Source organism: Psilocybe cubensis, chromosome 13 (genome assembly GCF_017499595.1).
Source record: "Psilocybe cubensis strain MGC-MH-2018 chromosome 13, whole genome shotgun sequence".
Taxonomy (NCBI): domain Eukaryota; kingdom Fungi; phylum Basidiomycota; class Agaricomycetes; order Agaricales; family Agrocybaceae; genus Psilocybe; species Psilocybe cubensis.
This window is the reverse complement of record NC_063011.1, coordinates 9,185-286,321: the sequence shown is the minus strand read 5'-3', so window position 1 is coordinate 286,321 and position 277,137 is coordinate 9,185. Positions and strand designations below refer to the sequence as shown.

The window sequence follows — 277,137 nt, the reverse complement described above, 5'->3', positions numbered from 1 at the left end:
CATTGAGAACATATAGGGCGTTTCCCATCGCATTTCTATGAGTGTGGATGAGTTGTGCTAGTTATTAAGGATCGTAAGCGAGCGAGTACCATTTTTCGACGGCGACAACTAACACAGGCTCCTCCACGCGGAAGGTATCCTTGAGAAGTTGACCTTTCTTCAGCATGCGATGAAGAAGACATTCTAAATTAAGCTGTCGGATGAGGTATAATAGTTGAGAAGGACGAGTTTGTAGTGAACGTATCACCATATCCTCTCCTTTAAGTACTTGATGAGTCTTCAGCCACCCATCCTCCAAATGGGACATGACGCTACCCAGATGAAAGAGGAAAAGTATTTGTTATGCCACCAACCATTCGCGTCGGAGGCCAAACGAAGTCCCCGGTAGTAAGCATCACTAATCATTGAGTCATACGCGAAAGTGGGAGCTATGGACCAACTCTTTTGCGGGTAGGGTCGTGATTTGGCTAAACAAACAGTATTGTAGATCATGGATTGGCTGTTAGCATCCTGGATCTGATGAACATGTGCGATGCCGTCTCTTTGCAATCGGTGCACGTGTCAAAATCGGGATAGGGCTAGGGATACGTAAGTCTTGTTGATGCCCGATTAATGGCAGGCTAGGACTCTTCCGGCTGGTGGTCCGTCATTGCGCGTTGTGTTCGTGAAAATAGAGAATGAGTCATCATGTCATCGAAAGTGAAATCTAAGTTTTACATCCCACTAATATACTTAAGAGTTGCATTACAGATTTTACGATTCCTCCTCCGCTCACGGGAGCATGAATATGCAGTCATTCGAGAAAGTTCCAATGCATCATTGCTTATCAACCACTGATAATAATGCGCAGTTTATACCGAGCCTCAAAAAGCTGACAACCTGCAGAACGTCTGGAGTTGTCTTCAATATAAAGCGAGATAACCTCCAGGGACAAAATAATTGGAGTTGGCGGAGATGTAAACCAATTTAGAACAAAGCCATCGTCCGCCAGGCACCTAGGTAAATTTTATGCTCAAGAATGGCAAAGCCCCTTGAGTGATCCTGATCATATTGGGAAGCACTATCTTATGACCGAAATGGTTGCGATAGTCCGGGTTAGTTAAAGAATTGCTGTAGCCGGTGACTACTCTGGGTTTTGAAGAAACCCAACTTCACTCCTCCATTGCCAGTATAAGCCTGCGTAAAATTTGCATAGCAATAAATCACCCTGGTTGCTGTTGGTTTGTCTGTTTGGAACCTGGAGTAGGTAGTAGAATTGTGTGAAACACAAATAAATCGAGTCTTTCATAAATAGTCGCGTCCAATGATACTCACGCAAAGGCATTGGCCCTATGTCCGTTACACTGTCTGATAGAACTATTTCTAGCAGGTCAGAGTATATTCTATGCTAACAACCCGAATGTGCCCAGTAATGTACAATTAACAGTTGTGATGATTTCCCGAGTCTACCGAAAGTATGGACCGCCACGGGCTTTCAGTTTTTGTATGCCATTGCATGTATATGATGCCATCAATCTGAAAGTTACCATAAGCGACTCAAGAGTGCTCCAAGGATATAGTCGGTACTTTCTCCAGCAAATGTAGAAAATAGGCAAAAGAGCTGATCGATTATGGTCGATCCAGCGCTGGGAGCACGTCCCCTCAGGAACTTCCATGTATGGTAAAAACTGCCATATTGAGCATGATGGCTTGATGATCGAAGCCGCCAATCATCCCCCTATACTTACGCCGTGCTTATGACGCAGGCTTGCGGAGGTCATCATTTATTAGATGCACCTCCCCATTTGCTGAGAGCAATTCAAGTCACAGAATTTTGCTCATATATTTTCACCACTGCATCACCTCAGATGCATCAAACAACTAAAATCACACCGCCTGCGTTCAGTAAAAATTGCCCAAGTCGCCGCCTGAGACCGATTATCGAGATTTTGGTACATTGGAGGGTGAACTGGTATACAATTATCAGCGGCTAAATATGGGAAACTATTATTCCGAGCGCCCAGCAGTAGCAGGGTAAGTAAGTCGGTCTAGCGTTACCCGACAAATATAAGTACGGTGACTCGAGGTCTTGTGAAAATGATTTGTCTTGAAATTGTAACAAACTTATAATTGAGTGTGCGTATATGTTAAGGTATTAAAAATTTAAATCCGTCTTCGCCCTGTAAGTGACACCTTCCGGCAAGGGAATGTCCCGGTATCCGAAGGAAGCGGCCTCATTGACGCCTAGGACTCATTTCCTGAATTCTGAAGGTGACGGCCGGGTAGTTGAAGGTCCCGCGACGGGAATGGAGTCGGTTCCGCGGATCCAGAGATTAAACTGAACATCTTGGTCCATGTAATGATAATCACGTACGATATTATCGCATTCTTCACTGTTGAGCTTTCCAGATTAAAATACAACAGAAAACGTGGAATTTAGATAGATTGGTAAGGTGATTTAAAACAATCATGACATATCGACTTTCAAAGACAAAACTGTAAATGCACATACATTTCATAGTTAGAACAAATTCAGGGTATATGGTATGCTATGGATAAGCTGTGAGATACTAGTAACTAGAATACAACTCATATTGAAACAGAATGTCATTGACATTTTATGGATATCTCATCGGCGCTTGTTCATGCCCATACAGCTGAGCATTGAGAACACGTACTCGAAAGGGCCCGGTGGTCAGAGCGTAAGATTGACAATTCTCGGTTTGATAAGATGGCTGCCTCCAAGTCTACTATCACACCTTGTGGTCCGATTGAACATACTATATCCAAGGTAGTTGAGAAGCCTTGCCGCTTGCGTGATCTGGTTGTCTGCAGGTTTGGAGATACAGCTCAGCGGACGACAATAGCATGAAATAACTCCTTCCAAATCACTCATTGACCCCAGAAGGTGTGTACTACCGAATGTTGGTACAACCTGTTTTTTGCCGACTCTATGCATATACTTGATTGATAAGAGCATTCTCAGCCTGCATACAAATCCAAAAAATCCACGCCCACCGAAGACGAAACAACTTGTCTACTCGAAGCATCATAAATAACCTCCACCTCAGGCCGTCTCATTTGGAACCTGATAAGCGCACTACCTTGTGCTTGAAGATCCATATTGCGGTCCTGAGATGCCGACGAAGAGCCATCCATATAATTCAAGTTCGATGAAGCTGGCGAATGAGGAGCGTCGAAGGGAGAAGATGACACGGCGGAACTGAATTCATGGTTATCGCCGTGTCCCCAAGCATTCATACGATGTAGTGCAGCACTTGATTTAGGATGGTACGCGTCTTGTTCGACGACGACGAGCTTCTGCAACGCAGGCAGAGGGATATCGTCCTTTTCGTTCTGCCCATTTTCGAGACCATGTGAGTTGGTAGTGGCGGCGGCGCCAACGTCTACGCCAGAACGTGATGTCCGCAATCGTGGTGTGATCAACTCGAACAAGGAATCCGCGTCCATCTTTTTAACCCTCATCTCCTTAAGAACCCTCATCCGCCTGAAGCACCACGCCCACACCGCATGCGCCGCTTGAGCATCGGTTGCGGATATCAGTCCCCCATGGTGCCCCTGAGATGCAGGCAGAGCAACACTACACATATCCAAGACCTCCAGACCTTTCTGTACGTCGAGCTGCTTTTTCTTTTCAACTGGAGTATCCACGTTTTCCACATCATCGACAGGCATCTCCATCCTGACGAGCAACCCTCTGAGCACCTCAGCCATCTGCTTCGCAGCTCCAGACCTCTTTCCATCTAGATCGTCAATACTAAGCGTATGTAGGGAAGGTAAAAGAAGCTGTGATAGCACAGACGGAAGGTTGTTGATCCGAAGGTGCAGATATGTGAGACGCGGCAAAGAGATGAGCGGTAACTGATCATTGGAGGTCGAATGAGAATCCAAGGACAGGCTCGAAGAGGCAGAAGGAGCATGGTTGGAATCTGACGGTGATAAAAGAGGTACCAAGGCTACCGTAGCAAGGTTGGAAGGGTGAGTTGTCGGTGGAGAAACAGCGATATTATGACTTCCCGACGCAGAATTCGAAGAAGGAGAAGTTGAATTGGAAGGTGATACGTTCTCCAAAGTGACTCTCGCCTCAATCTCAACCCTCTCTAACGACCTGGCCTCGTTTAGTACTCCCAACAACGTGGTAATGGATATTGGTGAAAAGCGTAGCGGGTAATGTAGTTGTAGCACCCTTAAGTTTTTGACATTTTCTGGAGAGAGCGGTGGAAGTAGATGATTGTAAAACGAGAGGTGCCTTAAGCATGGAATAGATGGAAGGACGAGCGCGCCAGTCGTTGTGTTGATGTTCGAGCACGTACCACGTCTCGTGATGGCGCGGACCTGGTCAGTACGACGTCTGTTTGGGACATGACCCGATCCATCTGACGAAGCATGGAAAGCGAGGCTCTGCAATGGATAGACTTGGTCGCCTTCAACATGAGACAATAAATTCGCCGGTGAGGGATACATAGCAGACAAGAAAGCCTGAGCCTCATTCTCCGTTGTCGTAAGCAGATCTAGCGCCCGTATCCGCTGTGTGAAGCTCCGCAACACATGGGGCAAAATAAGCTCTGAAAAATCAATTTGTACGTCCTGTAAATTTTGGCTAGGTTTATGAGATTTCGTCTCTCTAAGGGGCAGTGACCATACACGTACCCACGCATAGGTATTAGGATATGTGTATGATTCCTCGAACCATTCTTGCTGGGGCCTTGAGCGGAAGACGACAACTCGATGCTTACATCCACAAGAGTCACCTTGCTCATTGCGAACCATAACTCGGCTTTCCTAATGGCCCTCCCATCCGCGTCCTCAACGGAGTTTGCATCCTGCAACAGATCCGATGGCGAGACGGACAACGATAGCAAAAGGCGCGTCCACGCCTGCGGTGTAGTCCGGACAGTGCGACGGAATAGAGTAGACACTTCGCCCACGCGGAGAGGCGCATCCGGGTCGAACGAGGAGGTGTACGTGAATATCTCCCCAAGAAGTTCCGGGGGTAATAAAGATATTCGATCGACGTCGTGGTGAACAATGGCGTCACTGGCATCGGCGACGGCGCGCATTGTTGATATTTTTGACAATGTTGGTTTCCGCGAGTGAGAAATTAGAATCAGGAGTACAGAATCACAGTGATTCGCCCGATGTCTATCATTGACGAAGGTTAGCACAGATTACTGAGCAGCAGGATCAAGTTTGGAGCGGATGTCTCTTACTGAGTGGTTAGTAGAGCCAATGTCTAGCGAATGTAAAATTGTTTCCGCCGGAATATCTTTGTTGCGACGCCTGTGTTAAATAGCCAACAAATGAAAAGACCTGGGTCCCTCCCCGTCGAATCCTTCGAGCGTGAAAGCAAAATTACGATCCTTCCGCGAGTGAATGTAAGGCGGGCCTTCCAACGTTGTGGTAGTGAGAAGACAAAGGAAAGCGAAAAATGGACACGAACGACTCTACGGTAAGTTATAAGGCTTCCCAGTAGATTCGGCGGTGTCGATGCAAATAACCATTTGGTCGAATCATGGTCTGGACTCTCGACAATGCTCTCATTCCGCACGGTCCTCCGCTCCCATTGGCGCGATCATCCATCAGGGGGGAGGTAGTGACTCCCATAATCCGTTTCATTCTTGCAAATAACATTCATTCTTGACGATGTCGCATGTCAAGCCCGTCTCACGACTTGCTCAAGATTAGCTTGGGGTTGGCCTAGAGGACTCAAAACATTCCGTGGCCTTGGTTTCGTAGTTTTCAACGGCTGTGCCGATTAATGTACACAGAACATGCTGCAGTAGTGCTGCGATCTGGGTTCTTTGAGGTTCTTTGACAGTTTCGGAGCACAGGGCAAGGAGGTCATGGAGGAAAGAAGTAAGCAATGTGATACCGTGGCATTCAACCTTGCCGCATCGGGGCAAGCGCGCCGGTTACGAGCAGCCAATACGGACGCAGGTCTAGCCTGCTCACTACAAATTCCATGTAAATTTATTCTGCCAATTCCAATTCATTGAATCACATTTCAACGCTGCATGCAGAAAGTCATGTCGCATCCAAATTTCATAGAGGATTGAAAAGATGCAGAATAAATATGAAGGAAAGGTTGAACAACATGAAGTAATGCTCAGCCAATCAACGCCGCTCTATCCAAGCCAATAACAAGGCGAATGCCCAAGACACTCAAGTATCATCGTCCGAGGCTTTTCAAGCCACATATTATCACCGATATCCAAGGGCCAAAGGCTAAGAATATGTTCCGATCCTCAAATAGATTAAACAACGTATTAACGCACGATGAGATAGTTATTTGTATTTATTCTCCGACTGCACAACGCCTAGACTCGAAGTGTCCATTCTCTTTCTCTTGTTGCTGCTAAGAAACCAAGGCACCGCGCAGCACACCATCGAATACAAACTCAAGACGAACATGGCTTTCGCGTCCGACATATACATTGTGGACATGCTCAGGTTTATAAGTCCAGTTAAAACATTCGCCTACAATCAAACCAAGAATGAGAACGTGAATAAAGGATATTACATCGCAACAATATCACAATGGAATAACAAGAACTTACCAACAAAAAAACAGACAGGCCATAATCATTAATTGCTTCCAACAACCTGGGCGGATTCTCGTGCTCGACCATAGCAGGCGTCGTATCTTTATCCAACCTCTTCTGGGTGTTCGCTTTCGAGGGGCCTTTTGCATATATCCATAGGTCTAGAACGACGACATAGCACAGCAAGAACGAAACGTTAAAAGCCGCTATCCAGAATATATACGAGATGTTGACCTATTCCACAGATCAATCACAAACCAAATTCGATAAAATGACACAAAGCGGGACTCACCATCCTCCTTGAAACACCTCCATCTCCCCTTCTCCACCCGCCATCCACACCGGTTAGCCGTGCCACGCCGAAAAGCGCCCACCAGACGATCGAATACCCGCATAGCTCCGTTGCCGTCTTGTCCAGTTGTCTAGGCGCCGACAAGTCAAGGTCAGTCGGGCTCCCGCTACCTTGCTTGAGTTTGCCTTTTACATCCTCCTCCTCTTCTTCGTCGCTGTCCATGGGGTCACTGTTCCGTCGCTTTCTTCCACCGCCCACCCCACTATCGAGAGACTTGGCGAGTGCTTTTTGACGCCGGCCGTAGAAGGATGGTGTTGGCGGTAAGACTTTCGTCCCGGTTGAGAGACCAAGGAGATGAATGGAGAGGTAGCCTATTTGACATAAAGCAGACGATGGTTGAGACCTCAATGTTAATGGCAGAATAAAGAAAGAGATGAAATGGGCTAACCAAGCAACGATACCAGTCCTTCCTTATTCATGCTTACCACCGACGTCCTGGGCGCCAAAAGAACGTAATTCTGCAAGCCGAACCCGTGTTCCGACAATGCGATTTGTTGGACTGTAGGAGAATCAAGTAACTGAACGCATATATTCAGGAAATGGACGTACCAACACCGATCGCGACGCCAAGAACCGAGTTTGAAATCGGGAAACAAGCAAGCAAGGGATGCAACAGAACTTGAAGAACTGGTAAGAGAGCGAGAGTAATGAAGAAATTCCAGTGGACACCATACTCGGTGACATGTTCCTAGAATACAGCCACAAGAATGTCATTATGCCCGCCGTGAACCGTTCAACGAAGAGTAAAATCCGCGTACCGGATACTCTGTGCCTTTGACGAGCAACACCCTCACTATTCCCAGCGCAATGATAGGCAACGATTTCCGTACAACTTTTAGTAACTTCGGGATGAGTGGAGCACGGAGGTAGCGAGGGTCTTTGATGAGTGGTATAGCAGAAACTACGCCTTGAGAAAATACGAATGAACCGACCCCAAGATCCATCTAAGCAAGACAAACATCCCGGTATGGTCAGTCATATTCCCCAATCAAACATTCTACTGGGAATAGAATTACACACCAAGGACACGCCAAACGTCTCGCACTTGGCCAACGATCTCGGAAACACAGGAAAGTCCACGGCGAGAATGGCAAGGACCGTCATCAGCATCATATGTGCCCTGTACGTTGTCAACGCAGGTAATGGTGGTAGCCTGACAGCTCTCTGCTTCTCGTGCATGCTCCTCCACCCAGCCTCACCGTCTCTTCTTCCAGAACTAACACCAACGTCGACGTCAACCGTCCCGCCAACACCTGGGGTAACCCTACGCGCAGGCGACTTCTGACTGGAAGGCAACGGCGTCCCTCTTTCTACTAATGGCATCCTCAGCACCCACCCAGTGGACCCTGCCAGAATTATACTCAACCAAACGACTCGCGGGTACTCGGCCGCGACCGTCATAGAGGACAGCATGGGCAGAATGAGAAGCACCCACGACGCAAAGAACCCCGTGCTTGATTTTGCCATTCGAGAGCGTGTTTGGACGGCAGCGTAGAGAGCGACAGAAGTCTATAGCATTATTGAAGCCGGGTACATCAACTTGTACTTGTAGAATACTAATAATACGACGTACCAGTGCGACGAGGGAGATGGCATTGATGTGTGTTATAGAGGACCCTGTAGTTCCAGACACAAAATCCTCCTTTGCTTGTTTATAGTTTTCCTCCATTATTGACGCGATTGTGGGAGAGGAGATCCAATGTTGAAAGTATATCTTCAGAACAACCTAAATCCAAAATCCGTGCAATGTGGTCTTGCAAAAATGTAAGTACCAGAATACTTATCCGCGTAGACGAAAGATACCTAAGATACCTAATGTGATAAATCTCCAAGAATCCAAATGCTTATGCTTAAATAGTTGCCGAATTGACCATGATAACGATGTAAGTTCGATAGTTAACGAAAAGGCTCAAGATGACATGGAAGTAGGAAAACAAAGTATGTCCTGTTCGCTCATCCTGGACCGTGCAACGTCACATGATTGAATCTGGAGGCTCTTACACCGATCAATGGGAGGTTTTTCGAATCTTCAGCCTTGGGAGCTTTGAAAATTAAAAGATAAAAAACATATGGAGAAGATGAAAAGGGACAAGGGACAGTGACATGCAAAGGACACGATGGAACCAAAACCAATCAACACATTTGACACTGCTGAATAGATACCTTAATTCGATTTATGACCCAGCAGAATTGTGCAGAATCATTGCCGCTCAATCATTAAGATATGTTCACTATAAAGAACGGGGTAGCCCGACACTCATACAGACAAAAAAACTGCGTGCCTGAACTTTGAAGGTCGAGAAAGCAGTCACCCAATAGGTTGAGGGAAAATATAACAGTACAATAATGCCGGATCGAAATGAAACGTGATGGTCTTCATGTGCACACAAGATATGAGTGTTTTCAGAAGTTTTTTGGTGTGTATATGTATGAGGATGATGGGCAAAATAACATATATACGAGAGCGTGATGTTTAATCGAACAATCCGAAGCCCTGTAAAAGGAAAGCATTCAGCACTCATCGCCAGATAGGCCATGGACACAAAACGCACCATATCATCGTCTGACTCCTCCTTCTCCTCAGCCTTCTCCTCAGCTTTGGGTGCCTCCTCAGCAGCGGCTCCACCTGCGGCGGCAGCGGCAGGGGCAGCACCGGCAGCGGGAGCTCCACCACCACCAACGTTTGACAGGAGATCCTTGATGTTCTTGCCCGCAAGGGCTTTTTCGAGGAGAGTAGCCCAGATAGGCTCGACTTCGACACCGGCAGCGTTGGTCAGAGCAATGAGTTTGTCGGCCTGATCGAGTAGAAGTCCAAAAATCATATCAATATTCCTTGACGTTTTGATACAAAAACCGAGGGGATAGACGCACGGTGATTTCAATACCATCATCGGCGAGGATGAGAGCAGCGTAGGTGGGGGCGAGGTCGGCCTGTGCACAAACCCAAAAAAATGTCAGTCATCCAATCGCCAAAGGCCTGAGTTCCCAAGGTACATCCAAACTCCTTCATCCGCATCCATCCCAAATCCATCCTTCAAATCCCAGAAAACGGTGCCCCAGCATTCAAACCAGCATTTCGAGACGGAATACGCACCATTGGTACTGTCGTGAGGGGTGGGGGTGGTGAGTGGAACAAAGGGTTGGTCGATGGTCGTTGAAATGTGTCGTCCACAACGGCTCCGTCGATTGCGTCCGCTACATCACGTGATTACATTTTTTCCTCTTTTAGACAAAGTAGTTCGTCAGATACAGTCAGATCACAAACTGACTTGAATGATATTGCCTTGATTCAAAGTGATGGGAAACAAGTCAGTAAGAAATGACGATAAAAAAAAAGGCTGATCCACTACTCAGACTATAGGGACCACCTTGGAACAAACTTAGAGTCCCACACAGAATACTTAAAGTTAAACTTGTAAGGTGGGCCGCTGCAACGCACGGCAGTTACGAGTCCTTGAAACCATGAACTTAAAGAATGATTTCACTGTAAAGAAGTGGGCCCTGAATGCAAAAGAAATAAACAACTATTGGGCTGGTGTATGTATACATAGGTAATTACCAAAATTAGTAGACCCATCAATACCAGAGCGACGAGAAACCTACGGATTTTCATTGTTGAACTATTTGAAGACGGCAAAATCACGGAAACTAACAAAATAGTCAATGTGCATTTACAGTCGAGCTACGAGAACTAACATTAATACCACCACATCAGCAACGTCCCTAGAGTCGTTCTCTTCTGAAACTGGAAAGCATATGCAAGACTGTCCCATAGATTGATATAAACTCAACATCGGAGCATTCCTTGGTTAAGCAGAAATTTAAGTTCGACTATATAAATATACTTTGAGGTTGGGCCTGTCGATATAAAATTTGAAAATAGCTGTAAACGTTTCGTTGACGGCGATTCTTGTGCAGGGACTGAAGGAAACGTCCAAAAATCGCGAAAGCAATCTCCGCTCATGTGTGCCGGTTGATCGAGATCGCCGGTTCATTAAGCATTTTCAAAATCTTGGCTGGAGGTCGGTGATATAAACGAATCCTGCTAAAGGAAGACTCATAACACTTCTACAAAAACATTTCTTTAAACTTCCCTGAATTTTGTTTCTATTTATTGTTCCAGATATAATGGATTAACTGGTTCTTAAATCCTTTGCGGGCGGAGACTCGAGAGGTGGCAAATACGTCATTGCCGACGCGGAGCGCGCCAAAGTTGGAACGTTTTACCACAAAAAAGGTAATAATGTAAGGTGCGCCACATTTGTAGGTCAAATCGTAGCATATAGCCCCTCCTCGACGCTCGTACAGGACGCCGTGGTACTCGGGACGGATTACGTCTAAATTAGCTTCTGGTATGCTACGGTAAGCATGTCAACAGTCAGCGTATGGGTCATGATTAAAGATTATCCGGTGTGTATAATCGCATTGACTTCTCTTACATCTTTCTCGGCCGACATATACCACTCCTGATGCATTTACACAGTACATTCACGGTTATCAGAATCTCACAGTTCCGAAGGTATTATGTACTCAATCGCATTCCACACATCACAGAGCTTAAGGCTTATATAAAGCCATTTCAGCTTCACCTTGTGTAGATTTGGGGCCTCACCAATACTCCTAGCATGCAAATATCTAAAGAGGACATTAATCCATTCCTTACCACTGTTCATTCCCAGGAGCATTCTCAAGTCTACCTTTCCACAATGGCGTCAACAACGACTAGTGTCGAACAGGACCAAAATTCCAACAGGACTACCTTACCGCTATGGCCATTGTCAAGGTTGTTTTTCTGGAAAGGAGATGATGAAGAACTGAAGAAGGCGTGGAATCTTTATTTGAACACTGTAATACCAGGAGTGATGCTGGTCGCAATAACTATCCTGGCCGTATTTTCCATCTTTTGGGGTTCGGCCTGGAAAAACCCGGATCATACATTACCTGGGTGGATTGTGGTGTGCTTGTATCCTTGATACTCATTCGATACATGACTGACATTGCGCAAGGACTTTGATGGTGGACAAGTGGGAGATTTTGTTGCAAAAACATTGCTCACTGAACGAGGCGCTATATTGTGGGAGGTCGTTCCCGCGCTGACCGCCTTCCCTCGTGGTTTAGGAGAATTGACACAAGCTGTGAAAGAGGATCGAACATGGGTTGCGGTTGTCGGTCAGTCCGCTTTTTTCTATTATTTAATCATTCATACAGCGAGACTAAAGTTTAATTAGTTAATGCCGATGCTACTTTGCGATTGCAGGACTCGATTACTAGCCCGAATGTATCGTATGACGGTACAGAAGCTATCAGTATATACGCCGTCGAGGCCAGGAACGAGAATTCCTAGTACGCCTGTCTCAATGTCCTGGTAACACGACTTTAACATTCTGACGCATCAGTCGTTATGTTATTAAACCCTCGGTTCGTGATTCAACTTCTATTCCAATACAAGGAGTGCTGATGCGTTAACTTTCTTTTGAATTAGGTCGAAGCATCTATGCATGCAGTACAACTGGCTTTCGCCGTTGAATTTGGGGCGAACATGTCCTCAATTTCCAACATCAATTCAATTATTGCTATGTCACCACAGACTATTGTCAATCCATTATCCTTTAAATTTATTAATCTAATACCATTTTCGCAACCCGTGTGAGTAATGTCATATGTTTTGGAAACTATTTCGAACAGACATACTGATGCATTCAAGATAGAGCCGTCGCAACCTTGTCTACTGGGCTCATTTTTGTTTTGATTATGTCATATTTCGTAGTGGTTGGTTTTTTGTTGGCCTTCATAGTTATCCTCTCAATATTGTTCTATTTTTAACCAGACGATTGCGAATGGCGCTCGCCTGGCTTCAGGACTACCCAAGCTTCTATCATTTAGGCATCTTATTGCCCTGCGTCTTGGAACCTTGTTCATTGTGTATTTTTTCCTCTCTGTGAGTATTTTAATTCAACGTTTTCCAAATATCCGAGACTTAGTTCGACGTGTAGCTTGTGTACTCGCTCGTGAATCTGGCATTCAAATTGGATCTAGGTCATAAGTATGCACCAAGCCATTCTTGAAAGAATAAAGACTGATGTATAGGCACGCCGTAGATATGGGCATGGAGGATTTGTTTTGTTCTGGATCGTCAGTTGGACATACATGCTTGCTGTGTACGTCATTTCTGCTTTGATGACCTCTATACCAGCTTATGTTTCGATATTTCTAGTGGACTCGCCTTAGAGTCTCTCATCACCGTGATGAAGCAGTTCGTCCCCTTCTTTCTGATTACCTGGATTGTAGGTAAGTATTGCTGTCAAATTTTGTGTCATTATTGTTTCGAATTCTTTCCATTAATCCAGTCAATGTCTCCACGAACTCTTACCCCATCGAAGTTCTTCCAAAAATATTTCATTATGGATATGCAACCCCATTCTACAATGTGTCCAAGGCTATTCGGACAATAGTTTTTGGCACACGGAATACATGTTAGTACTATTTACTTGCTCTGCAAATTTGTAACGTTCCTGACCGTTCCATGTATAATTTCCTCAAACAGTAGGAAAGAACGTCGGTATTCTTATAATATGGGTTATTATCTCATGCACAACGCTGGTAGGATTTCAGTGGTATGTCCGAAAGCGAGAAATCGACGCAGTACGAGAGGCGCGACATGAGCATGGTGTCGAGACACCGAATGGTGAAAAGCAACAGCAGGTGTGACCGCCTTCCAAGGAGATATCATGTCATCTACACCCTGGATAGCGGAGCATCGTGTGTCTCATTAAAGATGTTTGACGGTGTGGAAAATACGCTTACTGATATACACTTAATCTACCGTAGCAAAATACATAGTCTTTGTGGTTTCGAGTCTCAAATTTTCCCGGGCTTTCAGTTGTAACGTCGAGCCAATGTTTGACTGATGTTTCTCTACATCCTATGGGAGCGGTAGGATCTGAGGAGAGGACTTGACGGAATAGCGGATAGTATTCATCCGTCTGCTTTACGGATAAATGCATCCGTTCTTGTCAATTTTATTCTCTCTACCCTTCTTTCGTAAATCGCTCACCGTCGAGATGGGAAACATTATCGACTATCTTCACGACGACCAGTAAGACACCGACAAGAGCAAATCAGGATCGCCGTTTTGGAGTGTTAGAGCATGCTAAATTCTTGGAATTAGGACTCACTTATAGGCAATCATGAACCTCCGAAGTCCATTGTCCAATTATTTTACAAGACACGACCTCTTTCAATACCACACGAGTACTGATGGGTTCCAGACAGTCTCTGATAAGATAGCAAAACGGAGGAATACCCGACAGTTGATCCGCTAGACATTGTGCTTGGCGCTCACACCTGTGTGGCCAAAATTTGGAATGGCGGTCAACAGAGATGTCGCAAGGTCAGAAATTGATTAGCAATACTATGAATGGTGCTACAAATGGTATATTAGTATTATCAATATAAGTATACAGTCTATCGATAGTCTGTGCGCCGTCCGTAGCAATTCCAATTAAAACCGTTCACTGTCTGGTTTTTCCACTTGAAGTGACTCTGCATTTGGAGATTCCACGTCGACACCACACTGTGGAGCATGTGAAGAACCAGACGGTCTCGCATCGCTCTTCCTCCTTACGAATATCTGGATGAGTGGCAGGGTCATACACGAGATGGCTATCCAGACAATCAGAATGCCAAAGGATTCACCCACTGATTAATCCGAGGTGATAATGTCAGGATACCTATCGCCGCTTTACTGGAACTGAACGAGGCACCTACCGATATTTTTGGTTCCAAATACAATAGTTCGCATTGCCCGTGATACATTATAAAATGGTGCTGCATAACCATAGCGAAATATGATAGGCATGACTTCGATGGGGAAAATGCAGACAGCGACATTGGCTGATGTTGTGGTCAATTTAACCGCGGTACCAAGGTGGATGACTTCACTCACATATGATCCATGTAATCATGAAAAATGGGATGCCCTTCACGGTCAACAAGGTCATCAATGACTCGAGAGCGAGCCCGCTATAAGGTTGATAATGAGTCAACATTATTCGCCCATGTAGAGAACAACGTACACGGAAAGCATGCTGCAATAATTAAGCATCCAAAATACCAAAAATCCACTATGGCCAAATCTGCGGTTAAATGAAGCCCCATTAGAAACCAAGAACAACGCTGCAAATCCGAATCCCGATGCTCACTTTCGAGACAGTGGGAGTTGGAAGGCCACGCTGAGAAGGCAATAGAATAGCTTCACAAATGACATTCAGTCTCATTCCGCTCAAATCGCAAAGGTTCACTAGTCAATGCTTACAGAAATAAAAAGATAGCCGGCGAATGATGAAAACAGTCGGAGAATGATCAAGGAACGGGTTGGAAGAGTCTTGTCAAGGCCTGATCCCTCGCGCGCTGCATTGGTGATCATCTAGGACATTGTTAGTTTTGTTCAAAAAGGCCTGAAACGATATACTAACCACAATGAAGAAAGACAGAATCAATTGATATATCAATCCGACAAATGTCACTGCGGTCGCGCTGTAGAGCCATGGGCGGTGAGAAATTGAACTATTTATACCTTGATTCAAACAAGTAACGTACAGTGGAACATCAAATGGCGCAAGGTTCGTCATTCGATATGATACAGGTGTGACAAGTGTTTGAGGGGAGATTGTAAGGAGTTCTGAGAGATTCGTTGAATTGGCAATTTGCTGGGCGGACTGTGTGGCTATAGTTTTGAAAATTGCGTCCAGAGCTCCCTCGACCTTTTGCACCAAAGTCAGCTTGGAAGAAATGAAGTCAACCATCACTCCAAACTTACAGAAGGCTTGATAAGATTGCGGCTGTTGGAATAATGCGTAAAGGTGGATGAGTTTAAAACAAGGACGAGAAACTTACAACGCATTCTCGTTTCTAGCTTCCACCGCGAACACTGACACAGCTTCTGAGCCATCGTACGTAGCGTTAGGCGTGATTAATGACTGAGAAAGTCGCGAGCTAGACCCCTGATTGACTGTTGGAGATGTAAGCTCAGTGCTAGAAGTAGAACTCATTGGATACGCAACTGGTAATCGCAACCCATGTGTGTTCCTCTAGAACTAACGCTCCAACTGCGGAAGGCCCTGCTGGAAATTCGGAAGCGGGTATCACGCTCCATGACACTTTCGAGGCGCTAGAGGACAGGCTTAACGTATCAACTACACTTTTCCCTATCAAACCTCCGTCAAAGTCCTGTATCCCGAACAAAGAGAAAAGAGCCGAAGTATTGAGCATTTGTGTTGGAAGCACTATGAAGCCGACTCACCACGACCCAGCCCTTCAAGTCCCGTACAGGCGTCTTCCACAATGACCCCCAATATATCGAAAATACAGCGAAGATAAGCACAATGATCGCCAACGAAGCACCACAAAATATTTTTAAATAGATGGCGCGGGCTAACTTTGCTTCTTTTGAACTGTCGAAAAACGGTCGAAAGATCGGCTGTTCATTACGAGCTGAGCTATCGAACTTTCGTATTTCCTGCCGAGAGAGTGAAGAACGTGAAGAGATGGAAGATGCTGGCATGAGGATAGCTCGACAAAACGCAGACGACAACGCGAAAGGACTGCACGCGTATATGGTATCACACTACAAGGAAGGGGAAGACACATACATCCTTTATAAATATATCAAAAGGCTTTGTGAGCACAGGGGCAACCTTACATGTCAGGACGATGTCCGCATCGAACGCTTCCGGAGGTGGTTAAGCGTAGACCCTTAGTACAAATGCCACCTTCCTCCTGTCCACCAGGCCTTTCCCGCTAAGCTTGCGGTGGTCCGGTGTGCTCCTTACTAGGTATGTTGATAGACCGCGTATGTCATCACTGGTGACAAATAATATCTCCATGCTAGGATCAGGATGAATTAACCGCCATCCCCTGGCATCCCTACTGAATTGATACCTTGCCTATCATGTCATATTAGAGAGATCGCCTCAACAACAATAACTTACCTTTGACTTTATCTTTTTTGAATTACCTCTTACTTTTCAAGTTCCCTGTACGACCATTGAACTATTCCAGTGTGCCATATTTTTGGACAAATATCGGACGAACGTCGTGCTTAAAGAATTTGGCAGGCACGGAATATCTGGCGAGTTTTTTTACGAGCTAGACCCATTCAATAAATGCGTTGACAATCTCATCAATAAAACCACGGAAAGAGGCTGATAAAATTGCTTACGTTGGAAATTCTACACTGCAGAGTCACGCCAGCTGCCATTTAGCCTACGAGTCAACTACCTCCAATTTGTTTCTCGTCACCTTCCAATCTCACGTCGCGGAGTTCTTCTTCATGTATGCCATGAAGGAGACTTGTGCTCGACCAGGCTATCGTCAGCACCACGGATTGGAGAGCCGGTGCCAAGACTACGTGCAAGGACCATCGCTTTAAAGTTTAGTCAGCATTCATTAACATCTTTACATAACATTATGTTCTCACATCGTGCCTTGTGATTTTTAGATTAGATAGGCAGGTAATAAGGTCTGGCCCCTGGGTAATGGAGAGGTCGAAGGCTAGGTGGAACCTCTTCCTCTGCAGGTTTTAGACGACCGATAGAAGTGAGGAAGATGCCCCCGAGTAAAGCGCTCGCATGGTCTCTGCTAATCTGCTGTACAAGTTTTCTGGAATTATTAGATATGGTATTAGTGTCTTGAGTTGAATGAATACGACTGACTTGCATAAAACTTGTGAAAAAAATTACTTCAACACGGAGATTCGATTGGGGTAGGTTAACCGTAGTATAGCTTTAGCGTGATGGTATACAATAAGCTAATGTCGCAGGGAGAAGATACTCAGAGTTGATGTTTGCGATCCAAATATTGTCACAACAAAAGGCAAACAAAGAGTGATGTACTAGGTAAAACGAGTCTAGCTTCCGTGCTAAGGTCATGTCCGGATTCTCGCAGATATGAGGCCAACGATTTGGCATTTTATTTTTATTTTCTGGCGAATTTGACTCCGCGATCTGGGGGATTTAACGCCATAATTGGCGATTATTGGGGTATTGCTAGCAAAAAAAAATTATTCTGATGTGTTGACGCCCCCGCACGGAAGAAAATTTTCCATATTCGGAGGAATATTCATCAGTAGAATCATATAATTCCGGAGAAGGCCCAAGCGTAGCTTCCTGGGGTCTGATTTGGTGACTGATCCGGAGGGACCTATCTGGATGTATGGCCTCCAAAGTCCTGAGAGTTTGGGTCGAAACCACGCGGAGGGCCTAAACAAGAGGCTCGATATAGCTGGACCAAACATAGGTAATAAAAAGGGAGAATAGGGCGAGATCGAGAAAGTCAGAAAAAGGCTTCGGTGAGGTGAGGCGGATCGGAGAGTCGAGATATGGGAGGCGAACAAAAAAAGCAAAATATCCTTGAGATAAGAGAGAGCCACAATGTGGAAACAATTTTGGTTAGCTCGAGAAAATATTTAGCATTATGGAAATTGAAAAAATTGAAAAGCTTTTGCGCTCAAAGACGTTCATTACCTGTCAAGGAGAATGATATGACATGATGATGAAGATATCAGGAATTCGACAAAATTTCTGGTAATTCATGCATAAGTAGAAGTAACAAAGTTTGACGAGGGTTACCAATGGCTTGAGGCCTGGGGACCAGCGCGACAGTTATGCTGAGTGAATTTACCTTCAGGCCCATTCCATTTTCATTCACTTTCCCCGAACGTTCCAATTGTAACAGAAGCCATGCCCCTGCACTTTACTGCACATCTATGTGGCGCACACGATACTTATAATCCAGAACTAAATGGGAGTCCCTATGACTCTTATTAAATACAAAGCTTTTCAATCCTTTTGAACAGAAATGTATTAAACTATTTCGATTACGGTGCGAAGAGTCCTAAAAGGAAAATAAAATTTGGTGAAGTTCATTGTTCCCACGCCCCATCATGCCTACTTACATTGTTCAAACCCTCTGAGTCATCAAACATGCCCGCGCACATCTCTCTGCCACTCACGCTCATCCCATTGGGCATTTTTTCTGTACCCCACCGGACTGGAATCACTCCACTGATGGCATGCAAACGATTCGCGAGTAATTCTGGACAGTATTAATCGATTTAAGACCCCTTTAACGTAGCTACATTTGTACATCGGCAAGTTGTGAGTTTATGCCATGGCACACCTCTCCCAATCTCCAGTATTCTGCTCAAGGTGATAACGATACTTGGGTTTCTCATCATCACTGGCATCGAGTAATGAGGAATTGAGCTGTTATGCCGGTCATACAAGAACACCGAGTCGTACGTACTACCAGACGTCAGGTGCCTAAACGTGTCAAAAATTTTTCAGAAGCTATCGTTATGGCTATTCATCGACGGCTTTAGGCGTTAGACAAGGGTGGAGTGCAACTGTAACAATATGTTCAATAATGGGTTGAGGGTGAAGTAAATAGACTTGCAGTTCCACCATACCCAGAGGGATCGATCCTTCATAAACATGAATCTATAAGTATCGAAAGAATAGATACATAGGGTGAAGGGCATACACTCAAGATAGTAACTCCAGAGCCCCAGAAGCCAATTGTTTGCGGAGCGGGGCCGAGCACGATGCAAGCTATACTTGCGCCCGCTCTGAATTCCTCGCTACGGTCAAGGCAGACAAACGCCATATTTCGCGGCTCCTTTCGAGGTCTTTGTCCTCATTTGCTCCCGGAACTTTGAAAGACGAAAACAATGATTCACCATCTTTTCAGCTTGAATTCAGGTTGTCTAAATACGTTCGCAGGGCCCATCGGAGGAAATGTAACCCCGGCACCATCGATTTGCAAAACTTCTGGTACCTCGAGCAAGGAACATCGATTGTATGTATTTCAGACGCGTCTTCCCTCAGGGTCATGAGGAGGAGATGAGTTTGGCAGTTGTCTCTCACCATCATATCATGTTCAGCATGGCATGTCATCCTGCACAATTGGTGTGAAAATATACCCCTATGCAACACATTTTGTTTCCATAAACGACTGTTAACCAAGTGATGGAAGAATTTAGAAATAAGCCAGGTCATGAGAAGCTTTTTTCATAAAAAGCTTCTCGGAACTGTTTTCTTCGAGGGCGACGTAACTCTCTCGTACTTATCTCTGGGGCTCAAAAATCCCGAGTGATCGAATTCAGGTCAGAGATGTTAGCGGTGTTCGGACAAGACATTCCCCTGATCTTGTTGATCTATCCATCAGCTTCAGCCTTCCCCGTACTGAGCATACAGGACAGTCAGAAAATGACTTGAATAAATGTTGTCGTTGGGATAATGGTACTATATATTATGTTACAAGGTTGATCAGAAGGTAAAATGTACACATGTCGAGTCAGAAAGATACAATTACATACATGCTAATATCGATATGCCCAAAAAACCCAGTCAGAAGTATTTTTACACTGTACAAGAATAGATATTAAATATTTGCATTTGTAAATGCGAATACGAATGTTCTAGACGGTGAAGCCAAGGCGGGCCCACCCATCAGCGCAAGCAGGGTATATGGCTGAGAATTCTTTGATTCTTTTCAACGAAAGATCGTAGAAATCCTCGTTGAACAAGTTACGATTAGTCCAAGGTTTCGAGAACCGAAGAGGAACAGCGTGCTCAAGCTGGAGCAAGCTCTGAACGTCCGAGGCATCAACTTTGTGCTTTTCAAATTTATAAGGCTCAGGCATTCGTCGATGGTCATCCCAGCCCTGAAGCTTCTGGAGAAGGAGGAGTGAGAAAGGAACCACGGGAAGGCCTTGCCTCCATTTAATGTTGTAGGAAGGTAGGAATGGAAGGTTCATGGTGCCTGGAAGGAGGACGTCGACCTTGCATTTATCTTTATGAAAGGTGTTTGAAGGAGCCAAGTCATCGGAGACACGATAATAGAGGACGCGATATGCGATGTTGGGGTTCTTCCCATACTCTAAGATAAAATTCTCGGGGTCACCGTTGTAGATCGCCTGCTTCAGCCATTCTGCGGTCATCAATCGTCCAGGCGGCGGGAACGTAATGATGTCGATGTCGTTCGGAGCCCTTTCATTGCCGTACAAATGACACGCCAAACTGCCGAACAAAGCTGTCTCAACTCCAATATTTTGGAGGATATCGACCACCTTCTTCGCCACTAGGCAGGTGACCTCGGTTCTATATTGAGCTTCGGTCTTGATTTCATCTACAGCGGTGGCATCAGAATCTGGAAGCGAAAATGCTTTCTCTGATGGCTCTAATGAGCTTGCCGTGGAGACAGGGGAGGCCACTTCCATGCTGCTAACCGGCAAGGCGAGTTCTCGACGGCTCTCAAAGGCTAGGTCAATACCCCGAAAGAAATGGGCAACGTCGAGAACAGGAAAGCCGTCGGGGCGTGACAGCCGAATGGTCTTCATGTTTTGGCAAGCCCGGATCAATGTTGTTAGCCCGGACGAAAACTCCGGGAATAGGGCAGAAGCTCGTATAAAACAATCCAGAGCTTCTAGTCGGAATGACTTGTCGGTAGGAGTGCAGATCGAATGGCCCGATGTCGGCAATAATGTTCGGATCGTCTGGCAAAGTTTCCTCGGTGGTCGTTGAATGAAGTCGCTCTTGTTGGACGATGCGTCGTACTGCTCCAACAGTTCGTTGACTTTGTCGACGACTATGGCAAGCAAAGAAAGAACCGGTAGGCCATCGACTCGGCTAGTAAGCTCCGGGCGATACTCTGGCGGTGGGGGATATTTAACGGAGATGAGCTCGAAATCACAGAATGTTTTTTTAGGAGGTGCGATCGAAGAGTCATAATATGACAAAACGTCGGATTTGTTCTTTCGCTGACGGACCCGAAACTTGGAGGGTTGCTGCTCGACAAGGTCTCGTCCCAGCTGGTTGTTGACGGGGATCCCCACAGACTGGGGTAGAACCACTAGTTTAACGTCCTGCACGAAAGCAATTTGATTTTGAATATCAAGAAGAACCAGGGACAGGAGGTACACTTACTTTAGGGACAACTTTACTTCCTTGAAGAAAGGCCGCCATATCTTGGACAAGTATACATGTGAAGCCGCGCTTTTCCAGTGCTCTGACGAGGTCGCGAGCAGCATTGGAGACAATAGTTTTCCTGTTGGCAGTCGATTTAGCCATGGTGGTTGCAGTCAAGAAGGAATAATTCGATTCAGAATCTACAAATCGTAAATGAACCATGGGAACACCCCGCCATTGCCCCGTACCATGAGGGTCATACCTGGAAATATCCGATCCTATTTCAGGAGAACAATATCTTGGATTACCCCCGTAGATTCCAATTAAGATCGTACTATGAACGTGCGCTGGGCAGCGTCATAGTTCCACAAAGCATTCCCAGTTGCAGACACTAAACTGACAGTTGGCCCTAGAATTGAGCTGCAAGCAGATCAGCAGATGAGTAGGTGAAGCCATCTACTGAATCTCTGTAACGTAACGTACCTAAATTCGTTCACAATGGTGTTAGAAAATGCGGAACAGGGTGCGGTATGGGCGGATCGATTACAATACTCTTTCACAGTCGTAGACACATGACGACCCGATTGTGATGCCGTACCACCATGGCGTTGTTCATTCTTGATGACCGACCCCGTCACCCCTGCGCCGCGACGGCATGAAGGAATAGTATGAATGCTCCAGAACCTAGCGGAGAGGCCTGTCCGCAAACTAGCGTCCACTATTCGTTCGGTGTTCGCGGGAGATAAAACAAGACAGCGTGATGGTAGGCGTAGAAGGCAGCTACGTCGCTTACTATGCACATTCGGGCCGTATAAGAATTTATTGAATTTTCGGGGTTATGTCCCAAATACGTTTTAAATACGTAACTTATGATGTTCAAGGTACAGAGGGTTTCAAGTGTAACAGCAAGCCCCACTCTCCTGCGGCCCAGTGTTCAACAATCCGCCGGAAGACGTTATCGTGGCATAAAACACCATGCGCTGCATTTCTAGCTACACGGAGTTGAGAGGAAATGAATTTATGAAAAGCAAGTTATTCTTATATTCTCTTGATATTCTCCCCGGATCCCATAGTACGTTTTCTGTCAAACTGAGTGATCTCTAATTATCTGCATATGACAGTCATTGACTGCCAACCGTTAATGTTAGTATTCTGTTGTATGCGCTTAATGTACAACCAAAAATAAGAACAAGATAGTCTCAGATGGGGCGGTGGCAACGCCAGTTAGACTTAGACTGAGGGCTTAAAATAAATATAGGGGACATCCAAGGCATGCAATGCAAGTCTGTACGTATATGAGAGAAAAACCAAGTTTTATATAATTCTAGAGTAAATCATTAGTAACGGAACAATTGGGAACTGCCCCAGAGCACCTACTGTCTGTGTAACAGTGTAAATGTTCTCCTGCTTCCACAACCGCATCAGGAAAACAGGCGACGAGTAGAATACATATAATATATATAAGTAATAGGGTATATAATGGGCCATTTTCTACCTAAGATTTTTTTCCTATTCTTACCAAATACACGAAATTTTTCTATTATATTTTATTCGACGATTTTTTTTTCTATGTTTTCCAAAGGTCAGTTATATTTCTATCAAGTCCAGAAAAACGACGCTCCTGCAGGATCGAACACACGACCTTACAAAAAATGTCATCAGGACTGTCAGACATAACCGCCACACCATAAAGGTGGTATAAGTTTCCATACTTTTAAGAACCAAATAATGCCGACAATGCGGTCACAACACAAAATGAAGTAAAAAACGCGAACTACTCGGCGCCAACTTGAACGCAAGACAATGTCTAACTATGATTACAGCGAATTGACCCCCACAACGCGAAAGAACAGCGTCGCAGAAGCACTTATCGGATCCATCTCCGCGCGGACTTCGTGCGGCCGAAATTTTATTCAAACGACAAGTGATCCGAATTAATTTTCACATGTTCAAACTCCGACTTACAAGCATGTTTTCACGTTCTCTCAACACAAGTCCCCACTTACCAGGCTATGCATCCAACCGCGTCTCTCCTACTATCCTCTCCACTGTCCTCGTACATTCTTCTCATTAGAGTGGCTTTCCCTCACCGCTGTTCTCAGTGGTAATGAGGAAAGATGGTTTATAGCAAGAAACCATGTCCACGACATGACAAGACAAGAGTCGGTTTGGACGACACACCTGGGGCATGGAAATGCAATGCGTATAGCATCATATTCTGCCAGCGGCTTGCACTCACCTTTTTCCCTTTCCTGCTCTCGTTCAACCGTCCTTTTCCATCCCAAGCGTCCGGAACTCGTCACTTCAGCTTCCTGGGTCTGCCAGTGTGCCCTCCAGCCTGTGTCCCTCTAATATCTCCTCCGTCGCCTTGCGTCATGTGCTTCAATCGAGATCAAAGCTTGTAGCGGGTGGCTCATTACGACAAGGAACTCTTCTCCATGCATTTTGCCGGCATCGCATTCTAGCCTTGTCGTGCAACGCATCATCTGAATTGCCTACAATATGCGGTACTGGAGGTTGTGCGGGCATGGTGCGTCAGTGGTGCTTGTTGCACTTACCGTTCTATTCCTCACCTTCTTTGCTCTTCATTAGCCCGGGCATGTCGTCAATTGCGCTCACCACTCGCTATCGCGTTCTGCAAAACAACTGCCGGCGAAAATGGCCGGGGTGGTGGTGACTCGTGCGAGGGAGTTTGTTAAGGTCCGTCGTCACTTGTTCGCGGTCTATGCGTTGTGCAACCATGACTACCATACTCATCTTGGAAGATATGTTGAACTTTGTAGGAATGATGACCAGTCCATTGTAGACTGCGCTACGGGAACAAACTGCCAGCATATACAGGCTGGGCTCGAGCACATCCAATGGAGGTTTGCCAAGGTGTGTCATCAGTAGTTTTGTGTGATGACTAGGCGCAATATTGAGCTCCATACTCACGTTGGCGTCGTCTAGGAGAGAGACAGGAGTCACGTGTGGCGTTTGTTGAGGTGCACTGCAAATGGAAAAGTGAGTGATATGTTATGTTTACGTCCTGACTCACCAACAAGGGCCGGGGAGTCGTGTGTAGGTTTCGGGTTTCGGTCAAGATGCGCTGCAAATAAATAGGTAAGTGAGCTGGTGTGCATCTCAGTGTACGCTTACCATAGCTAGAACGGCGTTGGTTGTGCTTTGGATTGCTGACCCCATTGGTACGTTTTCATATTCTCCTAACAAACTTCCTTCATTTCTAATCACATTGCTCTCAGCTCCTTTCTGGATGAAGAGAAGGAATATGTCGAGCGGAGTGCCCCACCTTTACTTGCGATAATCTTGACTCCAATACCACTAGTTTACAATGTTTTCGAGTACTTATTAGCCAATTTATACCTTTTCTATTACTACTATGTGTGTGAAACATTAAAAGAGTAAAATTCTATTCAATACAAGCAATTTCTATATCTAAATTCTAATCCTTCTATAAGTGCATGTTAGAAATATTTGAGGTCTGATTTCTACAAGCAGATATATTTTGGGGCATGGCGAATATTTCTAAAAGTCGATTTGCAATCCGATCAGAGGGCTTAGCCCTATTTCGCCAAATAATCAAATAAAATCAATATATTTAATATAATCAAATATTTTCGCTAATTCTATTTGTTCTATTCCTCGACTGTTTTCCTGATGCGAATAGTGCACATTCTTTTGCAATTTGGAATGGTTGAGGTTAGATCGCCAGTAGGGGACGTAAAGGTCGACTAGTTACTGATTCGAATCTTATCGGACACCCTTAAGCTTTCTTTTCCCACACAAATAACCCCCGGTGCCAGCCGTTTGGCCTTGTATGACCGATGCAATGTGTGCAAGTTAGCGCTCGTGTTACACTGATTCTGCCTACCGCCCTTGATACTGCCCTAAATAAGGCGAAGGGATAAGGAGAAAAAAGAACGATTAATTTGCTATGCCAGTACCTGGCATGCTCTAGTAGAATCTTGCCGCATCACAAATGTCGGCAGGTCTCCCTGCTAGGTTCGCACGGGGTGACGATCAAAACACTGGTGGATCACGTGTGCTTAAGCATTTTGGGTCCCCACCAGTACAAAGGGGAGCAAGCTCCCCAATAATTACTCTTATTTACAAAAAGGTATACTACTAGTAGTCTTCTTCTATGTAGTCGTTCAAAAGACCTGAAATTCAATAAATATATAAAGAACTTGAGAATAAAAAAAACGGCTAAGTACATTAAGGTAACAAAGGGCTTGATAGATGATGTCAGACTCAACTAACTTCTTCAACGAGTCCGAGCTCCTCGTTTTGCTTCGTTAGCGATATGACGCGATGTCTCCATAGACAACCGACAGACGCGCAGAAGCCGGAAGCGTTTTGGAAGAATCTCCACAATGTTGTGTTTTCGTTTTCACTAACAACATTGCATCAAAGAACTATTCCATTTTTGTAAGCTCAGATGAACACTAAATTAATCACGAGAGTTGACTGTACCATGATTACTTATGATACTTATATACTCTTACACATTGATAACATCCGCTGTTGCTCAAGCGAACCCCTGTAGGTGGTATAATGCTGATATGACTGGACTTGAGGAATCACAGCTGGATTTGAACTGTTTAACGAGATGTACTATGAGAAAAAAAAACCAACAGTCTATGTTATAACTTGAATAAGCTGTTTTTGATCAGAGATGGCGTATCAAAATCCAAAATTACTTCAAGTTTGATTCAGGAATCATTGGTTATCAAACACCTCCGTTCTTTAGCTGACCTTGAAACCCATAATGGCCTCTTTTGTCCTTCCGTTGCTCCTCCCGTGCTAGCAGTTCTAATAAAAATTCGATGTCCTAATATTTTAGTGCGCGCCCAACGAGAAATAATGGCTTAGGTAAAATGTCGGCTCTAACAGAAATCTCCAAACCTCTCCAAAGACTATGTCTTCTAGTGTGTTTTTGTAGGTATAAAGTCTAGTCTGCACCTGCTCTCTGACACCAGTCAACTGACTTGCAACCACATCCAATATGTTCTCTTTCAAGACACTCTCCGTCGTTCTGGCCGTTTTTGCTGCTAGCGTCCAGGCAGAACGCCACACCGTTCACTTCGTCAACAGGTTAGTACAGAACGTTGACCCGGCTTGGAAACAGAATACTTAGCTGTACTCTTTACCAGATGTGGCCATGGAACTGTATGATTTCTCAGTCTGGTTGTTGTGGTTAGCTGTTGACTAACATACTCGCTACTATAGCCTCAACTTATTCAAAACGGGAGGGTCCTTTCCACGGGAGGTGACTACACCTCCAACGGCCCACTTGTGGCCGCCATTGCGTAAGCGTAATTATTATATACCGTCACAAAAAATCTTTACCTCCGTGTTTTTAGCTATCTGCAGACCGGAAACTGTGGCTTTAATGGAGAACGATGCATAACCGTCGAGACAACTCTGCAGAACCCTACCACACCAGGCAGTGGATCGAGTACCGACCTTTCCCTTATTCCCCCGTAAGAGTCGTTTTGGTTATTCGAAGGGAGTTTTGTAATATATCTATGTTCCATAGGCTCGCATTCTCGGTCACCACTGGGTTCGGGTATGTGACTTACCTTTTTCAACTGAAGGCATTCCTACACGGATATTGCTTACAAAATAACCAGATATTACAATGGTTGCAACGGAGCTGGTGCATCCTGTGAGTCTACCATTATTTTCTTCTTATCGACTTTCTGAGCGCAACACAGGCAACAACCAGAACTGCAACACTGCCTTCCACAAGCCGGATGATAACCAGGTTCAAGTTGCCTGCCAACAGAATGATGTAAGTTTCATTGTCACTTACTGACAACGTATAATGGCTAACCATGAAACAGGTCAACCTCGCAATAACCTTCTGCTAAACGTGGGGCGCGTGTAAGATCCATACAAGGATTCAATAACTAGGACCGTTCACTTAAAAAACATACCTAAGCCATTTCAAACTCAAATATGACCTGCAGTTATTCTAGTTGGTCTGTAAATAAGTATTATCAGTTCTTTCTGTCATAGTCCACCACATGTAATTGAATCATTTACTTATGGTGAAGATATGAATGCGGATCGGATTTCTGTTTTGTGTAATGGCGGAAACCTTGATTTCCCGGATGTTATCTCATCTTCCTTCCGCTTCTTTCTACTCGTGAAGCGCCGCTATTGGTGGCACAATGGCACTGCCTGCCACAGTGGCACATTTGCCACTGCCAACCACATTCGGCATTTCGGCGTGCCGCATATGTCTATTCTTGATCCAAGCTTTCTCGGGACACCTTTAACTATCCTCAAACTTCGAGTCTTGTCACTTCAAATTTCGCCGCTAATTTCTTTCAATGCTGGTGCGGGAGTCTACGGCCATGTTTAACAGGATCAAGAGAACTCAGAAACTGTTTTTTCATCTAAGAGCTGAGATTATCTGAGAATAATACTTTAATCTCCGCCATAGATTGCCGGAACCGGTTTACGGTTAACCAGTAACCGGATCATGTTGAACTTATGTTCAACCTCCTATAACCAACACAAGTTTGCCTAACTGATTTTCTCGGACCTTCACCGTGAACCAACGAATATCTGTTGTCAAATTCCCCCCCTCCCAATGAACTAGGATCCTCACAATTCCAGTAACCCTGTTCTCGAGGCCGTCTGATCCTGTATTGATAGGATAATAGCCTCGACCTCTCCCCGCCTGTCGCCTCTGTTTTCGGGATGCGATAAAGAATCCTACAAACTATCTACAAGCTACAAAACGGCGTACATCTCAGAATGGATATGTTGCCAATAATTTGTTGGGGAGTCGTTTGTGGTGAGTAACCCCCTACTTGACAGACGTCATAATCGTTCAACCTACTGAGATTTCAAAAGGAGGCGGAGCATCATGCTGACATGTCATTGTGGACTTTTAATTTCTGCATTTTGTATGAATGGAAATACCCCACATTATCAACGTTCCCCACATCCTGTATCGGCAATTACGACTGTGTGATAAATTGTCTTTTTTTATGCTCGTTTCTATAATTGCACTATGTGGTCCATCGCCTCATCGTCCAATACTTGCGCTGTTGATCCTACCTATCTCCATGTGGAGAGCACTCCAGTTAAAATGGCGTTGGATGGGAGCCTTTCTTCCCCCTTCCTGTCCACCGCCAACATGTCGGACAAGAAAGACTCTACGCCATCGATGGATGAAAAGCGCCCCGGGACTCCATCAGACGACATAGATTTCGGAGGCGACACAACTTTACCACCTCCTCCAAAGCTTACGCCCGAGGAAGAGAGCAGGTTATGGCAGAAGGTCGATCTTAGGTTGATGCCGATTCTTGCATTGATGTATCTGCTTTCATTCATGGATAGAGGTACGCCATTGGTATCCTCCCCGAAAATACCCCGCAGTGTATAATAACTTCTTCTAATAGGAAATATTGGTGTGTAGCATGAAAAATATGCTTTTTTTTGCTAAATTTCTCGCAGGAAATGCAAAGCTCCAAGGTTTGCTTACCCAGCTTGATCTAACAGGCAATCGATACAACATTGCTCTGGTAGGTCGTACTCCACCCAATTTTCGATTGACCATGTGGCTCACTTTTGTTTGTAGACAATGTATTTTATCGTTAGTAGTAATCCTTTGGCATTTGCCAATTTTGACTTCAATTCCCCTCCATAGCCATATTGTATATTCGAATGTCCCTCAAAGTATGTTTTTCCTATTCAGTCCCCCAACTTCTCTATCACAGTCACTCATTATCTATATCTCCAGCCTTGTGTTAAAGCGTTTCCGCCCCTCCAGGAAAGTTTGCTTTCTTTCATATTGTTTTTAGTGCTTATCGATAATTTATAGGTGGCTTCCCGGGATCACAGTATGTTAATACGTAGATGTGATGCCTTTAGCTCTCCTCTCTCACACCCTTCATCTAGGTTACATGGGGTATAGTCATGTGAGTAAACATTCTCGACCCAGACCTACACAGTCATGATATTGAGCGTCATCAGGACCATGATGGGTCTCGTTAAAAAGTAAGCGTCCATAAGCTACGGTTCCCACGTTATTTACGTTATCTCCTACAACGTTTAGCTATCCACAATTGGTTGGAGTTCGCGTTTGTCTCGGCGTCGCAGAGGCCGGACTGTTCCCGGGGGTGGTATACTAGTGAGTGTCGCCAGTTCTCAAGGTTCCCGAAAGTATGGCTTACAAGCGCGATATCAAGCCTGACGCTGTGGTATCCACGACATATGCTTCAGTTCCGAATTGGTATATTCTTTGGTGCAGCATCACTGGCCGGCGCCTTTTCAGGTCTTCTTGCGTACGGAATTAGCTTCATGAGTGGTACTGCAGGGCTCCTTGGGTGGTCATGGATTTTCGTGAGTTATTTTTCATGTAGAAGTCATTTCTTACCTGACAATCGAATCAAAGATTCTCGAAGGGATTCTCACTGTCATCGTTGGCCTCATCGCATTCTGTGGTCAGTACCTTCACTGTGATTTTGTTCAATCCCTAACGAGATAACCACGTAATAGTTTTGGTTGACTTCCCTGCCACTGCCAAATTCTTAACATTGGAAGAGAGGGCCTTCATTGTCCATACCAAAAGTACGGTCGTCATTTATTGATTATTCAAGAACGATCTTGCTCATTGAAGCAGAGTATGACAACTCGAGCGTGGGCGAAGAAGAACACTTCGAAATGCGGCACCTCTGGGCAGCAATAACCGATTGGCAGGTGGGTCTTTCAACAATCCAGCAGTCGCATCAAGCCATTCTCATACGATTCTAGGTTTGGCTACACGTTCTGGCATACATGTCCATCATTGGCCCTTGTAAGTTGTAGCAACTATCCAAGAGAAACCGATTGTTGACATCTTTTAGTGTATGGAATTACTCTTTTCCTTCCGTGAGACCGTCACTTTTTACACTTAGCAATCGAACTGACGCCGGTAACAGAACTATTATCAATGCGTTCGGTCATCCACCTGCAATCAGTCAGCTACTCACTGTGCCTCCCTATGTGGTTGCGAGTGAGCCCTCATTCAGCGCTTCCTAATTACTTTTGCTTACAGCTTTCTACCAGCTATCTGTGCATATACTTGGGCTCACTACTCAGACAAAATGAAAATGAGGTCCCCCTTCATTATCCTTGGACTAGTATGCTGCTTGATTGGCTTTGCAATCAACATCTCCGATGCTCCAAATGGTGTTAAATATTTTGGGACGTTCTTCGTTGTATCGGGGAGTTATGCAGCGTTTCCCGGTATAGTCGCATGGTACGGGTCATACGTACAATTCACGTATCTTATATCTAATGCAAACATATCAGGCTGGGGAACAATCTAGCTGGACAGTACAAGCGTGGTATAGGGATGGCAATACATATTGGTGTAGGGAATTTCAGTGGTGCGATTGCATCAAACATCTACCGTGCAAAGGACTCACCACGCTTCCTTGTTGGTCGTAAGTGTTCTTCCATTACAATACGATATCGACCCCCCTGATAGCTATTTCAGATGGAGTGGAATTAATGTTTGTTGGAATTGGGTTCATTGTGGTTCCCGTTCTCGTGCTCTCGTATACTATCATCAACAGGAAACGAGAAGCATTGCAACAAGAGGCTATAAATCGGGGAGAAGCAAACAAATTGACCAAACAACAGCTACGCGAACTGGGTGATAGGGCACCAGACTTCAGGTATACGTTATGAATGAGTAAACTGTACTATTTTTTTGTTTGCACGCAGGTTAATGATCATCTTGACGACAATTTGAACATGTTACAAGTGAGGAGGGAATTTTTACTGTGTTAATTGCAACCGCCTTGACAGCTGTCGGTCAGCCCTCCATTATGCGATAAGATAAGATCATGAATACGGTCATTCGGGCCCGGTAGTCAGAACGCTCAATATTCAAGTCAACTGTTGACTTTGGTGCTCGCTTCCAATTTAACCCAGAGAAAATATGAAGATAGTAATATATTCGCAAGTGGCATTGTAAATACAGAACACTCTTCACATCTGTCAAGACCTACATCGGAAGATACATTAAGCACTTTTCAGAGAAATCGAGTGATATGTTATGACTCGACTCTGTGGCACCGCCGGATGTCACTGCATAGCGAAATCGCCTCCGACACTGCCATTTCGTGAAGCCCTGTCATTTAACAACATGAAATTGTGAGTCAGTTCCAATACAAGACATTGCGCTTCGGTACTGCTGACTCATTTACTTACCTTTGAGCAAGACCAAACATGCCAACCTCAGATACTTAAAGCCGGATCCAACGTTACTCGGTAAAACACAACCACCTCAGCGACTCCGCTACTCACACAGCGACTGAGCTTTACTTCCACACCTACCTTACAGTCTCAACAAAGCCATTTAACAGTTCCGACTAGCAGAACGACCAAAATGCCAAAAGGATTCTCAACGCAGCGAGCAGAGTACATCAGAGTATGATGAATATTGATCTATCGTAATTAAATCTGACGATTGTTGGTTTATAGTCAATTCGAGCTCAGGCTCACAAAGAAGGAACCATTTTCAAAGTCGCTTTGGAAGAATCCAAAAACACGAAAGCCGCTAAGGCAGTACTCCTAGGGTACAGGACTGAAGAACCTCCTTTGTCACAACGCAATATCAGGGGGTGGTACAGTGATGCCCCACTAATCGACGATGGGGATATTCACCTCTACGAAGATGATATCTATGACTTCGACATCGACCTCTCCAACGTGGAGAAGAAGCACGAGACCGATAGATGCGTCTCTATCATGGATCTAGCTCGACCAGCTAAGCGAAAAGGTAATGACCAAATAGTTCCCAAAATTTTGTTTTGTTGCTAAAACCAAATCCAATGAAGGTGTCGCAAAGGATTTCGAGATGGTCAAGAACGAGTCGAAAGGCAAGCTTCTCGACGGCGAAGATTTTGAGATCTGGGAGGACGACCTGCTTTGGGAAGAAGACTGGGAGAAGATTTACAATGAGGACCCCAAAGACATCAAGCGGTCCTACTCCGCTGTTCTACGGGGATATGATACCTAGGATTCATCATTGCCGATTTGAATCCATCATGGTGTGTCGACAACACCGAGGGAATATAGGGGAAATTGCGAAGAGTGGAAGAGGTGGAGAGAATCGATCCCGGTAGTAATATTTGCTACCATCACTACCGAGCTTCCTCAAGTTCACGAGTAACGCGTATTATGATCAGCTGTACTTCTGTGTTCCCCAATTTGATTTCTGTTGACAGAAACCTCATCCTAATGAAAAATATGCGACGGGGAACATACTGCAAAGGATGTGATATAAGTGCAAGGGAGGCCAGGGCTCGGAATTCAATCATTACACCTATAAAATGACGCGCTCTGTGACCTTCGCTGGCATTTATCCGATTGATTACAGACTTACAAATCGATCCCCTTCTTATCTCACGTCGAATACCGGTATCGAAGAGAAATAATTGAATAAACTAGCATTGCTGTTTGCGAACATTGACTTAGAGAATTCCGATTTGTAGCGGGAAGAGGACCAAATATGAATATAACGGCCTTGAAGACGCTGGATCAATGGTTAAGGTCACAAACCAGGAAACGGAAACGTACTTTGGGATTATGAACCAGAAACAGTATGATCCTGAAAGCTATTGTTGTTGATCATCGCGTTCCGCCTCTTCCAGAATGGAAACAACTACAGTCATCCTCTTTTCGACAACGAGATCCAGTGTCTACACTCTGTGCGGTCTTTCGAGGCGAGTGCGAGAATAGCTTCTGACTGTAAGCCTGCCAACCCACCGAGACACAGCCATCACTTGCTAGACTCTGTTTAGCAGGATTGGTGAAACGTTTTTGAGGATTGGGAACCCCGGGGCTCGAGGCGATGCGGTTATCGAGAGAACGACAACATCTGACAGATGGGTGAATGTCAAGAAAAAAAAAAGGATCTAGGAGAAGCTACCCACTGGCCTTCAAATTTCCAGAACAAAAATGCTCTAAGACACCAGGGATACCAGTGGGCTTTCCTTTCTAACCTATGTTTCCACGATATGAGGTGCGAATTATGGGTCCCGAGTTCATGAAAGTCAATATTGAGGTGGATGGTAACTGAAGGTTGGTGGTACATAATTTAACATTGTTTGGCCAGATCTGGTCGAAATCAAAGATCACAAATTTTTCAGTGAGAGTATATGCCAAAATTGGTTAAGAGTTTGACAAATTTGGATGGACCTTTCCGCCCAAATTTCTTACTCCCGAAATTGTTCCAAACCCATCCTCTCTCCCTGTTTCCCCTGGGTTCTGACTATCGCCCGAGTGAATGGAATAAGTGAAATTAACATTCGATTTGCTAGGGCTAACACATATCACTACAAGGTCGGGTTGTAGTAAACATCTAGTCCACATCGTAATAGTGTAGGTATAAATGCAACAAGCAAGGAGGTTAGCTTCCGGAAGTGAGCAGAGTATGGGTAAACAGATCATCAGAAGGAATGTGACTACTACTACTACTATGCGAGAAAGTATGAAGTGCGGGAGTAAAGTGAAAGATGATCAGTGAGATATACGTATAGGTAGGTTTATAGCTAAGGTCTAGTCCGGTTCATTGAGAGAAACAAGCAGGTAGACAGTCAATAAGTGAGAGAGATATAAAGTCCAGACAACATGATTCGTTAAATACAGGATTTTGCACAGGTTCCAGTTCTTCAGAATAGCGCGAGATGAAACAAACGTTTATGGAGATATTGAAACATGGGCGGGTGGAGGACATGAGACAGATGCAAAGAGGAAACAGGAAAGTGCTACAGCGCTCATCATCGGAAGCTCGACGGCGATTCTCGATAACCGCTGTGCGAAATGGGCGCTGCATGAGTCTGCGCAGGCTCGCCTGAGTACGGGTCGTACTCTCCGAACACCTGGCTCCTGCTCCCAATCGACGACGCCGCCCTGCGCTCGTCCATATATGGCGCATTAATCGACGACGTCCGTGGGTCCCACGTATCGTCGTATTTGGCCTGCGCGAGTGGGACGAACACGCTCGAATCGGTGTTGTGTGATGTCCAGCCAGCGCCTGCGGTTGAGAGTGGGTACTCCTTGCTCGGCGCGAGGCGGGCCGCAGCGCGTCTGCGACGGGCGAGGAAGACGGCGATGAGCGCTCCGACAACCGCGACGACGGCCACACCCGCAGCGATGGCACCGATGATGACACCGAGGTTGGAAGATTTCTTTGGGTCGCTGTCTGATGAGCCGTTATCTTGGGATGTCCCGTTATGGATCCCTCCTGTAGCTGAGTCGAGACGGACGCTTGATGGGAGTGTACCAGGAGGCGAGGTTGGCTGCTGTTCAATGTTGCCACTGCCAATGATGACATACGAGCCGTTGCTTGGAATCCCGTGGATATTGACGTATACAAATGCAGGTCCTGGTTGGAAAATGTTGGGGATGGGAGGCATCTGAGATACATGTAGGGTAATGGATCCGTCCTTGTTCACAGTGTATGTATTGTTCAGCTGCAAGAACCTCTGTCCCATGTTCATGCCGTGTGTAGTAAATCCACCACGGACGACCACGACTGTCGTATTGTCAGCAGCATCGTTTGATGAGCCGGTGTATGACGTTGAAGGAATCGTGATGTCGAATGGAGCACCACCGTACGACAGTGTCTTCGGGATACCTGTGGGTGCTGGGCGAATGCTGGCGCTAAAGTACGGTGGGTAGAAAATCTCGGCGCGGTACTCCGTGTTGAAGACCGTCGACAAATTGACATCCGGGTTCGGGTTGGATCCGGCGACCAGAACGGAGGCATCTGGGAGCAGGATGGCAGAGGAATGGTACAAGCGGGGGATAGTAGATGGAGATAGTCCTTGATTAGACCACCTGCTGCCAGGTGGCGCATTAGGGTTAAAAATGGCCGGAGTAAAGACAGGACCAGACGCCAGTGACGTTCCAAAGGGGAGTTCTGTAATGAATTCGTTGAGGTTTGTAGTGTAGCCAGCAGTTCCGTTCAGGCCTCCGTTGATCATCAACAACGTTCCATCTGGGAGGATAATAAATTGTCCCATGGTGCGCGTCTCGAGCATGGGATCATCAGCTACATATACTGGCGCAGATCCATCCTGAGGTTCTGGAGTGATACGCTGACAGTCATTCGACGCAGGGATATTCCAAGTCTCGGCGTGGGGTCCACCATAATTACCATAATCATCGTCTGGCATTGTTGAACCTCCACAGAAGATGATCGTGGGCGTGTAATTGTTGGCGGGAGTGAGAGGGAGCATGGCAGCACCACCCGAAGCTGGATAGACACGAACAACACCGTTTGGCATGTCTGGCAAAGGAGTTTGCGTGTTGGACGTGTGGTCCCAAAGCACTACATAAATTGTTCAAAACCACGTCCACATGTCAATCGGTGAAAGCTTACTGGAAGATCGATTAGCTTGAACAAAGATGTTTCCTGAGGGCATCAAAAACATGTGCGCGTATGCATTTAGGCCTCCTGCATCCACGAGGAACTGAACCAGTGGAGGAGCAACGTCCTTCGGAGGATAGTACTCGTAGGTGTTCTGTGCTTGGCCACTCTGCGTAATAGGATCTTTAACAGGGAACTCCCGATTAACGTATCCACCAGCTGTAAATCCACCTAGAATAACAATCGTACCATCCCCAAGCGGCTCTACTGCAGCATACCATCGCCCAGATTTCATCGCCAGAACTGAAGAATCATCATACCAACGACACTGTGGTGAGGTTATATCGTCGGCTGATCCACAAGGATTAAGAATGCGAATCGATTTTCGTCCGTCAAAATCTTGGTATATTGAGTCCCAAAAGCCTGTTCCTGATCCGTCTGTATTTTTTATTGAACCAGGAGCGCCGTTTATTGTGATACCGTCGTTTCCACCCAAATTGATGAAGGAACCGTTAGGCAGATGCATCCCTGAGGAACAAAATGTATTTGATCGAATATCCATCACTTCTGCTTGTTGCGACGCTATATCCCTGGGTAACACGTCAAGCCGGAGGTAAAGCTCTTTTGATGCACTCAATCTCACCACTTTGCACCCCATGCTGGATGGCCCGCGACTGCAGCGGCGTTCCCCTCAGCTTTGTCGATAATGTATACCGTTTCCTCATTCCCCAAAAACATCTTGACGCCAATTGAGTTTGACACGGAGCGGAGCCAGGTGATGACATACTCACCAAAAGTGCACTGACGAGTGTATTACCAGCCTGGGCAAACGAACCAGCGGTGCCTGCTAGGACGGTCGAAGACCCCAGCAATAGAGCCGCAACGGATAGTCGAGGCGACAACATGGGGGAAGGTGAAGGAGATCGTAAAGGGACCTAAAAGAAATGTGGAAGAAAAGAAGAGTGGGAGAACAAAACAACGCCGTCGTTGATTTGACCTCACGCGGATTCCTCCATGCCAGTGCCATGCCGGACTGCCCAATGCCCGATGTAAACGCCACTGGCTATTTATAGCTCACATCCTGATGTCACAATGCTGATGAACTACCTCTGATCGGATTAACGGCATGTCGGCAAGCTTATGATTGCGATTAATTCCAAAGCCCAAACATCTACTTTTAAAGCTTCTCAAAGCAGGTAAAAGACAGTAATATAGGAATGACGAGCATACAGTGCTTTTTTCCTGTTTTTTGACTTCATTCCAATGATCAACCAGAATTGATAACTCTCGGCTTGTAGGCACCGCACGGCCACCGCGTAAAAATAGCACTGGGTAACAGATGGACCGAATTTCCCACACCAGTCGTCGTTGCTACCCTCCCGTGAATTGTCTGCGGTGCTAAAAGCGAAAAACGTCGAAAAAGACAGCGTAGGGTGAGTGACTTAGGATGTCTTGGCGAGACGCTCAATGCTCATAATGATTTTTTACGCAGTTAAGATAGACTAGGTATAATTTGCTACTTTCAGAGATTGGTCATACCAAGTTCTCTTTTACGACCTGCGGTCTTCAAGAGCCGCAAGTTATTCAGCTCTCGTGAATTGCGATATGTCACCTAGCCTATGGTATAGTAACTTTACATTTCGAAACACAATCAAAATCACACTCATCAAAGGCGCATTGTTCGCAGTGACGAGACACGACAGGAACTCAGATATGTATCTCATCGTTGTTGGAAGTTTGTCATTTGACATCATAGATGATAGACGGTGGGCGGTGGAGTTATTTATGGGAGGCCTCGACGCTGGCATGGCTAGTATCGAGCGACCTCAACCACTCCAGGCTTCCAGAGAATCAACTTTCCCAACATTGTGTGGGCATGATATAAAAATGATAGTTCACTTTTTCTACCGCATCAACTGTCAAGGACAGGATCCCTGGGAATCTCTACATAACGCTTGAACTCATAAACCGCGCCAGGCTCGAGCTTCCAGAGAAATATACGCTCATAAGAGAGCTGGCGCAGCGAAAACGGGGAGCATCTAGTCGGATGGAAGTGGTCGTGGTAGCGTATCAAGGCCTCCATAAGCATGATGATAGGTGTTTGCACAATCCATGGCAGAATATCCGACTGGTTCTTCGTCCGATAGTAAATATTGCTAGTGTAGTGCTCCTTGGCACCTTCGAGTGGCTGTAGAATTCTGTTGAGCACATACGATGCGGAAAGGAAAAGAAGTGGACGTTCGGTATTTTCGGAGACTACTCTGTCCAAAGTCGTGACCATGAACTGGAGAGTGCGATATAAGATTGGGTGGAGGGAAATGGCCGTGTCCTGTGCCCACATGTCATGCCTCAAAAGCGACATTGGAATGTCGAGGAACTTAATGCATATCATGTGGTTATAAGTCGTTTCTTCCAGTTTAGTACTCTCCTTTATCATAGCTACCTTTCGAGTAAACCGCTCGTAGATTAGGTATGCTTGATTGAGCGTTTCTGTAATGGTTCAGTGTATGATCAGATACATGACATGCGAAAGTAAAATTGAAACCTTGGTCACCTTGGTACATTACATCTGAAACCGGATAACGGAAATTTGGCTCCCCAAATGCACTGTAAGCAAGGTAATTTCCATCCGGCTTGCCGAGCGCGAAATGCATATGCTCCTGGCTATAATCCAGAAAATCTGTGTTTTTGATAACAGAGCGACAAGTGATCATCGTATATGCCGTGATACGCGTCTTCAACTCAATGAGATGCGGTACGATATGTGCTTCCACCCGTTTTGAATGTCCATTCCGACCTAGAGAGAGCAGGAACCATACCATGTTCTCGTGGTGCAATAGGCGCGAAGTGCTGGAGTCAAAGGGAGGCATGAGACGTGACGGCCAGTACGTCTCGCGGTACGGTAGTCCTGTTGCCTGGATATAGTAGCGCTGGAACAGCTCAAACTGAATTGAATTTTGCACTTTAGCGACTTCGGAGAAACAATGGTAGAGGGCAAAAACAACGGCGTCATTGTGTGAGTATTGATCGAGCGCGTCGAGGAGCGCTTCGGCTTCCAGTTCTGTGGGCAATGTCGACGCATTTTGCCACAATGAGATCGTGTTATAGATATTGTGGCTACCGTCAAATTTAGGTGCGTGTCTGTATTTTATATGAGCTTCCCGGATATTTAGCCACCACGCGTCAAAGGCGATCCAGCTCTTGAAGTTCTGCCGCAACGCGAATCGAGCAGCGAAATGCTTTTTGATTCGTCTAAATTTTCTAAAAGGGATAAAAGCGTCCAGAAGCATAACGGCGGTATATATTCTGGTGGTGATGACCATAAAAATACGTGCCTGAGGAGATCTGTAGGGGCACTGTGTAGGGGGGATAGTATGTTGACCATCGTGAGGCACAAACAGCTGCATTGTCGGAAGTGCTGTAGTGGCTAACAGAAATAGTAGGGTGAGTGCCACTGCGACGGTTATCCATCCAGACACCGTGTGGTCTAAGGAATATAAGAAGTCGATGATACCAATCAGAAAGAGAAACACAGCCGACTGGAGGAGCAAAGGAAGGCCAGTGAAAATCTGCGGAACAAACCATTCTCTCAATCCATGTGAGCGCATGCGGAAAACCGATAGAGAGTTTCGAGGGTCAATCTCGTCCGTGTACTGCTGGTGTTCTCGAATCCACTGTAGCCCAACTATCCCGACGAGCACCGTTGTGAGACTGAGAACAAGGCTGAGGAACCAGAAGATGTTGACGCGTAGTGCCGATGCTGACCTTACAAAAATGGGCGGGGGCAAGGCTACGTTGGATACGTTCGAAGAACTGTCGACTAACTGGGCCAAAAGGTAGACTATCGTATCGTTTGGATCAGGTTGAAGATTCTTGTAAGACTCCACGGTGAATGCAGTGACTACTGCAGAGAACAAACCGGCCTAAATTTGTCAATGTTTCAACATACACGGTAAATGAAAAGTTGAAATCGAAAGTGAACATACAAAGATCAGAAGATTCTGGACTTCATCTTTCCACGCTTCACACTGTATCCTATCGTTCTTCCGATACGGCTCCAGCACACAGTTCCATGGATCTCCTTCGGATTCAGGGAAAGGATATCGGTATGGATCGCCGCATCTCCACAGCTTCGACTTTTGAATGTTACCAGACCAGTTTGATGAATAGGGATACGAAGAACTCACTGAACTCCCAGCCTGTCCTAGTCCTCCAACATTATTTATTCCATTAAACGGACTAGCGGTAGTCTGAGCCATTGACTCAATGGTGCGTGCTATCACGATGGATACAGATGATTACCTGTGGAAAGAATTTGCCTTGAACACAGCATGATGTCTGACATGGATGGCAGTGCGTTTGCTTAACCCAGTGGTGTCTGAACTGTCAGCGAAGCGGAAAGGATCTCGTGACTCAACGAGCTTTTTAAAGCGCCTTACACAGTTTCGACAGCCCAACAATCCTAAGACAGTTCCAGCGCGTCGTTCTGACAGCCTGTACTTGTGTTTTTGGTTGGAGATGAATCACCAATTTCCTTTCCCACAGGTCTTGGCACAAAATGATATAACAACCCCCAAGTATCCTGCGTTGTATGCTGAAGAGATAAGAGTGAGGACATTGTGTACGTTACCATTTTTTCTCAGATCCTGTAATTCTGGCAAACTCACCAGGTTTGTTACTAGCTCCAGCCTGTTGACGTGATGGATCTCGACAATTCCATCGCCATCTACCGACAGGTGCTTAGAATCGGCTCCCCTACTCACCCATATCGCTCCAATGTGTTAACAGACCTTGGAAATTTTCTGTTCACCCGTTATCAACAATCCAGTAGGATAGGGGACCTAGAGGATAGTATATTGGCGTTCCAGAGTGCAATTGCCCTACGTCCCCCAGGAAACCGAGACCGTCCAATGACCTTACTCAACTTTGGTACGGCTCTTCGTACGCGATATGAGCGCCTGGGAGACATGAAAGATCTCGAAGGTGCCGTCTCATCACATCGTGAAGCCCTGCACACCAGTCAGTCCGATCAACCCGAGTACCACCTGTTCTTCGCAAACTTTGCTGGTACCCTTAATATTCGATACGACAGACTGGGTAATATATCAGATTTGGAGGAAGCCATCAAAATGCATCGTCAGGTACTCAAACTCTGCCCTGCAGGCCATCCAGACCGTCCTATGGCCGCCACTAACTTTGGGTGTTGTCTTCGTAGTAGGTATGAACGCCTAGGGGCCATGAAGGATTTAGAGGATGCTGTATTATTCTCACGGGAAGCCCAAAGTCGTATCTCTCCTGGTCACCCAGACCAAGCCGCAATTTCTATGAACCTCGCTGTTGTACTTCGGGACAGATATCACCAACTTGGAGAAATGAAGGACTTAGAAGATGCCATCTCGCTGTACAGCAATTCACTTGGAATTCTACCTCCAAATCACCCAGATCGCCCACTGAGCCTCATGAACTTTGCGGGGGTTATGATTTGTCAATATCAACGTTTGGGAAGGGTGGAAGATCTAGAGTCTGCCATTGCAAATAACCGTGACGCACTCAGAATCCAGCATCCAGGTGGGGGGGAAACGGCTAGTGCAATGACTCTTATGAACCTTGGAACTTGCCTACGTATCCGTTATGAGAGACTAGGCAGGGTCGAGGATCTGAAAGAGGCCATTTTATCTCACATTAGCGCGCTAAATCTATATCCGCCTGGAAGCAAAAACCGGGCGCAATCCCTTCTAAATCTTGCATCATCACTTTTCAATCGGTATGGACGATGGGGAAACCTTCAGAACTTGGAGGATTGCATCTCAATGTGCAAAGAAGCGCTCGATATCACATCTTCAGGTCACCCAATTTACTACCTCGGACTTATGAATCTCGCCAGCGCTCTTTTTTCCCGTTTTTGGAAGCTCAATTGTATGGAGGACTTAGACCTAGCGATTTCATCCCATCGTGAAGTCCTTAGACTCCGACCTGTTGGAAACCCCGACCGTCCAATGTCTCTCATGAACCTTGCCAATGCCTTGCTTGCCCGCTATAAGCGGTTGAACAAAATGGAAGATCTGGATGACGCAATTGGTTTTCACCGTGACGCAATCAGCCTTTGCCCGCCAGACTATCCAAATCGTTGCCTTTCCCTTTTAAATCTTGCGGATGCTTTATGGACTCGCCTTCAACGATGTAAAAGACAGGAAGACTGCGAAGAGACCTTCCAGTTGTATGAACAGGGGACCAACGATGCTATGTCTTTTGCTGAATATCGGCTTAGAGCAGCTCACCACTGGACAGAGGCAGCGCAAGAATATCATCACCACACTCTGCTGTTGGCGTGTAGATCCTCACTGAGTCTCCTAAACCGTTGCTTGACTTTTCTTCCCAATGTTGAATCTCAGCAAAGATTCCTTGCCACAGCTTCCAGGACAACCCTCGCCCCGAAGTCAATTGCTTCTGATGCGGCTTCTGCTTCTATTGATGGAGGAGATTTAGAGCTTGCGGTGGAATTGTTAGAGCAAGGAAGATCCATTCTTTGGTCAAAAGTAAATTCTTTTTCATATCCACTTGAGCAGCTCCGTCAGGTCGAGGGCGGTGGGGTGCTTGCTGATCGTTTGGAGACTATTAGCGCCGAGCTGGAACATCTCGTATTGCTCTCCGGGAAGGGCCCGGGTGCATTAGACGAAAAGCCAACATCAGCCATTGCTTTTGATGCCCAAATGAGGAGACATCGTATTCTTTCGGAAGAGCGAGAGGATGTAGTGGCAGAAATTCGTCGAATGGAGGGTTTTGAGAACTTTTTGCAATCAAATTTGTTCACCGACCTTTGCTCAGCTGCCGCTGAGGGACCAGTAATAATCATTAACATCAGCAGTTACCGCTGCGACGCAATCATTCTGCTAAACAACACTTCTCCTATCCTAGTTCCCTTGCCACAGGTCCAACTTACCGAACTTCAAGATCATTGGCGTATTGCGTTTTCTCTGGGATAAAATTGTGCACCCGATAATCAGCCAACCTGGAGTGCCCCACAGGTCTCGCATTTGGTGGTGCCCGACATCAGAGCTTTGCTCGCTTCCTCTCCATGCCGCAGGTCCGTACAGAGGGGGGGAAAGAAATCTCCCAGATCTCTACACGTCCTCCTATACACCTACACTCTCCGCATTAATTAGAGCACGGTCAAATATCATTCGGCGCAAAGCTCCCACATTGCTCGTCGTGGGCCACCCTGATGATGCACTACAACACGTAGGTGAGGAAGTGAAAATCATTCAACAGCTTAGCGACTCTGCCAAGGTTATCATTGGAAAGGAAGCCACTCGGGATGCAGTTCTTCAAGGACTTAGGGAGCATCCATGGGTCCATTTTGCCTGCCACGGTAATCTGGGTGATGATCTCCAACCGTTTCAGGCATTGTTTCAGCTGGGCAACAAGAAATGTCAGTGCATGTCAGTGCATGTAACACGGGGGGCAAAAGCCAGCACGGTCAAATTTCAACCGTGCCCGTCACGGTTGAAATTTGGTACACGTTTTTTCCCAATAACAATAAATATTTAAACCAAAATATATTAATTTTCTGTCTACTCCTTTTGGGGTTGGGTAAAAAACCTCCTCCGTGCCGTTTACCGGTCACAATGACGCAATGCCGGAGCCAAAGTTCAAAATGGCTGATAGATTGCATCATCATTGCCTTGGAAATCTCCCGTGATCCAAGGTGACACCGTGACCTAGACCAGAGACGCGTTGCTTATGTCATGTGACTAATTAGCACCGCGCCTTTGAACAAAGGGGATTTCTGCAACGCGATTTGCTACCCAATTTGCAATCAAAGCATGGCTTAGACACATGGTTTTGGGGGTCAAAGGCGCATTCCACAGTTCAGCTTTTGCTTCCACCCCCAATTTTCTGAATGGCAAGTAGTTCAGGTCAAGACATTCAAATGGATCAATCACCATCGCACACCTTGGTCCAACCACAAACTCAACATCAAGCACATTCACCCACACCTGCATTGGGATCATCTTCAAAAAAGCGAAAGGAGCCCGATACTCAGCCGGTTGCAAGTGGTCCTAGTAGTTCCAAGAAGTCCCGTATAATTGCTCCCTTACCATCTCGTCCCAAAAGGCCTAAAAAGCCTAGTGACTATCATTTGCGAAAATCCGATATAAAAGCAACAGATAAAAATATCAAGGTATGTTAAGTGTGAATATACTTTTGTTCGATTTTAACTTTGCTCCATCAGTCTGCGCTCGAGCTTCACATTCGTATTCTGTGGCGTTTAGCAAGCCAAAATGCTGTTCCCCCTACCGTTACTCCGGATGACAGAGCAGCATTTAATAAGAGGTTTAATCCGTCAGATGCAACCTCGTCTAGTGCTCTTCGTGTATCTGTCATGTCCAGCCTAGATGATAATTCTGTCAATATCAATGCTGCACGCAATGTGGTCGACAACTTTCTTTCCAACCTACCATCATCTGGAACTATTGCATCCAGAATCCGCCGTATGGCTGAATCTGACCTTCTTCTGATGTTTCGCACTGTTGCCGCAATGGGCCTTCGGAAATGGGCACCTGATCTTCTTGGAAATGGACCTGGAACTGCGTATAATCTTCTCCACGAACATATTGCACTGGTGACATTTGAACAAGTGCTTTTATCATATGGATACAGTAGTCTCGGTGTGGATGCTTCTGCATCTGGAAATCATACTTTGCTTCGCAAACTTTACCGGAGCTTTGTTTTTTCGTATATGCATGGAAATGCAAAACTTGAGGCAAAATCTCCTGGTGCGCTTGCGAGGGACAATACAATGAAGGGAGTTTATTCACGTCGAAAAGAGGTAAGATATCAGTTTTCTATCTATATTTATACAAGACTAATTTTATCAATTACTTTGCCTAGCTACGAAAGCAAAGGCTAAATGTTCTTAATGACTTCATGTTCAACAATCGCACCAGGGCCTTAGTCGATTCAAATGATGCTCATTCAGATGACGAATACTGCAAGGACACCGTAATCACTGAGGGTACTCCTAGAACAGAAGAATATTACAAGATCAAGACTGTCCCATTCCGATCAAAAAAGGCGACCGCGTTTTTCAGAATGTTATCAGAGAGAAATCAAGAATCTACTTTGAATAAGGTGGGCCGACGTCCCAATGCAATGTATGTGTTTTTCTTTTGTTGAATTTATGTTGTAAATATTAACAAATGTATAATGGTATAATAATATTAGAGCATTCCGAACACGAAAGATGCCCGAAGAGTTTATTCCCTCAAAGTTCACGAAACTTCCAAAGTCAGGACCTATTGACTTGTTTGAACCAGATGAATGGAACAAACTTCCCATTCGAATTCGCATCAAGTATCTTGAGGCATCAGGAGGTGCATATGTTGCGTTGCCATTACCTGAATATTGTGACACTTGGGCAAAATGCGGGACCTGGAAGGATATGAGCGAGAAACGATTTATGAGGAAATATGGGAATGATGTTTTACTCGACTACAACCTTCCTACCGAAAAGGAGATTAAGCGGTACCAGGACGGAAGCCCAGATATGTCAGAGGAAGACGAGTCGTCTGGCAGTGAGGATGAATTGGGTGAAGTAGAGAATGCTACAATGAGGGGGCCAGAGGACAACATTCTCAATGAAGATGAAGAATTTAACAATGATAGCAGAGTCATTGGACAGGAGGCGCCTCTCAATAATGGCGACGAAGATATGTATGCCAATGATTCTGCTTAATCTTTTCACATTCAGTCACTGTCCTCAAGCTACAGCTATGCTACTTCCATTTATGCTCAGACTATGCATCTCATTTTATGCTCAGCTTTCTATTTTCTTACTGTTGCTGGGCAACATCTATGCTATCTTCACTTTGTTGTATTTTATAGAAAAGAATGTAATAACAAAAAAATATTTATGGAACATTAGGCACGGGTGAAGACAGATGCGGCAGGATGAGCAGCGGTGCCACCGCTTGTTGTGTCAACGGAGCCAGGGCCAAGTGTGGATGGAGGCAGACAAGGAGAACGAGCAGCGGCAAAGCTTCTCGTTGTGAAGTGAAGGGACAGGGATAGCGGAGCTGGGAGTTGGTGGAGGTGGATAAGGTGAAGGGACGGGGATGGTGGTGGAGGCAGAGGCGGCAGCGAGGCTGCTTATTGTGATGTGAAAGGACGGGGATGGTGGTGGCAACCAAAACGAGCAGCAATAAAGCTACTCGTTGTGTCAATGGAACCGGGCAAGGGTGGAGGAAAAGAAAGTAGGACAAGCAGCCTTGCCGCTACTCATCGTGACGTGAAGGGATGGGAACGGTGACAAGCAAAACAAACAGCGTCACCGCTGCTTATTGTGTTGGCGGAACTGGGTGTGGGTGGAGGTGGAGGCAGAACAACAACCTGCTTGTCGTGGCGTGAAGGGACAGGGGATGGAAGTGAGATGCAAAACGAGCAGCCTCGCCGCTGCTCGTTGTGCTGATGGAACCGGGCATAGATGGAGGTGGAGGCGGCAGGACGAGCAGTGCTTGCCGTGACATGAAGGGATGGGAAAGACCGTGGATGGCAGTGGCAAGGGAAAACTGGTCTTCTAGGCAAGAACGGTTCCGGAAAGGTTCATCGTTTATCTATATCACATCCATGGCGCCAGCTAATCACACCGAGTGCAGTCCATTCCTGCAATTGATTGCTGAGCGTGACATTGAAATCCGGCTGCACATTGATATTTACATTGTACGCGGTGAGGCGGAGCCGTCGGACGTGAATGTAGTTGACTTCATTGTCACGTCGGCCAAAGACAAAGTCACCCGGCTTGAGGCATACATCAAGGAACTGTCAGTTGTAGACAACGTTGATGAAGCTGCGCTTGATCTTGCCTACGAAGAGCTAGAGGAGATGTACCCAGCGACATTTGAGGTGTCGACGGGATTGGGAAGAGGCAGAGGTTGCAGGACGTGAAGGGGTGGGCGAGCCTATGGACGGTGGCAAGCAAGACGGGCAGCGGTGATGCTGCTTGTTGCATCGAAGGAATTGCGTGGATGCGAAGTGACAGCGATAGCGAGGGTGATGGCAAATGGCGGCAACAATAGTAGCAGAGTAGCTACTTTTGGCATGTTTGGAAATCTGGGAGATGTGTCTCCTAGATTTTCAAACAGGCCCGCAATGGGCTGGATAGTAGGGGTGAAAACAAAAGAATTATTGTCATTATCAACAGGTGCGTGTGTAGTCATGTGATCTACGGGAACAGACGACTAATTTCAATTGCAAACTACATCTACATCATCGTCGGCCTCGATTCAACGACCAACAGACAATAAGGGTCTCTCTAGGAATACTATAGGTACCTATAGGTCGTGTGTATGTTGTTAAATGGGTAATAATATGGTCAGGCTCAACTATAATAGTTGATTCCCCTGGTTTGGCATCCATGATACGTGTTTGAAATTCTGGTTTAGAGAGATATGGACCAAGAGCTTCTTCCTCGAGTGGTAGTGGACGGTGGGGACAAATTGATATGAAGATTCGAAGAGTCGATTGAAGAAGAAGCTGCCAAATACTTTCAATAAAACCTGTAATGATCTGATGGTTCAATGGATTGCGGAATTGTACAGCACTGTTCCCAATGTGTGATGCCCGACAACTAAATGTCTGGCCCTCGCGATTGAATTGATGCAATGGTTGGGCTACGGGAGAAAGGACGAGTGCATTTTGTGGATGTGGAAAAGAGTCATATTCCCGATATGGATGTCCGGTAAGACGAAGATAAAAAAGAATAGAGTGATAATGTTGGAGAGTAAATAATGATCCTGTAGATGTGACCCGATGTCCATTAACGAGTGCAGCTGAAATTTTTTTCTCTGTTAAAATTCTTTGGGATGTTTGGTTTGTGCTCGTCCCAAAAATGTCTGAGCTTGGAGGGTCAATGATATTTGCAAGGGGTTCTAAATCATTTGTATCATGCAAAAGTGCAGTGATACGAGATTCCCGACTCATTTGGCGAAGCATTGTTAAGTCCATTTGACCTAAAAACCAGTTGCTTTAATAAAATAGTAGCTATATAGAGATATTCACATACGCTTTTTGCCATTTGTATTTATTTTTTGTAAAAGACCATTCAGTCTTTCACCCGGGAACTCGCTAAATGATGCCAAAGGCCCCCAGTATTTGAGTAAATCTCCATTGTGCATAGCATAGTGGTGATTTGGCTTGGATTGTCGGTAAGAGAAAAGATGCTGAATGGTTGCTCTATACTGCACATAATGCTCAGTATATTTGTCCGCCTCTGCATTTGAGGTTTTATATGACGAGATTATATTGGTGGCTGCCACAAGATGATAAAATGATTGGAGGTATTGGTGTTCAGCTGATGTGTCCAATGAAGGATACCATAATTCTGGAATAATGAGCGGAAAAATTGTTGAAAAAAGTGTCAAATAATCCTGTGCCTTGAGTTTTCCATGGCTTGGTTCTCCTAAATTGGATGGTGGCCGATCCACCCAAGTGGGAAGCGAGATATTATGAATACCAGTTCGGATTGCTGCTAGTTGAGATTCTGTAAAGTTGAAAAAGATGATATCACCGGGTGGAATATAATCAGGATCATCCGAGTCATCGTCCTCTTCATCTGTAGCATTATCTGCAAATACATATGGAAGACTGTATGTTGTAGCAGTTGGTGTAGTAGAGCGTGAAGAGGATGCATAGGAGGGAGTTGTAGACATAGGAATAGATTGTGGTTCCGAATCAATATCCATTGTATTGAAATCCTGGCCAAAAACGCGATTGTCCGCAATAATATCATCCAGTTCAGAAGCAGAATCAGATAAATCATCATTATTCCATAGTTCCTCAGTCTCCAATTCTTTGTTTCTAGCTTTTTCTTTGTCGTCTCGGCCTATACCCCATAAATTCCGCAATTGATGTTGCAAAATGCCTTCAAGCCAATTATGCAAATAACCTAGAACCACATGTTTTACAGGATCCCAATATGGTAGCGCGTGCAAAGGTGTCCACCGAACTCCATTCATGGTTTCTAAAGCTTTGCGATCCTTTTTGGTGATTAAATTTTTCCATTGCAGAGCTTCCGAGCGAACAGTAACTCCATTGCGGTATTGCCAGGCTCTGTAGTTCAAATCTTCCAGGTGTTTTTTTAGTGTGCACAGGCAAAAGGAGCAAAACATATCGGCACTATGGTTTAGAAACCCAGCAACTTTGCAAGCAGCTTCTAGGTCGGCAATAAGAGGTGCAAGCTTGGCCTGAACAAAAACACCATGTGGATGTTGAAATGTGGGGATTTCAATTCCTGGAGCTTGAAATTCGGCAAGTGTATTCACAACCGGTTCGAGAAGATGGCAAATAGTAATCATGTTTGGTGCACGAGGAGGTGGAGTAAGACCAATAATAAAGGTATTTTCGGGTTTATATCGAAGATGGATTGGAAGGTTGAGACAATATAGCACAATAGCACCACATGAAGAGGTTTTTCCTGCAATTTTATTGGTAAACGGATTGAACCAGTCGATATAAATCCCAAAATTTAGATTGCGAGGAGACCTAAAGCCGCTGTTGAGATCACGCCAACCTGGACTATCCTGAATATCCCGCATATCAGCACCATATGGTGTAGAATTATCAAGATTGTGTCGAAATGTCTTTTCTAAAGTTGTTTCAATGATTTCACGAGATAGAAAAAACTGTATCCAAGAGCGGAATGACTGCGTATTGTACACCATGCATGGCACAGACTTGAGCCCCTTTCGAGTATTTTGTAAGCAAAATAAGTCTGTATTGCAAGGCCGTGACCGGGGTGATCCTTTCCAAAAGCAACGAGATGGCGCTGTTCCATCTACAACGCCAAACAAAGAGAAACATTTAGGACAACAGATAGTGCGTATAATTTCGGGGTCAATGCAATGTTTGTGGTATGCAGTGCGGATGTCTTTGGGTAGTTTCACCCGGTTTAATGAGACATTGATTCCTGCAGTAAAAAGACTAGTCTCGATGGCAAGCAAAAGTGTTGACAGTATTAACTGGATCACAACCAGCATCTTGTTTGTCAGAGAGCGGCTGATCCGACCACGGGTATGCAGCCAAATAAGAAAGACACAAATAATCTTGACAACTAAGTCCGTCGAAAAGGTCACAGCTATGAACATGCTTATCAATTTACTATCCTGCTCAGACATATTGATTCATGTTTGTTTAAACTTACATTGGGCTTTTGCATTTGGCTTAGATTTCTTTCCTAAGTTTGCTAAGGTTGTGGCATTGGGCACAGGCTAAATCTCCAAATAAGATTCATATGCCAAAAAGATTAAAAAAGAGATTATTCTGACCAATGGTGATTGCGATGATTTCTTTTCAAGGTCTCGTTTCTCGTGTCTCAAACGAGTAGAAGTGTCAACATATTGACCTTGATGATCAATACCATTGTGTGAATAGGAGTGCAAAATGCAAATACTGCAGGTACAGATGACCTTCGGCATGTCCAAAGGTAAACTAGTACACAGAATGGATAGAACAACCAAAAAACGATGCACTCCTGCTTATCGATCTTTGTTGTTAATCACGACTTCGCACTGAAGTGCCGAAAAAAGAGCGTGTTCTATTTAAGGAATTGCTATGTAATCATATGTCAGATATCTGAAATAAGTACACGAGGCCAAAATTTCAACCGTGACGGGCACGGTTGAAATTTAACCGTGCTGGACTTTGCCTCCCGTGTAAGTGCACGTTGGCACTGACATGCACTGACAATATAATGTCTATGCACTGACATGCACTGACATCACTTAGGATTTGTGAAAAAATTGAAGTCTGTACTTCTATACAATAAAACTATGTTTATTTTAGGATTACTTAGATGGATTTTGAATGGATTATAAGTGTCTAGAAATCTACTATCCTCCTAGAATTATCTTTACACTGACTGCTAAGAGTTGATGCACTGACACATGCACTGACCGCCAAGCATCTGCACTGACGGTGCACTGACTTGCACTGACGGTGCACTTACATGCACTGACGGTGCACTGACGATGCACTGACATTGTTTTTACCTTATAATCATGTTATCTTTTATTTCAAACAAAGAACACAATGGTAGATAGGTAGACTGTATGAATTACGTCCGGTCCATCAGCTGTCCCAAAGACCCGCTCAACTAGGGTGCTCCAATGGGACTTTTTAGTTCCCTTTCCCTTTTAGCTGTGTCATAGGGACATCCTCCCTACTAAAAAACCGCACTCCAAGCCAAGGCCAATATTTCAAAGCATTGTTGCGCCTGCAGCCAAGGATGATCCCAAATCATTGTCAAACAAGCATGTTGGATCAATTATACAGAGGAATACTCTGAGGCGCCTATCTAATGATTCCAGCATAATTCATTCATTTTCCAACATCTATGCTTGATTTAGTACACCAGATTGTAACTTGAAAATGTAGAAAATATATGTCTACTTCTATATCTTGTTATTTAGCCATGTCTGGCCCAGAAATTCCATGACTGTATGTTTTAATTCTCCCTAAGTTAACTTTCTCATGGCCCACAACTTTCAATTTAACAAGTACAAACTTTGCCACCACACGATGAACTAACCAATACACTAACATAACCCAGGACGCACTGACACACCCTGACCGATTTATAGATGATTGGAAACATGCACTGACATTGCACTGACATCACTGCAGTTTGCACTGACATTGCTGTGGTATGCACTGACATGCACTGACCGCACTGACATTGCACTGACATTTTCCAGTGCCCGTTTCAGCTCCACGACAGACGTCTTCCTCTACTGGACATCATACGAGCCAGACTCCCTAATGCCGAATTGGCTTTTCTATCGGCATGCTTCAGTGCAGCTGGAGATGTCTTCACTCCCGACGAGACTATCCATTTGGCAGCAGCATTACAGTTCTGCGGATTTCGCAGCGTTGTGGGAACACTATGGGAAATGAATGACGAGGATGGACCTTTCATATCGAAAGAATTCTACAAATACATGTTCCGTGATTCCGGAAAAAGGCCCGATTTCAAGGATTCGGCGGAGGGGCTGAGCTATGCTATCCGTGAAATGAGAAAGAATCAGGTTCCTGTGGAACGTTGGGTAATGTTCGTGCATATTGGCGCGTAAATATGGAATATCTGTTTCTCACCTGTCTTAAGCTTCTATTTCCAACCATTGATCTGGATTTCCAAAATTTCTTTACATCTTGACTATTTAGTACTCTTGGCTACGAGCTAGTTCTGCGCTGCGACAGCTGCGCGTGCATTGATACCTTGCTCTGGAGTTACTAGCACAAAGTCCTTTTTGATATACGTATGGGGTTTGGCGTCTTTGAATCCACGCGCCTTTGACAGCGCAAGGTCTTCGACAATTTCAGGGGTCTATTGAGTACATAAGGAATTTGTAGTTGGCTGATTGGAGGATGCCGAAAAGCTTACCACGATTAGCGAGGGTTTGACGCCGAATGTAGCGTCGGATGTGAGGTAGGGGTCGCCTTTGAAATAGAACTGGGTCGTCACGGATTCGTATCCTGGCGCCTACATGAATTTAGCGTTAGCCTAGGAATAAAGTTTCTTTTCAATGTCGAGGAGTCAAGCGTACGCTGATGACGAAGTGGAGGTGTGCGGGCCGATAGACGTGTCTTCCCAGCGATGTGAGAAGGTTTGCTGCAGGACCGTCCTCGGGGATGGGGTACGGTACTGGGCTGGATAAAATACAAAACAAACGGTGCTAGTGAGTATCTTGAAAACCTTTTTCGCCGGGGTTTTGCAACGTACACAATGGCGCGGAATGAGAATGAACCGTCCTCAGCTGTGTGTAGACGCCCTCGGCAATCTTCCTGGTTTTCATACTTTCGTTTTAAACATTTAACATTTAGCGCCGGCATTCAGTCACGCAAAATACCCACAAACACCACGCACCTGGAAATCGTATAAACCAGAGCTATCTGCCTCCCATGTATCGATCGTCGCGTTGGCGACTGGATTGCCCTGGAGGTCGAGCACGCGCCCTTCGACGTATAGATAGTCACCCTTTCCTTCGGATGCGATGGAGTCGCCGTTCTCGACTGGATTAATTGAAACGCCATGTTAGTTATCCCATTACATTGTCGTATGTTTGCATAATATACCTTTATGTGCGTCCTCTTTGAAGAATGGACCAAGAAGGGCAGGCTCCGTGGCTCCCGCCGGTTTCCCGTTATTGATATCTTCCACGAGGGTCGTTACACCGAGGACACCAGAAAGGATATCAAACTCTAGATAACAGGAAATTATCAATATTTTGTATTGCAGGACAGAATTCATTGACACTTACCCTGACGAGTCTCTGCGCACACCTTCCCTGCCTCTCCGAGGAAGTGGATCGCCGCACTGTTTCATTATTAATCATAGTTCGTAATTAAAGAGCGAGTTGATCTGTACCTCCATTCATCCGCCGTTAATGACGTTTCGACAACGTATGCGTGAAGATGGTCAACCTGCCATCAGTAAGTATACGTACGAAGAGGAGATATTCGCATTGATGTACGTACAAGTTTGTCGATTAGGAATTTCAGGCGGTCGTTCTGGCCTGACCGATAGACAACAGTATGAGTAGAAAATCTATTAGAGAAGACAGACCGTACAGTTACGGTTCATAGCCTTCACCTCCTCTGCGAGCGAAAAGGCCGTTTTTGCCATGTTGTATTGTTTGCAGAGAGTTTTATCTGGATCAGAAGCAAGTAATAGCACTTTCTGTAGCCGCGAATCCAAACTCCCGCCCATATATAAGAAGAAACCCCATGCCGATGCTAAAAAAAACTCCCATTAAATCTCACAAGGCGCGATTCTCGTGAGTCCCTGTGGGATGCTTAATCGCAGTGAGGTCACGCTCAAGTGTGAAGAGCCATGTGCTGTCCGAGTCGGTGCGATGCAGCACCAAGTGCTGCTGCTAAATTACGCACCATCAAAGGGCTGCTGGATGTTGACGTCGGCTTGATCAACTGCAAGCTTCGAAACGGGTCATGCATCATGGACCCGATGTTAGCCCGCGCACGAACGGGTGCCGCGGTTACAGTGTTGCCCTGCTGGTCTTGACGAGATATAACAGAGTTTGAGAAGACACAGCTTTAAAATTTATAAAACGCCATTCAACAAATAAAACTTCATATATCGAGGTGCCCGTGAAGATAGGACGAAAAAAATACCATGATAAATATACAACGCATACCGTACTTTTCCTAGGAAACACCGCAAGTTCATCATATCAATCTATGCACTCCTAACCAAAAACGAAAAGCTCACCAGTGTGATTCAGACAACTCCCTCTTCCTCCTCCCTCTTGATCTCACTTTCCATAACAGCTCTGATCATCTCCGCGCCAACTTTCCCCACCTCCTCAAACCGCCCTTCAAAGAAGGCACGCGTCTCTTCAAATCTCCGCCTATACACCTCGAAGCTCCCAAAGCTCACACACTGACTCCACCCGCGCGCGGCACAGACAAACTCGAGGTCGTCCGCGCGGTGCCATGTGTCGTGCAGCGCGGAATGTATGGACGCCTCGAGGAGCGACGTAGGTGAAAGGAAGAGGTGCTCCGCAACACCCAGGAACAGCCGGAAGAGCGGCGTCGCGGCGAGCGTGAGGTGCGTGTACGGGTTGATGTACAGGTGCGCCCAGCAGTCAACCATAGCGAGCAATGAGAGGTGCGAGTTCGGGCGGTATCTTGATGGCGGGCGCTGTGGCTCAGTAGGTGAGGAGGAGAAGGGGGAGGACCCGTCGACGGGCGATGGCGGCGGAAGCTTCCCGAGGCTGAACCGGTCCAGAACATCTTCACTCAACAAAATAGGGCGCCGTCGCCGCCCGCCGCCTGGAGTGCTGCCCTCGCGCGCAACACCCCCAAAGACCATATCCCGTGCCCACTCCACCCGCTCCCTAAACCGCCTTTTTGCTTCCTCGCCACCACTCCCACCTTCGAGCATCATCTTAAACAGCTCCGTCGCGCTCGTCGCATACCGCTCAATCTGCACCCTCGCAGCCGGGTTCAGAATCGCAAGCCCGGCATAGACGTGCCATGCATTGGAGTATATTCTGAGTGTTAGGTTCACCTTTGCTGTTTCGATTCCGCCGACGTACAGGCCCTGCTCCCAGGGGTAAGACTGTGCGGCGGCCCATGCTGTCCCCATGCTCAAAAACGCGGCGTGTGTGACCGCTTGTGTGTTCGCGGTGACGAGGTCGTGCTCGTCATACGACAGGTAGACGTGTCGTGAGCGCAGGGGTCGCAGGATATTTTCGACGAGAGTGAGTGCATCAGCCGAGCCGCGGTGTTTAATGAGGATCTGTCCAGGGTGTAACAAGAAAGAGGGGGTAAAGAATTAGAAAATCAAAAGAAGCAAAAATGGGAAAAAACAACGAATTAGATACACATTTTGCGTATCATGATTTCGAGTTTCCGTAATTCCGAACCGTCGCTCTTTAGAAAGTTCCAACAAAAAGCACTAAACGAAAGACATATCTGGTGCAATGTCGCCATCAACGAGATTACCAAATTCAACGCGCGCCTTCACCTCCTCTGCGAGCGAAAAGGCCGGCGCGATCACTCTCGCTTGGGTATTTTTCTGGCGTGTTTTGACTCGGTAGACAGTGTAAAGATGATGAAATCTAATTATATCACAAAAAAACAGTGTAGTCCATACATCGCAACACCTTCAATTTATCGTACTAGCAGAGGTTAGCCCCGCCCGAAGGCCAAGCAGGGGCGTAACCGGTCTATCTACTGAAGGGAAACTGGAGTTAAGGTAACTGCAAAAATGTACAAGTCAGTGATTAATAAACAAGAGAAAGCAAGGGAAACTTACCACGCGAGCAGAGTTGCACCCGAAATGTACAAGTCACTAATCTCTACTCAAACTTACCGGGTCATGGTTGTGCATCAAGTCCAAAAGTGTGCAAGTCAGTAATGAGTAAGCATGAGAAAGCAAGGGAAACTTACCCCACGAAAACAGTCGCATGGATTTGTTCCAAGTGCCGAGCTAGCCTCCAACCAGTCGAGTACACAGGTTATTCCAAGTCAAACAGGACTCAAGGGAGCACAATGGCTCGAGTGGATGTGGAGGCAGATTGTAGGAATGCGTCGGGAAAAATGGTGGACAACCCTCGCCTCAACAAACAACCCCGGATGTCGTAGACCGTTCAATGAGTAGCCTTGACATAATATCCAGCTCGCCAGACGCAGATACGTTGCGTCCAAGCAGCGTGGCGGGAATGGACCATTCCACCCATTGACAAATACCACCCCCCCTCTCCAACTCGCCGGAAATCCGTGTCTTCAGAGGTGTGCGCCCAGCTTTCCGGGAAAAGGTATGTGGCATCAGGACAAAGCAAGCTGTCCCAATGTCAACATACTACGGACTCCAAAACGTCTGGGGCACTCCCCTCAGCCAGCTCGCCGGACGTCCATACGTTGTGTCGTAGCAAGGTCATGTAGACCACAGAAGAGCAGGTTCACCGGACGGCAATACGTCGTGTTGAAGCAAAGCGACATTGTATGGCACACTAGAATCGAGGACCACGTTGGGGGAGACGTGAGGAGTGTGGGGCGTGATGGCTTGCTCGCGGGAAAGCAATACGTAGTGGCAGAGCATTCTGTACTACAAAATAAGTTCAGAAAACAAACAGAACCTCGCAAAGTAACTTACCATCTTGAAACCAACTCCTAGTTGTCAACCCAAAGTCTCCAAATGCTGAATAATGACGACGTAGCCTTGACAGAAGTGCCGACTCGCCGGACAGCGATACGTCGTGTCGGAGCAAAACGACGAGGCATGGATTATGTGGTCGTCGATAACCGTGTTGAAGGAGACGTGAGGGTGTGGGGGGCGTGATGGCTTGGCCGCGGGAAGGCGATACATAGTGTCAGAGCATTCTGGACAACAAAACAAGGTCAGTCAACATACAAAACCTCACGGAGTATTTTACTTACTATCATGTCAACCATTCAAACCAACTACTAGCTGTTGACCCAAAGTCTCCATGCCAAACGACAATGAACAGGTGGGGTGGGTCGCGGGAAAACAATACATAGCGTCGACGCATTGCGAGCTACAAAAAAAGGATTAGAAACACTCAGTAGCCCTACAAAGTAACGACTTACTCGTGAACTCATCCTTCTAGCCTAGACGTAAAACCTTCAAATGACAACCTGGCGTGAACAGGCTGGTCGCGGGAAAGCGATATATCGTGTCGGAGCAACACGGGCTACAAAACAAGGTTAGGAGTGTCCAGATCCTTACAGAGGGGCTGCTTACCATAAACTCTCCTTCTATTCTCAATGCCTGTCGACGTGTAGCCAACTAATAAAGAGTCAGTACAGGTGTCAACACAAAAAAGAAATACACGTACCTGTTACCTCTTCCCAGCAGCGTTCTCCGGACGTTCGGATCTTGAATTGAAGCCTGAACACATTGTGAGCACCGTGAAAACTGTATGAAACGAAGAGAACGTACCCATGATGGTGGATCAAAGTCAAGACGTGACGCGTGTTTGGTCATGCCAAACACAGCATAGAGTGGTCGGTAGCATGCCTCCAGCATTGGGGCATAACGCACGGCTAGTGTTCATGAAATGTGAGTCCCTCTTTATACTCTTTTTTTTGCCAAGGCTTGCGTTACATTTTACTAGCACATCACCTCATTTTCTCTAGCTTCATCAGTTGGACTAGTCCGAACCTCGTTTCCGAACATTACGAGGTCAGTAAATTTTCTTTTTTGAAATGCCATAATTTTATTCTTAGGATGCCTTTACAATCTGCGATTTTCTGCCACCCGTTTCCCAGCATTCCGCCTTCCAAGCTGGATTCTACCTCAATGTAGTGTGGAGTATCTCAATATCTCAAATTCATGTATGTTCAGAAAAATACACTTACGATACTCGCTAAAACAATGCCCGAGTGTTAGCCTCTGAACTTGCAACACGTACACATCTCAGCATTTAGTGTCGATGCAGCCTCGGAGGTTAGACCCGGACATCCACATTCGTGTAGAAGCCCGTGGTTTTGTTGAACGTTGCCTCACAACGTTCAACCATTGTTACGTGCAAGCGGCCCAGAATCATCTCAACTACGTGAGCATTTTGTGCATTAGGACCCTGAATATTAAATAACAAGCTCGCTGGCACGACACACGATGCGTCTCACCGGCTCCAAAAATAAACAGAATTCAAGTCACCTGAACGCGACGCGACGCGTCTGAACACGTCTCAGGGCAACTGAAAAATTGCAGCAAGCTACACGCGTATCAAACACCTAAATCAATGACGACACAGTACAGTGTAATGTGCTGTAACATCCAATAAGCGCCGCTGCTTCTTACCAATCCGCTTTAGGCATAGTCGGACTCTCGCCCGATTAACGTTTCCAAACGCAATCTCAGTTAATCTCAAATCTTACACTCAGGCCCACATTTACGTAAGTGCGCTATTCACTGCTCGACTGCGCTTTTGGCTCAAGCAACAAGACTTTTTGCAGGATTTGACTCACAAATATATAGTTATTCAAGACCGCTGGGGGAAGGCATAGCTTTACAAGGGATTCAAGGCGAGTTTGGTCAGAAATCAAGTCATATTGACCTGAGCCGTGGCTGACACGTACGCTAGATCGTATTTGACATTCATACGTGACGGATTGGGGTGTCTATTGTTGTAGGAAACATAATTTACATGTTGGGGAACACATTACCTAGAGCCAGCGTATGGGCGTTTGACCCGGAAACTAACAATCAAACATCGCGTATACAACCACCCCGTGCCCCTCTTTTACCTTTTGGTGCAGATTTTGAGTCAAACTCAAGCCTGCGTCATGTACAACTCCAATAAAACTAGCGTCTCGGATATTCAAAGGCATCACAATGTCAAAATAGCTGGATTTTGAGGGTCAAACCGCGAGACGATTGGAGGAAATTCAATGACGTGGCATGCAGTTCCGGAGAGTTTGAGCGTTTATCGGATCTCTAAGAGCATTAGAGACCAATGTACGGTGTAAAATATGGATAGGATTAGTCAATACATTCGTTGTTACAAAAAACAAGTTGAATTTAAAGTGAAATTGAATGTAAACATAACTTACTCCCCACAAACCTCCATTTCAGCGCATTTCGCAGTTTGACGCAGTACATACCGGATACGTGTAGCTAGCAAGCTATACAAGATTACATCCCATCGACCGCAAATGAATACAATAAGCAAGAAACTCTAAGATGTTCACAACGTTGACATCTTCCTCCTCCCCCGATTCATCAGTTTACGTGCTTTCAATCGTTTCCATTCCTTACAGACCTTAATATAGACTGTTTAAGTACTGCTCGGTTAACGAATAACGTTTCAATTCGGTGTTCAAGAGCCCAGAAGGCCTCTGGAAGATGTACTCGATCACATACTGTAACAACGACGTGGCAGACGTACCAAGGCCGTTTGCAGCATTTGCGCTACTTGAGGGGGTTTGGCATACTTCCATGAGTGGTCGGATACGTCATTGACGAGGTGGCGGTCCGTGGTGGAGCGCAAATGACCAAAACTTTCACATGTTCCTGCTGAGGCGTGAATTCACATATAACACACATTTTCATTGTCTGGACACATTTATTGCGAATTTTGAGTATTGGGGGTGTATATTGTAGTGTACTGTACCTTGTACAATGTTTCAATCGAGCGCTGCACGACTGAGCAAAGTTGCAGATGTCAAAAAGTATTAAGCGCCCGAATACACTCTCAACGAAATCAGACAGATACGAGTACATACCTCACTTCCAAAACCATTGCACAGCAGCATATCTATTATAAGACTATGCACTGTACCCTACAGTACTCGCTTCATCCATCCCAAGTGAGCAATCACGAAAAATCTTTCAAAAATTTCAACTCACGTACATGTCCACAGCTTCCCGCTCTCCCATTTCGCAATTCCATGCTAATTCCAACGTATTTTCTCGTTGCGGGTCTTCTCTTACGCTACCGGTAACCTACTCGGCTCGGCTAAAGTGCCGTTACACAACCTAGAAGGTCTGAAAAATGAGAGCAATGACATCGGCCCTCGAGGATGTATGGGATACATTAGACGTGGCGCGTCGATTTACGTCGATTTTGCGCGTTTTCCGGGACGCGGGGCTTTGGAGTATGTTAGGGGTGGTGTAATGCTGACGTTGAGAAGAGAATTCGTGGTTGGTATGTCGGAAATTTTGGTCTAGGTGCGTACCGTTATGCAAAGTCATGATTGAGATGCCCTCATTCTTTCAAATGACGTTTTTAGCTGCAATACGTGTTTTCCACTGTCGGTTGACCCCTGAATAAATGTATCGGGTCTGCTATACTGTGAGGAGGGTCTCTGAGACTCAAAGTACCCGGTGTACAATGTACAACTTTGCACTGATTGTGAACACCATTTAAGCGCCGAGTGTGCGCATCTTTTGTTACAATGCAAATAACGCTTTAAACAGCAGTATAATACCTTTAATTAGCTCGCAAAATATGGATGAGTATCCACACGCACCACCCTAAGCAGCCAATCCATCAGCACAACTTGAATTCCCCAACCAGATCCAACCCAACCGCACCTCCGCCTCCTCTCCCAAATCAACATTCAACCCCATTCCAATCGTTTCCCTTCAATTCGGCTCCGGAACTACACTAGCCCAAACACCCTCGGCTACGGGTAACGTCAGATTTGCTAGAAGGAATCGCGGCATTCAATTTGTTGTTGTGCAGAAGATGGATTTCCCATATCGACTCCAAAGCAAGTGTCCGCACACCGGGAGTGCTAGAACGCGACTTCCCTGTCAAGTACGTATGGTCTGAGGGCTGTGTGTACGTACCTGTTCCCGAGCCATCGATGTTTTTCAAAATCTCAGAGATGGTGTGGAGAAATTGAATGGCAGCTCTACGGGATCCGTCGTTATTTGTGGTCCCGGCTATTCTAAGAAAACAAGAGATCCTGTTATACAAGTTGAAGCAAAGTATCCAATATTGAATACTTACATATGTCTCGTCGTGTTTCAATCTTTTGTACAGACTTGCAATGAATGTGATGTTTTAATTGAGTGCTTCACATTGATAACTGCGTCAACAACAGATTGAAATGTAAGGCTTAAAGTCTTGAACCACCGATAACTATTCACACCACTTTGACCCCAAAGGTGTGTTTTCCCAAACTTCATACAAAGCAAGCCATTGAATTCGCAATATCGACACCCGATCCGCACTCGCGTAACCCAAAATTACACTAAGCGAAACAGAAAAAAAAAATCTGTATTTTCAGTACTTACGACATGTAACAAGGCGTACTAGTAACACTAGTGCTAGAACCAACACGGGTATATAAAGACCACACACCTTGCTGGCATCCTTCATTCCCCTCAACCCTCATCCCCTCCTTTTCTCTTCTTCCTCAGCCTGGCCTCTTTCCAATCCTTCCCCTCATCATTTGTGGATTCGCATGGCGGCTGCTCGGGAACGGTAAGCGGGCTGTTGTGTTTGCTGTCGACGATGGCGCTGACAGTGTGTTTGACAGACTTGCGGATGCAGAATGGAGCGCGACGCGACGGTGAGGTGTAGCCCTTCTGGGACGCGTTGGTACTGACCCCTCTTTACCATGTAGTGCTTTCTAGAATGCGGACGACGCACCTGGACAGAACGACCCTAACGCTCTGGCATCCCAACACAACGGCACGGTGAGTACTGGGGTTGAGTGGTATGTCCGTGATGTGGGCCCAACGGTAAGCCACTTTGCTATGTTCTCTGTCGACGAAGGCGCTAACGATACGTTCTAGAGGTCTTGAGGGTAAGCCGCTTTGGTATGTCTTCTGTCAACGACGGCGCTAACAATGCGCTCTACAGGTCTTGACAACGCCGAGTGAACCAGCAGAGTGAGTTTTACCCCCTCCAAAACACGCTGTTGCTGACACCCCCATTGACGTAGCATTTCCACCACGCAAGATGTGCACAACAGGCACACGACGCCCGGAGCGATGAGACTGATAGTAAGCTGCAGCGTGTGTGTTCTGGCAATGATTGGGCTGACGACGACGACTTTGCTCTAGTCTTGACACGGTGAGCGGCACATTGTTGACGGTGCGCTCTTGCTGACGTCTTGCTACTGCAGCCGCATGACACGTAGCATGCCAACGAGAGGCCTACCTCGTCGGCAGCCTGAGTCGGTGAGTTGTAATCCTCGACGGCACACTGACACTGACCTGCTCACCACTGCGCAGTCGCTTTGCAAGACAAACACAGCCGGCCGTTCATGCATCCCTCACAAGCCTCTCCTCTGAAGATACCGTGCTGGTAAGTCGTCGATTGTCGGGTGATCTCCTGCTCACATCTACACCCCAGACCGTCGCCGTCACGTCGCTGGAAGCTCTGCAGACACAGGGGACCAGAAGTGAGTAAAAAATTGATAAGATCTGAGGACGCACTCTGTTGCTCCTCTAGTCTTGACACGGTGAGCGGCACATTGTTGACGGTGTGCTGTTGCTGACGTCTTGCTACCGCAGCCACATAGCGCACAGCACGCCAATGACATGCTGGAGTCGCATCCATCCAGGTTACCAGGTTGGCAGTCGGTGAGTTGTAATCCTCGATGGCGTGCCGGACTGCGCAGTCGCTTTGCAAGACAGATACAGCTGCCACACGATACCAATCAAGTCGCGGCCGTCCATGCTGGTAAGTTGTGGATTGTCGGGCCATCTCCTGCCCACATGTACACTGCAGACCCATCACCGCTGCGCCACCCGAACCACTTCCAAAATTTCTGCAGATATGGGGTATTACAGGTGAGTACCAACTTGACAAGATCTGCGGACGCATGTACTGACATGCTCTGTTGCTCACGGGCACCCCTGATGACACTGACACTCAGTTGACTCGACGGCATCTTCAAACACATGCGGCAACCACCTCGACAAAACCCGCCCCTTGTTCCGTGCCTCCGTGCCGCAGCTGACTGGCAAGTACAATGTTGATACCGTTTATGTGGTGACATGCGCGGCACCTGTCTTGAGAGATGCATACATGCAAACGGACACGAACACCATGCGCCGCCTGCAGGTGCAAGGGCGCCAAAGACGCAGCGGAGAGAAGGGCAGAGGGAGGATCAAAGGATGATTGAGGAGAGGGAGAGGAGGGACAACAGATGTGAGTACTGTTTCCAATGGTATACAACCAGGATGACTTACAGTTAATCCGTGCGCACTGTGCTCCAAGGCCCGACATGGCTCCTTAAGACGCTCACAACCCTCTGCCATTCCCGCCCTTGGACTTGATGCAACAGGGCAATGCTTTGAAACAAGTGACGGTCAGTAGTGCAGACAACCGTAAGCATGTAACTCACACAATGTACCCATGATAGCTCTATCCCACCGCGGATCGTGGCCTGCTTACTACCTGTATGCGGACATATACGGGGAACCCAAGAATATACAGCGCCATGATGCTGTGATGCCAACTTGTCGCTCTCTACTCGATACGGGTTGCCGTCGACTAGATGTGGGATGGTCATTTTGAGTACTTGGGCAGGTGTGTCAAAGTCGGCTATGGTTATGGAGGGCACGCGTGACAGAGGAGCGGATGGGCAGGGGACAACTCAAGGGTGATGCATGATGGCGGGGCGGGATGGTAGGAGGCAGGCAAATGAAGAGGGACAGGCGGGGGCAGAGCTGGGAGATACTCACTGGGTGATGGAGGGTTTTGAGAACTTTTTGCAATCAAATTTGTTCACCGACCTTTGCTCAGCTGCCGCTGAGGGACCAGTAATAATCATTAACATCAGCAGTTACCGTCCAACTTACCGAACTTCAAGAGCAGACAACTAAGCTTGGTACCTCAAGGGAGATCATTGGCGTATTGCGTTTTCTCTGGGATAAAATTGTGCACCCGATAATCAGCCAACTAGATAATGCTGGAGTGCCCCACAGGTCTCGCATTTGGTGGTGCCTGACATCAGAGCTTTGCTCGCTTCCTCTCCATGCCGCAGGTCCGTACAGAGGGGGGGAAAGAAATCTCCCAGATCTCTACACGTCCTCCTATACACCTACACTCTCCGCATTAATTAGAGCACGGTCAAATATCATTCGGCGCAAAGCTCCCACATTGCTCGTCGTGGGCCACCCTGATGATGCACTACAACACGTAGGTGAGGAAGTGAAAATCATTCAACAGCTTAGCGACTCTGCCAAGGTTATCATTGGAAAGGAAGCCACTCGGGATGCAGTTCTTCAAGGACTTAGGGAGCATCCATGGGTCCATTTTGCCTGCCACGGTAATCTGGGTGATGATCTCCAACCGTTTCAGGCATCGTTTCAGCTCCACGACAGACGTCTTCCTCTACTGGACATCATACGAGCCAGACTCCCTAATGCCGAATTGGCTTTTCTATCGGCATGCTTCAGTGCAGCTGGAGATGTCTTCACTCCCGACGAGACTATCCATTTGGCAGCAGCATTACAGTTCTGCGGATTTCGCAGCGTTGTGGGAACACTATGGGAAATGAATGACGAGGATGGACCTTTCATATCGAAAGAATTCTACAAATACATGTTCCGTGATTCCGGAAAAAGGCCCGATTTCAAGGATTCGGCGGAGGGGCTGAGCTATGCTATCCGTGAAATGAGAAAGGATCAGGTTCCTGTGGAACGTTGGGTAATGTTCGTGCATATTGGCGCGTAAATATGGAATATCTGTTTCTCACCTGTCTTAAGCTTCTATTTCCAACCATTGATCTGGATTTCCAAAATTTCTTTACATCTTGACTATTTAGTACTCTTGGCTACGAGCTAGTTCTGCGCTGCGACAGCTGCACGTGCATTGATACCTTGCTCTGGAGTTACTAGCACAAAGTCCTTTTTGATATACGTATGGGGTTTGGCGTCTTTGAATCCACGCGCCTTTGACAGCGCAAGGTCTTCGACAATTTCAGGGGTCTATTGAGTACATAAGGAATTTGTAGTTGGCTGATTGGAGGATGCCGAAAAGCTTACCACGATTAGCGAGGGTTTGACGCCGAATGTAGCGTCGGATGTGAGGTAGGGGTCGCCTTTGAAATAGAACTGGGTCGTCACGGATTCGTATCCTGGCGCCTACATGAATTTAGCGTTAGCCTAGGAATAAAGTTTCTTTTCAATGTCGAGGAGTCAAGCGTACGCTGATGACAAAGTGGAGGTGTGCGGGCCGATAGACGTGTCTTCCCAGCGATGTGAGAAGGTTTGCTGCAGGACCGTCCTCGGGGATGGGGTACGGTACTGGGCTGGATAAAATACAAAACAAACGGTGCTAGTGAGTATCTTGAAAACCTTTTTCGCCGGGGTTTTGCAACGTACACAATGGCGCGGAATGAGAATGAACCGTCCTCAGCTGTGTGTAGACGCCCTCGGCAATCTTCCTGGTTTTCATACTTTCGTTTTAAACATTTAACATTTAGCGCCGGCATTCAGTCACGTATGTCCACAAATTTACGCACCTGGAAATCGTATAAGCCAGAGCTATCTGCCTCCCATGTATCGATCGTCGCGTTGGCGACTGGATTGCCCTGGAGGTCGAGCACGCGCCCTTCGACGTATGGATAGTCACCCTTTCCTTCGGACGCGATGGAGTCGCCATTCTCGACTGGATTAATTGAAGTGTCATGTTAGTTGCCCCATTGCTTTGTTGTATGTTTGCATAATATACCTTTATGTGCGTCCTCTTTGAAGAATGGGCCAAGAAGGGCAGGCTCCGTGGCTCCCGCCGGTTTCCCGTTATTGATATCTTCCACGAGGGTCGTTACACCGAGGACACCAGAAAGGATATCAAACTCTAGATAACAGGAAATTATCAATATTTTGTATTGCAGGACAGAATTCATTGACACTTACCCTGACGAGTCTCTGCGCACACCTTCCCTGCCTCTCCGAGGAAGTGGATCGCCGCACTGTTTCATTATTAATCATAGTTCGTAATTAAAGAGCGAGTTGATCTGTACCTCCATTCATCCGCCGTTAAAGACGTTTCGACAACGTATGCGTGAAGATGGTCAACCTGCCATCAGTAAGTATACGTACGAAGAGGAGATATTCGCATTGATGTACGTACAAGTTTGTCGATTAGGAATTTCAGGCGATCGTTCTGGCCTGACCGATAGACAACAGTATGAGTAGAAAATCTATTAGAGAAGACAGACCGTACAGTTACGGTTCATAGCCTTCACCTCCTCTGCGAGCGAAAAGGCTGTTTTTGCCATGTTGTATTGTTTGTAGAGAGATTTGTCTGGATCAGAAGCAAGTAATAGCACTTTCTGTAGCCGCGAGTCCAAACTCCCGCCCATATATAAGAAGAAACCCCATGCCGATGCTAAAAAAAACTCCCATTAAATCTCACAAGGCGCGATTCTCGTGAGTCCCTGTGGGATGCTTAGTCGCAGTGAGGTCACGCTCAAGGATGAAGCTTGAAGAGCCATGTGCTGGTCCGAGTCGGTGCGATGCAGCACCAAGTGCTGCTGCTAAATTACGCACCATCAAAGGGCTGCTGGATGTTGACGTCGGCTTGATCAACTGCAAGCTTCAAAACGGGTCATGCATCATGGACCCGATGTTAGCCCGCGCACGAACGGGTGCCGCGGTTACAGTGTTGCCCTGCTGGTCTTGACGAGATATAACAGAGTTTGAGAAGACACAGCTTTAAAATTTATAAAACGCCATTCAACAAATAAAACTTCATATATCGAGGTGCCCGTGAAGATAGGACAAAAAAAAATACCATGATAAATATACAACGCATACCGTACTTTTCCTAGGAAACACCGCAAGTTCATCATATCAATCTATGCACTCCTAACCAAAAACGAAAAGCTCACCAGTGTGATTCAGACAACTCCCTCTTCCTCCTCCCTCTTGATCTCACTTTCCATAACAGCTCTGATCATCTCCGCACCAACTTTCCCCACCTCCTCAAACCGCCCTTCAAAGAAGGCACGCGTCTCTTCAAATCTCCGCCTATACACCTCGAAGCTCCCAAAGCTCACACACTGACTCCACCCGCGCGCGGCACAGACAAACTCGAGGTCGTCCGCGCGGTGCCATGTGTCGTGCAGCGCGGAATGTATGGACGCCTCGAGGAGCGACGTAGGTGAAAGGAAGAGGTGCTCCGCAACACCCAGGAACAGCCGGAAGAGCGGCGTCGCGGCGAGCGAGAGGTGCGTGTACGGGTTGATGTACAGGTGCGCCCAGCAGTCAACCATAGCGAGCAATGAGAGGTGCGAGTTCGGGCGGTATCTTGATGGCGGGCGCTGTGGCTCAGTAGGTGAGGAGGAGAAGGGGGAGGACCCGTCGACGGGCGATGGCGGCGGAAGCTTCCCGAGGCTGAACCGGTCCAGAACATCTTCACTCAACAAAATAGGGCGCCGTCGCCGCCCGCCGCCCGGAGTGCTGCCCTCGCGCGCAACACCCCCAAAGACCATATCCCGTGCCCACTCCACCCGCTCCCTAAACCGCCTTTTTGCTTCCTCGCCACCACTCCCACCTTCGAGCATCATCTTAAACAGCTCCGTCGCGCTCGTCGCATACCGCTCAATCTGCACCCTCGCAGCCGGGTTCAGAATCGCAAGCCCGGCATAGACGTGCCATGCATTGGAGTATATTCTGAGTGTTAGGTTCACCTTTGCTGTTTCGATTCCGCCGACGTACAGGCCCTGCTCCCAGGGGTAAGACTGTGCGGCGGCCCATGCTGTCCCCATGCTCAAAAACGCGGCGTGTGTGACCGCTTGTGTGTTCGCGGTGACGAGGTCGTGCTCGTCGTACGACAGGTAGACGTGTCGTGAGCGCAGGGGTCGCAGGATATTTTCGACGAGAGTGAGTGCATCAGCCGAGCCGCGGTGTTTAATGAGGATCTGTCCAGGTGGCTGGTGTTAAAGGGTGTAACAAGAAAGAGGGGGTAAAGAATTAGAAAATCAAAAGAAGCAAAAATGGGAAAAAACAACGAATTAGATACACATTTTGCGTATCATGATTTCGAGTTTCCGTTGCAATCATTCAAAGGAACATAATTTCGAACCGTCGCTCTTTAGAAAGTTCCAACAAAAAGCACTAAACCAGTAACGAAAGACATATCTGGTGCAATTTGTCCTCGTCCTCGCCATCAACGAGATTACCAAATTCAACGCGCTAGCAGTGGTGATGTCATATATCGACAAGCTGGGAAAAAATTCCAAACATAGGCGACGAAATGTTACGTAGAAATGCGGGACGGATCATAATGGACCGAAAAAAGTCGCTATCAAAAGGAAACCGTCCGTCAAACTCACCAGCGGCTGTCCGAGCGGACTGACAGTCGGGCCATGTAGCGAGTGGCATGACACGATGTGCACGTCGCGCGGGAGGTATTTTTCGAACGCCTGCTTCTCAGGCGCTTTCACGGATGTCTGTCCCGCAACGATGGCATGCACTTTCGTCGCTGTCAAGATAAACTCGGTTAGATTGGGTGCGGAGGATGGGTTGATTGTCATCGGGGACGTACATGGGCCGTACTGAGCGACAACTTTCTCGATGAACTCTGCTTCGACCGAGTAGACAATGAAATCTGACGAGCGCGCTACCGCGTGTCCGTCGCGCATAGGGCAGATGTTGGGGTTTCCTAGAAGCCACCGCCGGGTCAGCACCTAAGTAGAGTACGGAATGCGCCTGTGCGACGCACCTGCGTAGTCGGCCTTGAGCTGCTCGTATTTTTCTGGAATGTCGCATACATTGATTCTATATGGCGTTTGAAAGAAGTTTCAGTGAGCATTGAGTGCGTCCTTGAGCAAAGAAGACTCGAATGAATGGAATGGAATAAGGGGCCAGAGATAGACAAGTGCAACCCGATCCAAGCCTAGTCAACGGACAAGTCCGTCAGCGAGCCGAACGACTCTTCTGCATCACATCCGCGCTGACTACTCCATCGCACTCCTGTACACAACCTATTCCGATAAGTAGCAGCACAGTGCGAGAAGACTTACTTGGACCACCCCGCATCGCCCAAATGGCGAGCATACATCCGACCCATCGCTCCCATCCCGATGAGTCCAATCGTCGGTTGTGCATTCGGCGGCGACGCGGGAGTCACGTTGGGTGAGGTGTTGATTGGAAGTGAGTCGTAGTAAGCCTTGTCTTCATCCTCTGTTGGTGGTTTCATTCCAGATGTGGATGACGGTTGAGGTTGACGCTCAGAATGCGAATCCAGATGCAAATGTGACTCGATTACACCTGCCCGTGTGGTTGTTGGGGTCGACGAAGAAGATGAGTCCAACAGCGCAGGCATAGTAGGAAAGAAGTATGCAGAGCCCCTCTGGTCTCCCAGAGTTAACACGTAGTAGCGAACTAATAAAAAGAAGAAGTATGACGAGCCGTTTTATTGATTTCTCGATCGTCCAGCCATTTCTCCAATTGGCTAGTTCTGCCCCTAACCCCAAGCCAAATTAGTAGGCCACGCGACTGACTTGAACTTTTACGTTAGACACTATCTCCTGCAACGCGTCTCATCACTTATCCTCGAAGCGCCCAATGATTCGTCGTATCCTTGGGGTTATATGTAAATTGTGCGCGTATCTTGCGATGTCCCGTGCATTGTGCTCAATGTTTAACGTTTTCTATCGATCTATTAAAGAATCGCTAGACCGTCTGAGCTCATCGAAGAGTTGAGGCTCGAAGGGATTTAAGTAAAGTCAATTATCTTCGTTTTCAGCTTACCTTGATACTGTTTGCTCGTTAAGAAGCTGGTGGATGAGAATGAAATCCCCTGGTAAAAAGTAAAAAAGTCCACGGTTTTCATACGTTGGTGACCATGAATGGATTACCCACATGCCATCGGTATCATGGACTGGGGATTTGATATGTCTAGCTACGTAATATGGCAAAGTAGTATCCATATATGAGCTATCAATAAATAATCTCTGACCTCAGATCATACCACTGTCCTTGAGAATGGTAATTACCTTACTCTATATCCCGTTTATCTTGCCGTTCATACTGATGTAGTAGGTCTCTGCGACAATCATCAGCGCATAAAGGACGAGCGGCAAGAAGAAACGCAAAAAATCACGGGAGAAGCTGTATGGTTCAATTGCAGAAGAGCGTAAAGGGGTAACTTCGTGGTCTCGCCTCTCGCTATGCTGGATACGCCGAGATGAACCAAAATGACCATGTGGATGTAGGCTTACAAGTTCGGCCGTCCTCAGGACCAGTAGAAACGACTACTAAAATGGCAGAATGATATCTCACTGTCTTCCCTGATTTGACGCGAAATATTCCTCAAGGCCAGCAAATCGGGCATTGCGAAGGCATTTGTACAGCAGGAAATCATTCGCTAAGCGCAAAATTTCCAAACATCAAGGCATTTTCTATCTAATTAGGTCTTGGTGCTATGACTGTACTCTCTCTTTTTCCGATTATACTCATACCTCAAAACCTCGCCCTTGAAACAATTGTGGTAATATATGCTCGCGTATTAGTTGCCAAGGGGTGCGTTATATGTAAAATCTTTACGGCCTTAATAGAGATGCTAAGGGAGTGGGAGGAAGAAGATACCAGCTTTAACTACACGAAACAGATGCTCCTGCGTGCTCGTATTTTCGCGTACACAGGACGAATGTGTTCTCCTCTCACTAAAATTACATGGCTGTATTCTGTGTAGAATCTTTGATACAGCTTCCATATTTCCAGAAACTCAGGAAATTTGAGTATTGAGCTATATATATAAATACAAAACTGAGTATAACCGGGTGAAAATGACGGTTTGAATGGATACATGTAATGGGTATTGACTCAGATATCTGAGTTAATTATCATGATAGTTCTCAGAGCTGATTTCCATATTTAACAAATTAAATCTTGCGCAGTTTATCCAAGACACATAGCCTGCAATTTTCAACAAAAGTACCAAAACATGCGTTCTAGCATACACTCAATGCAAGTAGCCCTTTTCATAGCCCCTGAGTGTCAAAAGCGCGACGCGCACGACGCGTCGTATCACATGATGTGGGTGCAGCTCAGGCATCACATGACACAAACAAAACGGCAAGTCTGCTGAGGTTTTCCGAAAGACAGCTTGCTATCAACCTAGTTTGCACTTGCACCCTGTCAAAATCTTCTTCTACTACCCTTAGTTCGAGATTGTGGCGAACTTGATGGTAGATTTAAATACTGGACAATCTGATCTTAAACGTTAAAGAGTCCCGACTTTGCAAGAGCGACGGCGAAAAGACGACAAAACGCTCTCAACATCCCATGCCATCGCTCGACGCCTGAAATAAAATCTGACATATCTTCCCCACAACATGTTATCGGCAAAAATGGACTGTGGGATCCACGTCTTTTTATATGTTTTTTCGCTCTTGTGACCTTCCATCGCGCGACGGTGCACCAGCGAGTTCGGAAATGAAAATGTATTGGCATTCAGTCGAGGTTACGCAAGGAGGAGGAGAAGCATATGTTCATGGATCCTGTCTATCTCCAAGCGGAGGCGAGCTCCTAGGTGTGCTAAGTTAAATTAGCCTGCGTTGGAAAGTGTTCTTTCTTTCTGTGTTCTCCTCGAACGCAACTCCCAGCTGTTACACGTCTGCAAATATGGTGGAGAAGAAATCAGAGACGGCGTCGATCGATGAGAAGCGTGTCGGGACGCCATCTGACGACTTCGACTTTGGCGGTGACTCGATGCTGCCCCCTCCCCCGACGCTGACACCCGAACAGCAGAAGAAGCTATGGCGCAAGGTCGATGTGCGGATTATACCCATCCTCGCGTTGATGTACTTGCTTTCGTATATGGATCGAGGTGTGTTATCTAGTCTTTCGACTCCTTAATTTTAGTAGGCTGATCATACTATTCTATATCCTCATTTGCGAAGGGAACATTGGTGAGCCTGGGAAGGAGTTGAAGGAAGGAGTGGAGCTTGGCTTATTTTATCGTTGTAGGAAATGCGAGACTCCAAGGATTGCAAACTCAACTACATCTAACGGGTAATCAGTACAATGTCGCGTTGGTATGTTTTTCCTCATTAATTCCTGTGGTTAACCGTATCTTACAACCCTGTTTGCAGACGATGTACTTCATTGTGAGTCTCGAATGATTCCTCGTGCATTCTTAAAGGATCACCTGAATCGCATTACATATTCAGCCGTATTGCATTTTCGAGTGTCCAGCAAAGTAGGCTTTGCAAATTCATCTACGCTATGTCGAGAAATCTGATCGTTGTCCCAGCCTCGTACTGAAGCGGTTTAGACCATCGAGGTAAGCAACATTCCTGCATCCCTCGGAAATTGCTATCTTACCGAACCTCGATATTCATAGATGGCTTCCCGGTATCACAGTAAGCTCTTCGCATAGCTTAACTTACCTCCTCGACGGACTCACACCCACCTATCATGACATCTCAGGTCGCATGGGGCATTGTCATGTGGGTTCTTCCTCTCTTGTATTTACCATCGGTTAGGCTAGCGACTCAATGTCTGTTGGTGTTTTTAGGACTTTGATGGGCCTGGTCAAGAAGTAAGAAGAGGCAATCTGGTATATGCGTTTCCACGCAGGCTAATTTGAACCGCCATAAATATAGCTATCCACAGCTGGTGGGAACGCGTGTCTGCTTGGGCATCGCTGAAGCGGGTCTATTCCCCGGAGTGGTCTATTAGTGCGTATTTCTTTCAATTGGAATGTAATTCAAACAATCTGATGGTATCGTACAGTCTAACTTTATGGTACCCCCGCCATTTGCTTCAGTTCCGTATCAGTCTGTTTTATGGTTCGGCGTCGCTCGCCGGTGCTTTTTCGGGTCTGCTGGCGTATGGAATCGGGTTCATGAGTGGAACTGGGGGTCTTCTTGGATGGTCGTGGATTTTCGTGAGTTTTTTCTGCGGATACTCCATTCGAAAAACGTGTAATTTGGCGTTCCTTATCACCACCAGATTCTCGAAGGACTTCTGACGACGATTGTCGGTATAATCGCGTTTTTCGGTGAGCCTTTTTCGCTGCTGCTATCTTGAGTTGTTGGGTTTAACCCCTATATATGCGCGAAGTACTTGTTGATTTCCCATCTACGGCCACATTTTTGACTCCTGAAGAACGTTCATTCATTATCCACACAAAGAGTTTGTCTGTTCCACGTTGTCATTAAACATAAATTGAATAGAATGGAACAGGATATGATAATTCGAGCGTTGGTGAGGAAGAACACTTCGAAATGCGTCACTTTTGGGCTGCTCTCTGCGACTGGCAGGTTAATATAACACCCTCATCACTAATTCAAACTCTAACGACTATTCCCATCAGGTTTGGGCGCATATATTAGCATATATGTCAGTTGTTGGCCCCAGTGAGTCTTGTTATTCGTCCGAGTCCATCATAGGTTTTGATGCCTCTCAGTCTATGGAATTACGCTCTTCCTTCCGTGAGCAGAACTTGTCTCTCAATAAGTAACAACGTTGGTTGATCATTATATGCCAGTACCATCATCAATTCCTTCGGACACACTCCTGCTGTCAGCCAGCTCCTCACAGTTCCTCCTTATGTTTTTGCTAGTACGCTACATTCGCCAATCCTTTTATGATTAAGTTTCGCACTGACGAATTCATTCAAGCTACTTGCGTGTATACATTTGCCCACTTTTCTGATAAGGTCAAGATGCGCTCGCCGTTTATCCTTCTGGGACTCCTCTTCTGTCTCTTTGGATTCTCAATCAGCATTTCCAATGCATCCAGCGGCGTCAAGTACTTTGGCACGTTCTTCGCCGTTTCTGGTGGATATGCTGCTTTCCCTGGTATAGTCGCCTGGTACGTTGAACGATAGAACTTTGTTTCAGTGCCTGGCTGTAATCTAAGCGCTTGCTGCATTTTCAAAGGCTGGGAAACAATCTCGCTGGGCAGTACAAACGAGGGATCGGATTGGCGATACACATTGGTGTTGGAAATTTCAGTGGAGCTATTGCTGCTAATATCTATCGCTCAAGGGACGCTCCACGCTACCTAGTCGGACGTGAGTTGGCTTACTATTGCTCAAGAGGTTTATGTTGATATAACTGATATAGATGGCGTCGAGCTAATGTTCGTGGGAATGGGTCTCATCGTCGTCCCTTCCATCGTTTTTACGTACACCCGCATTAACAAGAATCGAGACGCTGCGCAGCAGCAAGCTTTGAGCGGCGGAGACGCCACAAAGTATTCGAAGCAACAGCTTCGAGAGCTGGGCGATAGGGCTCCTGACTTCAGATATACCTTGTAACAACTCAGATGCTCTTGGGCTCATTTGTACACTTTGGTTTCGAATTGTAGAGAATTGGACTACGAGGGAATAACAATTGGAATGGAAGTAATTGGGCGTCGTTTAGTTGCGGCCAAGTACATCACTCATCTACAAGGGAAGAGGTATCAATGTTGATGAGGTATAGAGCGGGGCAAATCTAGAACTCTAAGCTCAGGTATTGCGTTTACGGAACAGGATCTTGGCGTGCATATTGGGGAACGATTGCTGTTCGAAGAATAGTTTTTTCGGATACCCGTCGTCCTTCTCAAGTTTGATGTCGTAATTTGTCACTATGTGCGCCACCATTGTCTTCAGCTCGGTAACAGCGAAGAATCGGCCAGGGCTTTCGATTGCGACGATTAGGACGGACTAGCACTGTGGAGGGGTGAATATAGAATTCATGAATACTTACCAGGCTGATCTTCCGTGTCCAAATGCGTGGTACTCCAGTGTTGGTGTTGCGAGCATCGGACGAGTGATGCCTTCCTTGGGATCTCTGACGAACCGGAAACCGTCGAAAATGTTGGAATTGGGGTAGATCGATTCGTCATGATGTCGCGCAACGATATTAACAGTTGTGTTAGTGCCCTTGGGGAGGACTGTACCGTCTGAGAACACAAAGTCCTTTAGGGTAACTCTGCTCATTGCAACTGGTTGCTTTATTAATAGTAAAACCTTTGGTGAGTAGTGGGTAGGACTTACACAGGTTCATGAAGTGATGCCTCTGCGACTCACGCAGATAACTATCCAACTTGTACATTTTCCCCAGAGACGCCTTCGACCACCCTTCTGATGCTACGACATTTTCTATTTCTTCACGGAGTTCCTTCACACTACCAGGACTCAAACATAGTTGGTAGAGGGCAGCGGTAATGGTCTGGCGCATACAGTTAAATCAACGTTTAACATAGTAAAGACGTCAATGCGAAGCTTACCGCGGTCGATGTATGGATGGCACCAAAGCTGATGAAGAGCACCCGAATGCTCATATCCTCTGCTGATATCTCTGTATTTGAGGCGCGTGCACCATCCATCAGCCAGGTAATCAAGTCATTCTGTAAATTTAGATGAGTCAAGGCGCAAGTTTGAGTCCCAATTATCATTGTTAGACGAATCCTACGTCGACACACCGCTGGCGACGCACCGGTTTATCAGGCCACTCTGCCCCATAGAGCCGTTCCTGCTCCAGCCTTTCCTCGATTATAGGTGCTAGGTACTTGGCAACCTTCCCCCTCAAGCCGTGGATATTTGTAAATGCCCTCGCTCCAAGTCTGGTATTGGGTTTCCTTGATTGAAACTAATAATTGAATTTTCGAGACAAGGGACTCACGGCCGCAGAAAGACTGGGAGGACTCGTAAAAACCTCCCTTTAAAAATTTCTATAGTCGCTTTATCGCATATCTCCAAAAATTCACGGTCATCACCTATAAATGTGGAAGGATACAGTGATCAATAGCAGAGTTGAATCCTCGAAAAACCTACAAAGCGGCTTTCCAAAAAAATATCGAGCTGATACCCTATTGATGACCTGGACCTGGAGTTCATATGCTGGCAATGCTGTCCAGTCTTGGGTATCAACTCAGTAAAGGAATTCGTGGGAATCGAGGTCATTTGCATACCATTTTCGTTCACCTTGATTGCATCCGAATAGGCGCGGCGAACTTCGTCGTGAATATCTTCAAACCGTGCCGCAATATTCCTGGTAACAGACATTCTGATAACATCGATATGATATGGGTCATCCAAAAGCTCTGGTCCCAACGTGTGTTCTAGTTGTAAATACTAGGAATGGCGTCAATTCAAGAGAAAAAGTGGTCAGTGCGACTTGTAACCTGACAGGCTTTATGATGATGCACCTCAGCAACGGTGGTCATCCCGTGCATTTGCTCATCGTTTGCCCGCCGAATGTCATCGATTTGCTGGGTCCCATTTACAACTACAAGCCACCCATCCAACGTTGAGATTTTGAACATAGAATTTGGATACTATGGATTTATATTAGTGTTTTGCTTTTAACTTGGCCCCGACACATACCCGTCGATATCCTTCTTCGGCGATCCTCAAACATCCCACCACATAGTTAAAAGAAGATATGAGTGTCAAGAAAGGAGTTGAGTGTCCAATGGTGGGAATGTGGTCGAGCTGAAGAGACAATATTAAGCATAGATGACAATGGAGGCTGAACGAACCCACGCTGCGATTGCGAAATAGGAAACGCCCGACCACAATTAGTGATAAACAGAGGAGCACACTAGTGTAGTCAATCATAGCCTTGGGGTGGTAAGATGAGGTGTGACTCTTCTTTACGCCCCGGTAATACCTATAGAATAGTCAGTAAGTAGGGGGTGATGGTTGAGAAATGTGATGTTGATTTTTTTTCGTCCAGTCAGGTGAGATGACAGCTTCCATTCATTGACGAGAATAACATCTCACGCTAATATCCCAAACCAAAAATAGTCGTTAGTTGTATTCGAATGGTTCAAAGAGTCTACAGAAGTTGGAATCCGCATATTCATCTAGTGTTTCCTACCACACACCATGCAGCAAGTCCGTAGCGGCATCAGTCGGCTATGACGCAACCGTGTTGAGCTTTCAAAATTGATGGCAAATTAGTAGAGCCAAAGCCGACGCCACTGGCTGCTACCATAATTACTTGTAAGTTCAAGGGCGTTATTTTCTTTCGAATTTACAAGCTTGGGTAGAATTATATCAGGCATATTGATCTTTCAACTGATCAACATAATTGCACTGTGTCTTCGTATGTAGATGACAGCGCCTCTCTGGTTCCAAGTTCATCTCCTCGGGATTAGGGTTATTTCTTAAAAGCCCAAAAAGTACCCAAGGCAATTTTATGAACTACTCTACATGATCATGAGGCTAGTAACCTACGGCACAGAATGTGTATAAAAATAGACTAACAAGAAGATAAACGATTTTCTTTTTGGGAATCTTTGCTTGGTATTAAATCGAAGCAGTGAAGTGTGGTAGGGTTGCCAGTTCATGCTGGACTCTTGGCATTGATTGCCATTGACTCGGAGAATGCCGGCACGACGTCGGGTTTATCTTGATTGGTCTGTCTTGTTGATAACAACCACTTTCTCTTCAAAACTACCTCCAATTTTTTCGCATCTCTGCTTCTAATGCCATATCATGCCTTATTGACGGTACACTCCATCAAATTATCTCTTTTATGTGGAAAAAAATGTATCGAATGATCTTTCAGTTTCAAAGGGGGATTGTCTGGAGCAAACCGGACAATCGTCAAGACGCGGGTTGAATCGCTCGTAAAACATCGAACCCCGTTGGAACAAATATTAAGGTATCCACATATACTCACTGCGCACAAATAAAATGCTCATGGTCGGCCTTGAGCTTGAACGTTTGAACCGTCAGGTCGACAGGCATTTTTGGACGATCAGCCGATGGAGAAATCATTCAACCTGGCATGCCATCGACACGTCAAACCTGATCATACCCCAATTCCATGGTCTCAGCGGGCTTTCGGAAAGTTTAATAACGAAACACTGGGGTCACGTTAGATAACTATCATGCTGCACGACATGCACATGGCTATGGACTCTCAGTTTGCCATTACATGGGTGAAGCATATGTGTCTCTCGGCGCCCCCATATCCTCCACCTTGCTGCCGCCTTTTCCCCATGGCCCAACATCCCCAATTTTGTATCTGGTGGTACATACCGTAAGGAATCCTATTGTTGCCCAGACCCTGGTCGATTGTAGGCCAGTTAACAGCGACATCAGAGACATCACTCAAAAAATCACAAACGCGAGTATCGCCTGGATTGCTTCCCCAAATGATCATGGAGCTCAGTCACTTGCATGTCAAGCATGCTAATATACAACAATAACACTATCATACAATAAGCATATTTTGAACCCTCTTATCGAGACTAAACGATGACTTACGGCGACTACACGGCGACTACACCTCAACAGTATCATTCGCCTGTCACTTATAATCTTTGGGCATTCGTTTATTACACGTACGGAAATAGACAGGCACGCAGAGCAGCGCGGCTCATGTGAATCTCTTCATAAAGAATCCCCCCTGACATTGACACTTTCTGGCATGAAAGCTTCCGGAAGCCTGCTGAACATGGAAGAAAAAGGACACACTCAATATCCATAGCTTGGCGGGATAGCCAGTGGCTTCGACTGACGGAGATGCCCGTCCCGAATGTGTTGTTCTTAATCCACTCGTCCGCCATAAATCATCACTTGAAAAGCAGATAGGGCGTTCGCTTTCCGTGTTTCATTGACCCTGACAAATCCATTTGCTCTTGCACCAAATAAAGGCACCACCAACTTGGAACGTCCTTATATTTCGTCCCTTAACCGCTAATCTGTATACTCCTTAATCCCTGACCACCAACGTCATGATGTGTTCATCGTTCCTTTCCCTTCCACTTGAACTTTTGGATGTAGTGGCAGAGAAGGTACGTCATCCCAGATTTTCTAACAGTAGGACCATTCACACCATTTTCCAGCTGGATCTGGCAGATATCAAACAACTGCGTCTTTGCTGCAAACGACTGGGCTCCAGTCTTGAATCTTTTACATTCCACACCATCTCTCTCAGAATTAACTGTCATAATGCGTCATCAAGCTCTGGTATTCGTAAACTTCAATACCTCGCTACTCAAAGACACTCCGGCCCTTCCAGGATGACAAAGAACCTAATTATTGATTGTCTAGCGCCGGACTACGATCCAACCTTCGAGGCGGAAAGTTATGTTAATGGCGAATGGGTAGCTAATGTCCCTCCAAAGGATCTACCTCAGGCAATCATTTCCCGCAAACAAATGAAACTTTACCTTTTCTATGCTCTCAAATCCTTGAAAAATCTCCGTTCCATTAGGTTCGTTCCCATCATTTGTCTGATTCAGTCTTTAATGACATATTTTTCTGCAGCTGGAACATACATCAGTATGATGAGCAATGGGTCCAATGTACGGTGATGAATGCCATTCAGACTCTGCCAAATCTGAGGTCTGTCCGGATCGAAGTTGATTGGGCTAGAATCCCCTTGCCTTTACATCGCTTGCGGGGTCTGCGTGATATCACAATTATCGACTCTACCATACCGTCCAACTCAGGTAACATATATGAGACGTATCAGAACTTGGGAAAGATGCTGGCTCGGTCTCCTGGGCTAGTTGGCCTCAATATTCAGAGAGGAGGCTATGACTGCACCCACGTCGACACCAGCGCTAGCCTTCACCATCTCCTCAGGTGCTATCCCTCGTCTCAAACACCCCTTCGGCTCAAACACCTCGTGATGAATCGTATGTTCGTTAAATTGGATGCGATTACGTTGCCTCATTTACATTACCTGAAATCGTTGGATCTTTCCAATGTACTGGAGCCACATCACATCACCAACATCGAGCATCTTACTGTTGATTCCAAAATCTGCTCGTCATGTACCCAGCTCCATGGGTCTCAGAAACTTGTGGGCTCCAGCGTCGATGGCATATGGGATGCTCTAACCAACCTGGGAATCGAATTAGAAGTCCTCAAAGTTCGAAAAGTCACCCAAAGTTTGTTGAACTACCTCGAATCGTATAGCGGCATCAAGAGACTACACATACTTAGCTCTGCACATCCGACTTCTCCAACAGAATATGATGCACTAGCGTCACGATTCTTCGGTACCTCGCTCGGGATGCATATTCGAACTATCGAAAAACTTGACATTGAAGCCGCTAACGAGGGGCTATGGTGCTTCGGACCACACAACATGTCCGTCATAGCCTCCTGCACCGCGTTGGTATTTTTGGGCATACCTATATGTTCCATACACCTCCAGACATTTTCATGTGACGACAAACCAGTTCTCGGGTCCGAGGATGGAGCATTTGATCCTATTGTGAGTGTTCCTTTGCTTTGAACCTCTGTTCCTTAATTAATCGTACAATTGTGCGACAGGCGTCACTTTATGACACGATTACAATCCATTTAGTGAAGATAAACACGCTGAAAGTCTCGGTTCCGTTGAGCATCGACAGATTTGAGGGATACTGGTGCGGCTACTCCGTTTCGCGTCAGTTCTCATGGGTCTGCGATACCGTAGCGGAACGGCTGTGTGCATTTTCAAACGATAAACCCTGTTATCCCCCCAGTTGTCTACCGGATATCCAGATCGGTGACAAGACCTGTAAGGAGAAGCGGCTTGCGCCCTTTGCCACCGTCCGGTCGGTGCCTGCAGTGGATGGGGCAGTACAATTTAGGCAGGCTTTTTGTTACAAGGAGACGTGATAGGAGAAATGCCGCCACTGCCAGGAGTACTGCCTTCATGCGTTTATCTCTCTATTTTAATTTACGCTTTTCTCTGAATTGTGTGCATGTTTTACTAATTTCGACTGCGAAATCCATGTTCTTTGAGTTTGCCTAATTGTATTGTACTATCGTGTAATTTTGTTATATATATAATCATACTGCATTTCGGCTCTCAATATGGCATGGTGGGATTGGTGGAAGGGATTCCACCTCTCTGGAGACTGTTCCGCTGCAGTCCGGCTTGGTCGAGGCCATTTTTCTTCCATTTCCCCGTCAACTAAAGTCTAGATCATTTAATTAAATCCCTTTTTTCATTGTACCACGGATAGTGATCCATGATGCATGAAGTATGAAGCTGTCAAAATGCACAGTGCTCATGCGAACTAATTGATTACAGTTCCTCAGCTTGAAGGGGAGCGAGATTGGCAAACGCCTATAATCAGCATCCCCGTCCAAAATTCTTAAGGGATTGAAGTTAGCCGACGACTCAAAGAATCTGACAGGAGTATCGTCCAGTTTAGAATAACTACCAGCATGAGAGCCATCGAACACCCCCCATGTCGTTCAAACGTTTGGCCAACTCACAACATCGAAAAAGTCAGGCGACCATGCACGAAATTGCCCATACGCTTGCTACGTCAAACAGTAGACAGGAGCAATGATCTTGCAAGTAAAAAATACAATTCACTAGCGACGATGTAAATTATGAAAAAGTACACATTTACTTGTTCTTGGTATTATGATTAGAAGGGTTTAGGATGTTTCGTTCCCCGAGTCGTTTAAGTTTTTCATTGCGATTGAAAACTGGGCTTACGAAGTCCATTGCCTTCGTTTATCCACCACGGTATCCATATGTATCATGACTTTGTTTAGCTTGTTCGATCATTTATTGCTTAGCTTGGTTAGCTTTCGCCTTTGCTTCTTTCTTTGCTCGCAGCTCTTCGGCGTAAATCAGGTCAGCGTCACGGCCTTTCACCTCCGGAAGAAGGAAAGTGAACCCTGATAAACGAAAGTGAGTATCTGATAGTCGCCCCAAAGTAAAAACGAATCAACGAACCTGCACCGGCGATACAGCAACCCATGAAAACTACAATTGATAATCAGGACAACGATTCTTTTCCAAAGGCTATTAAAAAGCAATGATTAGACACGTACTCCATAAGCAGGCGGGTGTTCCGATACTTTTGCTCAGCGAATTGAACGCAAGAGCAGAGATGATGGCGCCGGCCTTTCCAGCGGCGGCTGACATTCCATGAGCGGAAGCCTTGAACCTAGTTGGGAAGACTAAATTTTACAATGAGTGCTCATAAGCTCATCTCAGGAAGAATGTTCAACTGTAACTAACCTTCCGCAGGGTAACAGTATGTTGTCCTATAAACGAATAAGTTGGATAATGTCCGAGAGCAGGAAGATGAAACGACTCACGTGTTGGCGCCGAAGTTGAAGAAGAACTGGAGGAAGGCGAAGCACACGATGAATGAAACTTTGCTCAGCGTTTCGAAGCATCCAGCCAAGATACCGACTGTAAAGAAGAAGCACTCTCAGAACATGACCAAGAAAATTTGAACACACTGAAAGTAGTACTTACGGAAAAGCGCGGCGAGTAAGAATCCTTGCACCTGAATCCATTTTCGTCCCAGGACCTCGATTGTGAGCACAGAGACATAGTATCCTATTCAACGGAAAGAGAGAGGACAGATATATTAGCTCTATCGATTTATGCGGAGAAAACGGTTGGTCACTTACCAGGAACGAACCCAAGTGCGGTGATAATAATTCCTCCAGTTGAAATCTTGAAAAGACGATTCCAAGGCGTTCCGCTAGAGCCGTCGAAGCCTATTTGCTGAAGGACAACGTTTTGGTTCAAGTTGATGCCATAAAACCTATATGGAAAACGAGGAGCGAAATGGGTTTAAGGAGTTATCAGATAAGAGATATATGTATTTAGAAGACAGGAGGACGGGGTAACAAACCACACTGATGATCAGGTGGGCATCCAATGGAAGATGGTAGGAGATAGGAAAGCAAAAAAAGTAATACATACGCGATATCGAGCAGGAACCAGCAAACAGATGTACCAATGAGCAACTTTGCATGACGCCATTCCGAGAAGTAATCAAAAAATTCTGTGTTTTGGAGGAACGTAAATACAACGCGAGAAAGTCAACCAGAATGGGCGACACCACAGTACCTTTGAAATGAGCAGATTTTTTTACCAACACCTCTGGGTCCTCTTCGGTATTCTCGATATCACTTGATGTTTCTGATCCCTTGCGGGTTTCGGTAGTGACACTTTCATCCTTCTTTGCTCCGGACAAGTTAGCCATTTTGATTTCTTCTTCTGCCTGGGCCTTCTTCAGCTGACTGATTTCATCTGTGGCTTCGGCTTCCATCGCTTCTTTATGTTTTTGAGCGGAGAGATAACGCGTAGATTCAGGGAGAGTGAGACGTTGATAAAGAGTTCCGAATGCCGGCACGAGTGATATGCCAACGATGATTCGCCACACTAATGAACGCGGTTAATTTTAGGTCAGAAACACGAGAACACAAACGGATCGTACCTCCATCCACTTTTGAGGTCTCGCCACGTCCTTCCATCGATGACTTGTAACACAGCAAAACGATGATAGTAGCCAGAGATCCAGCGAAGCTACCCCATCCCTGGTTCGCAAAAATGTACGCGAGCATTGTACCGCGTTTGCGGATGTTGGCGCGATCGGAGGTGACGGACGCGGACATTGGGTAGTCTCCACCCACGCCGATACCAAGCAGGATGCGGAACACGCCCAAATAAATTAAACATGAGTCGGGGCTAAGCGTTCCAGTGGGCGTCGTGAGGGTCAGGATAGTGGCAAGGATAATGAGCATCAGCTCCTTTCCGTCTAGCAAAAAAATTGGCTATGAATATCGTGCTTCGCAGTACGGCAGTCAGCCGGATAACTCACAAACGGCCTTTCGCCCCAATGAATCGGCGGCGTATCCTTGACCAGACGAAATTAGCACGCACGTGTATGTGGTAAGGTTGTATGCGCTGGCTCACCAAAAGCGAATTGCCCTACTACACTACCAATATTGGCACCAGCTTTCATAAAACCTTCAAGATTGGTCGGGAGGTGGTTACCCTCATACAATCGGTATTGAAGCATGGTCGCTACCGGCTAATTACGCTATCGTCAGTCCGAAGGATTCAGGAGGCATTGAACGCATAGCACACATTGATGATGAAAAGGTCGTAAGCTACAGATAAATGGTAAGTAGTTTGCCAGCAATAAACATAATAGATTCTTTACCATCGAGGAAGAATCCAACCTGGTCGAAATCAGACATGGCCAAGAACAGCGTGCAGGATGAAAAACTCACCCCAGTGATCCCAAGAAGCTTGATCTCCGCCATATTCAAGTGATATGCTGCGCGACCATCATGTCGTTCAAAATGCTCGAGGTCTGCTCGGTATCGAGCAGACGGCGTCAAAGATTTTGTTGGTTTGAGTTCGTTGGTTTGTTCAGCCATTGTTTGTGACAGACCACAGTGTGTCTGAGAGTCAAAGAAGGCGTCAAAAAGCAAATCCAGAAGCTTTCGCTGTCGGAAACACACCTGAAGCAAAGGCTTATATAGGGAAGGTGGAGAAAGCGGAGAAGGAGGAAGACATATTTATGGTCGTGTGCCGCTAAATATGAGGTCAATCAATTTTCGTTATCTGGGCCGGTATTCCATTTTTCCCACGCTCTTCCAAGCCGGAGCCCAGATGATCCACACATTTCCGGCACATCTGGTTGCTATTAAACCTTGCATGCTCTCTTTCCTCATCTAAATAGACCACATATATTGCTGCCATACATACTGTTCGAGATCTCTTCTGTATCAGGGTCTCTCGATATCTAATTTTCACCAGACATCCCAGACATTCAAATGTGCCTAAAATAGAATCATTGAGCCATCTTTGGTACCTTGTGGATTTGACGAACGTTCGTCGACTACTGGTCAACTCGTAAATGCCCCGGCCCGTTTGTAATCTTTTGGTAATGCAAATGCAAAGCAAATTGGAAGCTCATTACTCCTTGTTGACCCAGATGTCAAAAAATGGGCTCAGGTACATATGACTTGTCTTCTAACTGACCTTCGAACTCTACCGTACACTTTCGTACAAGGTCTGTTGATACCTGTTATCTTCTTCTGAAGGGAAACAACCCTGAGAATTTACACAGTACTCTTTTCCCCAACGCCATCAATTCATTACTATTTCTTTATGAATTATCACTCAGTCCCTGGACGTTCAGGAAAATGAGGGTACCAACGACCACAGTGTTTGTCAATTATCATGGCGAGAAGGTGTCATTCATTAATTGTTCACATACAGCTACATCTATTGAGGCTATAATTTGTTCGATTTTACAGAACCGCTGAACCCCCTTTCATGGTGTGTCGCTTGAATATTACGCGACGCTAGTTGGGACATGCGATAACAACCAGCCGTAGTGAAAAATGACAGTTCTTTTGTACTGTACAAGGAGTTATGACAAATACCGTTACTCCACATATGTCTATCCAGTCATTCCCCGTGAATCAGGTACTAAGTATATGACTATAAAATATTTTAAATGTCCTTAGAGGGGTACATGATCCCTGTGAGCTTAAAGAAATTTCACCGAGGGTGAGTACTCACGGTAGAAGAGTCCTTCCTGATCATGAAATTCAGTTTTGTACGAAATATATGAATGAAACCGCGATGCACAATGACCCGCCTTTCTTCAATCAGTGGAGCCCTAGTTGAGCCTTCCGTGGTTCATGAAACCGTCAACTAAAAGTCATAACCTATATGCACTGTGTTAATTTCAGGTTAATTTCAGTATAGATATACTTATACACTATGTGTCCTACTCCCTCTCGCATAAGGTGTCAGTGGCAAGCTTGGCTGTGGTTTCGAAACTCAATGATCTACTCTGCATCATTTTGCTTCTATGTAATATCAATCTTTTTTGTTGAACCAGGATGTTTTCCGCAAAACTGCAAAGTACCATTGTTATACGCCCACGGCGCGTCATCATGCATTCGTGAACTAGTCGCGATGGAAACACTCAACAAGCCCGTGACTTCTCGTTCGGGTCATGTGATATGCTTACAAATTGAACCTGGGCCACTTCTCGGACTCGGAGGAGTCAACAAGTTGTCTTCATTCTTGTACATGAACCACCACCGGAACCCTTCGTCGTCAAAGTACCTTTCATGAAACGTCGCTAGGCTGTATCACACCTAATCACGAACATTGGATATTGGAGGTTCGATCTTCCGTGGTCAACGGCTGTGTTCCATCCCCGACTACATCCCGAGCATTCATGCGACGGATTTCTAGCTACTAGGCCTTTGCTACGCCTAAACAGGAGAAACGTTCCAGTCTTTGAAACTTCCTTGACCTCGCCTGCGCTGTACCAACCTGAATGCAATTTTATCTATCTGGTGGAAGGACCTTCGACCATTTCATCTGGAAGGTCTTGTCTTCTCGCAACCGTCTAGATCGACTTGATCATGACGGAATTGATATCAGGTCGGAGCTCTACTTCAACGATGAACGGTGCTGTCTCCCCTTACTTTCAAATTACGGATATGATCGGTTTGGAAGGCACGAACCTTCAGTGGTATTTTCTCACTATCACTAGCCTGTGGAAAGGTTATTGTGCCTGGACCTGAGATAAATCCGGTAGCCATAGGCACCAGTTCCTAGCAATCACAACTCCGATAAGTTCATGCGTAATCAGCGGTCCGTTCGTAAAAACATATCTACAAATTTCCTCAGGTTTAAACGCTACACCGTCCGACATTCTTTTTTCTTCAGACATGGGCGCGCGCTGAAGTCATGTAGGTGCCATGACAAGGTGCCACAGTGAGTGACAGATGCTGGCTGGAAGTTTTGGTTTTAAAATCCTTATGTCCAACAAATCAGGGTTTTGGTCTATTACGCTTGCCTGTGGGATTGATATTTCCTCGCGCGCACGTTGGTAACTCTCTCGACAGAATTAGAACATCAGGCATCGCTGATGCAGACTAGTATTGATCACAGGCCAACTACATTGATACCCAATTCGACTCGACTCTCTGAATCCACTGCTATTAATCACAGTCTAACTATATTTTGATTCCTCTTGAAGAGAAGGTTTTGAAACTCACCGTGGCGTATCTTATGACACTCTACCCTGCACTTCGACTCTCCATGGGTATTTAATATGTTACAGCAAGTGTGAAACCAATAGAGTTGCCTGGAGAATAAACTTCATGTCGGCATACCAGTGGCCATGGTGCGGAGGTTGGTTGATCATCTGTCTCACTGAATCAATGGCGATCGCGACAAGTCTGGCATAGTTCATCATACAGAACGGGGGACACCACGGGAATGAAAGAAGCTCCGACATTGTCACCGGCACATTGTCATCTATACAGCAGGAATAAAGCCAGCTGGAACCGGGTTGCTACTCTCAGATGTACCTATAACCTTGGCTTCCCGCTACGCGGGCGGCTATTTACGACTCCTGTCACTAAAGATAAACAGGCAAAAAATAGACGCCACATACATTTTGTGGGAGCGAGACGCTACGGAACGTGTGATGGTTGATGAGTCACTATCTCAATTGAGGGAATTCGGGGTCACTGTGATAGAAGAGGTACTTTTCAACGGCGTGATATTTATTGGGCTTTCGCCCATCTCTAACACATCCTGAGCCTTCGAACCTTTGGGTTACACTTGGTCTAAATATATATCACTTCGTGGAAAGGAGTTCTATTTGAGAACGACGCATAGTATAACCAAACTCGAGCCGGCGGGCGCTGTTTGATACTTATCCTACATGGATCTCTTCAATTTGAAGTTTCATGGTATCGTATATCCCCATCGCATTATATAGAGTGAAACACGTATGCCTATAGATCAATAAGAAAATGACACCAACATTCGGTGGATGGGGATCGAAACCAACAATGATGTATACATATATTACATATACATACAGCTATTAGTAGTAGAAATACAAATCTTAAAAGCTAGCATTGATACATTATAAAGCAAATAGAGTAGAAAAGTACTATTAAAGAAGATTCATATAGCACTTCTCAACTTCATCTCTGTACTCATCTAAGATCAAAGACCGTTTAGATAAACCCTTTTCTCCGTATAGGAAAGGCCGTGCAACATCTGATAGCAAAAACGCCTAGAGAATTGATATAATCGATATCACTATCGTTCGCTTCGAGATTTAAGTCTACATACCTCTTTTCTAAGACGTGAGTAATCTGGAAGTGTCTTGTTGTATTCCTCAATCACGGCCCTGTCAAATGGGATGAGAAAAGGCCAGTCGATTTAAATACCTAATTTACCAAATACGATCGCACATAGCCTCTCTGTCCTTTCCCAGGACGGGCGCTGAAGGATTTGGGGAAACCAATATACCGAGGAAAGGCCTCCCCTGTCCAAATATAACTGCATCTTTGATATCTGGATGTGCACGAAGGGCGTCCTCTGACAAGAAAACATTTATCAATGGATATTCATATAATCAAAGATAATGCATACCAATGTAAACCGGATTGACCTATGTCGTAGCTGGCATGTTAGGCAGGATGATGATTATAATTGATTTGCACATACCGCTTGGCCTGAAGATAGTAGAATCATGTCCTTGTTCCGGCCTACCACTTTGTAAAAATTACGTTTGATAGGATGAGGTGTAAGCAAATCTCCGCAAGCATATGCCGGTTTCCCTTTCCATTCTACCTCGCAGACAGGTATCTCGTGATAACCCTTTTGGTACTGGTGGAGGGTATTAATCAGTGTCCGATAATCTATTGTACATTTGGACAAGAGGCTTACCACAATGACAGCCTCAAATAATCCGTCTTCACGAGGAAGAAGCTCGTAGTTGATCCCAGGATTGAGGTTGAAGTACTCCCAGTCAGTTGTTTGTGGCTCTATACTGAACGTTAGTGCCCTGACAGAGAATAATGTCAATCAGCTACTGTACGTACCAGAGACAAATTTGCTAATTGCCCCAACCTCGGTTCTGAATAATAATTAGTCAATACACACGCGTGCGCAGCAGAATGATTAACTCACGCTCCGTATGCGTTACAAAGCTTGACTCCATGGGAGGAAAGCTTGTCTCCCGCTGCTTTACTAAGTGCGGAGCCGCCATAGATCTGTATAGAATGGGTCCATTTCCAATACTTTCCCATCAATGACATTGTAAGGCTCACTATGCAATCCAAATTAGATAGGTAGCTGATGTTCTCGGGTTCTTTAGACCATGCCTAAATAAACGTTGTGAGCTTTGATTGTTAAAGCTATGCAATAACTCCGGCTTACTTCCAGGAAACGTGGTGACGCCCAGCCAATATCAATTTGGCTTTGCTTGTACCCCTCGTAAACCATGTCTCTATTGGCGGGTATTACAGCACGAGGATCAGCAGGAGGCATAACAGCCATTATGAATCCGACTCGTGGCTGTATTATCAGTCGGTAAGCCAACTAACCGGTGATCATTCACACGAGCTTTTACACACCATTCCGAATAGGATGTATAACCCTGCAGTGTGGAAAAACTCAGCCGATTGTCCACCTAGTACTTTTCCTTCGAAGTTGACATCCGAATACTCTTTAGAGGGAGCTTGTTTATGAGCCGAAGTATGTTGCACAACTCTGGAAACGTACGCACCAATACCGATAGAGTTTGCCCGAATGTAATTGGATGTCCATGGAATGATCTTAGGACACGAAGACGTGGAGCCTCGCATTGAATGTTAGGCTAATATTCAGGGACAGAAGCGTGCAGCCTTACTTGATGAATGAACGATTAGGGACTTCTTGGAGAAATTCTCGTGGTGTCGAGGGAGTCTGTCGAAGCTGTTATGACCTGGGTACAGCTTTTCATGAGGCGGCAAATCGACGACAACCGGAACAACTTCATCGCTGGATGACTTCGTCGCATGCATATCTGATACTGCCTGTAGTGCGATATCTCGTAAATTATCGCTAACCAGGACATGAGTCGGTCTAGCCATTCTCAGTAATTCGGCAACGACTGTAGAATGAAAGCGTGGTGATATCAAGAAGGCGGTAATCCCAGCACGAAGAAGACCCTGGCATGAAAGAAGATGTCAACTAATGGCAGTATTCCGAAACCCAAATAAATACCAGAAGATGCGTAGCATATGTCAGGTTATCTATATGTTCAGATGAAAAGAGATTAACCGCGATGGTATAGAGGCACCCGTAGCTGTACTTACTGATCTCTGCGAAAACAGCGACCACTGGGGACGTATCACTTTGAATATCCTGCCTTCCTATTGATGTGGAAATGAGACCTCCTGCGCGATGAATGGCAGGGACGACCTCCGCATAGGTGTAATATCGCATGGTACCAGACTGCGTGCTATCTGGGTGCTGGAAGGCGGTGTATGTAGGATTGTTTTCCAAGTGGAAGTCAAAGACATATTCGATATTCAACTCTGTTGGTGGCTTCACAAACGTCGGAATGGTGGTCTTGTCGATTGTGCTGACACTGATGCTAAGATATGAAAGTGCTTGCCCCATAGTGGTTTTATAATACAAGGTGGTAAAGGATTAGATACTCTGTGGGGACTCTATCTGTACAAGCTAACGTATATATTACTTGCTGGATATATTTTCGGACTAGTAAGATCTCCATTCCTCCATAAAAGTCGATGTGCCATCTCTAGGCTAAAAATAATCTGAAGCCCTACCCCAAGTAACTAGGCCACCCAGAGCCGTTCTCAACGAGGCGCGTTTAACGTTAACGTTACATATAAGCAATCAGAGCGAGAGAGCGAGCACGCGTGACTGAGTATATATTCTCAGAGAGGGAAAAGTTCACCATTATATTACAAGGTTCAAGTTTTCTCAACGAAGAGATGCTACATCGTCATCATGACTACAGACTATTCATGATGAATATTGCTAAGGTTCGCTCCTAAGAAGCGATCTTTTTTTCTTGAATGTTGCTCAAGTTACAGATATGTCTGATCATCCTTTTTTAGCACTTTAGTGAGACGTTTCCGCACAGGCAAACCGCGCTCACTGGTAATTATATGGTCTCAAAGTGACACTTGCCTTTGATTGACTGTTATACGAAGATTACAATGTATAAATTAGTCAAGCAAGGTTCATAAATATAACTGTTAGATGATGATCGTATATCAGAGTTGTTTATCCAACGCTAAGTTGGTGTCGTCCCGGACACTGATTACACGGTGTCATAAATGTATGCGGCAAGGTCTCACGGACTGATTACCATGGAAGTGATTGTACCTCCACCTGGTGACATTGATGCGCCATCACTACATAAAGTGTAGCAGTGCAAAGCAAACACACAGACAGACAGACACACAACATGAAATTTTTGGAATAATCCACTGTATTGGTACTGAGCACTGCTAATGATGCATAAAGGTATCCCTATCCCATGAAAATCTCTCGGGGATTTATAAAACTCTTAGTTACCCGTAGCCTTTCTATCTAATCAGAGTATTCAGATACCATCTCCCGAGAAGTTCAAAATGTAATATCTTCCAGTATCTTTCAAATCACTGAAGAAAAGTAATCAAGCTTTAGACGCTTGTTTTAAATCAAAATCAAAATCAAAATCAAATGCATTCTTCACGGCGAAGACTTTGTTACATTAATGAATACTATGATATTTCCAGAGTGTGACACCCATTCCAGCTGGTGCCCAATTAAAATGTGGCCTGGAGTTAGTATTGACTTTGCCCATGTGCTATAACGGTCAAGGAGGTAATTATAAATATGTGGCCGATAAAAAATAGTTGCGAATCAATTGAATAGGCTAGTGACATCAATCAATCCCAAATCCATGTTATTCATTCTCCCACTCGCTTCTACTATAAATTTTACACAGCATTCCGAGGTACACATGAGCGGATATTCAAATGTCAAGGAGACATTCCAGATAATACTATGTTTTTCGTCCGGTATAATGTATTCATTCTCTCTGTCGAAAATTGTTTTTGTACCACGCTTTCAAAGACCGTATGGTCTGCGACTGACTGAACGCCACAGATGGCTCTAATGAAGCGTTATCACACGAACTAGTGTAATACTTCAATGCCAATATTCAAGACCCTCAGTTCCATATGGACCAAAATAGTGTACATGGAATGGCGACCTACTTGACCTCAAGTACTCCATCCAACAATTGCCACACATATAATAGAAGTATACTAAAAGCAGGTACGTACTAGCTTACACATGTCAGTCTATCAAGATTGTTGCTTTGCAGACAAATTTGGTGGTACATAGCATAGTCGAGGTATCTGGGTTGGCTTCCGTAACAAAGTCACGCTGTTTTCTCGGCGTCGGAAGTGAGGCCAGCATCCTGACAACCGCTCTATTTATGTCCCATACAAAGCGGTTCTTGCCATCTAATGACTCTACGATACTGCCAAATGCGCGTGCCTGCGGTGAAAACATGTAATACGACTGCCCAGTACTAGAGGATGATTGAACATGCCGATATCAGTCTGCCAGATTACATTGGAACTTTTTAGGAGGCCGCTAGAACGAAATTGTCCCGTATCCTCGCTTTGCGTGTGTTCCAAAAGACTCCGATCCAACAATGTGAAGAGTATTTCTCCAGTAATAAGTCAGGAATACACTTTCATGTATGCCAGCTCATCATCATGAATCGTCTACATTGTCCTCGGTTTCGCATCCCACCGATTTCTCCAGAGGATAGCTAGCACCATGTCAAAAGTGTCAAGATATCGAGATAAGTATAAATGTGCGTGGCTCCATTGATTGAAGATTCATCCTTCCATGACCCGGAGAGTCGAAGAAACCGAGCTAAACGGGGTGTCAGAACAGAGAAAATACCCTGGCCAAAGAGTTTGACGCGTTTCAGGGGTTTAAGTAACGCGAACAAAAATTGTGGAGGATAGAAAAGATACAAAGGAGAAGTGACCCTTGCATGATCAAAGATTGAGCACTGTTTTTTTGCAAGATCGATGCAAACGTATCCGCGGTTGGATGATCGTTTGATGACGTTGGAGTGCAATCCGTGGCGGATGAGGTTTCATCTTGGAAGAGGAACCACCCCAAAGCATCACTGTAGGAAACCATAGGGTATAGATAGCTTCAAGGTTGCCCGGGATACTCACAGACAAAGGCATTACTTGGATCCGCAAGCTTCAAGTTCCTCCTTCTCCGCCGACAGCACCATCCCTCCGAGGCAGGTGTTGGCAGTTTCCATTTGAAATTGTAGAGCTGGCGTGAGATATTGTTTTGATAACTCTGTAGCGCGGATGTATGTGGCTTATTGGTTGACCAAGCCCACAATAATCGACCTGAAAATTGTCAGGAGTAAAGAAGTTGTTGATTGCGTGTATGAGCATGGATGAACCTGACATCAGCATCAGCCTGGCCCTTGCCGAGATCAGCGGAACTTGAACTGGTTGATTTCCGTCCGACCCCGAAAACGAGATAAGGTTTACGACGCCTGCCACCCATGCATATTGGATGTAAATTTGATAATATTTGAATCAAGCAGAGCATATACAGAATTCCGATCATCTACACGGGTACGGGTAAATTACCGTAGATAAGATGTGCTACTGCACCATATCCTCTGCAGACGACATCGACATAGGTTGTCTTTCATACAAACGAATCATAACTTTGACTTTCTTTCTTTCTTTAGGATTGGTGACGACATGTATTTTCTTTCCTGCAGACCAAAGTCAGTGTTGTGAGGAAAAAACTATTCTGATGTTTTAAAGACCTTACTCCAGTAATCAATTAGTCGCCTTGGGGATACTTTCAAGGGAACCCTCTGGTATATACCCTTCTTTCTCCATAACATTAACAACAGCGCAAACCCACCACAACGATTCTATGCTCTCGACAGAAATCCTTGGATTGTAGAAATCTTGTGGGAGAGAAAAAACGTTAGGGAAGACGTTGCACGCGTTGGCCACGGTGGTGTGTTCCGTAGATTCGAATGACACAACCTCATGCCACCTTTCCAACACTGGCTGAACATTCTCTCCCCACAACGGAGTGCGTCTTCCTCTGGCTACTGAAGTATCCTGGTCCATTTTCCACCATTTGTGTTTACGCTTCGTTGCTCCGCATTTGAGGTACATTTCATACATGTTCGACCGTATGTCTCGTACGACCACCATTTGGAAGGGGACAATGAGATCTTCGCTAGTGTATGGTCCAGCAGCATCCACTAAATGCACGGATAAGTAACGTTTTTTGAAAATATAACTCGCACTCACTGATAGCAACGATATAGAGATATGCTAGAGGAGTCGATGAGAGTGGCTTTGGTTTCGAGTCTAAGCTGAGGCTCATCCTCCAGTAAAATGCAACCTATATACCGTTCGGTCGGAACTTATATTTAGAATACAGCATTGGAGTCAAAAGGTCACAAGAAAATATCACCGAGAACAAGCTTACACGCGATCAGGTCAATCTACAGTAAAAACAAAGGTACCAATCTCTTTCGGGAAATTAGTTGAGGTATGGCTGACTCAGTTTTGAAGATTTCTCTGCAGGAAGAGCGGCTTCCGCGCTGATTGATACAAAAATACACATTCTAGTATCAGTCCAATGGCCTTTGTTTTGGGTTCATTCTCTTTCGGACGTAACGATTCCGAAATCTGCGACACTGCAAGTTTTGAAGGAGGCTACGCTCAGGATAAAGTCGCCAGTATTTTCGTTATATTGTGATCTCATTCGCTGCTAATCTGAGACTACAGAGTCTATTCGCGAAGCCATCAAGTTCAAAACTCGGCAACCTTGATTGTTTACGGATTTCGAGCCTCGGAAGAAGTCATAAATTATTGTGGAAAAATTCTTATCGAATCAGCAAGCGCTCATTGTCTTTGTGTTCCATTTAGACCGAAGTCAGTCCGAGCGATTCAAAGCAAATCTACCAGTGGATTCTTTCCACGTCATGTACACACAAAGATATATATGTAATCGGTTGTGGAAAAACGGAACGCCGCCATCCACATGTAAATCGATTCCTTTCCTCTGGTGTGCACCAGGTTTTGCATCACTCCGAGGTCCGACGGCCGCTGTCCACAAGCTTCAACATTTCTAAAGTCCGAACAGTGGACTACACATTTAGGTTTGGGCATTCCACGCATCTAAATACCATGAAAACACACATAATATCATCGTTCAGCCACGAGCGGTTAATCTTTGCTGCACAAGTAGTCACCTTTGATTGAATAAATGAACAAAGATGTCACAAACCAGTAATAGTTAGAGCCTATGTAAAAATTAATGAAACTAGGAAGTTTGTGTGTGTGGTCTGCCCTGAGACAGAAAACACAGGGACGTACTTATCAAACAAGTCAGATTATCAAAGTGTCATGCGAATGTAAACCTCCGAAACCCAAGCTTCTTTCAAAACTTCTTCCTTCCGCAGCAGTGCTGAACAGCAACTCTTCTGCTAAATGTGTTTACTTCTTTTGGAATTGTATATGTACCACCGAATGCTCAGCCGTGAAGCTGTTCAACCTCCTCGATTTCTTCGGATGCGAAGGGATGCAACTCTCGATGAAACCAACTATAAATTATAATATTTCAAAAATCTTGTACCTAAAGAACAGACCCACATCTCTCCCGCCCTAGTTGTACGCATGCACGCGTGGTTGATTGGTCGCCACGTTTTCGAGTTCCTCCTACTCCCCCCATCCGGCATCCCACGGAACTCCACATTTCACTCCCCTCTACTCGTTCTGAGCTCCTAGCCTCGCACAAACATCCCCACGCCATCGAAAGGGAAGGCAATCAGACACATTAAGTAATTGACACGCCACTTGCCGTATCACAGACCAAGTAAATATTGGGAGAAACACATAGGAAAATGGAACATAGAGCCAGAGGAATGTAGGTGTCGGGGGCATGGGCATGAACGCGGAACAGCAGGACGGAGGGGAGGAGGAAAGGATGGGGAGGGAGGAATAAAGGTAAGGACTGGATTTATCGATAATTTTTGGTTTATAGCAGATCGCCAAACGCGGCCATCTCAGGCCCGCCAGATTCGCGCATGCCGATCTCCCAGTCTGCAAAAATAAATTAAATGTAATCAGTATGACGATCGCAAGAGGACGAATGACAAAAGACACAGTAAAGAAATGAAAGTGTTTTAAATGGGAAACCAAATGTACCAAAAGGGATCTGTAACCAGCAAAAATTTAGGGATCGGCCCAATCAGGCGTGTCAAAGCCTTTTGTGACGTCAAAACAACAGAAGGAGAAAACCAACCCAGAAAAAGGGAGAAAAAGAAAAAAGAAATGAGAAACTCACAGCTATAAATAATAGTAACAGCCATCAAAATACCGGTTCCGCTACCGATCGCACCAGAAAGGTCGGCGGCGACGGAGAGCAGGCCGAGGATGGCACCGCCGAAAGCCGCAGCCGTGGGGATGACGCGCTTAAGTTCCTTGTACATCGAACCCTCACGGTGACCGGCCATAACCTGTTCACAGTATAATGAGAAACATTGCGCAACAGAAAAAAGAGAAACGGAATTCGTACCATCTGTTGGTCTTTCAGCTGCTTGGCGACGTCGCGGGGTCCACTACCAGAGATCTCAATCCAGGTCTTGCTGAACAATGCGCAGGCAGAGAGCATGAAGGTAATGTAGATGGCGGTGTGGATGGGGTCGAGGACGGCCTCCTTGATGGTGTGGGGTGGTGACATGTAGTATGCGATACCTCCAGTGGCGCGGAGCTGAGGAGAATCCTCAAGAGGCTACAAGTAGAAAAACACGTCAGAAAGAATGGAAAGTGGGGGGAAATGTTTTCATACCTCCCAAACACCGAGAATTTTAACCAACAGGTTCCTAGGGAACCTCGACGCGAGCATCTGAGATACAATGAAGACATTGCTAGTCAATGCACTCTGGAGCATAATGGGCATGTTGCTGGTATAGAACAACTTGATAGGATAGGTTCCACGTTGGCCGCGGAAGCGGTTGCTCTTCACAGGGATCTCAATACGGAATCCTTGGAGGTAAATAACCACGGCAAAGATGATAACCGTCGAGATGAGCGACATCACGTTGGGAAGACGCTCTCTCCAGAATGCCTCGCGGAGAGCACGGCCCTTATCGTGCCACGTGAACAGAAGGTGGAAGAGCGCGACTAACGCGCCCTCGAATTCGCTTCCACGTCCAATGTTGACTGTGGTAGGGGAAAACGCCTTCCAAACGATGGACTCGCAAATGTTGGTTGCGATGAACAGGTTGATACCAGAACCGAGACCGTAACCCTTTTGGAGGAGTTCATCGAGGAGGATGACAATGAGGGCGGCGACGATGAGCTGGATGATGAGCAGGAGACAGACACCAGCACCAAGGTCCGAAGGCTGTCCGTAGAGACCGGTAAGAACGTAGACGGTGGCTTGACCGAGAGCGATAATGAGGGCGAAGACTGGGCGACGAAGTTAGTACGTGTCATTCTGGCTCGCTTGTGCAATAATACGGGTGACGTGTGCGAGGTAGCGGATGGTTTGACGTGGCGAATGCAAAAAGAATGGACGAGGTAAAGAGATGGTGTCGTAGGAGTTGGAAAAAGACTCAATAAAAACAAAACTCACGTTTCTGAGCACCACTGAACAGCGAACGATCCTCCTTCAAGCTGAAATCGACGTCGATAAGGTTGGCACCCGCCAAAAGCTGCATGATCATTCCCGAAGTGATAATAGGCGTAATTCCAAGTTCCATGAGTGTTCCACGGTTAGAGGCGAGGATGACGCGCATCCAGTAGAGAGGGTCGGAGGAGTCGGAGGACATGATACCGTACAGGGGCACCTGAGAGCACACCAGGAAAATAAGGAGCGTTACCGCCGTCCATAGTACTTTTTGGTTGAATGGGACCTTTAAGTTCGGGCGTTAGGACGTGTAATTGGGCGTCTTTTAGAAGCTGGGAAGGCATACTTTGCGATCGGGTGAGGAAACTTCTGGTAGTATGGGTAAGAAAGGCCGGACGAGGTTGAGGAACCGAACTATGCAGCTAAAGTCAGTATTTCGCGCTGTTGAAGGGAAAAAAAGATGGTAAACATACACCCGCTCATGCTGGCTTCAACGCGGGGGGATGGTGAAAGTAAAGAAAAGAGAAGTGATTTGGCGGAGAATACAGATCACTCGCCACCTCACCACTTTTCCAGACGTGGCACCTTATGTAAGCACACACGTCCCACTATTGTTTGCATCGCGCGTGTTTGCCAAATACCGCGTTGCTATGTTTACTCGAACCAAACAATAGCGATGGACTTAACAATTTGAACGCCACTCGCCCACAGCGTGGAATATGTGCACCCGATATCGCATCACTTGGACTCTGTTCTTGTCAGAGAAAAATTTAATTGTATGGATATTTAATCATTTATTTCATGTCGCAGTCAAAGACAATACGATAACTAGTTGATATTAAGATAATTCAAGTCCGCGATCACCACAAGACCACCATGGGCTCTTAGGTTCTGTTTGACGATGAGGTATTCTTGTGTGGGGACCCCTGAGGTCTTTTGGATATGATACTTGGATCGATGGTCCCATTCTCCAAATTAAGTTGACTGGGTGAGTACTGACTTTGGTCTGGCTGCTTCATCAGCTCACCGCCCGTTAGCTTCAGGTGTTCATGAAGCAGCTTTTGGAGAACTTGATAGGCGTAATCTGTCGGGGTGGAGTTTTGGTTGGATTCTTCGGTAAAAGACATGGCTTGTTTTCAGGTCGGGCAGTGAAGTCGAAGTAATTTCTTAGCTTTATTTATATGCTGGCACAACGAGCGTCAATGCGGGACATTGACAACGAGAAAAGCGCTCAAACTCGGGACCAGGGGCGCTTTGGATCCATATGGGTGCTATAACTCGTCTCTATGGCTTCGTAACAGGTATGGCCCAGAGGCGGGATGGTCCATGCACCATTGGCAAGAGGTTACAGTTCCAAGAAGAGACTTGAGAAAGGGATGCGCGGCAGATACTTACTAAGGCTAGAAGCAGAGCTTTTCACATTTTTCTCTGTGTCGATGCCCGATTATGGGTGATGTATTTTTCCATACTCTTCGTTACACAACAATGGTTAGAATATATAAGTCAGAATATGTTCCTAACTTGCATCCTGCAATACCCGTAAGAAGTCCGCGTTCTCTTTTTGGAACTGAGTTAAAGCTTTCCTGAGATTCTCTGCGCTGTAGACATCAGCCTGCTGGACCACTGAAGATATAGATGGATTAACAATTGAAGTAAACAATAGTTTTGGATGAACGTACTGATAGAGTAATGGTGAGGCAACTTTTGTATCATGTCATACTCGTGAATGATCTTGTGTTCAATGAGGCATTTAAATTGAGGGATGTCCCATTCGTCTGCGATAGGAAGGAGCTCCAAAAGGTCGTTCAGCAAAGCAGTCAGACCAGCGTCTGCTGTTGGAGCAGGTCGTTTGAAGTCGCCCGTGTACGCAAAATCTACCCATGTAAAGCGATCAACGTTTGGTAACCAAGTCAAAGCGCCAAAATACATACCCAACAATGCTTTGGCTCCGAAGGTTGAGCCAAAGAATTTTATCTCTCCCGGTTTCGTCGCCGACCATCCTTGAGCGTGTCTTCGAACATAAGGCATCGTGGCAGCCAGGAACGAGTAATGCGCACGAAGCTCAGGGTCATCCTTAGCGGGAACTGTAGCACTCGATTCGGTAGCAGTCGGGATCAAAGCAACATCCGTAAGTTCAGCAGCCTTGCGCATTTCGTTAAATGTGTTTCTGAGATCTTGGGTGACATTCCTGACGTTCTGAGTGGGAGCTGCCATGATTAGGTTCAAAGCTTTCATGGTGATGCATCCGGAGGCATCCAGAAGATTGTTGTACCGGTCAAGGAATTGCCCTACCCTTTTCAAACGAGCCGTATCATAGTGGAGCCCTAGTACCATTTCAGTGCCTCGAGACCAGGCGTTGTCCCAGGTGTCATTGCGGGGATCATTGACGTTGAGATACAAAGGCATATTTCGACATTCTAGAAGATATTCCTTGGCATCATCGATGTGGGCATTAAGCCAGGTATATGTTGCGGCAAGGTCGTCGATAAGGGAGGCATCATTGTTGTGATGAGGGGCAATCCGCAAAGCAAGAATTTTAAGATGTTCAACCTTTTGATTACATGGTGTGTTTGTTACTGATTAAACTGATAAATTTAAAGCTAATTGTACGTACCACTTCTTTCGCTGAAGGTATGCCTATGGTCGGGTTCAGAGCAATTACCTCCGCGGATGGGTCTCGATGGAAAAGGGCACGCTGGGTCCAGGCGATGGATTGTATATGTTGGCGAACACAGAGAGACGGGGACACCAAAAGTGGCAATGGTTCATCGAAATATCTCTCCACATCATAGGTTGCGCCTTCTCTCCGCTCCTGTTTTCTGCGAACAAAATTTATACTGTCTATTGAGTTCCATTTATTTTCGTCCATCATAAGCAGCGTGGGAAGCTGCGTCTGGTAAACTTCATACGCTGCGTCCGACATTTCGAAGAGTATGTTGCGCTCCAATACACCATTACGATGTAATTGCAATGCGTTTTCAATTGCACGAGCGCACATTGCAAATGTTTGTGAGTTCACCTGATGATTAAGGCCGAGGCCACGAAATTGGTCTTGCAAGCCTTGGAAGGCGGGATGTACAAACGAGGATGGCTGAGTGAAATGCAATGTCGTCGAGAAAAGCGGCATTCGATCGTCAAATAAGGTGCCTATTGGTCGCAGTATACCGTGACGGTCTGGAACATGAAGGCATGCATGTCGGACCTCATTTGGTGGCAAAGAGATCATTGAGGCGACAAAATCTTTCATAGCAGTGATGCCTGCCTCGTTACCTAGCCCAATCTGACGAGGGACGTCAACTACATCCATAATTGCTTTCGCCGAGAGGGTTTTGGGTGGGATGTTAGCCTGTGAAAGGAATTGAATAAAGGTGTAGAGAGTGTATGAATATTCAGAGACGACGATATCCGGTTTCTGGAACGGGCGTATGCGATTTGGTGGGACATTCGATGGAAGTAATTTTATTCCCATCACAGAATGCAAGCTCTGCCCTTCGAATGTCTGCGCATTCCAGATTTCTATCCGTTTCAAGAAGTGCGGAGAGACCAAGCTACCCTGCGTATTCCACTTAGATATGGTCGCTGGAAGATGATTTCGTATCCAGTGTGAGAAATTTTGTCTTTCAGCTTCTGTCAAATGCGCCAGGTTATATATCCCTTTAGCTTCCATACACAGCAAAACATTGCTGATTGTATCGGCGAATTTTGGCTTGAGGTATCCGTCAAGGATTGGATTGGCGGTAACATTGACAATTTCAAGTCCCAATTTGTGAAGCATATTCGCAATAGGTGGCTCGATCGCAGGTGAACGCCCATGTGATTGATAAACAACACGGTCATTTTTACATTCGGATAACTTTAGGGTGCGGGAAGAACCTTGTACAATCTTCCCGTCTTCAAGAAGCGTGAGGTTAGGACTTGCAGGTAGGATAGGAAATGCTCTCCAGAACAGGTCAAGCCATGACTTCTGAGCGTCTGGACCCTTCGAATTGAGTTCCTTGATGATAAGCCCCGCCATACTACTTGGTGTAATCTCGACAACATTGATATTCTCGTCCTCAAGGAGACGGTTTGCAGATTCGAGGGTGTAAACTGGAGCCATGAAACGCCCCGTAGAAAACAACGCCGATACAGTATCGGGTACAGATCGGTAAACAGCGGGCATATTTTTGTCCGGTATTTGCACAAGTGTTCCAGAGGCTAATACGAGAAGGGGGAGCATAGCAAGATCGTCTTCTTTACGTACATAGTCCATAATCCTGGCAATACCTTTGGTATCCAATTTTTTCGCTGAGATAAGATTCCGCATAGAATGAAGACCGGTTACAACAAGGACCTGTTTGACAAATCGTCCATCAACAGTGCTGGCGGATTTGCAATTTGCCATTCCTTTTAGGTGTTCGTATAGAACAAATTGAGGTGCTTTGATGGATGTTAAAAGCTCCGTAATTTGAGACGGTTGGGAAGCAGAAAAGACAGCGTCATGGAATGCAATCCAATCATTCGTAGCATCTTGAAACAGTAACTTGGTTGATTCCGTTAATATGCCGTAAAACGCAGCCTGGACAAGTCTTGATATATCGTCTTTAGCATTAAGAAGCCACCAGACATCGCGATAGAAGAGTTTCCTTTGTGAGCTGTGTACAAGGTAGTCAAGACAAGACAAGTAGAGCGGTGGAATCAGCTCTTTCAAGATCCATATATTGTACGCTGTCTTTGGATCCAGTTGGTTATCGCTTCCAGCAGGATGCATAACAACATTTTGACGATTTGAGGAGATAGCAAATCGAGAATTGATGTGGAAGGGCAGCGATATCAATTTAGGCAATTGCAGAGTGGAGAACAAAGACGACGTGCTGTTTAGCACGAGGCCTCCAGCGTTATCGGTTCGAATAGCCAACTGAACAGACAACGGAGATTCACGAGACAAGTTTAATCCCTCGGCAGTGGCGGAGTGAATCTGGGGAATTTCTATGCCACTAGACGTCACAATGAACCATTTTTCAGTGATCGGAGCCGATCTACCACAGCGATGTTTCAACGTCAAAGTGTGACGTGTATAGCGGTCATCGAGGCCAATGGGAGATTGCCTACTTGCTTCAAACGACCAGAGGAGATGATCTTCATTATCAGATTCCGCGTTTTTATACGCGGAGATGCGTTGCAAGGTAGTGAAGAAAAACGCATTTGCTGACAGTGTTTTGTAAGAAGACTTGACCATATCATGAACATCGAGAAAGGAGGTTTGTTGCTCGCTGATGGACGATTTGAGAGGAAGAATAAATAATGTCTGCAAAAAAGGTGATAAATATGGGTCGTCATTCGTAGTGGTGATGCTTACCCCTTCAAAGAACCCCGATGACGCAGTGAACTTGAACAAAGATTCATACCCTTTCAGCTGGTCTGGGAATTGACTGTTAAAATGACAGAGTGTTGATAAGCATTCAAAATAGTGTATACAAAACGGTAAACGCATACTTCACAACTTGTTTAATTGTACGTCTCAATGCAGTTCGTTTTCCATGTCTCCTTGGAGGAAGATTTTCACCGGATGGATCAAGAAACATCACATATTCACCGGATATCACGGTAACAACCTAATATTCCAGTGTTCAGGGAGATGAATTGTGGATATTATGCCAGCACTCACATCGGTGAAATAGTAGAAGCTTAACGCGCCTAACCCATGACGTCCATGGGTATTTGCCAACCCACGCTTTCCGCCCAATCCAACATGACGTAGACCCTCGAAATCTGCTTCAGAAAATATGGCATCATTGAATAGAACCAAGCGCGAGCATCCAGCCAGCTTCTTAAATGCAGGAGAAAGGAAACGCTCCCCGACATCCGTGGGAGTATTTAACATAAGCGAGAACTATGACGCTTTTGCGTCGTCTGCATTGGCAAGGAACTCGTTGAGTGCATAGCGCACATCAAATTCACGAAGGAAACCTTGTATACGATTGACAAAGTCTTCGGACATCTGTTCTTCTTCTTCATTTTCGTCCTCTACACCACCAGGATTGGTATCCAGCATCAATGCGCTCAGGAATGGTACACCCATCGACTCCGCTAGAGCCCTGGAAACGGAACTGTGTGTCGGGACAAGTTCAGTCATGCAACCGGAAAGGCCGAGGAAGTGTATATCCTGGAAGAACACGCGGTGAAGTGGTAGCCCTTCGTTGTTGTCCCCCGGAATCAGAATTAAACCAGCGTCAAAACCCGGATGTGCGTCTGCTATTTCTTGTAGAATGCATATACTTGCAGCCACGCCACGAGCAGACTCAAAATCTATGCGCGCTAGTTCCTCGACGAGGACGTCAAGCTTGGGTCTGGTGTATAACGGCGTCAGCTGATCATTTTTCGTTAAGTTTAGCGTACAACAGTGGCTTACCTAGCTGTGCATCCCATCTCTTCCAGAAAAGCGGGATACTGAAAGTTTTCAATATGGAAGAAGGGTGGCTTGAGATCAATCTCTGGAAGTAGCAGCGCGAACTTAGTTTTAACAGTGTCTTCACCATACTTAGATATCGGAATCCAGGCCTTATCAGCGGCGGCAGCGATCAAGTCTTCCACAACTTCAAACGATAATTTATGGTCGTGGTGAAGAGATCCAAGGTAATGGATTAACGCCATGAGACGATCGTTCCGCTCGCTACTTGGTTCAAGATCAACGGTCATTCGGAATTGTTTGACCAACGTTTCTGGACGGATAATATCCAACCATCCAAGGGCCTCGCGGAATGCATTTGAGACCACTTGAATCTCGCTGGGAAGAATAGACAGAGCAAGGTCAAAGTAGAATGGGTTTTCATTTTTTCCTCTTCCGCTGTATCTATCGCGGCACTGATAGGGGCACTCGAGACACTGAGGAAGAGCAGCATTAGGGCTGCAGGGCATCCATTTCCTTGATCGCGCGTAGACAATCTGCTCTTTGAATTGTGGTTCCCAAGACTGATTCAAAAGATGCATTAAATGTTTTGCTTTTCGGAAGCGATCAGGGTCGGAGTGACCAGTCGAGAGATAATCAATGCGCTCCTTTAGGACATTTACATCGAGGCGTAAGTCCAAAAGTCCCAAGTTCCGCATCGTGGGCAAGTACTTGGTGCGAAATACCCCAGCAGGGAACTTGGCGACTTCTTGTGCGTACAAAGGCGCTAGTGATGATGTGGGGTCAATGAGTCCACTCGGTATGACGCGTTGCGCAGTTCCTTCAACCTCCACAAAAGGGATATCTTTAAGACGCGTTAATAGTTCCTGGGGGACGACCCTGAGGTGGTCAAATATCCAAGAAATAATATAATCTTTTTCATCCAAGGTTTGCAGTGCCCAGTGATCAAATGCAATCCGCACAAAATCAACCTCATTTAGAACAGGGGGAAGCGTAGCGTTGACGAGCTTGACAAATCGTGCGGTTGGTTCGTCCCTCATATCCACATAGATTGCGTCGTCCATGTCCGGCTGGAGGGGAAGAGGAAATGCGTCATCAACTTCGATGTAGATGGCGTGACCCCGAATAGATCCAAGTGTATGCAAGTCACCTTGTTGCGTGCGCAAGCTGAAAACCTGCATCGCCGCAAGCCGTGAGCATTCTTGGCTGGAGAGTATGAATCTAGGAGACCCCGCGGACGGAAGGCCTTCGAAGATAGACTTCTGCAATGCAATGAGCGCGTCTTGGGACAGACGTGACTGTGCCCTGGTATCACAAGAACGTATGAGGAGCGGGACGTAACCGATGCTTTTGGGTGCTTCGACAACGGGTTTCATCATGGATGCAGGATAATCAGCGAGGTCGGGATGCAGCGGATGTACGCCGAGAAGTTTCCAGGCCTCGACCGCAGCCGGTGCGGTGTTGCGGAAAATAAATGAACGACTGGACAACTTCCGGAGGCTTCTTTCAGCAGTTGGGAGGATGTATAGATCCCCACATTTGTTTAAAGAGATGCGGAAGAATTCATCCAACTTTGGCCACCTTGCCATCCAGGACCAGAAATGAACAAGCCAGCGATGATCTTCCTCTCTGATCTCTGACGTCCGTGGCTGGAAATGTCGGAACTTTGTGTTGAGGACAGTGACCACATCATTAGGTTTGAGCGTGGAGATGTTCAAGGTGACAAAATTAGATGCATTAGACACGTGTGTACGTAACCTTTCAGACATGCAGCCCCACGATAACATATGAGGATGAGCACCGAAAAGTATCGTCTCTTCCTCGGTCAAAGGTATCACATATTTTTTTGACACCGAGCCTAGAGCGACGCGAGAATTTTCTGAATCTGTGCAAGAGAACCAAGCTAGGTGACGGATGAGGTCGATTGTTGGTAAGGAGTTCAAGGAGGCTAGGTAATCCGTAATGGTATGCACATCTGTCTCATTGCATGGCGGCGGTCGAGTTTCGGAATAGGTCTTTATCAGGCGTTCATACAAGGACTGTGGAGATAGGATAGATGCCTTAAAAGGCAAACCCAGACTGGTAATGATGGAAAAAAGATATGGCGGTGGTTGGACAATGCAAACATCCAAATTTACAAGGGCTTCCAAGTCAATACCTGGATGAGGACCTGCGAGCAAAACAGAAGGATCGTGAAGAGAGGCGAAGGAAATCGGAAGGCTATCTCTTGGAAGGCAGGGGAAAAGAGGTAGACGACGATTGATGACCTCTTGAGCAACTTTACGAGGAAGATCTGCCCAGTAAGTGCGCTTGTCAAGTTGCTGCGGGGGCCAAATGGACCAGATATACCCCAGGTCAACGGAATCGCGGCTGACCAACTCGACAAGAAGACCGGCCCATGCTGAAGGTGCCCACAACGCAAACATAATTTTGTTCCACTCTACAAGAAGCCTGTGCAATTCTCAGCAATATATCAACAGGGACAGGAAGTAAACTGCTTACCTTTCACGCGATCTCTGATTTCCGACCTCCAGCAAATTCTTCAAACTTTGCCGATCAGGTGTCAGGGCAAATGTTGCGTTCAGATGTACCGGAAACCCAGTAGAAATAGGCAATGGGAGTAAGGTAAACAGACGCCCATTGGCGGGCGGTCCTGCGAGCGGGAAAGCGAGTTCCACCACCGCTGAAAGCTTCTCCGTATGTAGTTTGGCAAGAACATCATATCCAAGCTGCGATTGGATGACAGCCGCCGCCTGCTCTCTACTTGTGGTCAGGCGGTAGATGCACCACGTGCGTGTCGTCTCACTGCCGTCACGGCGAGTGATGGTGATGTGCCGATATGTTGCACCTTCTCCTCTCTGTCCTTCATTTTCTACCTTGACCATCCCAAGGACGATTGTATTGCCATCGCGTTGGACGTGTGTCACTTTTATTTGAGTGGTGTATTTGAGGAACAGAATGGTCTCCTCGGCCTCATTCATGCAGAACATCTCAAGAAGCTCGAGCATCTCCTCAACGGAGGTTGCGGTATCTTTAATCCTGCTTGTCTGTGCCTGACTCTCTGTGCGAAGTGGGAATCGGAATATGGTTCCCGTGTACGGGCAGTCAGGGCTGTCGAGATACGAAAGGAAAGGGGCCATCTGGTCAGGATAGTTGGGCCCCTCTTGAACAAAGTCGATAAGAACACCACCAGCGTGAGGATTAAAATGGCGGTGGGCATCGAGGACAAGAAGTTTGCGTCCGGAAAGAAGGTGGGGATTTTCCGTGAGCTAAAAACAGACCATCAGTCATATTGGCGCCTAGATATTGCAGACTTACATGATACGATGCCCTAAATCCGAGCCCATTCTTCCCAGTCCGACTAAATTAAATGTTAGAATCGATGTTGATTCCAATCATGGTGATGTACCTTTCATCCTCTGCTTTGCTCGATGAGTGAATCTTTTGAAGCGCCGTCCAATCTGTCTCCTCGAGAACTTTATTGTTGACCGCCAGTAAAGCAGGTCCCTGGCTTCCCTTTAGCGATGGGTCCAGGAGTCTTTCAGAGGGAAAAACACGCTCATCGAGCACAAAGTCCTAAAAAGACACTTAGTACGCCCGACGTTCAGACAAATCAACCTTACCTGGGTTGTTGCTTGGGCATCATCTGTGTTTTGGAGATACTCTCGGAAGATGGCTGTATTCCCAGGATATCCATTCAGAATGCCCTTGAGAAGCGCTGGGATATCTACGTATTCCCCAGCTGTCTCCGGCATTTTGTAGTAACTGGTTAGATGTCGAAACTTGAAAGGGATTTTCTTTCATCCGTGAAACTGTGTGAACTTCACTTCGGTCCTGTCACGTGATAACTGGCGCGACGCGGTTGATCGGGGAAAATATGTCAGCACCCCCTATTCATGAGGGGCGAAATACTATCAAAAGAAATGTTAAAAAAATATACATTGGTGATGATATAATTTCTTCACTGATTGATGAATTCCGTGCGTCGGTCTCGATGCAGTCATTCAGTGGATCTCTAACTTTTATGGCAACGTGGTAGTTGATATCCTTTTTCGTGCTTGATATCGACACATGTGGCTCATTTGCTTCAATAAGCCGAGGCCACAGCCACGACGTTTACTATGGGCGTTTTAAACGCGGAACTGGTAATTCTATGACAAAGGCGCTGAATTGAATACAAAATCCGCAAGTTCTTCATTAAAACAGAAATTTCCCAAATATGGCTTTCAGGTGAATAACAGAATGAATTCTCAACCCCTTCCAACACTCATATACCCCTCCATACTTCAATTACCAAGACATAAACTCGCCAAATGTACTATGTAGTGCGACTTTGGAAAGGATTATATAGGATTTAAGCACCTGTGTGGATAAACATGACCCAACGTTCCAGAGGGACACCTTGTTTTCTCATCTCTCTGATTGCAATGTTTAATGCCTGAGCGGATTCCTTAAAATTGGCAGTTGATCCATTAGAAAATATGTAGTCATAGAAATGCTTCGCAATGGTGGGTCCATCTTCATCATGCATTTCCCACAATGTTCCCACAACACTTCGGAATCCACAAAATTGCAATGCCGCGGATAAGTGAATGCTTTCATCTGGTGTTCGAGCATCTCCAGCTGCACTGTGGCACGCTGAAAGAAATGCGAACTCGGCATTAGGTAGTTTGCCTGAATCAACTCCAGAAGCTCGAGTCGCTCATTGTAGAGCTCAAATGATGATCTGAATGGCTGATTGTCGTCTCCCAAGTGACCATGACAAGCCAGGTGAACCCGGGAGTGGTCCATAATGCCGCTGAGAACAGCATTCCTGGTTGCTTCGGAATCCATGAGAACATCTACGCTATCTTCATATCGCCTGATTACATCGACTTCATTTTTGACCCTATGAAGGTCCTTTCCTGATTGACCAACCACCAGCAGCTTCAGAACTCCCTGTGATTTGGATATTTTCGACCTCGCCCTGATTAATGCAGATAGTGTCGGAGTGTAGGAAGATATATAGATATCAGGCAGGTTTCTTTCACCACGCCTATAAGGTCCAGCAGCGTGGAGCGGAAGAGCACACAGCGCCGACGTTGGACACCACCAGATCCTCGATTTTTGGGCAATCCCAATGTCCGACAATCGCTCAACCACAGGGTGCCCTATTGTACGCCAAATATCCCGTAACACTCCCACAATCTCTCTGGAGGATTGAAGCTTGGTGGCATGGTCAAGAAGTGTTTCAGAGCGAGCTTGGGGCAACGGGACGAGAACGGGTGGACTATGATGGAGAATGATGATAGCGTCACAGCGGTAACTGCTGATGTTTACAATTATGACAGGGCCCTCGACCGCAGCTGCTTGAAGTTGTTTGAATTGAGGAGCTTGCAAAAAATTCTCAGACCCATCGATCTTACGAATCTTCTCGACTGTTTCATCCCATTCCTCCGATAAAATGCGATGCTTTCGCATTTGGGATTCAAGCAACTCGGATGAACTTGCTTCTTTGTTTTGAATTATGGATCACTGGGATTGCAATACTATCTTCTCGAGTTGGATATTCAAAGACTCAAGTCGGTCAGCTAATTCAATCCCTTCATTGGCCTGGCGGAGTTCCTGAAGTGGGTCTTTGTACACATTGGCCTTGGACCACAGGATCGCGCGACCTTGTTCAAGCAACTCGACTGCTGTTTCAAGATCCCCAGTAGGTATTATCGTGGAGGCTGATTCGCATGCCAATGAAGTAGCAGATTGGGTAGTGGCGAGGTAACTTTGTTGCGCTTCAACATGGCCGCGGGAAATGAGCGAACGGTGAAGTAAATGGAGTGCAGTTTTACAAGCATGTTTAATTGATTCATCGTTAATGACACGGGCGGAATTTATCCAGAATATAGCAGATGACAAGCGATGTTGTACAAAAGAGGTAGCATCACATGCTGCTTGTTCAAAAAGTTGAAACGCCTCAGTAAAATCATCCCACATTCTTTCATATTCGAAGTGAAATAACAGGGAGATTGCGAGATTGTGGAGATACAGTGAACGACCTGGATGGCCTGCAGGACGCAAATTAAGTGATTCACGGTAGAATAAAATAGATTTTTCTAAATCATGGATATTTTTCTGCTTTGAATACCGGATACGAAGAGCATTTGCAAGATTGTACAGGTCGGAGGAGCGATACATGTGCTTAAGAGGCATCAGCTCCATGGCTTCCCGATGAAATGATATTGCGTTTTCCAAATCGTCCACTACTCCCAAGCGGTAGTGCCAAATTTGATGAGTAATTGCCAGGCATTTGAGCGACCATGAACGAAGTGGATGACCAGGAGGATGTAATCTCAGCGATTCCTGCCCAAAGTATATGGCTTCTGTTAAATCTTCGATTGATCCCTGTTCTGAGTAACGATTTATCAGGGAAAATGCGAGATTAGTAACAATTATTGAACGACTCGGATGAGGAGTAGGGGCAATTTTGAGCGATTCTCTAAGAAGTGAAATTATTTCTTCCAGGTCTTCCTTTGATCCAAGTTGCTCATATCGACTTCCAAGAGCAAGCGCAAGGTTGTGGAAAGACGATGAACGACGCGGATGGCCAAGAGGACAAAGCTTGACTGATTCCCGGCCAAGAGAAATAGATTCCTCCATATCTTCCATAGATCCAAGACGGTCATATCGACGTTTGATAGCAAGCACTGCATTACTGAGAACGTTTGATCGATTTTGATCCTGTGGAGGAACTATTTGCAGAATTTCACGCAGCAATTTGATTGCTTCTTCTAAATCATCAATGGATGGTTGCTGTTCATATTGCTTCATAAGAGCTCCGGAAAGGGTATTAAGAAGCTGGGGTCGTATTGGACTCTGTGGAGGTGAACTCCTCAGTGACTCTCGACAGAGTGATATCGCTTCAGCTAAATCATCCATGGATGATACCATACCATACAAGGGACGTGTACAGTGTGCAGTCCCATACCAGTCACCGAGTCCGCCCATCCGGCCACCTACACTACTATATACGGTAGGGCACACACTGTGTAATTGCTACTCATTAGCGGCTCCGCTGTAGGCTGGTTTACTTCCATTATTAGCCATGCATAGCGTGCTCGCGGGACACACTGTGTATTCCGTTTACCTACTGTACGGTTCCTCTGTGGGCCGGATCAATGTGTAATCATTTGACTAGTCGCCATTAACCCACTCGCCATTACTTCCATTATTTCTCGCCACTTGGTCTTTGCCAACATGAATACGGGTCAAATAGGTAGCACTAAATATTACAGCATTGCTCAGTAACAGACACTTGAAATGTATAAATTCTGTTACCCATGCAGAGGTCTATCCATACATTGTCGGTCACCCGCGCCCAGGTTTGTTTTAGAGAATAGCATGCAGATTTTGTGATCGGGTCTATCGGTGTCAGCCGACTAAACAAACTCCACATTTTTGTAAGACACTCAACCCTACTTGTAAGCCACCACCACTTCAATTCCACGTCTCAACGAAATGCCAAAGCAAACCATTACCGACCTGAAAGAATTCAGAAATGCCGTTGAGACGCTTGACAAAAAGGTCCGGAGAGGGCTCGAGAACGGCAATGTGGCTGAGGTTGTGAACCTACATTGGGACTTGGTAGTACGTTGAAATTTTATCTGATAAAAATACCCACTAATATCAGACCAAGCTGGCTGTAGCTACATCCACGGCGGAAGAATGTGTTGCAGAAAAACAGAAAAAGTCTAACATATTTCTGTTTCAATTTTTGTTGGCCTATGGCACAGCGCGTCGCCAAAATCGACATCACAGCTCCGAGTTTCTGAAAGAGATGCGTGATCTTTTGAACAAGGAGGGTGCCAGTAACGCACCTGAGCATCAAGATGACAGTACCTCAGGACGTCCCGGTGAAGGGAGGAAATCAGCTAACCGTATGCTGAATTCAACTCGCCGAGAGGATGCCCAACCATTGCCGAAAAAGCGTCGAGGTACTGAAAAAGTTGGTTTAGCCTCGGCACCTCCAGCCAAACGAGAGTCTGACCTGGAGAATGACTCTGATTCATCCACTATTGCTTGACCTCCCAAGAGACGCTGTGTCAGCTCAACTCGTGCCAGTGCTACTAAGACCTTTGCTGAGCTTGAGGCATCAGAAGATGACAATGGCACATTCATACCTTCTCAGAATCCATCTGATCCTGAAAGCGCCGAAGAAAATATCAAAATCAAGGCAGTACGCCAGAAAGCAAACCGAAACAAGACATCAGCTAGGCAATCAAAGGAGAAGTCAGTTGGCCCTGGACATGATGAGCGCCTGCCCGTGAAGGCTACAAAATGGATCCATGTACGCCCATGTCATATGTGTGCCGAACATCAACGGAAATGTAGATTGACGTACGAAACTGCAACTTGTTTCTACTGCAACAAGCATCGTCGAGGTTGTCGAGGCAAAGGAGAAGAAATTGAACGGTGTTCTGAAGTCGATGAAAATGAGTCAATCACGAGTGAATTGGAAGAAGACCGAAATCCGAAAATTACTCCCCGTGGTGCTTTGACCCTAATCAAAGTTCAGTCTTCGAACCTAGTCAACAGTCGTAACCGATCTGCTGAAAGACAGGACGCCGTTAAAGCCACAGTCACTCCGGCTATCGCAGAATCAAAGGTCCAACGTGCTGCACAAGACACAAAAGAGTCAGCCTCCCTTACTATCTCTGACAAAGCAAAAACACACCGACAAACCTTGGAGAGACTTACCGAGAATGTCCCACAACCCCCAGCGAGATCAGTCCCATCCGACACGGTAAAGAAAAAGCAACCTAAGAAAAATGGTGAGCTGCTCATTATAATACTATGAAGCAAAACTGACTTACTGTCTCAGATGAAGCGAAGACACCCCGAGAAACCTCAGAGAGGCCAAATGTACCTCCGCCCCCGGACAGGCCAATCCTGTCTGAAAAGGCTATGGGAAAGCAACCTGAGCGTAATGGTAAGCTATTCACCATATCAACACAAAGAAAAGCTAACATACTTTGGTAACGCCAAGTTAAAACATGGAATGAGTGGTTCCATGAAGATGTTTCCCAATCAAGTTCTACCCGCCCGCCACCACCCTTGCCTCCACGCCCTTCCTACATTCGCAATTGGGACGTAGAAAGTGATCCGGAAGACGATGTTACCAATTGCACCTTATCCACCGAAGATCGTCTCACAAAACTGGAGAAGAAATGTGCAAAGATCATACGAAAAATGAAGAAAATGGATGACCAGCTCACCAGTTATGATCATGGCTTCGACTATATCACAGGAAAGCTGGCCTTCTTCATTTTATCGCTGGAGTTGCTGGACTCCAAATTTGATGTATTAAACCACTTTTATGGCGAAGTCATTGAACGAGTGACTGTGATAAGAAGAGAAGTCAATGCCGTTCTACATGATATCTATGAGCACAGTTCATCAGAGGCAGGGGATCATACACATCATGAGCCACCTCCTACCCAATCCTCCCAAACACACCACTCAGAAAACAATGCGGACAGCAATACCGCAGATTTGGCAAAAGCATCGCCACCAGCGCCTATAAGCATAGACCAGAAATATGTACCTGTGCACTCTCACAACAAATTAGCTGCATTGGCCAAAGTATGGTCTGGGGGATCATCCGACAGACCAATTGACCTAGAGGAGCATGATTCTCTACCTTTGGCCAGCAGCAACCATGTCAAGCATGCCGAAATAAACGCCGAAGCCAAGCTCGCCAAACCCGTATCCTCGCCAACTCGCGTTAATGCTGCCTACTTGCCAAGTCATGTCAAGCCCACTGAACATGCCGAGGTTGTCGAACATGCACCCTCGCCAACTCGCGTTGACGCTGTCTACTTGCCAGTTCAAGCCTCGCCCTCCAATGATGTAGAATCTATGGATACCCATTTGGAATCACCAAATCGTACCAACACTGACACCGCAAAAGTGCTCACCAATGATACCAGCCACACCGAGGCTCCTCTCTTGCAAGCCAACCCGCAGGCTGCAGCCAATGAGGACCATGCTGAGAATGCCGAGCGTGTTGAGAACACCGAATGCATCGAGAATGCCGAAGTGGCTGACAACACCAAATATGTTGAGAAAGCCAAACATGTGGTCTCCAACAGCGATGCAAAAGGTAAAGACAAGGGAGTTGAACTTCAACAAGGTGACCAATCCTCGCCCAATGTCTCCACGCCCCATAATTCCCACGATGACAAAAGTCGCGGTGCGATTGTTCCTTACCATCCTGTCTTCACTGTACCCTCCGTAAAAATCTTAACTACTCAAGCTAAACCGCCCCCATTGTCACCATCCCTTATTCCCCTCCTGAAGATAGGACCCGATGGAAATTTACTTACGCACCCGGGGCCGCAAGATGACGAGGATGATATGGTGGAATACTAAGTACTTTATTATTACCCTTATTCTGTACTTTTACTTGAACAATCCAATTATATTAGACCCGCAATGTTTATCTGTGCTACTCTTTACTCTCGTATTCTCTTCTTGGGGACTCGCTTTCCCTTTACCTTCATGCTATCGGCCTCATGCATAGCCAAAACATCGGAGGTCATGACTTTTTTAGCAGTTCGACCATTCTGAGCATTCCCAGACTCATCGACGGCAGTATTTGCTTTTCGCTTGGATTGATTAACAACACCTTTTGCAGGTTGTTCCAAGCCATTCAAATTATGGGATGTTTCTACAGGCTTCTTGGAAGCAACGGCATTGGATTTGGGTGGTTGAGAGGTTGCTTTGGTGGGGGTCATTGGCATGTCAGTGAGTACGCGGTTCAAAATTTGGGCTGGAGATGAATCTGAAACAACCCTTTTGTTTCTTGCTGTGCGCACCCTCGGTTGTTTAGAAGCTGAGTGCTCATTCAAACCATGTGTTTCTTGGCTGGCATCATTCAATTCTCCTGCAGCCTTAATGATTGTAGGTGTGTTTGCAGTTTTCAATTGGATTGTCGTACCCGTTATCATCTCTTCATCTGAATATGTTGGCGCCAGTGTAGGATTCATATTAACCTGACGCCATACAAGGGGTTTTGGGGATGGAACACGGGATTGAACAGCACTTGCTTGAGGAATGGTATCCATGTAGGCCTTGGCGGCGTCATTGGAAACGCGTATCGCGGTATCATTTTTGGCATTTTCATTCATCATTCCCGTATAACTCCATTCATTGTTTACCATAGATGGAAGTTCCAAGCTCATTCCAACAGGCGCTGGACCATTGGTAATTGATTTGGAATTTCCAATAGTGTTTCTTGCCATAGATGGCGTTTCTGATATATCAAACAGGTTACCACCCGGCACATGGTAATCTTCCATCAGCATTTCAGTAAACGATAACTGTGGCATAGCATTGGTGGTAGAAGATTGGCCAGAGCTCGATGACGCAACAGGTACAGTCACATTTTCTAATGGTGGAAAGCTAAAGGCACCTATATCGCATAGGTATTGGAACATGACCTCGTCGTCAACCTGTAGAGGATCAATTCGGCCAAGAACGTTATGCCGAGAAAGCTTAGGATGGTATTCCACGATTTCACCATCCACATTGAGCTGTAATCCTCTGTTGGCATTGCTTCCTCCATTACTGACTAGGCCGTTAGGTGTGTCGGCATTCCCCTCGCCATGATTATGAAGGCGGTTAGGTGTGTCGGCATTTCCCTCGCCATGATTGTGAAGGCGAACAGGTACTCCAACACTCTCCTTTCGATAGACCCCCGGGTGAGTCGTTTCAGCATTGCTTTTACCAGGCAATTCCGGGTGAGCTAGAGTTTCTGCATTGATTTCGCCATCGGAATTTGGGCGAGGCAACACGTCGGCATTGTTGGTGTTGACAGTGTTCACAGAATCTGGCTTTTGCTGAGCGCTTTTTTTGTTTTTTCGCCGCTGTCGTTTATTCAATGGAGCAGGAACATCTTCATGGTTTTCGGGTCCATTTCCGTAGCAAGCCGGGACCACAGTTCCATTGATACGTGAAGTGGTAATGCTGTGAAAACGAAAGACCTCGGCAGGTTGTACATTCTGCTCACGATCATATATGTGGTCAAAGAATGCTTTAATGTCGTCTATACCAGTGTTATGAGGGTCCTTGAATACAAATCCCAAAGGCAGGTAGTCCTTGTGGATGAATTTTGAGACATCCATCATAATGTCACCGTAAGGTACTTGTTCAGTTCGACCATTTGTTGCCAATTCTACATCAAAGGTGAGCAGTAGATGAATTCCGTAGAGCTGGTGACTTACTGTAATGCTTTGAAAGATATTCACGATACAGTTTAGAAGCGTCGGCCTTGCCTAACTTCTCTTTGTTCCAACTTGGCCCAATGATTGGAAACCCATCGTCGCTACTCCCCAAAGTGTTTTCCTGAGCTGCAATCATCTCTCTTCCTTGTGATTTGTCAATGACATTGCGAACATATTCAATCATCAGACGTTGTATCTCGTGAGCTTGCTTTGGGTAAGTTTCCTCAAAGGACTTAATCTTCATGGACTTTTGAACACCCAGCAATTCCGCAATGTCGTCATGTCTACAGATTTAAATCTCAGTAAGGTGGCTCTTGTATCACCAGGATTAAATACTAACATTTCAGCCACAACCCTACCAGTGGAATCCTCAAAAGCAGCGAATGTGACAGAAAGAAATCCCAACTCCAGCCAGTGAGCTTTTGCGCTGGCTTTCAAGCGAGTTTCGGAATGTTTTTCGGCAAGTCTAATAGTCCAATAATGAATGAGAGCTTAATCAATGAAATGTATAAATAAACTGACTGTCGACAAATTTCTTGAGGATATCCTTCTTCTGACATTTTGTCCGCTTTTTCTTCCAGGTTTTTCAATTCTGTTGAGGTCATCCTTTTGATGATATTGCTAACCGCCAGGTTACGAACAGAAAACCTTTTTTGGATTTTGTTAGAATCTTCAGGGTCCAACAAAGCATCAATCTCAGCTTCGACGGCATCCTTCATAGTGCGTGCCACAACATCTGATTTTCGTACTTTGAGGACTTTAGAGGACTTTGGAACTCCTTTCTGAGAAGATAGTCTCCAGCAGTTTTGAGCCCACTTTAACAAGTCCTGGTCATTTTTTGTTTCATGTCGTTAGTGGGTGTTATACCAAGTCAACAGGGCAGACATACCATTTTGGCTTTGACAGGATCATAGTTGATCCCATTTTTGTCCCAGTGCGTTTTAAGGGCAGGAAACATTTTTGTATTAACTATTGCAGCCCGGTTGTTTGGTGTAGATGACGTGATATAATCCTCTTTGTATACATCAATTAATGCTCTTTCTTCCCTGTTGTATGCCCGGACATTTCTGTCCAACACGTTCATAGGAAGTTGTGACATGATGGTAGCGGTTCAAAGATATTTGGACACCACATTGGTAAAATTTTCAATGGTTTCTATTGAAGGAAATGTGGGCGGGACAATGTTCTGCAGGCATACTACTTGTGCCGGAGTCAGCAAAATACATTTGACGCACCTTTGTTGTTAAACTTTGATAACCAACCTCTATCTGTATTTTCACATTATGGGTAGAAAATCCAAGAGGAGTCGACTAGTAGAAGGAGAAGTGGATGCAGCACAATACGTCACAGTACGGAAGGTTCGTAAAGTTGATGAAGATGGCAAGGTAGATGTCCAGCGCATTATAAAACCAGTGCAGGATCCCAGAGCTAGTTACAAGCAACAACACAATGGCGCTGCTACGGGATCTAACGTTCAGGACGAGTGGGAATATCACAACAATGGCGTAAATGACAACGAAACCATTCTTGAGACCCCCAAAAAAAAGGTATGTCAATATTTTTAAATAATGTAGTAAAAAAGGAAGACAGTGATATGTTGCACAGACACAGAAAGACTACATATTACAATTTGTTCAACGTGTTGATACCTTTCTGGGTGCTTTACTATCCCGGGAAGCGCTTCTTGATAATGAACGACTATGTCAATCTTGCCGAGGGGGAAAAATTGCAATCTGGAGGTGTAAAGACTGTGCATTAGGACGTACTATGTGCCGCAAATGTCTGCGGCATGCGCATATGGAGGATCCATTTCACAGAGTTGAGTGTTGGAATGGAAAAAACTTTCGATCTGCGGAACTGTGGGAAGTAGGATCAACAGTTGTTGTCCCACATCACACAGGTACCAGGATATGCGACAGTTTACAGCTGCAAACAAAGCAATTGGAGGAGAGTGAGTGCATCAAAGATGAAGCCGAGCAGCATTCTCTTCGGCGAGCAATTCCGACTGTCGACAACGCACCTGTTGATATTGCACAAGACGGCGAGATAGATGGCGACAACGGCAAACCAAACGGCGAACTAGAGCAAAGAACAACTGCTGCAGCCGACATTAACCTTGAATTACTCCAGGATCAAAATTTCTTTGAATACCTGGATGCACTGTGTAATGGGTCGGATTCCGAACCTATAGAGGAACCCGATGATGATGCCGAAGCTAGTGAGGAAAATGGCGAAGACGAGACTGAGCCAACCAACTGGAATGACATGAACTATAATCACGCTGCACGAGTACGTGTGGTACATACCAATGGGATTCACCACATATCCTTGGTGACATGCTCATGTAGTGGCATGCATAACATTCCTTGCGATTTGATTGCTTTCCGCCTTTGGCCTACAAGTTTTATCAGAATCAGAACACTTTTCTCAGCACAAGTTTTGGATGGCTTTCGGCTTGCCAATCTAGAACTGCATGCATCGGCATATCAGTTCTACCACTTACTTCGCCGAATAACTAGTCCAATGAATCCGTCAGGAGTAGTTGACCTGTATAATGAGTTTCGTCGTATGACACGGCTTTGGCGATGGACAAAGAAGCTCAAATGGGCAGGTTATGCTGGACATAATGGAAAAAAGGTTGCCGAGGTTGAGAATGGCGAGCTCGCCAACTACTGTCCTGCATGCCCTCAACCTGGAATCAACCTACCAAGCAATTGGGAAGAGGATCCCAATCGGTTTGTTTATCGCCAAATTCTCATGGCCGATGGGAATTTTAAAGCTGATCACGTACAACCTAAGAAGCCATCTCATGATGTATGGCTGTCTGAAGGAAGTGGAATAATACCCAACCGCGAGGAGTATCATGCGTTCTTGAAGAGCGCTATTGAGAAGTTAACGGTATGGTCTGCACAACTTGGTTCAATTTTGACAATGTTAACAAAGGAAAATCTGCAGGGTGCACCCTGCGAAAACACATTCCGAGCAATCACAGGTGCCTTACAAGCGTCAAAATCCTGTGATGTAACAGGAGTTGTGGGCATCGCATGTGCTCGGCATGGATGTTATGCTCCGAACTCACTAGTTGATTTGTTTAAAGGCGAGCAGCAAAAAAACGTGGATTTTGCCTTGCTCGCCGCCATCAAATCAACTGGTGTGCATCCTAAACAGGGGTTGATGTTCATGTATGATGTCATCTGCCAATTCTTTGTATACGTGAAAGAGAGGATCGGTCACTTACTTCCTGAGGGATTGGACCTTGATCGTGCTATTGGATTGTTTCATGTGCATGCGCACAAAGATGAATGTCTGTTTTGCTATTCGCCATCTTTCATCCCAGGTGCTGCCAGAGTTATTGGGGAAATTCTTGAAACCTTGTGGGCAAAGCTAAATGGAATCTCGCCAACAGCTAGAACAGCCACACTTGCACATAGAGCCGAAATGCTAGATGACCACGCAACGGACTCCAACCACAAAAAAGCCCTCGACATGCCGAAAGATCTTTGCCGACGTTATGTCGAAGCAATCGAAACTCGTGATTCAACCCAGAAGTATTTTGCCGAAGTGTCTCAAGTAGTGCCCCAGGACCTTGTAAATCTTTGGACTTGCCAAATTACGGATGCAGAGGCTCAACGACTAACCACACCCAATGTTATGGATATTTATGCTGCAAAAGGGCGAGGACAGGATGGCGAAGCTCTCGATTCAGATGCTGCATTGATTACAGAGGACCCAGTAGAGGCCTATATACAATTTGCGTTAATTGTTGAAGAAAAAGAGTAAGAATCCTTCATTTTATAAATTCTAACTTCACCTAGCTAATTTTGGGATATAGGATTGAAATTCGCCTTTGTGTTCGCCAATTGACAAAGTTGCCTCGGCATGCGGATCCTCATAAGATCCAAACACTTCGAGACAAATTAAGACCGCTCCTAGGAGAACTTGAGCGATTACAAGAAGGTGCTGGCATTATTGAAGAAAATACAACTCGACAAGGAAGTATTGTGGAGCTACTAGATTGGGCAGATGAGTGCTCGCCCGATGAGGTGGTAGAAGAAAGACAAGCTACTGCACCATCTGTTGAGCTCATTGAAGATCACAAGATATGCCTTCCATCCCACGGAAACGCAAGCAGAAGTCTGGCTCCACACGAGCTGAAGATGCGAATTTTTCAAGCAAAATCACATCTCAATAAAATTCGCAACCTGATTGCCGAGAAATCTTTTCAGTATTCAAATGTCATTTGCAAGGCACCTAGAAAGGGGGTCAGAACACGTTCAAGAGCCAAAATTGACGACATGAACCACCAAATAACCTTTTATAGCCAGTTGTACACAGAATGTTGGGCACGTTTGATCCTACTTGGCGCAGACAATGCTACCCTTCAAAAATTCCAAGTGCTGAAAAAAGAGGATGTAAAGACAAGTACAGCAATTCTGGATCCAAACACACCTGGTTCCACGAGAGTACAGTTGTCATGGATATGGCATACTGCTATTCAACGTCTTGGTCCAAACATTATTGCCGAGGGTGGTGAATTTCATGTCGCCAATGCTGAAAATGGCGCTATTGATCTGGACGAAACGGATCCAGAAACACTCACCGAATGTAAGTACATGTTCAATTCCATGTCGTTGTCTTCTAGCTCAATCAGCGATGCCATCCACCAGTCAAAAGGGTTCACTGGCTGCGTGCTAGGGCGCAGTTTCAGAGATGGAATGAGGAGGCCACAATCCTGGACTACGAGATGCTCTGGACTGTGAATTACTTCGTCCATAAAGCCGAGTGGTGGAGGTGTAGTGCTTCTGTGCACAGCAATGGCGAGGTATTGGTTGGCGACATGGTGCAGCGAGGGCGAATAGCATATGCCGAGCGCCAAGCATCGCTTTGGGATAATCTCGCCCGCCAAGCAGATTATCTATTTCGGATGACCAATCCAAACTATAAAAAGCAATTCTAAATTTAGCTGGCGAGAAAGTGGGGTAAATTTGCATTTTGGTGGGGTTTGCAGTTTGTACTGTACCAAATGTCTAGTCAGTCAATCAATATGTCAAGTTCCTCTGAATCTTGTTCGCTTTCCGATTCATCGTACCTTTCATACCTGCAAGCTATCATTGACTATGGGGAATCAAGATTAAGAAACGCCCTTTGCGAAATTCATACAAAACCTCTGAAACATCAAAAAGGGCTGCAGCTCTTGCTGCGTAAAGAATTGGTTCGTATACAGATTTTTCAAGGTTTCTAAATCTAATTTTCAATCCCAATTAGAATTATTTTATGTCCTGTGTAGGATATAGCACCACTATTGGTCATGTTGTTGATGTGCCATGTTTCCTGCGTACATTGGCAAAATCGCCGTTTGGAAGGGTGTCACCGAGTGATTTGCCTATTTCCTTCGATATTAAATTCATGCAATCATTGTATTCCGGGTTGTCAAACAAAGCCATTTCTAGAACAGTGGACAGTTATAAACAAGCATGGTGGAAGGATTCAGAGGTACTTGGAGGACAAGCAACCGGGAAAGCTATTGGTGATTGGTCTGTTGAGGAATGCCTTCGGTATCATTGTGAGCAGCTGCATATATTGGTGGGACCTGATATGTCGAGCATAATCAAACCCAATCATGGCATGCAAAACTGGTCATTTGGTAGTGACCCAGCCGTTGTGTCAGAATGGATCTCAGTGGTGGCATGCGCAGAAAAGGATAACCTACTGGTGGTTGGCCACCGAGGGGACCGTACAGAGCAACCTGCAACACCTACTCGAGTGCTTTCAAGCTCCCCGGCCGCGAACGCAAATCAAAAAGTAACGGGCAGACCTCGGTATCATGCAAAAGATTGGTGGCCAGACGTAAACAGTAATATGAGTGTTTCAAGCCAAGAATCGCCGTCTCCTCACAAAGCAAATACCTTCAATGTATCTAGAACCGAGCTTCCCACATCGTCCAGTCCAGTAGATGCTCAATATCACATTTCGCCAAATGACAACCAGGTGGGCGAAGAACAGTCACATGCCTCACAGAAACGGCGAGAATACAAAAATGTTCTATTGCACACCCAATTTGAAGGTATGTCGCTGCCCCATTCTATGTAACTGGTTTCTGATTGCCACCCGTGAACTCAGAAGACCATCCACTATATGCCTCGCCATCTACACTCACTCACCTTAACAATCCCACACCAAACGCCTCGCCATCCACACGCACCCACATCGGCAAATCTGCACCAACAGCATTTCCATTCCGAGACAATCTGGCCGCCCTATACAATAGCCTGAAATCGGGTGGAAATTCTGCATTACATTCTGATGGTGACATGTTTCCTTCTGATGACGATGGCCCTTTATTACATCCCGGGAGCCAACAAAATAGTCATTATGCTTCTAATCATCTACATCGACCGGCATTTGAGGACAATCTTGCTTTGATGTATTCCGACCTCACACCATCAGCCAACGACATTGCATCACAAAATGAAGACAAGCTAGCCGCTCTTTTTTGCGACCTTTCACCTGCTTTTCCCAATAACCCCGATCGCAGTGCAGTCAACGGCATCGCATCACAGAAAGAAGACACGCTAGCCGCGCTTTTTTGCGACCTTCCACCTGATTTGCCCAATGACCCTGATCATAGTGATGACCCATCAGTATATTCTGCCAAAATCTCCTCGCCATATCATGATGAATCGATGTCGGATTCAGGCCCAGTGACATCCAACAGTCTATTATCGTGTGAGGATAAGCTTGGGGCACTTTACTCACAGATCTCCGACTGCGATGTTCGTCATACCTCAGGATGCCGAATTCAATCGGTATCAGTAGGATCAACTGAATTAAATGCCTCGCCAACAACCCGAACATCCTATATTAACGTTGAAGCAGCTCAAGAAAGGATGCACCCTCCATTAGATACGCCGGGAGCGTTAATACAGGACGATCTGGCATTCATGTATGCTAATTTTGCAGTACCGCCCCGGGAATCAACACCCTCGCCATGTAGTTATGAACCTTCCTCTCATTCTTCTAAATACGATGGCAGTGCTGACGAACTGTCGAATCTCTTTAGCGGACTTGAGCGCTCCCCACAACCATCTCGGCCAGATAACTATCACTAAATCAGCATCACACTTCCTAAAATACCTGTTCCTTTTTTTGATGTAATGCCTCTTGATGAATAGCTTTAGAACACGTAGTTTAAAAATAATTAATACTCTCTAAGTAGAGTCAGTATTTATGTACACACCAACAATGACTAGGTTCCACCAATGCAGACCAAAGTAAATCCACTGTGTATACATGATACGGTGGAATGGCAATTGGTGCCAAATGCTCGCCAACCACGCCTCGCCCAAGTGATTTTGGGACGACGCCAAATAACACAGTGTCCGTTGAGTAGAAAGACTGTGTCCGCTGAGTAGATGTCTGCCAGATTGGTATGCTGGACAGTGACCCCGCTGGAACACTGTGCCCAACACACTGTGTATATTACCCCATATGGATAAAATACTTACCGGGTCAGCGGATCCGCTTGAACCTCACACACTCCACACTGTGTATGTCCCGTGTACAGTACGGCTCAGCACAGTGTAACAACTGGCCCTGCTCATACCGCCACGTCAAAGCAGCACCGAGGTTGCTGATAATTGATAGACGGAGTGGGTCGTTATCACCAACGAGGATCACTTCACGAGTTCTGGACAATACTTTTCCATAATTATCTGTGGTAGACTCCTGCTGTCCAATGTCTGAAATAAGGTTAGTGAAGAATCTGCTCCATGTCGATGAATGATCTTCTGGATCACGACCCAAGAGGTCGAGTGATTCGCGACCGAACGATATTGCTTCCTCCAAGTCATCTACAGATCCTTGGTGTTCATATCGCCTCATGTAAGCGTACATGAGCTGATGAAGAGACTTGGGACGACCCCGGTGCCCAAGAGGTCGTAAACGAAGGGACTCGCGAGAGTTGGAAATCGAATCACCGATGTCATTCGTTGTAAAGAACTTTTCGTACCGAAGATTCAACGCTAATCCAAGTGAGAAGGCAGCAGTATCGCGCCCGGTCTGGTTGGGTGAGAAAAGGTCGAGTGCCTCCTGGTACCGTGTGATAGCATTGTCTATATCACTCTTTGCGCCTGTATATTGAAATCGAGTAGTGAGGGCATCTGCGAAGCTTCCAATCAAGTGGCACTTGTTTGGATGTTGCGGAGGGAACTCTTCGAGTTCACGGTGGTAGAGAGCGATCACGTTGTCGACATCTTCTATGCTGTCTACTTTGCACAAGATCACTGAGAATCTTTCGCCTGGTGCCCTAATGTATCAGAGATTCAATCTCAGTTCCCCAAAAACGCAGAACAAGAAAGAGTTAAGAGAACATACTGCTGTCCAGCACTCATTAGCACTTGTTGTAAAAGTCGAACGATATGACGGGAGACAGGGCGCCTTTACCGTGGTTCCAACAATCAATCGATGAACACTGCCTACTGTACTGGCTTACTCATAGCTAGACTCAGCGGCCAATCGTTCACCAGCTATACTTGGGCACTCGAAATCCCATGATTCATATTACACGTCTCTGAACATCCCGTGCCTAGAATCGATTTGTTATTCCTGGCCTCCGCACTAAAAAAAGGCGATGAGATAAAAGCGGTACTGTAAAGATTCAGGGACATACAGCGAGATAAGATGCTTCAGGATATACTTGGACCAACAGGATTCATACAGCACATCTGGTGCAACATTGTTCATTTCCCGAATCCCGAGCACGGGCCCGCATATGCGATGAGAAAGTAGGAGGACCAGCCGTTACGCGACAATAAATGCCAAATGGGAAGCTTCGTCCCCAGATCTGCCAGTGGAGGTGGCCACGCATCTACAAGCTGGAGACTCTAAAAGGCAAGCATAACGAGTCTTATATTAGTATTACAAAGTAATAAACGCAACAAACAGTTCATCGCATGATTTTTATAGTCAGTACCATCCCTCCAAATCTAATCTAATCACGCACAAAACACCTTAAAAAACCAGTTTTTTTCCATTAATCTAAAAAACCACCTAAAAAAAAGCTACAGATTCCAGTCCCAGTACGAAAAAAAAACTCACATTCCCCATCTCCCAAAAAAAGGGGGAGGGAATGTGAGATCGTAAACCTGCCTGTATGTAACCTTTTAACTAAAAAAACAAGAAATCACGTCGTAGGTGTCGTTACTGATCATATACAGCTTTTTAAAAAAAGTTATCGATATATCTTATATCTTTGTGGGGTGTATAGGTGTGGGTGTGGGTGTCCCTCGACCTCGACCTCGACCTCGACCTCGACCCATCGCCGCGACGACGGGGAGGGAGGGAGGGAGAAGACGCGTGGCTGAACAAAAAAAAGTGGTGGTGTGTGGTGTGGCGTGACAACGTGTGGTGTGGCGTGACAACGCCGTGGGTGCATGGCTTGCATGTGTAGTAGTTGTAGTTGTAGTGTGGTTGTTGTTGGAATAAATTGTCGTGGTCGTGATAATCCATATCGTAGGGGAGGGGGGATGCGTCGAGCAGTGAGTAAGTGGGGTGTCAGCGTCGTCTACAGACAACGGACAACGCGTGTATCGCATATCATAGTGTATGTGTTTAAAATCGCATATGAAGGCCCAGAGAGCGACTCGGACGTTAAAATCCAAGATGCACTGGGCTTTATGGGGTGGTGCCAGGTGCCAGGTGTAGGGTGTAAGGGTGTAAGGGTGAGAGTGAGAGTGAGGTGCCAAGATCCAGTGCCGCGTCCAGGGCATACGAAGGCACGGCGACGACGAGGTGCCGTCGAGACATTCGCCGATGAGGTGTGGAGGGGCGGTGGGAAGGAGGAAGTGGGTTGGTTCGGGTTGGATATGGGTATAGACGCGGTGGTGAGGGGGAGTGGGAGGGAGGTGTATCGTATCATCATAATAAAATCTTTATCTTTATCTTCATCTTCATCTTCGTCTTCCTTCATTCGTCTTCATCTTCCCGTCATTTAAGCGAGCAGCCAGACATCAATAAATCAAAACCAGAAACAATAACCAGAAACCAGGAACCAAACGCACGAACCAAAAAATTCAAACCAAAGAAATCAAACCAAACCAAAAAAATCAAAAAAATCAAACCAAAAAAACCAAAAAAAGCTTAATGCTAAATCCAAACCCGAACCAAAACCCAAAAGATCACACAACCAACAACCAACAACCACAAAAACGAGAAAAAGAAACCCCAAAGATCTCCCGGGCCGCTCAACCACCCAACTCAACTCAACTCAACTCAACTCAACTCGACTCAACTAACTCGAATCCACAATCCAAATTCCACTCCATCAAACAGACGGTGAAAGAAGACGAGAGACGAGGAGGAGCACAAGAGTTCAACTTCAAACGAAATCAAAAAGGGCGATCTTGCTAATGGCGGAGTGGTGTGGTGCGGTGTGGCGCGTGTGCGTAAGAACGAAGTGAACGAGCAAAAGAAGAAGAAGAAGAAGAAGAAGAAAAAACCACAAGAAGCCTAAACCCAAACCCAAAGAACTCCAACACCATGGCCCAACCCCTCAACGTCAACCTCAACCCCAAACCTTCACATACCATCACGATCAGGTCATGCAAAAGTGGATGAAGAAGTGGATAACGGAGAAAGGAGAGCGGAGAGCGGCACGGCTACATACAATCAAGAAGTGCGCGCACGCAAGTCCGCTTGCTAGGGTGTGTGTGTGTAAAAAAGCAAAAAAAAGGGGGGAAGCGATCAACTCGACGCCAAGTCAATGGCGGAGGATCGTTGTGTTTGTGTCATGTAAAAAAATGACGACAATGACGATGACGATGGAAGTGAGGCGAGAGGCGAGAGGCGAGGATGAGAGGCGAGAAGCGAGGATGGATGAATGGATGAATGGATGAATGGATGGAATGCAGGGTAGGGCATGTACGTGGTATTATTTTGTCATGCGAAAGAAAAGCGAGTATTAAAATGAACAGACCAAAGCAATCAAAATCAAAACCAAAATGAAACGCAAAAGAAAAAGAAAAAGAAGTCGAAAAACCGAGCTCAAAAACAAAGAAAAAAAAAAGAAAAAAAGAGGACAGCAGGCGGTAGCGGTCGAGAGGGATAACGTCGTCGGGATGCCTACAAATCCAAAAAAAAAAAAAAAAGAAAAGAAAAAATTCAATCATAAACATTAAACCAGTATCACACCACCAAAAAGCAAACAAAACTTACCAATCAATAAGCATACCAATCCACAACAGACGCAGTATCATACTCCTCCTCAACCTCTCTTACACCTCCTACACCCCCACCCCCACCCTCTTGTCCTTCCCATTCACCCCCCTCTTCTCCTCCTCCTCCAACACCATCACATTGAACAGAACGAGAACAGGGATCAGGATCAGCAACCCAAGCACACGACCGCAACGCACTTCTCATCCCGCGCCCACTCGCCCTCTTCCCATTCCCACTCCCACTCCCACTTGTGGTGTAGTAGCTTCCCTGAGCACCGAACGAACCGCGCCTCCCCGTTCCCGATAAAGACGAAGAGGAGGAAGAGGGTGCCATGTGGTGTTTCATCAGTAAAAACGCGATCATGTACGATGTCGGGAGGATCGTGCGGCGCGGTTGGGGAGGTGGGGAGGGCGAGGATCGGATTGGTCGTGCTTGTTGTGGTTGTGCTTGTGCTTGTTGTGCTTGTTGGGTCTGGCTAGGACTTTGGAGTTGTTGGGATTGCGATGGCTGACGCTGGCTCTGGCTTTGAGGCAGGGAAGACTGGGAAGACTGGGAAGACATCTTCCCCCGCCCCGCCGCCGCACGCGCCTCATCCCGAATCTTGATCATCTCCTCTTCAACCTCCTCCATCATCCTTCTATCCTCCTCCTCCTCCTCCTCTTCCTCCTCTCTAGTCCTCCCACCTTCTCTCCCAGCTTCCTCCCCCTTCCTCCCTGCCTCCACACCACCCACCTCATTCACCTGCCCCGAAGTCGAACCCGCACGCGCAGGCGGCGGCGGCGGCGGCGGCCCGCGCAAATCAAGCTCCGCCTCAGAAACACCCTGCATCCTCAAAAACCCCCTGAGCCGGATGGCGAGGAGCGCATCTTGGACTTCGAGCTCGGCGCGCTGGCGCCGGATTTCTGCTTGTGCTTGTGCTTCTGAGAACGAGAGCGTTGGGATCGTGTTTGAGATTGTGGATTTCGATGTGGATGGGGATGGGGAGGAAGGGAAAGTCGGGAGAACGTGATCCTCGTCGTCCTCCGCGTCTTTATCTGCGTGCTTGTCTGCATTTACCGACGACTTGGAGTACGCCGACGCCGACGACGACGACGACGACGAGACATCCTCATCTTCCACAAGCGGGAACCTCCCAAACCTTCCAACCCGACTCGACCCCGACCCCGAAGCCTTGAGATCATCAGCGAGCGCCGACCCGGATCCTATCACCGCGTTCCTCTGCGCATGCGCGTGCGCGACGTGCTTGGTGCCCACACCCGCACCCGCAAGCGCGTCGTCGTCTTTATCATTATCATCCACCACCGAGCGCACACGGACCATCCTCCCAGGTGCTGGTGTCTGTGTCTGTGCCGGTACCTTCGTCGAACGACTCGAACCCGCCATCGGTCCCAGCGTCGGTCCCAGCGTCGGTCCCAGCGTCGAACTCGCACCAGAACCCAGACTCGCACCAGAACCCAGACTCGCACCAGAACCCAAACCCGATCCAGGACTCGAAGCCCTCTCAGCCCCCCGCCCCATCTCATCCCGATAGCGATACCGCCTCTCAACCCCATCCATAATAGTCCTATACAGATGCACGAGCACGCGCAGATCGGACGATGAGATCCGGATGCGGGTTCGTTGGTGCTGGTAGTGGGTTTGGGTTTGCGAGGGTCTGTGGTACTGCTGGGGCTGGTGCTGCTGTGGTTGGTGATGCTGGGAGTACGCCTGCGACGACGAAGCCACAGACGAAGGCACAGACGACGAAGAAGGCGAAGGCGAAAGCACCGGACCAGGAATCCGCGACACCCCTCCCACACCAGAACCAGCGCCAGCGCCAGAACAAGCGCGCGGTTTAATCGGGATAGGCGCTACAACCTGCGGCAGCGGCAGCGGCAGCGGGCGCGGGCGCGGGGGGATGGGGATGGGGATGGGCTGTGTCCCTTGCTTCACCTGCTTTATTTCCTGCTCTCGCTCTCGCTCTCGACCTTGCGCCTGCTCTCGCTCTCGACCTTGCGCCTGCTCGTGCTCGTGCTCTTGCACCTGCGCCCCCTGAGAAGGCGACGGCGAGCGCCTATAAGGCGGCGGCGGATCATCCACCTCCCCCTCCTCTTTTTTAAACCTCTGCACCTGGAACTGCGCCTTTTTGTCGTTGAGCAGAGCAGCGAGCGCCGCGAGCGAGATTCTGTCTTTGTCTTTGTCTGATGTGTGTGTTTCTTTGTTGTCTTGCTTTGTCGTTGTCGTTGGCGCGTCTTTGGCGGGGTTCTGGGCTGCGGATGAAAGAGGCGCTGTGGGTGGGAGGTGGGCGTGTTGAGCGTGTTGTTGTGGAGAGTGCTGAGGGTGTGGGATATGGCGCTGCGACACCGCATCGGGCGCAGGCGAGGACGGTCTCTCCGGGTACCCATACCCCTGCTGCTGCTCATACCCCTCCCGGAACTGCGTATACCCCTCCTGGAACTGCTGGAACTGCGTATACACCTGCACACACTGCACCGGAACAGGGACGGATGTATGTGCGCCGCGCGCAAGCTGACGCTGCACCTGGACATGCACAGAAGGCAACGAAGGCTGCACCGACGGCGACGCGCGGAGCGAGGCGCGGGGCGTTGGGAGAGTTGGTGGTACATGTGCTGGTGCGGCGGCGGCGGTGGTGGTGAGTTTGGTGGTGGGTTTGGTGGGTTTGGTGTGACGCGCGCGTGCGGGTGCAGATGCGCGGGAGGATTGGCGGAGGAGTGCGTGTGGTGAAGATGACGAAAGTGAAGGTGAAGTGTAGGAAGGACCCGAGTCGATTGACGTCGTGCTCGAATTTGAAGTTGAATATGTCGAACTAGACGAATATGACGATGAAGACGAGGACGAGGACGAGGACGAGGGCAAAGGTGCGACGGAGGTAGGAAACGGGATACAATTGATATCAGCGCTCTTAAGCGTCCTCACACCGCGCTTGCGCGCTCTCATCACCGCTCTCCTCGATTGACCCGGGACGTGGGGTGGGGGCGGGTGTGCGAGGAAGGCGTGTTTTGGCTGGGTCTGACTTTGCATCTGCCCTTGCTCACCAGCACCCGCACCCTCACGCTCGGCATCGGCACCCGCGCTCCCAACGAGCTGGACCTGCACCGGAACAGGCACCGTCCCACTCGCCCACCTCACAAGATCAAGATCAAAATCCGTATCGACGTCAACATCCACATCGACTTTCAAATCAAGCTGCATACTGATCTCCGCGCGCGCGCGACCTTTGTGCGGGGTGACGTTCACAACGCTCATCGTGCCTTTACTCGTGCTCGTACTCGTACTTGTACTCGTGTTCATGGTCATGCCCGCATGGACGTGCGCGAGCGAGAGCGTGCACGGCGCCGCGGATTTGCGGGCGAGGATGGGGAGCGGCAGGGTGAGCGTTGCTGGTGCGAGTGCGAGTGCCGGTGCGGGAGCGGGAGTGAGTGCTGGCGCGATGGCTGCGGGGGTGGGGGTAGGGGTAGGGGTAGGTGGGAGGAGGGGGGCGTAGCTGGAGCTGGAGCGTGCGGCGCGCGTGCGTTTGGAGTGCGTGGCGGTGTATGAATTGGATGTGGCGGAGGAATATGGCATCGATCTGCGGTGCGGCACACAGCGGTCTACGTCTGCGCGTTCGTCCAGACACAAAGGGGCGTCGATGATGTCAAGTCCGGCTTAGACTGCGTATGAAAGCGAAAAGGAAGTGTGAGCGAGTACGAGAACAAGGAGAGCTACGAAAAGCATGAGATAGTGCGCCTCGAGGACAGCGCAGCGACGTACCGTATGTGCGCTTGCTTGTAGATGCGATGCGATGTGATGAGATGAGATGAAAGAAATGACGTGGCGTGGCGTGTATGCGATGGAGAGATATGGATATGCTCTATGTCGTGAAACGGAAACGGGTCGTGAATGCGAGAGTAGGGTATAAAGCAGGGCACAGGGTATCCAATCCGTCCGTCCGTCCGTCGGGGGTATAGAACAGGGGAGATCGTATGCACGAATATTCGGAAGAGGAAGAGGAGGGGGACGGGACGGGACGAGGAGGGGAGGAGGAGGGGGGTTAGAGAAAGGGAAGGGAGGGGAAGGGGAAGGAGAAAAAGGTGGGAGCAATAAACCCAGCACACACGCACCGTTGATCGACCGCACCTCGTGTCCGTCGTCGCCATCTCCAACTCCCACCCCGTGCTCGGGTATACGCCTGGCTTACAACGCTGCCACTCTGCCCGTTATCGCACAGCCAGCTCATTCTCACTCTTCCTCACAATCACATCCCCGCTGCTCTGAATCAGCTCCGAAGCATACCCGAGTCGCATCCAGTTCCACATCCCCTATCTTCCCGCTGGCGAAACATAAATAAGTCCACCACACTATCCCTAGACCAACTCCGTGTTCACAGGAACTCTAGCCCAGCCCACACATCGATAAACCCAGCGCGCTCAACATGGAAATCTACCCATCCATTCATCCCACCCCATCCCATCCCAATCCTGTCGTGATGTGGGTAGACCATGGAACGAACACGTTTTCTTTCGCGGGATCAAAACACGCGTTCCAGCTTCCCGTCATGTGTCCCGCGCATCACTCTTGCGGGCCACACTTGCCTCTTGGGGTTATCTAATCCTAATCCACGTAGTATCTAATCCAGGCAATGACATTGACAATGCGATAGGTGTCCCTTGCTGAATCCTGAATCCTGAATCCTGTGTGCTGTGGTGTGTGGTGCTGTGGACACACCACACACACCACACGCGATGATCCATCAATTAATATCAATATCAACATTAATATCAACATACCATTAATATTATAAACGAACCAACTACTATTACTAACTAGCTCAACTATAAAATACGAAATTGCCTTTTCAATCCTTCCGTTCTCATACCTACACACTAGATAGGTCAAAACCAACTTTATCAAAGTGACAAAGGTTCAATATGTATTTTTAGTAATACTATTCTGACATCAAGATCAAGAAAATGTATGGGATCCGAATTCACACCTCCTAACAAGTAACAAACATTCAAAAGGCCATTGTCAAAGGTGTCAAAAATAAAATCCGAGTGTCCAACCAACTATATTGCATACATTACTAGATCGATTGAAGGCAATGTTATCAAAGATTCAAATATTAAATGTATTTTTACTGCATGCCAATCAACAATGCACTTGGACATGGACGTGGTCATGAACGTGGGCGTTTACGGTTCTTTCACGGCGGGCAAAAGTGCTGACTAGTCAGCCTGGGAGTTGGTCTGACCAGTCACGTGACCATATCGTGACGCGTTCCGTGACGAATCAACTGACCAGTCAGGAGAGGTCACACAAATGTTGTCACGCTGGTTAGTATTGGTAAATGAGTTCAGTAACATAAGATTAAATGGGAATAAACCATTGTCTTCCGAAGCACTGTCACTGAGGAAAAGTAATGAATGACTCGGAATTGGATATTTCTTGTGTTTGGTTGAAATTCGGTCAGTATTCAAACAAATGGATAACTAATCACACTTTCAGAGTACTTGTGCACGGTCACCCGACGTTGTTTAGAAGGTACACGACGCCCGTCCTGTGTAAGTCTGGGGCATAGAAAAGAAATCCTCTGTTCTACAATCAATGAGCGGAATTACAGAAACTTAGCAGCGCGACAATAAATGCGTGACAGCTACATGACTAGTCAGGTGACTAGTCAGCACACTGGTCAGGTGACTGGTCAGACCAACTCCCAGGCTGACTAGTCAGCACTTTTGCCCGCCGTGTTTCCGGTCATATTCCAATCACATTCACATTCACATTCGTGTTCTCGTTCCCACTACTAGTACAGTACAAGTCTAAGATAAACGATAAAATCAAAAAGAACAAAACATAATGACATCTTTAGCGATGCGAACTCGTAATCCACAATCCACACCTCACAACTCACAACTCACAACTCACAACTCAAGCTTCAAGCTTCAAGCTTACAAAGCTCAAAGCCCATTCCAACCTCCAAAAACCCCAACTGTCCGTGTCCGACCAGCTGAGCTCACCATCTCAAAAAAGAAACAAAAAAACGGTATTTTTACTGCATCAAGGAAATCTACAATGCGCTCGTACGTGGCCGTGGCCGTGGACGTGGACGTGGCATAGGGGTAAAGGATATTGTTCGTTTTCCTATTGACACCAAAGTAAGACGGGTTTCAGTACAAAAGGTCAGGTACAAAAGGTCAAGTACAAAAAGATCAAGTACAAAAAGATCAAGTACAAAAAGATTAAAAAGATTAAAAAGATTAAAAAGATTAAAAAGATTAAAAAGATTGAAAAGATTAAAAAGATTAAAAAGATTAAAAAAATTAAAAAGATTGAAAAGATTGAAAAAAAAAAGAACGAGAAGTGTCGTGGCTCGTTAGCGATGCGAATTTCGAATTCCACACCTCCTTTTAAATCCAACGTTCAACGTTCACAGGCTATTACCACTAAGGCTCCAACCGTTTCATTTGTTTATCGTTTGTAAACGGTATATACCGTTTACTGTTTCGTTTAGTTTACGAGCCTTGCTAAACAGTTTACAAACGTTTATAAACGGTTCAAACAGTAACAAATTTTTGTGCTAAAGTATATCTCTTTTTTGGACAATATTGGGTGCGTATTACATCAAATGATTCATTTTTTATTCTTTACACCAAACTAACTCATTTGCACTCTTGTTTTGGTCCCATTTTTGTACAAATTAGGTGCCGACTATTATATTCCTTGGCAAATGGGCCGCATTAGGACAAGTGATGCGTTGAACGCTGTTGAACGCCTGCCCTTGTAGCCACCCTCGAGCTTACTGTTTACAAACGTTTATAAACGTTTGTAAACTGTTTATTACCGTTTCCGTTTAGTTTGTAAAAAAATTTAAACGGAAACTAAACGGTTGGAGCCTTAATTACCACTGCAAGTCAACTGTCAAAGTCCGAATATCCGAATGTCCGCCTGGCATGGCATGGCATGGCATACACACACACACACACACGGAACGTCGTACTTCAGTCAAAGATAAGACCGAACACAAAAACAAGGTAAATGAAAACAAAAAAAACAAGAGAAAGGAAAGGAAAGCTACGCAAAGGAAGGTAAACTAACGTAAAAACAGCATTCCAGCAACCTTTTCCACACAACCCTTCCACACAAACCTTTTATGCGAAATATTCGAATTACCACACACATCGAAACGTAGACCACATAACCACCATAAATCCAGAAAACCAGAAATCAAGAAATCAAGAAATCCAGAAATCCAAAAATCCAGAACGCATCTCACAAAAAAAAATTTCACAGTCCAGACCTGGACCCATCACCCAACCCACGACAGTCTGAAACAATTGGAACTTAGAACTGCCCACCTATCCACACCCCACCCACCCATTTCATCTGTGACACACTTCATCTCACACCTCACATTTCATAGCTCAAAGCTCATCTCACACCTCATCTCACACATCATCCTCACACCTCATCTCACACATCATCCTCACACCTCCAGCCCACACCACCAGCTAACAGCTCATCTCACACCTCCAGCCCACGGCTCACAGCCCAAAACCCAAACCCCAAACCCAAAACATGCATACTTCTGTATACATAGTCACCACATTCCAAAGAGTAAAAAGCAGCGCACATTCACATTCACATTGATTAGATACATTCACATACACATTGATTCAGATACATTCGCATTGATTCAGATACATTCGCATTCAGATGTATTCGCATTCAGATGTATTCAAAATACATAAATAACAATTAACCAGCTAGTGGTATCGGACTCTGGAATCGGGATAATCACAACCGACCAAAAAGAGAAACAAGTGGAAATAGAGGGAACAAAAAAAAAAAGGAACAAGATGTCAGAAAAATAGAAAAAAAAAAGTAAGAAGATAGAGAGAGAGGGGGTAACCGTATCCGCATCCGACAAACTATTATCAGTAGTACTAGTAGTACCACCAAGGTAAATCAAAAAATAAAAGTATAAAATATAGGTAAAACTATCAATTAAAATATGCATCCAATCGTTCGTTCATAGAACAAAAAGAAAACAAAAAACAAAAAATTGAGATGGGAGGACAGGTGGAGTGAAGTGAGGTGAGATCAAACCAAAACCAACAAAAAACCCAAAACACCCCCTCCTCAACCCCTCCCTACCGCTTCCAAACCCCCTTCTTCCCCTCCCTCTCCCTCCCCTCCCTCCCCTCACCAAAAGCAGAACCAGCAAAAGTAGGCGAAAGCGGCACAGGCACAACTTCCTCTTCATTACCCCCTCCTGTCCCTCCCCCTCCTGTGCCGCGCAACTGCCTCCGCAAACTAGACCCCGACCTCATCCTTCTCAAAATCGAATTTCTCATCCCACTACCACCACCGCCTCCGCCACTTCCTCCTCCTCCTTGCGTAGCCGTAGCCGTAGCTGTGTTCGCATTCAATGTATTACCACCACCGGCACTAGCAGATCCAGATCCAGATCCAGATCCAGATCCAGACCCGACACCAGCACCAGACCCAACACCAACACCAGCACCAACACCAACACCCGACGCAGATGCATGGAAAGCATGCGAAGCGTTCGCATTCGTCGTGCTCGTAGGCGAATGGATATCATACGAACTCGAGCTCGCACCCATACCCATACCCATGCTGGAGCTCGGATAAGCGCTATACGACCCCCCACCCCCACCCATACCCATAGCTGCGCCCGACGAAGCAGAAGCCATAGCAGCCAACGCAGAAGGGAGCGGTAGTGACAGTTTAGGTCTTTGTTGTCTCCCTGATCCTGATCCTGACCCTGCGCCCAAACCCGATCCTGACCCTGATCCAGAGCTCGCTGTGATGGTGGTAGTAGTTGTAGTTGTCGTAGATGCCATTGCACTTGCGCTCGCGCTTACAGCTGAAGAAGCACCATCCCGCTGCGCAAGCACAACATCGCTCGTCTTCTTCCTCAACACGTTCCTTCCACTCGCACTTCCACTCGCACCACTATGGGCACCACTATGGGCACCAACACTCGAACCAAGCACACTAGCGGATCTACCCAGCGACCCCACACCTGTACCAAGTCCAACAGCACCAGCGCGCGGCGGCGATCCCGCACCAACACCCGCACTCATCCCAGCAGAGCTCGCGCGTCTAGGCGATCGCGGCGGCATCCCCATCCCTACACCCTGACTCCAATCCAAACCCAAACCCACATTCGCCTTCTCCCTCTCCCTCTCCTTCGCCTCCCTCTCCCTCTCCTGCGCCTCGCGCTCAACAGCCTCCTCAATCTCGCTTATCTGCTTCGGCGATAAAATCGGTTTATCCACTCCTATTCCCATTTCGTTTTGATTGTATGTCTGGGTTTGACGTTTGGGTATGGCGATTGGTGAGGGAATAGGGTTCGGGATAGGGATAGGGATACGCATAGCGGGCGTTCTGTCTTGTCCACTCGTTGCCGTTACCGACGCCAAAGTCGAAGACGTGGAATTGTTCGACCGCGGCGGCGACGCCGAAATCACACCCGAAATCACACCCACACCCACACCCGCACCCACACCCGCACCCGAACCGCCCTGATTCAAAGGCATCGACGCGGAATGATACAACCGCGGCTCACCCACACCCGCACCCGCGCCCGCCCTGCCTTGCCCTTGCGCACCTAAATTTCCAGCACCGCCACCAGAACCATGCACAGGCATAAACGCCTCCATCCCCGACACAGAGCGCGAATGCGTTCGACTATGATGCTGCTGCTGGTACTGCTGCTGCTGGCTCTTCCCCGCAAATCCCAGTCCGTGCCCAAATCCATGCCCGTGACCAGCACCGTGCCCACGCGTCTTGGACGCCGCCCGCGAAAGTCCCACAGGCGAATTAACAGCCGACCCTGCATTCGAATTCGGCGTCGAGCCCGCATTCGAGTTAGACCCCGACCCCGCCGTCGACCCAGACCCATGAACAGGGGAAGGAACAGGCGCAGGAGCGGGAGCGGGATAGCGCTGCATCTGCAGCTGACGGTATCGCCTATCTCTACTTAGCATGAGCGGGTCAAAGTCGAGTTCGGGTTCGTCTGCGTTGGAATATGCGGTGTTGGTGTTATTGTTGTTGTTAGCGGTGGTACCGGTGGTGGTGGAGGAGAATGTGAATGTGCTTCTGATTGGCGATGAGAGTTGCATTAAAGACGACGCCTGTACATCAAAAAAAAAAAAAAAAAAAAACGTGAAAATGAGAGATAGTCAGAAAACGAGTTCGTGAATGCAATAAAAACGCCAAAAAAAATATAAAAACAAAACAGCGAAAAAACGAAAAGTCCAAAAAAAAAAAAAAAAAGAAAGAAAGAAAGAACACTTACAGGTAACGGATACCCCAACGACTCGTTCGAGCTAGGCGAACTCAACGTCCGATTCAGACTCACCACACTCTCCTGCGGCTCCGGCTCATCAACATACTCCAACCCACCATACTCATCCTCGCCCTCCACCTCCTCAGCTGCACCTCCTTTACCCACCTCTCCAACCCCATCCCCATCCTCTGCCTCCTCTTCATCCCCATCCCCACCACCACCACCACCAACAGCAGCAACCATCAACCCAACACCCACATCCACACATCTGCTCCGCACAACCCTCTCCTCAACTCTCACCTGCGTCGGCACATTATTATAATTATAATTGCTATACCCACCACTTGCTCCCTGTCCCTGTCCTTGTCCCTGAGCGGACGAAGCCTGCTGCGCGGCAAGGTACTGCTGATACGCCGCCTGCTGCTGCGCCGACTGGTTGATATACGGCTGGAGCGGGTCGAACAGTCCCTGCTCCGCGCCCGCGCCCGCACCCCCGGACGAGTAGTACGCAAAGGAGGAGGAGGAATAAGGAGGCGGGTTCGCGCGCCCAATCGCACGCGGCTCGAGTCTTCTCCTCGCATCAGCATAGAACGCACGCTCGTCCTCTGGTGAAGTGGGCGGGACGAAGGACGTCGATGTCGATGTCGATGTTGTTGGTTCTTTCGCGTCTTTCGTGTCTTGGGATTTGGATTTGGATTTGGATTTGGATTGTGCTTGGGTGTGGTCGGATGATGTGGCTGCGAAGGGGTTGGAGAACATGCCATGCGCCATACTCGCACCCTTCTCCCTCTCCCTCTCCTTTTCCCTCTCCCTCTCACGCTCCTTCTCGCGCTCCTTCTCCCTCTCCCTCTCCCTCTCCCGCCTCTTCCCCTCCCTCCTCCGCCTCGCCACCGCATCCTGCCTCGGCAAATCCGTAACCCACGCAACCCACTCAATCTCGCTCTCCTCCTCGCTGTCGTCCATCATACTCTCCATGCCTAGCGGCGCGCCGTCTTTTGATGAATCCGAGTTCGAGTTCGAGCTGGAGTCCGCGTTTGAGTTGGAGTTGGATTTATCGCTGTCGTTGCCATCGCCTTCGACGTCGTCCGAGTTGGATTTGGAGTTGGATTTCGATTTCGCCTTCACATGAGCCTCAAGATCAAACGCAACCCGCGCAGCACCCGAGGCAGCACCATGCGAATCGACACTAGGCGGATGGTACGCGTCGTCCCTGTACCCAACGACCGACTCTGACTCTGTCTGCTCGCCCTGCGCGTCGACCCATATCTCCGGCTCGTCGCGGTCTCCATCCACATCGACATCATCATCATCATCTTCTTCTTCTTTTGCCTCATCCTCATCCTCACCCTCTTCTTCTTCTGCCTGGTCCTCTTCATCTTTGCGATTGTTGACGTTGGCGCTATCGTTGACGTTAGACCCAACACCAACCACCCCACCAACACCCACATCAACATCAACATCCACATCCCCCGAATACGTCGAGCGCGCAGACGACGACGACGCAGCAGCAGCAGCAGCCGCATTCATCTCGAGCGCTTTCAGCGTCGAGACATGCGACACCTGGCTCATCCTCCGTCCTTCATCCCTCTCCCTCTCCTTGCTGCCCATACCTGCGCCTACGCTTAACACCGACACCCCGTCTGCTTTCTCCTCCTGCTCGTCAACATCGTCATCGTCGTCATCGTCGTCGCCCCAGCGCACCTCATCGCCGCTAGCAAACACCATCCCCTCCTCAACTTCAACTTCAACCTGCACATCCCCATCACCATCTTTCAGTTCCACGTCCTCCAACCACCCCCCACCCGCACCCGCACCACCTCTCAAAACCGCAATCCTCCTCAGCGCCTCCTCCCGCTCACGAGCCCACCGCACCGCCTCGCGCTCCCACTTCTCCCTCTCCTCCTCTTCCTCCCTCTTCCGGAGCTCTTCGCGGAGGTTATGGCGTGCGATTAAGATGCCCCAGTCGATTTCCCTCGTCCATTCCGCCACAGCAGCAGCAGCATTGGCGGGGTTAGAGGAGGAGGCAGCAGGGAAAGACGAGGAAGAGGCGGAAGCGGAGGAAGCGGAAGCAAGCACATAATCTATCGCCCGCGCCTCATCCCTCCGCCCAACGCGCTGCGCGCGCGCGATGATCGCATGGCGCCATTCGGGGTACGGCAGCGCCGGCGCCGCACCTGGTCCGCCGGTGCTTGAACTCACGTTGCTTGCACCGGCACCTGCACCTGAACTTGAGAGTGTGTGTCGGCGCGAGGAGGTGAAAGCTGTTAAGAGCGGGGAGTCGAGGTAGGACTGTGATTGCGATTGAGACTGCGATTGAGACTGCGATTGGCCATGGGATTGGGATTGGGAGGAGGACGCAGTGTGATGCTCGTACGACTGTGCATCCTGCCTCAACCTATCGCCCGACGTTTGCGGTGTAGGCTGCGCCGAGCTGCCTTTGTCCTTGTCCTTCCCATGTTCTTTCCCTTTCCCTTTGCCTTTCGATTTGTGTTTGCTTTTACCCTTCTCCTTCTCCTTGCTCTTTTCTTTCTCCAGCGCCTTCTCCTTCCCATGCCCATGGAGACTGCTCTCCGCGTCAGAGGAAACATCCCCTCCAGACGCAAACGCAAACGCACCATGACCAACAGACGAGCTGGTCGTAGGACTCAACTGCGAATCCAAGCTCGCGCGCTCCCTCTCCCTTTCTCTTTCTCTTTCCCTCTCCCTATCCACCTCGACCTGCCGTTCTACCTCCGCTTCAAGCTCAGCTTCGCGTTGACGTTGGCGTTGACGCTCAGCTTCGCGTTGACGTTCGACTTCGCGCTGCCGCTGCCGCTCAGCCTCAGCCTCGCGCTCGCGCTCACGCTCGCGCTCAAACTCCATCTCGAGCGCCTCAGCTGCCGCCTGCGCCATTGAAGGCGGGACAAATGCAGATGTGAGCGGGTGGGAGAAGTACCGGTGGAACACGCGGAGGATGCTGTTGAATGCTGTTTAAAAACAAAAAAAGTGGGTGAGTGAGTAGGTAGGTGGTAAGTGGTGAGGTTGTTGGAATGTAATTTAAAAAAAGAAAAAAGCAATGATATGAAAAAGATGAAGTAAAATAAAATGAAAACGAAAATAAAACAAAAATGAGAATGAGAATGAGAATGAGAACAAGAAATCGAATATCCGAAACGTAAAAAAGCAAGAAAAAAAAGAAAAAAAAAGGAATAAAGAAACGACAAAACTTACCGACGTCGCTGCCCATATCAAGCACAATCCACTCGCCGCGCTCATCCTCTCTCCTCCTGCGTTCTCTCTCCTTCTCTCTTTCCCTCTCCTTCTCGCGTTCCCTTTCTTTCTCCCTCTCCCTCTCCCTCTCCCGTTCCCTCTCCCTATCACCCTCACGCGCCCTCCCACCCACACCCACACCAGCCTCCACCGCCTCTCTCTGCAACCGCTCCCGCTCCCTCTCCTCGCGCTCCGCCTCCTCCCTCAACCGCACCCTCTCCCTCTCCTCCCTCCTCCTCCGCTCCTGCGCCTGATGCCACCCCGCACTCGGAATCGTCTGGGGCCCGCCAAAGCGTCTATCTCTCTCCTTCTCTCTCTCCTTCTCCTTCTCTCTCTCCTTCTCCTTCTCTCTCTCTTTATCCTTGTCCTTTTCCTTTTCCTTCTCCTTGTCCTTCTCACGTTCCCTCTCCCGCTCGCGCTCCCTAACCCTCTCCCTCTCCCACCTCCTCACTCCATACCCATGTCCACGCCCACCCCCAATCTCAAAATCGCTAATCTCAGACTCATCCGGCGTATGTGCAAAGATCGGCGACGAGAGCGATCCAGAGCCTGAGCCTGAGTCTGAGCCTGGGTCTTCTGCGTTGTCTTCTGCGTTGTCGTCTGCGTTGTCGTTCTCGTTCTCGTTGTCGTTGTCTGCTGCGGTGTCGTTGTCTGTTGCGTTTTCGTCCTGGGCTTGGGCTTGGGCTTGGGCGGCGCCGACGTTGTCGTCCTGAGCGCCGGTGTCTGTATCATCCGCGTCGGCGCGCTCGTCGTCTCCTTCAGCCTCCGAAGCAGACACAGACTCTCTCGCACCCGTACGCGCCACAGCCGCCGACGCCGACGCCGAAGCCTGCCTACCCGCCTTGCCACCCGCCTTGCCACTACCCACGCTCACAGCCGTCCCGACCGTATTAATCGACAACAAACTCGGCTGATGCATCCCCATCCCTCCACCTCTATACTCCCTCGGCGTCGTCGGCGTCGTCGTCGTTGGATACCCGCTCTCCACAGAAGTGTGCAGCGGAGTCAACGGCACAGCGAGTGTAGCGAGCGTAGCGAGCGTGGTACTACTCGAGAGCGCAAGCGACGTTTTACTTCTCTCTTTCTCCTTTTCCTTCTCCCTCTCCTTCTCGCCGATCTTCCCACTCTTCTTCTTGCCCAACTTCCAGCTCAGCCCTCCTCCTCCACCACCGGCGCTCTCGCTCTCCTTCTCTTTCTCCCTCTCCCTCTCCTTTTCTTTCTCCCTCTCGCGCTTCTCACGCGCCTTCCGCTCCCTCTCCCTCTCCTTCCTGCTCATCCCATACACATCATCCGTCTCGCTCTCCTCCCTCTCTTTGTCTTTATCTTTATTTTTCCCCTTCCCCTTATCACGATCCCGCTCGCGATCCTTCTCGCGCCCACCAGACCCCCCACCGAACAAACTCCCAAATCCGAATCTCGGTCCAGCAACGAGTGCAGCTGCCGCGGCGTTCGCAGCTGCTATCGCACTCGCGCTCACACTCGCACTCGCACTTGTATTTGTATTTGTAGTGGTGGTGGTCGCAGTCGGGCCGCCTTGACCTTGGACGTGACCTTGGACTTGGACTTGGTGATGCTGTGGGTGGTGATAAGGCGTATACATACCAACCGTCATCGTCTGATTATTATTCCCCGTCCCAGCACCCGAAGTAGAGGCAGCAGCAGAAGCAGAAGCAGCAGCAGCAGCAGCAGCAAGACTCTGCGAGCTGCTCTTATCCTTCCCCAACCCCCCGCCCAGCGTGAGCGCAAGCGACGGTAACGAGCTCTTCCTCGGCGCACTCCCTCCCCCTCCCCCTCCCTTGCCCTCCTTCTCCTTCTCCTTGCCCTCCTTCACATCATTGTCTTTCCCCTCCCCTCTATAATTTCCACCACCACCACCCTCCCTAACCCACCGCGCATGCTCCCGATGCGCAGGATGCGACGGATGCCCCGGTCTCCCCACACTATACCAGTCCGCCGGGACCGGCACCGGGATCGGTACCTGTGCCTGTGTGGGAGGCGGGGGTGGAGGTGGGCCGGCGAGTGTTGGGCCTGTGTGTGTGTATTTGGGTTTTGGTTTTTGTGCGGGTTTGCTTTGGGGGTTGGCGTTGGCGTTGGCGTTGGCGTTGGATTGCGAGGATGAAGAGGGATGGGATGAGGAGGAAGGAGGAGCCGCACTCCGCACACTCCGGAACTTTGCACACACAATCTTCATACCCGCCGCCTCCGCCTCCTCGCGCGTCGTAGGGATATACGTCTTTTCGTCGAATTTCGCTTTTCCTTTAGATTTTCCTTTTTCTCTTTCTCTTTCTTTTTCGCGGTCCCTTTCTCTGTCTTTTTCTCTATCGCGGTCGCGGTAATCCCTGTCGCGCTCACGATAATCCCGCTCGCGCTCCTTGCCTTTCCCACTATACCCCTCCCCACCACCACCGCCGCCTCCACCACCGCCGCCGAGACCAACATGCGACACAGACCCCTGCGCACGACTATGCGATTTCGACCTCGGCGGCGAATGCGAGCGCGCTCTCCCATACCCATATCCATGTCCCTGTCCACTTCGGTGCCCATGCGCGTGGGAAGGGTGGTGCAGGTAATGCGAGCGTGAGCGCGAATGCGAGCGCGAGCGCGAGCGCGATTTCGAGCGGCGGCGGCGTTCTTTCTCTTTTTCCTTCTCCTTCTCCTTGGCTTTGCCTTTACCCCTCTCCCTCTCCCTCTCGCGTTCCCTTTCCCTTTCCCTCTCACGTTCCCTCTCCCTCTCTCTTTCTCTCTCCCTCTCTCTTTCTCTTTCTCTTTCCCTCTCTCTTTCTCTTTCCCTCTCCCTCTCCCTCTCCTTCTTACTCCCAAACAAACTAATCCGATCCCACTGATGCAAATACTCCGCGCTCCGCGCCTCCTCCTCCCTCTCCCTCCTCCTCCGCTCTCGCTCCGCAATCATGCGCAGATCCTCCTCTGCCCTTCTGCGCGCGGCGTCTTCGGCGCTTTGATGATGATGATGATGGTGCACTTGCAGATGACTCGACGCGTGGGAGGATGCGTGTGTTCGGGTGCGTGAATACGCATCGCGCAGGACGAGCGCCTGCGATACTCCCACACCCACGCCCACGCCCGCGCCCGCGCCAAGCGACGATGACGCAGAGGACTCGCCAAGCAGCGTCCGACTCCCACTCCCACCTGCATGAGCGTGCGGTTGTGGATTGCGCGGCGTAGCTGTGCTAGTGCTGCTGCGCGGCAACGATGTGCTCCTGCGCGTGCGCTGCTCTTTGTCTCTGTCTCTCTCTCTATCCCTTTCCCTGTCTCTATCTCTCTCTCTATCACGGTCTCTCTCTCTATCGCGGTCTCTATAATCTCTCTCCCTATCCCGCTCGCGCTCGCGATACTCCCGACGATCGCGCGACACATCCGCCCTGCGCAGACGATGCGGGTGCGGGAGCGTATTAACCAGATGGCTCGCATCGCGGATGGACGTGAGGTTCGCTAGCGGGAGACAGTGTGTCGGTTCCGGGTCCTAGATATACACCGTACACCGTACACCAATACCGTCGTTAGCATTCGCGTGCGTAGTAGAATGTGAATATAATATAATATTAAAGACAAACGCACCTCGCGGGATTTACACAGGTTAATCGTTCCGTCCCTAATCACAACCCACCGCTCGCGCCACTCAAGACGCTGCGTACCCTTCGGCTTCCCCTTCTCGCCCTTCCTCCTCTCCCTCTCCCTCTCCCTCTCCCCTCCTCCACCACCTCCTGCACCACCACCACCAGTGGCAGCAGCATCCCCAAACACCCCCTGCTCTCTAACCAACACCGCCATACCCCCCGCCATACCCCCTCCTTGCACATTCGGCATCCCACTAGGCCCAATCAACCCTCCTCCCCCTCCCCCTCCCCCACCACCACCACCACCCAGCCCACCGGTACCCCCAGCGCCTCCACCACCACCACTAGCAACGACCAACGCACCCGCCGACGAAGCAGGCACCTCCGCCTGCCACACGACGCGCAGCGCGCGCACCCACCCCTCCCAGAAGGGCGCTGCGTACGCCGCGAGGGTGTGCCGCGGGAGCGGGGTGAGGCAGGGGTCGCGCGAGAGGTATGCGGCGGGGATTGTGGTTGGCGGTGCTGGGACCGCACCTGCACCTGCACCACCACCACCTCCTCCTCCTCCTCCTGCGGCTGCATCTGGGTTCTCGCCGTCGCCTTCTGTCTCACCACCACCTGGTTTATCACCACCTCCCTCGCCCAGACCGCCTCCTCCTCCTCCTCCTCCTCCTCCTCCAGCGCCCGCAGACGCACCCGACGCACCAGAGACATACCCCGGATCAACCAACAACCGCGGCAACACAACACCCATCGCAAACGACACAGGCTTCCGCGCCGCATGCAGCTCAACCAACTCATCCGACCTGATCCCATACCACGAAAGCACGAAATCGTCTTCTAATATCTGGCCTGTTGAAAAGCGGATGAGGACGTAGGGGGAGGTGTCGATTTGCGGTGGGGAGGGGAGGGGGGGTTGGGTTGGTGCGTGCGCGTGCGCGTGGGTGGTGTGCTGCTGTGTGAGTGGGTGCGCATGGGAGGTGTGTCGGACGAGAGCTGTGGATGTCGACGCTGCGCTCGCGGCGGATGGGTTGTACGGTACAACATCAGCAGCACTCCCTCCTCCTCCTCCGCCGCCGCCGCCGATCTTGGCAAGCGCAAGCGGATTAAACCTTCCCTTCTTCTTCTTCTTCTTCCCATTCCCATTTCCATTCTGCTGCGCCCCTGCCCCCGCGAGCGGCGCGCGTACCGGCACCGGCACCGGCATCGGCGCAGGCCCAATTCTCCCACCGGGCGGCGGCGCGTCCGCGTCCGCGTCCGCCTCTTTCGCATTCGCATTCGCACTGGCGCTCGCGCTCGCGCCCTCCCCGCCGACGTCAACATCCAAATCCCAGTCCTCCTCTGCATCATCCCACTCGTCGTCTTCATCATACCCATCGTCCCTATCCCTATCCCGACCCTCTCTCTCCTCCTCTCCCGCTCCTCCCACTCCCGCTCCTCCTCCCTCTTCTCCTCCCGCTCCTGCTCCTACCCCCTCATCCTCGCCCTCTCCACCTCCAACCCCTCCACCCTCCTCGCCCGCACCCGACCCAACACCCGCACTCCTCTTCCTCCTAACCGTCCCACTCCCACTCCCACTCCCACCCGCATACGAATGGTCAAACGGCGCCGCGAACAAAATAGGCGACACAGGCCTCTCCCTCTCGTCAGGCGCGAACGTGATAGGACTAGGCGGGCGCGGGAGCGTAGGGTCGTCGTCGTACCCATATCCATACCCACCATACCCACCATATCCATATCCGCCACCGCCGTACGAGCTGTACCCGAACTCATCCCCCGCGCGTCCCTTGCCTTTCCCGCTCCCCTTCTCCATACCAGGACCAGGGCCAGGTAGCGCCTTCATCCCGCCACCCGCACTCGCACCTGAAAAAGGAACAGGATGCGGAACCAACGCGCGCGTATCGAACGCTAACCCGAAACACCGCGCGAGGATCAGCTGTTTGACATGGCGCACCTTCCACTCGGTGTCTGCGTGCGTGAGGAGCCATTGGTCGTATGAGACTGTGTATGTGTCGTTATCGTGATTTTTAAGAGTGATTGGATGTAAGACAGAGAGGTGGGTGAGATGCGACGCGAGAGATGAGGGCGTTTGGAGTTGTTATATATCGCGTTGTATGATATGTGTTATGCATGGCGCATTGTGTATTGTGCATTGTGTTGTGTGTTGTATATTCGCGTTCGAGTCCCGTTTACAATTAAATTTCGCGTTCGTTTTTGCGTGTACACATGCGGAGCGGAGTCCATCAAATTCGAAGCCCAAGTCAAATTCGAAACCCAAGTCGAAATCGAAGCCCAAAGTGGAAAGCAAAGTCCAAGTCGAGATCAAAAATCCATACCCAGAGACGCGCGTTATAAAGTAGCGCCAAGTCAACGAGTTGATGTTGAAAATAACCGACACATGAAACAAGAGGATGAGGATGGATCGAGGAAGACGGGAGAGTCGTCGAATTGTCGAGCGCCCAACAGACACGAATATCGATATCGACATGGACGATGAACGCAGATACGGATGAGGAGCAGGTGGTGGTGGTGGTAAATAGAATAGACAAGACAAGAAAATCATCAGTATCCAATATCATCATCATAAAAAAAACACCAAAAAAAACATCATCAAAAACGCCACAAAAAAACACCAAAAAGATCAAGAATAAAGGAAAATATCATCACGAAAAACGAAAAAAATCCACAGCACCATCAACAATCACAAAATCAAAAAATCAAAAAAACCAATCACGAAGCAAAGAAAACCACACGATGCAACACACTGCACTGCAACGCGAGGCGTACCCCAACCTACCCCAACCACGACCCCACACAATACATCCCCACACATCCACATCATCGTCATCGTCATCAAACCGACGAACCGACGAACCGAGCTCGCGGACGTAAACATCAACCCCACGACCTCCAACACCAGAAAATCACCAGCACCATCAAAAACACAAAATGATATAAAAAGAGGGAAAACGAAACAAGATGAGATGTAATGAGGTGAGATGAGGTGAGGTGGTACCGCGGGATACGGGAACACATTCCACCCACTATCCATCATCCACACGACCGATGACACGCGACCGAGGAATGCGTACCGCATGCACGCCATTTTGCTTTTTTTGGGATGTGGTATTGTGAATGCGGGATCGCGGCAGTGCGCGAGAGTGCAAAAATAGGAGGGAATTTAAAGAAGAAAGAAAGAAAAAAGGAGAGGAGAGAGGAGAGAGGCAGAAGGGCAGAAGAGTAGAATTCGAAGAACAAAAACATACGAAGAACAAAAGAATGTCAAGAAGATGAAGAATGAGAAAAAGGGAAGAATAAGAAGTAAAGAAGATAGAAAGTGTGAAAAGAGACCGCAGCGCCAACTCGAATTCGACGACGTCGATGCCGACGCGGAATGGGGCGCGTGGAATATGACGGACAAAGAACGACGAATGAGGAATGAGGAACGACCAACATTGAAAATTGAAGATTGAGAAACGGGGTCCGAGTTGAATGTTGAAGAACTACAAAAAAAACACACACAAAATAAAGAATCCAAAACCGCCAAACACCAAAACGAAACCAGAAATCATCAAAACCAAACCAAAAATCCAAACTCCAAATTTCGAACACGAAACCCGCACAAGAAAACGAAGCAAAACCCCCCCAAAAAAGTCAAAGAAATTCAAAGAAAGCACCCACCGAACCGACACGCAAGTCTGATCTGCCTTTTCTGCATCCGCCCTCCTCCCCCTCCTCCTACTCTTCCTGAAAGTCCTCCTGCACCTCCTGAATGACCGTGTCCGTGCTGCATCGTCCGCACGCACACACGTCTTCTTTATATCCTACGTCGCTGCCGCAGGTATGGTGGAGGTGTAGTTACAATCGTAGATATAGTTGTAGCTGTAGTTGTAGATACGGCCGCGCTTGAGATGCTATCGAATGTTGAATGTGTAATCCTGGATGTCGGTGCGTGTAATGTTGTGATGTGAGATGTGAGATGTGCGTTATGTATGTGAATAGGAATATGAATCAGGTTGATAGATGCGTTCTAGGCCACGGTCGACAGCAGGTGTGGTGTGTGGTGGTGGTGGCGGCGGTATGATGACGATGTACCGCCAATCGGTGTCGGTGGTGTTGATGATCAATGTGATGTCTCCGCCTTGCTATCCTCCTCGTCCTCGTAGATTGATGTGCGCGGAACGTTTGTGTTGCGTTGCACTGCGCTGCGCCGCGGTGTAATATATGTGCTGTGATGTATGTGATGTGCGGGTACACCGTCCCCGCTCCTCGTGCGCTGAATTCGGTGCTGTGGTAGTGGTATGGTATGGTGGTTTAGCAGTTGGTGTGGTTGGTATGATAGTGATAGTGATAGTGCGCAGCAGCGCGATACCGACTCCTGCGGAAACTCGACGTTCGACCTTGGACTCCTATCAAAGCAACAGCAGCGGCAGTGCACCGGGTCGGTGTGACGAGACGAAGTGAAGTCGCGATATCACAAAGGTTACAACGAGCGACGCCAGCACAGACACATACACAATGATACGCCAACGCCAACGACAACGACAACGACAATCCAACGAGAGAGTGAGAAAGACAACAATCAAAAAAGAAAGCAGAAAAGAGGGGGGGCAGACACGCTTACGCACCTCGACCCCTGACGATTACACCGGAACACCCAAACTCAATTTTCCCTGTTTCCCGTTCCTGTTTCCGTTCCAATCTTACCGTCGTATCCAATATCCCACTTCCAGTGTCCTATAACCCAATCGTGCACCTAGACATACCACCTTCAGCCTCCCAACCCAATCTCACCAAAAAATCCCACACTCACTCTCAAACCCAAACCCAAAGCGAAAAAAAACGGCCAGGAGATTCTAAGACTCCAGACGGCGCGTTCGTGTAGCTAATAGACAGACAAAGGTAGAAAGGAGTAACAGCGTGCAAGACCCTGAAATCCTAGCCACCGTTCACAGATTTAGACAGTGAGTGAGTGAGGAAGGCAAAAAGCAGAAAAGCCTCCAGCCTGTCACGACGGGACGCACGACGCACGCACGGCACGGCTCGCAGCCCCGAAAAAGCGAGAGGAGCCCAGGCACGGGCACGGGGTGACACACACACATCAAAATCACATCACAACAACATCAGCATCACAGCTCCCAATTAAATTTAAATTCATTACTTGTAAATTTAACTCTTCATATTCGCACGCGTGTCGGTGCTCGGGGCGCTACGCCGTGTCTGCGCGCTGAAGTGCGTATTGTCGTTTCTTGTGGTGTATGATATGATTGTACGCTACCTTCTCTGGGTATTTAGGGGTGTAAGGAGTCGCGTACCCGTGGCGTCGCACGTGGCGCCGAACATGCCGCGCTCGCACTCCTATTAAATTCTGTAATTGACTTTCCCAATTCAGCTAGGTGCTTGGCGCGTGCCGACCATGCCGCCGCAGCGAGCCTGCGAGGCAAAGGTACCGTCACCGGATAAATTGATTAAAAAAATTCATATCGTTACATCCGTATTCATTAATCGTCAATATGAATCATTCATTCATTCATTTGCTCGTGTATCCAGGGTCGTAGTTGGGATTTACCTAGCTTGCGCGTCCCGCATCGATCATCGCACAATGCGCGACCCTTGCCTTTTTCCTCGGAATACATATATACATGCAACGCGAACGCGTTGCACGGGCAACCGAAGAGTACCTCGTTTCACAAGTTTCAGTGCACTTAGCCTCAAGACAGGACAGGCAGAATGCTGTTGTCACATTGAACCCGCCTTCGCGATGATCACACCCATATATGTCCTCCCCCTTCCCGAATTAGCCTTTTTGGAGTGCATACACGCTCTTGAAGCATGTCAGACTTCAAATTCAATGTCACGACTGGACATGAGCACGACAAGCTCCCAGAATATCCTTGGCCAGATAAGAGTGTAGTTGGCTCGTTATTATTATCACTATCATTGTTCAGAGTCAATCTGTGACGGAGCATGCGCACATAGGATATAGACCAGCAATATTGGTGTGCACTGCAACCAGTCCCCAATGGTCGAAACAGGGCCAGGACAACGTATGATCGATCAACGACCTTCAATTTACCTTCGTGCTTGGCCGGTCTCCGAGGTGGCCTTCAGACCTCAGACCTCAAGACTCAAATCCTTTCTCACACATATCCTTCCTGGACCCTTATTCATGTACAATTAGATATATGTCCTTTTTCAGATTTTCCAGTGTTCAAGTCCGACGATAGTCTTCTCCATTTACCCATACACTTACGCTCTCACAGACACCACGCATAATACCCTCCAAAATCCTGAACAGTTATAAACTGTGATAAGGACAGAACACGCTGCCTCTCTAACTCTAACTTTTCTCACACACAAACATGGGCTCTCGACACAGCAAACGCAACGCAATGCCGTAACCGCATAAATGACTCACATAAGTTTATGATTTCACACAACATGCTGTCAGCAATGATCACTATATTCTATTAACCCCTCGGACGAGTCGTTGAAACTTGACAGCGTCGCCACATACGGCCCACCATACCCGACCGCAACACATACAGAGTAGTAATAGCCTACTCATAACGTAGAAATAATATTTGTCAGAGATCACTGTGCAGACGCTGAGCCAATGAAACTCCCATTTCAGCCCTCAAATCAACTACATTTTGAATTGGGTCATAACGTAGAAATAATATTTGTCAGAGATCACTGTGCAGACGCTGAGCCAATGAAACTCCCATTTCAGCCCTCAAATCAACTACATTTTGAATTGGGTCTCAAAGTATCAAAAAGCAGACGAAGCTACTACTCCGGTTCTTTCTTACTTTGGTAATTTGTATCGACTTTGATGGACACTTGGATTTGCTGTTTACTAATAAATCGGTAAGTATTACTAATTCCTCTGAAAATGAAATGCCATTTGTTTGACCGTAATATTCACCTTAAAGTGACCAATTCACCAAACAAGGACGCAGTTTAGCTTCAAATCAGGACTCTTCTATCCCATCATATAGCGGAGCACTTCCGAGCCTCATACGACATACAACCTAAATGTTGGAAATGGTATCTACTGCGGAGCATTTCCTTTATCTTGCGTGCCCAAGCAGCATTTTACACCCCTATGTAAAGGATTCAAACCGTCCCAGAAGTACTCCTGCAGCTACGTGTGTGCAGAAAAAGGATTGACCCAGTAGCAAAACCCAAGCTCGCACCCACCTCTGCATCCAGTGTCCGCCAAGCACGGCGCCCTGGAGAATAAAAGGTCATCTGGTAGTACTACTTTCAGGTAATTCCTACAACGTCGGTGGAGCGATGCAGATGTTTGCGGAGGGATTACAAAGTGTAATGAAAGAATCTCCGGAATGGATTGGATACGTGGATACACATAGGATTACATCATAAAAAGTGCGGGTAGATTACAAAGCATTGTAAACCCAATAAAATATTTTTTTCTTCGAAATTCTCGCACTGCATTACAACGCTCTTGAAATGTTGTAAGAAAACGGAAATATTGCAGTGTGAATAAATTAATTTGAGGTTTACAATATTTTTGGGTATTGCAATTGTAATGCCTTTTGGAGCACACAAAAATCATAATGAAAAATAGATTATTTATTCATAAAAATAGTACAACTATATATGTAAGACACATTGAACCCGCATGCTAGCGTGCACGGCTCCAGACCCTCAACACCAAAACAGAACCTGAAGCTGACAATTCCTACACTCAATGACACAAAGAAGGTGTGAATGGTGAAGACGCACGGGAAAAGGCAGCTTCAAGCATTTGGAACAGCTGAAGTGGTACGGGCAAAGGAGGAGCAAAATATATGCATCAAAAAATGAATCAAAAACCAATAAAAAGCGCATATACTTACATGTACATGCTTTCAAGTCTGTATCCAAGTGTCTGGTTGTCCGGGACCTTTCACAAGTAATGTTAGTAGTGTAAAGCACACTAAATAGAGACTAAAATACTGACCCTTCATCCCAAGTGTTCAAGATAGTTGGTCCTAGTATGTGGTGAGTACTGATGAGCACCGAGTGAGAATCATCTATTACTCACCAAAAAAGTATAATCTACTAACTTGTTTTGGTTAAAGGAAGGTCTGTATGATGTTAGTTTGAGAAGGAGACATCACAATGAATACACGTACCTTGCCCCCAGGTATATCCGTGGGCAGAGGATGGTGGTGGTTGGAAGAAAGTAAACAAAGTGGACGTGATCATTTGCTTGCAACGGGACTTCAAGTGAGTTCAGGCTCCGCTTGATTTGATTTTGAAGCTCCGACATCTGCTGATCGTGTTTGACAAACATCTCCGAGTCTGAGTCCAAGTCAAAACCGCTGGCACCTATTTCACATAGCTCGGATAGTTGCGTCGATGTGCGACACTTGGACCAAGGGTCGCAATGTGATCATTGAGCAGGCGTACGGTGGACCAAAAATCACCAAGGGTGCGTGTTCCGTGGTTCTGGGAGAGGCAGCTTGTTTGCTGACGAGGGTCTGGTTGTTGGTAGACGGTGTGACGGTTGCAAAGTCTATAACTCTCAAAGACAAGTTTGAGAACCTGGGCGCTCGGTACTTCTTTTCATTTTTGTTGTTTTTGTGCAAAGCGCTAAGTAGATTTGTTCAGCCTGATTCAAGATGTTGCATTGAAAACAAACAAGATTGCTGGAGACGGCACGACAACCGCCACTGTTCTTGCGCGTGCCATCTACTCAGAAGGTGTCAAGAACGTCGCAGCTGGATGCAACCCCATGGACCTGCGCCGTGGGTCTCAGGCCGCCGTTGACCGCGTTGTCTTTTTCCTCTTTGCACACGCCAAAACTATCACAACAACTGCCGAAATCGCACCGTCGGTGTGCTGTTGAACCAGGGTAAGTGGTCTTATTCACAATGTACTTCTTGCACCATCTAACATTCCTTACAGGCCCAATGGGCTACGGCAGCGCAGACAAGTTCTTCTGGGGCTACAACGCCGCCAAGGGCGAGTACGTCGAGATGGTGTGCGAGGGTATCGTTGACCCCTTGAAAGTCGTGCGCACGGTGTTGGTGGATGCAAGCGGCGTAGCCAGCTTGCTGTTCATGAGCGAGGCGTGCGTCGTCAATTCTCCCAAGGAGGAGAAGGCGGGTGCTGGAGGTATGGGTAGTATGGGCGGCATGGGTGGTATGGGTGGCATGGATGGATTTTAGAGGGCAAGGTGAGCTGTGGTTTTTGTTTTATTCATCACCTCCTCCTCCAACCCTTGTTATCCCTCGTCCCTCGCTGCATCTATCACGCTTCTCTCATTGCTTTTTTCTGCATATGTTTCCGCATTCTGCATTTCTGCATTTTTCCTATTTTGCATCGATCCATTATCCACTACTCCCCCGCTCAGTCATATTTTTTTCCTTTTTTTTAAATTAAGTATTTGTTACTATCAAAAAGTTGTTTACTAACTTGATTCTATAACATTCTATTTACCCGTCTCTAGCTCGCCAACGCACACTTACAAGACTGCGCAGCCGCATTTGCCACCAGTCTCCTGCACACTCTTGGCGCGCGCCTCCAGATGCCCTCCCCAACCGTCTTCTTACTCCTCAAGTGTTTACCTGTTTCATTTTTATAATCGTCTGATGGGTATCAGCACCCCATCCTTGGCACGCTGCACTGGTCTGCAGGTGGGGAAGGAGAACGTGCATGCACACTAGTCTGATATTGCATGCACTTTCAATGTACACACATTGCCCCAACAACCCATAAATGGGGTGAGATGCCCACATGTCCCTACTACTTACTCAAATGAATAAAAATTTAAATTGAATAATTATGACCACTTTCTAACCTAATAAAACTTTTGCTTTACATTGTAAACCGGGCCCCGAAAATTGGGTGGATTTGTAAGACTAAAAAATTATTGTATTGGTTTACATTGCATTGTAATCTACTGTCTGTTTAGTTGATGACTACTACGTATGGACTTGCGTGTTGATCTGTAAACCGCAGTAAATGGAATCGGGGCGGTTGTCTTTTTGTTCTATCATAGTTCACGTTCCGTTGTTGAATATCACAAATACACAATACATGTTTTCAGAAGCTTTTAATAATGAGATTAAAACCTATTAAACAAGACTTACGTTCACGCGAATTGACTGTTCAAATGTACGGTGATCGTGACTGTTTAGAATCTATGGCCGTTGTATTATGTAGGCACGGTGAGCAGAAAGAATCCCGTCTACCTGATAATTAAGGGGGCTAGATGATAAGGAGGATCACCATCCAACATAAAATGACTTAGAAGATGCGACTTTTTTCCCAAGTGTTGACCTCAAGCGACACCAGTGAGTCGAATTCCACATTTCGCAATATTACATTTGACACAAAGCTCATCAAATAAGAAAGCATTCAAACATCACAAGCTTTATCCTTAGCAATAATGAAACACCCAACGTTCCTCGCCTCCTTGCTCATCTTCACTTCACTGACACTCACATCCGCATCTCCAACAACCGCAACTGAAACAGCCTGCACCCGCGACTGCTACCCCTCCCCACCCACCTGCGCCGCGGGCCTCGCGCCCGCAGGTGGTCCCGGTTGCTGGAGAAACGCAAATTGCTGCACCACCCCCGACCCCGACCGCCCCATGACTTGCACGAAGGCATGCTTCGCTTCCCCGCCCGAGTGTGTTGGCGATTCGTTTGCGTTTGTGGATAGTCCCGGAGGGTGCTGGAACTGCTGCTCGTACCTCTAGGCTATAGCGCCTCAGTATTAGTGTTTCTGCAGAGGAGAACTCTTTAAATTCACAATGTGACGTCAAACATGCTTTTACGATGATTGATAAGTTGAATCATTGAGGGAGAAGATACGCTACTGATAATGACTGCCATATGGTCATCAGAAAGACTATAGGTGTGTTTTTAGAGCTTTTTAAACTTCAGATAATTACCTATAAAGACGTTTCTGCGCCAAATTCCAACCTAATGTATTTCAATCTAGGTGCAAGCAATGCAGTCAGTCTTTGTACTCATGCCGTGCCGGCTGCTGATCGTGTGAATTCGGCATTCCACATCCATCGGCATCGAAGCGACTGCTGTATTCATGCAATTTACAGGATGAAAGATACGACGCGGGTTATAAATCCGTAATATTTTGTGAAAGAAATGTAGTTGAAATATTTCAGCAGTCAAGAAGCCTAAGGCAGCTTAGCTGTAAGAAAGAAAGTTTGCTATTGCCGCGACGAGACATATTCTCACGGTACACGGCTATCACGGCACACACTTGCCTGCAGCAAACACAACCACTACGTTATAAGCATTTGAGGCTCCACCCCGCAACAGGGCAGCGTTGTGTTTAGTGCGGTGCCAAGTATTCTCCATAGTAAATCCAAAGAGTGACAATCTTCACCATCCCTCTATCGCAGTCATTAAAGGATCACGGTTCCGGCCATGTCCAAGGGCACCAACTTCTTCATTTCAATGGAAGCCCGTCCAACGTCCTGTACCTCAGAGCCCGAGTGGTGGGGCTTTCCCCACTAGAATGTGTAACTACTTCTAAAATTTACCCCTTCCTTCTTTTCATCTCTCCTGCTTCCCGTTTCCGTTTCCGTTAGGTGCGCGCTACCATCGATGATAACCGACTGAATGAATCGAATAAGCAGATAGGAAAGGATCCTTGGATCGCAATATGGCAGTCTTAAATGTATTCAAATATCCACATGCGCCTGTGCTTCTCTGAAATCTGTGCACTGAATCTTATTGGCAGATAAATCTCACTCAGACACTGGGACCTAGATTACACGGCCTTTCTCTCGCAGACTCGGACCTCGGACCTGTGCAGTAAGATCTGTCGATAGAGTAAAGTTAATCTGAGTGGTAATGACGATTTTATAGATGAATCTATTTCTTCGGTTCCGACACAATTTCTGTATTTAATCTGCACGATTCTATAGTGTCATCATCTTTAATTTAATGCAAGTCTCTAAAAGTTTGGTCATTTCACTTCATGAGAGTTATTCTCATTGTACTCTTGAGTTGACTTAGATGTCTGTATTTCCCTTAATTCTCCACAGGAGAGCTATTGATAACTCATAAGGCCTTTGGAATACTTGGTTCGCAATCACCTAGCTTACAATATGGTCTTTTACCCTGCTACCCCATCTATCAAGCCTGCAGTTAACGAATAGGAACCGCTATCCCTCAAAACTTACATTCATACTAACCATTATCGTAGCTATATCTTACTCAAAGGATTAACAATTTCATTTCCTGATTGAGTACTTTGAAGGGCAACCAGTGGATATAGAAGAAGCACTTGTGCACAAAGGCAACGATCAGGTGATTTTTGATACGTTCTCTTAATGTTGATCTCCAGGTCACGAATAGGCGATTGACTAACATATTTAATTGTCGATGATTACGCCCAACATGCATACAAGGTGTAGAACGAGACAGGACAGGAGCTTTGCTACATGGTGGTACGAGAGGGAAAATTGAATCTTCATGGCCAATCACCACGTCCAGGTGCACGCTAATCCAACCACTTCAATGTTCCATCTACCATTGGTCTCTATTTGGCCATTTGAATGCGAAATATTGATAGTTTCCAGAGTCTGTAGGGACGATTTGAAGCCCATAGACAAAGGTGTGACCTGGCGCCCGTACTCGAAGACCGTGGGACATCAAGATCGTCAGGGTCAGGATATACTTTCTGCCTGAGCGCTAACTGCTCGGGAGCGCGTATGTTGAGCTCTGCTCCATGATTAACGTGCAGGAAGATGAGCAAGTGCTCCGCAAGACACAGGGGAGAATGTGGGGGAGCAGTAAGATTGCCATTCGAAAATGAAGAAGCTCCCTCGGTCCTTCCCCTTGTTTGAATAATTGAAATTTATGATTTAATGTGAAAAATTAAATGTAATGTAAAAAATATCGATGCGATGAGACCCAAAGTGGTCTACAATACGTACCATATGGCACCATTTCTAAAAGATCAGAATGTTCTAAAGCACCTCAAAGTCCCCATAGTTTGCTTCTTTCCCAACTCGACGCGTCTTCATCGTAAAGTCGGGTATTCTTCGAATAAATATTGAAATAATTCTCCATTTCAGTTATACCCGGTGGACGAAAAGCGGCGCATCACGCAAACCGCACAGATATTATATTCCGTCTTGATACACCGTATGAATGATGCCTTACAAGGATCTTACAACGCTGCATGAACAAGAATAGAACACGCGTCGCGAGCGCGATCCAAGACCTGCTCGTATGAACAGGTTCAGTCATCTGACAGAAATGTTGACAGAACGCGTTGGCTTGTCATCTCTTCGAGCTTCGATGCTTCTTTCGGCGTCTATGCTTATCAAGTGCCAAGCTTTTTTGTTGTCTAGATCTAACCGCAACCTCGGCAAAAGCCTCCCAAAGAAAACCCGAACAAAACAAACTCTTTGCCCATCCTCAGTCGCAGATTAGATGGCCGCTTCATGTGCTTCTGTCCCTGCCGCGTATTCTCGCAAGTAATATACAGACAATACACTCCATGTGACTTGTCCCTGGTTGATCACTCTTAGTTAATGGATTTCAATGCTCAACGAGACTCAGCCGGGTTTCTCAGACCGTCTAAAAATAAAGGTAAAAAACACGGACAGCTTCTTAACGATTCCCCAAAATCTCGAAATTCTTGACTTCTTTCTTCGCGAACTCAATTCCCTTGACTCGAAATGTCTTTCCGTATCACCTTCTGGTCCATCCTTCTTTGCCTCGGTTACGCCGTTGTTGCGCTGGGACAAGATTATGCAGTGTATGTTGCATCATGATAATCAGATAGTAAATGCTCATTTAATATATACAGGACGGACTACATTGTTGCAGGGACGGGATGCCCTCCTGGTACAGCAAAGGCATTGATCTCAGGTAAATATCGTATATACATCCATTATTCTACTTTACATATCTGACACTCGGGCATTCACAGAGACTGGAAAGGCACTTGTCCTGGTGTACTCCAACTTTTTCGCTACATCCGGACCTGGAACAAAGTACAGCGACAGTCGCAAGAACTGTCAAGCGACTTTCAATGTTCAGTAAGCACCCTACTACTCATCGACTGCCTTGATTTTTATGAATGATGTTAGGGTCCCTGCTGGCTATCAGTTTGCTCTCAACAATGCTAAATATGTGTGTAACTTTATCAGCGAACATGAACTTGCCTTCTAAATTTTGTCCCAGCATGTGGCTTACCAACTAGCCTCAGGCGCTTCTGCAACCTATACGACATCATATTACTGTGAGTCACCCGTCATTTATAACAGGAGGGGACAAAGATACTCACACAAAGTCTACAGTCCAAGCTAGCATCGAAGGAAGCACCGGAAACGGATTCATCAATGGAACAACAAGCGGTAAGCGTTTCCAACTGATTTTCAACTTAATTCTAAGTGTTCAAAGGCTCGAAAAACGTCAACACCGCATTGGCCCCTGCTGTCTGGAGCCCCTGCGGTAAAACTTCTTTAGTCAATGTAAACACCGCTGTTCGTGTCATTGGCGGAAAAGCCGGATATTTTACCGTTGATTCCTTTGATCTTCCAGTAAGTCATTTTTCATTTCATTATCTCTTTATTGTACTAATTGATCGTTTTTACTTCATCAGGAAAGCGCCTTCGTTTGGAGGGCCTGTTAAAATTTGTACCATGTTGTTTATATTTGGGTATTGAGTGGAAAAAGGACTGTACATAATTCTGAAAAAAAAATTCTGTATGCGTATAAATGTCAGTGAATAGTGGAATATGAAGGCTGACTTGCATAATATGGAGTACCCTTGTCAATAAACGGATCGGAGACCGCTTAGTTGCTCATTCGCCCATGTACCTCGATTTTCAAAAGGGGTGCAAATCCAAACAGAGTCATTTTACAATGTACACCGTTAATCAGAAGTACAATGGAATAAATTTCACATAATCTCAGTGAACCGCGTGGGGAAGCAAAAGGAAGCAACTTGCACCCTGTGCGCGGCTGCGAGACATTGATAACACGATGGGCACCTAACTGTCATGTGGCTATCTAACATGTTAGCTAGGTTGTTGCCATAATATTGTACTATGTTAATTGTCATGTAATTGTCATGTTAACTGTCATGTTTTTTGGGTCACACTTTACCTTGTCACTCAAGACCCAGTAAGTCTCTGTGGACCGTGAATAGTCTTCAAGTCCCAAAGCTAGCAATCAAAAATGGAGTCTGGCAGTTACATAACTGGTTGACTTGGGGGCAATAGTTCTACTCAATTCTCTTTTTTACGATGCTGTTTACTTTTTAAAACCATGTGGAACAGTTTAGCCGACGGGTGTATACTGTTGGTGTGCCTTTCTGAGTTTGAATGAGCTTGAAAGCGGCCAACATGCCGACCGCAGCAACGGCGTAGTCAAGGAACTTTGACGCGTCGAAACGCGTCTTTATTTCGCGGCGCGTCTCCTCTTTGCGCGCGTTTTCAGCTATGTTTCCCAATGCCTGGCAAGGTGCGCATTCTGTCAACAATCACACCCATCTAGAGCAAGCCTCTCAGCCCGTAATCGACGTGATTTCCGATCTTAGTTTGCGACATGATTGCAATTGTTTGCTCGTCGACCGTTTTTGCATTGTTAATGAAGAAAATTGCCATTCTTTCCCAGGAAGTGAGATTATTGTCCTTATTTGCTAATATCTATGTGCATGCTGTCTCTCTAACGCACGAGTACGCGCCATATTGGAAGAAATTGATACAAATAGGGGGATTCTAGCGAGCATGATTACTGATCGGCCGTTCGGCATTAGTATTGATGGATTCAAATACCGCCATGATGTGCACCACATGAATTTTATTGTCAATAAATCTTGAAATTTAATTGCAACTTGATCAATCAAAAAAAATCAGACAAATTACTGTTTTCTTAAGCCAATGCCCCCAGTGTTTAATATTGGCCAGGTGGTGTAGTGTTAATGTATACACTCTACATTTCCTTTCATTTTTCCCTCAAGTCAACCGGATATGTATCTGCTGGACCCCATGGTCTTGAGTGACAAGGCAGAGTGTGACTCAAAAACATGACAGTTAACATGACAATTACATGACAATTAACATAGTACAATATTATGGCAACAACCTAGCTAACATGTTAGATAGCCACATGACAGTTAGGTGCCCATCGTGTAAAGATCGCCAAAGGCGGCTTAGGGCCACACCGCATCCATATCCGCACGCGCATACCTTGCGGCTCTCAAAATGCGATCAACATATGATACGTTCGTTGATTTTTCCAAAAGGTGACGATGCAGATCGCTGAAAGTTATTGCTGATATCCCGATGTTATATTGCTTCTAGGACACAATTATGCAATCGAGCATTGAAGCTTTAGATGACAGAGATCACAAACGGATATTTTCCCTAATCCGAAATGACAGTGTAGAAAAATCGGTGTCGAGAGAACTCAGAATATCACTGGTTGGTTGGCTTATCGCTGGCAGAATATGTAGGAGTGGAACGCGGCTCATGATGGGTAATAGAATCATTTTGATTTTACCATCCCAGCACTTACTAATGAACTTAACTTTCCCCAATATTTTAAATTTTGTTGGCTCTGTAGCATTAGAAATGATCATCGCGATGAATGTTGTGATACTGGTTGATCTCCAAGCTTTTATCTCTGATAAAAGATTAGATAATGTTTATTTGTTCCTGCTTGTGAACAGCCTTTAGCTTTACAACATCAGTCAACAACGAGCGAATTTGAAATGATCCTTTTGCTTCCTTAACCTCCCGACACAGGAATGCTCGATTCTTGCGATAACTCATGGCCTTGTTCACATTCACGCAATACGCTAAGGCTCAAATTCATGTGGACATTCTGATCTGGAAAGAAGAGGAGCATAAGGTTTTCGTAGGGGTCAGTCGCTCTAAAATATGTTTAACCACAATTAGCTAACTGTAACGGTCTTCCTCGTGTCCTTTTCAAGATTCATAACAGTGGTGCCAAGCTTCTGCCGGAAGATTTGTACCCAAACATTTACTCTTTTACTTGAGCGTTTTGACTGTATACGTGCTCTCCGGGTTTTCTTTGGCATTGTGAACGTATCGGCGACATTGAGAACAAGTCATCCTTGTCCAAACGCGCACGGGGCCCGCTCGGACATCTAGACTCTTAATTTCCCTTACTATTCTGTCGGTCCATGGTTGGTGTCATTTTGATGGGACCTGCTTTACAATACTTCTAATCGCTCTTCTTCCACCACTCCAGAGTTTTTGCGAAAAAAATCAATCCTTTGAATCATTAATCTCACACTCCCAAAGTGAATGGCAACCAAAACAAGGAGTGCAATCTCGCTGTGTAAAAAATGGACTTTTCCAATGTAAGGAGTTAAATTCTAATCCAAATTACCGATGTTATACACGGCAAAATTTCCTTAGTTTTTCCACTTGCGAAGTTATTGTTCGAAACTGTTCAAGTGCTTGGGCAGATGGTACACGTGTAAGATTCTTATCCTGACTTATTGGTTCGTTGGCTCACTCGTATGGAAAGAAGAGTGTTACCTTATTTCGAAAACTACGCCCGATTTATTCCAAAGAAATTAGACTCATTTTCATTTCATGGGCTATGGTGGAATTTAACGTTCGACGTACTGACCCCAAGGTATGGCGACCACAGCTGCATACCTTTTATGGCTGACTATAGTCTCCGTTTAATACATTTCTATATCGGAAACACCACAAATCGTGTGATCTTCAGAGGCGGTACTGCGGTAATCCAGCGCCGTCACCCACACAGAACTTAGTCGTGTAAATGGTGGTGAGCCTATACCTTGTCCGGTCCAAAATTTGTATAAAAGCTGATGATCTTCAAAGTAATATGCATCCAGAATACCAACAATGTTCAACTTCTTTGCTTCTGCTGCCACTCTTCTTACTATCGCTACCGCTGCTTTGGCCGCTCCCCAGAGGTCTGGTGAAAGCCCTGGAACCATTCCAGTCGTTGTCCCAGCACCTGCCGGCTTCAACATGTACGTTATACTTGACAGAAGCTCTCTTTGTTGTCACTGAATACTCTATAACAGCACATCTCTTGGTGTCAATGGTTCGGGATGTCCTCCAGGATCCACCTACTACCTTCTCAACCGTTCGTACATCGTTTCTTTCATCTGCAACTCAAATTTGACGCGCATCTACTAGCCGACCGCACTGCTGTTACTGTTACCTTCAGTCAGTTCTTCGCTGAAGCCGGCCCAGGAATCCCCATCAGCCAAAACCGCAAGAACTGTCAGTTGACTTTGGGAGTGTAGTAAGTACAAAAAATTGATTATATTGATTACAACTCAACCTTGATTGTCCAGCGTTCCTCCTGGCTTCACATTCGGCATTGCTACTGTCGACTACGTTAGTTTTTTCCTTTTTTTAACTCGGGATAGTGTTTCTCATCCAAACTTTATCATAGCGTGGCTATTACCAACTCGACAAATCCGTTACTGCTGCCCAGCAATCTATCTATTACTGTGAGTTTTCACCTTGTATGGTTCGCATTAACTCTAAATCATTATTCATTCCTCAGTCCAAGGAGTTGTAACTCAAGGTATCTATCATACGCATCTCCGCATACGACGTTTCTCTAAGTATTTTTCTAGCCACCGCACGTTCTGATCTCACCGGTCCCGTCGACGGTAAGTTCCGGACCCGCTCTTGTTCCGCCAGATCAATGTTAATCTTTGCTTATTTCGATTCCAGGTGCCGACTACACCTACCGTGATGCTTTCGACCTCGTCTCCACAGTCACGTCTCCATGTGGAGTCTCGTCTGTTCTCAACATCCAGAGTGACCTGCGCGTCAGCAACTCGAAGAACACCAAGGGAAGCGGCTACATTGCCACCGACTCTGTGAGTTTTTGTTTTGCCCGCAAGTTGGTAAAGCTGACCTTTTTTTCAGATCGACACTGCTCTTGCTACGGTATGTTTCCGGTGATTAAAATAGAAAACTCATTCTAACAAATGCAACAACAGACTTTCAACTTCCAATGGCAGAAGTGTTAAAAGTCACAAGGTTGCGGCCGAGAACGCTACCTTTGACGGTTTGACAATCACCGCACAGAAGTCGCAAAATGTATGGAGTAGCAATACTTCATCAAAGGCCTGCATCTGTATATACAAAGTTACTTCTTGTTTTGCTTATAACGACTCTGTTGTTTGAATATGGAATCATGCGCTACGAAAAACCAATAAAAAAATTTCCCTTAAAAATCTGCGGTCTCCTTCCTTTATGCTCGGTGAAACTATCATGATACAAAACGTCTCTCAAGTTTGTGGTTTCTATATTGCGCTTCAACTAGTCGTTTTTGCAAAGGTTGTGCAACAAACGCACGGATGGAGCCAACCTTGCACGGGACGTGACATCAAGTGAACGATTGGCCGATGAAGTGGGATATGAGTCAGCGGATATAGCATGCTGTGTTCGTTCATCGATTAGAAAGTGGGAATCACAACGGTGATGTATTCATTCTCCCTCTATACTGTTGAACGTTTACAACAAGTTTTGTCATGAGTGCTAACCAGCAGTGTGTTTTCTAATTTCTTAATCTGCATTGAACAATGCTAACTCATAAATTAAAACTGATACATTAGGGCAGAGCCTACAGCGAGCGAAAGTTATTGTAAAGTAAACAGTATAGAGGATGTTGACGCCGTCATTGGCCTCTACCAGAGGGAACTCAAGGAATGCCCTCCTCACCATCCAAACAAGTACCATTTGATTGAAAGCTTTGGAGACGCCCTCATGACTCGGTTTCAATACTCAGGCGCTGGGCGGGATATAGACGACGCTATCACGCGTTACCAAGAAGCACTCGACCTTCTATCACCCAATCAGGTTGGGCGTGGTACCGTTGCCTTCTCTCTGGGACTAGCATTTGAACTTCGGTATGCAAAGTTTTTTGTACCAAGAGACGTTGATGATGCGATTTCCAACTACCGCGAATCCCTTCGTTTACGGCCTCCTGGACACCCGGCTCGTACAAAGTGCCTCTATCAGCTCTTTCATGCTCTTATGAGGCGACATGAGCAGCAAGGATCAGCAGATGATCTGGAAGAGGCGATATCGCTCGGACACGAGTTGCTGAGCCTCTTGAATCATGATCAAACACACCATCCGGCAACACTCAGCGGACTTCTTGCAGCTCTAATGTCGCAGCACGGACAACCAGAATCCATGGATCATTATGGTGAACTAGTGTCTCTCGCTCGTGAAGCACACCTTGTAGATTATGACCGGTCACTTCGTTTACCCGTTCTCAACAACCTGGCTGTTGCTCTGACGTGCCGATATGAGCAGAAGGCATCAATGGATGATTTAGCCGAAGCAATTTCACTGTGTCTTGAGGCGCTAAAGCTTCTGCCTCCACACGGACCAGAACGCCCACCGACTCTTAATAGCCTCGCTGGAGCCCTTATGAGGAAATACGAGGGACAAGGATCTATTGACGATTTGGAAGAAGCAATTACATTACTACGCGAAATGATTGAAATACTTCCTCCGCACGATCAAAATCGCTTAAAGGCTCTCAGCAACCTAGTACTTGCCATCAAGCGTCGATACGATAGACTGGGGTCCATAGGAGATATGGAGGAGTCTATTTCTCTAGGTCGGGAATCACTAAGGCTTTGTCCTCCTGGCCATCCACTGCGTTCATCTTCTCTCCAAAACCTTGCACTTTCTGTAAGAAGTCGATATGAGCAACAGGGATCAAAGGAAGATTTGGAAGAAGTGATATCACTTCTCAGAGAATCGCTCAGATGTTGCCCTCCTCATCATCCAAACAGATCGTTGAGTTTCAACAATCTCGCATTTGCCCTAATAAATCGTTATGAAGAACAGAATTCCACCGAAGATCTAACAGAAGCGATATTTTTTGGCCATGAGGCGTTGAGCCTCCGTCCCATTGGCCATCCACTTCGCTCATGGTCGTTCAACTGTCTAGCAATTGCTCATCAAATGCGACACTCCCGACTGGGATCCAAGAAAGACTTGGAATATTCAATATCATTTCACCGGGAAGCCATGAAGCTAACGCCTGTTGAGCACATGTACCGTTCCTCTGACCTGTACAATCTGGCAAATGTTCTGCGTACGCGGTATACCGAAGAGCACAGTCAAAATATAGCAGATTTAGAAGAATCAATTTATCTATACCGCAATGCGATTAAACTGCGGCTTCCAGGCCATCCGGGACGTTCACAGTATCTCCACGACCTGGCAGTCTCTCTTTTGTTCCGTTTCGCACACATGGGAACGAGGAATGACTTTAAAGAGGCATTTCAACTTTTTGCACAAGCATCATGCGACGTCCATTCTTTTGTAAAGCATCGCTTGTCATCTGCTACAGTATGGATAAAATTTTCCCGTGACTTTAACGATGAATCAGTTAAACCTGCCTGTAAAACTGCACTCCATCTGCTGCAGCGGTCACTGATTTCCCGTGGCCATGTTGAAGCGCAACAAAGTTACCTCGCTACTACCCAATCTGCTGCTTCATTGGCATGCGAATCATCCTCCGCGATAATACCTACTGGAGATCTTGAAACAGCAGTCGAGTTGCTTGAACAAGGTCGCGCAATCCTGTGGTCCAAGGCCAATGTGTACAAAGACCCACTTCAGGAACTCCGCCAGGCCAATGAAGGGATTGAATTAGCTGACCGACTTGAGTCTTTGAATATCCAACTCGAGAAGATAGTATTGCAATCCCAGCGATCCATAATTCAAAACAAAGAAGCAAGTTCATCCGAGTTGCTCGAATCCCAAATGCAAAAGCATCGCATTCTATCGGAGGAATGGGATGAAACAGTGGAGAAGATTCGTAAGATCGATGGGTTTGAGAATTTTTTGCAAGCACCTCAATTCAAACAACTTCAAGCAGCTGCGGTCGAGGGCCCTGTCATAATTGTAAACATCAGCAGTTACCGCTGTGACGCTATCATCATTCTCCATCATAGTCCACCCGTTCTCGTCCCGTTGCCCCAAGCTCGCTCTGAAACACTTCTTGACCATGCCACCAAGCTTCAATCCTCCAGAGAGATTGTGGGAGTGTTACGGGATATTTGGCGTACAATAGGGCACCCTGTGGTTGAGCGATTGTCGGACATTGGGATTGCCCAAAAATCGAGGATCTGGTGGTGTCCAACGTCGGCGCTGTGTGCTCTTCCGCTCCACGCTGCTGGACCTTATAGGCGTGGTGAAAGAAACCTGCCTGATATCTATATATCTTCCTACACTCCGACACTATCTGCATTAATCAGGGCGAGGTCGAAAATATCCAAATCACAGGGAGTTCCGAAGCTGCTGGTGGTTGGTCAATCAGGAAAGGACCTTCATAGGGTCAAAAATGAAGTCGATGTAATCAGGCGATATGAAGATAACGTAGATGTTCTCATGGATTCCGAAGCAACCAGGAATGCTGTTCTCAGCGGCATTATGGACCACTCCCGGGTTCACCTGGCTTGTCATGGTCACTTGGGAGACGACAATCAGCCATTCAGATCATCATTTGAGCTCTACAATGAGCGACTCGAGCTTCTGGAGTTGATTCAGGCAAAACTACCCCATGCCGAGTTAGCATTTCTTTCAGCGTGCCACAGTGCCGCCGGAGATACTCAAACACCAGATGAAAGCATCCACTTATCCGCGGCATTGCAATTTTGTGGATTCCGAAGTGTTGTGGGAACATTGTGGGAGATGCATGATGAAGATGGACCCACCATTGCGAAGCATTTCTATGACTACATATTTTCTAATGGATCAACTGCCAATTTTAAGGAATCCGCTCAGGCATTAAACATTGCAATCAGGGAGATGAGAAAACAAGGTGTCCCTCTGGAACGTTGGGTCATGTTTGTTCACACCGGGGCGTGATTATTGTAGTCGGTCGATAGCGTAGGAAAATCAATGCATACAAAATAAACTAGCTAAAAACATTTCTAGTTATCCAACACTCGTTCTTTTTGCTCGGAATAATCCCTAACATTCGTACACCCATGGTTATGTTTGAGTTCATTTTTTTTACTCTCGAAGCTCCCTCTCGCGTCATGTTGTACTGTGGAGCCGCATCTACTACCATTAATCTCGTGCCGTTTCTTGTCATATCCCCCGTAAGCCTTTCGTGACTCCTAATCCCTGTACAACTGAACGCGATCTAGGTTAAATTTAGTCTGTCATGCACTCAGAAAGTTTTACACTTCCACTCGACAGGGAGTAATCTAGGACTATGGGTGGGTGTTGAATTGGCGTGCCGTGCGAGCGGGCATTTTATTCTGTAAGAGTGCCGGATTTTAAGTATGTTATCGAGAAGATGTTGTATTGCGTGTTATGTGGAGGCCTTTTCCCCTTTCAAGTTTTACTGCCGTCAAAGTACCTTTATGGAGACAAATATAGCAGTCATTAACGCATTCCAGTGGTACCAAAAGTACGCAAAATGAAGCAGCGCAAGCTAGCGTCATAGCGTCATTTCTTTGAAAGTGATCCATGACTTATCTTGAAATTACGGAGGTATATAACACTATATGTGTGACTTCCATGTGCTATACGCATTCTGGTTACGAATTACCTCTGCGTATATTTTCGTCCAATCCTGACACACAGTGTCATAATCTCGAGATGCTCCTCCCTCCGGATTTTTTATCGGTTCTAATCCCGTGTTAAGTCGGCAGAGTATAGTCTGCTTGAGGTAATTCATGCAGTGGATAGTCAATGGTGAGAGAGGGGCCGACTGAGGCCCATTGTACTGGCGGCGAATTTCATCGAGGCATTTGAACTGGTGAAGCATGGTCACGGTTTTCTTTTCAATTACTCCGGAATCTTCAACTGTGGTATAAATAGCGTGGCCGCCTGTAGGAATTAAACTTCCCCATTCTGCATCACTATCTTCTCCGCTGACTTGGTAGTGCTGGCTGTTTCCAATGATTCGCATCGCAACCGCGGAGCCATACTCGGGCATATAGTACAATCCTTTGATGAATGAATGGCCGCGATGAGTCTTGTTACTTTTATTCCTGTAGGTCATAATTTACCTTTGGCTGACAAGCGGGAGGCACTGGAAGACTGGGCACGTTTAAACAGGCAAAGTGCTACGAAAGCTGCATCAAGCACAGCAAATATGCCTGCCAGTGCCCACAAAAGCCGACGGTAAAACATAGTAAAGAAGGTGGGAGGTCGCTTTGATATCTGCCATATATATATACCATGACAATTCATTCCCCGCTTGTCAATATGTGCAACTTCTTGCTTTGCTAGCAAACCACCATGAGCCGCTCATCGTTTCTGCTCATTTTACTTGCATTTCTCAACGTGTACTTCGCAATGAAGACCCTATCCGAGGTCTTTAGTGTACACACTGACACCTTTAAAGGTATTACTGCGTATTGTATTTGATTCAGATCTCAGAACTCCCTCATCACGACCTACCCGACAGAGACACCGTATACCTACATTGGAATGGACCACCCGTTTTATCATCCAGGACTTTCAATGACACCAGCAGCACTCACCTTACAGGAAACACTTCACTATACCCTCAATACGAGTGACCCAGAGGGAACACACGAATGGGAGCTTCTCTTTCAGTTTCCAAAGGGCACGGGCCGTGTTCACTTAGGCAGCAATCATAGGCTATTTATATCCACCTTCTACCATCAGCTTCACTGCATGGTCCAGCTGCGAAGAGCGCTTCTCAAGAGATCCGATAGAAGTGCAACACCGCACCACGTGAATCACTGCCTTCAGTACCTTAGGCAGACTTTACTTTGCCAGGCAGACGACACACTTGAGGACGACGATTTTATGGAAAAGGATTTTCAAACCCAGCGAATTGGATCCGATGTTCAATGTTACGACTGGGAGGCTTCTTACGAACGCATCGGGGAGGAGTATATGGCATTTCAGGCTTGGCTAAATGCCGCTGAAGTAGAGCAATGATTTTGAACATTGTTTTTTTGGGGCGAGATGGCCGTGGCCTGGCCATGTCGAACTTGGAAGAAAATATTATGCAAATTGGTATGACGGCAGCCAATTTCATTTACATCACCCAAGTATGGAAGGTTTACTTCCCATCGGTTGTGGATAAATCCGAAAATGTAGCGAGGGGACTTGTCGGAAACTTTCATATCACGGTGGGTGTCAGCTCTATTAATAAACAACTCTAAGGGCTTCAAGGTGAGGTAGGAAACTTCTATCATCCTTATTCAATACCTCAACGTTTGTTCTAAATTATCAGCAGACACTTGGTTCACACGAACCGATACACCCATAGAGCTTCTATATCCATAATTATTAATGTTACGAATACCTCTCAACGTTCTGCGTGATGTATCGAGAACCATCTCTCTTGAAATATTTGAAAATGGCATCAGAATCTTTTAACGGAGTGCAGCAATACAGAAGGCTGTGCTTTTGACCTCTTCGGCTGTACGTATAACACTGTCCGTGATGTAGAAGCATATCATTTATTAATTGGTTCTTTTACCTTGCCGTTTTGTGAGTTGCTATTGTGTTCAAGCGAACAGGCGGACAGCGGGATCATAGTTGAATATCCCACATAATTGGATGTTTGAATGTGCCACGCGCAACACGAAAGCAAAAGTTAAACGATCAGAGAAAACATCTACCATCAGGTACCCTATGAGGGGAACGAAAGTCTGAGTGATGGACTCGGTCGTATCAACGCTAATCAAATCCATGATTCAATTTGTATTATTTGGGTATTCAACGGTATCCTTGTACGTCCCAAATAACCCTCCATCCTTCTTGTCTTTATTCTGGCCCTGTTAGAGTTGACTTGAATATAGGAGTAAGAAAGATGGTCAATTGTCGTATCATACCGCTGAGAATGCTGATGTCCGTTCAGGGGCAGGTGATGGCGTTGCCGCGAAGGGGGCGTCCTGGAGACAATACACTTTCAGTGATTAAATGGCCTACGTTTAGAGGGATGAGTACAAACGTTTGACAATTTTAATGGTTGGTGCAGCAATAGAACTTGCTATGAAGATAGCAAGGGTGAGCACGACGATGGCTTTGATTTGCTTGAACATGGTTGTAAGTTGTGTTTCGGGAAGTTCGTTACACAGATACTTTGCTTTCTTGCTTTTCTAGAATTGCAGAGTTCGATCTGCTTAGAGATTGCATCCCATCCTTATGTCCACTTCGTGATGAAAATTCAAAAATAACCAGTTGAGTATTGGCCTATCGACTGGGTAGTAAAGCAGGTATAATGTACCTTACATCCCAATGAAACTTATACCCTGCATTCCCGCAAATAAAGTACCCTACATTCCGATGTCTATAATGGGTTATTGGAAGGAAAAATTGTTCTCGGAAGCGCCATTATCTGGGTTAACGGAAATTTTTTCCACTGGCATCATATCAATTGAGGCATGAGCATCATTCTCACTCATGTGTTGGAGAGCTTTCTGTTAATGTGCTCATAGAAATTGTGGTGTACGCCTCGATTTTCAGTAGAGTGTAAAGGTTTGCGGTTGGATTCACTTTAGGATGCCGAACGAAACTTTGGCCCAAGCATCATTTTCATGAACGCGTCAAAGTCTGCGCTAACGATCACTTTGCACGGGTGACACAAATTGTGGCCTGGAGCTTCATTTTGTCCTAACATGTCAATCTCTCGGTCAAATTTGATTTATTATGCAGATAGAAACTTTGGTGTGAGCATATCAAAATTTGGCCAGAGCATTATTTTCATTCATATGTCAAAGTCTGCGATAACACCCATTTTGCAACAAGCGTCACAGAGATTGCAGCTGGAGCATCATTTTTTCTAGTAACACCTCAAATCTTTCGGTGCAACCCCTTTACTATCCACCCTAAATATTGGTCTGAGCACCATTCATCCTTCAAATACTCAATTTCGCTCTCAGAATCACTTTCAAACATCTTGGTCTAAGCGTCCGTCATACAGCGGAGGTGGTATCCACATTCAACTTTAGGGTTACGCACAGACCTCAAATTGTTGAGGACGTCTTTCACTCATTCGGAATCACACATGGTATTATCCATTAACCACAGAACCAGCGAGCAGTTAGAATCCTGCAGAATGTACAAATGCATATTTAATACACAGTGATTCAAAATGATTCTTTTGGCACCAATTCTTGAGTTGCCATGATTTGATGCACGGGGTGACGGGCCACATACGGGCCACCTTTTGATTGCCCCGCGAGAAATGGTGCACAGGCCACCTTTTGATTGCCCCGCAAGAAATGGTGCACAGGCCACCTTTTGATTGCCCCGCGAGAAATGGTGCACAGGCCACCTTTTGATTGCCCCGCGAGAAATGGTGCACAGGCCACCTTTTGATTGCCCCGCGAGAAATGGCGTACCGGCCATATATTAACCATGTTCCAGAACTGAATCCTCTGCGTCAATTTTTATACTAGCATAAATATAATGCATGTTGACCAAAATTCGGCAGCCACACATATTTGTTCTCTCCCCGGATATCCTGTCAAAAATACTCTAAACCATGCATTTGACACATCTGCGGTTTCTGTGGTTGGAGACAAACAATGTTGATTTAAATTTTTAACTACAGGCTAACTAATGACCTTGCTTTTTTTCTAACTTTTGAATCTGCTGCCTGTTCCAAATCGAAAAGAAAACCCTCATGTACATCACTGCTCTGTCCTGTGACATATAGCTCACAGCCTTTCGAATCTTGGAAATCCCACTGTTTCCACATTCTGCAGCACTAGAATTTAGTCTGAGCAGATTTGGATTTTCTGCACAGTAAGATGAAAGAAAACAGGCTTCACCACATTTATGTTCACTTGAGTGAAATATGTCGATGGCGAAGAGTGTGTCCTTGAAGAAGTCTGGTTCCCGTAACATGCAATAAGGCTGTAAAGCACAAGCAAAATCGTATACCACGACTTTTGGAGCCTTTTTCCAGCGTGTGAATATTGCCGAGAACACATCGTTTCTTCCCTCCGCCGCTCGGATACAGTGAAATCCATAGCAAATGCTATGGGTGCACCAAACACACATAATCCCGCCGGTTAGTCGCTTTTTTGAATAGGTGGAGTAGTATTTTCGGCATATGTCTTCGTCAATTTCTGCGCTTCCCAAGTCATATCCTGACTCGTATGGCAAATTTGGATATTGTGGACGGTCACGAATGGCCGGCATGGCGTAGCAACATCCTGTCTATTTAAAATCTCGTTTGAAATTTCATTTAACATTATATGACAACTCACCTTGAGCCAATCATCCATAAATAAATTCTCTTGTAAAACATTGCTTACAACAGCAGGTCCATCGTGAACCTTTAATAGTGTGTAGACCACAGTAACCCGGACGTATAGCCATTTACAGACCCCTAGAACCTGATTTGTGAGCGTCCCCATGGTAAGTTCATGCTTAATTAACAGATGGAGAGCCGGGATATATCGCAGCAAATGAACATTGCTGAGATAAGGACGTCTGATGAATGTTCGAAGGTTGTCCAGGCAGGAAAATGCTATAAATTGCAGCACATTTTCATCCGAAGACAGCTATAATTAAAGTTGTTATAATGAGTCGTTTAATATATGGAATACCGAAATACCTGGATGAAAAATTTGGAATACACATCATGCGCATTCCTTTTACCCAAAACAGTAGCCATCCCAAAGTGGATATCGAAGAGTTCTCCAACGGAAGGGTCCAGGGCCATCAATTTCCGGACTAGCTCGGGAATTTGAGTCAAGCGCTCAACCATTCGGCGGTTTCGTTCATACTCGGGGCTTCCCTCCGGATGAGTGGCGTCAGAAATGGTGGTTAATTGTGGCCCCTGCAGAATATAACGAATTAAAAGGCGCAAGGAGCGGTTTGGAATGGCTTGCAGATTGGGTAACGGCCGGACATCTGGTCTAGAGATAGAATTCTCCCCTATTGTAGTCGGGGGACGTAGAGTTGGCATCAGGTTTTTGCGGCTAAATGACACCGTGACGCCGTCCCATATAGTTGAATCAGGGGTCGGGCCACAGGATGGGCATACCATGTCGGGTCCAAAGTCTATAAGTCGGGCGTAAGAGAACCAGCTCGATCGAAACAACTTCTCGTTTGCAAACGGAATAGGGGAGTTCCTTGCTTGGTATCGGCGAGAAACAGTCTGCACCCAGGAAATAAAAGGGGTTTCTGACGACGAAAATGCGCTGGTGTAATCATCAAGGAGCTCATGGGTGAACAAGCTCCGGTTATTGAAATTAAAAATCCCTTGTGAGCTACAATCTGGCCCAATACATCGATGGGTGCATTTACCGCATTTTTGCAACGTTATAACTGCTTTGAACGCCCGTGTAAGAGTATAAATGGTACACTCCTTTTCGATTGTAGGTTCAAGAGCTTTGAAACGCTCACGTGGGGTTGTACAACAGCAAGAATCATTCGTCGACAGGGAGATAATCGTTGGAGGAATGTCAAATGTCACTCTTGGCATTGATGGAGGATCGGATGCGACTCTTGACCAGCCCGGCGGTGGGAGAGGGCGATATGAAACCGATTCAGCAATACCTGCCATTGTACGCAGAGCCGTACCTATGAAGATAGGTTTGTAGTTAAGTACTCGAACCTTTCAATAGATAATCAAGCTTACCATTGTATTGTAATCCTGTGTCGCCATCCTTGCCTACATTGTCGTCTTGAGCATCACAGTTGCCTGTCAAATATTGCTGCAATGTATGCCGCGCCGATACAATATGTGAGCACGAGGATGCCCCACTGTCCTTGTTGCATTTCCAAACTCCCGCTCCGGTGTCGTCTCCCTGATGTTCGACCACGGCACGGTTCTTGATTGTTGAAAATCGAGTAAATGATGGTGTTGAGAAGTAATTCATGTACTGTCCATCTTTTATACTCTCGTGCCTTGAAAATAAGAAAGTTGTCTGATCTGTATCTACCAGGATAGCATATGAACACGGTATGTTGAATCCATATCAAACAATCTAAGTTCTCACTACCTTTTTCTACCTCAAAAGCCTGGTTTTCCGAACCTACACCAGCATTCTGATCAATGAAGCGTGAATGGAAACATGAACTTTGCCCATTGGCAGCCGGGCACAAACAAACAGAAGTGAAGATGCCGTCAATCTCCACTCGGAGTACATGGTACCACAGCCGCTATTGATGTATGAGAGGGAAATTTAACTTTGCGAGAATCTGAAATGACTTACGGTTGATTCCCCCCTCAAAATATTCCACCCATTTACCACAAATAACCGACTGGTCAGTTGAAACAGGCCGCATTCCTCTGCCAAAACAGCATCCAAGAAAAGCGAATAATTTTCATCAAAATTAGGCAGAAGTCGTGTATCTATGTCGTCATCTGTAGCTTCAAGCTCCTGATTTGAGGTTTCCAAAACATTGGGCTCGGGAAAATCAGTGAAAGTTGCTGGTGTTGATTGTTGGCCTGGCGTGTGTTCTGTGTTTTGTGCCTTCCCTTGCCGGTCAGCAACCTTGGTCCGCTTTACTGGACCTGAAACCTTTCTCTTTTTGCGAATTGGAGTAGTAATAAGTTCGCAGTCTTGGGGTTTAACAGGTGCATACTGGATTGTGGAGGGAGATTCTGGTGGAAGTGCGTATACAATCGGAGGAGGTGAGTCATACATGTTACTTGGAAGAGACAGTGAGTGCCGGCGGGTATAGCGTGTGCGACCTACAGCACACTTAAATTATGGCTGTGAGCGCAGTTTTGATATCCTTGTCCAGCACTTACAATGTTGCCTGTGAACCATTTTCATATGGTTATCCAGCCCCTAAGATGTTGCGTGTGAGCTATTTTATATGCTTGGCCAGCGCTTGAAAGTATGTTTGTGACCTCATTTTCACTTCCTGGTCAGAAAGACGATATCATCTGAAGTTTTTTTAGCAGATCAACAAATCCGGCAGAGTACAAGGTTAGACATGGGGCAGAAAATCCTTCCATAAGATCATTTTGGCGTATTATTTAAGGTTGTTCCATTCCGAAATTCTACGGTGTGTTCCCCACTCTCCTTCCTTCTCATACAATGGGTCGCAAAGAGTCTAGTCTCATTACCAAGAGAAAGGTAGTTTCTACTGACTGTCTATAATGTTCATGCTAACAGATATGACAGAAACAATTTTCCAATGCCGCTGCAGCCTCTAGAACACCACCTCGTGCCTCCAAACGGAAGACAGTATGTTCATCTCCTAGATGCATGCTCTGCCACTGCTCTGAATACAGTGCTCGCTGGGTATAGACGTCAACACCTATTGAGCCCCAACGTCAGGCCCAGAAGTGCCAGAAGTGTCCTGGGAGGCCTCTTCGAGCCCAATGCGAGCATACCAAGCGCGGAAAGGAGTATCTGGCGCGTCAAGCTGCATTAAATGTGAGTTTTTCTTTAGATACTGTCCTATTATTTGCTTATGGCGTCGCAGGAACTTGAGGATGATTCGGACAATGAGTCCAGCTCAGACAGTTCCAACAGCAATGTCGGGCCTGGCCCCTCTACCTCACTGGCATTCAACAATGCAGGCCCTTCCACTCCTGACATCTTTGCATCCGCGAGCACACCCGCATCACACAGTGTCGTTGCCACTCCCACCCCCGCATCAGCACGTTCTGGCAACATGGGTGTGCTCACCTCATCGCATCTTGCCCAACTATCTGCTCGCACGGGAAGTACCACCAGTGCGAGCCTCTCATCAGCGTCCGCCTCATCTTCTCGTCAAGCGCGCCGCACCAGTGCCAGAGACCCATACAACGGCTTTGTTGAAGGAGCTTACCGTGGATCGGAAATCTATCGTGAGTGGTCTGGTCATTCTTAAAAATCACACTGGTTGTCTCTGAAATCCGATCTTTGGCTCCAGAAATTGTGCGCGGCCATGCGCTACCTTCACCTATTGCCGACAATACTCGGGCTGTACGGAGGTTTACGAGTACAATCAACTCGATTGTCGAGAAGGTTGGGTTTTTTAAACTGCTGTAAAAACATTCTAAACTGATTGTTTTTAGTGCGAGGACTTGTCTAGACAAACTTCGTGTTGGCTTTTTATCGGTGCCCAGCACTCGACAGCTCGATCTCCCGCCATCAGTTATGCCTCACCACGCCTTCGTCGAGATGCTGCAGAGCAGGTAGGAAATATTGGGACTCAGTTTTCCAGTATCACTCGTAATTTGATTCAGGCCCGCACTCAGGAAAATGCGGACCTCCAACGCCAACTTGATCAATCTCGTCTTGACGCACAGCAAATGGCGCAATCATTGGAGAAAGCGGCTCAGACTCAGAAAGAGTTAGATAAACAGTTGAAGCGTTATCAGCGTATCCACGGCCTTCTTTAACATAGCCAGTCGTACACTATTTCATAGCCATATACCATTAATCAGAATCAATCAGCGAATCATCCCTGTTTTCATCATCGGTCTCATCCTCGTCCTCGTCCCCCTCCTCCTCGGGATCAGGCCCGTCATCGAGATTGTTGTGCAGTCTACGGAGAAAATGTTCGATCATATAGCAACTGGAGTCGGGGACGTCGGCACATTTGAAGATCATGTAATGGTCAAAATCCTCCGGCTCAATCGGTGCAAATGCATCGAATTCTTTCCAATCAAACCTCTTGGCTCCCAGTCTGACAGCCCGAAGAAGTGGAACCTCGGACGCCCGGGTCAAATGACAGAGATGAGAATCATCTCCATATACAAAGTGGCCATTTTTTGCTCGGATGTACCACATAAATGGTAGGCGAGGTGTAAGCTGAACAGTTCATTAATGGATATTGATAGGAACGGACAGAGCATTCATTACTTACTGATGAGAATACGTGGATATTGATGGTTGAACGTTGAACGCATTCGTCCCTTCGACAGTCAGGATTAGCGCAGAGTTCCATGCGAAAGGCTGTGATTCAAATTTCTTGGGTAGCTGGGGAGTAATATGCTGCACTGTCGTTCCTTGGGCTCCCCCAGATGTCCCTTTTTATGTTGTTTGGAATATCCTGTGTCAATGATTGCTCGGTACCTTCTTGTCCTAGCCACCAGGTCCCACATGGCCATCCCAGTGCAGTCACAATCATGCATGATGAGTCGGCACATTCATCTATTTGCAATTTGCACTCATATGACACAAGCTGGGCACTCACACTAAGGCAATAAGCCCACAAAACCTCATGGCGGGGCGCTTAACAAATACATAGACTTGACCCTACCAGCGCACTGGGTTTGGAATTAGTCTCAAAGCTATGAAGTATACTATAACCACAGATATCACCTTTGGAACTGACATCAATAAAAGGTGGTCCCACAATGACTATAAGGAGCTTTCTATGATGTCAAAGCGTGTGTCGGCGGCCATGCTGCGGAAAAACTCTAATTGCAATGCACCCGAAGACATGTTGCATTCCTGCGGGCATATGGGCCAAACACCCGAATTCATAAGCGAGAAGAAGCCAGTTAATCAGCCTTAATGAGCAGCTTGGCAAGCTGAAACTCAGCTTCAAGGTGGCCTGGTATTCCCTCTACTCTGACTGAAAGGCTATCTCAAGCTAGTAGACGTTTGTATGGTACAATCTTAGTGGTGTGCATTGATACACCTGAGTGCTATTTTTTGACAAAGTTAACCAATTGTGCCACAATCCCGGGAACAATCACTGGCATTGTCGGAAATAGCCTGGCCTTGGTACGGGTCTAGAAGGGTCCAGCCCATCACGCGGTGTTCAAGCCGTCAGGTTATGTCAGACATGGTCTGTGCGTCACGTTCCAATATAGGCGGCAAATACGTGTCCACCAGGGCCGGTCGTATACATGATGAATGTGACCACCAACTTGTGCTTCAGGTAAGTACATCATTCGATAGTCACAAACCGGGTCGCATACTAAGAATTTGTCCTGTTTGATAGTCACAAACCAGGTCGTATACTAAGAACTTGTTCTGTGAGGTCGCATACATGCTGTAAGGTCGCATACCTGCTACCAGTTTGTACAGTATTTTTGTTGTCTGTGCCAATGTAATACATATGAAATGTACCAATTCCTTTTTATGTTTACCTATATCATAAAATGAGAATTATCCAGGGATATAGCCCGTGCAAAGCGACAAGGCCACGGCTTGAAATCAAACTGGCGTCAATTTGCTGTATTGCAAGCGAGCGCCTAATTAGAATAATTCGCAACCTGGCCATAAATCACACCCTGCCACTTGACCTCACCCTTACTTACACAATCTTCCTGCTTCTCTCATGGAAGGATCAGCCAGCTCCTGCCGAGTTGGTCCGGATGGGTTGACCAAACAGCAGAGATATTTGCAGAAGTAGGTCTCTCAATTGCTTTGGTTCTCTGACCTTTATTGATTGCTTTACCCTTAGAAATCGGCAGAAAATCAATGCAAAGAATGCGGTCCGAAATCGTCTTCGCAGGCAGCAAGAGTCAGAGCTTCTAATCAGCCGTATAGAACATAAAATCTAACTAAGTGAGCACAGGAAATTACTGAGGCAAGAAGAGGCCGAAATAGCAAACACCCTGGAGGTTGATAGCGAGGACGTTATTATTTCAGAGTCTAGGGTAGAACAACCTCAACGGGACAGTGCCAGTAAGTCTCAACTATCAAGTTTGGGGCAGCATATATATATATATTGAATAGCTATGTATACTGCTACGGCAGTATCTGTGGATCAATCCACACAAACTGAACTTGGTGAGCCGTACTTTATATTCAATCGTGATTTACATCTGGTCCTGACCACTGTGAAGAAAACCCCGACCAGCCAAGGCCTGAGGGGTATTATACATCCCAGGAATATTATGCATCACAAGAGTTCGACGACTTGATGCATGAAAAGCTGATGAAATTGGAGCGTCTGGATCGAGCAAAGAAGGCCGAGGAGGCTTTCGAGAAAGGTATTCAAGAATACGAAGATTTCTCCAAGGCCCTGAAACAACGATGGACCATTCACTCAGGGTGGAAATACCCTCGACGATTTAAAGGCAGTAGATTGGAAGAGCGATGCCGACAGCTTCAAGGTTTCCTACAAGAGGCAGACGAGCTGAATTGCAATCTTCTGCAAGAGACACCTCCCAGTGAGCCCGAATGGTTTGAAATATTTCTTCAGGTTCGCGAGATTGTAGCAAAACGAGGTCATCTACAAGTAGTATATCACACACTCATGGATACAGTGTAGACACCAATGTGATTGACTTGATTCAGTATGAAGTAGCGACCAATTTACATGTTCTGGCAGTATCTACAAAGCTCGAGATACGTCTCAGGTGTATGCGCAATGCGCAAATTGCTGTCACCGGAGACCCTAACCACCTCACCAGCATCCACAAGCTGTAGAAACTTGTTAACGGCGTCGGTCCTAGTTGGGAGGGCTTTGGTTTGGGAACCACGAATCCCTTGGATGTTGAGATGCACAATGCTGCCTTGGGGGCGACTAAACAATAGGTAAGGTTCTGTTTGAGATAAAGGTTTGATTTCAACTTACTACGTCGAAGAAAAGATGCCTGGCTCCCGACCAACAATGACTAGGGTCCATGTTCCAACCTCAGGAGTTGCTATGCCACAAAATCAGTCATTGAAGCGGTGGAGAGCAGCAGATTGCACGTACATGGATCTTCAGGACGAAATCCAGTACAGGTGGATACATCTTCACGATTTAGCACGGTACGAACCGGGGGAACAACCTCTACCACCTCCCCACGCTCCAACGCCGAATAGAAATGGGCTTTAGCAATCAATTCCGATGGGCAAAACAGTGCATGACCACCAGAGATTCCGGTGTAATTATCAAGTGCGGCAGCCCTAAGAACAATGTTTTATAAGCATAACTGGATAGACACAATGAGTATGTACGTACCGTCCTTGAACTGGGCCAGGGCGGCGACCAACTACCACACTGTACCAGCGTTCCACCTCGGGGGGGAGAAAGTGTCCGGGACGTAAGCATGTTGTTCCAGCAACATGACAGGTGCAATCTACAACACCGTCAGTATATAGATCTTTTGAAGCATGTAGTGAGCTTACCTGAGTTCAAGACAGAAAGTTGTTTTTCCATCGCAGCGAGCGAGAAACATGTACACCCTGGATCAGAACAGATGAATAAGTCAGTTAATTTGCCAGCTATCATGCCTCCCACGTACTGTTTTTCGCAAGCTGAGACATAAGTCAAGGGTTGGGGAATTCAAGAAAGCGAAGTTGTAAGGGAAAGAGTGCTCCTGGCTGACGCCGCCAACGATGTATCCTTTAAGTTCCTGTGGTTCAGCAATGATGACCCATTCGGTCGTCCAAACGGGGATAATTTGTGGATCTTCTGATGGGAACCAAAGCGGGCACAGATGTCCATACGCCTTGAGGTCCGATGAAGGTTTGCAAAATGCATGGCATCCGATGCATCGCTCAACATTGTCTTGGAGTCGAGACCATCCGAAGTAGTCCAGCGATAGAAGGTAAGAATTTCACATTCCGAATTGCTTCAGAAACTTTGCGAACTTCCGCTAGCATCAATCTTTACGTCGCGCAGCCAGAATTTTCTTTACGTCGTGCAGCCAGAATTTATGGAGGGGGACCTTGGTGTGTTTTTGAATTGTTTCGCTGTACGGATTGGCCTACTTAACTGTTATTTTTAGCTATCGCAGCTGCCAATATTAGGCTGGAGACAGCGACTGCCGCCTGGCATCGCATTCACAAGAAACGCAGGGAGAATCGCCCTGCAAATTGGGAGGACATTCATAAGGAGTTCAAGGACGCCAAAGAATCATTGACCGCTCTTCTCAAAGGTAGGTCCCACTATGTATAATTCACCAATGAATCAACTAACCTTGTTGTCTATATCAAGATCGCAAAAGTAAAGAGATCAATCAAGAGACTCTCGACAGCGTTTCAAATCTGGAAACAACCGCAGGCTTCATGGTATGCTAGTTTTTGTATGAAAAAGTGTTCCTTATTGCCTCATTTATTGCCCTTAGTCAACCAGCTCAGCGACCAGTTATTTAGCTGCTATAGTTGCATCCACTATCTCCAAGGTTCCTCTTGCGCCTGTGGAACAAACTACGGGAGCCCCAGCTACTATTTTACAACCTAAGACATGGGATCGTACAATTGTAAGTCATTATTGTACTTGTGGATATGCTACTAATGCGACAAATTTTCTCATTCAGATCGATGAAAATCAAGTCGAGGAAACTATGCCAGCGGAGAAAGAGCCAGTGACCGGCCCTCCCAGAAAGGTCGGTAATCGCTATGTTAATATGCATTAGGCCACTCACTAACTGCTGATTTGCTTTAGGATGACGAACCTTGTGCGCCTACCAACAGTGTGGTGTACAAAGGCCCAGTGACGGAATCTGCTATCAAGGTCAGTCATTACGGTGTTATATTTTCCATGGACAATGAATGAACTAAATATTTTACTCACCAATCACGTAGTCCACCGTTGATGATGCCAACATCGATCCGGTTTTGAAAGCGCTCTCGCTACCGTCCCAGTCAGCCGACACGTCTATTCGCCATGAGATGACTATCGAGATATCTGGATTCCCGGCTGGAGTTGTTAATGCAGCAACGCCACCTCACCAGGATCTCATATCCGGCGACGCACGTCCAATTCAAATTGATTCCGGGAGGCGAGAAGCGTTGGGTTCAAATGGAGAAGCACCAATTTTGAATGTGAGTTTTACAGGACTGTATTGTGACGAACATGGACTCATTTGGAATCCAGATTGTGGGTGGGTCAACCATGTTCCCCATTCCTCCAAACCTTCAGAAGGAGTTAGACCAGTGCACCGCAGAGAGTTCAGGTCTCTTACAGAAGATTCACACACTAGAAGAAGAACTGTGTGCGCCAGCACAGCGCACAATGGACGAGATACGTTTGAAGCTGAGAGAGATTGACTCGGGCTATGCTGCTATTTACGCTGTTGAGAAAAGAGTCAGCGAAATACAAAACATTATTGCTGAAGGAGAACGATCCTTTACTGCCAACGAACGACGCAAACATCTCCTCAAGAGGAAAGAGATCCTCGACAAGCAGCGAGATGAGGGCGAGGCGGAGTTCTCGAGGCTGACAGTGGCAGATCTTCCTGAGTATCAGCGGAAGAGAAATCTTCTCATGGCAGAGATCGATGCCGTCAAGCTAGAGCTTCAGCAACTGGCATCCTCCAAGTCCAAGAAAGCTTCAAAGGGAACAACCATTCGGTCAAAGTTTGCCAAGGCTTCTAGACAGGCTAGAATTACGAAATCTTCCGGCGGCGACAAGGCATTTAGCAGGGCTAACACCACAGAAAACGGGTCTGGGGATGATGATGAATCGTCGTTGTCTGAGGGGTCATTTGAAGGTGATGGGGAGGGTAGCAAGTCCTCAAAGCGCAAATCGAGCACCAAATTCGATCCCACTATTGGCAGGAAGAGGACCAAGGCTCAGCGTCTCATGCTGGAGGTTGTTTACAGCGATGAGCTGAAGGAGGAGGAGGAGGCAAATGCGACGGGCCTTCGAGAGTTTAGGGTCGATGAGTGGGATTGTGAGGAAGATATGAAGGAGGAGGCCAATTGGGCAGCTATGACACCAATTCAGCGGGTTGAATATTGTGGTAAGCTGCCTCTCTTGTTGATTAGATTTTTCTTTGACTGATTTACTGCATTGTAGATGATATTGTGCGCTCTATTGCCCGCTTTGAGAAGACAGGAAACTTGCAGGATTTCCGTCCAAAATATCGTCGATCACTTCGTCATGTCCAATCTCTACTTCCTGAGAAGTGCTTCGAATCAAGACGCGTGGCTATCGCCATTCACATGACCTCGCATGGTAATCTCATCTGCCGTTTCCATAAAAGGTACCCGAAAACCAAATTTTTCGACAACGGACCAGGCCTTTACAGAGTTCGGGGAGTCCCTAAGAAACCCGTATATCGATACCGAGTCGAGGATGCAGCAACGCCCCTGAGGGAAACAGGTTATATGTCATGCGGATGCTTGATTGACGATGTCTTGCTGGAGTTTTACTTTTGGAAGACTCTAACCATTTCATCGCCACTTCCATCGCTACAGGGGTTAGAGGAACCCATGAAAGGGGATGTCTTTGAGCCGCGGCATCGATCCTTCCTGATCAAAGTATTCAAAGAACAGTCTTTGCTCACAGCGGACGACATCTACGACCCTAACCGACCCAGAGACATTCGCAAGTTTGAACGAGAGGTGAGATTGTTGGATTTGAGTATCACCAGGCTTGCGAAGAAGTGGGAAGAGAAGACGGGAATTGAAATGAGGATAATTTTTCCGCAGAGAGAAGCAGAGCTGGAAAGGATGAGACGGGAGGCGGCTGAGGCAGCAACAAAGCAAGGTCAGGCTGGAGAGTCGAGCGCTATGTCCCAGTAATTAGCTTTTATATAGAGTTGAAATTTGTAGTGAGGAAATTTATTGGCATTCGAAGTAAACTTGTACTGTATAGACCAAGTAGACGACAATAAGATACTGGCTTTTTGCCACATGCAAAATTTTATGTGTTGACGATAATGTGGTACACGCAACATTTATAATCTGTATTGTATATTATGCCATATGCAGGAGTTTAGCTGGACACTCAAATATTGTCTCATGCCACATTCTGTGGTTAACCAAGTTATATGGTGTATGCCACATTTTCGAGGTTAGGAGAGATTTCTGGCATATGCCTGAGTTTAGCCACACGACCGTTCTCTCTTCATTTCTGTATTTCATCTGAATTTGATGAAGTCCATCGGCAAATGCCAGCCGGTAACGCGGCATTTTGTTTCACTATCCGGGACATTCGTACCGCCTCACCACCACGGTTCCAGGCCATTGACAGCCTACCGCGTCGCGCAATATGGAGAATTTGAGGACTCCTTCGACGAAGGATACGATGCCGACGACGAAATGTAGGAATTAGCTTACCATGCATGGAGGGACACGTGAAATTGTTACCTGTAATAGTTGAAAAATCCAGTAATTGTTGGACATATTCCGCTACGGGACACATTTCGTGTCTCTCACACAAATTCCGGTGTACGAAGAATTGTGACTCCAACACCAAATCCTGGCGCACGAAAGATTGTGAGTCCCTCACCAAATTCTCGCGCTCACCACATTTCGCGGCTCTCACACAAATTCCGGTGCACGAAACATTGTGAGTCCTTCACACACATTCTGGCGCTCACCACATTTCACAGCTCTCACACTAACTCAGGTGCATCCCTCACACAAATTCTGGTGCTCACCACATTTCGAGTCCCTTGCACAAATTCTGGCACTCCGCTCTTTTCGAGTCCCTCATACAAATTCCGCTGCGTGACACATTTCGAGTCCCCTCACACAGACTCTGGAACTCCCCACATTTCACGTCCCTCACACAAATCCCGGTGCACGAAACATTGTGAGTCCTTCACACAAATTCTGGCACTCACCACATTTCAATTCCCTCACACAAACTCAGGGGCATCCCTCACAGCGTCCCCTCACAAATTCCACTGCACAACACATTTCGTGTCTCTCACACATATTCTGGTGCACGAAACATTGTGAGTCCCTCACCAAATTCTCGCGCTCACCACATTTCGCGGCTCTCACACAAATTCCGGTGCACGAAACATTGTGAGTCCTTCACACACATTCTGGCGCTCACCACATTTCACAGCTCTCACACTAACTCAGGTGCATCCCTCACACAAATTCTGGCGCTCACCACATTTCGAGTCCCTCGCACAAATTCTGGCACTCCGCTCTTTTCGAGTCCCTCATACAAATTCCGCTGCGTGACACATTTCGAGTCCCTCATACAGATTCTGGAACTCCCCACATTTCGCGTCCCTCACACAAATCCCGGTGCACGAAACATTGTGAGTCCTTCACACAAATTCTGGCACTCACCACATTTCAATTCCCTCACACAAACTCAGGGGCATCCCTCACAGCGTCCCCTCACAAATTCCACTGCACAACACATTTCGTGTCTCTCACACATATTCTGGTGCACGAAACATTGTGAGTCCCTCACCAAATTCTCGCGCTCACCACATTTCGCGGCTCTCACACAAATTCCGGTGCACGAAACATTGTGAGTCCTTCACACACATTCTGGCGCTCACCACATTTCACAGCTCTCACACTAACTCAGGTGCATCCCTCACACAAATTCTGGCGCTCACCACATTTCGAGTCCCTCGCACAAATTCTGGCACTCCGCTCTTTTCGAGTCCCTCATACAAATTCCGCTGCGTGACACATTTCGAGTCCCTCATACAGATTCTGGAACTCCCCACATTTCGCGTCCCTCACACAAATCCCGGTGCACAAAACATTGTGAGTCCTTCACACAAATTCTGGCACTCACCACATTTCGATTCCCTCACACAAACTCAGGGGCATCCCTCACAGCGTCCTCTCACAAATTCCACTGCGCGACACATTTCGTGTCTCTCACACATATTCTGGTGCACGAAACATTGTGAGTCCCTCACCAAATTCTCGAGCTCACCACAGTTCGAGTCCCTGACCTGACTTCGGGTGCACGTAACATCTAGGGTTGTCCTCAGCAATTTCGGCTGTGCCCAGAAATTTTAACCTTCCGAGACCATGGCAGTGTTGTCTTGCTTGATATCAAACTATGACAACATTTATTGAGCCCACATGTAATGAGGCCCATTCCATGCCATACAGCAGCCCGGGAGTGGATCAACAAGCTTATCATAGAATGTTTCAGCAGATTAAATTGGAAATGCGGTAGGTGCGGACATTTGAGTGATAAATTATGTTTGCCGTGAGCAAGATATTTAGGTCTTGATGACTGTTTTAGGAAGATGGAATGTACGGTTCATGGTTAGCAGGCATGTAGGGTCTACATCTATGAGGACTGTAAGGTACATTATACCGTATTTCTATATGGCCGATTTGCGTGAGTATTGTAGCACATACATCTTTGGTGAGTGCAGTTCCCCAGGTAGGCAGAGTTGTGCGGAAGCAGGCAGATTATCAATACACCGAACAGTTCGAATATGATTCGCCCATGCGCCCAAAGTCATTCACATACCCGCCATCTCCGTGCAAGGGGCATGTGACTACTTCGAACTTTTCCTTGACTCTGTTCGCGCTTATCATTTCCGTCTCACGAACTATCAGCACCCTCCAATGTGCCTCTAATGTTATACATAGTCTCAGGAAGCATGGTCTCGTGTTCAGTATTGTTGAAAAAGTGATGATGTCGCCATCTAGATCTAACAAGTAGAAGAATAGACTGCCACTGTGAAGGTTGGTTGACCGTTTATTGCGTTGAATCTAAAATATGTTTTCAATTTCAGGGTGACATTTTACAAGGGTCTGAGATTTCTGGTCTTGGGGCTATAAGACGTCAAGGATTTCGACCTACGGTAGGCTACTTGACAGTGACTGGTTTGAGAAGCGATTTGACTCATTGAGGTTCCTTACCGTGCTTCACTTGCAGAAAAATTGTAGTTGCCTTTAACAGAGGCATCAGTTAGGATATTGTATTTACTGTTTCTTCCATGTCTAATTTTCATTATGTCGAAGAGATTGGATTCTAGTCAAATCGATTCCCGTTGCACCAAAAATATTGCTAGTAGGATATCGGTACAAGAACAATATGAATACATCGTAGATGACGTACCAGTATCAGGATCTTCCTCCTCCTTATTCTGCGACCATTGGATGGTAAAGGTACTATTGTCACGATATTCATCAATCGCTTGGCCCGTGTACCCAAACTCGAAAATGTGTAGAGTATCCCACATACAATGGAACTCCGTTTGCCAGTCCGAGAGAGTACCGGGAGATACTTGCAAGGCGCCCATGGTAGAGATTCGAGTGGGACGGTTGGAATACGACAATTTTTTCAAATCAAGAGGGCCATGAGATGCATCTAACCGATGGATTGAAACACCCCTAGGGACATCGAGGACATCCGTAGTCGCGGATGACATCCGAATGGTGAGTATACAACGCTCCATGCCGTAGTCTACCGCCCTAAACTGGACGATCGTACTAACCTTCAATCGAATTATGTAAGTAATTTGGTCCATGGAACCGACATGGAAGGTGCTTACAGAGGGGCTAATCATTACGGTTCTGTCCTCCCGCGAAATGAGTCCAGTCTCTGTCCATTCTGACCCTGGGTCGTCGCTGAATACTTGGTCGACGTTAGAAGCATTGACAAGGGATATTGAAACTGGAAAGTTGACTAGACGTCGAGGTTTAGCAGGCTTAGATCTCGGAAGATAGTCAAATCCTATGAAGGGCGAGGGACGACGCAGGCTGTTGTACTTGCTCCTGTGCACCGTTCGATAATTATCGGTAGGAAAAGGTGCATTCTGGACGGAAAGGGGGTGGGAGAAGGAGTTGTACCAGCTGAGTGTTGCACAGGCAATACAGACCAGCACACAGAATGTGTTGAGCAAGGAAGCCGATGAATGTGTATCCTGGAAAAAGGGTTTTGATTCATCACGTTCAGCATCCCGCTGTTCTGATTCGAGCAACAGCTCTTTACTGGATGAATCTTCTGAGCACTCTGCTGCTTTTTTGCGCACTAATAATTTTGGAAGGTTGAGGTCGACGATGGATGGCATGGTGTTAAAGGTTCAGTGATTTAGTCCCCAGTGACTGTTCGTAGTGGTTTAATCTCATTCCGCGGGGAAACGAGGGTATGTCCGACGGCGCATTCTCCCATCTTCGATATGTGGTAATTCATTGACGTGTACCGGTTTCAAAGGGGGACGGCATCTTGGGGATGGATGACCAGCCATGTGCAATATGATGACAATGGAAGAGAGTGAGGCTCTATTCTCATCACGGAGGATTCTTAATGATGTGTTGATTTAGCACAAGCAGAACACAAGTACCGGGGAGATAGATCAAGGTGTAGCAAGGTGCAGGTAAACAAGCACCAGCGTCCAGCCGAGCGGCAACACAGATCGCAATATCAGTTCCCACGTTCACTTTTTCTCTCTTTCCATCATATTCAAACCATTCAAATTCAATCGTTAGCTCTGTTCATTGTTCGAATAACTACCATTTCGCATCGTTTGCTCGTTGACTTTCTTTGAAAATGAGTCATAACTCACAATCACACTCATCGCACCAACACCTCAATTTGAGGCTTCATACAAACCGTAGAGAAGACAGGAATGAAGAAAACGAAAACACACAACGTTCGGAAACAATACAATCGCACGATGGAGACACGCAAGATCCACCTCCAGCTACACAACCTCGCAGGTTATCTTCAAGTCCATCATTGTTAGATCCACAAACGGGCGAGGCAAACACTCAACAGATCAATCATGACAGGACAGATAGAGCGGAGCAGATTAAACGATTATTAGCACAGGTGGAAGCTCTTAGACAACAGGACCGTAACGAAATTCAAGATGATATCACACCTGCGCGGCACCTTTTTGTTGACGAAGAAACATTGGCACAAATTAGGGCCAAAACAATAGCGAACAAGGAAACTAATTCAGTGAAGAAGAAAGTTTCATTACCCGAAATTGTTCCCGGCTTCAAAGCCAATTCTCTGGAAATAGGTGAGAATTTTTCTTTACTATGCAGAAGTCAGTGGTAGGAGTCGAAACCGTATTATCGTGGCCGAATTGTGCCAAGGCATGATAGGTGCATCGAAAACCTACCGACACATACCTGAGTGATAGGCTCATGGATGGGGCAGTAAAGTCCGAGCAGATAAGCTCGTGAGGACGCATAGTACCAGTTTGCCACAATATGGGCGATAGGCCTAAAGGAAAAAAAAAAAAAAAAAAAAAAAGAAAAGAAAGAAATTGTGGCAACATTACGTTCACGATGGCAAATGGTTTCCCCAAGCGATAGGCTTGGTTAGAAAGTATCAATGCATAGTTTGTCAGAAAATTTACTGACTATGATATAATCATTTGGTCTACAAACAGCCGTCTCGCATAGGGTAGACGAAGCCTTTGCAAGCTTTAAATATGTACCGTATACGTCATTGACCTCGGCGGCTCGTTTGAAGGCTTCAAGAGGGGAAGAAGAATTCCTCATAAATGCAGCCGGAGGTTTAACAGCCAGAGGGCTTGATCGAAGGGACGAGAAGCACATCAGTTTATCGGACTGGCTAGGAGCAGCTAAGGTTGCAGAAGAGAGAACACGTTTTTATCACGGAGACAAAAGAGCAGCAGCCCTAGCAAAACACCATCAAATTGTAACCGATTTAGCCAGGTCGCATAATTGGAACATAGCCGTCGAATATGATATTCAGCAAAGAGAGCTAGCAGCGCTACACGTAACACACGATCTAAGCACATTGGACCATCAAGCATTAACATTAATTGCTACAAGAAATACAATGCAATTGGTCATGGGATCAAACTCGATGCCATCGGGTCCTATCTCGCCATCATCTAGTCACACTTTACGCAGGTCGGCTCCCGATTACTTCACAAGCCCAAATCGTGGCAAACGCGCGCGGACAGGATTATACTCACATAACCAGTTGTGCTTTCGATGTGGCTTTGCAGGACACATGCCAGCAGATTGCAAAGCCAACACTACAGCAGCTGGCATTCCAACAGCATCAGTTACCACCGAGAATGGTCGAGGAAGGAACACACTTGTTAACGGCAGTGGAAAATCATTCTGTTTCAACTGGGCAAAAGACTCGTCCTGCACATTTGGAGGCAACTGCTTCAACTTCCATGGCTGCAGCATATGTGGAGACGGTACCCACGGTGCACGAGCTTGCCCCAAAGCCAAGTCATCCTAATGAAAGATCAGACCCTAGACAGGTGGTAACACCAATAAACGCAGACAAATGTGAAGCATTACTAAAGTCACTAGGAATTATAAACGAATGGATGCATGTGTTACAAGGGTTGCGCCATGGTTTTGACGTGGGAATAAAATCACAGCCATCCAAAACTTTGTTATTTCGAGAATCACGCATCATCATTGCTCGACACAGATTTTATAGACTCATATATAGAGGAAGAAGAAAAGGCAGGAAGATATTCGCAATCTTATACACCCCAGGAGCTAGAGGAATTAATTGGCCCTTTCCGAACATCACCTATTGGTCTAGTTCCAAAATCAGGCAATTCATCCAAGAAATATCGGATGATTCAAGACCTTTCATATCCTCGAGATGGCTCAACCACTTCTGTCAATGCAGGGATAAATTCAGACGATTTTCCAACAGCTTGGGGCACATTCGAGAAGGCATCCGAGATGATACTATCTCTGCCTCCCGAATCCTTGGCGGCAACATTCGACATCTCTGCGGCATACCGTATAACACCAATACGTCCCGAGCAACAAAATTCTTTGTGCATATACTGGAAAGGGCGAGTGTGGGTAGACCGTGCTGTCATGTTTGGCATGTCATCAAGTGCCGGAGTATTTGGTTGGATAGCCGATATGCTGGTAGCAATCTATATAGCTGCTGGGTTTGGCCCATTAATCAAGTGGGTAGACGATTTTCTAGTGATTCGCTTACCCGGTCAAACATGGACGGAAGAAGACTTTATAAAATTCACGGCCAGTTTTGGTGTTCCATGGAGCTTGATAAAAATCAGGTTTTTCTCACAATTACAGCAATACACAGGCTTTATGTGGAATCTGCAAGCCAAATCGGTCAGCTTGCCTTTAGAGAAATTAGCCAAAATACGGATCTTGTTACAATCTTGGCTAGCGGATGGAACAAAGTATTCAGCTCGGGAAGCGGCAAGCCTACATGGGAAATTGGTCCACATTTCAAGCATTTATCCGCTTATTCGGCCGTTTCTAGTTTCTATTTCCAAATTCGCATCAAAATTTCAATCATTCCGTGCTCGACTATTTCCTACGTCATCCTTGCTAAAAGATATAAAATGGACGCTGGAGCTTCTCGAGATTCCTCCCAACGAGTTACCTTTAATGAAATCCAAGCCACAAGATATAAATTGGTGGGGAGATGCCAGCACGTCTTTTGGGATTGGAGCTACAATACACAATCTATGGGGAGTATGGAAATGGTCTCCGGAAACAAGAGTCGGACCCAGAATGAAATACGACATAGGTTGGGCGGAAGCAGTGGCAGTCGAATTAGCTTTGAGAATGGCAGTCCAAGAATTGAACTTACCAGCAGGTCACTACTTGGTGCGGTCAGACAACAAAGGCGTAGTCGCAGTTCTCAATGGAGGTCGGTCAAGAAACAACGAGACAAATATAATCTTGAAGAGCATTTATACCATACTAGCTCATCACAAGATCCGGATATCAGCAATCTATATACCAAGTCGCACAAATATCTCAGACTCACTGTCAAGAGGGGATATATCTGGATTCCTATTAGGTTTTCCACAAGCATCAAGGAAATCAAAGCTGACGTTACCAAACCATTTGAAGAATTTGCTGCAGCCAGTGTAATAACAGTTGCATCGGCACTGATCCAGCCTACACATTTATTAAACGGTTTAGGAGAAACAAATGAAAGTATTGAAGAAAACACGCACAACCAAATGCGACCAAACACAAACTTACGCCCTAACTGCAGAGCAAACGAGAGGATATTCTTGTGGAAAGGAGTCAACCAACCACCACTTACAACTATAGATGCCCCGGTTATTCGTTTTCTTGCAGATTTAGCATCACATGCATCCCTACGAGATACGTCAAGCCCAGGTTCAGCCATAAAGAAATTCCATACCTTTTGTGACATATTTTCGGTACCCGAAACAATGCGTTTACCAGCACCCTTTGAAGTTTTAAATTCCTTTGCCATATGGGCAATTACAGATCCCAAAGCACTAGACCCAACCGTAGCCAATGGGATCAAATTTGAAACGATTGCAAGAACAACTGTATCAAAATATTTATCAGGAATACGAGCCTGGCATCTTGCTCAAGGATGGCCGGAACCACTTACCGGAGAACAGCACAAAAGGATTGAATGGTCACTTCGAGGACTAGAAAACATTTTCGGGTCCAGATCTCGCCCGGTACGGCCGCCAATCACAATACCAATGCTACATGCACTCAAGTTGTCACTGAATTTATCCGATTCATTCGACGCATGCGTCTGGGCACTAGCAACCTGCTCGTTCTGGGGAATGATGAGATTTGGTGAAGTAACGGTTAAAAACAGGACCAATTTTGACCCAAAGAAACATTTGAAAAGGAAAGACGCACATTTGGGATACGATCTAGACGGAAAGAGGTATGCCAGATTGGATTTACCATCCGCAAAAAACTGCAAAACCTGGAGAAATCCAGTCGGTTTTTGTTGTACCACAGCAAGGTCTATGCCCGATCCAGGCACTAGAGGACATGGCAAAGGTGACACCTGCAGGAGCAATGGATCCATTATTTTCATGGTCAGATCGAGAAGGAAACTTACGGCCAATGGTGAGGTCAGCAGCCCTCAAACGGATCAATGACATTTTACAACGTTGGGGTTGGGGAACAACGTTTGGGCACTCGTTCAGAATAGGAGGCGCATCATTTTATCTAGCAGAAGGAAAGAATCCGGAACACATTCGAGTAGCAGGCAGATGGAAATCATTGGCGTACCAAGTTTACATTCGTTCCTTCGAGCTCATTGCAAACCGACATCTGGGAGGCACCAGAGTGTCATTCTCCCATCCAAATCTTACACGTTCCACCTGAGTATGATAGTGCGTAATGACCATCACTAGTCAGGACTGTTGACATCGATACACAGAAACAGGTTACACTCACCTTCTCTCGAGAGTTGGGCTGGCTTCACGTTGTGCCGCAGTGAGAGCGCAGGCTTGTTGGGTAAGCGGCTCAATCCGCTCTGCGTACCCGACTTGAGCTTACTCAAGCACAGCCCAACCTTTTTGTTTGGTTTTTGCAAGCGATCGAGGATAGATGAGGCTGGACGGAACTCACCGAATCTTTGTGTCATAAATTACACAGCTATTTTTAATTTATAGGGTGTCCGAATATCGTGGCAGAGATTAGCTTCTACTTACAACTTCTTGGCATCTTGAAGATGCTATTCATCAATTGATCCAATTCGAAGACAGACGCTATCAAGTTTCTTCCAACATAGCTATGTGCATTCCAATGCTAGAAAGATGGATCCTACTAATTCAAGCCATGGCTACCAGAGGAAAGATATTTAAACGAGTGTACGAAGTCCATTTATTATTCATCTTGGCCAGAAAACCGCACAATGGCGATGAACGCGACATGGATCCCACTCGAGGACTCTCTCACTCTTCTGAGCGAGAGAACATGGCTTAGCGGCGCAGTTCTGACAGGTGTTGGATATGGCGTTGTGCTGACCATGTATTTCCTGTGTGTCCGCCAGCTCCTGAAGACCATGGACAGCAGCAATCGCATTCAAAGAATTGCACTGCTTACCTATACGTCCCTGATCACACTCTTTGGCACACTCTTTGTTGCTGCATGTACGCGGATGACAGAACTCAGCTTTGTTGACTACAGGCTCTATCCCGGCGGTCCTGGTAAGTGTTGACCTTCTCAGAATTATGGAACACAAGTGTTTAAAATTTTGACAGCCGCGTTTGAGAACGACATGTTCTCGATTCCTGTAGATGAGCTTGGAAATGTCGCGTTTGTTCTTGCGAACTGGTTTGCTGACGCGCTCATGGTAAGGACATTTCGAGATATATGAATTACACAGAATTGACAGACTGTGTGTGATACGACAGGTCTGGAGGTGCATCAACATGTATCGCAGCACCAATTATCCGACCATTCTGGTGGTCGCAATTCCAGGAATTGCCTACCTGGGCTCTTTCAGTAAGTTTTCCTGTAGCATCAAATGCTCAACGACTCATTATGTCTGCAGCGATGGGAGTGATGTGGCTTCTCCAAGTGTCGGCTTCCCAGTCGTCTCCCTGGCTCACAAACGGAAAGGTTAATTTCACCCCTCCATACTACTGGCTTTCGCTGGCGTTGAACATGACCATGACGGTGGCCATCGTCATCCGGCTCCTTTTCTTCCGATGGAGAATCTCGAAGGTGATGGGTAGGAAATTTGGCTCTCAATACGTCGGCGTCGCCGCTATGCTCGTCGAGTCTGCTCTGCTGTACTCCTCCTTCGCGCTTTTGTTCCTTGTTCCGTTTGCATTAAACCACCCGTTGGCAAACTTGTTCATTCAAGTGCTGGCTGAGGTCCAGGTATGCTGCTACTTGATATAGAAGACCACTTAAAACTGACCTGATTCCCCAGATCGTCGCACCTCTCATGATTATTTACCGCGTAGCATCAGGAGAAGCCTTTTCGACCAATAAAACAGCACACATGCTTAGCACCAATGGTGTTGATGGTGCGGTCAAAGGTATCAAGCTGTCCAAGCTCACTGAACGCTCAGCAACATTGGATGGTGGCCCACACAGCTCCTCAAAGCTGGCAGTCAAGACTAAAGAAAACATGACTTTTGAGAATTCATCGGAGCCCTACGTCGTTTAGGTAACATTGCTCGGAAGATGGCTATGTTCTCAATGATTTAAAAGACCACTATTTGTCATTTGAACGTGGTAGCGTAGATTTTATGTTTGCTTGATGGTGTCCCGCCTTGTAGTGTAGATAAGGCATTTATGGTCTTTCATTTGAAGAGTCCCTAATTATTTATTATCTTTCAGTCAGCCTGTCCTTCCGGGATACTGAACTCACCACCATCAGCAATATGAGTTACCTAACAACTAGGAAACACAAAGTGCCCGACCCATAGTACTGTGGGAAGTGCGAGAGGTTATGAATATGACGCCGGTGGGCAAGTAAATTGAAACAGCCTATATCGTATGGACCTGTGACAACGATAGGCGAGGTAGGCCGGACACATTCACAGGTCGGATAAGAGCGTGCGTTCGAACCAGTGTTGTCCAAGATAGCTGAAAGTTACACTGCCAGACCGAGGAGCACATATATGCGTGTTCAAACCCCAAAACACCGGACGACAGGGAGCCTCACACCAGCATAGTTCCGAGATACGAATGCCAGTACCGAAACATAGAGAATAAGAGTGTTTAAGGGTGTGCGCGGTGTGACTCTCTACATGCACACCGTCAGAAGGCGCTTGAAGTCTTCTAACGGAAAACTCAACGAAAATATTACAACTGGAAGGAGTAGAACTCACCTGAACTTCTAGTCACTACAAACGAAAGCGTCACATCCGACTCTCAAAATAAGAAGACCACGATTGAAATATCAGGCTGGTGGGAACGGAGCTATGCCCTTCCTTGCAAGTCCTGGAATCACGCAATAACGGGGGAGGACAAGGGTTGAACACAACGTTCCGGTAACGCCCGACCAGTGTTGGTAAGCACGGCACGTGTGACGCTAGTGACTACTGTGACTCGGAGAGTAACAGCAGTTCCGTAGCGGCACACGGAAAAGGTTTCGAAAGGAGCTTAGAGGTCGAATAGACAGGTTAGAAGACTCTGTATTCAATGCTGGTTTTCTAGCTACTACATAGCTGTATTTATACTGTAAAGAATAAGGTGTCCAAAAGAAGTAGACAAAGCAAAAGATAAAAGAGGGTTAATTGGAAGACACATAAAGGTGGAGTAAAAGTCAGTTTCAAGGGGAATAGAATGGAGGAGTAGGAACATAGAATGAAGAAAATGAGCTAACGGGGTGCGTGTATCGGGTGGACGGAGCGAAGGTGAAGTCCACAGAAACGAAAATAAAAGATAAGATAAAAAAGAGGATTATCGGGGTGTGGGAAACAGACCGGAACATCACAGCACGACGCGGGCCGCAATTTTGAGCACATGTGACGCTGGTATGACGTACATTTTTTGGCCACGCTGGAGTTGAAGCTCCCACTGCCTCCCCAGTCATCCATGGCATTTAGACACTCATACATAATGGCACTTTTACTGTTGTTTCTTTGATTATATCACGCTTGTGGTTCCCCGCCTATCTACTCTCATTTTTTCCGTTTGTCACGTAGAACAACATCGTTTATTGGTTATAGGAGAGGAAGGCATCATATGCATACAATTCGATATATATTAAATATGTGGTGAGATGAATATGAATAAGCATTTAAGAGAAAAATTTCACGATGGCATCGAAGTACCTGACGAGGGAGCTCCGAGTCATTACACAATTGCTCAACAATACGAACTAACTCACCTTTCTGGATCTTCGTACATAGCGAGGTGAGTGGAAGTAGGGATTTCAACCCACTTTACTTTGGGAATATTTACGAAGAAAGGTAAAAAAGCAATTTCTTGAACTTCATCGAGAGGAGCGCTTATGAGCAAGGTTGTATACGGTATTTGATGCAGAATTTCAACAATCGACCAGTCCTTCAATGTTCCTGTTATATTAAACTCGGAGACACCGAACCTAGTAAAGCATCGTTATTACTCAAACTAGTGAGCAGATGAGGTCCAAGTTAACTTACATAGAGTGATATACCATGGGATTCTTTGAAACGGCATTGAAAGAGTCGACAAGTCCCTGTGGCCAAGGGTCTGTTGTACAGACATGTTTTTTATAGAACTCCATGACATCGGTTTGATACACTGGCGAATCTGTCTTTCCTTCGGCTTCCAGACTTCTGACCCGTTCAACATAGTCGGCAGGGAACAGGTCAAGCAGAGCGTTGGTTCCTGCTATAAACGATGGAATAGATGCTGGAGAGTTTGCAATAATGAGTTTTTTCAACCCGGAAGGCGCTCGGGAGGCGGCGTAATTTCCTGCAAGCATACCTAACAACTACATGAAATTCAGATTCCATTCAATATACGAAATACTCACCGCCCCATGAATGGCCCAATAAAAGGAAGTTATCATAAATGCCTAAGTACTTGAGTAGGTTGTCTAGCTCGTCCATGAATAGATCTACTGTCCAGAAGGTATCCGGTTTATCCAGTATGTGCGATGAGGCACCGTTTCCGATTTGATCATAGAATACTACAGGGAACCTGAGCGAGATGAATAGACTTATTCTTCGAGAATGAGATGTACTGACCCGTATTGTGTAAACAGGATTTCGTGTGGACTAACACAATAACAATCAGTGACAAAGTGTGCGCGTTATACAAAATGACATACGTACAGCATATAATGGTGAGTCATGCCTGGTCCGCCATGTAAAGCGACGATGGGCGTCTTCTCGCTTTTGAGGGATCCAAGCACTTTGTACCATGTGTGAAAAGTCTCGTCTCCCACTTTGAAGTCCACAGTACCGCAATTGACATTGGAATCCATGGCCAAAAGGTTGAAAATCTTGAAACTGTGAGTATCTGTCGAAAAGGAGTCGAAAAGAAATATCAATTAATTTGTAGCGAACTATACATAGAATTTATCATATCGAGGTGCTGGATCCAGTGTGTGAACGAAGATTTTGATGAAGAGCTTCTCTAAATCAATTTTGAGCGTAAATGAACGAAGATTTGGGCGCATCTTCTGGGAAGCAGGCATATGGGCGGGCCATGCGAACTGCATGTATACAGAAGCATGACTTTGAGTTCTGTGTTGAAGTGAAACGAACAATCACACTCTTCCATCAACGGGGTTCAAAGGAGTACGGCCTCTGTAGATGTAGAGGGAGGGCCGTGTGACGCGTTATTTCTTTGGACATGTCTGCAAAGGAATTAAGGCACACTTAGAGTTATCGAACAAGGGTGATAGAAGCTGTCGAGCTCACCTTGAAACCCTGAGAAGCATAAACTGTGACGAAAATGGATCTCAACTCAGGAGGATCGGCCACAGGTAGGATGTATGTTTCCGAAATGACCCCTCGCCAGCTTTTCGGAGTTATCGCCAACAATTTGACACGATGCTACGACAATAAATCTTTAAATAGGTGCCAGTGTTACAAAATTGGCTGCCGTCGGATGATGCATGTGTGCAATGTCATCCTGGCAGCCCCGCTTCAACAGGACACGTCCCTTGGGAAGGGGACACTCTGTTATCTCAACACATGTCTAAAGTCAATAAATAAAGCATCTGGAGGTATGGGTGTCTCGGGGTTATGACAGGACGCTTCGCGTCAAGTCGGACGAAAATATACAAAGAAGCAAAACGTAACCAGAACGTGTACAGAACAAGGAAATATTGCATGGTCTTGTGCCATAGTTCTATAGAACTGCCTGATATTATGCTTCAGTTACAAAGGAATAAAGAATTAGCCGAAAATTGGGAACATGACTTTTTATAGGTTTGCTGATGCGACATAAAATGTATGCGATAATCAAAATGGTCGGGTCTGGATCACATTTGGCACATGGATTTATGTTATTGGTGACCTTACAGCCCAAAACCTTTATTTCTGGGACGGCGCGTGGGCATACCTGAACCCAGGAGTCAGTTTCCACCTTGATCATATAGTTGACATTCTATTGGAGGAGTACAAACTTGTGAACTCGGCATGCATAACTGAAACGCCGACGTATTCAGATCCAAAGTCTCTGTTACTGTTTTTGGTCATCTCGCTGTGTCGCGCTGGTGACGCGTCCTCGAGACGCGTCGCGATCATGTGACTAAGAAAACCATCTTGACGGCGAGAAACAATGACCCAACCTAAACTTGACTCACCTTCACTGCGGGCTCCGATAGATATCTTTCACCCTTTCTTGCGATTCCGGTGTCCTTTCTCAACATACATAAGTGTAACGAAAATATGATCCATAATATGCCAAGGCTGTCTTGTAATGTATTATTAAAATATTTTATCAATAACTACCTGCACTGGTCCACTAAGTATAACTCGGCTTGCGATTGGTATCTGAGTTTGAAGAAAGACAAGGATCAGAACGATCCCAGGATCGATAAGAGGATACTCTAGCATACCCATCTTCCGTCTTTCGGACTCTTTCCTGCTATACTCGTATTGTACAAAGTCTGACAGTCAGTCAATTATTATTTGCTAGTGTGCATTAACTCACCTTGATATGCTTAGTTCCTTTGTATTTCGGACGAAAACTACAAGAATAAAATATCCAGGCAAGATAACGTTGAAACCATGCAAGACGATAGCAGTGAACAAGGTAACATCATATTCCATCATAATACTCCTGGAGATGCCAATATTGTTCCTGTAGACGCTCTTGACCATGCAGCATATCTGGATAGGATCTCAACCGCTTTCTTGACCCGTTATAAGAACTCTGGAAAAAGTGAAATCCTTGACGAAGCGATTGCAGCGCAGCGTAAGGCACTCTCAATCTATGTTGCACATCCCCCAACAAATCCGGAGTGTCTCAATAACCTCGCTAACATGCTTCTTATTCGATTTGACCGGATGAAACAAATGAAGGACGTCCACGATGCAATCACTTACCATCTTGAATCCCTTTCTCTCCGTCCACCTGGCGACCATAGTCGCTCCATCGCTTTGTTGGGGGTAGGTCAAGCACTTAAATGTCGCTATGAGCGGCGGGGTAGTGTTTGGGACTTGGAAGGGGCAATATTAGCATATAAAGAACTGCAAACAATTTGCACCACTGGACACCCCAATCGACAAGGGGCTCTGAACGGACTTGCCAGTTGTCTCATCATTCGATATGAGCAACGTGGGAATATTGTGGATCTGGAGCAGTGTATCTCTAGTGTTCGGGAGTCGCTCAAGATATGTCCTGGTAACCACCCAGAACATTCGAGATGTTTTGACTCACTTGCAGCTATGATCATGGCTCGTTATAATCGTTTCGGTGAAATCAAGGATTTGGATGAAGCTATGGGGCTCCACCAAAAGGCACTTGATTTCTGCCCTGCCGGACACCCCCTACGTTCACTTACGTTGGTCAATTTCTCTATTTCTCGTAGAAAGCGGTATGAACGGATTGGAAATATCGATGATATCGCACAAGCCATTTCATATACTCGGGAAACGCTTAAATTGCATCCATTCCCCACCCCCCTGCGTGCAACGTCCTTGAATACCATTGCCAACAGTCTTCTAACTCGGTATAACGCATTGGGTTCAATAAATGACCTGGAAGAGGCAATCGCCTACTTCCACGAAGCAATCAATATATATCCGTCAGGTCACCATGAACGTGCAAAGCCTCTTAACAATATCGCCAACGCCATTCATATTCGATATGAACTCTTTGGCGAGACCGAGGATTTAGAAAAGTTATTGACATACCGTCAGGAAGCTCTTTCTCTATACAATGAGAAACACATTGAGCGCGCAGGGGCCTTGAACCACCTTGCAAGCGCGTTTCACCTTCGCTTCATCCATCTGGGATTGATGGAGGACTTGGAAGAGTGTATCTCACTTCACAGAGTATCAATGGAGTTGTCACCATCCGGGGACGGGCGATATTCTTCTTTGTGCAATTTCATAAATGCACTGCAAACTCGCTATGAGCGATTGGGCACTGTTGAAGATCTAGATGAGGCGATTTCATTTCTCAATGATGGCCTTCGACTGGAATCCAGAGGAAACATGCAGCTCTCGGTTTTACTGAATAACTTTGGAAGTATTTTTCAGAATCGGTACAAGCTTTTGAATAGAGTTGATGATTTGGACAATTCGATCACTTTGCATCGAGAGGCGCTTGAAATGCAATCGCTTGGCCACCCTTTGCGATACATGTCTCTAACAAATCTTGCGAGCGCACTGCAAGCGCGGTACATTCGTCTGAATGCTCTAGAAGACCTCGAACAAGCAATCCAACTCCTATGCGAATCGCTGGAAAATATACCAGCCGGTCACCTCCAATACTCATTATCCATCCACAACCTCGCCGATGTTCTATCAAATCATCCCGAGGAACAGAATGTGAATGAAGCGGTTGAGCTTGGCCGTCAAGCGCTCCGTCTTCTTCCTACTGGTCATTCAGGGTTTTCGAGCTTTCTGAAGACGCTTGGGGATGTACTTAACTCACGATTTCAGAAGTTTGGGAACATTGATGACCGTGAAGAGGCTTTCAGGATGTATGAGCAAGCTGCAGGGCATGCTATGTCCCCTTCACTTAATCGCCTCATTGCTGCTGTCCGATGGATGTATTTGGCAAATAGGTACACGCACCAATCTGTTATGAGGGCATGTAAACTATCTTTGGAGCTTCTTCATCGCTCTTCTATGTTTCAAGGAAATCTGGAGTCGCAGCACAGGTTTTTGGCCACCTCTAAGTTCAAGATTCCGAGCACTTTGGCGTCCGATGCTGCTTCGTTTGCTATCATGGCAGGTAACCTCAAATTGGCGGTCGAGTTTCTTGAACAAGGCAGAGCAATATTATGGGCTAAAGTTAACAACTACAAAACCTCACTTGAAGAGCTCCAGCAGATCTCAGGTGGCGCTGAACTGGCTGATCGTCTGGAGTTGTTGAACTCGCAGCTTAATGGAATTGTTTTCGAATCACATGGTGGAATGATTGGAAAACAAGGCATCAATTCTTGGAATGTTTTTGACACGCAGATGAAGAGACATCGCGTACTTTCAGAGAAATGGGAAGAAACAGTAGAGCAGATTCGAAACCTTCCCAGATTTGAAAACTTTCTACAGGCTCTGCCGTTCAAAAGACTTCAATTGGCCGCTGCCGAAGGACCTGTCATAGTCCTCAACATGGGCATCTTTTGCTGCGATGCGATAATCATGATCAAAGATAGTTTACCCATTCTCGTCCCTCTTCCTTCATTGGACAAATTGCGGGAGCTTTTGATACAGGTTAATCAATACCGTTTCTCAAGACAGATCGTCACAGTCCTCAGGAGGTTGTGGGATTTGATTGTGTGTCCTGTAGTGGAACAGTTGAACAAGCTGAGGGTGCCGTACAAATCGCGCATCTGGTGGTGTCCAACGGATATGCTGTGTGCACTGCCAATACACGCAGCGGGTCCGTACAGGCCTGGCCAGAAGAACTTACCGGACATATATCTGTCATCCTACACGTCGACTTTATCGTCGTTGATCAGAGCGAGGGAGAACGTAGTTCAGTCATTGCAGGTTCCAAAGTTGCTGGTGGTGGGCCAGCCTGGGCCCGACCTCCAAAGCATTCAGGACGAGGTTGACGCTATTAAGATGCATGGATATCAAGCCAGCATTCTAATGGGTCAAGAAGCAACCCCCGACATTGTTCTTAGTGCTCTGAAAGAACATTCATGGGCCCATCTTGCGTGCCATGGTAACTTAGGAGAGTACAACCAGCTATTCCGCACGCATTTCGAACTTTCAGGTGGAAAACTGACACTCCTTGACTTGATCCGTGCAAAGCTACCCAATGCCGAACTAGCGTTTCTGTCTGCATGCCACAGCGCAGCGGGTGGAATTTTGACGCCTGACGAGAGCATACATTTATCGGCAGCGTTGCAGTTCTGTGGTTTCCGCAGTGTCGTTGGGACGCTGTGGGAGATGGAGGATGGAGATGGACCGACTATTGCAAGGGCGTTTTATGAGTATATGTATAGGAATGGAGAGAAGGCGGATTTCAGAGATTCGGCTGAGGCTCTGTATTCTGCTATCAGGACGATGAGGAAAAACAAGATACCCCCGGAACGTTGGATTATGTTCGTTCATACCGGCGCATAATTCCGTCTGTTTCTCCGTAATGTTGTTGACCAATATTTTTCTTTTGTACTCTGTGTAACAATATGAACCTCGAATTGAATGCGTTCCCTCGACTACACCTCACAATATATTCTAGAATTCTTCTTGATACACTGGAAACCACCCAAGACACCGCATTGATTTATGCCGGCCTCGATGTCAGAACCAGCACACTCTGTTTCCATTGTCGTCGCGGCCATGTCCATATTCAATGTAGAGGCATTCGATGGGACAAAGTCGACGAGCTGAATATTGGAAGACATTCGAAGATGAGAAGAACGTTGTGGTGAGGACAAGTATCGTCAATGTTAAGCTGGGGAATATAGTAAGGAGGCCCCGCTGGTCAGGCTCCAGTGAATTCGAGTGCAAAGTCGACGTAAGTCAAGTCCAGCACAACTAGTGTGAATGCGTGGTGAAGCTTGAAGGATTATGTAGATGGCGAAAATGTGTTTCATATTGCATTCTTCTCGGCCGGCGCGTCGGCACCCGAGTAACTGTTGGCACTTGGCAGTCCTGTGGGTTCCTCGTTGTGTGTATCAATGTAACAAGCTGCTAAAGTGGACATCAAGTTTCCGGGACATGCACCTTCCAATCCGTGAACTTCTCCTCGAATTGTTTCTTACTTGTAAATTAATGATACATAATCATATTGCCCAAACAAAAATCACTGGTCTGATGTGGGTTGCGCTCGGGTGGGATACTCGCGTACCTAGGCCTGGATCGGCTGCGGAGTTTAAAGGAACACACATACACAGATGAGGTGAGCGGTTAAAACACGTTCACATCGGAGACGAAAATCAACCGCTCTTGCTCCTGTCCACCATCAGGTAAGTATATGACATTTTATCTCTCACTTTTACGAGGCTTATCATTAATTCTAAACAGTTTTGAGATTAGTTATTCTGCTGGCTTTCGCGTTGCTGAAGAATGGCAAATTTAACGGGAGACACGATAGGTATTTGTCGCAAAGCACTCGATGAATGTCCCCCTGGGCATCCAGATAGACCAACCTCCCTCATGAGTCTCGCCAACGCCCTTACCACCTTCTATGATCAATCTGGTTCGGTTGATTTATTGGACGAGGCTATAGTTCACTATCATGAATGTGTGGATCTTCATCCTCCGGGAGATTCAAATCGCCCAAGAACTCTCTATAACCTCTCCAATGCTCTTCAGATGCGATATGAACACATGGGATCGAAGGAAGACTTGGAGGAATCCATCGCTTGTACTCGGGAATCGCTTATTCTCTGTCCTCCTGGCCACCCCCGTCGCTCAGCACACCTGGATAATTTCGCAAATGGACATATCATGCGTTATCAGAGCTCAGGATTGGCAGAGGATCTGGACCTGGCCATTTCTTCTCACCGCGAAGCACTTGGACTCCGTCCGCCTGGCAATCCCGACCGTGATCTGTCTTTGAATAATCTGGCATATTCCCTTCAAACTCGCTATGATCAAGTGGGTAGAATGGAGGATCTCAACGAAGCAGTCTCATACTACCACGAGCTTCTTGAATTATTGTCTTCCGACCATCCAACATATAGAGATTGTATAAACAACTTTGCCAATGCCCTCCACTGCCGATATGTCTCGTCAGGAGGGCCGCAGGACCTCGCGGATTCAATAACATACTATGAAAAAGTACTCTCAATCACTCCCCCTGAAAATCCACGACGATATTCCGCATTAAACAATCTCTGTGACTCACTCAAAACACGCTATGATCAAATGGGCGATATCAATGACATAGAGAAGGCGATCTCCTACGGCCGTGAAGCGCTTTCAATCACTTTACCCAGTAATCCACATAGGGCCAATTTCCTCTCAACCCTTTCAGACGCGCTCCAGGCTCTGTATAATCATACTGGGAGGGTGGAAGAGGTTGAAGATGCTATATCTTATCGCAGAGAAGTGCTGAGCTTGCGCCCGGTTGGGCATCCAAATCATCCCAGCTCACTTACCGACTTTGCAGCAGCTCTTCAAAGCCGTTATAATCATCTGGAAAACCTGTCAGACATTGAGGAGGCCATTATATGCCTACAAGAGTCGCTTAGCTTCTGTCCTACTGGAAACCCACACCGTTTCTACTCCCTCGAAAACCTTGCGAACGCTCTTATGGTTCGTTATGAGCGATTAGGAAGAGAAGATGATATTGACAATTCAGTCGCATACCATCGTGAAGCTATTGAACTCTGTCCTTCAGGGAACCCAATACACCCAATATCTCTGACAAACCTGGCATGTGCTCTGCACACTCGCTATGATAATCGCAGGAGGCTAGAGGATCTTAGCGAGGCGATTCAACTGCACCGCAAATCACTCAGTATACTTCCTCCGGCTCATCCAAATCGCGCACTCATGTTGACAAACTTCGCCGATGCTCTTTTCAGTTACTACAAGGAAATAGGTGAATCGAAGGATATTGAAGAGTCAATCTCGACACACCGTAGCGTGGTCGATGACCTACGCCCTCCTGGTCATCCAGACAGGTCTAGGTCTCTTCGCTCCCTGGCTAATGCCCTGCTGTCTCGCTTTGAGAAAAATCAGAAGTCTAAGGACTTTCAAGAAGCGTTCCAGTTATATGAAGATGCAACAAGTGATGGAACGTCCATTCCATCGCACAGACTCACCGCCGCTATCTTTTGGATGAATGAAGCAAGAACTAGGGAACACAAATCCCTTCTAACTGCGTGCAAAGCATGCCTACAGCTTGTCCATCGATGCTTGATTTCCCATGGGAATGTCGAATCACAACAAAGGTTTCTGGCCACTGCCAACGTTCCGAGATCTCTAGCATCAGATGCTGCTTCTGCTGCCATCTCCGCAGGGGACCTCGAGCTGGCCGTTGAGCTTTTAGAACAGGGAAGGGCCATACTTTGGTCCAAGGTTGACGCATATAAATATCCTCTGGAGCAACTTCGACAAGTTGAGCAAGGTGGTGAGCTTGCTGACCGTCTCGAAATACTCGGTTCTCAGTTAGAACATCTTGTTCTTCTCTCAAGGAAATGGACGAATGATGGGGCAGGGTCAACAACAGAATGGTTTCTAGATAATCAAGCTCGTAGCCATCGCATTCTATCAGAGGAATGGGAAGAGGTAATCACAGCTATTCGCAAAATTGACGGGTTTGAAAACTTTTTACAAGCCGCTCCATTCAGAACACTTCAACTAGCCGCTGAGAATGGACCGGCGATACTTATAAACGTCAGCAAATATCGGTGCGATGCAATTATCATTGTCCGCAATGGTCCCCCCGTCCTAGTCCCCCTGGCACATATCCAGACTAAAGACCTCCTTGCCCACATCGTTGATGTGCTAGCGAGCGAGATGGGCGCGAAACAAGCAAAATGCAGTGGCCGGGCCTACAACACACCCAACGCTCGTCTAACAGTTAAGTGGCGAGTTTCCTTCACAAGGACTTCTAACCACAAGGCTGTAAAGTGTAGTAGGATTTTAAGGAATGTAAGCTGCCACACAGCTTCGAATCACTCCTGGGGACGAATACAACAGATTCTGGATGCGCTGGGTACGAAGGTTGACGCTTGGGGAACGCAGGAAACGCTGAGGACGACGAGATAGCTGAGGGAATTTTTTGTAGATTCTCCTAGGATGTACTGTGGTGCACTAGAACTAACTACCTCTGAACTACTACCCCTCTGGTATATGTGACACGCCTCCTGGCAACCCTCCTCACCCAATGTAGATCTAGAACCGTCCCGGAACTTGGGGAAAGGGGTTTATCAACGAATGAGCATGCAGCGGCGGCGCGTATTGGAAATTTGTCTAAGTCGATCGCGCTTGCCTGGGCGTGGGAATCCGTTGACACGTGGGAAAAGTCCCGGTTGCTCTGTGAGGGTGGGCTATGGCGGTTCACGGAAGTCGGGAGCGTAAAGGGGGGACGAGACTGAACTATAGCCGGGTGTTTTGAAGTGGACGTAGGTGGATGGGGTGTGCGTAAGGGTTTTCGAGCGTCGTGGGTAAACAGGAAGGCCGGTCATTGCCGTTTGCGGCACATCGTGGGAACTTGGACTTGTGCGTGCGCGCCCGTAGCGCGACACGGCTCATCATCGTCGACAAGTCTCGGTTCTCCCGCGTCATCGTGCCGCTATTGAGGGACATATGGTCTGGTATCGTGTCCCCGATTGTTGACAGTCTACGGGCACTGGGTATTCCTCTAATGGCGCGTATTTGGTGGTGTCCGACATCTGATCTAAGCGCTTTGCCCATACACGCTGCCGGTGCATACATCCCAGGGAAAAGAAATCTCCCGGATATTTATACATGTTCCTACACGTCGACATTGTCCGCTTTGATTAAATCCAGATCAAACATATCTAAATCGCTGGGAGTTCCTAACCTGCTCATCGTTGGTCAGCCAGGAAATGGTTGAAGACGAAAGCGAAAACATTCAGCGATACGCCAAGCACGCCAATGTTCTTATGGGGCCAAAGGCTACCCGTCGCGCCGTTCTTAGTGGTTTAAAGCAGCACCCTTGGGTACATTTGGCATGTCATGGTCGGCTGGGGGACAAAGGCCAACCGTTCCGTGCCTCATTTGAGCTTTACGACAAACCTTTGACCCTTCTTGATGTAATCCGGGCTAGACTACCCAATGCTGAGTTCGCCTTTCTATCAGCATGTCATAGTGCTTCTGGGGACGCCAATACACGGGACGAAAACATCCATCTCTCAGCAGCAATGCAGTTCTGCGGATTCCGAAGTGTTGTGGGCACACTGTGGGAAATGAACGATGAGGATGGTCCAACTATCTCGCAAGAGTTCTATCGGTACATGTTCCGTAGCTCAGAAAGGTCTCCGAGTTTTACAGACTCAGCTGAGGCATTGAACCACGCTGTGAGGGCAATGAGAAAGGCTAAGGTTCCTATCGAGCATTGGGTCATGTTTGTTCACATCGGTGCTTGATACGGTCACGTATTAGGATAAAAAAGTGTTATGAACTCGTGAATAAGCACAATGATTAGGCTAGGAATTATATACGCTTGGTTATCTTTATGTCTGTCAATTTACCTTGAGAACTGATATGCACTTCAGACGATTTTACACGTTAAAAATTGCCAAATAAAAGGTTACACAAAGCACAGAAACCAACAACCAATCCACATACAACTGTCCAGCCCACTACATAATATACCTATTTATGTTCCACGAAGTTTTGATCATTCAAAAACCTACACAGTAACAACTCGTTAGATTGACGGTAGTAAGAAAACTACAAAAGCAGGCTTACCGTGTCCTCAAAGGTATCCTCATTTCCTTCTTCATCAAGATGTTCCCAAGGAGGCTCAATGGCTTCCCAACTACTATGATTATAAACATCACCTATTACTCACAGAAAGCGGGATAGTCACTTACAGGTCATCCCCTTCATAGACAGGCGGAGGCAGTCCACGCTTGAACCAGCCCTTTTTCCTGATCTCCTTCAGCATATACAGCGGCGTGAAGCTGTCTTCCCCTTGGGGTTCACGTCCATGGCGAAAGAGACCCGTCGTGAACTGCGACCACCACTCAATCCCTACACGAGCGCCCGCGCTTACGCCCGGGACATGCGGTATCGGAGCCGATCCAAGCAATGCCAACTTCACTACATCATCGTCTACAAAGCGCAGAATTAATATACGACATCAGATTTGGAAAACCCATGGACATACTTCCGCTGGATAAGTACAAGCTATAGGCTGGGCATGAGAACACCTCCGTGACGAGATGCATATCTTCAAGAGCCTTGACTTTGACGAGATGCTCGAGGAGCATCCCGTGTGGAATGTACACGCTGCGCGGTTGGGCCATCACCAACAATGCACCGCGCTTCGAGCCGAACGTCCATTCACCTGGTCCGCTGCATGGGATTCTTCGAGCTCACGCAGTCTGCGCATGGACACATCGAGCAGTTCTTCGAGTGGGGGCAGGCCAATAGTTTGACGAGCAAAATATGGAACCACCCGAAACGCCGCAATTGGACGATGTAGAAGTGTGCCGTCAAGCTCTGCAAGAATGTAAGCGCCACCACGGTTTCGAGAAATGACTATCAGGGGCCCAAGATAGCGCGCACGCATCTTGCGGTTCAGCGACTTCTCGATTCGTGTATTGCGGATAAGCACCAAATCCCCGAGTTTGAAGTCGAAGTCTTGAATGTTGTGGGCGTTCTCGCGCTCGAAGCGAATGGCGGCTGCTACACGAGCCTCAAAAACCTTTGAATGCAGCTTTTCCAAGTCTTCACGACGCTTGGAAAGGGCGACCGCACGGCGAGCAATGAGATCAGTGGACGATAGCACACTATCTGGTGGTGGGAGCAAATAATTAGCTTCTGAGATGTCCAGTGGCAGCAATGGTTGAGTCCCGGTCAACCCAAAATACGGCGAGCAACCCATACGACGGCGTACAGTGACGCGATCCGCCCAGAAAATGTGGAACGCTGCACGAGACCACTTGTCCTGGTCGCCTCCACAGACCTTGAACAGTGCCTGCCGCACATCAAAGTGAGGTCGCTCTGCAATTCCATTTGCCCTTGAATTGTAACCCGATATGCGAATGTGAACAATATGGTACCTTTTAGCCAGGTACTCTATTGCCTTCACAATTGGAGGTCCGTTGTCCGTCACAATCTCGACCAATGTACCATAGCGGCAAATCAGATCGCGCATAATCCAATCGCCTATGGCTTTGCCTGTCTCACGACGAAGCATGCACCATTCAACGAAGTGAATCAAGCTGCAACGCGCCTGAGTGATGTACTTGAAACCGCCAGAGGGTGGAAGGTGCATGGTATCGAGGTACACTTTGGCAAAGAGCGGTGCGGGTGTCGCAACAGTAGGTGGGATTAGCACGTTCCGGGTCTGTCGCAGCTGACATAGATGACATGTGCGAACAAACCAAGAGATATCGAACGCCATAAACGGCCACCAATACCGCTCTGAAAGAAGCGCATGCGTTGCAAAGAACCCATGATGTCCAACATCATTATGTGCCATCGAAAGCAGCAACATACGTCGTGGGGTCCATACAACAAGTTTGTGATATCCACGCGCTTCTTTTCTCCAAAGCTTGCCGGAATCAACGAAAAACTCGGTGCAGTAGCGAAGGAACTTTGCATAGTCGCTGTCCGCCATGTCGTCAGGGCGCTTCAAGTCCAGGTGCCATTGGAAAACCAACAACACTCGGTCATCTGCCTTCTGAGCGTTGACAGAGCGAGGAATTGTCGAATAGGGCAGTGGGTCATCTGTAGAGGGTGCGAGTGGAGGCGGTTCATCAACAATGGTTTGTTCAACGTCAATAGAAGAGCTGTAAATGACGAGGGGAGGCTGTACGGATGTGTACTGCGTAACAGGGTTGATAACATGCATAAAACCATGCACACGATCTATCCAGTCCTCAAAGTCGTCTTCTTCGCTCGTCTCGTCGCCTGGCTGCAATTTCCGCCGTGACAATCCATCTGGGCCATGGTGCGTGCCGGGTACGTGAACTAGTTCGAAATGGAACATCAAAATCGCGCATATCCAACGGTTTACACTCGCAGACGGTGCAATATCGGGGTTTGACAGCATACCCTTGATGTACTTTGCATCGACCTCGACCACCAAGTTCCTGACACCAATGATATAGAGTTTGAGCGCTCGCAACGTGAGGAAAAAGCCATAGAGCTCAAGCTTTGGTTGCGAATAACGCGACTCGCGGTCATTCAACGTTATCGACCCAAAACGAGCAAAGTACCTGACTTTAGGGTTCTCTGGATCGCACTGCGCAAGGATGTAACCAACCGCAATGTGTGAGGTGTCCACTGAGACAATGACTGGTGCCGTTGAGGTATAATCAATGGGCCGCAGTGCTGGAGATCGTAACAATGCCTGCTTGAGATCCTCTTGCGCGTTAACTTGATCAGTGCCCCACTCAAACTCTTGACCCTTACGCGTGAGTTTGACAAGATGATGTGCTCGATGAGCAAAGTTACGGATGAAGATCCTGCCAACACCTATAGTCCCAAGGAAGCTACGCACATCGGATAGGTCCTTACAGGGTCCCCAGTTCGATACTGCCGCTACACGCGATAAGTCTGGTAACCGACCCTCATACGTACAGCGGTGCCCCAAGATTGTAACTTCTGGAGCGCAGAGAATCGACTTGAGACCCGAGAACGTACCACCCGAGTACTTCATGTGCTGCACAACACGATTCAGTCCTTGAAAGTGCTCCCACACAAAACGACGGATACCAGGATTCTCTGCAAGGGTTTCAAACTCGCCATTAGGAAGGATGTAACGAGAGCGAGGGCCCTTAACCGGCACATCATCAATATATGGCACGGTGGTGTGAGGAATCTCTGGCTGGAGAATATGTGTAACGTCGTCATGAAAAATGGGAACCGAGTTCGTCCAACCCATAGGTAGGGTGGTCAAACGGAGAGCACCAAAGGGAGTCTGAAACGTCGTATAATCGCGTGAGGATTCGGCCAGCGCACGCTCATCGTATCCTACGAATAAATCGAGGAGTCCGACGCAGGCTAGAGCTGCAAACTGCTCCGCAACTTGCTCAGTAAACGGAGGCACACCTGAATGTGCAATTGTGACTGCGTTCAGCGGCTCTAGAGACTGCACGATACGCAAAGAATGGCCATCCTTTTTGACGACTGCGAACCAACCGCCACGGTAAGAAGCGCACGATTTTTCGAGTACTCCAGCGTCAAGCTTCTTCTGGAGCAGCTTGCAAAGCTCGTCATAGATTCCTGGCGGAATGGGGCGATTACGAACAATCCATGGCTTATGCGGTACGACGGGCATCTCCACTGGAGGAAAGAAGTCTTCCCTAAAGTGTCCACGCTCTGTGTCATTCCAGGCAAAGGCATCCTGGTGCAGCATCATAAAATGGTGCATCAGGCTACGTTCGGCCGGCCACAAAAAACCAGGACGATGCGCGGCGTCGAAAAGCTTCATACGGTCCTCTGTGTAGCGACCTGTTGGTGCAAAAGGAGGTGGTTGTGGTGATAGCAAGGGAAGTGTTGCAAGAGGGTCGCCTTTGATGTCCCGCACAATGCGGTATTTCTCAGGTAACTCTCCATAGACAGGACGGGTCCGACGAGCGACCGGCTTGTACCTCTTCTTGGTGGCAGCGAAGACAGAGTAAGGGAGGGAAGGAGAGTCCAAAAATTGAGAAGACAAATGGAACGAATGGTTAAAAGAAACAAAATGTGTATCTACAGTGCCCGTTGAAAAAGAGTGTATACTAGCGAAAGGTTTGAAAGAATAGGACCCAAAATATGAGGAAAAATCAATGTTGAAATCAGAATCGTTTGTACCTAAGTGTCCGTGGTCTATATAAGTGCCCGTGTTTGAATAACGTGAGGTTAAAAATTCCTCGTGCGAATAAAGAGAATAATTTGATAAAGGCGCCCTCAAATGACGGTTCGAAGTGTTAATAAAACCATTGTCTAAGTTTGAAACAAAATCATAGTCACAAGCAGAAAAATAAGAAAGGGAAAGTGGTACCGAGGAGTCAAGCTCCTTGACGGCCTCAACACGCAAGCGACCACTTTTGACACTGATCACAAGCGCTAGTTGAGAGACATCGGCGCTTAACCCCTCGATACGCGAAAATCCTCGTGTGCATGTCCTCGAGCATGTATACGGGGCATCGCACCTCGCGGTACCGTAGGAACAGTAGCAACTCGACCAGTATTCGGATCACGAATGGTTATGGTCTGATCCTCGTTACTAAAGTTCCTGACGATGCTTTCAGTCAGGATGTCAAAAGGTCTGCCAAATAGAATGTCGTAGGCAACATCCCTTAGGATATGACACTGCATATAAATTGTCAGGTCGCCTATACGGAATGGCACGTTGCGCGCAAGACCTAGTGAGCGGTTATATGTGGCGTTGGCTGACTGAAAGTTCGAGGTGATCGACGGGTCGTACACAAGTGAGAGTGCGTGGCAAACTTCCTCCGACATCGCAATTACTTGACACCCAGGATCGAGAATACACTCAACCTTTAGGCAGTTATCGACGATGGGGTGAATAGCGCGCTGCGCCGCCGAATCCTTTGCAACAAAAATGTGGTCGGGATCAGCTTCCTCTCCAGGTCGCAATGAGCGATAGTACTGCTCAATCGGGTCGGGAATCACCAATGCGCCGTCTGGTGGAGAGCGGTGTTGACTAGCGACAATAGGAACCGAACCCGGCAATGAGTGTGCAACATTGTACATACGCTCGAGCTTCCTGTCTTGCTCTAGTGCTGCCACCCCATGTGTTGTGTCCGCATTTGCATTTCGCTTGGCCGTGGTCGCTTCTCGATACTGTGCACGTACATCAGGAGCGATAGAAAGCAGCTCCCTCTGAGTAAGTGTGATAGGTGCTTCCAGTGATCGATTGTAAATAGCAGAAACGACGGCAGAGTCCTGAATAGGCGCAGCAGTGCGATATGCAGGCTCAGGCTTCTTGGGAGCAGGCTTGGGCAAAGCAGCAACGTTTCTCATCTGCGGCGGCAGGTACGAGGCATCTCTAACGTCGCGAAACGGGTGCTCGGGCCCATTATTGACTGGTGCAGTGCTAGACGTGTTGCTGGTGGAGTTTGTAGCGGATTCATCGTGCGAGGAGGGCGGAGACACTGAGGCTGATTGAGACGAAGGCTGAGTGGCGATTGAAGCGTCATCTGAAGGGTTGCTGGGTCTCTCAGCCTCACGAGCGACTTGAGCACGAGTACGAACACCCAACTGGTTGCCAGCTTGACGTGCACGCAGTGCCAAAAGCTCTGCTTCCACAAGCGCAATTCTATCCGACAGCGTGAACTGTTGGACAGTCTGCGTTGATGCACGGGTCCCAGAACCACCAGAAAGTGTACCAGCATCCAACATTGCGTTAGAGAGGCTGGCAACTCCTAGCTGTCCGGGGTTGCGACGATGCCATTCGTCCACACGATCCTTAAGCAAATTGCCTGGGATGCTGCTTGGAACAAAAGCGCCGCTTGGCAAAACCACCTTGTTATCCACGTTGCGTTTCACCTTACCCGCACGCTCGTACTCATTCACCAAATCGCAGTTGCGAATGAAGTGATCCTTCCCGCAGAAATTACACTTCAAATCGCGAGGTCCAGTGTCAGCTGATGCTCCAGAGCGAGGGCGCGATGCAGATGCCAAAGCATCCACAAGACTCTTCTTGAATTCGTTGAGGATATCGCTCAACTGCTCCGTTTTGACAGGTGCATCAGGGACGACGGGTGGTTGCGAGGACGAGACTGCATTGACGTGGATGGTGTGAGTACCGTGAAGAACGAAGCGCGCGGCCGCTTGGACATCAACAATCTCGTAGGGCCTGTCCGGGAGATGATCTAGGTCCTTGAGCTGGAGACGTTGCGAGACTTGTGCCCAAAGCGCAGGTGGAAAGCCTCGAACAAAGGCGCGCTTCTGCTCAAGATCTGAAAGCAGCCCTTTCGATTTAAGGAACGTCGTGACCGCAATGAACTGTGTGTGATACTCTGCCAGATCCGCAAGTGACTGGATACCCAAACGCTGACGTGTGCCAATGAGTAGGTCCATATCACCTAGCGAATATCGATACTGGTCATCCGCTGCGGGATACAGTCCTAGAATTGCGGTCTTGAAGTCCTCATACGTTTGCGTGTCGTCTGCAAACTCTGGGAGAGTCTCCCAAATATCTGCTACATCCACACTCACGTATCGAACAGCATGCTTCTTTTTCTCGGTTTCAGCCGTGACATTGGCCCCAGAGAACAGATACTCGAGGTCATCGAAGTAGCGGCGAAGTTCGCGTGGTTTTGCAGGGTCAAACGAAGGTGCGGTGCGATCACCACGAGCCGGCATACGAGTGGCCATGATGGTAGAGGAAGTCGGATGAAAATTTGATAAGGAAAAAGTAGAACCGGAAGAAGAAGAAGACGAAGGCGATGGAGAACGATTAGGATGAATGGAAAGGGTTGAAAAGTACGCGGTAAAAGACGAAACTGAAGATGTGGGAGAAGGAGTAGGAAGATCCGAGGGAGCAAATAAAGGTGATGGAGGAGAGGGTAGATTGTTGTGTGTTGCGTCGGAGTCGGGGACTTCTACAAAGAGAGGGGTATCGGATGACAGAGACGACGACTGGAATGCCGCAACGATGGTTTGGCGGAAGGCTGGTTGACGAGTACGAGATGTGGTTGAAGATTCAATGTTGATTGAAGAACCCTCGCGGTGGGCTCCAAAATGATGTGCTAGCGAGCGAGATGGGCGCGAAACAAGCAAAATGCAGTGGCCGGGCCTACAACACACCCAACGCTCGTCTAACAGTTAAGTGGCGAGTTTCCTTCACAAGGACTTCTAACCACAAGGCTGTAAAGTGTAGTAGGATTTTAAGGAATGTAAGCTGCCACACAGCTTCGAATCACTCCTGGGGACGAATACAACAGATTCTGGATGCGCTGGGTACGAAGGTTGACGCTTGGGGAACGCAGGAAACGCTGAGGACGACGAGATAGCTGAGGGAATTTTTTGTAGATTCTCCTAGGATGTACTGTGGTGCACTAGAACTAACTACCTCTGAACTACTACCCCTCTGGTATATGTGACACGCCTCCTGGCAACCCTCCTCACCCAATGTAGATCTAGAACCGTCCCGGAACTTGGGGAAAGGGGTTTATCAACGAATGAGCATGCAGCGGCGGCGCGTATTGGAAATTTGTCTAAGTCGATCGCGCTTGCCTGGGCGTGGGAATCCGTTGACACGTGGGAAAAGTCCCGGTTGCTCTGTGAGGGTGGGCTATGGCGGTTCACGGAAGTCGGGAGCGTAAAGGGGGGACGAGACTGAACTATAGCCGGGTGTTTTGAAGTGGACGTAGGTGGATGGGGTGTGCGTAAGGGTTTTCGAGCGTCGTGGGTAAACAGGAAGGCCGGTCATTGCCGTTTGCGGCACATCGTGGGAACTTGGACTTGTGCGTGCGCGCCCGTAGCGCGACACGGCTCATCATCGTCGACAAGTCTCGGTTCTCCCGCGTCATCGTGCCGCTATTGAGGGACATATGGTCTGGTATCGTGTCCCCGATTGTTGACAGTCTACGGGCACTGGGTATTCCTCTAATGGCGCGTATTTGGTGGTGTCCGACATCTGATCTAAGCGCTTTGCCCATACACGCTGCCGGTGCATACATCCCAGGGAAAAGAAATCTCCCGGATATTTATACATGTTCCTACACGTCGACATTGTCCGCTTTGATTAAATCCAGATCAAACATATCTAAATCGCTGGGAGTTCCTAACCTGCTCATCGTTGGTCAGCCAGGAAATGGTTGAAGACGAAAGCGAAAACATTCAGCGATACGCCAAGCACGCCAATGTTCTTATGGGGCCAAAGGCTACCCGTCGCGCCGTTCTTAGTGGTTTAAAGCAGCACCCTTGGGTACATTTGGCATGTCATGGTCGGCTGGGGGACAAAGGCCAACCGTTCCGTGCCTCATTTGAGCTTTACGACAAACCTTTGACCCTTCTTGATGTAATCCGGGCTAGACTACCCAATGCTGAGTTCGCCTTTCTATCAGCATGTCATAGTGCTTCTGGGGACGCCAATACACGGGACGAAAACATCCATCTCTCAGCAGCAATGCAGTTCTGCGGATTCCGAAGTGTTGTGGGCACACTGTGGGAAATGAACGATGAGGATGGTCCAACTATCTCGCAAGAGTTCTATCGGTACATGTTCCGTAGCTCAGAAAGGTCTCCGAGTTTTACAGACTCAGCTGAGGCATTGAACCACGCTGTGAGGGCAATGAGAAAGGCTAAGGTTCCTATCGAGCATTGGGTCATGTTTGTTCACATCGGTGCTTGATACGGTCACGTATTAGGATAAAAAAGTGTTATGAACTCGTGAATAAGCACAATGATTAGGCTAGGAATTATATACGCTTGGTTATCTTTATGTCTGTCAATTTACCTTGAGAACTGATATGCACTTCAGACGATTTTACACGTTAAAAATTGCCAAATAAAAGGTTACACAAAGCACAGAAACCAACAACCAATCCACATACAACTGTCCAGCCCACTACATAATATACCTATTTATGTTCCACGAAGTTTTGATCATTCAAAAACCTACACAGTAACAACTCGTTAGATTGACGGTAGTAAGAAAACTACAAAAGCAGGCTTACCGTGTCCTCAAAGGTATCCTCATTTCCTTCTTCATCAAGATGTTCCCAAGGAGGCTCAATGGCTTCCCAACTACTATGATTATAAACATCACCTATTACTCACAGAAAGCGGGATAGTCACTTACAGGTCATCCCCTTCATAGACAGGCGGAGGCAGTCCACGCTTGAACCAGCCCTTTTTCCTGATCTCCTTCAGCATATACAGCGGCGTGAAGCTGTCTTCCCCTTGGGGTTCACGTCCATGGCGAAAGAGACCCGTCGTGAACTGCGACCACCACTCAATCCCTACACGAGCGCCCGCGCTTACGCCCGGGACATGCGGTATCGGAGCCGATCCAAGCAATGCCAACTTCACTACATCATCGTCTACAAAGCGCAGAATTAATATACGACATCAGATTTGGAAAACCCATGGACATACTTCCGCTGGATAAGTACAAGCTATAGGCTGGGCATGAGAACACCTCCGTGACGAGATGCATATCTTCAAGAGCCTTGACTTTGACGAGATGCTCGAGGAGCATCCCGTGTGGAATGTACACGCTGCGCGGTTGGGCCATCACCAACAATGCACCGCGCTTCGAGCCGAACGTCCATTCACCTTTGATCGCAGCCTCGGCGAGTCCAACCACATTCCTGTACCATAGTAAAATCATCTACACACTATTCCAACAGAAAATTGACGAAAAAAAAAACCTACACATTAGGCTCGAGCTTCAACTCTGTCCTTTTCACATTCGAAGATGTTGCAATGTATTGATCATCTCTGGGCGCATATTTGGGCGGGTTATCCAGTACCACTTTGCGTACATTTTCATCCGTAAAAATTTCAGTATTCACGTAAATATTGCCCTTTTTCTCAAAGACGCCCGTCGCCTTATCGATCTTTCCATAATCTCCCACCTATAATTCATGATCATCGTTAATTAGCAGCTCTTAATATTGTTGCGGCGTGTGACATCGCACCTTGATTTCGTACCCTGGGTCCCAGCTTGCCCATTTCGCAGTGGCTTGCCAGATCAGATCGATAAACTTTCTTGACACCGTCATGGCGGGAAGAAACACAAGTATCGTCGACAGAAATCAGATAGCACGTGTAGGCTATATATACCGGCGTCGTTGATGATGATAATGTACTATGCCAGTTGTTGAGATTTTGATGTTTGATCGGAATGACAAAAGGCTGTTCAGCCAAGGCCAAAAGTATGGGTAGGCGTGAAAGCCCTGTTTATTCACCCCTTCAGAACACATAGTACAATTCACAAGTACATCTAACGTGAATGTAACATACATATACAACACATTGCGTTCATTCAGTCGTTCTTTCGTGTGACGTGGGGATGAAGTCGTGGTAAGTCATGATGATGGTGATGATGATGACAATGATAATGAAGATGTAAGAAGATTCATGAAAAAAAATTTAAAAGAGGGAGAAAACGAGCGTCGAGGTAGATATACCAAAAATGGCAGACGATCGAAGCCAGAGATAGAGTCAAAACAACAAAGAAGAAAGAGAATATCATGAGGTATCTCAAAAGCCCATATAACACAACATCGAAAAAGAAAAGAAAAGGGAAAACAAACCAAAAAGAAAAGAAAAAGCTGGTCCCTTCATGATCTCAACAACGCTCTCCTCGCCTCCTCACTCGCCTTGCGCGCACTCGCCAACGAAGGCCGCGCACTCTCCCCCATCCCTTGCCCAGGTTCGGGAACAGCAGGCGGGAAACTCACTCCACCCTCCGCGCCATCCTCGTCCATCAACGGCGATCTCAGCCCCCCTACTGCACTTCTCGTCCGCCCAGCGCTATTAGCAGCCGCCACCGCGCGCAACAGTAACCCGCTGCTACCTCGCCGCTTCGTCTTGCTCGACGGCACGCCCAGCGTTGCTGTCGAGCTCTCCGCAGCAGCAGCAGCAGCCGTCGTGTGTTGATTGCTCGCGCTTCCACTCCCAGATGCACTCGCACTCCCGCTCCCATTAGAGCCAACAACAGGATGCGACTGTGTCCTCCCCAGCGTCCGCTTGATAAACGGACTCGGAAGATTTTCCTCGTCTGCGAGATCATACACCGGCGCGGGAGGAAGGGGCACACGGCCAGCAGCAGCAGCAGCATGCGCCGCCGCGCGCGCAGCGGCCAGGTTCGAACCTGAGCGAGACGGGCGCAGGTGGGGGTGAGGTAGTGGCTTAGGATTCTGTTTTGCATTTGCATTTGTATTCGCGTTGCCGTTGACGGCGTTCCCATGTGTGGCCGTGTGACTCGAGTTTGAGTTCCCCGATGACGAATCCGAACTCGACGACGAGGCAGTCGAAGGAGGGAACCCACTCGTCCTGGCAGGCGCTGACCGTGCGGACGTCCGAATCGACGGCCTGCGTATCCTCGTCGGGGGCGGAGGCGCCGATACCATCCCATTCATGTCCCTCTTCTCCCTTTCCCTCTCCTTCCGCGCACTCGGGCTAGGTGGAGGGCTATCCAGCTCCTCATCATCATATTGCATTGCGACTCTTTGCTGCTGTTGCTGTTGCTGCTGCTGGCTCTGTTGTGACTGACATGACGTGGCTGGGTTCAACTGCGGTTGCGGTATTTGATTTTGACTCTGCCCCTGCTGCCCACTGCTGCCACTTCCACCTCCCTCATCCCGCGAAAAGATTTTGCCAAAGTCCAAACCCACCTTCGGCGAGCGTGTAAACAAGCTGACAAGCTCTGCGGGCGACGGCGTAGCAAGCGTTTCTCCTGTAGAAGTCAGCACCACGCCCTTCATAGCAGATGCCGGCATATAGTCTGCAGAATACGTTGCGAATGGACGGGAAGCCGTGGGCGTCTCAAGCGCGGCGTTGTTCGCGCTAACATTCGTGGCATTCGACGAGGACGAAGAGTTGGAGGATGTGCTGGAATTCGAAGCAGAGTGTTGATGTGAGGATGCTGTGGTTTTACTGCCGTTGGCACGGGGTGTGGGTTGAGGATCCAGTTTGCGTCGCCGCGGTTGTGAAGGTGTAACCTGCGACAGAACGTTCTTAACCTCCTCCAGCGGGTTCTTATCTTTGCGACCTATGACAAACAAAAATACAACCAATCAACATGATTCAAACCCAAGGAAAAGAAAGAAAACACACCCTTTCCAACACCCGCCTCAGCACGTCTCTTGGCCTCCTCCACCTCCTTCCTGACCCCCTCAATCCTCCTCTCTTCCTCCCTCAACACCCTCTCCCGCTCAACAACCCATCGCACCCTCTCATCCACCTCTCGCCTCACCGCCTCCTCTCTCGCCACACAGGCACGGTCAATTTCGGTTTCTCTCGCACGGACAGCCTCCATAATTTCCTCCTCCCTCTTCGCAATCGCCGCAGCGACCTCCTCCTCTCTCTTCATTACCAACACCCTTAGTTCCTCCTCCCTCCGCCCGACCGCCTGCTTCGCTGCGTGCTCCAGATCCTGCCTCGTGTATTGGTACGCCCCCTGTGCTGTCGCGGATGTGAGCTGGGACTGCAGCTGCGAGACAGCATGTTGCAGTTGCGCGATTTCCTGGTCTTTGGCGGAGAGGACGGCGGTGAAATGTTGTTCGCTTTCGCGGAGGTTGTGTTCGCGCGCGAGAACCTCCCGTTCTTTCGCGGTCACGGCTGCGCGGTGGGCTTTCACTGTTGCGAGCCTGCGGGGTATGTGGTTGTGAGCATGATAGAAGAAGTGAAGAAATGTGGATGAAAATGTGGGTGAACGCACATCTTTTCGGCCTCTGAGACCTTGTTCACGAGCTCAAGTCGTTCATGCTGCAGGAGCTGCGCGGCAGAAGGGCGCATGGCGGGCTGCACTGTATACATTAATTAAAGACTCGGTGAGATGATGTCAACATGGCACTTACATTAAGATTCAGCATCGACTTGATGACCGACGTAAGAGCCTGCGAGTATCCGCGGGGTAACGGTGGGATTCGCCCGTTGCTATGCGCGCATAGAAGTTAAATATACATGTTGGACGGGAGATAATGAGATGACTGTGGGGTATAGATGATCTCACCGTATGAATATGCTCAGTTCGGAGTGGGTTTTGGCTTCGTGGAATGGTGGTTTGAGCGCACAGAGCTCGTATATGAGGCATCCCAGAGACCAGATGTCGGATTTTGAGTCATATGCCTTTTCTTGCATGAGTTCGGGGGACATGTAATAGGGTGTCTGGAGATCGGTGGGAGAGTGGATGTGACGGGGTGATAAGTTGGTGGGTAGAGGAATGGACGAGAATCAGAATGCGCTCAGGGCAGAGAACAGAGAGAGGAGGTTGGACAATATGGACTCACCCCAACATAAGTGCTAGCAAAACTCGCCTGTGCGAGTGCTTTCGACAATCCAAAGTCTCCCAGCTTCACTGTATTGTTTTCGTCCAAGAAAACTGCAAGAAAATACGACACATTAGCATGACCAAAGTTTTAACAACATCGGGGCACAACACACCATTGTCGGGTTTCAAATCTCGATGTAGGATTTGGACACGGCGCGAGGCGCCCTCTGCATCAAGCGAGGAGCCGGAGCCGCTAGAGGAGCGTGTGTGTCCATTTGGGTGGTGACAGTGGTGGAGTGCATGGAGGATTTGGAGGAAGTAGTGCCAGATGGTGTCTTCCGGGATCGGCCTATTCTGTTTCGCGGCCTGCTTGATGACGGCGGAGAGGTCTCCGCCGCCGCAGTATTCCATGAGAATGTAAAGGATTCCAGCGTCGCGGTCGACGTAACGGTCGTGGTATCGCACAATGTGGTCGTGATGCAGGTCTTTGAGGATGTTTCTGTGGTGTTAGTGTGAGCTGGGGGTGGAAAGGAGATACGAAAGATCCAAGGACGCACACTTCAGCAACTATTTGCTTCCTATCCCGCTCCGTCATCCTCTCGAAATTCAGCTCTTTCCGCGCAAACAGCTGAAGGAGAATATATGAGCTGAAGAGTGGCCAATCATGCTAGGGTAAAAACTCACCACACCGTCCGATTTCCGGCGCACTTTGCGGATGATTCCAAAGGATCCATTCCCAATAACATCGAGGGGTTCATAATTCGCAAGAAAGGAAGGGGAGGACATGGTATAAGTGAAGGGGGTAAAGGGATTAATGTAGCGCAGGTCTAACAATTCGTTGACTTTCTTTTTTGCCTTCTTCAACAGGCACGTGATCGCGGCGCGTCGCGACCGACCCTAAATGGCCTCTCCATCACTCCATTGTTCCCTTATCTCCTTTCGCCCCTCTTCCACCATCTTCTGGCATCCATACACCCTCCGATTTATGCCCTCGGGAGACCGCCCACATGTCCCGCTCGAGCTGTGACTTGAATGAAGGTTCATTTGCGGTGGATAGCCCCTAATACACCAACCGTAATCTAATCTCCATCCAGCATCATTATGCTCCTCAAACCCGGTAACTAGCCTCGGATCGGACCTATTCAACCAACAGTCATGGGTGTAAAATTGCCGTTTTTGTCTCCCCAGTCATCCAAAAAAATACCATCTATATGCGCACCAGATCCCCCACACCTTCCCCGAAACCGCCGCTCAGTGCGTCACTACACCCACTCATCTCTCCAGAATTCCCAAATACGAAATTGAACCTCTCTCTTAACGTCCACGCCAAGTTTCCCGCCCGCGGTCTGAATCCCATACCGTTGCTATGCCAGGCATATGTACACCTTCCAAAAATACCCCATTGTTCTGTCCATTCCCCGCACTCGGGGGAGATATACATCATACATTGTCCCATCTGATGTCTTTCAGCTCGCGGACTTTTTGCGGACGCTCAATCGGACCGACTTGTCTGGCTTGATTTGCTTTGGTTCGCTCGATTTCTGTCATTCACTCCCTGGCTCTCGGAACTCGGCGAGATCTTCGCAGGACAGTCACGCATATATTTGCGCCTGCGGTGTGTATAAGACGTCATATACGCACAGTGCAGTCTTTTTTTGCTTGACCTTCCTACTATCGGAATCCACGCATATATGCTCAATATATGACACATACACATTCTGATTGTGCCATCATGCAGGTGTTGCAGTCTACCTCACATCAATTGCATTCTCACTGGCATTTCTATCCTTCCTAGCCTTAACGCGCATGCACATACTGTTATTAATTGGACACCTCAGGTCAGCAAAAAATGTTGTCGCATGCTACAACGTATGCTTGTATGATCAAGCCATCCAAGAACTACGCGTGTCCTGTGATTTTAATCCGTGATCTGATTATACAACGTTCATTCTTCACCATATCGTTCAATCATACGAGTGTTAACAAAAATATGGACATTACAAAACAACAAAGAACAATGTGAGTCCTTGAATTTTTATCATTCTGGCTTTAAACAAGTCGTTGAGGCATAGTTCTTGAGAAAAATTAAAACAGGGACAGTCGACGTGCATTACAGAGGTAAGTGTAATGCACAGTTCATTTAGCTCTCATCATGCACTGAAAGTGTAACACGATTAGCATCGAAATGATCTACAATAATAAACATACACATACGGTAATCAAGCACCGGTATGTACAAACATAACCCAGCGTTCCGGGGACGCCTTGTTCTTTCTCATTACCCTAATGGCAGAATACAGCGCCGCTGCCGAGTCTCTGAAGTTGATCTCTGTCTCATTGCGGAACATATAGTTGTAAAACTCCTTCGCAATGGTCGGTCCATCCTCATCGGCCATCTCCCACAGCGTCCCAACCACACTGCGGAATCCACAGAACTGCATTGCCGCCGATAAATGGATGCTCTCGTCGGGAGTGAGTACACCTCCTGATGCGCTGTGGCATGCGGATAGAAATGCGAACTCGGCATTGGGGATCTTGGCACGGATCAAGTCGAGGAGTGTCAGTTCTCCTCCAGAAAGCTCGAAATGCGTGCGGAATAGTTGGTTATCTTTGGCTAGACGGCCGTGGCAAGCAAGATGGGCCCATGAATGCGCTTTTAGACCATCGAGAACGGTGTCGGGAGTTGCCTCTGGGCCCATTAATACGCTGGTGTCATTTTTGTACTCCTTTATCGCGTCTACCTCGTCCTGGACGCTTTGGAGGTCTGGCCCAAGCTGACCGACGACCAGCAACTTTGGAGCCTCGTACGATTTTGCTATGTTTTCCCTTGCTCGGATCAGTGATGTTAATGTGGAGGTGTAGGAGGATAGGTAAATGTCCGGTAAATTCTTTTCCCCAGGCCTGTACGGACCTGCCGCGTGAATGGGTAATGTACACAGGTCAGATGTAGGACACCACCAGATTCGTGACTTGTGTGGGACTCCGAGCTTGGTCAACCGTTCGACTACGGGGCATACGATCAAGTCCCACAAATTACGCAAGACTGAAACGATCTGGCGAGAAAAGCGGTGTCGATTAAGCTGTTCAGTAAGTTCTTCAATTTCATCCAGTAACGGCAGGGGAATGAGAATAGGAGAGCCATCGTTAAGCACGATGATTGCGTCACAACGAAAGGCGCCCACATTGATGACTATGACAGGCCCTTCAGCAGCAGCTAGCTGAAGAGTTTTAAACGGCAGAGCCTGTAGAAAGTTTTCAAATCCGCGAAGCTTGCGAATTTTTCCTATTATTTCTTCCCTTTGCTCTGAAAGTAAGCGATGGTTTTTCATCTGCGCGTCAAAGATATTCCAGAAAGATATGTCTTGTTTTCCTATCATTCCACCTTTTGATTCGAAAACAATCCCATTAAGCTGTGAATTAATTGACTCCAGACGATCGGCCAGTTCAATTCCGCCTGCAATGTTCCGGAGCTCCTCGAGTGTGGTCTTGTAGTTATTTACCCTGGACCACAATATTGCTCTGCCTTGCTCAAGGAACTCGACCGCTAGCTCTAGATTTCCTGTGTTGATGGCAAAAGACGCTGCGTCGGATATCATTGACAGTGGAAGTCTGGTATTGGCTACAATCATGAACCTATGCTGCGACTCAACGTTTCCTTGGAACATGGAAGAGCGATGAAGCAGCTGCAACGACGCTTTGCATGCCCTAATTACGGATTCGTGTTGATACTTGTTCCCCCGATACATCCAGCGGACGGCGGCGAAGAGACAATGAAACGAAGGGGAGGTAACAGTACCTGCAGCTTGTTCATACAATGTGAAGGCCTCATCATGATCCTCCATATTGTTCAATAGATTGAAGCGTGATAAAAGTGTATCCCCAAGGTTTAACAGAGCCCTCGACCGACCAGGATGACCACCCGACAGCATGAGGAGAGCTTGACGGCCAAGGTCGACCGCTTCGTCCATATTCTCCTTCTCCGATGACCTTGCAAGGGCTTCGGAAAGGTTGTTAATAATAAACGGGTATCGAGTGTGACTTTTTGTCAGACACGCCATGGATTCGCGCAGGAATTGGATTGCTTCCTCGAGGTCTTCGGGAGAACCGAAACGTATATATCGGCCTTGAAGCGATATGGAAATATTGTTCAACGATGTGAATCGCAAGGGATGACCGGGCGGTTGAAGCTCAAGAACTTTGCGATACAAGATGATTGCATACTCCAAATCGTCAACGTTATGGACCAGACGATAGCGGTGTTGAAGAACCATTCCAAACGTGTTCAATAACACTGAAAGATGGAGGTTTCCTCGGGACTCGAAGCGAAGGCCATCTTCAATGTAGCTGATTGCTTCATCCAAGTCTTCAGCGGTACCTAAATGCTCGTAACGTGTTTGAAGGGCATTTACGATGTTACACAAGGCGGCACATCGATCATCGTCGGCTGGAGATAGCTCCATTGATGTTCGATTGATGGAAATGCACTCTTCTAGGTCTTCCATTGAGCCAAAGGAGGCAAAGCGAAGGAATATGGCACTTGCAAGGTGGTTTAAAGCCCCTGCACGCTCAATGTGATGCTCAGGGTAGAGCGAGAGAGCTTCGCGACGGTACATGATTAACTTTTCCAAGTCCTGTGGTTCACCAAAGAGCTCGTATCGGATATGAATGGCATTGGCAATGTTATTCAGGGGCAAAGCACGCTCTGGGTCACCTTCTGGATAGATATTGAGGGCATCATAAAAGTAAATTATGGACTCTTCCAGATCTTTGGTGGATCCTAGGGTAATATATCGAGCTTGGAGAGCATTTGCGAGATTGTTCAAGAGCTTTCCACGTTCATTGGTGGGAAAGGGGACCAATGTTAGCGCTTCACGATTATAAGAAATTGCCTGCTCCAAGTCTTCCATATTTCCAAGTCGTTCATATCGTTTTTTGTGAGAAATAGCAAAATTGATCAAGGTCATTGATCGTTGAGGGTGTCCTGGAGGGCACAAATCAAGGGCATTTTTATGGAGCACCATTGCTTCTTCCAAATCTTTTATTTCTCCAAACCTATTATACCGAACCGAGATCACAGTGGCAAGGGCGTCAAAGCATCTTGAATGCTCTGGATGGTAACCGGGACATACTCTGAGCGATTCGCATAAGTAGGCGATAGATTGCTTCAGATCTTCCGTATCTCCAAGTTGCTCATATCGAACTATAAGACAACTAGCAAGGCGGTTCAGAGCCATTGAGTTGTTGGGGTGACCAGTGGTCCAGATGCTTAACAGCTCGCGGTATGCCGGTATTGCCTCTTCCAAATCGTCAATAGTTCCTCCTAGGTCGAAGCGTTCTTTGAGTACATCACCCAGCCCTAGCAAAGCGACGTAACGATGAGGATGATCAGGAGAACGCAGAGAAAGAGATTCGCGATGATATTTGATTGCATCATCAAGGTCTGTCATTTCGTCTGTTTCTTCAAATCGCATAGAAAACATATTGGCGAGGTTGTTTAGACTGACTGAACGATTTGACCCGCGAGAAATATGGATTGCTAGTTCTTCACGTTGTCGTAAAATTGCTTCGTCGAGGTCTTCAATTTCTCTAGTCTCTGAAAAGCGGGATACTAGTGCACTGCAAAGTCCCTCCAGACATTGTGGGCGATAATAATGGTCTGGTGGAGCTCTATTGAGAAGCTCGCGGTAATACGCAATAGCTACTTCAACGTCGTTGGTGAGTTTATCTAACAATTTGTTGGCAATATGATCAGGCGGAATAGGGTTTTTTAGTTTGTTTGCGTCCTGGGAAACCGGTACCTCCTCCATCGCCTTCCCTATAATTTCTGAATAGTGATCAAGCATATATTCGACGATGTATTTGACTGCAGCCTGTCGATCAGGGTGTTCGGGCGAACAGCTATCGAGCATTTCATGTATCTTGGAATTATCACGACGGCCTGTTTTGCTGTCGCCTCCCGAAGGGACACTATCAGATGTAGCAGGCCGTCTAGTGTTATCAATTCCTGTTGTTTTCTTATCTACGCTGGGCAGTTGCTCTTCGTTTGACTTCATAACGTTAGATCCTCGAAGAATTGGTGAAAGCTGCATAACATGTAGTAAGATTTTGTTTCTAAAGCGCAATGAACAAAACGGTGATTTACTGACATTTTTGCTTGGCAGTTGTAGTAGGAGATATGGTAGAGCTGATCGCCCTCTTATCGATCTTGAAATCGCTCTGACCCATGTCATTCTTCAAACTCAGATGCCAATCGCAAGCCGAGTTATACTTAGTGGACCAATAACGATTAGTTAGGAATTGCATAGCATTTCTGATGATCTGCATGCGGAATATTTAGCGCGGCTGATGCATGTTCGTGGGTATCGAAGCGTGCACCATAAAACGCACACTCCCCCCTGCACCAGACCCGTACGTGCGATGACGCACCGCTACTTGGCGCAAACCATGGTATCCATTTTCATCTGGATTGACACTCCACTGACCGTCAAGCTGTATCCACACCCTTGTACATTGCATAGAGGTATACAAATGCGCGAGCTCACATAAACATTGGGAGAGTGAAATCAAGTGTGAGGGTGAGGCAGTTGTTGGATGAATAAGGGCGTAAACTCACTGGAATACGACTAACTGTTCTGCCACCCGGCGTTCTGATAACAAAATAACACCAACCCTGCCTCCATCTCGCAAACCAATCCTTTCTTGTGCTTTCGGTGGATACTCTGCATTCCGAATTGACGGTGGGCGGATTAACACCGAAACGGATAGGGGAAGCGGATACGGATAACGATGTGGTTGAGGAATCAAACCTCAAACACATATGAATAAACATATGTATACTGCCCTTGAACGTTGAAGTGCTCATCTCGAGGCGGGAGAGTCCTTCACACAGAACCCTCGTTTTTGAATCACGCTTGTGTTCGTGCTGGTAATGTAGCACTGCGTGTGCATTGGTTTCGCAGTGTTCATTGTGGTTTTATTCTTGTTTGACATCCCGAAACGCATGCGGGATGCGTATAGAGGGTGTCAAGGATGGGGACACGCGGACTGATGGACACCCACGTGGAGCGCAGTGCGTTCGTGTCGATGTTAATGGTGGGTTAGTGGAGAGAGGGACGCACTCACCAGCACTGAGATAACCGCAGAATCTAGCATACGGGCAAAACCGGGTGAGAGAGTGACCAAGCTGTGTACTTGCATGCAAAGAAAAGAGTTGGATGAGGGAAGGACGGACATGCGCAGTCGTTCGTTGAGTTGGGTTGCCGTTGGTGTGCTTGATGTCCATGGTGAGCTGGATGTTACGCGCCTGAGCTCGCGTTCGCGCTCACACACTTTCCCCTTACAATGGCGATCGAAATCATCCACATAGACAACCAGATCCGTAGAAGAGGGGGTCGGCTTGGAATCTAATTAATCAGGGTGGAAGACACTGCAGAGGTCATGGAGGTCAGCGTACCCCTTGTTGTAACCTGCCCTCTAATAAAAAGTAGAAAAAGGCCTGTACTGGACGTGAAAGAGGGCATATTTTGCACTCATCATGCCCATATTCAGTTGAATATCCGTTAATCAACGTGTACGGATATTGTACTTTCCCGCGAAAAATCCATGCAACTCATCGAGGGCATAGTTCACGAGCGCATCAGCACATCCCATGCATCGGAATAGCTGACCGATCAACAAATAGACGGAGTTGGGTGCCTTTAGTCACGAAGCAAGCGAGCGGGACAGTGGTGAGTTGCGATGGTGTATGTACGTGCAATATCCGGGGTTAAAGATAGGGAGGGTCTGACGTGTCTATTTGTTTGTTTAGGGGGGTGAAATTAAGTACGTGGTCGAGGGAGAGGGTTTGTAGAGGAGAGGCGTGACTGTAGAGAGGGTTTAGGCAATTAGACAGACAAAGTGCGTATAAACAAATGCTGGGAATGTCATACAGAGTACAAGACTGTGTTACCCACTATTTCCACTGCACAGCGCCTACTTGAATGTAGAATGGCATAGAACGCAGGCAGTACACCGACAGCCATATGGACCCGGTGTATCTTGCACGGCGTAGATGTCAAGTATGTGCCAGTGCAATGGAAAATCGAGGGTGATAGCATTGGAGAGTCGAAAGCCGGGTGCATGCACCAAAGCGAAAAAAAAAAGACAGGGAATGCGAATCACTCACATAGATGCTCCTCCTCCTTTGTTCCTCCCTCCCCTCTCCCTAGTTTGCGTACATCCGGAGTCCATTGTTGTTCGAGTGGCTGGGGGAGGGGTGGTGGTGGTCGAAAACAAATGGCGTGTTGTTTGGCCGTTGTCAAGGACATTCAAACTCCGCTTTAACTCTTGAAGCGCGCGATTATGGGCCCATACTCGGAGCAATGTACGATGCTTGGGCTGGCTAGTTTGTTGAATAAATGCTATTTATTAGCCTAAGAATATATGCCGCATGTAGAGCAAGCTGAACCAGCCGAGTCATGAGATGAGATGAGATGAGCCATGAACCATTGCAAGACAATCGAAACCTATAACTTCACCCATCATCCATCACGCAGACGAGCAGGCGAGCAGGCACACCACTAGACACACAGACACACGTCACCAACCCAGAACAAGTTCAAATTACCAAAAGGCGAACACATACAATACCCTGCCACACTACGTATTGTGGTAAAAAGACCCAGGTGTGTTACAGAACTAGAGTGGGGGAGCAGGCATCAGGCAATTTACGTCCAGCGGCCGGTGTATAGCTGCCCATCCAGATGCTCGGTTGCACGAGGGGAAACTATTTCAGCTAGCCAGATACACAGAGAATCGAAGCCAGCCATAGAGACAACGACAACGATGGCAATACAAGATCTGCGCCCATTTCCAAATCCGAGTGGAAGCTTCAAGCAGAAACAACACAGTAGGGCTAGCATGAACCTGCTACATTCTTGGTCTCAAAGATGCGTCGGGGTTCGCATCCTGTTCATAGATGACCTGACAGACGCATAGATCACAAGAAACTAGCAAGCAGGTCACCCAGTAAAGGATTCGCCGACGATTAATGCAGCGACTGTACCCAGGTCCAAGTCCAAGATTACTTCAAAAGTGGGAACCACATAGTGAACGTACCCAGTGTGTTCCTCGTCTTGGATAGGCGTGGCAGGTAGTCCGGCGTTGTGCACTGAACGTTTAGTGGTTCGAGAAGCGAACAATGAATGGTAGAGCACGCACTAGAATAGAATGGAACAGAAAATCGGAAAATTGAAAGACGTAAGTTCATTTCTTCTCCCTCCCGCAACCCTCGCCCGTCCAACTCGGTTAAACAGTTCACTGCACTGTAGGCGATGGCATCCATGAAGAAAGTTGCATTATACAGCGGCAAGCGAGTCGAACCACTCAATTGAAAAACCATCGTTCAAACCCCCTGCACCCACACAACCCAGCCTTCACGACGGGATCAACCAGATCTCTACCTACACACCAGACCGCCACTAAAACCCATGCGCATCAACATTTGAGTACTGAATTTGAACGTAGATGCGCATATATGCGCTGAAATTGAGCCCAAGGATTCTCTCGCACAGGACCCTCCTCTTCCCGATTGTGCACATCCTAGTGGTCTACCCACTGCGTACCATGTTTCGATTTTGCAATCATAATATTTCTCTTTTCCTCATTTAAAACCACGCGTCAATAGTGCGATGCTTGTAGAGGCTGTAGAGAATGAAACAGACGAAAATGGGGATGGAAATGGGAATGTGGAAGGAGTGATGGTGGTGGTGGTGGTGGACAGCTCGAGCGTGAGAATTGACAAGTGTGTGTGTCTGTGTGCGTGTGCTCTGTCTGTATCCTGACATCGAGGCCAAGTGCGAATGGGGGAGGCAGATCATAATGTACGGTGAACATCACAAGAATAGTTAGTACCGGTGTGAGCTCTGAGAAGGGCAGGAACTCGAACTCACTAGCACAGAACTGAGTCTTGTACCGCACGATCCAGCGAACAGGTAAAATGAGGTGGGGAGCGTCGCAAAGGCTGGGAGCCTCAAGAGTCCAATTCGAAGATTTAGGAATCGTAAAAGCGGTAGCTGCCGCTTGTTCGTGTGCACGACAGATGGCGAACGGTGGTGATAGCTCTCACCAAAAGGGAGGTGCCGCTATGCTTGCACTCTTCCTCCTCGAGCTGTCAATCAGGATCTTGTACGACTCTAACCAATTCATATCCTTCCCTTCGGACCACAGAACATTACCCTTGTCGCAATACCTCTCATACTCCTCCGTCGTCGGTTGCTTTTGTTGCATCTCAAGTGGTCAATACCTGATGGAAATAACGGTACCAGCAGAAGAGGGGGAGTTGGACATAAATGTGGTGGTGGAAGAAGTAGGGTAGAGGCAGACGCATCGTGTTGTAACCCCCCGCCATACGAAATGTTGGGGAAAGCCATTTACTCGGTGTCAGAGCGGGCTTGGCTCCCTCTGCACACTCCCCATGCCCCACGCAAGGTCAACATCCGCTTCCAGAGCCATCGAGGGGGTGTCAAAGACCGCAGGAAGTTGAATATCAAAACGGGTATCCAAATGCCCCGCGTAAAATTCTTGGAATCCATATCAACACCTCATCCAGGGTACTGGCCAGCCGAGTAAGGGAGGAGTATGCGGGTACTTTGCGTCACGAAGGAAACGGGTGGAAAAGTGATGATATGGAAAGAGGTCATGGATAACGTGGGAGGGGTTGCAAGTATGGAAAGGTTTGGGATGGTGCATGGGTGTTGGCTGTAGCCGCTGTGCGGAGGTCAATACTTTGAGTGGCTGGTTGGTGGTCGAAGCGCATGAACTGTGCCAGGAACCCGCGTAGCGAGTTGGACGGGTCGATCGGGCTGTGTGGCCGTGGGTGACAAAAGAATGTGAGGCTGGGCGGTTAGTGTGTGTGTGGGTTTAATGGTGCGCCGAGAAAGAAAGGAAGTGGGAGAGGATTTCGCGTTGGAGAGGGCCATGAAGTTCTATGATAACGATTGATTAAGTATCTGTGGAATATTGAGTAAAATTAACACTCACCTGTTACTGTAGGTTAACTCCTCCCCAAGTCTCCCACAGGTGCCCGCCGTATGGTCACTCCCATGTTAACCCTTACACATATCCACCCCACCCACGCCCACACCTATCCCATCGTCAACCGCTACTCAATTTTGTGCGTTGGAAATCCTCATCGTATTGTTTTGGGTAGATGGAAGAGGCACATGTGGCCGAGATGAAAGGAATCAAGACGAGCAGCCACTCGTTGGAAAAGATAGATTCAAGCGCTGGCAAGTAGCATTGGGCGTGTACATTATACGTATCGGTCACGAACTACGAAAAGAGTGTCGTCAGTTTTCTCGGTTGCATTTGATCGAAACGCACAGTTCTTTCTATTGCTTCCCTTCCAAAACCAAGGCAGTGAAACCTTCCTCCGTCGTTGGAGTTCTTTCCATGCACCGCAAGTCATTGGTGGTGGTGTTGGCGGCAGCCGCCATGGTTGTAGTGAAAAGCAGGAGGTTACGTTTCCGTGTTTGTTCTTGTTGTGAATCGAGTGGAGGTGCGCGTTTGATTGAATGCATAATTGTACGCAAGATAGAGGACGTACCGGACGAGATAGAATTATATAGAGATTCAAGTTAAGATAAAGATAGCACATACAGATAATAGGAGAGGCGTGGTTCGTACAGAGAATAATAATACACAGAGAAAGACGTATAGACGTACAACCGATCTGCCAGCCACACAAACGGGTACGGAGACTTAAAGCCAAACAGAGAGGTGATTATACAGACCCTATGTTCGAGTTAAAGTCCATGTCTGAGGCGATGTTAGAGTCAGAGTTCAATTCAACAGCAACGTCAATACAATCGTGCACCGATCGAGAATCATCAAAATCTCCCGCACCGTTGCCCATACTCGCGCCAAGACGCATCCTAGATCCCCAGCGAACCATAAACCAGCGCATGTCAAAGGCCACTTGTTCCTGTCCTTTTTTTCGACAGCGTGTTTCGAGGAGTGGGGATCGGGACAGACGACGTGTGGTGTGTACCAAGTTGTGGACCACATATTCTCAGCGAGGATTTAGCGAACGGGTAACGGTTGGTGGTGGAGAAATGGTGGAAAGCGTGGAGATTAGTGGAGAGCGGTAGCAGAGGAGATAATGTCTACTCACTCATGTCCACATATGCACACGCTCGCATACTACAACAACCCTCTTCAAACCCACCATACACATTCCTCACCGCGCACCCACTACGACACCACTTCCACTCGAATCTTCGTACTTGTAGACATCGATTCCAACGTCTGCACGCATATACACCCCATCAGCAATGAGGGTAGGGAGCCTTTCTCCCAGGCTGGCTCGTGCTCGTGCTTGAGTGTCCTTGTTCTCGGTTAACGGCGCTGTGTTCCAACGAAATCAAACTCAAATTCAAAATAGCGGAGAGGCAAAAGAGAATACGTGCACTCGACGATGATGGAGGGTGTAACCTGGTGTGATACGAGGCGGTTCCAGTGCAGACAGAGATGGATTTGTGCGAGAACTTGTCTACTGACTATTTCATCGTTGTTTTGGACCGTGTAGACAAGACTAAGGAGAAACAGGATGCGAACGGTAAGTCAACGGGGGAAAGGATGTGATCTTACCCGCGAATGTGCGCATACACTCTCCTCAAACTGCTGAGCGTGGAGTGTCCAGGCCCGAGTCCGTATAGTGTATCGCATATTGCTCTTAGGATGTTCGACGAAAATACCAAGGGAAGGGACGGAGGCGGAACATGTAAAAAATGGAAAGAGTGGCAAAGGCTGCGGGTGTACGAGTGGGGTGGGGTTGGTGCATATGCATCGGATACGCTGAAATTGACAAGCTCTCCTGGGAGTGCGAATGCGAATGTATGTGGTGTGGATACAGGGCAGGGCAAGGTGGGAAGGGACAGGTGGAGATGAGTGGCAGTTACTTAGGGAACAGAAAAAAACGCACCTTAATACACAGAATATACGTGTGACAGTAACCTCCGCTCATAAACCCAATTCAACCTTGATCTAATCGCAGTACGATAATGACTGTCAAGCAGATTCCCTATTTCAGGCACCATGTGAAGAGGTTGGGAGGTCTGCGATGATGATATGAGGGGCGTAGGGTGGAGAGTTGAAGCGGTGGCATGTGGCGGGGTCGGAAAGGCGTGTGTATGCGATCGGTGCCCGGTGCAATAGCACCTATGGACAAGCTATGATACAGATAAATGAGCAAAGAGACATTGGAGAAAAGGCGACATACAGATATGGCAAGGATGTGTGCTCTCCAATTCCATCCGCCAGAACATACAAAACCAGGAGCAACGCTCTCACAGAGATCTTGCTGGTTCCAAAGAAATTGAAACTCCGCGTGTGCGCTTCCGGTACAAGCCAACATGGTCATTGAGGTCCAACTAATACAAAATAATAATTACAACCAAGGTAGCCACATCATACACATATGAGAAATAACACATTAACCAATCGAATTTTGTGTGATGGAAATAGGACACGAGGTGGATAATGACAGGTCCTTTCTCTCGGCACGTCAGGGTAATGGTGCGGCCATAGGCACAGACAAACGTCGATTGTGTGTGTTCATGGGAAACCATTGTATTTTATTGCCTAAAGGGTTGAAACATCATTTTATACACGAGGAGCTGACGAGTCATCCTGCACTAGCCCTACAAGAGCCGGGAACATGAGAAATAGTTCATCGACCCATACCATACCATTCTTCCCCCCCTCCTACATTGGTACCCCAAGCCAGTATACTCAAACATGGATTCCAGCAATTTTTTTGACTACTCTTTCCTCGAGTATCCTTTGGGTTACGATCTTTTCTTCTCCGAGCTGTTGGCTGGTGGGTAATCTCCGTATCATATTCGACTTGGATTTCTGATCAATATGTGATCTGCACTCAGAAGATCCACAACTGGTACTTGAAGACCATCCCTCAAAAGATGTTATTACCGACAGCATTACTGGCCCTCCAAGCACCATGCCCTTATCGTCAATAAACATGGAAATTCCCATAGAACATGGCATCAAACCATTTTCATCTACTGCGTCAACTTCATCAGACACTAGCAGTAAGAAATGGGAACATTTGATTTCACAACAAAATACTGACCATAATCTTTAAGAAGCAATGTTGAACTCGATACCTGATATGTGCACCACAACAAATGCAGCATCTGCGTCAACTCGGGCCCCCAAATTACACATTCCATTCAACACCTCTCCAGCATCATCTTCGTCATGCCATCGAATTAACAAGGAGCCTGCCATGGCATCATCATCATTGTATCAATCGCAAGCCTTCGACGACTTGAATTGTAAGAACCGAGATACCCCGTATTCGAGACTTCAGACTAACAACGGCTTCCATATTGTTTTCATCAATAGATTTAGGCTTTTCATCTGCTCCGGAGGGTATCAACTTTGTCGATCCCGCTAACCAGCTTTCTATGTCAGGTGCAGGCATCATTTCGACTAGACCGCTTGTCTCAAGGAACTCCTCACTGAATAGAATTATACCTCGTTCTGAGGGCTTATTCTCTACGTCAACGTGCATGAATACCCCTCCCCTGGCATCGAGCAGTAATCAAGCTCTGTCTTTCAGAAATCCCGCGGCATGTCAATTTGTTGATCAGGATGAAAGGTACGTCTTGCATCGCAGGACTCAGATTGGCCTTAGAACTCATTGTCCTCAGGTACTTGAATGAGCCCTCCACCACCTCCACGAGTGCTGCGTCCAAACCTGGGAAGCAAAATCGCTATATTGACATCATTCATGGCGGAATCTGGGGAACTGATCCAGAACCACCAGAACAGGCGGCACATACCCTCACTAGGGTGCACACAGAAGATGACAAACGAAGACAACAGTTTCTTCCAACCCTTGAAAACGTTGAACAACTGGTTTCCTATTATCAACATGGAAGCCATGCCAACATCCCAAGGAGCGCTACCGACAGTTTCCACTCCTATATCGGAGAAATGGAAACAAGTTATCAAGATAGATCCATCAAGATGAAATTGAACCGTGAAGAGGGCTCCGGGGGTAACCCCGTCGAGTCTCTTGCAAAGCTCAGACAGGGCAATGGAGGGTATGATAAATTGTTTTCTTTTCTCATCGTCAGAGTGTGAAACCGTATCTGACACTTCTTTTCGATTATGTAGGATGACCAATCATTGCACAGAAACACGGAATGGCGACAGGTACGAGTCAACCCATTGTCTAGTCAACGAACACAACAAAAAAACTGACCGTACCTTTTGAAATTAGTCAAGTCGCCACCGCTTCTAGATATACACGGAAGCGAAGACTGTCGACGGCAAACGGAGATAGGTATGTACAACACACCTTTTATTGTTTTTCTCAGTATTTAATATTCCATCTCCTTGCTTCCTCTTTTACCCAGGGGTGAATCCGCCTCTGCCCTCAAACGTCCACGAGCAGGCTCACTACTGGTACGTGGGAGTGGAACGAGCACCTCGGCGCAGACCGAGGAGGACCAAAAGGGGAGTGTGAGCAGGGTCACAGCGACCCTGACGGCCGAACCGAGACCCCAGTTGCGGCCAGCACAGCCGCGCTGTCTAGCTGAAGGGTTCTCGCAAGGGCGTCTGGTGATCGAGAAGCGTGAGCGCCACCGAAAAAAGGATGGAGGATTAACCTTCCAGGTGATGAGGCCTACACATGAGCCACAGGGCTTCAGGGCAGTAATTTAGTTTGATGCTAGCCAACAAAATGCAGTTAGTATCTAATGAAAATTAAAAAGAATACAAATACCTCGGGACACACAGAATATCTTGATAAGTTTGAGTACTTCTTAACACTGTCATGAAGGTGGGATAACATAAACATCGCACATCAAAGGCGACGTCGCCCAGAGTGAGATAAGAAATCAGATAACACTGTTTTCCTTGAGTAATAATATCTCCGAGATAATCACGACGCAAAGTGACCGTGGGACATAAGTAATGCTACGCACGGCCTTTCGGCATTCGGCACTTCGTGTTCATGGCTTTTTGATCAACATCGACAGTTGGACGGAAAGAAGAGGGAAGTAAATGACAACGCAATGCGTGAGATATACGTATTACCAAGAACTTCAATTATTTCAATTGCAAACCGCCGTATGGGGCTGGGACAGTGATGACTCTCACTCTCACTCTCACACTCATTCTCTCACTCTCACTCTCGCAAACGCAAACGCACCACCCCTTCACACCTCTTCAATCTGATTCGTGTCTTAATCGACGTCAAAAATAGAGTGTACACTGTCGATGATGAGCGGAGGGGTTGACATTGTCCTTGTATGAGCGACATGGATTTGCTTATTTTTGGAAGATAGTGGTAGCAAAGAGCGTGAATCAACATTACAAGCGAAATCAACGATGAGATGAAATAGGATAAAGAAGATGGGAGCATGCGACAGCGGTAGAGGGTATGATATTATTAACATAACACACGACTTGTGCTCAGCAACAGGGTGCCTCCAGACGAGAAAGATAAAGTGATGGGAAGGGTGGAGCTTAGCGCGGGGGTTGTTGAACCTCGACAAGGAACAAGTCAGCTCTTTATGCTACCGAATTGTTTGTGCGCTCGTGTCACCTCTGAAATTCCTCTCTGGCATCACACTGTGCTAGAAATAAAATAAAATAAACACCTTATCTTAACTTGCAGAACGCCCGGTAAAAATATTCTGGATTCTTGACCTTTGCATGCAAGATCGTGTCCGCGCGCACTGTCACATGTACAGCCTTATACACCCTATTGCACTTCACAAACGCATCGGAAAAGTAGGGGCACCATGTATCGCTCCAGCTTGGGTAGCACTGAATCTCTCCAGGAAAGCATACAAGGCGTCGAATGAGCAGGTCTACAGTGATTGTGTGCAGATTGCAGAGTGGCTTCAGGGAAGAGAGGTACCTGTCCCATTGTGAGATTTCGTGTTTTTCTTGTATGGCGCTGTTGAGGTCATCCTCCGGTGAGCGGAAGGGAGGTGGAAAAGAGTTGACTAATGTTATTTTCAAAGTGAATTTTTCGAGAAGCGGTGGTGGATCCTCGTGTTGGAAGAATGCGATGGGTGTTATTGGCGGTGTTTCTTTGTCTATTTTCCTCAGGTATGAGATGTTGAGCGCTTTTAGATGTTGTAATGACTTGAAATGGATACGAGGTATTTTGGCCGCATCACCTGCTTCAAATTTTTGACATTCTCGTCAGTCACACACCGCACAGAAATGACATGTAGGACACGTACAGGGTAACAGTCTTTGTAAAAATTGAATTGTTAGAGATTCTAATATGTTTGTGTTGTTTACTACACATGCGATGAGATCTGGAAAGGATTTGTATATAGCCAGGGTTGTCAGATGAGCAAACATATCCGGTGCCGGAAAATTCTGGCCACATATAACCATTGTAATATTGTGAAACACGAATTCGCTCTCATACACTCCAGTGATTGTCAAAGACTTTAGAGGAACAGGATTAAAATAGGAATTATGAGCCCCACTTTTGAATTTCCTGTCCAGGCAAAAGCCGCGTTTGATTGTTAGATGCTCAATGTTGCATCCGAGGATGATATCAGACGGCAAATGAGAATCGTCATCCACGCAAAGGGCGTTGATGTGCGATGTTTTGATCATCGAGCGAAGTGAAGCAGCTAAAGCTTTGTTCTTGGGCCATCCATGTGGTGTCCTTAGCGTCAGAGTGCGATATGGGATGGATGATAGTGACGACGGGTCGCGGAACAGGTTGTCGAGGATTGTGATTAAAGATTGTGAGATTTGCGATGTATCATTAAGGATTTCTCTATAGGGCCATGCAATGAGTGAGAATGATGTGATAAATGTGTGTACACCGCGCATCCTCGGATATTGGATAGATTCAGCAACAAGTTTGGCCAGTCCAAGTATGCGATACGTAAATTTGTCTTTGTTGTAATCAGTCGGCCAGTCCATGAAGGCAACTGAGGAGAAGCGCTCCCTATATAACATGGTGCGATAACGATGTGATATGAGTGCAATGGATGATGTCCCTTTTGGATGTGATTGTGCGGTGTGAACCGCTTGGTGGATGATGTGATCGATGAGCTCTATAGGGAGGAGGACGGGCATGGTGTTGTGGTTACTGTTGTTGTGCAGGGTCAATTAATTGATCAAAGTCAATTCGGACTGGAGATCGTTCCATCTTATAGCTCTTTTGACCGTTATTTTTGGAGGGTATAAAGAGGCTGTGTCTGATCATGTTGATACGACCTGCATCAGCGCCCAAGAGCGAGGGCCTATGATTACGAAGAGTTACGAAGAGTTCTTTTGGCGAGGAAATAGAACTATTCCATGTGCGTTGTACTCAAATATAGCATGAACACCACCCAAACGCCACCTGTAACGGACTATGCTTCATGGTAGGGCGCCGTGAGACGGCGTTAGGGTTTAGGGGGGGAGCGAGCACCGAGCGAAGCGAGGTGCGAGCGACTTGTTTAAACTGTGAGTTAAATGGAAAGAAGGCCAGAGGGCTGTTGGGGGGTACCAACAACCAGCCCTTTCGTCTTTATAGACTCTTCAGTGGCTATTCTTAGAAGGAATGTTCTAGACATCCGATGACAGCGCGTGAAGTGATGCTGTGCAGCTGTCATGTATCTTACCGACTATCACAAATCTGTCAATGTTTATTGTCAAGTTAGACAGGTCTCTGATGAACAGAGTGTCACGGGTCAATGTGGCACATGGTAACCTGTCAAAAGTGGATCCAACACTTTTGTTCTTTGACATCGTGGGTTATTGACTGTGATGTGAATCACATGGATATAGATTACTCTGGTTACGTGGCTCCGAGTAACCGCGACATGGGAATATTCACATGTCAAGAGTATAAATAGCTTACCTGGGTCCTTACCTAACAATCAATTGATTGATTGTTGTGAATCTTAATTGGACAGTTCATGATCCGGTCCATCAAAAATGTTTCCACGGTACTAAGGAACTTTTCCCGAAGTACTAAGTAACTTTTCCCATGTACTAAATTAGATCCGGCCCTTCACAATCACATGCCGTTCGGAAGTTCACACGCCTACCTTACTTCCTACTAAGGTTAGACTTAGTTAGCTTAGGGTTGGGGTTAGGTTAGGGCTTAGGGTTTAGGGTTTAGGGTTTAGGTTTAGGTTTAGCTATTTAATCCAATGTGTTGCTTGTAAGTAGATGTTTGTTACTTTATAGCAATGAATACTTACGGTTAGGGTTTTTTTCTAATGCTTTACGCCTTAAGCGCTAGTATTCTTTTCATCGGTTGTAAGATTTGGATATTCTGCCGAATTCTGGATGTTCCCTCTCTTGTGAGATTGAACGTCTATGAAGTATTATCTCGTTATCGCTTTCGATACTTATCTGTTCAGCAGCTTCAACTAGAGCAGAATGATAAGTTTCATTAACGTTTTGAGTTTCGGGAACAACACCACCTTTTTCGGCAATGTCTTCATCCAGTTTACGAAAAACTGTTTTCTTCCACACATTTGCAAGGTCGAAAAGATTAGTATTGCGCTTTCGCGATACTATCCAACGACTTCCGAGTAGTCCTATCTTCCTCAAATCCGGTACGAACTCAGTTTCTCCGTCCACGAGGATCTGTGTGAACAGCTCCGGGCGAACATCATCGAGGTCGTGAACGTAATTTGGATCTGGTTTGATAAGGGGTCTGGACGAGTCTACACTATACAGACCTTTCTCGGCATGTTCATACCATGCCGACCAGTACTCGGTAACAGTTTTTCCAAGTTCAGCAGCTGAAAACCAATTCCATACCTGATCAAACCTGGTTTTAAGTACAAGAATGGATTCGTCGTGCTCTGCGATTCGTAAAGCGAATCGCTTTTCCCAACGTTCTTGTATATTCTTCTTACACCAAGACATGACTAGGTTTTCGGGATAACCGCGCATCAAATAGAGAGCGTTAAGGTCTCTAATTGCTCCAATGTAGATTTCCTTGGTACTACATAGCACGGCTAACCTGGATAACTCTCCAATGTAAACGCCACGTTTGACGTCTAAAGGATGATGTGATACCCATGGAACTCGTTCTCGGTTGTTTCCTGTCTTGACAAAAGGCTTCCAATGAAGTTTTCCAGACTCCTTGAATATGAAAGCATCGAGAAATTGACATCCCGACGAGGAAACAGCCCATTCGATAACACAACCATCGAACTTTATTGTTTCTTTAATTAAATTAAGTGCAAGTGCTTCGGACTCGGCGTAAACAATTGCAAAACAATCGTCGATGTACCTTCCATAGAAGGCCACATTAGGGTGGTCTAAGATTTTTGACTTTATTTCAAAATGGGCTCCAAAGAGGTTAGCAAGGTCCGGAGAATCCGCGACGCCCATTGCGAGGCCATTTTTTTGTCTAAAATATCTAGACCCATGTTGTGTTATCAATTGCGTATTGCCAATCTCGATAGCACGTTTAAAGATGCCCAATTTAACCAAGTTATTCTCTAACGAATTTGGATTAATATGGGCTAATGCAGTGTTTTCTTCCGAAGCATTGAGTAACCATTCCTCGTACATACTACAAACGATTTCGATGCACAAGTCCAACGGAATATTGGGATAGAAAGCAACTACATCCCCGGTGACAAAATACCATTGTCGTTTGGGGTCTATACGCAATTGGCTTAATCTCGTAAAGAGATCCTTCGTTCCGTGAATGATTGAAGGAGTCGATTTAATAATCGGCTTAAGCTCTTTTGATACAAACTTGGCTGCAGGATTAAATACTACAGAGTGACACGGAATTATGGGCCTAAATCCAGTAGGTTTCTTGTGGATTTTAGGTATACCATGAAATTGAGGATACTTGAACGATGATCCGTCTTCCGGTACATTCGATAGAAAGAATCGAGACAACCCAAGTTCAAATAGAAACAGATGTTCATCTTCGACGGTACGTGCAAGAGTTTGCATCTGGATCATTTTGCTCTTCATTACTTCTTGCGCAACTTCGAATTCTAACTCTTCATAGTTACGTTCATCTTCAAGAAGATTGAGCTCATTCCTTAATATCCAGTCGCGTTCAGACACCGCGAGGCCAAGATTCTTATCTGTCATCGTAATAACATAGTTGTTATCGATAAGAAACTTACGGATCTTGTCCCTTTTAGGAGAGAACGCGTGCTTTCGCATCTCCGTAAGGGCTTCTTCCGGGATACTTGCGATCGTGCGTTGCACGTACCGACGTCCCATCGAAAGGCCAAGTTCCATGTATTGCGGTAATACTGGAGATTTCTCTTTCTTTTTTGAGCTTACTCCGTAATCTGGATCAAAAGGTTTGTTCATGCCTTCCTTAAACAAAAAATAGATACGCCATCTTATTCTTCGTTGAAAATCATTCCATGCTTGCATGATCAGACTTTGAGAAGGCAGAGTAAAAAACATATAATTGAGTCCGAGCGACAAATCATTTGCTATATCTACAGGGACCACCACACCAGGACTACAGTGTACACTACTACGATACTGGCCAGCCAACAAGAATGAGATCGGCGTATGTAAGTGTACAAAAGAAACTGCGTCTGTTTTAGTCATGGTGAGTATATCGTCAGGAATAGAGTTGGGGAAGGCGGGTCTTACCGACGTAAAAGGTACTACATTAGACCGCGCGTCTAGGCTCTTGCCTTTCCCTTTCCCTTTGGATCGTTCTTGACGGGAGCTCTCCCCTTCCCTTTCTTCTTGTTGTCGACCTTGTTGGAAGCCTTGGTTTGGGGCTTCTTCTGCGAAGGCGTCGACGAGGGTTTGAATTTCGAAGGGCCAGCTTTCTTGGCCTGAGGTTGAGGAGCCTTGGACGAATTCTGGCCAGACAAAGTCTGGGTAATTAGAATAGTAATTAGTATCCAGAATTATGGGTGAAGGGTTACGAGAACTTGCCTTCTTGCCCACAGATCCAAGGTTGAGCTTCTTGAGACGTGCATTCAAGCCCTTATCAATAAGGGATTGAATCGATGGACCTGGTTTGGTCGCATCGGCCATCTCGACATCGGCTGTTGCCGCAGTCGACCGCTTTTTCTCAATCTTGATTGCCAAAGCGCGGTGGCGCAAGTTGACAATCTGTTTGATATGAGAGAAGATGGCTGGCAAAATGGTTTGCAATGCGCTGCATTCAGCCTTCTTCTGCGGTGACACTACCCAATCTGTTATTCGACGAACTCCCTTGTTGTCTGTAGAGAAAACGGGGAGCTTATAGCTGGATTTGCGATCATCGTAAGTTGTCTTAACGATGAGGGCAGCAGCTTCATAACAGTTATTGAGTGCGCATTTATCATCCCAAAAGGCCAGTTCGTCCTTTTTCGCCTGAATGGCGCCGTCGTTGATTGCCTTTTGGAAGACATCACGAGCGGTGGAGAACGTAGAGGAAACTCGAAGAGCTTCCGCTGACCCGGCATCCGCGAATTCCTTCGTAAGTTGGAACTCGGGAGCCTTCACCCGAAGGCGATTGGGGGTGTTGCCTGCGCTAACGGCAAGTTCAAGGCGCTCGAGGCTAGCCTTGACTGTTTCCCTCTTATCGCACCACGATGCGAGGTTGAGGAGAAACTCCCTAAGGGCAGCACGATAGTCAAAAAAGACGCAGTCTACAATCTGGTCAATGGAGCGGCACTCAGCTATTTTCTTGATGACGACAGTGGCCAACTCGTCGATGAGGGCGTTGTGGCGGCCAGCTTCGTCGTTGACGCCAAAAACTGTGGTTTAGGGTTTAGGGTTTAGGGTTTAGGGTTTAGGGTTTAGGGTTTAGGGTTTAGGGTTTAGGGGGGGAGCGAGCACCGAGCGAAGCGAGGTGCGAGCGACTAGTTTAAACTGTGAGTTTGAAATAGAAAGAAGGCCAGAGGGCTGTTTGGGGGTACAAACGGCCAGCCCTTTCGTCTTTATAGACTCTTCAGTGGCTATTCTTAGAAGGAATGTTCTGGAACATCCGATGACAGCGCGTGAAGTGATGCTGCGCAGCTGTCATGTATCTTACCGACTATCACAAATCTGTCAATGTTTATTGTCAAGTTAGACAGGTCTCTGATGAACAGAGTGTCACGGGTCAATGTGGCACATGGTAACCTGTCAAAAGTGGATCCAACACTTTTGTTCTTTGACATCGTGGGTTATTGACTGTGATGTGAATCACATGGATATAGATTACTCTGGTTACGTGGCTCCGAGTAACCGCGACATGGGAATATTCACATGTCTAGAGTATAAATAGCTTACCTGGGTCCTTACCTAACAATCAAAAAATAGAATGATTGATTGTTGTGAATCTTAATTGGACAATTCATGATCCGGTCCATCAAAAATGTTTCCACGGTACTAAGGAACTTTTCCCGAAGTACTAAGTAACTTTTCCCATGTACTAAATTAGATCCGGCCCTTCACAATCACATGCCGTTCGGAAGTTCACACGCCTACCTTACTTCCTACTAAGGTTAGACTTAGTTAGCTTAGGGTTGGGGTTAGGTTAGGGCTTAGGGTTTAGGGTTTAGGGTTTAGGTTTAGGTTTAGCTATTCAATCCAATGTGTTGCTTGTAAGTAGATGTTTGTTACTTTATAGCAATGAATACTTACGGTTAGGGTTTTTTTCTAATGCTTTACGCCTTAAGCGCTAGTATTCTTTTCATCGGTTGTAAGATTTGGATATTCTGCCGAATTCTGGATGTTCCCTCTCTTGTGAGATTGAACGTCTATGAAGTATTATCTCGTTATCGCTTTCGATACTTATCTGTTCAGCAGCTTCAACTAGAGCAGAATGATAAGTTTCATTAACGTTTTGAGTTTCGGGAACAACACCACCTTTTTCGGCAATGTCTTCATCCAGTTTACGAAAAACTGTTTTCTTCCACACATTTGCAAGGTCGAAAAGATTAGTATTGCGCTTTCGCGATACTATCCAACGACTTCCGAGTAGTCCTATCTTCCTCAAATCCGGTACGAACTCAGTTTCTCCGTCCACGAGGATCTGTGTGAACAGCTCCGGGCGAACATCATCGAGGTCGTGAACGTAATTTGGATCTGGTTTGATAAGGGGTCTGGACGAGTCTGCACTATACAGACCTTTCTCGGCATGTTCATACCATGCCGACCAGTACTCGGTAACAGTTTTTCCAAGTTCAGCAGCTGAAAACCAATTCCATACCTGATCAAACCTGGTTTTAAGTACAAGAATGGATTCGTCGTGCTCTGCGACTCGTAAAGCAAATCGCTTTTCCCAACGTTCTTGTATATTCTTCTTACACCAAGACATGACTAGGTTTTCGGGATAACCGCGCATCAAATAGAGAGCGTTAAGGTCTCTAATTGCTCCGATGTAGATTTCCTTGGTACTACATAGCACGGCTAACCTGGATAACTCTCCAATGTAAACGCCACGTTTGACGTCCAAAGGATGATGTGATACCCATGGAACTCGTTCTCGGTTGTTTCCTGTCTTGACAAAAGGCTTCCAATGAAGTTTTCCAGACTCCTTGAATATGAAAGCATCGAGAAATTGACATCCCGACGAGGAAACAGCCCATTCGATAACACAACCATCGAACTTTATTGTTTCTTTAATAAGATTAAGTGCAAGTGCTTCGGACTCGGCGTAAACAATTGCGAAACAATCGTCGATGTACCTTCCATAGAAGGCCACGTTTGGGTGGTCCAAGATTTTTGACTTTATTTCAAAATGGGCTCCAAAGAGGTTAGCAAGGTCCGGAGAATCCGCGACGCCCATTGCGAGGCCATTTTTTTGTCTAAAATATCTAGACCCATGTTGTGTTATCAATTGCGTATTGCCAATCTCGATAGCACGTTTAAAGATGCCCAATTTAACCAAGTTATTCTCTAACGAATTTGGCTTAATGTGGGCTAATGTAGTGTTTTCTTCCGAAGTGTTGAGTAACCATTCCTCGTACATACTACAAACGATTTCGATGCACAAGTCCAACGGAATATTGGGATAGAAAGCAACTACATCTCCAGTGACAAAATACCATTGTCTTTTGGAGTCTATACGCAATTGGCTTAATCTCGTAAAGAGATCCTTCGTTCCGTGAATGATTGAAGGAGTCGATTTAATAATCGGCTTAAGCTCTTTTGATACAAACTTGGCTGCAGGATTAAATACTACAGAGTGACACGGAATTATGGGCCTAAATCCAGTAGGTTTCTTGTGGATTTTAGGTATACCATGAAATTGAGGATACTTGAACGATGATCCATCTTCCGGTACATTCGATAGAAAAAATCGAGACAACCCAAGTTCAAATAGAAACAGATGTTCATCTTCGACGGTACGTGCAAGAGTTTGCATCTGAATCATTTTGCTCTTCATAACTTCTTGAGCAACTTCGAATTCTAACTCTTCGTAGTTGCGTTCATCTTCAAGAAGATTGAGCTCGTTCCTTAATATCCAGTCGCGTTCAGACACCGCGAGGCCAAGATTCTTATCTGTCATCGTAATAACATAGTTGTTATCGATAAGAAACTTTTGGATCTTGTCCCTTTTAGGAGAGAACGCGTGCTTTCGCATCTCCTTGAGGGCTTCTTCCGGGATACTTGCGATCGTTTTAATAACGTACCGACGTCCCATTGAAAGGCCAAGTTCCATAAATTGCGGTAACATTGGAGGTTTCTCTTTCTTTTTAGAGCTTACTCCATAGTCTGGATCGAAGGGTTTATTCATGCCTTCCTTAAACAAAAAATAGATACGCCATCTTATTCTTCGTTGAAAATCATTCCATGCTTGCATGATCAGACTTTTAGAAGGCAGTGTAAAAAACATATAATTGAGTCCAAGAGATAAATCATTTGCTACATCAACAGGGACCGAAACACCAGGACTACAGTGTACACTAGATCTATACTGGCCAGCCAATAAGAATGAAATCGGGGTATTGAGGTGTACAAAAGAAACTGCGTCTGTTTTAGTCATGGTGAGTATATCGTCAGGAATAGAGTTGGGGAAGGCGGGTCTCACCGACGTAAATGATGCTACAGTAGACCGCGCGTCTAGGCTCTTGCCTTTCCCTTTCCCTTTGGATCGTTGTTCTTGACGGGAGCTCTCCCCTTCCCTTTCTTCTTGTTGTCGACCTTGTTGGAAGCCTTGGTTTGAGGCTTCCTCTGCAAAGGCGTCGACGACGACTTGGGTTTCGAAGGGCCAGCTTTTCTGGCCTGAGGTTGAGGAGCCTTGGACGAATTCGGGCCAGACAAAGTCTGGGTAATTAGAGTAATAATTAGTGTCCAGAATTATGGGTGAAGGGTTACGAAAACTTGCCTTCTTGCCCACAGATCCAAGGTTGAGCTTCTTGAGACGTGCATTCAAGCCCTTATCAATAAGGGATTGAATCGACGGACCTGGTTTGGTCGCGTCGGCCATCTCGACATCGGCTGTTGCCGCAGTCGTCCGCTTTTTCTCAATCTTAATTGCCAAGGCGCGGTGGCGCATGTTGACAATCTGTTTGATATGAGAAAAGATCGCCGGCAGTATAGTTTGCAGCGCACTGCATTCGGCTTTCTTTTGCGGAGACACTACCCACTCTGCTATACGTCGCACTCCCTTGTTGTCTGTAGAGAAAACAGGGAGCTTGTAGCTGGATTTGCGGTCATCGTAAGTTGCCTTAACGATGAGGGCAGCAGCTTCGTAGCAAGAGTTGAGCGCGCATTTATCATCCCAAAAGGCCAGCTCGTCCTTTTTCGCCTGAATGGCGCCGTCGTTAATCGTCTTTTGGAAGACGTCACGAGCGGTAGAGAACGTAGTGGAGACTCGAAGAGCCTCCGCTGACCCGGCATCCGCGAATTCCTTCGTGAGTTGGAACTCGGGCGCCTTCACCTTAAGGCGATTGGGCGTGTTGCCTGCGCTAACGGCAGATTCAAGGCGCTCGAGGCTAGCCTTGACTGTTTCCCTCTTGTCGCACCACGATGCGAGGTTGAGGAGAAACTCCCTGAGGGCAGCACGATAGTCAAAAAAGACGCAGTCTATGACTTGGTCAACGGAGCGGCACTCAGCTATTTTTTTGATGACCACAGTGGCCAGCTCGTCGATAAGAGCGTTATGGCGGCCTGCTTCATCGTTGACGCCGAAGACAGTGTTGTTGACGACGGCCTGGGTGAGTGCGTCCAGGGTAGGGGACATGGCACGAGAGAATGCAGCAGAGTATTGGGATGACATGGTAACTGATGGGTGATAGCAAAGTCGTTGGGTTTAGGGGGGGAGCGAGCACCGAGCGAAGCGAGGTGCGAGCGACTAGTTTAAACTGTGAGTTTGAAATAGAAAGAAGGCCAGAGGGCTGTTTGGGGGTACAAACGGCCAGCCCTTTCGTCTTTATAGACTCTTCAGTGGCTATTCTTAGAAGGAATGTTCTGGAACATCCGATGACAGCGCGTGAAGTGATGCTGCGCAGCTGTCATGTATCTTACCGACTATCACAAATCTGTCAATGTTTATTGTCAAGTTAGACAGGTCTCTGATGAACAGAGTGTCACGGGTCAATGTGGCACATGGTAACCTGTCAAAAGTGGATCCAACACTTTTGTTCTTTGACATCGTGGGTTATTGACTGTGATGTGAATCACATGGATATAGATTACTCTGGTTACGTGGCTCCGAGTAACCGCGACATGGGAATATTCACATGTCTAGAGTATAAATAGCTTACCTGGGTCCTTACCTAACAATCAAAAAATAGAATGATTGATTGTTGTGAATCTTAATTGGACAATTCATGATCCGGTCCATCAAAAATGTTTCCACGGTACTAAGGAACTTTTCCCGAAGTACTAAGTAACTTTTCCCATGTACTAAATTAGATCCGGCCCTTCACAATCACATGCCGTTCGGAAGTTCACACGCCTACCTTACTTCCTACTAAGGTTAGACTTAGTTAGCTTAGGGTTGGGGTTAGGTTAGGGCTTAGGGTTTAGGGTTTAGGGTTTAGGTTTAGGTTTAGGGTTAGGGTTTAGGGTTTAGGGGGGGAGCGAGCACCGAGCGAAGCGAGGTGCGAGCGACTAGTTTAAACTGTGAGTTTGAAATAGAAAGAAGGCCAGAGGGCTGTTGATTGTTATCAGCAGCCAGCCCTTTCGTCTTTATAGACTCTTCAGTGGCTATTCTTAGAAGGAATGTTCTGGAACATCCGATGACAGTGCGTGAAGTGATGCTGCGCAGCTGTCATGTATCTTACCGACTATCACAAATCTGTCAATGTTTATTGTCAAGTTAGACAGATCTCTGATGAACAGAGTGTCACGGGTCAATGTGGCATATGGTAACCTGTCAAAAGTGGATCCAACACTTTTGTTCTTTGACATCGTGGGTTATTGACTGTGATGTGAATCACATGGATATAGAAAACTCTGGTTACGTGGCTCCGAGTAACCGCGACATGGGAATATTCACATGTCTAGAGTATAAATAGCTTACCTGGGTCCTTACCTAACAATCAAACAATAGACTGATTGATTGTTGTGAATCTTAATTGGACAGTTCATGATCTGGTCCATCAAAAATGTTTCCACGGTACTAAGGAACTTTTCCCGAAGTACTAAGTAACTTTTCCCATGTACTAAATTAGATCCGGCCCTTCACAATCACATGCCGTTCGGAAGTTCACACGCCTACCTTACTTCCTACTAAGGTTAGACTTAGTTAGCTTAGGGTTGGGGTTAGGTTAGGGCTTAGGGTTTAGGGTTTAGGGTTTAGGTTTAGGTTTAGCTATTCAATCCAATGTGTTGCTTGTAAGTAGATGTTTGTTACTTTATAGCAAGGAATACTTACGGTTAGGGTTTTTTTCTAATGCTTTACGCCTTAAGCGCTAGTATTCTTTTCATCGGTTGTAAGATTTGGATATTCTGCCGAATTCTGGATGTTCCCTCTCTTGTGAGATTGAACGTCTATGAAGTATTATCTCGTTATCACTTTCGATACTTATCTGCTCAGCAGCTTCAACTAAAGCAGAATGATAAGTTTCATTAACGTTTTGAGTTTCGGGAACAACACCACCTTTTTCAGCGATGTCTTCATCCAGTTTACGAAAGACTGTTTTCTTCCACACATTTGCAAGGTCGAAAAGATTAGTATTGCGTTTTCGCGATACTATCCAACGACTTCCGAGTAGTCCTATCTTCCTCAAATCCGGTACGAACTCAGTTTCTCCGTCCACGAGGATCTGTGTGAACAGCTCCGGGCGAACATCATCGAGGTCGTGAACGTAATTTGGATCTGGTTTGATAAGGGGTCTGGACGAGTCTGCACTATACAAACCTTTCTCGGCATGTTCATACCATGCCGACCAGTACTCGGTAACAGTTTTTCCAAGTTCAGCAGCTGAAAACCAATTCCATACCTGATCAAATCTGGTTTTAAGTACAAGAATGGATTCGTCGTGCTCTGCGACTCGTAAAGCGAATCGCTTTTCCCAACGTTCTTGTATATTCTTCTTACACCAAGATATGACTAGGTTTTCGGGATAACCGCGCATCAAATAGAGAGCGTTAAGGTCTCTAATTGCTCCGATGTAGATTTCCTTGGTACTACATAGCACGGCTAACCTGGATAACTCTCCAATGTAGACGCCACGTTTGACGTCCAAAGGATGATGTGATACCCATGGAACTCGTTCTCGGTTGTTTCCTGTCTTGACAAAAGGCTTCCAATGAAGTTTTCCAGACTCCTTGAATATGAAAGCATCGAGAAATTGACATCCCGACGAGGAAACAGCCCATTCGATAACACAACCATCGAACTTTATTGTTTCTTTAATAAGATTAAGTGCAAGTGCTTCGGACTCGGCGTAAACAATTGCGAAACAATCGTCGATGTACCTTCCATAGAAGGCCACGTTTGGGTGGTCCAAGATTTTTGACTTTATTTCAAAATGGGCTCCAAAGAGGTTAGCAAGGTCCGGAGAATCCGCGACGCCCATTGCGAGGCCATTTTTTTGTCTAAAATATCTAGACCCATGTTGTGTTATTAATTGCGTATTGCCAATCTCGATAGCACGTTTAAAGATGCCCAATTTAACCAAGTTATTTTCTAACGAATTTGGATTAATATGGGCTAATGCAGTGTTTTCTTCCGAAGCGTTGAGTAACCATTCCTCGTACATACTACAAACGATTTCGATGCACAAGTCCAACGGAATATTGGGATAGAAAGCAACTACATCTCCAGTGACAAAATACCATTGTCTTTTGGAGTCTATACGCAATTGGCTTAATCTCGTAAAGAGATCCTTCGTTCCGTGAATGATTGAAGGAGTCGATTTAATAATCGGCTTAAGCTCTTTTGATACAAACTTGGCTGCAGGATTAAATACTACAGAGTGACACGGAATTATGGGCCTAAATCCAGTAGGTTTCTTGTGGATTTTAGGTATACCATGAAATTGAGGATACTTGAACGATGATCCGTCTTCCGGTACATTCGATAGAAAGAATCGAGACAACCCAAGTTCAAATAGAAACAGATGTTCATCTTCGACGGTACGTGCGAGAGTTTGCATCTGAATCATTTTGCTCTTCATAACTTCTTGCGCAACTTCGAATTCTAACTCTTCGTAGTTGCGTTCATCTTCAAGAAGATTGAGCTCATTCCTTAATATCCAGTCGCGTTCAGACACCGCGAGGCCAAGATTCTTATCTGTCATCGTAATAACATAGTTGTTATCGAAAAGAAACTTTTGGATCTTGTCCCTTTTAGGAGAGAACGCGTGCTTTCGCATCTCTTTAAGGGCTTCTTCCGGGATACTTGCGATCGTTTTAATAACGTACCGACGTCCCATTGAAAGGCCAAGTTCCATAAATTGCGGTAACATTGGAGGTTTCTCTTTCTTTTTAGAGCTTACTCCATAGTCTGGATCGAAAGGTTTATTCATGCCTTCTTTAAACAAAAAATAGATACGCCATCTTATTCTTCGTTGAAAATCATTCCATGCTTGCATGATCAGACTTTTAGAAGGCAGTGTAAAAAACATATAATTAAGTCCAAGAGATAAATCATTTGCTACATCAACAGGGACCGAAACACCAGGACTACAGTGTACACTAGATCTATACTGGCCAGCCAATAAGAATGAAATCGGGGTATTGAGGTGTACAAAAGAAACTGCGTCTGTTTTAGTCATGGTGAGTATATCGTCAGGAATAGAGTTGGGGAAGGCGGGTCTCACCGACGTAAATGATGCTACAGTAGACCGCGCGTCTAGGCTCTTGCCTTTCCCTTTCCCTTTGGATCGTTGTTCTTGACGGGAGCTCTCCCCTTCCCTTTCTTCTTGTTGTCGACCTTGTTGGAAGCCTTGGTTTGAGGCTTCCTCTGCGAAGGCGTCGACGACGACTTGGGTTTCGAAGGGCCAGCTTTCCTGGCCTGAGGTTGAGGAGCCTTGGACGAATTCTGGCCAGACAAAGTCTGGGTAATTAGAGTAATAATTAGTGTCCAGAATTATGGGTGAAGGGTTACGAAAACTTGCCTTCTTGCCCACAGATCCAAGGTTGAGCTTTTTGAGACGTGCATTCAAGCCCTTATCAATAAGGGATTGAATCGATGGACCTGGTTTGGTCGCATCGGCCATCTCGACATCGGCTGTTGCCGCAGTCGTCCGCTTTTTCTCAATCTTAATTGCCAAGGCGCGGTGGCGCATGTTGACAATCTGTTTGATATGAGAAAAGATCGCCGGCAGTATAGTTTGCAGCGCACTGCATTCGGCTTTCTTTTGCGGAGACACTACCCACTCTGCTATACGTCGAACTCCCTTGTTGTCTGTAGAGAAAACAGGGAGCTTGTAGCTGGATTTGCGATCATCGTAAGTTGCCTTAACGATGAGGGCAGCAGCTTCGTAGCAAGAGTTGAGCGCGCATTTATCATCCCAAAAAGCCAGCTCGTCCTTTTTCGCCTGAACGGCGCCGTCGTTAATTGCCTTTTGGAAGGCATCACGAGCGGAAGAGAACGTAGTGGAGACTCGAAGAGCCTCCGCTGACCCGGCATCCGCGAATTCCTTCGTAAGTTGGAACTCGGGTGCCTTCACCTTAAGGCGATTGGGCGTGTTGCCTGCGCTAACGGCAGATTCAAGGCGCTCGAGGCTAGCCTTGACTGTTTCCCTCTTGTCGCACCACGATGCGAGGTTGAGGAGAAACTCCCTGAGGGCAGCACGATAGTCAAAAAAGACGCAGTCTATGACTTGGTCAACGGAGCGGCACTCAGCTATTTTTTTGATGACCACAGTGGCCAGCTCGTCGATAAGAGCGTTATGGCGGCCTGCTTCATCGTTGACGCCGAAGACAGTGTTGTTGACGACGGCCTGGGTGAGTGCGTCCAGGGTAGGGGACATGGCACGAGAGAATGCAGCAGAGTATTGGGATGACATGGTAACTGATGGGTGATAGCAAAGTCGTTGGGTTTAGGGGGGGAGCGAGCACCGAGCGAAGCGAGGTGCGAGCGACTAGTTTAAACTGTGAGTTTGAAATAGAAAGAAGGCCAGCGGCTCGTGATTTTTTACGGGCGTGGACCAGTGCAAGCAATGGGCGCTACCGTACAGGCAAACGATCACTACATACCGCTCATGACAAAAGAGCAGGCTATTGCCTATTAAGTCCTTTACCAAGGGACACTCTCATGCCATTGGACATGGCAGGCTAATACCCTTTAAGCCCTTTACCAAGGGGCGCCACATCAGCCATTACAGCCACAGGTTCATTTCCGGCGACGAACTATTTGTCCATCCTTGTGTTAACTCCCTTTACTAAGGGGAGGCCGGGTCACCCGCGTTTTAAGCGGTTCTGGACTTCGGGCCGTCCTCGTAAGCAGCGAGGCGCGGTTTAGATACCAGATGTGGGTTTCCCCACTCCCAAGACTATATCTTAAGATCCGAAGACCCCACTACCACCTAGTCGTTGAACGCTTCCGTCGGCGTGACCGTTACGGATTCGCTGCTGATTATCCATTCCAGCTTTCGCTGAATCTTGGGGATTGTTACCATACCCGGTCGCCACCGGTGCCTAGGCTGTTTCCAGCGGTCGGCGGTACCCACAAGCTTTAGGACGTCCCAGCAATTCGGTAGTGTCGCCGGCTGCAACCGACTTGCCAGGAGCGTATCCAGCAGAGCTGGTCCTGACAACCCCCAGTGTACTCTCACCTGATGTCCATACCCATTGAAGAACTGCGCGCCCTCGAATTACAAAGTCATCATAGCTGGATAACCCCGCAGCTAGACTAAAACGAGTTTGTATGACCTCCGTAACCCAACATAGAAGGCGTGAGCGAGTGAAAGAAAAAGGGCCCCGCTTGCCGTGAGGCAGCCAACATGTCGATGAAACGTCCCCGAGTCAAGGGCAAGATCAGTGACGAAAGGGCTCCCGGATGAGTTGGGAAGGCACAAGCGGCAGGAGTTTGGGAGAGGACGAGTACTTGAGGGCTGTTGATTGTTATCAGCAGCCAGCCCTTTCGTCTTTATAGACTCTTCAGTGGCTATTCTTAGAAGGAATGTTCTGGAACATCCGATGACAGTGCGTGAAGTGATGCTGCGCAGCTGTCATGTATCTTACCGACTATCACAAATCTGTCAATGTTTATTGTCAAGTTAGACAGATCTCTGATGAACAGAGTGTCACGGGTCAATGTGGCATATGGTAACCTGTCAAAAGTGGATCCAACACTTTTGTTCTTTGACATCGTGGGTTATTGACTGTGATGTGAATCACATGGATATAGAAAACTCTGGTTACGTGGCTCCGAGTAACCGCGACATGGGAATATTCACATGTCTAGAGTATAAATAGCTTACCTGGGTCCTTACCTAACAATCAAACAATAGACTGATTGATTGTTGTGAATCTTAATTGGACAGTTCATGATCTGGTCCATCAAAAATGTTTCCACGGTACTAAGGAACTTTTCCCGAAGTACTAAGTAACTTTTCCCATGTACTAAATTAGATCCGGCCCTTCACAATCACATGCCGTTCGGAAGTTCACACGCCTACCTTACTTCCTACTAAGGTTAGACTTAGTTAGCTTAGGGTTGGGGTTAGGTTAGGGCTTAGGGTTTAGGGTTTAGGGTTTAGGTTTTTAGGGTGGGAGCGAGCACCGAGCGAAGCGAGGTGCGAGCGACTTGTTTAAACTGTGAGTTAAATGGAAAGAAGGCCAGAGGGCTGTTGGGGGGTACCAACAACCAGCCCTTTCGTCTTTATAGACTCTTCAGTGGCTATTCTTAGAAGGAATGTTCTAGACATCCGATGACAGCGCGTGAAGTGATGCTGTGCAGCTGTCATGTATCTTACCGACTATCACAAATCTGTCAATGTTTATTGTCAAGTTAGACAGGTCTCTGATGAACAGAGTGTCACGGGTCAATGTGGCACATGGTAACCTGTCAAAAGTGGATCCAACACTTTTGTTCTTTGACATCGTGGGTTATTGACTGTGATGTGAATCACATGGATATAGATTACTCTGGTTACGTGGCTCCGAGTAACCGCGACATGGGAATATTCACATGTCAAGAGTATAAATAGCTTACCTGGGTCCTTACCTAACAATCAATTGATTGATTGTTGTGAATCTTAATTGGACAGTTCATGATCCGGTCCATCAAAAATGTTTCCACGGTACTAAGGAACTTTTCCCGAAGTACTAAGTAACTTTTCCCATGTACTAAATTAGATCCGGCCCTTCACAATCACATGCCGTTCGGAAGTTCACACGCCTACCTTACTTCCTACTAAGGTTAGACTTAGTTAGCTTAGGGTTGGGGTTAGGTTAGGGCTTAGGGTTTAGGGTTTAGGGTTTAGGTTTAGGTTTAGCTATTTAATCCAATGTGTTGCTTGTAAGTAGATGTTTGTTACTTTATAGCAATGAATACTTACGGTTAGGGTTTTTTTCTAATGCTTTACGCCTTAAGCGCTAGTATTCTTTTCATCGGTTGTAAGATTTGGATATTCTGCCGAATTCTGGATGTTCCCTCTCTTGTGAGATTGAACGTCTATGAAGTATTATCTCGTTATCGCTTTCGATACTTATCTGTTCAGCAGCTTCAACTAGAGCAGAATGATAAGTTTCATTAACGTTTTGAGTTTCGGGAACAACACCACCTTTTTCGGCAATGTCTTCATCCAGTTTACGAAAAACTGTTTTCTTCCACACATTTGCAAGGTCGAAAAGATTAGTATTGCGCTTTCGCGATACTATCCAACGACTTCCGAGTAGTCCTATCTTCCTCAAATCCGGTACGAACTCAGTTTCTCCGTCCACGAGGATCTGTGTGAACAGCTCCGGGCGAACATCATCGAGGTCGTGAACGTAATTTGGATCTGGTTTGATAAGGGGTCTGGACGAGTCTACACTATACAGACCTTTCTCGGCATGTTCATACCATGCCGACCAGTACTCGGTAACAGTTTTTCCAAGTTCAGCAGCTGAAAACCAATTCCATACCTGATCAAACCTGGTTTTAAGTACAAGAATGGATTCGTCGTGCTCTGCGATTCGTAAAGCGAATCGCTTTTCCCAACGTTCTTGTATATTCTTCTTACACCAAGACATGACTAGGTTTTCGGGATAACCGCGCATCAAATAGAGAGCGTTAAGGTCTCTAATTGCTCCAATGTAGATTTCCTTGGTACTACATAGCACGGCTAACCTGGATAACTCTCCAATGTAAACGCCACGTTTGACGTCTAAAGGATGATGTGATACCCATGGAACTCGTTCTCGGTTGTTTCCTGTCTTGACAAAAGGCTTCCAATGAAGTTTTCCAGACTCCTTGAATATGAAAGCATCGAGAAATTGACATCCCGACGAGGAAACAGCCCATTCGATAACACAACCATCGAACTTTATTGTTTCTTTAATTAAATTAAGTGCAAGTGCTTCGGACTCGGCGTAAACAATTGCAAAACAATCGTCGATGTACCTTCCATAGAAGGCCACATTAGGGTGGTCTAAGATTTTTGACTTTATTTCAAAATGGGCTCCAAAGAGGTTAGCAAGGTCCGGAGAATCCGCGACGCCCATTGCGAGGCCATTTTTTTGTCTAAAATATCTAGACCCATGTTGTGTTATCAATTGCGTATTGCCAATCTCGATAGCACGTTTAAAGATGCCCAATTTAACCAAGTTATTCTCTAACGAATTTGGATTAATATGGGCTAATGCAGTGTTTTCTTCCGAAGCATTGAGTAACCATTCCTCGTACATACTACAAACGATTTCGATGCACAAGTCCAACGGAATATTGGGATTAGGGTTTAGGGTTTAGGGTTTAGGGTTTAGGGTTTAGGGGGGGAGCGAGCACCGAGCGAAGCGAGGTGCGAGCGACTAGTTTAAACTGGGAGTTAAAATGGAAAGAAGCCAGAGGGCTGTTAGGGTTTAGGGGGGGAGCGAGCACCGAGCGAAGCGAGGTGCGAGCGACTAGTTTAAACTGTGAGTTTGAAATAGAAAGAAGGCCAGAGGGCTGTTGATTGTTATCAGCAGCCAGCCCTTTCGTCTTTATAGACTCTTCAGTGGCTATTCTTAGAAGGAATGTTCTGGAACATCCGATGACAGCGCGTGAAGTGATGCTGCGCAGCTGTCATGTATCTTACCGACTATCACAAATCTGTCAATGTTTATTGTCAAGTTAGACAGGTCTCTGATGAACAGAGTGTCACGGGTCGATGTGGCACATGGTAACCTGTCAAAAGTGGATCCAACACTTTTGTTCTTTGACATCGTGGGTTATTGACTGTGATGTGAATCACATGGATATAGATTACTCTGGTTACGTGGCTCCGAGTAACCGCGACATGGGAATATTCACATGTCTAGAGTATAAATAGCTTACCTGGGTCCTTACCTAACAATCAAACAATAGAATGATTGATTGTTGTGAATCTTAATTGGACAGTTCATGATCCGGTCCATCAAAAATGTTTCCACGGTACTAAGGAACTTTTCCCGAAGTACTAAGTAACTTTTCCCATGTACTAAATTAGATCCGGCCCTTCACAATCACATGCCGTTCGGAAGTTCACACGCCTACCTTACTTCCTACTAAGGTTAGACTTAGTTAGCTTAGGGTTGGGGTTAGGTTAGGGTTTAGGGTTTAGGGTTTAGGGTTTAGGTTTAGCTATTTAATCCAAAGTGTTGCTTGTAAGTAGATGTTTGTTACTTTATAGCAAGGAATACTTACGGTTAGGGTTTTTTTCTAATGCTTTACGCCTTACGCGCTAGTATTCTTTTCATCGGTTGTAAGATTTGGATATTCTGCCGAATTCTGGATGTTCCCTCTCTTGTGAGGTTGAACGTCTATGAAGTATTATCTCGTTATCACTTTCGATACTTATCTGTTCAGCAGCTTCAACTAGAGCAGAATGATAAGTTTCATTAACGTTTTGAGTTTCGGGAACAACACCACCTTTTTCAGCGATGTTTTCATCCAGTTTACGAAAGACTGTTTTCTTCCACACATTTGCAAGGTCGAAAAGATTAGTATTGCGCTTTCGCGATACTATCCAACGACTTCCGAGTAGTCCTATCTTCCTCAAATCCGGTACGAACTCAGTTTCTCCGTCCACGAGGATCTGTGTGAACAGCTCCGGGCGAACATCATCGAGGTCGTGAACGTAATTTGGATCTGGTTTGATAAGGGGTCTGGACGAGTCTGCACTATACAGACCTTTCTCGGCATGTTCATACCATGCCGACCAGTACTCGGTAACAGTCTTTCCAAGTTCAGCAGCTGAAAACCAATTCCATACCTGATCAAATCTGGTTTTAAGTACAAGAATGGATTCGTCGTGCTCTGCGACTCGTAAAGCGAATCGCTTTTCCCAACGTTCTTGTATATTCTTCTTACACCAAGACATGACTAGGTTTTCGGGATAACCGCGCATCAAATAGAGAGCGTTAAGGTCTCTAATTGCTCCGATGTAGATTTCCTTGGTACTACATAGCACGGCTAACCTGGATAACTCTCCAATGTAGACGCCACGTTTGACGTCCAAAGGATGATGTGATACCCATGGAACTCGTTCTCGGTTGTTTCCTGTCTTGACAAATGGCTTCCAATGAAGTTTTCCAGACTCCTTGAATATGAAAGCATCGAGAAATTGACATCCCGACGAGGAAACAGCCCATTCGATAACACAACCATCGAACTTTATTGTTTCTTTAATAAGATTAAGTGCAAGTGCTTCGGACTCGGCGTAAACAATTGCGAAACAATCGTCGATGTACCTTCCATAGAAGGCCACGTTTGGGTGGTCTAAGATTTTTGACTTTATTTCAAAATGGGCTCCAAAGAGGTTAGCAAGGTCCGGAGAATCCGCGACGCCCATTGCGAGGCCATTTTTTTGTCTAAAATATCTAGACCCATGTTGTGTTATCAATTGCGTATTGCCAATCTTGATAGCACGTTTAAAGATGCCCAATTTAACCAAGTTATTCTCTAACGAATTTGGATTAATATGGGCTAATGCAGTGTTTTCTTCCGAAGCGTTGAGTAACCATTCCTCGTACATATTACAAACGATTTCGATGCACAAGTCCAACGGAATATTGGGATAGAAAGCAACTACATCCCCGGTGACAAAATACCATTGTCGTTTGGGGTCTATACGCAATTGGCTTAATCTCGTAAAGAGATCCTTCGTTCCGTGAATGATTGAAGGAGTCGATTTAATAATCGGCTTAAGCTCTTTTGATACAAACTTGGCTGCAGGATTAAATACTACAGAGTGACACGGAATTATGGGCCTAAATCCAGTAGGTTTCTTGTGGATTTTAGGTATACCATGAAATTGAGGATACTTGAACGATGATCCGTCTTCCGGTACATTCGATAGAAAGAATCGAGACAACCCAAGTTCAAATAGAAACAGATGTTCATCTTCGACGGTACGTGCGAGAGTTTGCATCTGAATCATTTTGCTCTTCATAACTTCTTGCGCAACTTCGAATTCTAACTCTTCGTAGTTGCGTTCATCTTCAAGAAGATTGAGCTCATTCCTTAATATCCAGTCGCGTTCAGACACCGCGAGGCCAAGATTCTTATCTGTCATCGTAATAACATAGTTGTTATCGAAAAGAAACTTTTGGATCTTGTCCCTTTTAGGAGAGAACGCGTGCTTTCGCATCTCTTTAAGGGCTTCTTCCGGGATACTTGCGATCGTTTTAATAACGTACCGACGTCCCATTGAAAGGCCAAGTTCCATAAATTGCGGTAACATTGGAGGTTTCTCTTTCTTTTTAGAGCTTACTCCATAGTCTGGATCGAAAGGTTTATTCATGCCTTCTTTAAACAAAAAATAGATACGCCATCTTATTCTTCGTTGAAAATCATTCCATGCTTGCATGATCAGACTTTTAGAAGGCAGTGTAAAAAACATATAATTGAGTCCAAGAGATAAATCATTTGCTACATCAACAGGGACCGAAACACCAGGACTACAGTGTACACTAGATCTATACTGGCCAGCCAATAAGAATGAAATCGGGGTATTGAGGTGTACAAAAGAAACTGCGTCTGTTTTAGTCATGGTGAGTATATCGTCAGGAATAGAGTTGGGGAAGGCGGGTCTCACCGACGTAAATGATGCTACAGTAGACCGCGCGTCTAGGCTATTGCCTTTCCCTTTCCCTTTGGATCGTTGTTCTTGACGGGAGCTCTCCCCTTCCCTTTCTTCTTGTTGTCGACCTTGTTGGAAGCCTTGGTTTGAGGCTTCCTCTGCGAAGGCGTCGACGACGACTTGGGTTTCGAAGGGCCAGCTTTCCTGGCCTGAGGTTGAGGAGCCTTGGACGAATTCTGGCCAGACAAAGTCTGGGTAATTAGAGTAATAATTAGTGTCCAGAATTATGGGTGAAGGGTTACGAAAACTTGCCTTCTTGCCCACAGATCCAAGGTTGAGCTTTTTGAGACGTGCATTCAAGCCCTTATCAATAAGGGATTGAATCGATGGACCTGGTTTGGTCGCATCGGCCATCTCGACATCGGCTGTTGCCGCAGTCGTCCGCTTTTTCTCAATCTTAATTGCCAAGGCGCGGTGGCGCATGTTGACAATCTGTTTGATATGAGAAAAGATCGCCGGCAGTATAGTTTGCAGCGCACTGCATTCGGCTTTCTTTTGCGGAGACACTACCCACTCTGCTATACGTCGAACTCCCTTGTTGTCTGTAGAGAAAACAGGGAGCTTGTAGCTGGATTTGCGATCATCGTAAGTTGCCTTAACGATGAGGGCAGCAGCTTCGTAGCAAGAGTTGAGCGCGCATTTATCATCCCAAAAAGCCAGCTCGTCCTTTTTCGCCTGAACGGCGCCGTCGTTAATTGCCTTTTGGAAGGCATCACGAGCGGAAGAGAACGTAGTGGAGACTCGAAGAGCCTCCGCTGACCCGGCATCCGCGAATTCCTTCGTAAGTTGGAACTCGGGTGCCTTCACCTTAAGGCGATTGGGCGTGTTGCCTGCGCTAACGGCAGATTCAAGGCGCTCGAGGCTAGCCTTGACTGTTTCCCTCTTGTCGCACCACGATGCGAGGTTGAGGAGAAACTCCCTGAGGGCAGCACGATAGTCAAAAAAGACGCAGTCTATGACTTGGTCAACGGAGCGGCACTCAGCTATTTTTTTGATGACCACAGTGGCCAGCTCGTCGATAAGAGCGTTATGGCGGCCTGCTTCATCGTTGACGCCGAAGACAGTGTTGTTGACGACGGCCTGGGTGAGTGCGTCCAGGGTAGGGGACATGGCACGAGAGAATGCAGCAGAGTATTGGGATGACATGGTAACTGATGGGTGATAGCAAAGTCGTTGGGTTTAGGGGGGGAGCGAGCACCGAGCGAAGCGAGGTGCGAGCGACTAGTTTAAACTGTGAGTTTGAAATAGAAAGAAGGCCAGCGGCTCGTGATTTTTTACGGGCGTGGACCAGTGCAAGCAATGGGCGCTACCGTACAGGCAAACGATCACTACATACCGCTCATGACAAAAGAGCAGGCTATTGCCTATTAAGTCCTTTACCAAGGGACACTCTCATGCCATTGGACATGGCAGGCTAATACCCTTTAAGCCCTTTACCAAGGGGCGCCACATCAGCCATTACAGCCACAGGTTCATTTCCGGCGACGAACTATTTGTCCATCCTTGTGTTAACTCCCTTTACTAAGGGGAGGCCGGGTCACCCGCGTTTTAAGCGGTTCTGGACTTCGGGCCGTCCTCGTAAGCAGCGAGGCGCGGTTTAGATACCAGATGTGGGTTTCCCCACTCCCAAGACTATATCTTAAGATCCGAAGACCCCACTACCACCTAGTCGTTGAACGCTTCCGTCGGCGTGACCGTTACGGATTCGCTGCTGATTATCCATTCCAGCTTTCGCTGAATCTTGGGGATTGTTACCATACCCGGTCGCCACCGGTGCCTAGGCTGTTTCCAGCGGTCGGCGGTACCCACAAGCTTTAGGACGTCCCAGCAATTCGGTAGTGTCGCCGGCTGCAACCGACTTGCCAGGAGCGTATCCAGCAGAGCTGGTCCTGACAACCCCCAGTGTACTCTCACCTGATGTCCATACCCATTGAAGAACTACGCGCCCTCGAATTACAAAGTCATCATAGCTGGATAACCCCGCAGCTAGACTAAAACGAGTTTGTATGACCTCCGTAACCCAACATAGAAGGCGTGAGCGAGTGAAAGAAAAAGGGCCCCGCTTGCCGTGAGGCAGCCAACATGTCGATGAAACGTCCCCGAGTCAAGGGCAAGATCAGTGACGAAAGGGCTCCCGGATGAGTTGGGAAGGCACAAGCGGCAGGAGTTTGGGAGAGGACGAGTACTTGAGGGCTGTTGATTGTTATCAGCAGCCAGCCCTTTCGTCTTTATAGACTCTTCAGTGGCTATTCTTAGAAGGAATGTTCTGGAACATCCGATGACAGCGCGTGAAGTGATGCTGCGCAGCTGTCATGTATCTTACCGACTATCACAAATCTGTCAATGTTTATTGTCAAGTTAGACAGGTCTCTGATGAACAGAGTGTCACGGGTCGATGTGGCACATGGTAACCTGTCAAAAGTGGATCCAACACTTTTGTTCTTTGACATCGTGGGTTATTGACTGTGATGTGAATCACATGGATATAGATTACTCTGGTTACGTGGCTCCGAGTAACCGCGACATGGGAATATTCACATGTCTAGAGTATAAATAGCTTACCTGGGTCCTTACCTAACAATCAAACAATAGAATGATTGATTGTTGTGAATCTTAATTGGACAGTTCATGATCCGGTCCATCAAAAATGTTTCCACGGTACTAAGGAACTTTTCCCGAAGTACTAAGTAACTTTTCCCATGTACTAAATTAGATCCGGCCCTTCACAATCACATGCCGTTCGGAAGTTCACACGCCTACCTTACTTCCTACTAAGGTTAGACTTAGTTAGCTTAGGGTTGGGGTTAGGTTAGGGTTTAGGGTTTAGGGTTTAGGGTTTAGGGGGGGAGCGAGCACCGAGCGAAGCGAGGTGCGAGCGACTAGTTTAAACTGGGAGTTAAAATGGAAAGAAGCCAGAGGGCTGTTGATTGTTATCAGCAGCCAGCCCTTTCGTCTTTATAGACTCTTCAGTGGCTATTCTTAGAAGGAATGTTCTGGAACATCCGATGACAGCGCGTGAAGTGATGCTGCGCAGCTGTCATGTATCTTACCGACTATCACAAATCTGTCAATGTTTATTGTCAAGTTAGACAGATCTCTGATGAACAGAGTGTCACGGGTCAATGTGGCATATGGTAACCTGTCAAAAGTGGATCCAACACTTTTGTTCTTTGACATCGTGGGTTATTGACTGTGATGTGAATCACATGGATATAGAAAACTCTGGTTACGTGGCTCCGAGTAACCGCGACATGGGAATATTCACATGTCTAGAGTATAAATAGCTTACCTGGGTCCTTACCTAACAATCAAACAATAGACTGATTGATTGTTGTGAATCTTAATTGGACAGTTCATGATCTGGTCCATCAAAAATGTTTCCACGGTACTAAGGAACTTTTCCCGAAGTACTAAGTAACTTTTCCCATGTACTAAATTAGATCCGGCCCTTCACAATCACATGCCGTTCGGAAGTTCACACGCCTACCTTACTTCCTACTAAGGTTAGACTTAGTTAGCTTAGGGTTGGGGTTAGGTTAGGGCTTAGGGTTTAGGGTTTAGGGTTTAGGGGGGGAGCGAGCACCGAGCGAAGCGAGGTGCGAGCGACTTGTTTAAACTGTGAGTTAAATGGAAAGAAGGCCAGAGGGCTGTTGATTGTTATCAGCAGCCAGCCCTTTCGTCTTTATAGACTCTTCAGTGGCTATTCTTAGAAGGAATGTTCTGGAACATCCGATGACAGCGCGTGAAGTGATGCTGCGCAGCTGTCATGTATCTTACCGACTATCACAAATCTGTCAATGTTTATTGTCAAGTTAGACAGATCTCTGATGAACAGAGTGTCACGGGTCGATGTGGCACATGGTAACCTGTCAAAAGTGGATCCAACACTTTTGTTTAGGGTTTAGGGTTTAGGGGGGGAGCGAGCACCGAGCGAAGCGAGGTGCGAGCGACTTGTTTAAACTGTGAGTTAAATGGAAAGAAGGCCAGAGGGCTGTTGATTGTTATCAGCAGCCAGCCCTTTCGTCTTTATAGACTCTTCAGTGGCTATTCTTAGAAGGAATGTTCTGGAACATCCGATGACAGCGCGTGAAGTGATGCTGCGCAGCTGTCATGTATCTTACCGACTATCACAAATCTGTCAATGTTTATTGTCAAGTTAGACAGATCTCTGATGAACAGAGTGTCACGGGTCGATGTGGCACATGGTAACCTGTCAAAAGTGGATCCAACACTTTTGTTCTTTGACATCGTGGGTTATTGACTGTGATGTGAATCACATGGATATAAAATACTCTGGTTACGTGGCTCCGAGTAACCGTGACATGGGAATATTCTCATGTCAAGAGTATAAATAGCTTACCTGGGTCCTTACCTAACAATCAATTGATTGATTGTTGTGAATCTTAATTGGACAGTTCATGATCCGGTCCATCAAAAATGTTTCCACGGTACTAAGGAACTTTTCCCGAGGTACTAAGTAACTTTTCCCATGTACTAAATTAGATCCGGCCCTTCACAATCACATGCCTTTCGGAAGTTCACACGCCTACCTTACTTCCTACTAAGGTTAGACTTAGTTAGCTTAGGGTTGGGGTTAGGTTAGGGCTTAGGGTTTAGGGTTTAGGGTTTAGGTTTAGGTTTAGCTATTTAATCCAATGTGTTGCTTGTAAGTAGATGTTTGTTACTTTGTAGCAAGGAATACTTACGGTTAGGGTTTTTTTCTAATGCTTTACGCCTTACGCGCTAGTATTCTTTTCATCGGTTGTAAGATTTGGATATTCTGCCGAATTCTGGATGTTCCCTCTCTTGTGAGATTGAACGTCTATGAAGTATTATCTCGTTATCACTTTCGATACTTATCTGTTCAGCAGCTTCAACTAAAGCAGAATGATAAGTTTCATTAACGTTTTGAGTTTCGGGAACAACACCACCTTTTTCAGCGATGTCTTCATCCAGTTTACGAAAGACTGTTTTCTTCCACACATTTGCAAGGTCGAAAAGATTAGTATTGCGTTTTCGCGATACTATCCAACGACTTCCGAGTAGTCCTATCTTCCTCAAATCCGGTACGAACTCAGTTTCTCCGTCCACGAGGATCTGTGTGAACAGCTCCGGGCGAACATCATCGAGGTCGTGAACGTAATTTGGATCTGGTTTGATAAGGGGTCTGGACGAGTCTGCACTATACAAACCTTTCTCGGCATGTTCATACCATGCCGACCAGTACTCGGTAACAGTTTTTCCAAGTTCAGCAGCTGAAAACCAATTCCATACCTGATCAAATCTGGTTTTAAGTACAAGAATGGATTCGTCGTGCTCTGCGACTCGTAAAGCGAATCGCTTTTCCCAACGTTCTTGTATATTCTTCTTACACCAAGACATGACTAGGTTTTCGGGATAACCGCGCATCAAATAGAGAGCGTTAAGGTCTCTAATTGCTCCGATGTAGATTTCCTTGGTACTACATAGCACGGCTAACCTGGATAACTCTCCAATGTAGACGCCACGTTTGACGTCCAAAGGATGATGTGATACCCATGGAACTCGTTCTCGGTTGTTTCCTGTCTTGACAAATGGCTTCCAATGAAGTTTTCCAGACTCCTTGAATATGAAAGCATCGAGAAATTGACATCCCGACGAGGAAACAGCCCATTCGATAACACAACCATCGAACTTTATTGTTTCTTTAATAAGATTAAGTGCAAGTGCTTCGGACTCGGCGTAAACAATTGCGAAACAATCGTCGATGTACCTTCCATAGAAGGCCACGTTTGGGTGGTCTAAGATTTTTGACTTTATTTCAAAATGGGCTCCAAAGAGGTTAGCAAGGTCCGGAGAATCCGCGACGCCCATTGCGAGGCCATTTTTTTGTCTAAAATATCTAGACCCATGTTGTGTTATCAATTGCGTATTGCCAATCTCGATAGCACGTTTAAAGATGCCCAATTTAACCAAGTTATTCTCTAACGAATTTGGATTAATATGGGCTAATGCAGTGTTTTCTTCCGAAGCGTTGAGTAACCATTCCTCGTACATATTACAAACGATTTCGATGCACAAGTCCAACGGAATATTGGGATAGAAAGCAACTACATCCCCGGTGACAAAATACCATTGTCGTTTGGGGTCTATACGCAATTGGCTTAATCTCGTAAAGAGATCCTTCGTTCCGTGAATGATTGAAGGAGTCGATTTAATAATCGGCTTAAGCTCTTTTGATACAAACTTGGCTGCAGGATTAAATACTACAGAGTGACACGGAATTATGGGCCTAAATCCAGTAGGTTTTTTGTGGATTTTAGGTATACCATGAAATTGAGGATACTTGAACGATGATCCGTCTTCCGGTACATTCGATAGAAAGAATCGAGACAACCCAAGTTCAAATAGAAACAGATGTTCATCTTCGACGGTACGTGCAAGAGTTTGCATCTGGATCATTTTGCTCTTCATTACTTCTTGCGCAACTTCGAATTCTAACTCTTCATAGTTACGTTCATCTTCAAGAAGATTGAGCTCATTCCTTAATATCCAGTCGCGTTCAGACACCGCGAGGCCAAGATTCTTATCTGTCATCGTAATAACATAGTTGTTATCGATAAGAAACTTACGGATCTTGTCCCTTTTAGGAGAGAACGCGTGCTTTCGCATCTCCGTAAGGGCTTCTTCCGGGATACTTGCGATCGTGCGTTGCACGTACCGACGTCCCATCGAAAGGCCAAGTTCCATGTATTGCGGTAATACTGGAGGTTTCTCTTTCTTTTTTGAGCTTACTCCGTAATCTGGATCAAAAGGTTTGTTCATGCCTTCCTTAAACAAAAAATAGATACGCCATCTTATTCTTCGTTGAAAATCATTCCATGCTTGCATGATCAGACTTTGAGAAGGTAGAGTAAAAAACATATAATTGAGTCCGAGTGACAAATCATTTGCTATATCTACAGGGACCACCACACCAGGACTACAGTGTACACTACTACGATACTGGCCAGCCAACAAGAATGAGATCGGCGTATGTAAGTGTACAAAAGAAACTGCGTCTGTTTTAGTCATGGTGAGTATATCGTCAGGAATAGAGTTGGGGAAGGCGGGTCTTACCGACGTAAAAGGTACTACATTAGACCGCGCGTCTAGGCTCTTGCCTTTCCCTTTCCCTTTGGATCGTTCTTGACGGGAGCTCTCCCCTTCCCTTTCTTCTTGTTGTCGACCTTGTTGGAAGCCTTGGTTTGGGGCTTCTTCTGCGAAGGCGTCGACGAGGGTTTGAATTTCGAAGGGCCAGCTTTCTTGGCCTGAGGTTGAGGAGCCTTGGACGAATTCTGGCCAGACAAAGTCTGGGTAATTAGAATAGTAATTAGTATCCAGAATTATGGGTGAAGGGTTACGAGAACTTGCCTTCTTGCCCACAGATCCAAGGTTGAGCTTCTTGAGACGTGCATTCAAGCCCTTATCAATAAGGGATTGAATCGATGGACCTGGTTTGGTCGCATCGGCCATCTCGACATCGGCTGTTGCCGCAGTCGACCGCTTTTTCTCAATCTTGATTGCCAAAGCGCGGTGGCGCAAGTTGACAATCTGTTTGATATGAGAGAAGATGGCTGGCAAAATGGTTTGCAATGCGCTGCATTCAGCCTTCTTCTGCGGTGACACTACCCAATCTGTTATTCGACGAACTCCCTTGTTGTCTGTAGAGAAAACGGGGAGCTTATAGCTGGATTTGCGATCATCGTAAGTTGTCTTAACGATGAGGGCAGCAGCTTCATAACAGTTATTGAGTGCGCATTTATCATCCCAAAAGGCCAGTTCGTCCTTTTTCGCCTGAATGGCGCCGTCGTTGATTGCCTTTTGGAAGACATCACGAGCGGTGGAGAACGTAGAGGAAACTCGAAGAGCTTCCGCTGACCCGGCATCCGCGAATTCCTTCGTAAGTTGGAACTCGGGAGCCTTCACCCGAAGGCGATTGGGGGTGTTGCCTGCGCTAACGGCAAGTTCAAGGCGCTCGAGGCTAGCCTTGACTGTTTCCCTCTTATCGCACCACGATGCGAGGTTGAGGAGAAACTCCCTAAGGGCAGCACGATAGTCAAAAAAGACGCAGTCTACAATCTGGTCAATGGAGCGGCACTCAGCTATTTTCTTGATGACGACAGTGGCCAACTCGTCGATGAGGGCGTTGTGGCGGCCAGCTTCGTCGTTGACGCCAAAAACTGTGTTGTTGACGACAGCCTGGGTGAGTGCGTCCAGGGTGGGGGACATGGCACGAGAGAAGGCAGCAGAGTAAGTGGAAGACATAGTAGCTGTTGGGTAATAGCAAAGTCGTTGGGTTTAGGGGGGGAGCGAGCACCGAGCGAAGCGAGGTGCGAGCGACTTGTTTAAACTGTGAGTTAAATGGAAAGAAGGCCAGAGGGCTGTTGATTGTTATCAGCAGCCAGCCCTTTCGTCTTTATAGACTCTTCAGTGGCTATTCTTAGAAGGAATGTTCTGGAACATCCGATGACAGCGCGTGAAGTGATGCTGCGCAGCTGTCATGTATCTTACCGACTATCACAAATCTGTCAATGTTTATTGTCAAGTTAGACAGATCTCTGATGAACAGAGTGTCACGGGTCGATGTGGCACATGGTAACCTGTCAAAAGTGGATCCAACACTTTTGTTCTTTGACATCGTGGGTTATTGACTGTGATGTGAATCACATGGATATAAAATACTCTGGTTACGTGGCTCCGAGTAACCGTGACATGGGAATATTCTCATGTCAAGAGTATAAATAGCTTACCTGGGTCCTTACCTAACAATCAATTGATTGATTGTTGTGAATCTTAATTGGACAGTTCATGATCCGGTCCATCAAAAATGTTTCCACGGTACTAAGGAACTTTTCCCGAGGTACTAAGTAACTTTTCCCATGTACTAAATTAGATCCGGCCCTTCACAATCACATGCCTTTCGGAAGTTCACACGCCTACCTTACTTCCTACTAAGGTTAGACTTAGTTAGCTTAGGGTTGGGGTTAGGTTAGGGCTTAGGGTTTAGGGTTTAGGGTTTAGGTTTAGGTTTAGCTATTTAATCCAATGTGTTGCTTGTAAGTAGATGTTTGTTACTTTGTAGCAAGGAATACTTACGGTTAGGGTTTTTTTCTAATGCTTTACGCCTTACGCGCTAGTATTCTTTTCATCGGTTGTAAGATTTGGATATTCTGCCGAATTCTGGATGTTCCCTCTCTTGTGAGATTGAACGTCTATGAAGTATTATCTCGTTATCACTTTCGATACTTATCTGTTCAGCAGCTTCAACTAAAGCAGAATGATAAGTTTCATTAACGTTTTGAGTTTCGGGAACAACACCACCTTTTTCAGCGATGTCTTCATCCAGTTTACGAAAGACTGTTTTCTTCCACACATTTGCAAGGTCGAAAAGATTAGTATTGCGTTTTCGCGATACTATCCAACGACTTCCGAGTAGTCCTATCTTCCTCAAATCCGGTACGAACTCAGTTTCTCCGTCCACGAGGATCTGTGTGAACAGCTCCGGGCGAACATCATCGAGGTCGTGAACGTAATTTGGATCTGGTTTGATAAGGGGTCTGGACGAGTCTGCACTATACAAACCTTTCTCGGCATGTTCATACCATGCCGACCAGTACTCGGTAACAGTTTTTCCAAGTTCAGCAGCTGAAAACCAATTCCATACCTGATCAAATCTGGTTTTAAGTACAAGAATGGATTCGTCGTGCTCTGCGACTCGTAAAGCGAATCGCTTTTCCCAACGTTCTTGTATATTCTTCTTACACCAAGACATGACTAGGTTTTCGGGATAACCGCGCATCAAATAGAGAGCGTTAAGGTCTCTAATTGCTCCGATGTAGATTTCCTTGGTACTACATAGCACGGCTAACCTGGATAACTCTCCAATGTAGACGCCACGTTTGACGTCCAAAGGATGATGTGATACCCATGGAACTCGTTCTCGGTTGTTTCCTGTCTTGACAAATGGCTTCCAATGAAGTTTTCCAGACTCCTTGAATATGAAAGCATCGAGAAATTGACATCCCGACGAGGAAACAGCCCATTCGATAACACAACCATCGAACTTTATTGTTTCTTTAATAAGATTAAGTGCAAGTGCTTCGGACTCGGCGTAAACAATTGCGAAACAATCGTCGATGTACCTTCCATAGAAGGCCACGTTTGGGTGGTCTAAGATTTTTGACTTTATTTCAAAATGGGCTCCAAAGAGGTTAGCAAGGTCCGGAGAATCCGCGACGCCCATTGCGAGGCCATTTTTTTGTCTAAAATATCTAGACCCATGTTGTGTTATCAATTGCGTATTGCCAATCTCGATAGCACGTTTAAAGATGCCCAATTTAACCAAGTTATTCTCTAACGAATTTGGATTAATATGGGCTAATGCAGTGTTTTCTTCCGAAGCGTTGAGTAACCATTCCTCGTACATATTACAAACGATTTCGATGCACAAGTCCAACGGAATATTGGGATAGAAAGCAACTACATCCCCGGTGACAAAATACCATTGTCGTTTGGGGTCTATACGCAATTGGCTTAATCTCGTAAAGAGATCCTTCGTTCCGTGAATGATTGAAGGAGTCGATTTAATAATCGGCTTAAGCTCTTTTGATACAAACTTGGCTGCAGGATTAAATACTACAGAGTGACACGGAATTATGGGCCTAAATCCAGTAGGTTTTTTGTGGATTTTAGGTATACCATGAAATTGAGGATACTTGAACGATGATCCGTCTTCCGGTACATTCGATAGAAAGAATCGAGACAACCCAAGTTCAAATAGAAACAGATGTTCATCTTCGACGGTACGTGCAAGAGTTTGCATCTGGATCATTTTGCTCTTCATTACTTCTTGCGCAACTTCGAATTCTAACTCTTCATAGTTACGTTCATCTTCAAGAAGATTGAGCTCATTCCTTAATATCCAGTCGCGTTCAGACACCGCGAGGCCAAGATTCTTATCTGTCATCGTAATAACATAGTTGTTATCGATAAGAAACTTACGGATCTTGTCCCTTTTAGGAGAGAACGCGTGCTTTCGCATCTCCGTAAGGGCTTCTTCCGGGATACTTGCGATCGTGCGTTGCACGTACCGACGTCCCATCGAAAGGCCAAGTTCCATGTATTGCGGTAATACTGGAGGTTTCTCTTTCTTTTTTGAGCTTACTCCGTAATCTGGATCAAAAGGTTTGTTCATGCCTTCCTTAAACAAAAAATAGATACGCCATCTTATTCTTCGTTGAAAATCATTCCATGCTTGCATGATCAGACTTTGAGAAGGTAGAGTAAAAAACATATAATTGAGTCCGAGTGACAAATCATTTGCTATATCTACAGGGACCACCACACCAGGACTACAGTGTACACTACTACGATACTGGCCAGCCAACAAGAATGAGATCGGCGTATGTAAGTGTACAAAAGAAACTGCGTCTGTTTTAGTCATGGTGAGTATATCGTCAGGAATAGAGTTGGGGAAGGCGGGTCTTACCGACGTAAAAGGTACTACATTAGACCGCGCGTCTAGGCTCTTGCCTTTCCCTTTCCCTTTGGATCGTTCTTGACGGGAGCTCTCCCCTTCCCTTTCTTCTTGTTGTCGACCTTGTTGGAAGCCTTGGTTTGGGGCTTCTTCTGCGAAGGCGTCGACGAGGGTTTGAATTTCGAAGGGCCAGCTTTCTTGGCCTGAGGTTGAGGAGCCTTGGACGAATTCTGGCCAGACAAAGTCTGGGTAATTAGAATAGTAATTAGTATCCAGAATTATGGGTGAAGGGTTACGAGAACTTGCCTTCTTGCCCACAGATCCAAGGTTGAGCTTCTTGAGACGTGCATTCAAGCCCTTATCAATAAGGGATTGAATCGATGGACCTGGTTTGGTCGCATCGGCCATCTCGACATCGGCTGTTGCCGCAGTCGACCGCTTTTTCTCAATCTTGATTGCCAAAGCGCGGTGGCGCAAGTTGACAATCTGTTTGATATGAGAGAAGATGGCTGGCAAAATGGTTTGCAATGCGCTGCATTCAGCCTTCTTCTGCGGTGACACTACCCAATCTGTTATTCGACGAACTCCCTTGTTGTCTGTAGAGAAAACGGGGAGCTTATAGCTGGATTTGCGATCATCGTAAGTTGTCTTAACGATGAGGGCAGCAGCTTCATAACAGTTATTGAGTGCGCATTTATCATCCCAAAAGGCCAGTTCGTCCTTTTTCGCCTGAATGGCGCCGTCGTTGATTGCCTTTTGGAAGACATCACGAGCGGTGGAGAACGTAGAGGAAACTCGAAGAGCTTCCGCTGACCCGGCATCCGCGAATTCCTTCGTAAGTTGGAACTCGGGAGCCTTCACCCGAAGGCGATTGGGGGTGTTGCCTGCGCTAACGGCAAGTTCAAGGCGCTCGAGGCTAGCCTTGACTGTTTCCCTCTTATCGCACCACGATGCGAGGTTGAGGAGAAACTCCCTAAGGGCAGCACGATAGTCAAAAAAGACGCAGTCTACAATCTGGTCAATGGAGCGGCACTCAGCTATTTTCTTGATGACGACAGTGGCCAACTCGTCGATGAGGGCGTTGTGGCGGCCAGCTTCGTCGTTGACGCCAAAAACTGTGTTGTTGACGACAGCCTGGGTGAGTGCGTCCAGGGTGGGGGACATGGCACGAGAGAAGGCAGCAGAGTAAGTGGAAGACATAGTAGCTGTTGGGTAATAGCAAAGTCGTTGGGTTTAGGGGGGGAGCGAGCACCGAGCGAAGCGAGGTGCGAGCGACTTGTTTAAACTGTGAGTTAAATGGAAAGAAGGCCAGAGGGCTGTTGATTGTTATCAGCAGCCAGCCCTTTCGTCTTTATAGACTCTTCAGTGGCTATTCTTAGAAGGAATGTTCTGGAACATCCGATGACAGCGCGTGAAGTGATGCTGCGCAGCTGTCATGTATCTTACCGACTATCACAAATCTGTCAATGTTTATTGTCAAGTTAGACAGATCTCTGATGAACAGAGTGTCACGGGTCGATGTGGCACATGGTAACCTGTCAAAAGTGGATCCAACACTTTTGTTCTTTGACATCGTGGGTTATTGACTGTGATGTGAATCACATGGATATAAAATACTCTGGTTACGTGGCTCCGAGTAACCGTGACATGGGAATATTCTCATGTCAAGAGTATAAATAGCTTACCTGGGTCCTTACCTAACAATCAATTGATTGATTGTTGTGAATCTTAATTGGACAGTTCATGATCCGGTCCATCAAAAATGTTTCCACGGTACTAAGGAACTTTTCCCGAGGTACTAAGTAACTTTTCCCATGTACTAAATTAGATCCGGCCCTTCACAATCACATGCCTTTCGGAAGTTCACACGCCTACCTTACTTCCTACTAAGGTTAGACTTAGTTAGCTTAGGGTTGGGGTTAGGTTAGGGCTTAGGGTTTAGGGTTTAGGGTTTAGGTTTAGGTTTAGCTATTTAATCCAATGTGTTGCTTGTAAGTAGATGTTTGTTACTTTGTAGCAAGGAATACTTACGGTTAGGGTTTTTTTCTAATGCTTTACGCCTTACGCGCTAGTATTCTTTTCATCGGTTGTAAGATTTGGATATTCTGCCGAATTCTGGATGTTCCCTCTCTTGTGAGATTGAACGTCTATGAAGTATTATCTCGTTATCACTTTCGATACTTATCTGTTCAGCAGCTTCAACTTTTTCAGGGTTTAGGGTTTAGGGTTTAGGGTTTAGGGTTTAGGGTTTAGGGGGGGAGCGAGCACCGAGCGAAGCGAGGTGCGAGCGACTTGTTTAAACTGTGAGTTAAATGGAAAGAAGGCCAGAGGGCTGTTGATTGTTATCAGCAGCCAGCCCTTTCGTCTTTATAGACTCTTCAGTGGCTATTCTTAGAAGGAATGTTCTGGAACATCCGATGACAGCGCGTGAAGTGATGCTGCGCAGCTGTCATGTATCTTACCGACTATCACAAATCTGTCAATGTTTATTGTCAAGTTAGACAGATCTCTGATGAACAGAGTGTCACGGGTCGATGTGGCACATGGTAACCTGTCAAAAGTGGATCCAACACTTTTGTTCTTTGACATCGTGGGTTATTGACTGTGATGTGAATCACATGGATATAAAATACTCTGGTTACGTGGCTCCGAGTAACCGTGACATGGGAATATTCTCATGTCAAGAGTATAAATAGCTTACCTGGGTCCTTACCTAACAATCAATTGATTGATTGTTGTGAATCTTAATTGGACAGTTCATGATCCGGTCCATCAAAAATGTTTCCACGGTACTAAGGAACTTTTCCCGAGGTACTAAGTAACTTTTCCCATGTACTAAATTAGATCCGGCCCTTCACAATCACATGCCTTTCGGAAGTTCACACGCCTACCTTACTTCCTACTAAGGTTAGACTTAGTTAGCTTAGGGTTGGGGTTAGGTTAGGGCTTAGGGTTTAGGGTTTAGGGTTTAGGTTTAGGTTTAGCTATTTAATCCAATGTGTTGCTTGTAAGTAGATGTTTGTTACTTTGTAGCAAGGAATACTTACGGTTAGGGTTTTTTTCTAATGCTTTACGCCTTACGCGCTAGTATTCTTTTCATCGGTTGTAAGATTTGGATATTCTGCCGAATTCTGGATGTTCCCTCTCTTGTGAGATTGAACGTCTATGAAGTATTATCTCGTTATCACTTTCGATACTTATCTGTTCAGCAGCTTCAACTAAAGCAGAATGATAAGTTTCATTAACGTTTTGAGTTTCGGGAACAACACCACCTTTTTCAGCGATGTCTTCATCCAGTTTACGAAAGACTGTTTTCTTCCACACATTTGCAAGGTCGAAAAGATTAGTATTGCGTTTTCGCGATACTATCCAACGACTTCCGAGTAGTCCTATCTTCCTCAAATCCGGTACGAACTCAGTTTCTCCGTCCACGAGGATCTGTGTGAACAGCTCCGGGCGAACATCATCGAGGTCGTGAACGTAATTTGGATCTGGTTTGATAAGGGGTCTGGACGAGTCTGCACTATACAAACCTTTCTCGGCATGTTCATACCATGCCGACCAGTACTCGGTAACAGTTTTTCCAAGTTCAGCAGCTGAAAACCAATTCCATACCTGATCAAATCTGGTTTTAAGTACAAGAATGGATTCGTCGTGCTCTGCGACTCGTAAAGCGAATCGCTTTTCCCAACGTTCTTGTATATTCTTCTTACACCAAGACATGACTAGGTTTTCGGGATAACCGCGCATCAAATAGAGAGCGTTAAGGTCTCTAATTGCTCCGATGTAGATTTCCTTGGTACTACATAGCACGGCTAACCTGGATAACTCTCCAATGTAGACGCCACGTTTGACGTCCAAAGGATGATGTGATACCCATGGAACTCGTTCTCGGTTGTTTCCTGTCTTGACAAATGGCTTCCAATGAAGTTTTCCAGACTCCTTGAATATGAAAGCATCGAGAAATTGACATCCCGACGAGGAAACAGCCCATTCGATAACACAACCATCGAACTTTATTGTTTCTTTAATAAGATTAAGTGCAAGTGCTTCGGACTCGGCGTAAACAATTGCGAAACAATCGTCGATGTACCTTCCATAGAAGGCCACGTTTGGGTGGTCTAAGATTTTTGACTTTATTTCAAAATGGGCTCCAAAGAGGTTAGCAAGGTCCGGAGAATCCGCGACGCCCATTGCGAGGCCATTTTTTTGTCTAAAATATCTAGACCCATGTTGTGTTATCAATTGCGTATTGCCAATCTCGATAGCACGTTTAAAGATGCCCAATTTAACCAAGTTATTCCCTAACGAATTTGGATTAATATGGGCTAATGCAGTGTTTTCTTCCGAAGCGTTGAGTAACCATTCCTCGTACATATTACAAACGATTTCGATGCACAAGTCCAACGGAATATTGGGATAGAAAGCAACTACATCCCCGGTGACAAAATACCATTGTCGTTTGGGGTCTATACGCAATTGGCTTAATCTCGTAAAGAGATCCTTCGTTCCGTGAATGATTGAAGGAGTCGATTTAATAATCGGCTTAAGCTCTTTTGATACAAACTTGGCTGCAGGATTAAATACTACAGAGTGACACGGAATTATGGGCCTAAATCCAGTAGGTTTTTTGTGGATTTTAGGTATACCATGAAATTGAGGATACTTGAACGATGATCCGTCTTCCGGTACATTCGATAGAAAGAATCGAGACAACCCAAGTTCAAATAGAAACAGATGTTCATCTTCGACGGTACGTGCAAGAGTTTGCATCTGGATCATTTTGCT

The 277,137-nt window shown here is 46.7% G+C and overlaps 64 protein-coding genes across 64 annotated transcripts in view; 27 read left to right on the top strand and 37 right to left on the bottom strand.

Moving 5' to 3' along the window:
* The window catches only part of JR316_0012817 (uncharacterized protein), a gene marked incomplete at both ends in the record, with an annotated part of 2,030 nt that extends 1,848 nt beyond the window's left edge, over positions 1–182 (bottom strand). The window contains 2 exons of the mRNA XM_047898436.1: positions 1–35; positions 114–182. The exon at positions 1–35 is cut by the window's left edge and continues 249 nt beyond it. Coding sequence (XP_047741984.1) covers positions 1–35; positions 114–182 — 104 coding nt within the window. The remainder of the gene's footprint in view (positions 36–113) is intronic.
* A 2,779-nt stretch (positions 183–2,961) lies between these two features.
* JR316_0012816 (uncharacterized protein) lies at positions 2,962–5,060 on the bottom strand (the record flags this gene model as incomplete). Its single annotated transcript, XM_047898435.1, has 2 exons — positions 2,962–4,600; positions 4,651–5,060. The coding sequence occupies 2 exons, from the start codon at positions 5,058–5,060 to the stop codon at positions 2,962–2,964; spliced, it is 2,049 nt and encodes a 682-aa protein (XP_047741983.1).
* Positions 5,061–6,285: 1,225 nt separating this feature from the next.
* JR316_0012815 (GPI-anchored wall transfer protein 1) lies at positions 6,286–8,563 on the bottom strand (the record flags this gene model as incomplete). The annotated part of the gene is made up of 8 exons (XM_047898434.1): positions 6,286–6,477; positions 6,558–6,776; positions 6,835–7,205; positions 7,283–7,393; positions 7,444–7,582; positions 7,653–7,838; positions 7,915–8,403; positions 8,468–8,563. The coding sequence occupies 8 exons, from the start codon at positions 8,561–8,563 to the stop codon at positions 6,286–6,288; spliced, it is 1,803 nt and encodes a 600-aa protein (XP_047741982.1).
* Positions 8,564–9,367: 804 nt separating this feature from the next.
* Positions 9,368–9,991, bottom strand: JR316_0012814 (60S acidic ribosomal protein P1-alpha 3; the record flags this gene model as incomplete). The annotated part of the gene is made up of 4 exons (XM_047898433.1): positions 9,368–9,388; positions 9,447–9,689; positions 9,766–9,825; positions 9,989–9,991. 4 exons carry the CDS (start codon positions 9,989–9,991, stop codon positions 9,368–9,370), a joined length of 327 nt encoding a protein of 108 aa, XP_047741981.1.
* Positions 9,992–11,600: 1,609 nt separating this feature from the next.
* Positions 11,601–13,602, top strand: JR316_0012813 (Nitrosoguanidine resistance protein SNG1; the record flags this gene model as incomplete). The annotated part of the gene is made up of 12 exons (XM_047898432.1): positions 11,601–11,849; positions 11,901–12,063; positions 12,123–12,237; positions 12,291–12,312; positions 12,377–12,540; positions 12,603–12,663; positions 12,722–12,832; positions 12,888–12,937; positions 12,993–13,052; positions 13,109–13,182; positions 13,242–13,367; positions 13,439–13,602. 12 exons carry the CDS (start codon positions 11,601–11,603, stop codon positions 13,600–13,602), a joined length of 1,359 nt encoding a protein of 452 aa, XP_047741980.1.
* A 947-nt stretch (positions 13,603–14,549) lies between these two features.
* JR316_0012812 (Nitrosoguanidine resistance protein SNG1) lies at positions 14,550–15,944 on the bottom strand (the record flags this gene model as incomplete). The annotated part of the gene is made up of 10 exons (XM_047898431.1): positions 14,550–14,592; positions 14,662–14,787; positions 14,840–14,916; positions 14,970–15,017; positions 15,096–15,145; positions 15,209–15,319; positions 15,369–15,429; positions 15,493–15,656; positions 15,713–15,734; positions 15,790–15,944. Coding segments are annotated over 10 exons (857 nt in total), but the record flags the coding sequence as incomplete, so codon positions are not given.
* Positions 15,945–19,055: 3,111 nt separating this feature from the next.
* Positions 19,056–19,557, bottom strand: JR316_0012811 (uncharacterized protein; the record flags this gene model as incomplete). Its single annotated transcript, XM_047898430.1, has 5 exons — positions 19,056–19,131; positions 19,198–19,214; positions 19,266–19,297; positions 19,348–19,375; positions 19,435–19,557. 5 exons carry the CDS (start codon positions 19,555–19,557, stop codon positions 19,056–19,058), a joined length of 276 nt encoding a protein of 91 aa, XP_047741978.1.
* An 814-nt stretch (positions 19,558–20,371) lies between these two features.
* On the bottom strand, positions 20,372–22,022 carry JR316_0012810 (uncharacterized protein; the record flags this gene model as incomplete). Its single annotated transcript, XM_047898429.1, has 2 exons — positions 20,372–21,817; positions 21,879–22,022. 2 exons carry the CDS (start codon positions 22,020–22,022, stop codon positions 20,372–20,374), a joined length of 1,590 nt encoding a protein of 529 aa, XP_047741977.1.
* Positions 22,023–26,865: 4,843 nt separating this feature from the next.
* On the top strand, positions 26,866–27,733 carry JR316_0012809 (uncharacterized protein; the record flags this gene model as incomplete). Its single annotated transcript, XM_047898428.1, has 8 exons — positions 26,866–26,954; positions 27,014–27,029; positions 27,090–27,169; positions 27,224–27,343; positions 27,400–27,429; positions 27,494–27,528; positions 27,578–27,654; positions 27,707–27,733. The coding sequence occupies 8 exons, from the start codon at positions 26,866–26,868 to the stop codon at positions 27,731–27,733; spliced, it is 474 nt and encodes a 157-aa protein (XP_047741976.1).
* A 1,154-nt stretch (positions 27,734–28,887) lies between these two features.
* JR316_0012808 (putative transporter C11D3.18C) lies at positions 28,888–31,617 on the top strand (the record flags this gene model as incomplete). The annotated part of the gene is made up of 19 exons (XM_047898427.1): positions 28,888–29,218; positions 29,334–29,401; positions 29,458–29,472; positions 29,527–29,555; positions 29,701–29,719; positions 29,778–29,797; positions 29,853–29,876; positions 29,935–30,009; positions 30,068–30,221; positions 30,274–30,322; positions 30,378–30,449; positions 30,502–30,578; positions 30,633–30,675; positions 30,725–30,749; positions 30,800–30,873; positions 30,927–31,119; positions 31,173–31,306; positions 31,360–31,540; positions 31,590–31,617. The coding sequence occupies 19 exons, from the start codon at positions 28,888–28,890 to the stop codon at positions 31,615–31,617; spliced, it is 1,611 nt and encodes a 536-aa protein (XP_047741975.1).
* A 639-nt stretch (positions 31,618–32,256) lies between these two features.
* JR316_0012807 (uncharacterized protein) lies at positions 32,257–32,889 on the top strand (the record flags this gene model as incomplete). The annotated part of the gene is made up of 3 exons (XM_047898426.1): positions 32,257–32,298; positions 32,352–32,649; positions 32,708–32,889. 3 exons carry the CDS (start codon positions 32,257–32,259, stop codon positions 32,887–32,889), a joined length of 522 nt encoding a protein of 173 aa, XP_047741974.1.
* Positions 32,890–34,651: 1,762 nt separating this feature from the next.
* JR316_0012806 (Aldehyde oxidase GLOX) lies at positions 34,652–37,151 on the bottom strand (the record flags this gene model as incomplete). The annotated part of the gene is made up of 4 exons (XM_047898425.1): positions 34,652–36,207; positions 36,259–36,836; positions 36,890–36,984; positions 37,038–37,151. The coding sequence occupies 4 exons, from the start codon at positions 37,149–37,151 to the stop codon at positions 34,652–34,654; spliced, it is 2,343 nt and encodes a 780-aa protein (XP_047741973.1).
* Positions 37,152–38,158: 1,007 nt separating this feature from the next.
* On the bottom strand, positions 38,159–40,505 carry JR316_0012805 (uncharacterized protein; the record flags this gene model as incomplete). The annotated part of the gene is made up of 3 exons (XM_047898424.1): positions 38,159–38,736; positions 38,801–40,169; positions 40,233–40,505. The coding sequence occupies 3 exons, from the start codon at positions 40,503–40,505 to the stop codon at positions 38,159–38,161; spliced, it is 2,220 nt and encodes a 739-aa protein (XP_047741972.1).
* Positions 40,506–40,946: 441 nt separating this feature from the next.
* On the top strand, positions 40,947–43,229 carry JR316_0012804 (uncharacterized protein; the record flags this gene model as incomplete). The annotated part of the gene is made up of 1 exon (XM_047898423.1): positions 40,947–43,229. One exon carries the CDS (start codon positions 40,947–40,949, stop codon positions 43,227–43,229), a length of 2,283 nt encoding a protein of 760 aa, XP_047741971.1.
* Positions 43,230–44,146: 917 nt separating this feature from the next.
* JR316_0012803 (uncharacterized protein) lies at positions 44,147–45,982 on the top strand (the record flags this gene model as incomplete). The annotated part of the gene is made up of 4 exons (XM_047898422.1): positions 44,147–44,428; positions 44,480–45,076; positions 45,139–45,401; positions 45,472–45,982. The coding sequence occupies 4 exons, from the start codon at positions 44,147–44,149 to the stop codon at positions 45,980–45,982; spliced, it is 1,653 nt and encodes a 550-aa protein (XP_047741970.1).
* An 890-nt stretch (positions 45,983–46,872) lies between these two features.
* On the top strand, positions 46,873–47,190 carry JR316_0012802 (putative ABC transporter ATP-binding protein C16H5.08c; the record flags this gene model as incomplete). Its single annotated transcript, XM_047898421.1, has 1 exon — positions 46,873–47,190. One exon carries the CDS (start codon positions 46,873–46,875, stop codon positions 47,188–47,190), a length of 318 nt encoding a protein of 105 aa, XP_047741969.1.
* A 5,287-nt stretch (positions 47,191–52,477) lies between these two features.
* On the bottom strand, positions 52,478–53,923 carry JR316_0012801 (Hydroxyquinol 1,2-dioxygenase; the record flags this gene model as incomplete). The annotated part of the gene is made up of 10 exons (XM_047898420.1): positions 52,478–52,624; positions 52,682–52,780; positions 52,845–52,947; positions 53,021–53,094; positions 53,165–53,310; positions 53,374–53,499; positions 53,559–53,614; positions 53,666–53,721; positions 53,776–53,813; positions 53,869–53,923. The coding sequence occupies 10 exons, from the start codon at positions 53,921–53,923 to the stop codon at positions 52,478–52,480; spliced, it is 900 nt and encodes a 299-aa protein (XP_047741968.1).
* A 133-nt stretch (positions 53,924–54,056) lies between these two features.
* On the bottom strand, positions 54,057–56,142 carry JR316_0012800 (Prephenate dehydrogenase [NADP(+)]; the record flags this gene model as incomplete). The annotated part of the gene is given in 6 exon segments (XM_047898419.1): positions 54,057–54,167; positions 54,187–54,309; positions 54,542–55,558; positions 55,646–55,692; positions 55,765–55,880; positions 56,135–56,142. The coding sequence occupies 6 exon segments, from the start codon at positions 56,140–56,142 to the stop codon at positions 54,057–54,059; spliced, it is 1,422 nt and encodes a 473-aa protein (XP_047741967.1).
* Positions 56,143–61,791: 5,649 nt separating this feature from the next.
* JR316_0012799 (uncharacterized protein) lies at positions 61,792–62,654 on the top strand (the record flags this gene model as incomplete). Its single annotated transcript, XM_047898418.1, has 7 exons — positions 61,792–61,809; positions 61,874–61,936; positions 62,103–62,131; positions 62,202–62,315; positions 62,368–62,422; positions 62,499–62,549; positions 62,598–62,654. 7 exons carry the CDS (start codon positions 61,792–61,794, stop codon positions 62,652–62,654), a joined length of 387 nt encoding a protein of 128 aa, XP_047741966.1.
* A 590-nt stretch (positions 62,655–63,244) lies between these two features.
* Positions 63,245–64,928, top strand: JR316_0012798 (uncharacterized protein; the record flags this gene model as incomplete). Its single annotated transcript, XM_047898417.1, has 2 exons — positions 63,245–63,398; positions 64,033–64,928. 2 exons carry the CDS (start codon positions 63,245–63,247, stop codon positions 64,926–64,928), a joined length of 1,050 nt encoding a protein of 349 aa, XP_047741965.1.
* A 107-nt stretch (positions 64,929–65,035) lies between these two features.
* On the bottom strand, positions 65,036–66,477 carry JR316_0012797 (Hydroxyquinol 1,2-dioxygenase; the record flags this gene model as incomplete). Its single annotated transcript, XM_047898416.1, has 10 exons — positions 65,036–65,182; positions 65,240–65,338; positions 65,403–65,505; positions 65,579–65,652; positions 65,719–65,864; positions 65,928–66,053; positions 66,113–66,168; positions 66,220–66,275; positions 66,330–66,367; positions 66,423–66,477. 10 exons carry the CDS (start codon positions 66,475–66,477, stop codon positions 65,036–65,038), a joined length of 900 nt encoding a protein of 299 aa, XP_047741964.1.
* Positions 66,478–67,098: 621 nt separating this feature from the next.
* JR316_0012796 (putative prephenate dehydrogenase [NADP(+)]) lies at positions 67,099–69,527 on the bottom strand (the record flags this gene model as incomplete). Its single annotated transcript, XM_047898415.1, has 5 exons — positions 67,099–68,133; positions 68,536–68,684; positions 68,748–68,864; positions 68,925–68,980; positions 69,226–69,527. 5 exons carry the CDS (start codon positions 69,525–69,527, stop codon positions 67,099–67,101), a joined length of 1,659 nt encoding a protein of 552 aa, XP_047741963.1.
* Positions 69,528–71,830: 2,303 nt separating this feature from the next.
* Positions 71,831–74,474, top strand: JR316_0012795 (putative transporter C11D3.18C; the record flags this gene model as incomplete). The annotated part of the gene is made up of 20 exons (XM_047898414.1): positions 71,831–72,035; positions 72,109–72,117; positions 72,176–72,243; positions 72,301–72,315; positions 72,379–72,407; positions 72,462–72,491; positions 72,552–72,570; positions 72,638–72,657; positions 72,726–72,749; positions 72,814–72,888; positions 72,944–73,097; positions 73,163–73,211; positions 73,274–73,345; positions 73,397–73,473; positions 73,527–73,569; positions 73,620–73,644; positions 73,701–73,774; positions 73,834–74,026; positions 74,095–74,228; positions 74,281–74,474. The coding sequence occupies 20 exons, from the start codon at positions 71,831–71,833 to the stop codon at positions 74,472–74,474; spliced, it is 1,509 nt and encodes a 502-aa protein (XP_047741962.1).
* A 192-nt stretch (positions 74,475–74,666) lies between these two features.
* JR316_0012794 (Cytochrome P450 monooxygenase 151) lies at positions 74,667–76,468 on the bottom strand (the record flags this gene model as incomplete). The annotated part of the gene is made up of 9 exons (XM_047898413.1): positions 74,667–74,838; positions 74,908–75,145; positions 75,198–75,372; positions 75,431–75,550; positions 75,640–75,781; positions 75,826–75,919; positions 75,978–76,061; positions 76,115–76,277; positions 76,352–76,468. The coding sequence occupies 9 exons, from the start codon at positions 76,466–76,468 to the stop codon at positions 74,667–74,669; spliced, it is 1,305 nt and encodes a 434-aa protein (XP_047741961.1).
* A 2,424-nt stretch (positions 76,469–78,892) lies between these two features.
* On the top strand, positions 78,893–80,774 carry JR316_0012793 (uncharacterized protein; the record flags this gene model as incomplete). Its single annotated transcript, XM_047898412.1, has 4 exons — positions 78,893–78,952; positions 79,004–79,374; positions 79,428–80,385; positions 80,445–80,774. The coding sequence occupies 4 exons, from the start codon at positions 78,893–78,895 to the stop codon at positions 80,772–80,774; spliced, it is 1,719 nt and encodes a 572-aa protein (XP_047741960.1).
* A 907-nt stretch (positions 80,775–81,681) lies between these two features.
* On the bottom strand, positions 81,682–84,305 carry JR316_0012792 (putative metabolite transporter C2H8.02; the record flags this gene model as incomplete). The annotated part of the gene is made up of 14 exons (XM_047898411.1): positions 81,682–81,794; positions 81,853–81,882; positions 81,951–82,066; positions 82,221–82,317; positions 82,384–82,467; positions 82,542–82,678; positions 82,840–82,921; positions 82,987–83,301; positions 83,357–83,677; positions 83,741–83,776; positions 83,836–83,953; positions 84,010–84,032; positions 84,086–84,104; positions 84,156–84,305. 14 exons carry the CDS (start codon positions 84,303–84,305, stop codon positions 81,682–81,684), a joined length of 1,641 nt encoding a protein of 546 aa, XP_047741959.1.
* A 3,563-nt stretch (positions 84,306–87,868) lies between these two features.
* Positions 87,869–90,369, bottom strand: JR316_0012791 (Adenylate-forming reductase Nps10; the record flags this gene model as incomplete). Its single annotated transcript, XM_047898410.1, has 15 exons — positions 87,869–87,991; positions 88,051–88,108; positions 88,158–88,299; positions 88,354–88,372; positions 88,429–88,590; positions 88,651–88,748; positions 88,806–88,840; positions 88,894–88,976; positions 89,034–89,087; positions 89,143–89,280; positions 89,340–89,443; positions 89,492–89,563; positions 89,615–89,915; positions 89,971–89,999; positions 90,063–90,369. 15 exons carry the CDS (start codon positions 90,367–90,369, stop codon positions 87,869–87,871), a joined length of 1,725 nt encoding a protein of 574 aa, XP_047741958.1.
* Positions 90,370–93,602: 3,233 nt separating this feature from the next.
* JR316_0012790 (uncharacterized protein) lies at positions 93,603–94,167 on the bottom strand (the record flags this gene model as incomplete). The annotated part of the gene is made up of 2 exons (XM_047898409.1): positions 93,603–94,042; positions 94,092–94,167. 2 exons carry the CDS (start codon positions 94,165–94,167, stop codon positions 93,603–93,605), a joined length of 516 nt encoding a protein of 171 aa, XP_047741957.1.
* Positions 94,168–95,826: 1,659 nt separating this feature from the next.
* Positions 95,827–98,549, bottom strand: JR316_0012789 (translocon subunit; the record flags this gene model as incomplete). Its single annotated transcript, XM_047898408.1, has 7 exons — positions 95,827–95,891; positions 96,136–96,307; positions 96,367–96,582; positions 96,640–97,262; positions 97,429–97,708; positions 97,769–97,836; positions 98,423–98,549. 7 exons carry the CDS (start codon positions 98,547–98,549, stop codon positions 95,827–95,829), a joined length of 1,551 nt encoding a protein of 516 aa, XP_047741956.1.
* A 389-nt stretch (positions 98,550–98,938) lies between these two features.
* Positions 98,939–103,285, bottom strand: JR316_0012788 (Sacsin; the record flags this gene model as incomplete). The annotated part of the gene is made up of 6 exons (XM_047898407.1): positions 98,939–99,045; positions 99,102–99,972; positions 100,037–102,709; positions 102,761–102,833; positions 102,898–103,016; positions 103,070–103,285. 6 exons carry the CDS (start codon positions 103,283–103,285, stop codon positions 98,939–98,941), a joined length of 4,059 nt encoding a protein of 1,352 aa, XP_047741955.1.
* A 9-nt stretch (positions 103,286–103,294) lies between these two features.
* On the bottom strand, positions 103,295–107,565 carry JR316_0012787 (Sacsin; the record flags this gene model as incomplete). Its single annotated transcript, XM_047898406.1, has 6 exons — positions 103,295–103,751; positions 103,814–106,261; positions 106,313–107,079; positions 107,129–107,171; positions 107,220–107,386; positions 107,434–107,565. The coding sequence occupies 6 exons, from the start codon at positions 107,563–107,565 to the stop codon at positions 103,295–103,297; spliced, it is 4,014 nt and encodes a 1,337-aa protein (XP_047741954.1).
* A 676-nt stretch (positions 107,566–108,241) lies between these two features.
* Positions 108,242–109,270, bottom strand: JR316_0012786 (uncharacterized protein; the record flags this gene model as incomplete). Its single annotated transcript, XM_047898405.1, has 1 exon — positions 108,242–109,270. One exon carries the CDS (start codon positions 109,268–109,270, stop codon positions 108,242–108,244), a length of 1,029 nt encoding a protein of 342 aa, XP_047741953.1.
* A 51-nt stretch (positions 109,271–109,321) lies between these two features.
* Positions 109,322–110,614, bottom strand: JR316_0012785 (uncharacterized protein; the record flags this gene model as incomplete). The annotated part of the gene is made up of 1 exon (XM_047898404.1): positions 109,322–110,614. One exon carries the CDS (start codon positions 110,612–110,614, stop codon positions 109,322–109,324), a length of 1,293 nt encoding a protein of 430 aa, XP_047741952.1.
* Positions 110,615–111,301: 687 nt separating this feature from the next.
* Positions 111,302–114,214, top strand: JR316_0012784 (uncharacterized protein; the record flags this gene model as incomplete). Its single annotated transcript, XM_047898403.1, has 6 exons — positions 111,302–111,430; positions 111,474–111,823; positions 111,890–112,130; positions 112,215–112,614; positions 112,665–112,772; positions 112,830–114,214. The coding sequence occupies 6 exons, from the start codon at positions 111,302–111,304 to the stop codon at positions 114,212–114,214; spliced, it is 2,613 nt and encodes an 870-aa protein (XP_047741951.1).
* Positions 114,215–114,297: 83 nt separating this feature from the next.
* Positions 114,298–117,166, bottom strand: JR316_0012783 (uncharacterized protein; the record flags this gene model as incomplete). The annotated part of the gene is made up of 5 exons (XM_047898402.1): positions 114,298–116,018; positions 116,068–116,351; positions 116,408–116,533; positions 116,590–116,894; positions 116,957–117,166. 5 exons carry the CDS (start codon positions 117,164–117,166, stop codon positions 114,298–114,300), a joined length of 2,646 nt encoding a protein of 881 aa, XP_047741950.1.
* Positions 117,167–117,350: 184 nt separating this feature from the next.
* Positions 117,351–121,024, top strand: JR316_0012782 (uncharacterized protein; the record flags this gene model as incomplete). Its single annotated transcript, XM_047898401.1, has 4 exons — positions 117,351–117,614; positions 117,673–119,843; positions 119,900–120,672; positions 120,735–121,024. 4 exons carry the CDS (start codon positions 117,351–117,353, stop codon positions 121,022–121,024), a joined length of 3,498 nt encoding a protein of 1,165 aa, XP_047741949.1.
* An 87-nt stretch (positions 121,025–121,111) lies between these two features.
* Positions 121,112–123,061, top strand: JR316_0012781 (uncharacterized protein; the record flags this gene model as incomplete). The annotated part of the gene is given in 4 exon segments (XM_047898400.1): positions 121,112–121,301; positions 121,355–122,131; positions 122,188–123,010; positions 123,028–123,061. 4 exon segments carry the CDS (start codon positions 121,112–121,114, stop codon positions 123,059–123,061), a joined length of 1,824 nt encoding a protein of 607 aa, XP_047741948.1.
* Positions 123,062–123,576: 515 nt separating this feature from the next.
* Positions 123,577–124,457, bottom strand: JR316_0012780 (uncharacterized protein; the record flags this gene model as incomplete). The annotated part of the gene is made up of 2 exons (XM_047898399.1): positions 123,577–124,372; positions 124,441–124,457. The coding sequence occupies 2 exons, from the start codon at positions 124,455–124,457 to the stop codon at positions 123,577–123,579; spliced, it is 813 nt and encodes a 270-aa protein (XP_047741947.1).
* A 2,201-nt stretch (positions 124,458–126,658) lies between these two features.
* JR316_0012779 (uncharacterized protein) lies at positions 126,659–130,845 on the bottom strand (the record flags this gene model as incomplete). Its single annotated transcript, XM_047898398.1, has 3 exons — positions 126,659–126,722; positions 127,144–127,185; positions 127,295–130,845. The coding sequence occupies 3 exons, from the start codon at positions 130,843–130,845 to the stop codon at positions 126,659–126,661; spliced, it is 3,657 nt and encodes a 1,218-aa protein (XP_047741946.1).
* A 4,565-nt stretch (positions 130,846–135,410) lies between these two features.
* JR316_0012778 (uncharacterized protein) lies at positions 135,411–146,390 on the bottom strand (the record flags this gene model as incomplete). Its single annotated transcript, XM_047898397.1, has 5 exons — positions 135,411–137,423; positions 137,588–140,544; positions 140,789–144,308; positions 144,404–146,265; positions 146,357–146,390. 5 exons carry the CDS (start codon positions 146,388–146,390, stop codon positions 135,411–135,413), a joined length of 10,386 nt encoding a protein of 3,461 aa, XP_047741945.1.
* A 6,382-nt stretch (positions 146,391–152,772) lies between these two features.
* On the top strand, positions 152,773–153,584 carry JR316_0012777 (Heat shock protein 60, mitochondrial; the record flags this gene model as incomplete). Its single annotated transcript, XM_047898396.1, has 3 exons — positions 152,773–152,969; positions 153,025–153,257; positions 153,322–153,584. The coding sequence occupies 3 exons, from the start codon at positions 152,773–152,775 to the stop codon at positions 153,582–153,584; spliced, it is 693 nt and encodes a 230-aa protein (XP_047741944.1).
* A 4,499-nt stretch (positions 153,585–158,083) lies between these two features.
* Positions 158,084–159,042, top strand: JR316_0012776 (putative secreted protein; the record flags this gene model as incomplete). Its single annotated transcript, XM_047898395.1, has 8 exons — positions 158,084–158,163; positions 158,215–158,276; positions 158,338–158,446; positions 158,498–158,540; positions 158,592–158,649; positions 158,708–158,764; positions 158,811–158,950; positions 159,013–159,042. The coding sequence occupies 8 exons, from the start codon at positions 158,084–158,086 to the stop codon at positions 159,040–159,042; spliced, it is 579 nt and encodes a 192-aa protein (XP_047741943.1).
* A 3,217-nt stretch (positions 159,043–162,259) lies between these two features.
* On the top strand, positions 162,260–163,410 carry JR316_0012775 (putative secreted protein; the record flags this gene model as incomplete). The annotated part of the gene is made up of 10 exons (XM_047898394.1): positions 162,260–162,390; positions 162,445–162,506; positions 162,560–162,668; positions 162,721–162,763; positions 162,822–162,879; positions 162,936–162,956; positions 163,009–163,044; positions 163,109–163,257; positions 163,307–163,327; positions 163,381–163,410. The coding sequence occupies 10 exons, from the start codon at positions 162,260–162,262 to the stop codon at positions 163,408–163,410; spliced, it is 660 nt and encodes a 219-aa protein (XP_047741942.1).
* Positions 163,411–164,149: 739 nt separating this feature from the next.
* JR316_0012774 (uncharacterized protein) lies at positions 164,150–167,278 on the top strand (the record flags this gene model as incomplete). Its single annotated transcript, XM_047898393.1, has 1 exon — positions 164,150–167,278. One exon carries the CDS (start codon positions 164,150–164,152, stop codon positions 167,276–167,278), a length of 3,129 nt encoding a protein of 1,042 aa, XP_047741941.1.
* Positions 167,279–168,664: 1,386 nt separating this feature from the next.
* JR316_0012773 (uncharacterized protein) lies at positions 168,665–169,336 on the top strand (the record flags this gene model as incomplete). The annotated part of the gene is made up of 2 exons (XM_047898392.1): positions 168,665–168,770; positions 168,834–169,336. The coding sequence occupies 2 exons, from the start codon at positions 168,665–168,667 to the stop codon at positions 169,334–169,336; spliced, it is 609 nt and encodes a 202-aa protein (XP_047741940.1).
* Positions 169,337–172,425: 3,089 nt separating this feature from the next.
* JR316_0012772 (uncharacterized protein) lies at positions 172,426–175,014 on the bottom strand (the record flags this gene model as incomplete). The annotated part of the gene is made up of 6 exons (XM_047898391.1): positions 172,426–172,569; positions 172,624–172,920; positions 172,974–173,944; positions 174,003–174,296; positions 174,364–174,526; positions 174,580–175,014. 6 exons carry the CDS (start codon positions 175,012–175,014, stop codon positions 172,426–172,428), a joined length of 2,304 nt encoding a protein of 767 aa, XP_047741939.1.
* A 399-nt stretch (positions 175,015–175,413) lies between these two features.
* Positions 175,414–176,708, top strand: JR316_0012771 (uncharacterized protein; the record flags this gene model as incomplete). Its single annotated transcript, XM_047898390.1, has 6 exons — positions 175,414–175,452; positions 175,501–175,563; positions 175,627–175,755; positions 175,805–176,171; positions 176,237–176,331; positions 176,382–176,708. 6 exons carry the CDS (start codon positions 175,414–175,416, stop codon positions 176,706–176,708), a joined length of 1,020 nt encoding a protein of 339 aa, XP_047741938.1.
* Positions 176,709–176,745: 37 nt separating this feature from the next.
* Positions 176,746–177,256, bottom strand: JR316_0012770 (uncharacterized protein; the record flags this gene model as incomplete). Its single annotated transcript, XM_047898389.1, has 2 exons — positions 176,746–177,120; positions 177,176–177,256. 2 exons carry the CDS (start codon positions 177,254–177,256, stop codon positions 176,746–176,748), a joined length of 456 nt encoding a protein of 151 aa, XP_047741937.1.
* Positions 177,257–178,600: 1,344 nt separating this feature from the next.
* JR316_0012769 (uncharacterized protein) lies at positions 178,601–179,539 on the top strand (the record flags this gene model as incomplete). The annotated part of the gene is made up of 5 exons (XM_047898388.1): positions 178,601–178,671; positions 178,727–178,786; positions 178,841–178,950; positions 179,023–179,055; positions 179,112–179,539. The coding sequence occupies 5 exons, from the start codon at positions 178,601–178,603 to the stop codon at positions 179,537–179,539; spliced, it is 702 nt and encodes a 233-aa protein (XP_047741936.1).
* A 44-nt stretch (positions 179,540–179,583) lies between these two features.
* On the bottom strand, positions 179,584–180,522 carry JR316_0012768 (uncharacterized protein; the record flags this gene model as incomplete). Its single annotated transcript, XM_047898387.1, has 6 exons — positions 179,584–179,794; positions 179,846–179,915; positions 179,969–180,162; positions 180,218–180,335; positions 180,385–180,441; positions 180,501–180,522. 6 exons carry the CDS (start codon positions 180,520–180,522, stop codon positions 179,584–179,586), a joined length of 672 nt encoding a protein of 223 aa, XP_047741935.1.
* Positions 180,523–180,733: 211 nt separating this feature from the next.
* Positions 180,734–183,729, top strand: JR316_0012767 (uncharacterized protein; the record flags this gene model as incomplete). The annotated part of the gene is given in 9 exon segments (XM_047898386.1): positions 180,734–180,806; positions 180,987–181,136; positions 181,196–181,269; positions 181,326–181,460; positions 181,518–181,586; positions 181,646–181,714; positions 181,786–182,025; positions 182,039–182,945; positions 183,002–183,729. 9 exon segments carry the CDS (start codon positions 180,734–180,736, stop codon positions 183,727–183,729), a joined length of 2,445 nt encoding a protein of 814 aa, XP_047741934.1.
* A 3,179-nt stretch (positions 183,730–186,908) lies between these two features.
* On the bottom strand, positions 186,909–187,946 carry JR316_0012766 (uncharacterized protein; the record flags this gene model as incomplete). Its single annotated transcript, XM_047898385.1, has 1 exon — positions 186,909–187,946. One exon carries the CDS (start codon positions 187,944–187,946, stop codon positions 186,909–186,911), a length of 1,038 nt encoding a protein of 345 aa, XP_047741933.1.
* A 5,576-nt stretch (positions 187,947–193,522) lies between these two features.
* JR316_0012765 (uncharacterized protein) lies at positions 193,523–194,788 on the top strand (the record flags this gene model as incomplete). Its single annotated transcript, XM_047898384.1, has 5 exons — positions 193,523–193,817; positions 193,872–193,963; positions 194,025–194,115; positions 194,165–194,496; positions 194,549–194,788. The coding sequence occupies 5 exons, from the start codon at positions 193,523–193,525 to the stop codon at positions 194,786–194,788; spliced, it is 1,050 nt and encodes a 349-aa protein (XP_047741932.1).
* Positions 194,789–196,369: 1,581 nt separating this feature from the next.
* JR316_0012764 (L-amino acid amidase) lies at positions 196,370–197,755 on the bottom strand (the record flags this gene model as incomplete). Its single annotated transcript, XM_047898383.1, has 6 exons — positions 196,370–196,403; positions 196,460–196,675; positions 196,734–197,040; positions 197,090–197,256; positions 197,391–197,560; positions 197,630–197,755. 6 exons carry the CDS (start codon positions 197,753–197,755, stop codon positions 196,370–196,372), a joined length of 1,020 nt encoding a protein of 339 aa, XP_047741931.1.
* Positions 197,756–199,298: 1,543 nt separating this feature from the next.
* On the top strand, positions 199,299–202,814 carry JR316_0012763 (uncharacterized protein; the record flags this gene model as incomplete). Its single annotated transcript, XM_047898382.1, has 1 exon — positions 199,299–202,814. One exon carries the CDS (start codon positions 199,299–199,301, stop codon positions 202,812–202,814), a length of 3,516 nt encoding a protein of 1,171 aa, XP_047741930.1.
* Positions 202,815–203,849: 1,035 nt separating this feature from the next.
* JR316_0012762 (uncharacterized protein) lies at positions 203,850–207,757 on the top strand (the record flags this gene model as incomplete). The annotated part of the gene is made up of 2 exons (XM_047898381.1): positions 203,850–206,297; positions 207,215–207,757. 2 exons carry the CDS (start codon positions 203,850–203,852, stop codon positions 207,755–207,757), a joined length of 2,991 nt encoding a protein of 996 aa, XP_047741929.1.
* Positions 207,758–216,114: 8,357 nt separating this feature from the next.
* Positions 216,115–216,654, top strand: JR316_0012761 (uncharacterized protein; the record flags this gene model as incomplete). Its single annotated transcript, XM_047898380.1, has 1 exon — positions 216,115–216,654. The coding sequence occupies one exon, from the start codon at positions 216,115–216,117 to the stop codon at positions 216,652–216,654; it is 540 nt and encodes a 179-aa protein (XP_047741928.1).
* A 307-nt stretch (positions 216,655–216,961) lies between these two features.
* Positions 216,962–218,029, bottom strand: JR316_0012760 (uncharacterized protein; the record flags this gene model as incomplete). The annotated part of the gene is made up of 5 exons (XM_047898379.1): positions 216,962–217,049; positions 217,105–217,345; positions 217,401–217,615; positions 217,680–217,882; positions 217,946–218,029. 5 exons carry the CDS (start codon positions 218,027–218,029, stop codon positions 216,962–216,964), a joined length of 831 nt encoding a protein of 276 aa, XP_047741927.1.
* Positions 218,030–218,590: 561 nt separating this feature from the next.
* JR316_0012759 (G2-specific protein kinase nim-1) lies at positions 218,591–222,030 on the bottom strand (the record flags this gene model as incomplete). Its single annotated transcript, XM_047898378.1, has 9 exons — positions 218,591–220,023; positions 220,089–220,621; positions 220,693–220,775; positions 220,832–220,910; positions 220,987–221,141; positions 221,264–221,355; positions 221,418–221,743; positions 221,802–221,872; positions 221,929–222,030. 9 exons carry the CDS (start codon positions 222,028–222,030, stop codon positions 218,591–218,593), a joined length of 2,874 nt encoding a protein of 957 aa, XP_047741926.1.
* A 1,433-nt stretch (positions 222,031–223,463) lies between these two features.
* JR316_0012758 (uncharacterized protein) lies at positions 223,464–227,297 on the bottom strand (the record flags this gene model as incomplete). The annotated part of the gene is made up of 1 exon (XM_047898377.1): positions 223,464–227,297. The coding sequence occupies one exon, from the start codon at positions 227,295–227,297 to the stop codon at positions 223,464–223,466; it is 3,834 nt and encodes a 1,277-aa protein (XP_047741925.1).
* Positions 227,298–235,390: 8,093 nt separating this feature from the next.
* On the top strand, positions 235,391–236,973 carry JR316_0012757 (uncharacterized protein; the record flags this gene model as incomplete). Its single annotated transcript, XM_047898376.1, has 6 exons — positions 235,391–235,577; positions 235,648–235,903; positions 235,956–236,351; positions 236,425–236,463; positions 236,531–236,593; positions 236,667–236,973. 6 exons carry the CDS (start codon positions 235,391–235,393, stop codon positions 236,971–236,973), a joined length of 1,248 nt encoding a protein of 415 aa, XP_047741924.1.
* Positions 236,974–237,915: 942 nt separating this feature from the next.
* JR316_0012756 (uncharacterized protein) lies at positions 237,916–239,367 on the bottom strand (the record flags this gene model as incomplete). Its single annotated transcript, XM_047898375.1, has 2 exons — positions 237,916–238,442; positions 238,509–239,367. 2 exons carry the CDS (start codon positions 239,365–239,367, stop codon positions 237,916–237,918), a joined length of 1,386 nt encoding a protein of 461 aa, XP_047741923.1.
* Positions 239,368–240,531: 1,164 nt separating this feature from the next.
* Positions 240,532–242,505, bottom strand: JR316_0012755 (uncharacterized protein; the record flags this gene model as incomplete). Its single annotated transcript, XM_047898374.1, has 1 exon — positions 240,532–242,505. The coding sequence occupies one exon, from the start codon at positions 242,503–242,505 to the stop codon at positions 240,532–240,534; it is 1,974 nt and encodes a 657-aa protein (XP_047741922.1).
* Positions 242,506–256,161: 13,656 nt separating this feature from the next.
* Positions 256,162–257,442, bottom strand: JR316_0012754 (uncharacterized protein; the record flags this gene model as incomplete). Its single annotated transcript, XM_047898373.1, has 1 exon — positions 256,162–257,442. The coding sequence occupies one exon, from the start codon at positions 257,440–257,442 to the stop codon at positions 256,162–256,164; it is 1,281 nt and encodes a 426-aa protein (XP_047741921.1).
* Positions 257,443–277,137: the final 19,695 nt, after the last annotated feature.